Genomic DNA, 288,358 nt, shown 5'->3' with positions numbered 1-288,358 from the left:
CTGACTTCGACTCAGGTCACGATCTCACGGTTTGTGAGTCCACGCCCTGCATCAGGCTCTGTGCTGACAGCTCGGAGCCTGGAGCCTGCTTCAGGTTCTGTGTCTCCCTCTCTTTCTCTCTCTCTCACCAGCTCATATGTGGTCTCTCTCTCAAAAATAAACGCTAAAACGGGGTGCCTGGGTGGCGCAGTCGGTTAAGCGTCCGACTTCAGCCAGGTCACGATCTCGCGGTCCGTGAGTTCGAGCCCCGCGTCAGGCTCTGGGCTGATGGCTCAGAGCCTGGAGCCTGTTTCCGATTCTGTGTCTCCCTCTCTCTCTGCCCCTCCCCCGTTCATGCTCTGTCTCTCTCTGTCCCAAAAATAAATAAACGTTGAAAAAAAAAAATTAAAAAAAAAAATAAACGCTAAAAAAAATTTGAAGAAAAAAAAAAAGAAGTACAGACTGCCCTACCTACTGACTCAGAATTCCGGGGACCACTGTCTAAGAAGTTGCATTTTATGAGGCAGACTATGTGGTTTGCATGTATGAGCACTAACATGTCCTCCCAGAATGTTATACTTCAAAATGTTCACTTTGGTCACAAAGGCATACTCCAAGTAGATCATGAGTGGATTTAACTCCCTCTCAAAAAAGTTTTGCCAAAAAACAGATGTGAACTTGTACACCCAATCCAGAGAAAAGAGAATTTTTAAGTTTATTTATTTACTTTGGGGGTGGGGGTGGGGGGGGGTGGAGAGAATCCCAAGCAGGCTCTGCATTGTCAGCATGGTGCCCAACATGGGGCTCGAACTCACAAACTGTGAGATCATGACCAGAGCCGAAATCAAGAATCAGATGCTTAATTGACTGAGCCACCCAGGCGCCCCTAGAAAAAATGTTTTAAGAATAGCGCTTGTTACATTAAAGCCTCAAAGAATTTTTTTTTTTTTAACGTTTATTTATTTTTGAGACAGAGAGAGACAGAGCATGAATGGGGGAGGGACAGAGAGAGAGGGAGACACAGAATCCGAAGCAGGTTCCAGGCTCTGAGCCATCAGCCCAGAGCCCAACGCGGGGCTCGAACTCACGGACCGCGAGATCGTGAACTGAGCTGAAGTCGGACACTTAACCGACTGAGCCACCCAGGCGCCCCAAAGCCTCAAAGAATTTTGATAATGTATCCAAGAGAACAGAAAAGTTAGTGTCTCTTACATGATACTTAAACCAAAACTTGGACAGGGCCTAACTCTATTACTCATACCAGTTTGAAATGAAATAAAAATGTCCTACAAGCATTTATACAAAACTGACTTTAGTGAACTGTTCTTTTCAATTAAACGAATGCTTCCTTATTAATTATGTTGGATTAAGATATGTTATGTTTCTCTCGAAGACTTTTCAATTAAGCTGGGTTTATTTACACATTTTCTTGAGGACACGAAACCTTTCCACTATTGATATAATCCAATCTTCTGCCGGAATATAGAGGAAAATCCTCTGAATCAGTTCCATGACTTTCTACACTTTTCCACCCCTCAAGCTCTACCCCACGAGAGGCCCTGACCCCTGATGAATATGTAGACACACACAGAGCTCAGAAAACCAGTAACAGATTTTAAAGTCTAGCACACAGGAGTGCAGTTATATTACTGAGCCAGCCCCTAAAACTGGCATCAGCAGCCAACATACCCTTTCTGGTCTCATCAGGTTATTCCTGGTTGAATAATAAGGACCATCAGACAACAAAATTATAGCTGACGTTTGTGTAGCGCTCAACAGTTTGCAAGATATTTTCACAGTAACGATTTTTATGTTTATGAAAGTGTTCTGATTTCGTCCTTATTACTGGACCCTGATGCGACCAGAAGAGAGAGCGCGATTCAGAAGTCAAATGACTTATCTGAGGACGTGGCAAAATGGAGGTACCCTGCTTCAGACTACAGCACACAACCTTCTGTAAGAAAAGTGAATTTCAGGTACTTTTCATTGCTTATGAATTTTCTATCAAACGCCATGATGCTGCTCAGCCAGCTGTAGAATCCTACTTCTTAGAGCGTGTCTGCTTCCCAGGACAAAGCAACTTCTTGAAACAGAAAAGACAGAAGGAGCACAGGTCTTACACAACAGAGAACAAAGAAAAGCTATACATCTACCCTCCCTCACCCTCTCCCTCCAACCCTGCCTGAAAAAGTTCTGCTCATCCTTTAAAAGGTCAGTTTAGGGGCGCCTGGGTGGCTCAGTCCATTAAGCATCCAACTTCGAGCTCAGGTCATGATCTCATGGTTTGTGAGTTCCATCCCCGCGTTGGGCTCTGTGCTGACAGCTCAGAGCCTGGAGCCTGCTTTGGAGTCTATGTCTCCCTCTCTCTCTGCTCCTCCCCCAGTCATGCTCATGATAAATACATCAATCAATCAATCAATCAATAAAAGGTCAGTTTAAACACCACCTCTACCAAGAAGCTTTTCCAAATCCAGTGGCAGAATAATGTCTCCAAATCCAATGCAGAGAATAAATCTCTTCTTCTTTTAATGTGCCTTTCCGCCTTGTGGTAGAGTTAAATTCCTATCTTCTCATCCCTGATTATGATCCTTGTCAACTAAGGTAGCATGTCTATTCATCTTGTGCGTTCTTCAAATGTGCCCTTGAGCTGGCATGGACAGAGCTCCATGGGGCTCATCAATATTTTTTACAGCAATTCATGAAGAAGTGTCAGGAAATCAATTCAATTTCATATACTAACACTTAACAAATGAATTGACTTGTACTCCATGGACGAAAACAGCCCTGCCAGGGAGATGTAAAATATTTTTTGTTTTCAAGGAGAGGAATCTATCTACATAAAAGACATGCATTTTCTTTTTCTGTCTCCTGCTTTTCTTCTCTGTCCTTTGCCAAAACATACAGAATAACCAGCCACTTTTGTTTGGAAAAGTGACCATATTTAGCTAACTCAATCCCTACAGCAAATGTTCTGGAATCTTCTATGCAACTGTCCCAAACCCATCTGTTTGAGTATTTTAGGAGGAGTAACCTCTTGGCCTCAGCTTGGGCATCTCTCAAATATGACTCTTGGCATAGCTTCCCAACATTCCTGTCAAAACTTTTCCCCTATAACTGTATTAAACTGTTAAGCTAGTGAATCATTTTATAGCCATGTCAGTGTCCTAGAGGCTAAATCCCACTGATGGTAAACCAACAGTTATGGGATTTACTGGGCCTGAAGGTGAACCATCTCATTCCAAGTATCAAGATATATAGAAGCTTTGAAATTCTAGGATAAAACCCTGACAAAACCTCAGAAGTTTCTAGAAGCATTACTGCTTATTGCAAGGTACTTCTAGCTTGGCACTCAGCTCTCTATGAAGTACTTTCTACCTTTCTTTCAAATCCTTTCTCCTTTGCTCCTGTTTCTGATCTTTGAACAATCATAAGATCTGACTAAAATGGCCCACATTCCCACATGGCAACAATGATCTTGAAGTAAATTATGGCTGCCTCCTTGAGAAGGAGACCACCCTTCCCAGTTTCCACAGACCTCCTTGGTCATCTCCACAAATTTATATTCACTTTCCATGCTCTCTTGCCTTTGTGTGGACGACTCCTTCCTCATAGAAATAAATATGACTATATTCCAGAGCCAATCTACAGAACTCTTATTGGCTCTTTAGGAATTAGAAACTCTGCCCATTGGTGTACCTGAGTGTCAGACAATGAAGGATATGTGTGAGTCCTATAGATTTTAGAAAGTATTTAAATATAAATTATGGAGAGCCAATGAATGTCTAAGGAGGGCTTGTTGGGGGAAATGGTGGAAAGGTTAAGAATAATAATGCCTTGTTTTCATAACACTTGTGATTTTGTCACAAGCTCCAGGAAGCTACAACTGTACCCCCAAATCCCCACCCCCGTCCTTATTTCTGTAGAATTTATTAACTGGGTCACAGAGAGGTGGTGAATTTGCCAGATTTAAAGATGTCCTGGGAGAAAGCTGAACTTGGATTTTCCATACCAGTTTGGAGCTCTACACTTTTAGAAAACAGACTTTTAACAGAAAAGTCTTTCCACTCATTTATCCATTCATTCATTCAACACATTTTATGGAGCACCTACGGTGTGCCAGGGAAAGTGCCTGCTCTCAGGAAGCACAGATTCTAGTACAGGGAGACTTAAGACACACAATAACATGTGCATAAAAATGTCCAGTAGTGACAGAGGCTAGAAAAAAAAACTCAGGGGTGTGTGTGTGTGTCCGCATGCTTTGGAGCAGAATAGGAGGGGAGTGGGAACTCGAGGAGCTACACTTATTTTATACAGGGTACTTGGGGGAAGGCCTTTCTGAAAGGATGATACCAAGCATAGACATGAAGGAAGCAAGGGGGAGCCATCTTGGGGGGAAATCCTGTCCATTCCCCTACAGTTCATCCCAAATATCACCTCTTCTGTGAAGCCTTTATTGATTAACCCAGTCAGAAATGTTCTATACTGGGGGCGCCTGGGTGGCTCAGTCGATTAAGTGTCTGACTCTTGACTTCTGCTCAGGTCATGATCTCACGGTTTGCGAGTTTATCGACAGTGCGGAGCCTGCTTGGGATTCTCTCTCTCTCCTCTTTCTCTGCCCTTCCCCTGCTCACTTTCTATCTCTCTTTCTCACTCAAAATAAATAAATAAATAAACATTTTTAAAAATTATTAAAAAATGTTCTATGCTGTCTCTAACTCTTAATGCAAACTCTTTCATATCATGTTTATTTGCTTCCATTTTCCCTGAAAGTAAAACCCTTGGGATTATTTATTTCTTCATGTAATAAATAGTCAACTATTCTTTACAATGTATCTGCTGGCTTTAAAAATTCCCAGGCCTTATTGAAGAGGGGTGGTGGGAAAAAAGATACAGGTGGAGTGGGGAAGAAATACTGCTTTTCTGTGAAGACAAGCAAAATATGAGACGATAAATGAATTCAATTACTATTACTTAGGAATCATATCTCAAATACTCTTACTTAAGAACAAGTATTGTGAAGTAAACCCTTGGAAAAAGTTTATTCTAAATGAGTCAGTTTATAACCAAAGATAGGCATCTGAAATAATCATCTTCTGATAATATTTAGAACTTCAAATTACTAAATAACCCACACTCTGCATAGATAGTAAGATAATTCTGTGTTTAGGGTAGAGGTTGCTTTTTAAAATGAAAAAAGGCCTCCTTTTTTTAGAATAAATGTAAAAGAAACTGGAAATTTTGAAAAGCATGAACTCTACTTGTCTTTGGTAGCTTATTAAGAAAGAAAGAGTTGAAAATTAAGTTAGGACCTATTGTAAAGCCTTCAAACTTTCTATTTTACCCTTTGTGAAATCAGCTAATTTAAAATTATATTTAGAATTAAAAATAATAAAGCTGTCCGAAAACCACAGAGACAAAATAGTGATGTCAAGATAATTATAAACCTTTGATGTTGATGACACATACTTGCTATATTAAACTCATTTTTCAGTTAAAGAAAATAACTAAAAAGACCAATACAGTCATTCTTTTGTAAGAACTGAAAAACGTTTCTCTAAATACATGAACTTGCTGTCCTGGAGATGGATTACTTCCCTAATGGCAGATATTTGGGTAAAATAAACTTTGGCAAACAACCTAACTTACCAATTTTACGACTAGTTGCCAACTAGCAACAAAATAAATCACTTCTCTAAAATATTCTGGCAGCCCCCACCTTCCCGAAGCTTTGCCGTTTCATCCCTACAGTTCGGCGCTCCAGAATTAAGGTCGCTGTTTCTCTTCTCACCATGCCTATCACCTGTCCTGTTTCTAGAATTGCAAGAAACCGTGGAGACTACAGGTGGAAACACTGAGGCCTGGAGGTCAAAGGGTTTCAAGGTGATCCCCTTAGCTCCTGGCCACTGGCTCCTCTGTGGAAAGGTGCTTTGTGATTCTGGAATTATCAAATGTAGCAAAGAGTAACTCCTCCCTCCCTCCCTCCCTCCCTCCCTCCCTCCCTCCCTCCCTCCCTCCCTCCCTCCCTCCCTTCCTTCCTTCCTTCCTTCCTTCCTTCCTTCCTTCCTTCCTTCCTTTATCTATTATTTTTGAGAGAGAGAGAGCGTGCACATGAGCGGGGGAGAGGGGCAGAGGCAGAGAGAGAATCTTAAGTAGGCTACCCACCCAATGCGGAGCTCCATGCAGGGCTCGACCCTACAATCCTGGCATCATGACCTGAGTGGAAATCTCGAGTCGGACACTTAACTCATGGAGCCACCCAGGCACCCATGGAGTTAATTCCTTCATTTAAAGAAGAGATTACACACGTCGGGCTGGTAACATGTTTTGGTTGGGTCTCCACAATGCGTCTTTCTTTTTAAAATGGAGATAAAATTCATAACACATATAATTCACCATTGTCACCATTGTAAAACTGTACAGAGTGATTTTCCTTATATTCACAATGTTGTGCAAACCATCACCACTGTCTCCTTCCAGGACATTGTCATCAGCCCCGAAATAGAACCTCATAATGTTTTAATCCTTTTTGCAATTAGTGAACAACATGTAAAAGTTGGGAGCACGGACATAAGAAATTCATGTTTCCAGCTTCTCAAGGAAAATCTGAACTTCCAACAACATTGTGGGGAGGTGGGGGTGCTCAACGTTGGGGGGGAAACGGGCCCTACAGTTCATCACCTGGCCAGGAAATGACCCGAGGCAAATGAGTTAGCCACCCCTGCTTTACATGATCAGGCACTCAAGCCACTCTGAATCACTTTTAGGACAGCCTAGGGTGTGACTCTGGCAGATTCCCAAATGCTCACAGTTCTGTGTTCCCTGAGCTGGCAATCAAGAATAAGCAGGCTTGACTACCTAGTTCTGAAGCTCCAAGGGATCTATGGGCTTCCAGAAACTTCTTTATTCCCCTTTTCCTCAAAACGCCTGTATTTCCACCCCAGATTTTTGCTGAAGTCTCTTTTCACCTGGAAAGCCATCCTACCTTAGTAACATCAAACCCGTGTCCCTCGAGGACCACCATTACAATTTGTTTTTGTTTTCTACTTATTACTGTATTTTATTTCCTTGTGACTACTTAATATATTATTAAAAAGATATTAAAAATTTTTCTTAATGTTTATTTATTTTTAAGAGGAAGAGAGAGAGAGAGACAGAGTGTGAGCAGGGGAGTAGCAGAGAGAGAGGGAGACACAGAATCTGAAGCAGGCTCCAGACTCTGAGCTGTCAGCACAGAGCCCAATGCAAGGCTCAAACTCACAAACCACAAGATCATGACCGAATGCAAGTCTCAAACTCACAAACTGTGAAATCAGGACCTTCCAAAGTCAAAACCAACTGAGCCACCCAGGCGCCCCCCACCGCCCCGCAAAATAATATTTTTAAAAAGGGAATCATATATACTATGTGAATGATGACCGGTACTCCTCCCTTACACATATCATCATGATAAAAATAATTTAAAAATTTTTAATTGTTAAATTAATTATAAAAATTAATTAGATGAGAAAAAAAATACTCTTCATTTCTAACCAGATATCATTGCCTGTGGAAGACCATGAGCCTCATGTCTACCTGCATGATACAAAAGGAGGTGAGTCAGCATGAGTAAGGTGGCAAAAGTCAGAGAGCCTCAAATACAGGCATTCCCTGTGGATGATGCAAAGTATTCGAAGGGAACTGAAATGGACTAATCTTGTAATGTGATTGAAGGTGACTTAACCCTATGCCTGCAGCCTCCCCAAATCAGTCACTGGAGCACCACCAGTGCTTTCCAAAGCATGGAACACGTTTCGTGCTTTGGAAAACAAACCCATGCCTCTCCTTTCCAAAGCCTCCTGCCAACGCGATCCATATCTCAAGAGCTGTGCCCACCCATTCAGCCATAGACAGCCCTTCTTCAACCTCTCTAGTCCGGATGTGCTAGTCCTCCCATATGTACTTCCATATGTGTAGGTCCAACAGCTCCTGGAGACTGAAAACCGCTCAAGAATACAGGATGGATCTTCCACATGGCATGTCCTTCTCTGGTGAAGGCTACCGGCGTTAACTGATTTCTGGTCAGATTCCTGGCGTGTGGCGGTTTTGACTCCCTGGTGGGGAGAGTTTTGAGGTGATTTTAAAAACTGGAAACCAGTTTCCTAAATGAACTGAAATAAGTCCTAGTTCTGTCTTAAATTTGAGGCTATTACAAACACTGAATACAACTACTATGGGGAAGTCATTCTTGGTGTGCTAAAAAGTAAGAGCTATTGTATTTAGGTCAGTTTTTGTTTTAAAGGTTAGGAAGTGTGCCTAGCAGGCTGAGGGTGGGGAGGTAGGTGGTGAGGTTTTGTTTCTGGAGTGGGCAAAGGGGCTGAGCACCTTGTATGATGATGACTCTAGATGTTATGCATGCCTGGGACCAATCAGTTCACACTACCAGGGTTAACTTGGCTAACGGACATAGGACAAAGATCCCCATAAGCAAATAAAAGCAGAGTGAACTAACCAAACCTTTAAAAAAAATATGAAAGACAACTTATGATGGTCAATTTGTACTTCTCTGGTATCTAGAGTGATTTTCTAAAAATTGGAGGCCTTATGAGACCCACTAAAACTCAGTTTATAAAGCCATCACTATAATTTTACTGATTTAACTGATTAGCAAGGCTTATGGTCAGATCTTTGGGAAATATTACTGATCATATCAAGTAGTTATTTTATAGTAAGTTCTTCAGTATGTAACAGAACCTGCAATTAAAATATTGTGTCTAAGGAGAAAGACAACACACTTCGCTGAAATTTTCTTATTCACATAATTTTTAATATTTTCACTGCTGCAAAAGGCAGAAGATATTTTATTTTATTATTATTTTTTAATGTTTATTTTTGAGAGAGAGAGAGAAAGAGAGAGACAGAACACAAGCAGGGGAGGGGCGGAGAGAGAGAGGAAGACACAGAATCTGAAGCAGGCTCTGGGCTGCTGGGTGGGGAGGTAGGCACCCTCCGAGCTGTAGACACAGAGCCAGATGTGGCTCGAACTCATGGACCTTGAGATCATGACCTGAGCCGAAGTCAGACGCTTAACCAACTGAGCCACCCAGGAGCCCCAAGGCAGAAGATATTTTAGAAAAATAATAATGGATTTATCTCCAAGATGGGAGACAATGTATATTGTAAACAGACAATAGATAATGGGAAAAAGATGAATCAAGTCCCAAGTGTATGATTGGTGTAAGTTTCTAAATCTAAAAACTTACCCTAACCAGTTTCCCCCTTGAACTTATCTCCTGTTAATTTTCCATTTATGCCATTAAGTTTACACTCCTGCTTTGAAAAGGTTGGTGAGTAGAGTTAATGGATTTGGCAAAAAAAAAAAAAAAAAAAAAAGAGCTTTCTCTCTTACATTTTCAGAATCTCTCTTTAATGCCATTTGTTGACCTTTGAATGAAGGAAACAGATGCTATTGTTGGACATAAACGTCGTCTCATACAGTATTTTTAAACTATCAGCTGTACAGCTGGTCTTTATATAGGCAGTGAACACGTGTTTCTCTATACCTTTATTCCCTCAACACATATGAATACACAAGTGCCAGAACTCCACCCACATTCCAATGCAGGGCACATTCTACAGCAAATACCCAAAATGAATTCTGCTATATTTTCCCTGCTGATGAATCAAAATAAAAAAATGTTTTTCATTACGTCCTACAGAGTAAAATAAAACTATTTGACATGCTGCCCCCACCAAAATATAGAAACCATGTTTAAATGAATGTGTAGAGATTCTAGCTGACATCGAAAGGAATTTAAATCTTGAATACACGTGTCTAGCATCTATGAGTATTTTTCTTGCATTAAATTGGTATTATCACAAAACAGAGCAATCTTAGATATGGGCAAAAAAAAAAAAAAAAAAAAAAGCTATAGAATTCTTGGATTAAGATTCCAGGTTCCAAATGGAGGCCTTAATAATATCCCAGCTCTCTAAGGTTTTAATGGCATCTAACAAAGCATTGAGGAGTCAGGGTTGGGCCATCTTTTCTTGAGCTGACTTATGGCTCATTGCATTTTGATGGAGGGTAAAGAATCTGAAATATTTTAAGATATTTTTTTAAATCATTAGGGGTACTGAGGAGAGGCCTGGAGGCTGGTGTTGGGTCAGAAGAGGTCTCAGTAACAGCTATTTCTTGGTCTCTGGCCTCATTGTAAAATGGTGGTCAAATCCTAAAAAGACCACTGCTTTGGTCCCTTCTGGTCTTAGAGGCAAGATTTTTTTCAAGCACATTTCAGATCATTTTGAACAGTAGCTTGCCTTTATCACTCATAATTTGATAGAACTTCAGAGCATGTATGTTGATGGTTTAAAAAGGGTTGAGGTCTTTAATCTGCTGTCAAAGCCTGATAAAGCCCATTTCTCATCCCCCAGGTATAAACTAACAAATGAAAGCTGGAGCTTTAATTGTTAAAAGCATTAAATCAGGTTTAAAGGCCTGCTTTACTCAGCCTAAAGAATTTCACATCTGAATTTATCCTCTTTCCCTGTCACCCAACCAAGTACCTATTTTAAAGTACTTATTCCAATAAAGTGATTATTTATGTTAAAGTAGACTTAAGAGTAATATGCTTCTCTGGGCTGATCCATGTCCCAGGCCTGGAACCCAGGAAGAACCCAAGAGGTACACAATTCTGATGAAGTGAAACAAAAAGATGTTTCTGTGGCCAAACAAACAAAAAAAGCAGTGGAAAAAAAAAAAAAAAAAAAAAAAAGGCAGGCATTTCAAACACCCAGGGCTACCCAAACCACTCCTTTTTCCATTGCCCCACAAGATGTGCTGGAAGTGTTTTGATAATAAAGCCCATCTGGCCCCAATCCGAAAGACAACTCTCCAGTTACCATCATTTTTCTTTTTTTTTTTTTTAATTTTTTTTTCAACGTTTATTTATTTTTTTGGGGGACAGAGAGAGACAGAGCATGAACGGGGGAGGGGCAGAGAGAGAGGGAGACACAGAATCGGAAACAGGCTCCAGGCTCTGAGCCATCAGCCCAGAGCCTGACGCGGGGCTCGAACTCACGGACCGCGAGATCGTGACCTGGCTGAAGTCGGACGCTTAACCGACTGCGCCACCCAGGCGCCCCCATCATTTTTCAATAGAGTAAGAAGTTACCCTGTTATGGCCTCCATTAGCCTGAACAGACCTGGTCTGGTTAAAGCTCTCTCGTGGGTCTATGCTGAGCTAAGGCCTGGCCATTGTGGTTCAAAACAGCAGCTAGGAAACTGAACATCACCTATATGGCTTCAAAGGGAACCAGCAAGAAGAAGGTCCTACCAGGACTTCTTAAACGCCCCCCATATTCACAGTTCATTCTGAAAGTCAGTCCATCTTGGTTTTATTTGGCTGCTGGAACCATGCACGGCATAACTACCTATGAAGTACAACACCTCCCCGTACGTAAAAATGAGACAGCAAGCACAAATGATGGATCATCATCAATGTTTGGATGATCCGTAAATCTCACGAGAACAGCAGAGATTTTAATTCTGCAAAATATTCTACCCCCGGACCATATGTCTACTCTCACACTCCATTAGTCATCAAACATTTTCTGTTTGCCTACAACATTCCCATCATCATAAAAACTGGAAGATTCTTTCCACTACAAGAGTCTTGATTACTACAAAGACAGAGGAAATGAACAGTTTCGATTAAGGAAACATTTTATTCAATGAAAATTCAGCTTGTAGAAACACTTCCCTTTTTCTTTTGAAAGCATCCTACTGGAACAGATACAGGGTATTTGAAGCACAAATACAGGAGTCCTGTTCAAAAGACTAGATTTTTTTTATCAAGCTCTAACCCAAATCATAGCAGGGGCTGCTTACTCTGTCTTACATTAGTCATTTTTTATTTATTTATTTATTTATTTATTTATTTATTTATTTATTTAAAGTTTATTTATTTTTGACAGAGACAGAGTGCGAGCATGAGCTGGGGAGATGCAGAGACAGAGAGGGAGACACAGAATCCGAAGTAGGCTCCAGGCTCCAAGCTGTCAGCACAGAGCCTGACGCGGGGCTGGAACTCACGAACTGTGAGATCATGACCTGAGCAAAAGTCGGACGCTCAACCAACTGAGCCACCCAGGTACCCCAGTCATTTTTTTTTTTTTTAAATGTTTACTTATCTTTGAGTGAGAGACAGAGACAGAGACAGAGACAGAGCGCAAGCCGGGGAGGGCAGAGAGAGAGAGGGAGACACAGAATCGGAAGCATACTCCAGGCTCTGAACTGTCAGCACAGAGCCCGACTCAGGGCTCAAACTTGTGAATTGTGAGATCATGACCTGAGCCAAAGTCAGATGCTCAACCGACTAAGCCACCCAGGTTCCCCTGTCCTGCCTTAGTCTTCATAACAGAGCAGGAGACAACAAGGAGGAAGCATGGGAGAATAAGAACTTGAGTCACAGCCACTTTCAACCCAAGAATAGTAACCATAACCTTGTTCTTTATGGATTTATGACTTATTTCTAAACTTGGCAAATGAGGCCTCATTGTCCCAAAGAATCGAAAAGCATTTACATGCATTTTGTATTTTAAATCATCATTCCCTGGCATATGTTCTTATTTGAAAAACAAATTGGAGTCTTCACATTGAAGACTAACCCTTGCTCAAGTTCATGATTCGGAGAGAGAAACACTTTTTGTTGTTGTTGTTAGAGACAGTCTCATCTAATACATGTTGTATCTAATTTAGCATTTCTATGAAATGCTATGGTGTTAAGAATTAAGACCAAAGAAAGATGCTTAGGACAAGAAAGAAAGAAGAGAAACGGTATTTCCATTAAGGGAGGGAAAAATTACATTATTTAAAATCAGATCTGAAGTTATCTGTGAAGTCCTGAAATAAGAGCTGTAGGCGGCAAGACGCTGAAAAGCCTTCTGGTATCTGTCAAAATGGTAGAGTTCTGGGGTGCCTGGGTGGCTCAGTTCATTAAGCGTCTGACTTTGGCTCAGGTTGTGATCTTGCAGTTCGTGGGTTCGAGCCCCAAGTGGGCTCTATGCTGACAACTCAGAGCCTGAAGCCTGCTTGGGATTCTGTGTCTCCCTCACCCCCCTCACCCCCGCTCTCAAAACTAAATAAACATTTAAAAAAATGGTATAATTCTTCCAAAGCAGTTAAGGGGCTTCATGACAAAAGAAATTTAAGAATCACTACATTCACTGGAAGTAACTTTGGGGAAAAAAGGGCTCTTTCCATCGGGCCTTAGATTCAAGAACATAAGAGACATAGTATGTAGAGCTGCCCAGGTGCCAACGACATTTCCCCATTACGTACTTCGGGAGGGTGATGATTTAAAAGAAGCTCAAGATGAAAGAGGCAGCAAGGAGAGAATAAGGACTCTCGCAGATTCTCATGACAACTCAAATACCCTCTTAGTTCATTAAAAATGAATGAACACCATAAAATCGGTTTCAATCTGTATAACAGAAAATGTCAGGTGAAGTGAGAGCACGGAAAAAATGAGAGAGCTAAGTGGCTGGCTTGGAGCTTCATACTTAGCGGGCATGTTGAAATGACTGACAAAGACCTATTCTGTCCAGAAATCCCCCACTTTATTTTTAAGCCTGGAAACTGGTTAGTCATATCTATACAGAACACTTCCTGTCCAGGGGCACGAAGATGGCAACAATCTGCCAAGTTTAGTAGCTGCCTACATTTAGTGAATTGAGTTATTCATGGAATAAAAAACAGCATCGAACATTAGGGAAAAAAAATCTGGCTAACTGAAGCTTTAAAAGATATACAAAGAAAACAGGTTTGACTATTTCACAGAAGAGGGATAGATGGTGCCATGGAGAAAAAAAAATGAAAGAACAACAGACAATATTATTCTAAGAGACTATTTGCTGGTAGTTTCTGGACTATTCTAGCATCCCTACCAAATATAACAGCTCTCTCACTCCCACCCTTTAGATTAATAGTGCAAGTGGGGTGCCTGAGAGGCTCAGTTGGTTAAGTGTCAGACTTCAGCTCATGTCATGATCTCACCGCACTGAGTTCGAGCCCCACGTCGGGCTCTGTGCTGACAGCTCAGAGCCTGGAACCTGCTTCGGATTCTGTGTCTCCCTTTCTCTCTGCCCCTTCCCCAGTCTCTCTCTCTCAAAAGTAAACATTAAAAAAATTAAAAAAAGATTAATAGTGCAAATGGCAGCCCACATCTTCATCTACAAAAGTGTCCAAAGACTGCAGACTATCTCAGGGAACTAAGCAGCAACGAAATCCTCCTTTCTCTTAATATGGTCTAATTCTAGGGTAAAGGAAGGGCCGCCTGAGAATTTTAAAAAAACATGAATGCAGAGGACTAAAATATACAGCAGAAAGGTAAACTTTTATCCACTGGTCTACCACCACCGTGTGACAGAACGCATGTTTGGGAAACAGAGGAAAACAATTAAGGATGGGAAGAAGGACCTTATCCCGGGCCACCCTGAGGGCTGTCAGGCTTCAGCGAGGCTGGCTCTCCCCACGGCAATTATAATTTTACTTGATTAACCCTTACACGTGTCACAACAAGCCAGCCCAAGTGCCACCACAGAGAAACCTGAGGCGCAGCACCCCCTCCCCCCCGCATGCCCGCACCCCAGGCACAGAGGGGGCAACCGCAAAGCATGCTGGGATGGAGGGCCACAGCAGGATCACCAAATACTCCTATGCAGTTGCTCCTGTGCGTCTGGGGTTATCAGTCAGATCATCAAGTCAGCTATGGTCGAGCGAGCCAAATAATTTAAACCAGTTCTACCCATAAAAACCCCTCAGCCTGAAATTCTTCAGTGAGCCTGCTTACCGTCAGACTTGCTAGTTCGTGGACCCCCCAGAAGGGAGGGACAGCTTTACTGGGAGGGGGTGACGGAGCTCTACTCCTCCAACCGCCATTCACCCGAAGGCCTTCCAGAAAAGGGAATGGCACGACCCGGCAGAGGGCTCTGAAACGACTCCCACAGGCTGGCTTTCCTGCTTTTTTCTAACTCATCGTCTGCCATTTGCAAGCTCATTTTTATAACCCAGCATGAGCGTCGCTAGAAATCCAAGCCAAGACAACACAGCCCTGGCTTCTGACTGGCCCCGATTCAGCAGTTGGAAAGGCAGCAGCATTCCTCAGTGTCACGTCCTTGTTTATGGGCCTGGCATTCATCCCACCCACCGGGAAGAGCCACAGAGCTCCTGTGTCCTCCACAGGCCACTGTTCCGCTGCCTCCAAGTGGGCCTCCTACTTGGGAGACCAGCTCACCCTCCGGCCTACTGTTAACTCACACCCCAACAGACCAAACTGTCAAAACGTCTTATCCCATTATCTCAGTTACACCGCTGCTCACCTCTCTCGTTTCGCCCAAGTTTTGTTTTTGTTTTTTTCCCTTCTCGTTCCAGAGTTATTTCCTTACTCCTCCCTTCCTGTCTCTCCACATGCCTACCCCTGCCCTTGGAACCTCCACATCAGGGCTGGATCCCCGCCCCCTCCCTCTCCACAAGGCTCCCACTCACGATTTCTTCCTCATTGTTCCCTTGAAATTTTGAAATCTGTCCAGTGGCCACTCCCTCAAAGCTCCTTGCTATTCTGGTTTTCTAGAAGGGTTCTGTTCCCGCTCAGTACATGTGACTTGCCCCTTAAGGCTAACTCCTTGAAAACTCTCCCAAGAGACCTCTTCTTTGACTATCATCTCCTTTCTCAGGAGGACTGGAGTCAGACATTTAGACTCGGGATCCTGGGGAGGGGTCCATTGCCATGCTAGCTCTTTCGTAACTGACTTCATTTTAATTTTAAACCTCGAAAGGAGAAAACGGTGTTATAAGCACTTTACAATAAAGAGAACAGTCAGTGCAGTAGTATCTCACTTTCATCGAATAACTTCACAGAAGAAAAGAAGTTCCTTGGGACAAGCCCACCCTTCCGTGCTCTCTACAGAACGCGCACTGAGGCCTTCATCAGGTTGAATATCGTAGGCAGGCCTCGGACGCATTCTGTCATTGGGTGTCATTATAAACCTCCTTATTCACCCAGCACCTGCTGAGTGAAGCTGTCTTATCACTGACACACGCATCCCCTCATCGGCTCTCACAAGGGACCAGCATATTCCCACTGCTGTGACCAACAGGAGAAACATAAAATTTCTCAGGATGGCTCAACTACTTAGTGTGGCCCAAATCCTACGTTATACGTATAAGATGAAAGTCTGTCAAATCTAGGGTGTCCCTGGCAGATACATCGGTAGATTTCTAAGACAGGCCCTCAGGAAGAAAAGGCATGGGGTTGGGGGGAGGGGAGAGGATGTGAAGGCGAAAGGGAAGCTAGAAACATTCTCCAATTCTCAGGTTGGCCAAAGCTTCTTCCTGGTGTGAAGAGCTGGATTAAATTTCCTGCCAGGATTCACTTGTCAGCCTCAGGTACCCAGTGCTGACCGTGCCAACGCCACAGAGAGAGACAGGGCTGAGGTGAGCGGGATGCAGATCAAGAAAGGAATCAGGGGGCAACTAAGATTTGAAGGTGTGCACCAACGGAGATGATGGGAGTAGCCCTTCCTCAGGAGACGGGCGCTTGCTCACAGCTGGGACAGTCACCCCACAGCCTGCACACCTTCCCTCATTCCCACGCAGTACTGACTGAATGTTCATGATGTGGTCTAATCCCTTAGCAGATGAGATCTTAGGCTCTCAGCATTTGCTGAGACCCCAAAGAGAAGGCAGCAAAGCCTCTCCTCAGACGTGGCTGACCACTGTCTCATTCTCCTAGCCTCTAAAACCGGCTTCTTGGGGCGCCTGGGTGGCTCAGTCAGTTACGCGTTCGACTCTTGATTTCAGCTCAGGTCATGATCTCACAGTTCGTGAGTTCGAGCCCCGTGTTAGGCTCTATGGAAATCAAGAGTCGGACGCTTAACCGACTGAGCCACGCAGGGACCCCAGGCAATAAGGTCTTAAGGCTTCGGGAGCCTAAAGCTATCGTGGTCACTTAGGGCATTTCACCATTTCCTTGGGAGAAAGTCTGCTCCCAGTTATTTACAAAATTAAATCTTGTCACCACAAACCCGGAGAGCGTATTCCCAAGTACGCGCACAGATGGTACTACACACACAAACGCCAAACCCCCATCTCTCTCATCAGGCTCTGTGCTGACAGCTCAGAGCCTGGAGCCTGCTTCGGATTCTGTGGCTCCCTCTCTCTCTCTCTCTGTTCCTCTTCTGCTCGTTCTCTGTCTCTTAAAAATAAATAAACGTTAAAAAAAAATAAAAAAAATAAACATAAATACCACAAGGTACCACTTAATAGCAACACAGGCTTTGCCCAGGCTTGCAGATCCCCAGAGAAGCACCTCTGAGACATTCAGTGCCCACTCAGCAGTTAGTCACTCAGGACGCACTGCAGCACAACTCTTCTATAAGCTTCTTAAACTCTTAGAACAAGATTGAAGTAATTGTTCTTTCAGGTTCCTTGGTCAGCGGCTGCGGGAGCTGTGGGCTGACTCCCAGAATGCACCAGGCCTGCGGGGCCCTGGGGAAAACGAGACTGTGGGGCGCCCATCTGTTACTGCAGCCGCCCGTCCGGTGTCTGAACGCTTCCCACCCACACAGGTGCACACGTTCTCCCCACAAGAGCGCCCCTGCCCAACCGGCACCCTCAATGGTGAATTTCCCTGAATGATGCTCTTCTCAAAGGAATGAAAACAAATTAGCTCACCGTGTAATCGCCTCTCACTTGGACTCTCCCACTTTCCACACCAGGGAGCGAACAAGACCTATGTGCAGAGCTCAATTTTACTTCACAGTGCCTCTTCATCTTCCTCACTGGTTATCCACTTAGGAGAAGGTGAAATAGGAAATCTTCAGGTGTTCAACCACTCCCTTTAGGTTTTGTAAATTCCCCCCAAAGCTGGTGAACGGCAGCCATACAAACAGATGAGGTCCGTCCTGCCTCAAGGAGAGCTCATGAACAAATGCAGGATGCAAAAAACCTACGTTTGCAAAACTTCTTGTTGGCCAAACAGGCATGAGGGGGAAGGGGGGTGTGGTGCTTGATAGGCCCTGGACGTTACCTCTCTGGGCCTCAGTTCTGCATCTCTAAAATAAGAGGTAAGATAAAAGAACGTGTGCTGTTGCTTTTTAACTCCAAATCGTGGTGATTTTACTTGTGTCTGGAGGAGAATCATTTTAATTACAAAGTCTCCTTACCGCAGATCTTCCTGAAATATTACAGACAGACACAATGAATTGATTTTTTTCAAGTTTATTTATTTTGAGAGAGAGAGTGAGAGTGAGTGGGAAGGGCAGAGAGAGGGAGGGAGAGAGAAAATCCCAAGCAGGCTTCGTGCTGTCAGCCTAGAGCCTGACACAGGGCTCGATCCCACGAAACCTGAGATCATGACCTGAGCCAAAATCAAGAGTCAGACGCTTAAATGAGCCACACAGGTGCCCCAGTGAGTTGATTTTTTTTTAATGCAGCTTACGCTATCATTTTAGGCACAACCCACTAAATGAAGAGAGGTATACGACCAAGCTCAACTCATTCTTTTCCAAGTCGTCAGCATCCTTCTCGTACAGACGGAAATGTTGACAAATAAACGGTTTGTGGCAGATCGAGCGACTCTGCGTTACTCTGAAGTGAAATCACTGGGTCTGGAGATTTCTCTGGCCCTACTGCATGCTCTGGCACTTGCCCACTTTTTGGGCTGTTTGCCGGATTACCCACAGCCAGGAACAGGGAACCTAATCATCTATGTTATCCTGACTGCTCACTGGCGTCATAGTTCAGGGACCAGAAAAGCGTGATACATATTCAGTCTGATGAAAATTTCAGAAGTGAGGAAGAAAAAGGCCCAGACACCCTGAAGCCGGGGGTGTGGAACAATGTCGGGTCATCAGTGATGTCCACCGTACAGAAGATGGTTTGGCAAGGACCTCTAAACCAATGTTCCACTTTTAGTCCCTGTGAGCACTCTGTACTCCAAGGCTAATGACTACATAAAAGGAAACATGATCACATCAAAGTCTGGTATTTTAGACCCTATGCTGGACCTCTTACATTATACATGACATCAAGGTCAGCCGCACCCAGGGCCATGCATTTCTTCAGAGTCTTTCTTTTTCTTTCCATCTGCAGAGAAGGGCCGGCACAGGGAGGGAAGAGGGGAGAAAACCAGTACAGTAATGCTTAGCAAAGAATGCTGTTATAGAAGCTGTCGCATCTCATGAGGTCCCTAGGCAGCGAGGACCCTACCCAATGTGGCTTTCTGGTGACAGAAGAGATGAACAAGTTACCACCATGGAAAAAGTGAGCTGTTCTCTCCTATGATAAATACTCTGCCAGGTGTTGGTCCCGTTCTTTCTAGTGTGAAGTCTCTATGAGGAGTCAGTCCTCAGGCATACCTCTGTCCTGTCATTTGGCTGACTTCAGTCATCCGACTGCCAAGTTGATTGATCACAACAGGCTGCCTGAGGGGCGCCTGGGTAGCTCAGTTGGCTAAGCTCCCGACTCTTCGTTTGGGCTCAGGTCAGGATCTCACAGTTCATGAGATTAAGCCCTGCGTTGGGCTCTGTGCTGACAGCACAGGGCCTGCTTGGGATTCATTCACTCTCTCTCTCTCTCTCTCTCTCTCTCTCTCTGCCACTCCCCTGCTCACACACTCTTTCTCTTTCTCTCTCAAAATATATAAATTTAAAAAAATAATAATAATAAAGGTTTAAAAAACAAAAAAATAGGCTTCATGAAAACCCACCAGGGAAGTGAGGACCCCAGAGAGGGCAGACCATGGTGAGACAGATTCAGCGTAGGTAACCTGAAGTCCTGAGAAACTACCATATGGTCACCAAGGAACAGGTCAGTTACCTGTTAAAATGACATTCCAACCGAGGAGGGCTACCATCAAGAGTGTAAATGTCTGTGCATATTGCCAACAAGTTAACTCATCACCAGGAGACATGACAAGTTAACTGAGTGGATCACAATGGACTTGAGGATCACTCACTGTGTATACCCATCTTGCAGATTTTGAAGAAACTTGAAGCCCAGTGGATACTATAAGGTCACCAAATTGTGATAACCTAATACACACATAACTGAAGCCTATTTCATCTCAGTGACCAGGGGAGTCTACACTCCCTTTTCAAGTTGGCGACTCAAAAAACCTTGTCCCAAAGGTGCTTGGGTCTCCCCCGACCCTCCACTGCAGTGGACTCCAGGTACCCCCTACCAGCCCTGCTGGGCTCCTAGATCCCCTCACCAGGGGAGAAGAATGCACTCAAGACTCCCTACCCGTGTCCCTGAGAGGCAGGAAAGAGCCTGGGTCTTGTCTTCCTTCTCCAACACCTGGCCTCTCCATCCCTTGCTTCCCGAGCCAGGGTGCAAACAAACACAGACCACAGGGAGCATCCCCCTGAATGCCAAGCTTGAGGATGGGGGAGGGTAGCTTTGGGACATTCCCAGGAGTATCAGGTCAGGGTTAAAAGCATGGGTTCTGCGGATAGTCGGCGTCCATTCACACCCTGATTCCACTTTTTCTAGCTTTGTGATGTTAGGCACAGTTTGTAACCTCTCTGGACTTCAGATTGCTTTACTGTTATGCAGAGTCAACACAAGGGATTATTATACAAGTATTAAATGAGGTAATATACATCATCAGTTGCTTGGCACTGTGTCTGGCACACAGAAGAGCTCAGTACATTTTAGTTTCAAAACTGTGTCTTCAGGGGTGCCTGGGTGGCCTGGGTTCCACTCTTGACTTTGGCTCAGGTCTCTCTCTCAAAAAAAAAAAAAAATTTAAATTAAACAGTAAAAAAATTTACTTTTGAGAGAGAGAGACAGAGACAGAGACAGAGCACAAGCAGGGGAGGGACAGATAGAGAGAGCGAGACACAGAATCTCAAGCAGGCTCCGGGCTCTGAGCTGTCAGCACAAGCCCGACGCAGGGCTTGAACCCACAGACTACGAGATCATGACCTGAGCCAAAGTTGGACACCTAACCGACTGAGCCACCCAGGCACCCCCATTAAAAATTTTTTTTCTAATAAAAATTAAAAAGGAGAGGGGCGCCTGGGTGGCTCAGTTGGTTAAGTGTCTGACTTCGGCTCAGGTCATGATCTCATAGTCTGTGATTTCAAGCCCCATGTTGGGCTCTGTGCTGACAGCTCAGAGCCTGGAGCTAGCTTCTGATTCATTCTCTCTCTCTCTCTCTCTCTCTCTCTGCCCCTCCACTGCTCACGCTCTCTCTCAAAAATAAATAAACACTAAAAAAAATTAAAACAAAAATAAAGGAGAGATAAATGCCTAAAATTGGACAAAGTGTTGAGGATACCTTGAAGAATGGAGCTCAGTCACTGACTGTATAAATAGGAAATGATCACCTCATACCACTTACACTGGGGAAGAAAACAGATGTGGTCTTGCCCTCCAGAGCTTGTGATCTGGAGAAGAGATGGTAAACAGTAACGGCAAGGCCAAGAACAAGTGCTCTAAGAGAAGGCAGATCCTAATTCAGGCTGGAGGCTCAGAACAAATCCCTCCAAGGAAGTGAAAAGAACGTCAGGTGGGGAGAAGGATACAGCCGGCAGGAGGCCCAGCAGGTGCAAACACTCTGAATTAGGAAGCTGATGGAAAAGAACCAGGAAAGACATCAGGTGCGGTGAGGAGCCCAAGGTGGAAGGCGTGGCCATCTGCTGTGGGAAGGACACCTACTCCACGGACACCTGAAGGGAGGGAATGGGTGAAGGTGAGTCTGTCACTCTGGGGGCAGGAAGTTGAGGGATGGTCTAATGGCTACTGTTTTCTCTGTGAAATAGCAGGCCTGGTGAGGAGGCAGGAGAGAAATGGGTGAGGGCAGGGTAAAACCTATTAGGGGCCCCAGAGGAGGAGCTGAACTCACTCACAGCTCCAGGGTCACTTTTTCCCAAGTCCCCACATAGCAACCCCTCCTTAACAATGGCTTCCTCACAGGGCACCTGGGTGGCTCAGTCGGTTAAACGTCTGACTCTTGATTTTGACTCCGGGTATTTGATCTCACAGTTCATGGGATCGAGCGCCGTGTTGGGCTCTGTGCTGACAGTGCCGAGCCTGCTTGGGATCCTCTCTCTCCCCCTCTTGCTGCCCCTCTCCCAATCTCTCTCTCTCTCTCAAAATAAATAAACATTAAAAAAAAAAAAACTATAAAAAAATGGCTTTCTTACTTTCTGGTACCAAGGCTACAAGAACCTAGACGAAGGAATTATGCATCCCATGACGTTTAACAGTAGAAAGGTCCTCAGAGATCAGAGCCGCCCTTCATTTTTTCCTATTTCACAATTAAGTAATTTACTCAACAGGATGCCCCTAAACGCAAAAAATGTGGCCGTCAGCCTATCTCCTCAGGAAGCTGCCGTCCACTGGAAAATGTTGGTGTCTTCCTTTCTATGACCTTCCCCTTTTTCGCAAAGTGGGTTTCGTCCTTCATTTCTCTTGCTTTCTTATTCACATCATGCCCGTATATCTTAAATTCATTCAGCTTTTAATAAAGCCAGGCCTGGATTATTTCTTTCTGTTTAATACTCAAGCACAATCACCTATTCATTTGTAAGCAGGCAAAATTCAGTCAATTCTTTAGGAGGTGGCCATAGACTGAGGATGGAATCTCAGCCCTCCTGGCACAGAGTCAAGTGCGTTCTAAGCTATGATGGCTTAACAATATCCCCAGTCATTTGCTTCCACATTCACTCACATACACAAATATGTTGGCCCCTAAGGACTTCTGAATCGACTTGATATTTTTTTCAGATTTAACCCAAAGAAAGTATAAGTCTCTCACTGGAGCTCAGAATAATGACTTACAAGCACCTCCCATGATAGGAAGTCAGGCACCAACTATTGGAAGGCAATGTAGACATTGTGAAGAGCCTGTGGTGATGCCACACTAAATGAGATACTCAACTCTATCAGAAGAAAAAAAAAAAGCTAAGGAGAGGGGAAAGGACTAGTGAGGAGAGAGAAAAAATAATACTTTACACAGGGTAACTCCTTTCAAAGACATCCCGGGGGTGACAGCTAAACAGAGGGTTCTAGATTACAGCTAATACCCAGCCTTGTAAGAAGTGCCCAGGATATGGACACACACTCACACACAAACACACCCTTTATTTCCTGGCAGAAGTGACAATGATTCTGTGAATAAAGTATTCATGCCATCTCCCTGCAGAGTTATTCCATATCTTTCCCTAATCGCCATCAATGTAAACCTGTAGAACCTCATATCATATTTTTTTTAAATTCTGGGCCTTCTGTAAAAAGCAGAGTCCAGACCATTTTGCTGCAGTTCTGCAGAATGGAAATGATGGCAGGTGGAGGTAGTAAGGGGAGGACCTAGTAGGGAGGGGCCATCAAGCACCCTCTTCACCCTCTGTTTAGGCTACTATCCAGAGAGCTGGGCAGGAGAGAACAAGGTGGATGCCGCGAGAGGAATATAGTCTACACTCTGCGATGACGTTTTTTTCCATCTTCCCCTCCTGCTCCTTCTTTCCCAAAAGAAAGGAAAAACACACCTGGGAGAAAATGCCAGTTTAAATATTACTTGTAATCAGTACAAGAGTTCACCAGGCTGGATTCTCTCAGCCTGTTTCCTATCTGCCTTTGACTACCTTTGACTTACTATAAATTGCTGTTATAAAGACAAAAAAAAAAAAAAACAAAAAACCCAGCCATCAGCACATGGCTCCATCAAGACAGAGGCCACAGCCAGGAAACATTAATCCCCCACGCTCCACATCAAGCTCAAACACAATGCTCCTGGCTGTCATTTTTCATTCACAACAGCCTCATACTTCTATTAAACAACCTCTTTTACTGACTTCTTTCCCCACACCACATAATAAGGTAAACACCAGCCCCCAGAGACCACATTATGAAACACAGGGCTTTACTTTGGGAAGGGAATCAGTAAAAAGACAGAAGAGGCCAAGTTTGAAGGGATCTCCCTAAGTCATTCACGTCTACCAAATGGAGAAATGATGGGGTTTCTTTCTGCTCCCCAGGCTCCCAGCGGCTGCTGCGATTAACTTGAAATCTACAGTTTCCCAAGAGGCTGCTCGAAAAGAAAAGGAATTTTCATAATTATGAACAGTCTCCTCTCCTACTACTCTCTAATTTTCCCCCAATTCTCCTCCCTCCCACCCCCACTTACAAGAGGACTTTTGTACACATCGAGTTTCAGGAAACAAAGCATACAAACATTCACACACAAATAAACTCCCAGAACTAACACCAGCGTATAATTGTGTTTTCGTTGGAGCTTTTCCAGCCCTGTCACCCGTTCTCTGTTAGGAGTAAAGGAAACCCTTTGCCTGGGTGAAGTTAGAAACAGACAAACTCCTCAGTTTACAAGCTGCACAAGGCGCCCCTCACATCTCTGGGCTCCCTTAAGCCCCCAACAAAATGAATTCACCACTGAAAAGTCAGTAAAGAAAAAAAAAGAAAAAAACAACAACTAACCTATTCCCTAAATGAAGATCTTTCACTTCTCCCCCTCACTCGGCTTCCCCTTTTAACCGGAAACACACGGAGTTTCCAATTTCTGAAACACTTTTTAAGGGTCCCTCAACTGTTCGGGCTCTTGCAAAGAAGTCCTAATGCAGGCAGGCAAGCGCTTTTCAAAGCACATTTTGCATTCTTGGAGTCAATACTGGGGCCGTTTCCTTTCCAGACAAATCTACAAAGCAGCTTTTAGTGGGCTGCCTGCGCTAGATCGGACTCGTCCTCTCCTTGTCTCGTTGGGGCTGCGGGGTGAGCAGGGTACAGGGCTCTGTATAGTCAGCTCTAGCTGAGCTGCGACAAAGTAGCCACCGCTCGTTGTAAAACTCCCATCTGCTCCCCTACTACGCCTTTCCTCCACATTCCTCCGCGGGACTTGGCCGCTCCCCCCGCCCACCAACCCCCAAGAAATCAAAGCCATACCTTCCTTGGATTCTTCTGCTTCGGAGTGCATGGTGTCAGGGTAACCGGCTGCAGGGGCGATTACCGCTGACATGTACTCAGACGAGCTTCAAGTTTGCTCCGAGGCCAAAACCCCGCTCACGACAGAAAATAAAAGGAAGGGGAGCCACTAAAATCAAAACCTCCCCGGGGCGGAGGGCTGGTTCTGGTGCAGGGATTTTTGCAGGGGGAAACTTCTGCAAGAGTGACGAATCGCGTCTCGGCTGGGCGGCGGGAGTCCGCCCCCGGGGCCGCGCGGACCCGGCCCGTCGCAGGGCGGAGGCGACCTGGCGCGGCTGGCGGGGCCCAGGCGCACGCAGGTGGGGTGGAGGCCAGGACCGCAGCCCGACTCTCGGAACAGGCAGGGCCGAGGGGCGCCGTGGGCAAACGTGACCGAGACTGGCTACGCCTGTGAAATACATGTGCAACTAAAGCAACAAGGCTCATCTCAGCGCGCGCTGCAATTGCACAGAAATAAGAAATGCACTTACGGTCACAGAAATACCCCTGGATCTTTGGGTTACATTTTTCGGCGCCCATTTAACTTTCCTTGTCTTGGGGTTTGACATGCCAAGAAATAAGGATGTTGAAGCTGCTCTGGTTTGTACGTTCCTTTTGCGGGGAAAGTAACGTGGCCCTTGGTCCATGTGGCTGGAAGGACCAGTTTCACCAGGCACAGGCAACCTCACCAGCCCAAGAGCAGGGCCTTTTGAAGAAAGTGGGGTTGGCCTCCACCCCTTACCTTTGCACTGGAAAAGCAGACAAGGCGGCTTACTCAGCATAACCCGGGCGAGCACTCTTACTCAAACCCCAGCTCGGGCGCAGGAGCAGCTCCATTACAAGGTAGCCCTAAGGATGGTCCTCGGAACGGAGAGAGCCCTTCCCTTCCCGCGCTACTGTCGACAAAGCGGGATAAATTCTTTCCAAATGCCAAAGGGGGAGGCCGGTATTCCGGCTTTTGAAATGCTGATAGAATAGAAAGTCTGGCAGAGCATGGGGAGGAGAACTCAGTTCTGCCCCCTGGTCTGGTCCACTGGCTCCTTACAATTGGTTGAGAGGTGGGCGTCTTCACTTGGTGAAACCTTGGTTTTTCCTTCCGAGGGTCGTGGATTAGAGCTGACATGGAGATACCTGTCTTAATGGAGGTATTTTGCAGAGCACTAGTTTTCTCACCAACCTAAGGCAAAAGATGCTCCAATAACATACCGGAAAGATGGTGAACTCTGAGAAAAGTTATATTCTTTTAATAAGTTTCTTCTCCAGCTGCTTTCTTTTTCCTCATTTCCCATTTTTATATGGGCAAAAACACAAGAGTAGGCACTAAGGTAAATTTGGTGAAAAGAATACACAAAAGATCTGGATTTAAAGAGCCTGAATTAAAATTTATCATTTTTTAATGACTTTCAGCAAATTAATCTCTTTGGGCCTCCCTTCCCTCACATGTAAAATGAGGATTACAAATAGTATTTACTTGACATATTTATGTTTGGTATTAAATAAGGTAATAGAAGCGGCACCTGGGTGGCCCAGTTGGTTAGCCGTTGGACTGTCGGCTCAGAACATGATCTCACAGTTTGTGAGTTCAAGCCCTGCGTCGGGGGCTCTGTGCTGACAGCTCAGAGCCTGGAGCCTGCTTCGGATTCTGTGTCTCCCTCTCTCTCTGCCCCTCCCCTGCTCACGCTCTGTCTCTCTCTCAAAAATAAATTAGAAAACATTAAAAAAAATAATAAGTAAGGTAATACAAGCAAAAAGTGATTTGAAAAGCATAAAGTCCTACAGAGATTATTACAAAGTATTGCACCATTAAAAGTAAATTTTTGTAGAAGATGCTCGAACTTTTTATTTCAATATTGGGTTTGAACAGGAAAAAAGCATTTATGCAAGTCACAAGCAGTAAAGGTGATTATAAAGATTAATATAAGGCCCAGATATCCAATCACTTCCTATTGCTGAGTGATTCTAACATAGCTAAGACCCTAAGCAGACTTTTATCTCCATTTCACTGAAAGGGCAGGATGATGACAGAAAGACAGCCAATCCAGAGAAGAGGAGAAACATCTGGATAATATGAGTGCTGTGGAGCCTCTCCTGGAAAGTGATCTCACCACCTGAAGGGTAACAGTCTGCATCCTTCCGAAAGTCACAGTTCACTGCCTGGTCCCCTCTGCCATACATTCTCAGTCAGGAGCTGCGAAGATGTGGACCTTCACTCGGCAACCTCAAACTTAATGGAGGAGACGTGACCATTTTGATCCCAAAGAAATGCTCCCCCCACCAGTAAGAAGTGACCTTTCCTGGCCTGTCCGAGGAATCATTCTGGAAGCCCTTGTTGGCACACACATCATTGGTCCTCCCCCTCCCTCACCACAGCCCTGATGTCTGCAGATGTCCACCAGGGGCCCTACAGGATCTCATCAGGGCTGTGCGCCACACGGATAAGACAGCTCCCATTCATCTATAACTGGACTAAGGTGTGCCACCTTTTTCAAGGTGATGGTTATGCAGACTCAGACAACCCAAATTCCGGGCCCAATCCCCTGCAGGCAGGGCTCATTTTCAGCCTCTTCTTGCAGAAAGTGCCCTCATAAGAATTATTAAATCTCCTTTTGCAAGTCCAGTTACGTACAAACCACATGACGCGTTAAAATACATGCCCTTGATGTTCTGCTTGTTTTTACACCGGCTTCACAAACAGGCCTGCAGCCCTGCTCAGGTTAGCCAAGGAGAAGAAGGGCTGCTGAATGAACAGTCCAAGGGCAGCCACGTCAGCCTCGTAATTCAATTCAGAGTCACTGTAGCAGCTCCATCTTTGAACAGTGGCTCCCCCACCCCCATCCTCAGGAAACCTGGAAAAAAACTTGTTTAGCATTTAAATGCAATCCAGCAGTCACCTTGGGGAAGAACGTCCAGATTTAGCTCAAGAGTAAGGAACATGCAGCATATTTTAAAAGACTGTAGGGGCACCTAGGTGGCTCAGTCGGTTGAGCATCCGGGCTCTTGATCTCAGCTCAGGTCACGATCTCATGGGTTCATGGCTTTGAGCACTTAGTTGGGCTCTGTGCTGACAGCGCAGAGCCTGCTTGGAATTCTCGGTCTCTCTCTGCCCTCCCCTGCTCACTCTCTATCTCTGTCTCAAAATAAATTAAAAAAAAAAAAAAAAAGAAAGAAAGAAACTTGGGGCACCTGAGTGGCTCAGTCGGTTAGGCATCTGACTTCAGCTCAGGTCAGGATCTCGCAGTTTGTGAGTTCGAGCCCTGCATCAACCTCTGTGCTGACAGCTCAGAGCCTGGAGCCTGTTTCAGATTCTGTGTCTCCCTCTCTCTCTGACCCTTCCCTGTTCATGCTCTCGCTCTGTCTCAAAAATAAATAAACGTTAAAAAAATAAAATAAAATAAAATAAAATAAAATAAAATAAAATAAAAAGAAACTTTAAAAGACTGTATGGGGACAAGGACGCCCCTCAGTCGCCAATATAACCTTGGGCAAAGTGCACTGCCCCATCCCCCCATGCCACAAGTGAAGCCAAAGGACAGCAGATTCTCTGGGACTTCCCTGTCACTTCCCATATATGCTCGGTCAGTCGCTTCATCTTGATTTTGCTCTGCTTTTATTCAAAAGGGGATTAGTCCCTGTTCAGCCCCCAGAGAATAATGCTCCAGTACTCATGATGATTTACCTCCTGTGGAATGTGTTCACTCTTGGATGTTTAAGAAATATTCCAACAGGGGCACCTGGGTGGCTCAGTTGCTTGAGTGTCAGATGTGGGCTCAGATCATGATCTCCAGGCCCCTGAGTTGGAGCACCTCGTGGGGCTTGCTGCTGTCAGCACAGAGCCCGCTTAGGATCTTCTGTCCCCTCTCTCTCTGCCCCTCCTCTGCTCATGGTCTCTCTCTCTCTCAAAATAAATAAACATTTAAAAAAATTTAAAAAATAAATATTCCAGGATGCTTTAGTCCTGCAATATGCTTAGAGGTCACACCAACAATCATTATAGACCACCTGATACAAAACAGCAATTAAGTTGGCAACCCTTGTCACTTAAAACCAAGCTGCACTAAAAAAAAAAAAACAAACTGCACTTACACACACGGTGCGGACCTTCTGCTCGTGCCCAGTAGTGGATCTTCCGCCTTCTGTGTCAAGATGGGAGACTTAACATACTGACTAGGATTCTGGGTGTTTTTCTATTCATCCGGGCATTATCAAATACGTATATGTATCACATGTGAACGGACTCTGCCCATGTGGAGCTTACTGGAATAATTTTGGCAATCTTGAACACAGATCTAAACAACTCAGCCTTTCAAGTGACCTTGATTTTAAGGAAGGTTTATTAACACTCTCTTAACTGAATTTTATCACAGAGCAGCAGAAAAATCTTTTTTTTTAAGTTTATTTATTTATTTTTGAGAAAGAGCATGAGCGGGGGAGGGGCAGAGAGAGGGAGTGAGAGAGAGAGAGAGAGAGAGAGAGAGAGAGAGAGAATCCCAAGCAGGCTCCACTTTGTCAACACATAGCTCCACGTGGGGCTCCAACTCACGAACTGTGAGATCATGACCTGGGCCAAAATCAAGAGTTGGACGCTGAACCGACTGAGCCACCCAGACAGCCCGAAAATTCTCCTCTTAAATTATACTTCAACAAAGCTGTTTTACAAAAAAGAAAGAAAGCCTGAGCTTTGGGGCCTTTTGCTTACAGCTGTCCAGATGTATGCTAAGAACAACAAGGTCAGCAAGTTTTCAGACTCACAAAGGACAAGACCAGCAGAATCAAGGAGAGAAGAGAGGCTTACTCAGGAAGTATCTGCTCATAGTCAACAATGCTGTACATTCTCTGCAGTGAAAAATACTAAGCATCTGTATAAATTAGTCATATACCTACACTTTCAGGACGCAAAAACCCCACATCATAAGGACATCTATTGTATTAAATAGGTTTTTTTGTTTTTAATGTGTATTTATTTTTGAGAGAGAAAGAGACAGCACAAGCAGGGGAGGGGCAGAGAGAGAGAGGGAGACACCGATTCTGAAGCAGGCTCCGGGCTCCAAGCTGTCAGCAAAGCTCGAACCCACGGACCTCGAGATCATGACCCGAGCTGAAGTTGGACGCTTCGCCAACTAAGCCACCCAGGCGTCCCTAGTATTTTTTATTTCTAAACTGCTGACAGGAGACTGAACCTGTACACAGGACATTTTAAGGCAGAAAAGAAAAAGTTGTTTACTTAGTATAAAAAGTGGCTTTCTGCTACTTGACTTTGAGGCTTTCCTCAACTCCTGCTGTATGATTGCATCTACACTCTTGAAAGTGTCTGGAAGACTGCCATGCTCTATGCATACAGCTGCCTTTCAGCCTCTCTCCTCACAAGTGTTGAAGATCTGAGTTCTTGGGCTCACCTGGTTGAGGCCACAGGCTTTGCATCCTTCTTATACTTCCCAGACATTTCTGTATTTTACCTTCGAAAAAAGGGCTGAGGTTAAATGGGTCTCTCCCCACAGCCCTCTCCTCCTCCCACCCTGGCCCTGCTCTCTGTGCCTTAAGAAAATATTTATTTAGGAGGCACCTGAGTGGCTCAGTCAGTTGAGTGTCCAACTTTGGCTCAGGTCATGATCTCATGGTTCATAGGTTCAAGCCCCACATCGGGCTCACTGCTTTACCGCGGAGCCCGCTTTGGATCCTCTGTCACCCTCTCTCTCTGCCACTCCCTGCTTATGCTCTCTCTCTCTCAAAAATAAACAAACTTAAAAACACATTTTTTTTTTTTTTTATTTACCAGAAATGGAGAAGGGGGCTCTCCGTTGATAGTGGAGGTCACTTATGTATCTTCTCAGGTGGAGAAAGAGCCTGATGCTTATGCATTGCTGGGTACTGGGATGAGGTTGGGGACTTTGGAGTGGGGCAAAGCACTGCTGTACATCAAGAAAAACTGCTGAGGGGCGCCTGGGTGGCTCAGACAATTAAACATGTGACTCGATAACAGCTCAGGTCATGATCTCACGGTTCATGGGTTCAAGCCCGTGTAGGGCTCTTCACTGACCGCTCAGAGCCTGCTTGACATTCTCTTTCCTTCTGTCCCTCTGCCTCTCCCCCCCTCAAAATAAATAAACTTTATTTAAAAAAAGAAAAGAAAAAAGGAAAACTGCTGGGATTCAGTGTGACCATGGAAGAGGGGGGAAGCTGCCTCCCAGGGCCCTGCCTGGGAGTTTGAAGTGCGCTATGGGTAAACCCTCTCATTCTCCTGCTCTGACACCTTCAGCAAATCCCACATCCTCACTAATGCTCTGAGTGTGAGTGGACAATTCTGAAGGGATGGAAAGAAGTTATGACATCTGAGGTGGACACACTGGGAGACAACAGCACATCTGGGATACACTTGTTACCTCAGCTTTCATTGTCTGTGTTACTTTTCTTCTAAGGAATCTTCCTTCCTTGCTAAAAAAGTGTTTAGCAGATGCCTAAATACACATACACTCAAAATCAGGCCCGAAAATATTATCTGAAGAAGGTATGATGCATGGTCTTTCTTTCATAATACTTAACGATGATGCCTTGCATTTACATAGATTTTATTGCAGGTTTATTCATTCATTTTGAAGGAGAGAGACAGATAGAGAATGAGAATCCCAAGCAGGCTCCAATCCCAAGCTGGCTCTGCCAGCTCAGAGCCTGAGGAGGGGCTTGAACTCACAAACCATGAGATCATGACCTGAGCCAAATCCCAGGGTCAGACATGAAACTGACTGAGCCACCCAGGTGCCCCTATATAGATTTTATTAAAAAAATTAAAAAAAAGATTTTATTCAGACTTCCCAGTTAGCCCCCTTGGGTCATCATATCCATTTTACAGATATGTCATTAAAGAACTCTATGCCTTGCTCAAGATTATACAAAACTAAGTAGTCGTGTTCTTCGGACCTCAGTAAATGCAGTCTACACTCCCTGTGTCCTCTCACTAGACTTTCCCATTCTATGAAACTACACATGTGAAATTCAAATCCTTTATTTTGCAGAATAACTCAAAGGCCGCTCTACTGGGAGACTTCCAGAGTTCAAACTGACCAGGATGCTAGCACAGACTGCTCAAATCACTCCGTCTGAATGCTTAGACCACAGCCTCCCATGAAAGTTACTCCATTCCTGATGGTCAATGCTTTAAATAAGCTATACGTTCAATAGCTTCTATTTATTCAGTTACCTGAAACTACTACAACTAAAAAAATTTTTTTCATGTTTTTATTCATTTTTGAGAGATGGAGAGAGACAGAGTACAGTGGGGGACGGCAGAGAGAGGGAGACACAGAATCCGAAGCAGCCTCCAGGCTCTGAACTGTCAGCACAGAGTCTGATGTGGGGCTTGAACTCACCAAGATGAGATCATGACCTGAGCAGAAGTCAGACGCCTAACCGACTGAGCCACCCAGGCACCCCTTTTTGTTTTTAAATAAAAGTTCACTCAGGACCCTAACTAAACCTGCTGGCATGTGGGGCTGCCGGGAGCAGGGAAAAGAATACCAGACTTGATACAGGAGAATGGCACCTGATGACCTTAAAGCTAGGAAGCACTGCCTCCTGTGCATTAGGATGTTTTTTCTTTTTTCCTCTTCCTTGTCCTCTTACTTTCCTTGGAAGAATGGGCAAGCCATTTAACCTCTCTGAGCCTCTGTTTCCACATCTGTAAAATGGGGTTAATGCCACTTATTTAACAGAGGAGAAACAATAGTGAAATGAGGCAAGAATTGGATGAAGCACTGAAAGTTCTAAAATCCCCCTTCGACCCTTTCCCGAATACTTTCACGAATGAGGCCAGGTTGTTTTAGGTTGCAGAACATGTATTTGGACGTCCTAAGTGCCGGCCCCACAGACATTCCAGACAGATATGGCAACTTGATGTGCATGGTCCAGCGACAGAACGTGGACATAAAAGGACTGGACTTCCTTCCCGTGCGCAGACTAATGGGGTCAACACTGGGATAACATGAGAGGGGTTCCTGAAGGGATGCACCAGGAAGAAGCAAGGCAGGACTGAGACTGAGCCTGGAAGTCACCGTGTCCCATCTGACCCACCAATGCCTGGCTTTCCTCCGGAAAAGCAGCAGGAGAAAAAAGTGATCCACAACCACAGTCCCAGAAACTCCGGTTAGGAGGGAACCTCAGAGCTCACTCCTCTAGTCCTCGACCCGGCTGGTGAAGCAATCTCTTACCCCCATCCCAGGCAGCAAGCATTCAACCAGGCTGTCCTTGCTGACCTCTATTCAGACTCCCTCCTCAAAGAGACAGCCTCCTCTCCTTTCTGACCCCTAGGGGTCTCCTCCTTATCATAAACTGAAATTCCAGAGCAGGGATTGTTACCTGACGGCCTCGCAAAGCGGCAAAGCGCTGACTTTACACCTTCCGGCAAGGATGTAATTTTGTAACGAGATGAACACAGATTTTTTTTAACTCGATTGTCTTTTTTAACAACCCAGGGGAGATCCCCCTCGTACTGGCCAGGGGGCTGCAGTTGAAGGCAAGGTCAGATGGTTACGCAGCTTTCCAGTGCCTGCCACACATCTGTTGCTGGTTATGGTGAAGAATTCAGAAGCAGGAAGCTCTGGAGCACATGGTGGCAGTGACCACGTCTTCTCTCCCCTGTGCGCTCACTCCAAGGCCGTACAAAACGATGCCAAGACAGGTTGGGTCAACAGGCCCTCCTTGCTGGCGCCTGAGCAGTTAAGAAGCTTTATTCCGGTTTCTGAATAAAATGTGAAATCCACACGGAAACGAAAGGAATGCTTCCTATGTGAAATCTGCACCGCAGACCCCTGCCCTGAGATCCATTTGAAAGTTGAATCCTCTCCAAGTTGGCATAATTTAATTTTAAATGGAGTTTCTGACCCGGGTAGAGTGGCTGTTCAATCACTTTTGTGCCCACTGGTCACTATGTTAGAGACAGAAAACCCTGGAAGGCAGAGCTACAGGGCAGGACAGGCTTGCCAGGTGAATGTAGCCAAGGCTGAACCCCAACAGATCAACTCAGCAGGTGGTAAAAATACGAACCGAAGGAGAACTTATCCAAACAGCGTTTCAGTGGGGAAGGGGAGACTGTTACGCAAGTAAGACTGAAAGGATCAGTTTTTCCATTTGAACAGGTCAGGTTACACAACTAAAGCCTTTCAGCTTCTCCTTAAAGAAGAAAGATAGAAACATGTCTAATCATTATGATTCACCAAGTCAGAGACATCACCGAAACAAATGTATTTTCTGAGAAACTGCTAATACGAACAGGGTGCCTGCCTACCGAATAAAAAGTCTTATTAAGCCCATACGTTTCCCAGCAGAAACAGAAGAGAGCTAAAACTTGTAACTTTCTTCATCTGCAATCTACTTCACCGGAATTTTTACCACTGAATTCAGCCAAGTCCCATCATACGCCATTTTACCTTCTCAACTTCAACTACCTACAACCAGCCCAAAACAGAAAGAGAAAAAACATAACAATCCAAATATTGTATCCACTGCCATTCATTTAATGATTTTATGCTGCAGAGCAAGCCTGAGACAGAGCTGGGAATTGGTTGGTCCCCCCTGCCTCTTGTCTCTGTATAGCCTCCCCACACTGTGAGCCTCTCCTGCACGGATGGTGAATGTTGTATTTCGGCTGTGTATTTTTTTCGTATACAAGTGCCTCCAAAGACAAGCCACAATTTCATCTAGTCCCACAGAAACAGCAGCCCACTCCAATGGTAGAGGAAACACTTAGACAGTAAGTCTTACACTTACTGGAAAGTGATCTGCTATTCTCCAATCTGGTAATTTCCTAAGAGGTTTTCAAAAATAATATGACCCCAGACAGTTTTGACTTTACATATGACTCTCCCATATTTAACCAAACTGGCACCTTAGATTCTCATGTGTTACAGTGGTGTGGTCAGAATTGTTGAAACAGACTCACAAATTTTTTTAATGTTTAGTTTTGAGAAAGAGAGAGAGAGACAGAACATGAGCCAGGAAAGAGCAGAGAGAGAGGGAGACACAGAATCCGAGCTGTCAGCATAGAGCCTGACATGGGTCTCAAACTCACGAACCGTGAGATCATGACTTGAGCTAAAGTCGGACGCTTAACTGACTGAGCCACCTAGGTGCCCTGAAACAGACTCATAGCTCTGGCCCTGAGGTCCCCAAATTGTGTGCTATGCTGCTGATGGCACTACAGCAAGCTCATGGGGCTGTTGCAGGATATTTTAAATTTTTGAGGAAAACAAAGCGTCATTCAACATCTCTCAGAAACTGTATGAACTACTTCAGGCAAGTTTGCAGTGTAACATTAGACTGTGCTACATTTCTTTTAATGACATCATTTCTCTGAAAAGCTAGGTTGTTGGCAGTTGCTGTGATAAAAAGCAAGTATTATACGAAAAAGTACATAAGGCAGGAAATTAGGGTAGTGGGATCCAATCTGATTTCAAGATTTGAGAAGCTGTGAGGTGGCCAGGGCTCAGTTTATTGCCTGACAGCCCCAAATTCACCCTTCATCACCTGCTCTGAGAAAATAAAGACAGGACTTTGAACACTTTTTTTTTCTTTTTCTTTTTTTTTTTTTTTTTTTTTACATTTATTTATTTTTGAGAGAGAGAAGCAGACTGCAAGCAGGGGAGGGGCAGGGAGAGAAGGAGACACAGAGTCTGAAGCAGGCTCCAGGCTCTGAGCTGTCAGCACAGAGCCCAATGCGGGGCTCAAACCCACGAACCGCGAGATCATCACCTAGGCTGAAGTCGGACACTTAGCCGAGTCACCCAGGCACCCCATAAACACTTTTTTTCTTTTGCCAGCTAATACAATTCTTAGCTTTCTCGGTGGGGTGCACTGCAGAGAATTTACGGGAAGAAAAACTTTTCCTTCCTGGTTCCAGTGTGCTCTTGTGAAAAGCCTCCCCACATAAACAGATTTCTTTCCTAGTGGGTGGATTTCCAGCAAGTTCTATCAGCACAACACTACAGGGACTTCTCTACCATCCAAGGAGCCATGGCTAGCCAACCTCAAGGTGTGACATAGAAGATGGGGAAGCTCAAGGGTGGTGCTCTATCTTGAACCCATGGTAAGTGGTTGCTCCTTATATTAGCTATTCCTCCATTTTTTACAATTGTCTTTAGTTGGTAGATAGCCTATCTTCATCAAACTTAATATTTCTTATACTGGCTCAGTTGGTTAAGCATCTGAATCTTGGTTTTGGCTCAGGATGTGATCTCATTGTTTCGCTGAGTTCAAGCCCCACATCTGGCTCTGCGTGGGCAGGGTGGAGCCTGCTTGGGATTCTCTGTCTCCCTCTGTCTCTGCTCCTCCTCCACTTGCCCTCTGTCTCTCTCAAAATAAATAAACTTAAAATACATATATTATTTAAGTTGTTTTATTTTTTATTATTGTTTTTAATTGCGGTAAAATACACATCATGTAAAATTTGCCATCTTCCTCATTCTTAAGCGTATAGTTCAATCGTACAAAGTACAGTTACATTGTTGTGCAATCCTTGCCATCATCCATCTACAGAACGCTTCATCTTGCAAAACCCAGTCTGTACCCATTAAACACTGACTTTCCATTCTCCTCCCCCCTCAGGCCCCAGCAACCACCATTCTACTTTCTGTCTCTGATCCCACTACTGTAGATGTTTCATACAAGTGAACTTACAGAGTATTTGTCTTTTTTTGTGATTGGCCTATTTTACTTGACACAATGTCCCAAAGGTGCACCCATGTTATAGCTTGTGTCAGAATATCCTTCCTTTTTTAAGACTGAATGCTATTCCCCTATTACACATAGGAGCTGCCTATGTGTAAGGAGGAGCTGCCTACTATATTGGTAATTTGTATTTATTTATGCTAAGCTTTCCTGTTCAAATCATCAGGTCTCCCAACTGGGTCTTGTCTGAACCATGCAAGGCCCAACAGGTATACACATTCCATTAGTAACTAATGAAGAATGAAAGAAAAACATTATTTTTAAAAAATATTTATTTATTTTCAAAGAGGGAGTGTGTGTGTGGGGGGGGGGGAGGGGCAGATTGAGAGAGAGAGACAGAGAGAATCCCAAGCAGGCTTCAAACTCAGTGTGGAGCCTGATGCAGGGCTCGATCTCATGATCATGAGAGCATGGCCTGAGCCAAAATCAAGAGTTGGATGCTCAATAGACTGAGCCACCCAGGCACCGCCAAAACATTACTTTTTATCTTTCGACTTATACATATTCTATCTTCCACATAGCTACAAAATTATTAGCACAGAAATATGCATTAAGTTATTAGACTTAAGCACTTAAGAAATGAAATGGTTAGGTATTCCTTGTGTCCAAGAAAATGATGTGAAAAAACTAGAGGCACTAAGAGTGAAGCATGTTGGGAAACTTTGCTCCAGCCCACATGTTTGCAGCTGCCATGAGGGCTTGTCTGCTTGGATGGCTCCTTAGGCTCACCCTGTCCAGGAGCATCCGTCCATCTGAAGGCAAAGATAGACCCCACCAACAACCCCCACTGCCATCACACACACACACACACACACACACACACACCATCTTGATCTTCTTCATGATATTAAATTATTTCTCACTTAGGCAATGGTGGCTAGAATCCTATGATGGCCTCTGACTTAGGCTGCTCTGTCTCCCTTTATTTCTAATCTCACTAAGTCCCATCATCAGAACGTTTCCTGGATAGGCCTTTTTTCCCTCCATTCCTACAGTGGTGGGTCCAACTATCATGTCCAGCTGGTATAATCGAACAGATTTCAAGCTGATTTCCCTTAAATGAGACCAGGCATAGAAACTTCAAATGTCCAGAGGTTGGAAATACAACAACCTCTACCTGCCACAAGTACCTGGCCACCTCAGCCCCCCACACCCACATGGAGACACAGAGATAAGCAGGCTGTGGGCGAAGGCACCCGGGATGCCAGCTGAACACCCACCTCTCTCTTCCAAAGCAAGCAAAGGCAGTGAAGTACGGCTGAATGACAGCACCGGGGCCGAACCACGAATGTGCACCCCCCTGCCTCCCCCCAAGCAGATATGAATGACTTGAGAAGGACTCATTCAGAAACTCTGACACTTGTTTTCACTAACTGGAAATTACTGGAAACAACTATTATAGCGAACCATGACACTTTGTGCAACCACAAGCCACCTTGTGGGAGCAGCTGCTCTCTGCTATGTTACATCCCTTTTTTTTTTTTTTAAACCCGTCCCCAAACCCTGCTCTGGTCTCAGTTCCTCCATAAAGCCTACTGAAGTTTACCGTGAACTTATGCTTCCAGAGTGAACTTCTATTATAAAGTGGATAATCTTTTTTTTCAATGTTTGTTTGTTTGTTTGTTTTTGAGGGAGAGAAAGTGCGAGTAAGCAGGGGAAGGGGCAGAGAGAAAGAGAGGGGACAGAAGATTCGAAGCTGGCTCTGCACTGACAGTAGAGAGCCTGACTCAAGGTTTGAACTCATGAACCTCAAGATCATGACTGAGCCGAAACCGGATGCTTAACTGACTGAGCCACCCAGGCGCCCCTAAAGTTGATAATCTTGATGTTAGTTGTCTTCTGAGCCAGATTTGTAAGCTATTTAAAACACAAGATTATACCTCGAGGGTTTTTTTTTTCCCCCTCCTTTCCAGAGAGCAGAACACAGACGCTTGGAAGGCACGATATCACTAATAATCATTTAATCATTTCATAATATTGAATTATGACAACATGTAAGGACAATTTTAATTTCCCCTTGCCTCAGAGGTACATCACGAGGAAATGTGTACATAAATATCTGTTATCTTCAAAGAAAGAAACAAGAAAAGAAAATTTGCATTACATCTGAAGAGCCGGTGCCGGGAATTTGAAACGATCCATAAATCTATCAGGTTTACAAAAAAGGCCATCAGATAAAGAGCCAAGGGGAAAATAACTCTGACAGCTGCAAACCTTCTGTTTTACAACATGCAGAGAATGGACGCACTTCCTTTTAACATCCCCATAAACAGCGTGAGGAGCAGAGGCAAACACCCCCAGTAGAAGCCACTGGAGTTTAGGCTGCAAATAATGGGTCGTGCTGGTCTTCGCAAAGGCAGCCTTCCTTACCAGTCACCTATCAAGCCCAATATGTTTGTCCTAGGAACCATTAATAAGATGGATTGGACACAATTCCATTTCAGTTGGTGGGATTTCCAGGGCCAGAGAGGTACCAGCAGCAGCTGCCCACTTTCAAAGAGAGGCAACCTGGCCAGCCTCAGAATAGGAGTTTTGTTTCCTTTAGGTTAAGAACTAACGGGGCGCCTGGGTGGCGCAGTCGGTTAAGCGTCCGACTTCAGCCAGGTCACGATCTCGCGGTCCGTGAGTTCGAGCCCCACATCAGGCTCTGGGCTGATGGCTCAGAGCCTGGAGCCTGTTTCCGATTCTGTGTCTCCCTCTCTCTCTGCCCCTCCCCCGTTCATGCTCTGTCTCTCTCTGTCCCAAAAATGAATAAACGTTGAAAAAAAAATTTAAAAAAAAAAAAAAAGAACTAACATCCGGCACTGGGCCCCCTGAATGTATATACTAATAAATCCCAGATGGGAATCCCAGGCACCTCTCTACTCAACGCATGAACTTCTCTTGGGCAATAAACGTTCTATTAAGCCGGTCTCTCAGGAACGAAGCGCGCTTTCCCTCAGAGGCTGTTTGCGTTTATAATATGCTGTTCTAAAGCCAGTCTGGGATCCACTGTTGCACAATATGTACTTAATTTTGCCATCTGTTTTCTTAAGGGATGAGAATGACCTGTGAAATGAAAAGACAGAACCTTGGGTGTCCCGAATATCCTGTTATCTGGACCAGAGGAAGGAAACAATATTCCACTTGGCCATCGCCCCAATTCTGAACAAAGCAGCCCAGTTAAGAACCAAATGATATACATGTTTAAATTCTGCTGTCTTAATATTATCGAGTTTGGGGGCACCTGGGTGGCACAGTTGGTTATGCGTCGGGCTCTTGACCTTGGCTCAGGTCATGATCTCACAGTTCGTGAGTTGGAACCCTGCATCAGGCTCTGTGCTGATGGCTTTGAACCTGCTCAGGATTCTGTCTCTCCATTTCTCTCCCCTCTCCTGCTTGTGCTCTCTTTCTCTCTCTCTCAATAAATATATAAACTGGAAAAAAATTTGTGTCTCAGTTACCAAGTATAATTTGTCAGGCACCTGCTACAGGCTAAGTATTATGTACTTAGGCACATTGCAGAACATATCTCAGTCTTACCACACCTCAGCAACATGGTGTTTTCTAGTTCTTGAAATGTTTTTGCATACATGGCCGCTGACCCTCAGAACAATCCTATAAGGAAGGAATCTTGGGTATTACTGGTTCCATCTGCTTCTGACAAGGATACAGATGCTCAGAGAAATGAAGTGGCTGGACCAAGGTCACTTAGCTAGGACTGAGCATGAACTGAGACTAGAATGTGGGTCCTCTGCCCTCATTCTATGCTACTTTTTTCTATGCTATAGTGTCTCTGACTGAGCAGAGCACCCACAATGTTATCTTAACACAAGCATACCATATGCTGCAACAGAAGAGGGGGCCAGAGCAGAAGGAGAGGACAGACGGCAAAGCTGACTAGGAGGCTCTGAGCCCGGCTCACTTGGCGGAAGAGGGAGCCAGACAATAGAAGAGGGGGAGTCCAGAGAGGAAGAGGCGTGGCAAGGGGGAAGGGGAGGAGTTCCATTTCACAACTCTGAACCTGAGGTCTGAGCAGGGCAACCAATGTGGGGATATGCTTGTGTGTTTTCTGTCGAGTCAGTTTCCCACGTGACCAGGGCTCTTCTGGGAAGTGCTTCTGCTTCGAAAAAGCCAGAGATTTTGATGAAGATATTTCTAAAACAGACTGCATAGAATATCTCCTCTGCACTAAAAGGCTATAGAACAGTACTATTATATTATTATTGTGGGTTTTGTTTTTGTTTTTTTTTTTTTTTTACAAAGCAGACTGATCACACAATTCTGTAATAGAGATATGAACCTACTTTTTTGCTCACTAAATCCTGCCTAATAAAGTCCTTTTTCATCGTCCTTCCACCCACAGCAACGGTTCCCATCCAGTTTCAAGGCACACAAGAAGATGCATGTGATCAAGATTTCACATCGTTCCTAAAGGCTCTAGAAAGCCCTTCGCAACATAGACATCTACAGAGCAGACGTAATGCTGTTAACATAGCAGAGTCATGTTTTCAGAGGTAAGAGGAGGGAAGCTGGGTCCTAAAATCAGTAAGGCACAATTGCATAGAGTTAAAATTATCTGGAAAATTCCTTAAATGGTCCTGAAAGTACAGTACTGCCTACTTATCAGTAGTATCATACTTATCAGCTCCCCGAACCATTAGTTTATGTTTCTCTCCGAACAGATATTCAAGATTCCCGCCACCACCCCGCCCCATGGTCATGATAAAATCATCACCGCCCATTTTCCTGGATCTCTAAGCAATGTGTCCTCTTCTGTTAGGGGTCAGAACCCTCAAAACTCATCTGCTCCCTTGGTGTCATCGACAGGTAGCCATCATGTGTTCAATATGAGCAATACAGAGTTACTGCCTGGTCATGAAGCAGCTGCATATAAATGGTCAGGACTTCCTGACACCTGTCTTCTTCCTCAGAGTCAGATGTCACCTTTATGGACAGCCTCTAACAATCCCTTTGCATCTACTACGTGGAGGTCCAAGGGACCAGGAGAGAACCAAAGGTTGATGGAGGAAACCGGGGTTCAGTGCCTGCTTTGGAGGAAGCCACAGATGGCAGTGTTCAGACGCTGTCTTCATTTATACAGTTCTTCCATCTGCAAACATTCACTGAACATTTACAAGGCAAATGGTGTAAATAAAACAACCATGGTGCCTCTCCTCACAGAGCCTACAGTAAGGGGAGGGGGAAGGCACTAATTAAAATATAGTATAAATGCAAAAGCAGGAAAGTATGGGGTGCTACGAAAAGCTCGTAGGACAAGTACATAAATCAGTCCTGGAGGAGGAAGTCAATCAAGGAAGGCTTCCTGAAAGAAGTGATGCCTGAGGTAAAACTTGGGGGTCAAGGAATCAGTCAAGGACTGGAGAAGAAGGTAGAAAGAAGGAAGAATGGTTCCTGGTGATGTAACGTGAGTAGAGACAGAAGCCAAATTGTAAGGGGTTCAGGAATAAATTGCTGTTAAGAAGTAGAGGAAGAATTGGGGACGATTCCTCTATGAAGTCTCACTAAAAGGAGTAAGTTGAGACAGTACTCTGGGGAGAATGCACTATCAAAAGAGCAGTTAAAGAAAATTTTTTTAACGTTTATTCATTTTTGAGAGACAGAAAGAGAGTGCGAGCCGGGCAAGGGGCAGAGAGAGAGGGAGACACAGAATCCGAAGCAGGCTCCAGGCGCTGAGCTGGAACTCATGAACCGCGAGATCATGACCTGAGCCAAAGTCAGACGCTTAACTGACTGAGCCACCCAGGCGCCCCAAAAGAGCACAATTTTAGCACAGTGTTCACTGAGTGGCTTTGCTGAAGGAACATTTAAATCCCTATATCTCTCCCACTGGCCAGACACAGGGAAGCTGGGTACCAGCCATCCCTTACAAAAACACATTTGCAGGAATTTTCACGGCCACTGACAGGAGTTTGAATGATGTAAATAAAGAAGGATAAAGTCGAACACCCACCTCCATGCTCAGTGGCTGGTGCTGGTCCAGCAGATCTTAGCCGAAGCAGGGCTGCAGGAGGTGTTATCTCTGGGGTGCCTGGGAGGCTCCCCAGCCCCAAATTATCCTAGTTAACAACAAACGCTCTCATTAGAGAGAAGCAGACGTTTGGTTAAAATTTGTCCTATTTGCTGTTGTAATGTCAGGTTCTTTGAAAAACACAAGTGTCTCTTAAGGCTGGTGGATGACTCACAACTAAGCCTAAATGAATTCACTGGTTTCTTTGTTCCTTCACGGTGGGGACGGGGAAGCAGTGGGGGGAAGCAGGGAGACAGAAATGAAGAGTGTGGAGAGGCCTGGAAGGGGAGGGAAAGAGTGAACACGAGCTTGTTCCGTTCCAGAAACCACTCTGGTCCCTAAACCCAAGCCAGCTTAACTCAGAGAAAAGGCAAAGAGGAATGAATAAATGGAGCAGACATCTTGCAACGCAAGAGTGTGAGTTTCAAATGCTTGGGGGGCCCTTATTTTTAGTGACGCAAAGCGTTTTAATGATGTAAAATACTCAGAGCTGTTTTGAACGAGTTGCTTCTCTAAGTTGATTCAGTCTCCAAAGGCCCTGCACCAAAGGACTGATATTCATGAGGACGTGATTTCTTTTGAAGTATTTCCAATTTGTGAGTAAAAGTTAGGGTGGCCCACTTATCCCAGTGATAGTCTCATAACTAAGGGAAAGAGCTAAAATCTACTTAACAACCAAATTAAAAAGGGCTGATATCCAGAAAATGTGACCTCTCTGAAGCTGAGCAAACACGTCAATGACAGCTGAAGTTAGCGGATTCATAGCCCAAGAATCACAAACTGGTAGCCTTAGGATTAGATCCAGCCCCACAGGGTTTTCTTGGACCAGATACGGTTCATTTTGCATCTGAACCTCAAGGCCTTGAGACAGGACCCGTTCTCTCCAAGATGGCCCCAGGCCTCATGACTTCCAATTGTTCACAGAAAGCTGTATTTCCACGTTCATATTTCTTACCTGGTTCTTGTAGACAGTTGAGTTTGGGACCACTGGTTCACACAGACTGATATCAAAACTAACCAAACAGCCTCTGTCCTATCAAGGTAGAGCTCCAGACTTCACCATTTCAGGGTAATTGAGCAAAAAGAGCCCTAAAAACCGATAAACCACAACAGTGTGCAATACCACTTGTAATCAGACTCTTAACAAAACAGGAGGCCAAAAACAACGTGGGGCTCACCAGTCCCAAGATAAGCCATGTGACCATGGATCTGAAACCACTTTTTAACAGAAGTATCTGTCAGCAGTAACTGTCTGATATTGCCTTGTCTGATCTGCTCCTACAAAACCCCTGACGTCTAGATGTGACACAACACGAGCCTAGCAGCCAGTATCCAAGGCTGGCTTGGCAAAGGAAACAAGCCATCTATTCAGTGAGCTGTGGCCATGCTATAGTATCTGTGGTATCCAACTACAAACACCAAGTTTGGCTCCAACTACCAACACCCAGTGAATTCATTTAGGCTTAGTTGTGAGTCATCCACCGGCCGTAAGAGACACTTGTGTTTTTCAAAGAACCTGACAGTACAACAGGTTTGCACCCAGCCTTCAGTCAGTCGAGCTTCTTGGTAGCTATTTAAGACATCTGTCACACTTGGGGTGCCTGGGTGGCTCAGTCGGTTAAACATCCAACTCTTAATTTTGGCTCAGGTCATGATCTCATGGTCGTGGGATTGAGCCCTGCATTGGGCTCTGTGCTGAACATGGAACCTGCTTGAGATTCTTGTTCTCCCTCTGCCCCTGACCTGACCTGCTTGTACCATGCTCTCTAATTCTCTCTCTCTCTCAAAAATAAAATAGATAAAATAACCCAATATGGCAGTTAAGCTCCTATCTTTAAAATGTAAAGGTAGTCTTTAAAGGAAAATATGGCCTTATTGCAGTGTTTTAAAAGAAAAATTATACTGGACTTCAATTATTACAGGGACACATAATTACCATAGATTGAAGGCCTGCCTGTAATTAATTTTCTCTAGTTCTTACTCTCAGTGTTCAAGGCTTACCAGACCAGGTCTATGATACCTTAGGGATGCTTTAACGACCTCTGAGAATTTCCCTGTCTGATCTGCAGGGCTGTTGTGCTGCATAGAGAGTATGTCCCAGTTCTCCCTGATAGCACCTATGTCATTGTCATGGGCTCAGGGGGTGCTGATAATCCAATATGCCGGGCTCCATTCACTGTATTATACCATAGCCAGTCACCAAGTAAGAAACAACAGGGAGGAAATAAAACCACACTGAAAGGAAGTCTGTTTAGTAGACACTGTGGCCCACTTGACATCACTTCCATCCCCACAGGCTGCTATCTGAAGGAGAAAATGACCCCAGCCTCACCTCTCATGTTCAGCCCTGACCATTTTAACTCTGCCCCGGTAATCCTATCCCCCTTGCCATAGAGTGACTGGTTTAGGCAACACAAACCTAAGCCACTCAACACCACATTCTACAGCCAATAAACTGGCTTACGATTAGACAAGGACACATGAGAAATTTGCTGGGGGCTTCTGGAGAAGGCCATTTGTTCCACTGTTAGAGCTGCCAAAGCCAATTCTGTCTCTCCTCCTGGATGGTGTGCTGTATGCACAAAGTTAGAATTGCTACAGACATTTAACCATCATGAGAGGAGCTGGCTGAGGATGAAACTCACCACAGAAGGCAAATTGGAAAGAAAATGAGTTCTTGACATCACTGAGCGGCTAAACCAAATCTCGTTCCAGTTATGTAAGCTAATAAAAAATTCTGTTCTGTCTGAGCCAATCTAAGCTGGGGTTTCTCTCTCTTGTACAATAAGAGCCATCACTGATAGAATATTCTGGAAGGTGAATGAGGAGCATGCTTGAGGACTTCTAATCTTGCCTCTGGCTTTAACACATGTCCAGCCCCTAAAGGACAGTGGGTAAAGCAGCCCCAGAATACACAGGTAACCATCACTTCCTCCCCCATTTCCTCAAGTTGGCTGCCTAACAAAGGCCAGGGGACAGCCTGGAACCCTCTCTCTCTGGCAGAGCCAAGTCTCGCCTGTCTGATGGCAGTGGTGGCCAAGCGCAGAGGCCCAAGGTGGGGGATGCTGAGAAACCTCAGTGACATACACAGGGAAGAGGGTCAGAGAGGCAGGACCTGGGTCCTTGAGGTTCCCACCTCCACTCCCAGTATGGCGCTGTCCCACCATCCTTGATGGGGCCTCCTGATGAACCCGATATGGGAACATCCTTGCCACAAGGGATGGCTGCCTTTCTGAAGGGCAAAAAGAGAAAGACTTGCAAGGTAGGAAAAGGTAAAAGCACCCCCAGGAGCACCCACTCTCCTAAAGATCCCAAACCAAAAGACCCCAGGGAACCGTGCTCTCAGGCTCCAGGGAGAAACAAAGAACTTAACTACTGATCCTGATAGTTAGAGGTAGTGGGATTTCAGAGCTCATTTAAAAATAACATAGGCTGGGGTGCCTAGGTGGTTCATTTGGTTGAGCACCCAACTTTGGCTCAGGTCATGATCTCATGGTTCGTGAGTCTGAGCCCCCCGTGGGGGCTCTGTGCTGAGAGCCTGGAGATGGCTTCGGACCTTCTGTCTCCCTCTCTCTTTGCCCCTCCCCCAGAACTTGTGCTCTCTCTCTCTCTCTCTCTCTAAAATAAACATGAAAAAAGAAAAGAAAAAGAAAAAGAACATAGGCAAATGAACATATGAAAGTACCTCTGTTGGCAGAAAGAAACTAAGGAAGGAAGGGAGGAGAGGGAAGGAGGAAATGAGAGGAAGTATTATTCAAAGGGGTGACTGGATGGCTCAGTGGGTTAAGCTTCAGACTCCTGGTTTCAGCTCAGGAATCTTGCAATTGGTGAGTTCAAGCCCCTCATTGGGCTCTGTGCCGACAGCATGGAGCCTGCCTGGGATTCTCTCTCTCTCTCTCTCTCTCTCTCTCTCTCTGCCCTTCCTCCCTCTCAAAATAAATGAATAAACTTAAAAAAAATAAAAGAAAGTATTATACAAATAAATGTACATGCCAAATAAGATGATGTAAACCCCACATCACTTATGCTGAGAGCTTTGTTTTGGAAGAAAGGAAGGAGCAAGCGAGTCGTGGGTGAGTTTTTTTCACACGCTGGGACCGACCTTGTGCCTGTACCTCCTGTTACTCTGTCCGGAGGATCCAGGCTGTGGGAGACGAGAGAGAGGAGACGCTGTGGGGGACAACACGGTCGTTCTCTATACTTAGCACTAGTCTGATGTTCGCCAGAAAGTGAGATTAGAGGATTTGGCCCACATCCAGAGGACAAGGGTCATAAGATCTAAAGGAGCAGGAAGAAGGGATGGGCGGGGAAGGCTTGACCAGGCTCCCAGCAAAGCCAGAGGGCAAAGAATATTGGGCCAAACTGTCCAGGTCCAGCTGCATTTGATGACAACCAGTGGTTACCTCTCCTACCGGCAGATCCTATTTTCAAATTCATTTAAGATAACTTTTACTATTCAATCTTACTAACTCTCATGGCGAGAACTGTGATCCAACACCGTAAGATAGACGTCTTACATTAACTTATATCCAGATAACTGCATAACGAACAAAGGGAGCCTTCCTGAGATTGTAGGTTTCGGGGTTGAACTGCTAGGAAGACCCCAAGGATTTCTCTCCATTATGAAACTGAGGAAGGCATATTTGGTGGAAGGGTCCTCTGAGATAAGAGGTCTGCTCCTTTCTGTGTTTGCCGTGGACGCGCTGAGGGAGGGACCAGGAGGCGCTAACAGAGCTGCCCGGGAAAGCCCACAGCTCCTGGCTTCTTCAGGACCACTGCACTCGGAAGCCTCAGCCTGCGTGTGGTCGCACGTCCCCACAGGGGCAGGCAGGGTGGCAGGAAGAAGGCTGGGTTAAGAGGCACGTTCTCATCCCAGCCCCGTCTGGCTCCATGAGGCTGGATAGCCATGGAACCTGACCTAACTTCTGTGTCCTAAGTTTCATTTGTCAGATGAGAAGATTAGGCTAGATGGAATGGCTTCTCACCTCACGTCTGGGAAAAGTCCAGTGCGTTGTAACTGCCCCCATGGCCTGACTTTATCTGCCCCTCCCCACGTCTCCGGCACATCCGATCAATCCCCTTGCTGTGTTTCAGGAGCACACCAGGACCATTCCCACCTCAGGGCCTTTGTATCTGCTTGCCCCCTGCTTGGAATGCTCTTCCCAGGATAGCCACAGGTCTAGCTTCCTGATACCTTCAGCAGAGACTAATACCACATTCTCGGCGAGGACACACATTTGCAAATCCTCTCTCTACCCCTGCCACCCCACAAAAATGCACAACCATCCTTACCCCCTATTGTAGATTTAAAAAAAATGCTTCCCATCTTAGCACTTAACAGTATCCCACCTACTATACATTTTACTCATTTATTTGTCACCTGTCTTTCCCACCAGAGTGTCAGCATTCCAAGGGAAGGGATTTCTTTATTTCCTTATTTTCTACCTTTCTTTCTTTCTCTTTCTTTCTCTTTCTTTCTTTCTTTCTTTCTTTCTTTCTTTCTTTCTTTCTTTTCTTCCTTTCTTTTTTTAAGAGCAGGGGTTTTCTATCTGCACCCTTCACTGGTGTATTCCCAGTACCTGGAAGAGAGCCTGATACATTACAGAGATTCAGGAAGTTTTGCTGAATGGATGCAGGCACACATGCGTGGAAGGGAGGAGGGGGGTGTATGGCCCTCTACAGTGTCCTCCAGTCCCGAAGTCTGTGGTGCCTCTGGTGAGGGAGCTCTCCTCTGCCACCACTGTACTGGGATGGACTCTATGACCACATGAAATAAGCCAACGCAGGGCCAGATGTGGTATGCTTTCATTGTGCTGTACAACTTCTCACACGCTGCTTCCTGCCAGGTACCCCCTGCACCCTCAGTGACACCAGGACCTCCAGACAGTCTGTAAGAAATTCTTTATATTGGGATTCAGCTCCATTTTCTAGAGTCAAAACTAATATTATGGGGGGGGGGGCGGGTGCTCATGGTTACCCATCTCCTCTCTCTAATTCTTTATGTAAAATTCCTTAGCTTCCCTATTGCTAAGATACCGCAGGATGAATTCAACCTGAAGGTACAAGAGGTGGTGGTGCATTTTCACCGGCTCCACTAGATGGCAACATGGCCAGCCTTGTGCGGGCATCCAAGTGGGAAAACCAGCAACACACACAACTCCAGCTCCCCACAAGCCTCTCCAGTCCTCCTCCACAAGTACCCCTTGCCTTCTCTTCCCTACTAGCCTGGTTATTTTCAACCCGCTCGCATATGGTTCACGCTCACTCACGGAATACATCTGGCTTAATCACTCCAGCGCTAGAAGCTTCACATACGCTTCTTCCTTCTGCCAAAAATGCGTTCCTTACCTCCCTTTGGAATTCCCCGCAAAACTCGCTTTGTCCGCGAAACCTTCCTGGCCGAAACTGGCGCTGATCTCAACTGCATCTACGCCATGAGATACTGTCACAGGCACGTAAACCATTTTTATATATTTGATAGAATGCGCCTGTGCCCATGTGCATATATAGAGAAGGGAGACAGTGAATCACACGCACAGCTCTGGGCATCTGGTAGGCAAATGCACATTTAACATAAATGACGTGCAGGTGACCACTTCCGTAGAAAAGAAGTCCTGTCTCTGAGAAATTGCACCGGCTGCCAAGGTTCCATTAATGGGCCAAGAATCTAGATATACTAATGCCCGCCTACGTCTTCCAATTTCTGATTCCTTCTCTGTATTCAGTGTAAGCTCCAGAAAGCCTTTTGAGCAGAAAAATTTTAGAGAGACTTCATCAAATATCATGCACAGACTTGAACAAATGTGTAAATCTGTATGTAACTTTAAAGGCTATTTAAAATGCTCTATTTCAATGCTCAAAAACTCTTGCAATTTATCTCAAAAATCAACCTCAAAAATCAAATTAAGGCTACGTGTAGCAGCTTTAAATATGGCTGAAAATGAGCCTAAGACATGTTTTAAAAGGCCACGAGCCTATATGTATGCTGGGTAAAATTGTCGATTGGCCGTTAGGGAGAATGGTGACTGCAGAAACAGTCTGACAAACATGTACACAACAGGAGAATAGAAATAAACACCCATGTGTTTGCAGATCACTGGCCAATGCACTGGGAACTAGAGACGTCCTGCAGTTAAGCAGATGGATAAGGCGCAAGGAGAAACTTGAACTGAAAAAGCTAAGCCACCTTCTCAGAGTCCCATTTCTGAAGCATTTCCATCCTTTGTTTACAGACGAAACCATCTACATGCAAACTTCAGATGCCATTTTTTCCACCTACACTATTTCATACCTCCGTCAGCTCAACACCAGGGACCCACACCCAGTTACAGAAAAAAGAAAAGCAGTGATTTGTTCGACACAACCACTTTACAAAGCCGCGACCAAATGTTATTCCCTTGCAGACAGCAACACCACATTACTTAGTCATCTGAACATTCTGCCAAATTCCAACATATTACACCAAGTTAGTCTGAGGGCACTTTTAACTCACCTAGTTTCAGCATTTCCTGCCCCCGTCCTCAGTCAGAAGGACGGCTTCACGGCGTCTTGGTAGTCACAAAGACCAGAGGAACATACACGGCCACTCTGTTGATAGGGATTCTATGGTAACTGTATTGCCTTCAGGAAGAGTCAGCCTTCCCCCGAGAATAATTCCAAAGAATTTATACCATTCTTTAAAAAAAAAAAAAAAAATCCACCATACGTTTACCAAACAAATGCACAGAAGACACTGGTCAACAGCAGTCACTTTAAAAGCTGTCTTGCTTGTTATTCTGGGAGCTGGGTTTCGTCACCTGTAGTGGAATGCATTATGGAGCCTTTAATTGTGAATCCGGAGAGGTCCCCACATCCACAATGGGAAGGGACTGGTTGCTGCCTGCACTGGCTGCCCATAAACTGTGTCTACACAGAAACCCAGGGATTACCTGTGATAGGCGAACAGGAGATAATTTCAAAATCAAGCAGAAACAGGAAGTCTAACGTTTCAACATGCTAGAAAAGAAGAGCCAATACTTAGAAAGAAAAAAAAAAGGCAGCAGTTAGATGCCTGGGGGGGAAAAGAAAAATGACACAAAAGAAGAAAACCAGTTCATTCCTACCTGGCCGGTATAAACATGAATGTCTATTAATAGTAACTGCTGCTTAGACATATTCTTGTTCTGGGTAGAAGTGGAGAACAGAGTTTGGACAATGTTGTGACTTAAAACCATTAGTCTTCTGATTTTGAAAAAATAGAAGGTTTTTATTTTTGTTTAAGATTTTTTTTTTAGTTTATTTATTTATTTTGAGGCAGGGAAGAGGCAGAGACAGAAGGAGGGAATCTCAATCAGGCTCTGCATCGTCTGTGGGGGCTGGACGCAGGGCTCAAGCTCATGGAACCATGAGATCATGACCTGAGCCAAAATCAAGAGTCAGATGCTTAACCGAGTGAGCCACCCAGGTGCCCCCAAAAGAATATAAGGTCATTATAAAGAATGTGTGGGTGACTGTATCCAGGCACACACAAGACACACATGGACATATATAAAGATACATGCATCTATATTATCTAATAGTCTCTTTAGAAGCTTATTGATTTCCCTGTACATTTGATAATCGCTACTACCCACAAATTGTTCCCTTATCTATCCCCACTGAGCAAGATTCTACCAGTCCTGCAAGGCCCAATTCCAAGTGCACTGCCTCAACGAAGACTTTGAGCATCCCAACCAGCATGCGTGATCTCATCCTCTCCCCCCTTTTTTTTTTTAATGCTTATTTATTTTTGAGAGAGAGAGAGAGAGACAGAGTGCGAGCAGGGAAGGGGCAGAGAGAGAGGGAGACACAGAATCCGAAGCGGGATCCAGGCTCTGAGCTGTCAGCACAGAGCCAGAAGTAGGGCTCAAACTCACAAACCGTGAGATCATGACCTGGGCCAAAGTCGGAGGCTTAACTGACTGAGTCACCCAGGAGCCCCTCAGCTTCTCCCTTTAACCCCCATGGCACCTCAGTTCAACTTCCTTGGTAACACATTCCGGGTACCTATCACAGGTTGTCTGTGAATTACCTTTAGGGGCATACCTGTCTTATTCCCAACTACACAGTAGGTTTCTTTCTTTCTTTCTTTCTTTCTTTCTTTCTTTCTTTCTTTCTTCCTCTTGCTTTCTAAGTTAATTTATTTGGAGAGAGAGAGAGGAAAGAGAGAGAGAGAGAGGGTGCACACAAGCACATGCATGATTGTGGGAGGGGCAGAGAGACAGAGAGAATACCAAGCAGGCTCCACACGGTCAGCGTAGACCCCAATGCGGGGCTCCATCTCACAAACCTGTGAGATCGTGACCTGAGCCAAGATCAAGAGTCAGTCACTTAACTAACTGAGTCACCCAGGTGTCCCATACACGGTAGGTTTCTTGATTTTATTTTTATCCTCCATAGCAATAACACTGTCTTGAGCCTACCAGAAACTCAGCAAAAAGGAAGCCAAGTGGAATGCAATGGACAAATATGCTGGAGTCTGCTAGGCCTGGTTCACAGTCCAGCTATGCCACTTCCTGGGTGTTTCTTGTTTTGTTTAATGTTTATTTTTGAGAGAAAGAGCCAGAGTGAGAATGAGAGAGGGGCAGAGAGAGAGGGAGACAGAGAATCCGAAGCAGGCTCCAGGCTCTGAGCTGTCTGCACAGAGCTCAATGAGGGGCTCGAACCCACAAACTGCGAGATCATGACCTGCGCCAAAGTCGGACATTGAACTGACCGAGCCACCCAGATGCCCTGCCACTTCCTGGTTTTATAGTATTGCAAGTTACTTCACCTCTCTGAGCGATTTTATTCTCATTCAAATAAGAATAACATCATCTACCTCACAGAATCCCTATCAGGACGTAAAGAGAACCACGGGATGTACAGTGAGGGATTAAATAGCAACGAGCATTATTGTTGACCTGAATTTTAAACCAAATGCCTACTACTAATTCGGAGAGGAGCCTGAAAGAGATACCAAATCAATGCCAATTTACAAACATATTATCCATTACTTATTTTCTTTATAGCCTACATTATCATGTGACTACCTCATGATGGTTCGAACTTTTACACCTTAGAAACCATCCTTCTTCAATCCTTGTGTTATGTCCCCAAATTCTCACTGGCCCGTTAATGCCATGACAACTTCATCAGAGACTAAGGGTCAGAGAAGATGCCAAGATACTATTCCTCTTGGAAGTCCAAGATTCTAATCACTAGGGGGGCACCCGGTGGCTCGGTTAAGTATCCGACTCTTGGTTTCAGCTCAAGTCATGATCTCATGGTTTAGGAGTTTGAGACCCACGTGAGGCTCTGCGCTGACAGTGCGGAGCCTGCTTGGGATTCTCTGTCTTCCTCCCTCTCTGCCCCTCCCCTGCTCCCACACTCTCTCAAAACAAATAAATAAACATTTTTTAAAAAGATTCTAATCCCTACGACCTTGCAGACACTAACGCATTGGCAATTCCAAGCTACACAGTTTTGTTTTGTTTTTTTTAATTTTTTTTTCAACGTTTATTTATTTTTGGGACAGAGAGAGACAAAGCATGAACAGGGGAGGGGCAGAGAGAGAGGGAGACACAGAATCGGAAACAGGCTCCAGGCTCTGAGCCATCAGCCCAGAGCCTGACGCGGGGCTCAAACTCACGGACCGCGAGATCGTGACCTGGCTGAAGTCGGATGCTTAACCTACTGCGCCACCCAGGCGCCCCTACACAGTTTTTGTAAAGAGCAGAAATACCACGTCTAAACAGAGGAACTGTTCTCTCATGTTTCCTTAAAATACTACCTTGGTGGTAGCTGCATGGCTACGTGGCTGCCAAGAACCACTCTGTCCACTACTGCTGGAGAGGAGAAGCAGCACCGTGAAGGGGAGGGAAGACTGGAGGAAGAGGCGTACAGAATCACAGCGGCCAACATGGCGGCAGGGCCCTGTCGCACATGCTCCAGGCATAGTCAGGGAGGGCCAATTTCTGCTTTTGGAGAAAGCTCTCCAGCAATGGAGAATAAAATCAACACATCGGGATGGGTTACAAACTAGACGGCGGGGCGGGGGGGGGGGGCATATCCTTAAGACATCCCTCCCTCTTCTCTCCCTTGAGACCAGAATGCCTCGATCTTATAGGCTCGGATCCATTCAAAGTTTGCTGCTTCAAGAAGTCCCAGCATCTGTAGTTAAAATATTCAGCTCACTTCCTTCATTTGGGAAGAAAGAGCCACAGAACTAAAGATCAGGAAGATTCATGGAACAAAACAGCTTTATGTAAAACAATATCAAACCTGCTTGGGATTCTCGGTCTCCCTCTCTCTCTGCCCCTCCCCCCCTTGCGCTCTCTTCTCTCTCTCAAAATAAATAAATAAACAAACTTACAGAAAAAAAAAAAAAGCTTTAAGGGACGCCTGTGTGGCTTTGTTGGTTGAGTATGCGACTGTTGGTTTCAGCTCAGGTCGTGATCTCACAGTTCATGGGATCGAGCCCCACATGAACTCTGTGCTGACAGGTGTGGAGACTGGGATTCTCTCTCCCCCTCTCTCTCCAGCCTCCCCCACTTACACTATCTCTCTCTCTCTCTCTCAAAATAAATAAATAAACTTTAAAAAAAAAAAAAAGCTGTAAGGGGTGCCTGTGTGGCTTAGTTGGTTATGCATCCGGCTCTTGGTTGCAGCTCAGGTCATGATCTCAGGGTTTTGTGAGTTTGAGCCCCATGTCAAGCTCTGTGCTGACAGTGCAGAACCTACTTGGGATTCTTTCCTTCTGTCTCTCTCTGTCTTCTCCCACTGGTTCTCTCTCTAAATAAATAAATAAATAAATAAATAAATAAATAAATAAACTTAAAAAAAACAACGTCTAACTCTTTTCAGTTGCCTTTGTAGCTATGAATACAGCTCTTGTATGCTTTCTTAGGACTTGCAAATTAAGCCACTCAAGGTCGATTCAAGGACCAAGAACTGTGGTGGTGTCCCAAAGCTGGAGCATCACTAATTCAGAGAGGAGCCTGAAAGAGATACCAAAAGAGATACCTGCTCTGAGGCAGGGAAGGGAGAGGACACAGCCCTGGAAACTCTGCCTGGGGGCCCAGGGACCGAGGAATCTGTCCAGATCCAGCTTTGCTAGGGAATGCACAGGGACATGTTTTCTGGTGAGCACAGCTCTGCAGCTGAAGCAAACTTCTCAGCACCCCAACGCCTGCAGTCACCCGCTCCTGGCACTGCTGATGACAGAAGCGCTCTGGAGTTTCACCGTGATCCTAAATAAGTCATCGTTAGGCAAGCCTGGGTCCATCTATGAGATCTGCAGCCACATGACAGTGGCAGGTAGAAAACCAGATTCTCTTCTTGGGTATGCATGTGCTCTGTGCTATCTAGGCATCTCAGAGCAAGGCACTATCACTGAAATCATTTCACTGTCCCCACACCCAGGGAAAGTGGGTGGCAATCCCAATTTCCAAAGAGACTGGAAGAGCTAAAGAGGTTAAGCAGCACAGTCAACAGGACGTCGCAAGCCCTGCCCTCCCAGAACAATCTCCGGAGCACACACCATCTCTGGCCTAGTTTCATCGACTGCTCATGACATACCCCCGTGAACAAGATTGCCTGACAGTCACCCACATCCTTATCAGCAGCACATTCATCACCAGAGCATTCGTGAAATTGGTGCCTGCATGAAAAAGATACCTGCATTTGTTTCCTTCATCCGATTTTACAGCCTGAGAGACAGAACTGGAAATGTCTACAAAACACCTTGACCTTCATGCTCTGGCCTTTCCAAGACGCTCCCTAGTCCCTGGGATATGCTACCATGGCTGCCACGAAGAATGATGACCCTGTCCCCGCCTTAGGTCCTCTCCAGACCTCCTCTCCTCTGCCTCCTCCAGCCACCTCAACTCTTTCAGCAGCGTCCCTAAAGCCACGGCCCCAAATAATTTGACTTGCTTCCCTTTGACCCTCGTCTCCTCTGCAAGGAGGAAGCAGTCATGGGCAAAGCAGGGCTGAGCGTGAGTTATTCTAGAAGAGTGAGTGCCCCAGCTTGGGAAGGTACTCCAGAAGCATTGCACAGATGCTGTCGCAGAGACGGCGGGCGGTCGGACTCACCCTCTCTCACCAAAGGAGGTTTGCACCGGCAGAGAAGCCCGTGGTTTGTGCCTAGACAAGGCTGCGAAAATCTCGCCAGTGTCCGGCACCCTCTCGATGCCAGCAAGTGTGTGTGATGTCTTCCCTACGTTCACCCCGTCCTCACCAAAACCTCAGGAGGTGGGCACCCTGTTGTCCAGGTCACAGGTGAGGACAGGGAGTTCCCTAAATGTAACATGCCTGCTCAGGGCAGTGCCAGCCTGTGAACCCAGGTATGTCCTGAGCGAAATCTGTTGGCTTTTTTCTCTTAATATCGTATCATGGAAAGCATAAATAGGTCAGTGTCTAGAAAATAAAAAGAACACCTGCTAACCCACCTTTCAAAGCCAGGAAAGCAGTAAGTGAAACAGGGTGAGTTGGAGCTGTGGTGGGGGAAGGGGCAGCGCTGGCATCAGAACAGGACTGGGAAGGAGATTTCTCAGATCTGTTATGAGGTCTGCTGCCGTTCACAGCCTCCCCCAGAAAAGAGCTGCACAAAAAATAAGTTGCGGGATTGGGGGGGTGGTGCCTGGGTGGCTCAGTCGGTCAAGCATCCGACTTCAACTCAGGTCATGATCTCATGGTTCATGAGTTCAAGCCCTGCATCGGTCTCTGTGCTGATGGCTCGGAGCCTGGAGCCTGCTTCAGATTCTGTGTCGCCCTCTCTCTCCGCCCATTCCCCACTTGCACTCTGTCTCTCTCTGTCTCAAAAATAAACAAACATGTTTTAAAAATTTTTTTTAAAAAGTGTGGGAAGGCAGATCTTTCTATCAGATCGTATGTAGTTTCTATGGTTTAAGTATAAATTTTATAAAATGCTACTCAGAGCCCCCACCCCTGCCAAAAAAACAAAAAGAAAAAAACCACCACTTTTATTTCTTAAAATTCACACAACTTCAGGGATGGCAAGACCTCTGATATCATCTAACCTTTCTTTTTTTTTTTTTTTAATTTTTTTTTTTTCAACCTTTATTTATTTTTGGGACAGAGAGAGACAGAGCATGAACGGGGGAGGGGCAGAGAGAGAGGGAGACACAGAATCGGAAACAGGCTCCAGGCTCTGAGCCATCAGCCCAGAGCCTGACGCAGGGCTCGAACTCACGGACCGCGAGATCGTGACCTGGCTGAAGTCGGACGCTTAACCGACTGCGCCACCCAGGCGCCCCTATCATCTAACCTTTCTTCACAAGCAAAGAAAATGAAGCAGCCTGGTGTACCTGAGTGGCTCAGTCGGTTAAGCATCCAACTTCAGCTCAGGTCATGATCTCAATGTTCGTGTGTTCTAGCCCCATGTAGGGCTCTGTGTTGACAGCTCAGAGCCCGGAGCCTGCTTCAGATTGTGTCTCCCTCTCTCTGTGCCCCTCCCCCGCTCATGCTCTGTCTGTCTCTCTGTGTCTCTCTCTCTCTCAAAAATAAGTAAACATTAAAAAAAAAATGAAGCAGCCTGAGGAAGCTGAAAGCCGTGCCCCAAATCACACCGCTAGGCTGGTTAGCTGTGCAGCTGTGGTGAGAACGGGATCCTAGGACTTCAGAATGAGCATTTATGTCTGTCTTCCTCAGACACAAAGCCCTATTCGCACCGGCACCACCCATGAAAACACTAAGATCAGCATTTACAAGGCAAAACACACTGAGCGTCTGCTGCAGTAAATATGCTGGCACTTGAATGCAGCTTCCTTTCTGTTGAAATGCATATAAACGGAGTCCTGACACTTTATAGCATTCTTCCACTGCAAACCCGCATGTAAAACTGAGCAGGATCCCTAGTGATAAAATACTAAACTAATGAAACTTTCCATTTGCCAAGGAAAAACCCTCCAATTGCCGAGTCAATTTCTCTATAAATTTCTAGTATTTCTAGTTAATAGGCAACATCTGATATTTCCCGAGCTGAATTCCTCAACGTTCCTCCACTGCCAAACCCAATTATTTTCCTCTCTGTTTTAACCTCTCTGGGTTCCAACACTACCATGTTTGTGGTCACTGCTGATTCCGCTCTCAGCTTGATGGTCACTCATTCACCAAGTCCTGCTGCCTTCCCACCATGCTTTGGCTGTTTTCATCTCATTTTCATTGGGATGCTGTTAAACTCCTGCGTTAAAGGGGGCACAAGGCGGTTGGTTGGTTCCTTCCTTCCTTCCTTCCTTCCTTCCTTCCTTCCTTCTAATGTTAATGTATTTATTTTGAAAGAGAGTGAGTAGAAGAGGGGCAGGGAGAGGGAGACCAAGAATCCCAAGCAGGCTCCACGCTGTCAGCACAGAGCCCCATGCGGGACTCGAACTCATGAACCATGAGATCATGATCTGAGCCAAAATCAAGAGTCAGATGCTTAACCGACTGAGCCACCCAGGCGCCCCAAGGTGGTTTCTTGAAAAGACAACTTTCCAGGGGATGCCAGCACGCAGTTCCACTCGCCCTTCTTCCTTCAGAGAGAGAGAGCTGGGTCATTATGTAGTTTTTATCCCTGTGGCTATTTTCAAACCTAAAAGACTGACATTCAAAAACTTTTCAATTTAGAGAATAATCCGAAACTTCAGCCACATATTGAGTAAAATTTCCCAGATATTCCCCTTCAGGAGAAACACACATGGGGTTTGCCCATTTGCAGGGAAAGGGTGCTGTGTCACCCACTTCAGGGTGACATATGTCCCCAGAGTGCCTGTGCACATGCAGCCAACACAGAGCCACCTGTCCTCTGTACCATCTTCCTCAGCCTCACAACTGAACACGTTTACCCAACGGCAAGCTGACACCACTCCTGCCACGTGTGACTGGGAGTGGACACGGTCAGCAAACCACCTCTAATCCCCTGGGGAGAGGCTGGAGCCCCATTTCCCCTTCCCATGGGGCTGTCAGATGAGAAGGGGGCCATGGGAGCCCAAGACCCCTATCCTGTGATATATTTCTGGCCCCCCTGCTCTATGTTCTCATCACCCGAGGTTCTTCAGGGCAAAGGAGGGCACATGAGCGGGTTCAATCTACACTGGTGCTCACTGGTCCAGCAAAGGGGTGGACCCAGACTAGATTCGTATGCTTCCTCGCTCCATAACAGCTTTCTCTTGTGGGGCTCCGTATCTCACCTACCCACTGGTCATTCAGACTCAGGGTCACTGCGGACCCCTCGCTCCCCCTACCCTCCCCCAAATCCTCCTGTTCCGCCCTCCCCAGCTGCCCCTCCGGCCTTCTCTGTCACCCCAGGTGTCATCCTCTGGCCTGCACTCCCCTCTCCTTCCACTTAGTCACCCTCCCAGGATATCTTCCCCAAGTGCAGTTCTGTCACCTTAACACCACCACCTGTGCCAAGAAGTACATTTAAAAGGTGCTTCCACATCGTCACTTACCATGTCGCCCTCTGGGGGGCCACGTGCAGTGCTTCCCTGCTGCTCATGGGTCAGAGTCCACACTGGCATGTCAAGGTTTCAGGTGGCCCCGAATCCTGGCCGCAGAGTATTTCCCATGGTCCTCCCACTGGGCCTCCGCTCACCCCCATGCCCCGGCCCCTTGGGTCCTTTCCACCATCATCAATTACAGAGCCCGAGGCTCAGCTCACGCGGGGCCTGGGTGATGCTCGGAGCCAGTGGTCAGCTCTCACTTCTGTCTCCCTATGCCACTCGGAAGTTTCGTACAGCATTCAGCACATTTTGCTCCAAGGGATAGCCCCTGCTCTGCACATTTCCTTATCCACACTACACTGCACATTCTTGGACGTCAGGGAGACTTCTCCATTCATTCAACAGAATCAACCTGCATTTATCCAGTACCTACTGCATGCGAGGTACGGATTTAGATGCTGGGAACACGGTGGGGAGGAGAATACATGAGGAAGCCTGAGCTACAGAACTGACTTTCACTGGTGGGGGGAAGAAATGGCAGCCAACAAAACACACAAATAATTAAAGGACAAGATGGTGGGGCGTCTGGTGGCTCAGTCGGTTCAGCATACGACTCTAGATTTCTGCTCAGGTCATGATCTCGGGCCTGGTGAACTCTAGCTCCGCATCAGGCTCTGTGCTGATAGCATGGAGCCTCTTTGGGATTCTCTCTCTCTCCCCTCTCTCTCTCTGCCACTACCTTGCTCATGCTTGTTCTCTGTCTCTCAAAATAAATAAGTAAATAAATAAATCTTAAAAAAATAACCATAGTCCATGCCTGGATGGCTGGACAATGGAATTAAAAAAAGAAAAAAGAGGGGCGCCTGGGTGGCTCAGTCGGTTAAGCAGCCGACTTCGGCTCAGGTCATGATCTCGCGGTCCGTGAGTTCGAGCCCCGCGTCGGGCTCTGTGCTGACAGCTCGGAGCCCGGAGCCTGTTTCAGATTCTGTGTTTCCCTCTCTCTGACCCTCCCTGTTCATGCTCTGTCTCTCCCTGTCTCAAAAATAAATAAAACGTTAAAAAAAAAAAATTAAAAAAAAAAAAAAAGAAAAGAAAAAAGAAGCGGGGGGTGGGGTTACATCTGGGTGACTCAGTCGGTTAAGCATCTAACTTCGGCTCAGGTCATGATCTCACAGTTCGTGGATTCGAGCCCCACATCGGGCTTTGTGCTGACAGCTGGGAGTCTGCAACCTGCTTCAGATTCTGTGTCTCCTTCTCCCTCTGCCCTTCCCCCACTCACGCGCTCTCTCTGTCTCAAAAATAAAAACCAAAAAAAAAAAAAAAAAAGGACAGATGGTGAGCAGTGGCAGACTGGAAACAAACAGAGTGTGATGGAGACCACCCTGGCAGAGGTGGCCTCAGAGGACAATGCCAAGAGCCAGAGGAAGAGCAGGCTAGGCAGTGGGAAGAGCAGGTACTCCAGCCAAAACAGGACAATGTCAGCACGCTTCAGGGGGGAAAGGGGCAGAAAGGGGGCCGGTGTGGCCACATGGGGGAAGCATGGGGGAGATGGGCGTGGGGAGCAGATGGGAGTCAAGCATGGGCCAGCACAGACAGTGCCATACAGGACATGGTGAGAAGTTTATATTATACAGTGGGAATATAAAGCAGGTCAAATTGTCTGGAAGGCAAAGTGGCAATAAAGATCAAAACCTGAAAACTCCACACGCCCTTTGAGCCACTTCCAAGAATACCTCCAATGAAACAGGGACAAGTGTGGGCAGCTGTAGTACGAGGGAGTTGTGTGGGGTTCTAATAATGCCAGAGCCTGGAAACAGCCCCGCTGTCCAAACGGAGGATCGGCTGAAGTGAATTATGGCACGTCTGTATAATGGCATGTAATACAGTCTTTCAAAAGGATCGTGTCAAGTAATTAATAAGATGGGAACTCTTCACAAAGGCTACAAAGCAATATATAAAAGAAATTTTATTAAGTACCATATAATTTTTGTAGAGAAAAACTAGAGGCATACAGGAAAAGCCTGGAGTGATATTCACAAACTTTTTTTCTGGGTGGTGAAATTAAGGAGTATCTTTTTTTTCTCCCTTCCCCCTCGCTCCCATTTTTCATTTTTTGAGTCAAATTGTAGTTGATAGATACATGACACAAGCATGTGAAACTTTTGCAATAAAGATTTTAAAAAGTTTTTTGTAGGGGCGCTGGGTGGCTCAATCAGTTAAGTGGCTGACTTCGGCTCAGGTCACGATCTCATGGTTTGTGAGTTCGAGCCCCACGTCAGGCTCTGTGCTGATGGCTCAGAGCCTGGAGCCTGCTTCAGATTCTGTGTCTTCCTCTCTCTCTGCCCCTCCCCTGCTTGTGCTCTGTCTGTCTCTCTCCTCTCAAAAATAGATAAACATTAAAAAACTTAAAAAAAAAAAAAAAAAAGCTTTTTGTTTTTAAAACCTGTGAGTGATAAGAAGGTAGAGCAGGGTGGATATCCTAGGAGATCACAAAAATAAACAGAGGTTGCTGATCCAAAGACGGGTCAGGGCAATCTTCAGTCTTAGGGAATCTTCAAAGCAAAACAGAAAACAAACCAGAAAAACTCCCTAGAACTTAGGGCAGGAAGTGTGTCATTCTCTTCTGGCTTACCCTCTGACTCAGCACTGACGGTTGGTCCCTCCAATCCTCATCCTGAAGAGGTCACAGATAAGAGTTGTTGGTTTTTTTTTTTTTTTTTTTTTAAGTGTATTTGTTTTGAGAGAGAGAAAAACATGTGAGTGGGGGAGGGGCAAAGAGATGGGGAGGAAGAGAGAGAATCCCAATCAGGCTCATACCGTCAGCACAGAGCCCAAAGCCAGGCTAGAACGCACGAACCATGAGATCAAGACCTTAGCCAAAATTGGATGCTTAACCACCTGGGCCATCCAGGTGCCCCCAGGTAGGAGTTTGAAGAGGACGGAGGGGGGAAACCTCACCCAGTAAGTAGCTCCCAGCCCCGCAGGCGAAGTCTGAAATACAGACCAGGGTCTTCTAAGGAAAAAACCCTTCCTCATTCTCCTTTAGATTCTTGACAACAGAGACCGAAAGTCCTATGTATATCACTACAAGTTAAACATGATTAAGTTCTTGTCTATTCCTTTTAAATAAGATCAACTTAAGATAAGACCAGGCACACTGTGTTCTAGCCTCCTTCCCAGACAGGTTTAAAAAATTCAATAAACAGTTCAGACAAGTCACAGCAAGTCGCAGGTATTTGGAGCCTGGCTTACGCACGCTCACGTTGAAAAAGTTCACCACAGAGGCGCAGGCCGTGGCCAGTCTGCCTCCCCGCTTGCCACTAGGTCATGAGGGTGGTTTGCTTTCTCTGCCCTGTTTGGCAGCCTCCTAAGCACAGCACTCAATAGCCATTCAAAGAGCACAGATGATTTGCTAGAAGATGCCCACAAACTTCTCTTAGTTCCATGTTTTTTTGTTTTTTTTTTAAATAACCCCCTGGAAACTACAGAGCTGAGGGGAAACACATACCCAGGACTACTGAACAAAAGAGAAAAAATTTGTTTATGTTTATTTTGAGAGACAGGGCAAGAGAGTGAGCAGGGGAGGGGCAGAGTGAGAGAGAGAGAGAGAGAGAGAGAGAGAACCCCAAGCAAGCTCTGTACTGTCAGCACAGGGTCTGATGCGGGGCTTGAACCCATGAACCATGAGATCATGACCTGAGTTGAAGTTGGATGCTTAACCGATTGAGCCACCCAGGTGCCTCAAAACAGAAATTTTTGACTCTGGAAAACTTTCAGTTTTTAAGGCAAGGCAAATCAGAACTGGGGGACAAGGACAATTACCATCCAGGGCTATCACCTTCCCACATTTACTCAACAAATATCTATTGAGGTCTTACTGTGCCCCATGGTGGCCCTGAGGATTCATGATACACAAGGGGCCAGAGGAGGTTCTGTGTGTGTGCTGGGGTGATGGGATGGGGGTGTGGAAGGAAGGAAGCAGATACTTCCAAGAAATTCCAACAGGTATAGCACCATTGAGAACAGGTTATTAAGGATCCTTCCTATAAGCGCTGTTTAAAAGTTTAGATTCTGTCAAATCCCAATAAGGCATCTTAGTCAGGAGATGACACAATCAGATGGATATTTTATAAAGACCAATGTCAGCTCAGGAGGCCAGACTGCCCTAGGGGTGGGAGGGGGGTGGGGCACACCGTCTGTCCTTGAAGTCATCTAGGTAAGAGGTGATGGTGGTAGCCTAGTCGTGGTTGGTGGCAGGAAACAGTGAGAAGCAGTATACAGATTCTATGGCTATGTGTGTGTGTGTGTGTGTGTGTGTGTGTGTGTGTGTATATTTTTTTTTTTTTTTTTAAGTTAATGAGACAGAGAGTACTGGAGGGACAGAGAGAGAAGGAGAAAGAATCCCTAGCAGGCTCCGCACCATCATCACAGAGCCCAACATGGGGCTCGAACTCACAATCCATGAGATGATGACTTGAGCTGAAATCAAGAATCGGATGCTCAACCAACTGAGCCACCCAGGCATTCCTACAGCTACTTAACATTGGTAATGTTGATCATATTGGCAATGGATAGGACATAGTGGGGAGATAGGGGAAGATTCCTTGCAGGTTTCGGGATAGTCAGCTGGATAATCTACTGGAGGAAACTGGGAGAGAAGGTCAGTTCACCTCATTTCACATCGAAATTGAGTTGTCTATGAGACATTTGTGCTGTGGAGCATTCTGCAGCTGCACATGCAGGTCTAGAACCTAGACAAGAGATTGGGCTTGAAATATAAATTTGGAAGTCACTGCCATTTAGGGGATCTGAAGGCCCAGGAATGGGTAAGATGGCCGAGGAAGACAGTAGAGTCAGAATAGCAGAACAGCCAGACCAAGCCCTAACATATCAATATTTAAGGGACAAAGAAGAGGGAGGGGACTTCAAAGGAGATGAAAGGGAACAGAGAGAAGCTAGAAGATAATCAGGAGAGTAGATCATCAAAGAAAAGTCTGTATGTAGAAAACAGGAGCGGTAGGCACTTGACTGAACAGACGAGAAGAGACAGAAGGGTGTCCATCCACCTATCACTAAAATGCTCTATTTCTTCCCACCCTTCTCTATTTTTGGAGTCCTCTGTGAGCAGACAGGGACCCACACAAGAGGGAGGAAGAGAGTACATTCTGAGATAAACTTAGCAGTGGATTCTGGCTACAGCCAGCATGGTCCTGCTCACAGGTGAGAAAAGGCATCAGGAGCCACAGGAGTGACAAGACACAAGGTTCCGAGACCAGGCCTCAAGGAGTGGCGCTGTTTTTCAGAGTATGTTGGCCATCTATTAGGTACAGGCATGGTTTCTGGTGCTGGGATAGAGCAGTGCAAAAAGTTCCACTGAAAGAGCTAGAAACACAGCATGTCAAACAGAGATAAATGAGAAGAAAGGACAGAGGGAGGGGAAAGGGGAGCATTCTGGATGGGCCTTCTCCTGGGGCAACATCTGAGCAGAAGCCTGAGAGGAGAGTGGGAGACAGCCAAGGAACAAGTGCAGGGGGTAGGGAGCAAGGACCCCCCAGGCAGAGGGAGGGGGGGGGTGCAAAGGCTCTGAGGTAGACACAAGCTTGGAAAGTGTGAGGAACAGCAAGGAGGCAGTGTGGCCTGACAGGACTGAGGGAGGCGGGAGTGTTGAGAGATGAGGTTGGGGAGTTGGGTGGGGCCATGTCAAGGGAGCCTTGTGGCTCATGGTCAGGAGTACAGACTTTTTGACTGTGATGGGAACACATAGGAGGGTGGGAAGCAAGGAAATCACACAGGCTGCTGGGTTTTTTTTTTTTAATGTTTGTTTGTTTGTTTGTTTATTTAGAGGCAGAAAATCTTATTGATTGATTGATTGATTGGCAGAGAATCCTAGGCAGGCTCTGTACTGTCAGCACAGAGCCCCACTCAGGGCTCAAAACCATGACCTGTGAGAGCCTGACCTGAGCCGAAATCCAGAGTCAGACACTTAACCAACCGGGCCACCCAGGCACCCCAACAGTCTGCTGGGTTTTATAAGGTCATTCTGACTACATGGGATGAAGTGGCCAAGGCAGGCAGGCAAAAGCACAAGAGGAGTGATAGTAGCAGAAGAAGTAGGTAGAGGTGGGAGATACATATGTGGAAGGAAAATGGACAGGACTTGCTATTGGATTAGCTGGGTAGCCCCGAGGGAAGGAAGGAACTCAAAAGGTCACCTAGGCTTTTAGCCTGAGCGCTGTGTATCCAATGTGTGGACTGAGCAGGGCAATCAAAGGGGACGAGGTTGGGATGCAAAAGGGGGCCGGTGAAATCAAGGTGCCCATCCCTAGAGGAAGGGCAAAGCAGACAACAGAATAATCGAATAACCTGGCACTTGGGAGAGATGTATTACACATATTAATTTGGGAGTCATTACCTGGATTTGGTATCGATTCCATGGGACCTGATAACATCACCTGGATTCTTAATGCTGGCCACACATTAGTGCAGTCAGGTCACAAAGCATAGAAACAAAACATTTTATCAACTGATGTTCATGGCCCTCCCTGGGGATTCTGAATTAATTTGAGTTCTCAGGGCCCACCCACTCGCACATTTTCAGCAGCCCCAAGCCAGGTTAAGAAACGCTGCCCAGAGAGTGTGGAGAAGAGTCAAGGATGGAGCTGGCCCACCACAGGATGTAGAGAACTTCCAAAGACAGGTTACTGAGGTAGATGGAAAAGTGGAAGGCGAGAAGGCATTTTAAGAAGAGGGAGGGGTGGACGACGCAGAATAGTGCGGAGGCTCAGGAAGTTGAGGATGGAGACGCGGCCACGGGATTGGTTTCCAGAGGAAGTCTCTGGTGACCTTAACAGAAATGATTTTGGAGAGCAAAGGGCTGAGGAGGGGTACCAAGAAGGGCAGACCATAGGCAGAGACAACTCTTTTGGGAGTTCCACCAGAGCGGAGAGCAGAGAAGCTGGGCTGGAGCTGGCAGGCTACTTTGGCTTGAGGAATTTTGTTTCTCATGTGCACCTTAAGGCAGTTGATAAAAAAATGAAGATGCTCCCACATGGAGAAAGAAGCTGATGCTGTAGAAGAGGGGGTATAATTGCAAGAGGATTTCCAGAAGATGGGGGAGAAAAAAACCACTGGGCACCCTGAACTCTTGAATCTGAAATTTTCCTTCAGAGGCTGGTGTCTTCACTGTTTACTTTTCAGGGGATATAATATGTCCTAAAAAATCACAGAGTGGCTGGACTGGAAAGGAACCTAAAGATCATCTGGTCCAATCCTCATTCCCAGGTCCGCTCAAATTCCTATGTTCTGTCCCATTCATGGTCTTTCTGACATCCTCCTTTGGAAGGGAATTCGTACACCTGACCCACTTCATCGTTCCATCCACCCCTAGCATCCACTAAGCCATAGTTCATGAACTCTTTGCACATTCCCTGAAACGAGCCAGAATCTGTTTTCCCATATTCCAATCTATTGGCTCTAGTCATGTGCCTTCCAGTTATGTGTCTTTCAAACTTTCTGAACTATGAACTCTTGCCCCACCCTGTGAATCCCATATTTCCAAACCAGTTATTTTTTGCATGTATGGACAAACAGCTTCCCATTCTAGAAAATATGTAGACAGGGTTTACCAATCCACTTAGTTGGTCTCCATTACGATAAAGGTATAGACAAACATATTGCAATAAAAGTTATACCAATATATATACGAATAACCCGCAACAGCCATGACTGTCCAAGAAACCAAAATTTGTACTTCAAGATTTGGGCTTCATCTACTCAGTCCTTAAGCACTAATTTGATTCTCATCTTAACCACCTGACCCCAATTCCAGAGAACAATACCCCCCCCAACACAGACAAACACACACACACCCCACATATACACACTCACTCAGACCCTGAGGTAGGAAAATATTTGACCAATTATTATTAAGCACACCTGTTATGAAGCAAAAACTTCGTATTGGTTCTCATGACAATTAATTGAACGTTAGGAAAAAAATCTCTACACTGTAAACATGGATTAATTTCCTGAATACTTCATACAACAAAAACTTCAAAGGCAGAGGAAAAACTTGAATGTTTACACATGCAAAGAGAACTGTCTAAAATGCAATTATAAATTAAGTCAAAAGCACAGCTATAAAAGCCAGGCTTGACTTAGGGAATCATCACTAAAACTCAGTGAAGAAACAGGATACATTATTCCAACACTGACGTTTCGAATATTCACGCCAAATATCACATGAACTGTTACTCTTCTAGTCTTAATTTAAAACATTCCAACCAATAGGTGTAAAAGGGACACAGCACACCAAAGTATTGGCTTAGTGCCCCAAGTTACACTAAACTAGGCTAAACAATTTTTATAGTTGTTATAGTAATTAATGCAAAATGCACACAATAGGGCTTGAAATGTTTATTGAATGAATGAATTGATTATATTGAAGTCACAGTTAATGCAATAGGAAAAGAAAAAAAAAACAGGAGAACACTGAAAAATGATTATAGTCATAACCCCAGATTCATACACATGAAATGATTTCTAGAAAAAAAGTTTGATGTAGTTAACATAGAGCATTAAAGGTACCACTTGAAATCTTAAAGGAACAACAACAAAAAACAATCAGCTGTCAACCACTTGCATAATAGGATCAGTGAATTCAGAGCAACTTCAAGAGCTGATAACTATGTACTTTTGTCAGTTTTGGGGAACACAGGTTTGAGTATATTTAATATGTCATATTTATACTCCTTATTAAAATTTGCTGCCTCAACTAAACACTTTAAAACTTCACAAGTGTGTACACACACACACATACACAACATTTTATTTGTGGCAAAGATCCTTAGTGTGTCACACTCAGGAAACCTGGATTTGTCCAGAGTGAGATAGAGTTCATGAGATTAATTATACAATATAATAAATATAGGTTAAAGTTAACCTGCCATGAAAGTATTCCTGAATGTCTCAAAATCAAAGAAAACTGCACTGGGCTCAATTTAAAAATGTTTTTCCTGGGAATGCAAACTGGTGCAGCCATTCTGGAAAACAGTATGGAGGTCCCTCAAAAAATTAAAACTGAAACTATCCTATGACCCAGCAATTGCACTACTAGGTATTTATCCAAGGGATACAGGTATGCTGTTTCAAAGGGGCACATGAACCCCAACGTTTATAGCAGCACTATCGACAATAGCCAAAGTATGGAAAGAGCCCAAATGTCCATCGATGGATGAAGGGGTAAAGAAGATGTGGTATATATATAGAATGGAGTATTACTTGGCAATCAAAAAGAAGGAAATCTTGCCATTTGCAACTACATGGATGGAACTGGAAGGTATTATGCTAAGCAACATAAGTCAGTCAGAGGAAGATAAATATCATATGACTAAGATACAAAACAGATGCACATAAGAGAAGGGAAGCAAAAATAATACAAAAACTGGGAGGGGGACAAACAGAAGAGACTCTTAAATATGGAGAACAAACTGAGGGTTGCTGGAGGGGTAGTGTGAGGGGGGACAGGCTAAATGGGTAAGGGGCGCTAAGGAATCTACTCCTGAAATCATTGTTGCACTATATGCTAACTAACTTGGATGGAAATTTAAAAAATAAATTAAAAAAAAGAGAAATGAAAAAAAAAATGCCTTTCCTAGCCTCTCAGCCAAGTGAAAGGCAAGAAAAACCAAAGAACTCTTACCAGCACATCAGATCAGTTTTTTTTTGTTTTGTTTTGTTTTTTTTCAATGTTTATTTATTTTTGGGACAGAGAGAGACAGAGCATGAACGGGGGAGGGGCAGAGAGAGGGGGAAACACAGAATCGGAAACAGGCTCCAGGCTCCGAGCCATCAGCCCAGAGCCTGACGCGGGGCTCGAACTCACGGACCGCGAGATCGTGACCTGGCTGAAGTCGGACGCTCAACCAACTGCGCCACCCAGGCGCCCCACATCAGATCAGTTTTATAGACCATGTATAACCACTTTCAAATGGTTCACTCCCTCACTTTAGAAAATCGTTATATTATATTAGAAAACAAGCATTTTATAAGCGTATTTTAAAATTGTTTATTTTGGCTAATTTTTATGGGTTTAATTTTCTTAATTTTGGTCTTCTTCCAAGCCATTCAAGTACAACCGATGTAGGCAACCACTGGAAGAGATCCTGCCCCAAAAATCGGAACCAGCAGCTGCACCAGCTACAAGGACAAGCCAGGACCACATCATTGGACCACCATGACAGCAGACACAGGAGACACTCAAGGGGGAGGGGCATTTACTAAGCCAGATTCTTCTCTTCATCTTGCTGGAAGGCCAACAATGTAAACTTCTACATACTATTATTTCCTCACAATGGGCATATACATTGCTCTGGCATGTCCTGTTTTTTTTTATATAAATGTATTCTTTTCTTTTTTTAAAAAAAAAGTTTATTTATTTTGAGAAAGAGAGAGAAAGCGGGGGAGGGGTGGACAGAGAGGGAGACAGACCATCCCACGCAGGCTCTGGTGCGGTCAGTGCAGAGCCCAATGCATGGCTCGAACTCAGGAACCATGAGAGCATGACCTGAGCCAAAATCAAGAGTCAGAGGCTTAACCGACCGGGCCACCGAGGCACCCTGTGGTGTGTCTTATTTTTTAAAGTCTGATTATTCTAGAACATTGTGTCTCAACCTCAGTTCTACTGACATTTTGAGCCAGACAATTATTTGTTACAGTGGAGCCGTCTGTGCCTTGTAGGACGCATCCTGGCTTCTACCCGCTAGATACTAGTAACATACCCCTCCCCTCGTTGTGACGACCAAAAATATCTCCTGATATTGTCAAATGCAGAGGGGGAAGGACACACTGCCCCTGGTCAAGAGAGCCACGGCTCTAAAGTACTGGTTCTTAGTTACACACTAGGAGCAGAAAGGAATCTTCAAAAACAGTGTTGGCGCAACACAAAAATACATTACAGCCCCCCCCAGATTAGAGTAGTCCGTATCTTGGTATCAGGGTCGACCTGATTACAGTACACAGAAAAAAGCAGAGGAAACAGAAAGAGGTTAACTGTAGCTCTGATCTGCAAACTTCGTCTCCCTTTTGATCGGACAGGAACTAGAGCATAAAGATTTATCTGAATCCCCACGCTCCCTCTTCTAACACTCCACGGTTGTGGGGGCCTTAGAAAGCAAGGTCCAGAGATGGACAACACAGAACTATTTCCTCACAGGGTGACCATGCCGGCAGTCCAGGGAGGGCAACTTTGGAACCCTCAGCTCTTGAAGGAGCGTCACTAAACCAGCCTCGGAGAAATGCCGAGTTCATTACAAACAATACACAAACGAACAATCTGTGGGCTGGAGAAGACACCCAGAGGGCTCACATGGGAACTAACTCAAGCCCTTCCTGGGAAGGGTAGTGGGTTCATCCTCACAGCAGATGACATCGCCAGGGACCCACCTGGAGCTGACAGCAACACCTGACTCCTGTACAAAAGCTCCATGGCCACGAACATGGGAATTCTCTCTCCCACCCCGTTAGACCTCAACATCCTCTGCCAGCCTCCTCAGTCTGTTCAGTGACACTGGGCCTGGTTCCAGTGTTTGCAAAGAATGGCATGTCAGTGCCTCTGAGGGTACTTCCCCCCGTGCCAGTCTGGCTATGGCTTCCCCATCAACCATGTGCCAGCCTACTCGTGCTAACAGACTGACTGCTGTTTCTTTCATTAGGGGGGAAAAAAAGTAGACACATACATGCAAACACATATGACAGGGATTCTCTCCCAGTTCAGGAGCGGTAATAATCAGCCAATGTTATTGAGGGGCTGATGATGCACACAGTATTTTGCTAAGAGCCATACGTGTGTTATGTCACGGACCGCTGCTAGCACCATGAAGGAGATTCTATAACTGTCCCCATTTGATAGACAAGGTTACTGAGACATAGGCAGTTTAAGAAATTCACCCAAGGCAAAACCAGGACCCATTCGTTTTCCCACTAGATTGTAAGTTCCCAAAGGCACGGACTACTTGTATGGGCACAGCTATTACTAAATGGTTGCTATCAGACAGACCCTGTCCTATTTGCTCCTATTTTCTCCAAAGAGAATCCAAATCAGTTACTGAACTCCACCAACTGGGAATGTTTCAAGGTCTCATTGATTTGGGTTAGAAATGCTAGGTTAGGAGGGGGGTGCCTGGGTGGCTCAGTTGATTAAGCGTCCGACTTCGACTCAGGTCCTGATCTTGTGGTTTGTGAGTTCCAATCCTGCATGGGGCTCTGTGCTGACAACTCATAGCCTGGAGTCTGCTTCAGATTGTGTGTCTCCCTCTCTCTCTGCCCCTTCCCCACTCACTCTCTGTCTCTCCCTCTCTCTCAAGAATAAATAAACATTAAAAAATTTAAAAAAAGAAATGCTAGGTTAGGAGAAAAGTTCCCAAGCATAGAGAATATGCATGATTATCCAGTGTTTGTCCCAGACTCCATCAACGACACACAGGGCACTGTGTATGTCTCTGTTCTTGCCTTAAGTCGACCCAGAGTTCAGCTTTGTCTCCTCATACTTTACTGATTCGTCTTTCAAGGGTCTCCCAAATGCCCTATTTTCCTTGCCAGGACTCTCATTTCTCACCTTGGGTCAGCAAGTGCCTCTGAGCTGGCTCACATCGCTGCAATCCACCTTGCACCCAGATGTCAAATCTTCTTTCAGTGCCCCTGTCCAAGCTGTCCCTCTTCTGCTCAAAAATCTACAACAGTTCCCTCTTTCTGATGGCCCCAGCTCTTGTGCACAGCACTGAAGGCTGAAAGCTACTCTTGCTCAGATCCTAGAGTAACTAGTCAGTGTTCTCCTTACTAGTTCCCACTATAAAACTGCAAAATTCCAGTCTGACCAATGTCCACTATCTCCCACAAACACCCTCTGCTCACAACAACCTCTGTGACCTGGCTCTGAGGGTCCCATGCTCCACATCTGAATCAAGTACCATTGCCTACACTTTCAATCCTTTATTGTGTTCGTTTATTCATTTAGCTGCACACCTGTGTGTGTATGTATGTATGCACATATATAAATAATATAAATATAAATATAAATATAAATATAAATATAAATATAAATATAAACACATATATATAAGTCTAAGGCAAAACTACCCTACTGAGACACTCTGATCTCTGGATCTGGGGGGGCTCTCCTCCCCATAAAAACTTATAAAGCAGTGCCAAGCATTGCTTTAGGTACCAGAGATAGACCAGTGAGTATAAGGCACAAAGCTCCTTGTATGCATGGAATCTTCCTTCTCCAGATTTCCATAGGGCTTTGTATGGCCAAATCGACCATTCCCAAAGATGCCAGGCCCATTACACGTTAATGGGCAAAGGACTTTAGTAAATGCTACAGGCTATGTCCAGTACCCTTCTCGACGAATCAAAATGATACATCGTGCAGAATAAAAGCACACTTTACTTGACCTAGCATTTGTCAAGTAAACCTCTGCTGTGTTCACACTAGAGAAAGAGACACAGAGAGGAACATCCTATAGAACATATCTGATGCGAAAGCTGGTTTTAACACTAGTTTGTAAGTTCCCAGAGGGCACGAACTACTTCTACAGGCACTAACTCAGTCCACAGCTATTACTGAATAGTTGGTAACAGACAGACCCTGTCCTATTTGCTGGAGATTCATGAGTAAACAAAACAGACACAGGCTCTTCTTACTGACTATGCTATGTTGCCTCTATTCAGCTGGGTGCTAATTGCATTTGAAGAAATTACTCTGTCTACAGGGCGGAACACTAAACTTTGTTCCTTATTTTAATCCCAGATCTAACATATAGATGCGTAGCATACAGTAAGCACTCAAATGTTTCTTCAATAAATGAATCAGTCCATGCCTTACAATTTAGCACTTAGTTGACAAGTTGAGCTGGGTACAGGATCATGATTGATGTGCTTGAGCCTTGTCTCAAGCAGAGGATAAACGTCTTAACCAGTTTGGCTCGTGTGTAACAACTAAAACCACTCCATCTTCTTTTAATTTTTTTAATTTTTTTTTTTTTTTAGTGTTTATTTTTTGAGAGAGAGAGGGAGACAGAGCATGAGCAGGGGAGAGGCAGAGAGAGAGGGAGACACAGAATCCGAAGCAGGCTCCAGGCTCTGACCTGTCAGCACAGACCCCAATGCGGGGCTTGAATCCACGAACCATGAGATCATGACCTGAGCCAAAGTCGGATGCTTCACAGACTGAGTCAGCCACGCGCCCCTAAAACCACTCCATCTTAAGCTGCTTCTTAACATACAATCTCAGAATTTAAGAGAAGCATACACAGGGTTTTTTCCTTCTGTCAGAATTGAATACTATTCTGTCATGTGGAAGTACCACAACTAAGTCAACCTTAGTTAAATTTGGTTTTCTTAAATTTGATTATTATTTAGGCTGTTTCCAATTTTTTCCTATTACATGTATTATTGCAGTGGCTAAGCTCAGAATACATTTGAGCACAACACGTTCCTGCATGCTTCCAGTTATTACCGAAGAATTAATTCTTAGTAGGGGAATTACTGGGTCTTTTGAATTTTGATACTACAGAGGTGCCTGGGTGGCTAAGTCGGTTATGCATCTGACTCTAGAATTCGGCTCATGTCGTGATCTCGTGGTTCTTGAATTTGAGCCCCTGTCAGGCTCCACGCTGGCAGTGTGGAGCCTGCTTGGGATTCTCTCTCTGTCTGGATTCTCTTTCTCTCTCTCTCTCTCTCTCTCTCAAAGTAAATAAGGAAACCTAAAAAAAATTTTGGGGGGGGGGGGCGCCTGGGTGGCTCAGTTTGTTAAGTGTCTGACTTTGGGTCAGGTCATGATCTTGCAACTCATGGGTTCAAACCCCATGTCAGGCTCTGTGCTGACAGCTCAGAGCCTGGAGCCTGCTTCGGGTTCTGTGCCTCCCTCTCTCTCTGCTCTTCCCCTGCTCTCTTTCTCTCTCTCTCTCTCTCACTCAAAAATAAATAAACATTACTAAAAATTTTTTCTGATACTACAGTATGGCCAGACTGCTTCCCGAAGAGTTGCCAACTTACAATCTTCTCAGTAGAGTTTGAGATTGACAACGCCTGTTTGCCACTTTCCCTCCAAGCCTGGGCTTTATCAAAGTCTGCCTATCAGATAAGTAAAAAATGATATCCCAAAGCACACAGACCTAGTACTGCTCTGTAGTTACCTAACATTTTCCTTCTGATAAACGTCATGCCTGGGCTCCCATTGAAAATGTTCTAGATAAGAATTCCATTTAAACTGATCCTGGGTTATAATTACAAGGTTATCAGTGATTTCTATTTTCAATAGCCCGTATCATGTTGCTAAATCTATTTTTCACAACAAAAAGAGCCCAGAAAAATAATGCAAAAGAAAGGATGCAGAAAAAAAAAAAGAATCACAGATGGAAGGAGTGGTTCTTTATGGACAAATGTGGTGGAAACTGGATAAGAATCCCTGTGCCATGAGGAAGCCAGTTCTGTACTTTATAATCATCCTGGAAAAACAACAGAAGTAAAATTCTGTGGGAATGCAAGCTGGTGAAGCCACTCTGGAAAACAGTATGGAGGTTCCTCAAAAAACTAAAAATAGAACTACCCTACGACCCAGCAATTGCACTACTAGGCATTTATCCACGGGATACAGGTGTGCTGTTTTGAAGGACACATGCACCCCAATGTTTAGAGCAGCACTATCAACAAGAGCCAAAAATATGGAAAGAGCCCAAATGTCCATCGATGGATGACTGGATAAAGATGTGGTGACACATCCTTCAAAAAGAAGGAAATCTTGCCATGTGCAACTACGTGGATGGAACCGGAGGGTATGATGCTAAGTGAAATTAGTCAGTCAGAGAAAGACAAAAATCATATTTCACTCAGATGAGGACTTTAAGAGACAAAACAGATGAACATAAGGGAAGGGAAACAAAAATAATATGAAAACAGGGAGGGGGACAAAACAGAAGAGACTCATAAATATGGAGAACAAACTGAGGGTTGCTGGAGGGGTAGTGTGAGGGGGGATGGGCTAAATGGGCAAGGGGCACTAAGGAATCTACTCCTGAAATCATTGTTGCACTATATGCTAACTAATTTGGATGTAAATTTTTAAAAATTAAAAATTAAAAAAAAAAAAGAAGTAACATTATGTCCAGCCTTAGATGGACCACAGGTCCATTATTGCTCTGCTTAATACCTGAACTCCATAAGCCAGAGCTTTGTCCCTCTTTCCTGAGTGAATACGCACAAGGTGCCTTCATGAACACTGCATACTAACTGTACTTCGATTGTGCTAATCATCTTATTTTCCTATCCCATCCAATGGATAGGAAAGGTTTCATTCATTTGGTTCTTAATATTCATTTTAACCTTTCAAAGTTCATGTTGTCATTTCCCCCTTTTGTTCACTTTAAAATGAACACCAAACAAAGCCAGGAATGTTGAAGCTTTTGGAGTACAGTAAAACCTTGGTTTGCGAGTGTAAGTCATTCCGGAAACATGCTTGTAATACAAAGTGCTTGTATATCAAAGCGAACTTCCCCATAAGAAATAATGGAAACTCAAATGATTCATTCCATAACCCCAAAACATTCAGATAAAATGATTACAATACTGGGGCAACTGGATTGCTCAGTTGGTTAAGTGTCTGACTCTTGAGTTCAGCTCAGGTCATGATCTCACAGTCGTGAGACTGAGCCTCACATTGGGCTCTGTGCAAACAGCCGAGAGCCTGCTTGGAATTCTCTCTCTCTCTCTGTCTGTGCCCCTCCCTGCTCCCCAAAATAAATAAACATTAAAAAATGATTATAACACTGTAACATAATACAAAATGAAGAAAATACAAAATATAAAGTAAAATATACAAATGGACCTGCACTTACTTTTGAAAATCTTTGTGGTTGATGTGAGGGAGAGAAGAGAGAGGTGGGTTATTATGCAGGACGACTTTCACTATCACTCACAGAATCACTGCTATCTATTGGCTCAATGGAATCTTTTCTTTTCATGCAACTTTAACAAGGAACCTATCCAATGACACTTGCTTTTGCCTCTTTTGGAGAATTTTGCAGAAATGTGACATTGCATTGATGATCACCCACCATGGAGCAGTGAGAGACAGAGAGAGAAGAACCACTGGTTCAGTTGTGATCATGTGACGTTCAGTGTGATGTACTACTTGTATTGCAAGACATGGCTCGTTTAACAAGTTAAAATTTATTAGAAATGTTTGCTTGTCTTGCGGAACACTCCCAGAATGAGGTACCTGCAATCCAATGTCTTAATGTATAATGTTTTTGTTCAAAAACTCTTAAGCGGATCTTGAAGAATAGAGAAGGAAAAGGAAAAGGTTCAGAGCATTTTCATCAGCCTTAAAGACTGGGCTTTGGCCATGACCAAGTCTGGTTCTCTCTCCTCTCCAAGATTTCTGGGACCTTCCTTTCCTCCACTGTGGACAGGTGCCCTCTAATCCTCCAAATTCAGGCCCTTCCCAGCATCCCCTGCTGGAGTTACTGTCCTGGGGGGGAGGGGTCAACTTCTGAGAGTGAACACAGGGGCCCACCCCCTCCCCCTTGAGCCCTTCCAGGATAACCCGACTCCTTTTCCAGTCTTCCTGCAGTGCCCAAGAGAGACAGTGCCCTCCAGGGACATCCTGGAGGGGGTGTGGCTGTGAAGAGTGACACCTATCTCCACCTAGGCACCTGGGTGACTCAGTCGGTTAAGGGTCCAACTTTGGTTGGTGGGTTTGAGCCCCGCGTCAGGCTCTATGCTGATAGCTCAGATCATGGAGCCTGCTTCGGATTCTGTGTCTCCCTCTCTCTGCCCCTGCCCCACTCACACTCTGTCTCTGTCTCTCTCTCAAAAATAAATAAACATAAAAAAAAAAGAGTGACATCTATTTCCTAATGTCTGCAAAAGCTTCTGAGTCCAGAGAGATACCATCAGCCTCAGTGCAGTTAGTGATTTCTTTGGTTTTGAAAACCATCTCCTTAGAGAAGAAAATCTCTTCCTGCAAAAGTAAAGATGGAAGAAGGGAAAAGAATGGCCAATTGCCAAAATCCCACGATGTGCCAGGTGTTTTATTCAGGTAATCCTACTGAGGCCTCCCAGAATCCTGTGCGGCTTATTTTCTTTCTCTCCACTTTCAGTGGAAAAACAGCGGCTTAAAAGAAGTGAAGCAACTTGACTGGCCAAGGTACTCATGCCTGGGAGATATTACAGCTCAAATTCAGGTAATGGCCAGCCCCAAGCTTCTTGGACCCACAGGTAACTCCCGACAAGCTGGAGAGCAGAACTTTCCAACCAGAAGCCCACAGACCCACAGCAGTCCCTGGGTGGGCTTTGAGGGTGTCTGAATATTCGGAGTCCGGGGTGCTGTGCCTTTTGTGGGAGGGTCACTTAAAATGTTCCCATTTTTTCATTGCCTTTGCTTCTCCTACTGCTGCTTCAGTCACATGTAGAACTACTCACCATGGCGGGGCCTGGGGGGCTCAGTCAGTTAAGCATCCAACTCTTGATTTCAGCTCAGGCCATAATCTTACAGTTTGAGTTTGAACCCTGCATTAGGCTCCGTGCTGGGAGCAGAATCTGCTTGGGATTCTCTCTCTCCCTCTCTCCCTCTGCCCTTCCCCTGGTTCAAGCTTTCTCACTCTCTCAAAATAAATAAATAAACATTAAAAAGAGAGAGAGAGAGAGACAGAGAGAGAGAGAGAGAGACAGAGAGAGGGAAATACCCACCTTGGTCATAACCTACTTCAGAGAAATCTTCCTGTCATCTTTTCATTAGCCTTAAGAGCCATCTTGTTAACAAATTATTTGAACAACTCTTGAAGGGGAATCACTGTGGAGAGAATGTGCCAACAAACCATAGCTGTCCTTGGTTGCCAAGCATCACCCTGCCACCCTCAAGCCTTCTGCAGATTCTCAGAAAGGTCCATAACCAAAAAATAAAAAAATTAGTGAAGAACCCCTCCATTAAGTCTCATTTCCTTTTTTTTTTTAATTTTTTATTTTTTTAGAGAGAGCGAGCGCAAGTAGGGGAGCGTGAGCAGGAGGGGAGAGAGAGAGAGAGGGATAGAGAGAGAGAAAGAGAGAGAGAGAGAGAGAGGGAGGGAGAGAATATCAAGCAGGCTCCTCACAGAGCTTGGAGCTTGATCCTATGACCCTAGGATCCTTGACCTGAGCCGAAATCAAGAGCTGAACACTCAACCAATGAGCCACACAAGCACCCGAAGTCTTATTTCCTTTAAGAGATAAGGTCAACATACGCCTCTACTAGCTCTCTAAGTGTCTTGAAAGACCATCCACTCAGCAGCCACAGATGAAGTGGCCACATTTCACGTTGGCCAAACGAAGATATCACTTGCCACTCAGGGTGAGAAAGTAGAATATGAATGTGTGTCGCAGAGGCTCTAAATAGAGAGGAAGGAAACTGTGGTTTGAGAAGAGGAGGAAAATGCAGAGGTCTTTGATCTTTGTACTTCACAAAAAAGCAGCTGAAAAAGTATATAACTGCCTCCTTCAATACCAGTTGACCGTTAACAACAAGCAGTTCAGCAATTTTATCACACATGTGCACAAATGCTGTTGGTTTTTGACCAGGCATAGGTCCGATAACCAGAAAGAAAACGCGTCAAGTTCTGTGTGGCACAAAGGAGCACACGAGCTCAGATGCCCAGTTGGGGCACTATCAGAACGGTTGGAAGAAAGACCAAAACAGCTGGGAGAGTCAAGAACATCTATTAAGTGCCAACTGTTTAAGGCCAGGACCAAGGCCATCCCTGATGTAATGGGAGCTTTTCGGTGCCAAAGCGCAGGCGGGCACAGCCTGCCTGGTGTATTGCACACCATCTGGGAGATGAAAAAGTAAAGGTGGAGGAAGAGTGGTAGAGAGAAAAATACAGACTTCAAACCTAATTAAACAGCAAGGGAGAAACAGATGTGAGGGGCCGACTTGCCAACACCAAGCCCCTGGCAAATAATAGCGATCGCCCCACGAGAATTCACAGGCACAAGACTGCCAGCAAGTCAGCAGGGTGGGAGGGGAAGCTGTCATCTGCACCAAAGCTCTCATTGTGTGACTCGAGTGTGCCTGTGAGCTCTGCAAGGTCCTACTTAATAGTATTGTTTTTATCCCTGCTCTCAGTTGGGCAAGATGCACAAAATACCACGTGTTGAGCCATAATAAGTTTCCTGCTCCGGGAAAGTCGGTTGAGCGTCCAACACTTGGTATTAGCTCAGGTCATGATCTCTAGGTTCATGGGATTGAGCCCTGCATCACGTTCTGCACTGTCAGTGCGGAGCTTGCTTGGGCTTTTCTCCCTCTCACTCTGCCCCTCCCCTGCTCGGGCTCGCTCTTTCTCCCAAAATAAATAAGCTTAAAACAAAAAAGTTTCCGGCTCTGTAAGTTAGGGGTGGGGACTGGAATCAGCTTCTGAATTCTGTAACTACAAGTGACACGGCATTGCTCTTTGTCAAGGTGCTGTTTATGACTTGATTTTTCCTTGAAATGGGGTGCTTTAGTAAATGCAGTCCTGCTTGCAAATTACATGTATGGATTCTGAAGGAGAGTAGTGGCTGCTGATAAAAACAGGGCATCTGCAAAACTCTGGCTTGTTTCCAAGACTGCTTCAATGGGAAAACAATAAAACTCTATTTTCATCATTAAATCAGAGTGAGAATAACTTCCAAATAAGTCTTGATGGGCATCTCCATACATGTGCATACGTTTACTAAAATACATCGCATTTCATCAGGTCCAAATGCCATTGATTGTAAGATACACAATTTACAAACAGGTGTTTTGGAGGAAGGACTAAAACATTACCTGTATACATCCATTTTACAATGCATCCCCAGTTGAGAACTGCTTTCAAAATGAAAAATGTGCCCCTCAGAATCGAAAGATGGTAGTATGAATGAATAAAAATAGGTGCTAAACTAGATGTATCCGCTCACCTTTGCACAAATTTTCTCTACAAGGGATGCCAGCAGAAGCTATTCATCTGTGTGTTTGGTTTCTTTCCAACACCGAAAACTTAAGAAGCTAGTACAAGAGTCTTATAAAAGGTGCACCAAAACAATGTATTGCGTGCACACCTTTTGACCCAGCAATCTCACTTGGAGAAACTTGCCATAAACAGAATTGCTTGTATATAGTGACACACAAACAAGGATGTTTACTGCAGAGTTATTTGGAATATGAAAACCTGTAAATATTATGAATATTCAACAATAAGAACATTCTTAAACAAATCATGGTACCTTCATGAACTTGGAATACAGAATATGTATTTTGAGGGGCACCTGGGTGGCTCAGTCGGTTAAGCGTCTGACTTTGGCTCAGGTCATGATCTCATCGTTCGTGAGTTCAGGCCCTGCATCAGGCTCTGTGCTGACAGCTCAGAGCCTGGAACCTGCTTTGGATTCTGTGTCTCCCTCTCTGTCTGCCCCACCCTGCTTGTGGTCTGTCTCTCTCTCAAAAATAAATACACATAAAAAAAATTTTTTTTAAAGAATATGTATTTGAATACAGATTTGGAATACTGAATACCATGAAGCAAAAAAAAAAAAGTGAATCTCAGAAGAGTCACTGTCTGTATTTTATCAACTGTAAAATGCACATTTCTTCATATCTCAACATCTGTGAAATTATATAATATAATCAATTATATATTATATACATTATATATATAATTGATTGGAATCAGCTTCTGAATTCTGTATCCTACATTCTGTATCCTGAATTCTGGATCCTTCTGAATCCTACAGTAGTAGGATCCCACATGTACTTACATATATGCATAGGAAATTTCTGGAAAGCTACTCTAACTCTAAAATAAGGGGAGGGAGCAATGTGTTATTTTACTTCACCTTACATTCTTTCTTAAAGTTTGTGATGTTGCATCAAACACATATTAATTCCAAATAAAAATGGAACAAGCCAAGCGTAAGTAGTTTCGGGCTCCTAAAAGGTAGTTGCTTGGACACAGTGACAGGCTATCCTTTTTGGCAAAACCACCCCCATGAAACTTTCTATTTTACAAAAAATGAAAGGCAAGGACCCAAGAAGGGGGACCTTCACTAAGGGATCCTGGGCACCTAGTTGAGTTTTGCTTCCTGTTTCCTGATCATTCAGTAAGTTTTGCCAAAAGCTATAGCCTAGCCTGTGTGCTGTGCGGGGGGGGGGGGGGGGGGGGGGGGGGGGGGGGGAAGGGGTTGGAAATTGAGAGGCTAAGTCCTGTCCTCTGGGAGGATGGCTCAGCAAAGCAGAGCAAGTTTTCTCCTCAGAGGGAGAAAGGGGGAGGTGGGAGCCAGTGTCTGGCAAAGGCCAACCACACCCAGGAGAGGAACCACTTTGTGGTTCTCCGTGCTCAGCATGACCAAGGGAGGGTGGTTAAAATGCAGTATGGAGGTTCCTCAAAAATAAAAAACAGAACTACCCTATGATCCAGTGACTGCACTATGAGATATTTATCCAAAGGATATAAAAATGCTGATTCGAAGGGGCACCTACACCCCAATGTTTATAACAGTGGTATCAAAAATAACCAAATTACGGAAAGAGTCCAAATGTCCATCAACTGATGAATGGATAAAGAAGATGTGGTATATATACGATGGAATATTACTCAGCGATCAAAAAGAATGAAATCTTGCCATTTGCAGTAACATGGAGGGAACTAGAGTGTATTATGCTAAGTGAAATAAGTCAGGCAGAGAAAGAAGATATCATATGATTTCACTTATATGTGGAATTTAAGAAACAAAACAGATGAACATAGGGAAGGAAAAATAAGATAAAAACAGAGAGGGAGGCAAACCAAAAGGGACTCTTAAATACAGAGAACTAAGGGTTGATGGGGGTTGGAGGGTGGGGAAAATGAATGATGGGCATTGAGGAGGACACTTATTGGGATGAGCACTGGTTTGTTATAAGTAAGTGATGAATCACTGTTTTCTACTCATGAAACCAATACTATACTGTATGTTAACTAACTTGAATTTAAATAAATACTTTTTTAAAAAATAAAAAATAAATAAAATGCAGATCCCTATGGCCTACCTACCCAGATCTAAGGCAAAGTAATTCCCACAAACAGCCCAACAATGGTCTGAGCTCTCATTATTTGAGTACTTGTATTTATTACATAAGGTGGGCAACCTTTAGAATTCGTAAGAAGTAGATTTGAGGCAGCCAGGTTCAACAAATTTTGTTCCACGTGACTTTTAAAAGTAGAACTGATACTATCATTCAAATAGGAAGGACCTAGATCTTTTGAGATGAAAATCTGCTGAAACAAACACTTAGAAAGATCACCTCCTTCTTGACAACTAGAAAATACACGCCGTCTCCAACATATTCAAGTAAGAAAAATGGTCTCTTAAAAAAAAGTTCATTTTTTTTATAAATTGTTTTCAAAAATTTTTAACATTTATTTATTTTTGAGAGACAGAGCTCAAGCAGGGGAGGAGGAGAGAGAGAGGGACACAGATTCCAAAGCAGGCTCCAGGCTCTGAGTTGTCAGCACAGAGCCCGCGTGGGGCTTGAACTCGTGAACCACGAGATCATGACCTGAGATGAAATTGGACGCTCAACTGACTGAACCACCCAGGTGCCCCCAAAAGTCAGTTCATTTTTAAGATGAGCAACCTCTAATATGAATATGAAAAAGAGATTTTAAATACCCTACATTTTCAGGGTGCCTGGGTGGCTCAGTTGATTGGGCATCCCACTTCGGCTCAGGTCATGATCTCTCAGTTTGCGAGTTCAAGCTCCGCATCAGGCTCTGCACTGACAGTACAGGGTCTTCAAGATTCTCTCTCCCTACTCTCTCTCTGCCTCTCTCCATTCTGGCATGCTCCTACTCAATCAAAATAAATAAGCATTCCGCTTATAGATTCCGCTCACAGAATGAGCTCAGAATACCAGAACTTATACCTCAAAGGGCTCTTCTGCATTTTAGCTGACGTTTAAAGATTTTAAGTTTACCTCACTCCCTCTACGTCATGTGGTATATTATTCTTCTCCTTATGTCATGATAAAAGGCATATTGCATTGGCTTACTTACAAATGACTTAATTATATGTCATCTTTCCAAGATAATTTTCACCTCATCTTTCGTTCATGACTTTTCTGTTCTGTGGCAATGCAGCTTCAAACACAGGGTTAGAATTTAGGAAAATGAGGGCAACTGGGTGGCTCAGTCAGTTAAGCACCCGACTTTGGCTCAAGTCATGATCTTGTGGTCCATGAGTTCAAGCCCCGCGTCAGGATCTTTCTACAGCTCAGAGCCTGGAGCCTGCTTTGAAATCTGTGTCTCCTTCTCTCTCTCTGCCCCTCTCCTGCTTGCACTGTCTCTTTCAAAAATAAGTAAAAATAAACATTAAAAAATTAAAAAAAAAAGAATTTAGGAAAATGATTCACTTAAATAGAATTGTATTAAACAGAGAGGTATTGATTTGCTCCCTGATGCATCCTAAAAAGAAACTTGTGCTGCCAGATTTATACAGAAGATGACTTAAAGTAGTTTCTAAAGGGATACTCTCAGTTTATTGAAAAGAAATTATTCCCTGAAAAAAACAAACAAACAAACCAGGGACAGTTATGCTACAGTCATCTAATAGAAGTAAGTTCATGTAATCATGGTCCTTAATTTCACAACATTCCCAACAAGTCAGTAATAGTGATATACCTCATGTTTGGTACAGATTCTGAAGGCTTTAAGGACTTTGCCTAGGGTTATACCATGAGTCGCAGCAGGGAAAGGGCTCGGGTCATGGAGGGTTAGAAGTTTCCTGAAGGTCATCACCACCTTCTGCAGCAGTTCACTTTCTAACCCCCTCCCCACAAGTCCTTTTCTCTTGGCAATTCAGTCTGTGTTTAAATAAGAAGACAATAGGGGCACCAAGGTGGCTCAGTCGCTTGAGCGCCCAACTTAGGTTCAGGTCACGATCTCACAGTGGGTTGGAGCCCTGCATCGGGCTCTGTGCTGACAGCTCAGAGCCTGGAGCCTGTGTCTCCCTCTCTCTCTGCCCCTCCCTTACTCATGTTCTGTCTCTTTCTCTCTCTCTCTAAAAAATAAACATTAAAAAAAGAGAAGTCAATAAAATATTTTTCTTACTAATCAAGGTAAGATTAATATAGATCACACCAAACCTGGCAATCAGCTAGGAGGAGGCAAATTAAACAGCATCCTGTGACCCAGCTTCTTCTTCTTCTTTTTTTTTTAAGTTTATTTATTTTGAGAGAAAGAGAAAGAGTGTGAGCAGAGTAGGGGCAGAGGGAGATAGAGAGAAAGACAATCCCAAGCAGGCACAACAACACCAGCATGGAGCCCAACTCAGGGTTCAACCCCACAAACCGTGAGATCACCATGAGATCATGACCTGAGCCAAATGAAGAGTTGGAGGCTCAACCGACAGATCCACTCAGGCACCCTAACCCAGTTAGCTTCTTAAAAAAAATTTTTTTAATGTTTTATTTATTTTTGAGACAGAGAGAAACAGAGCATGAACGGGGGAGGGGCAGAGAGAGACACACAGAATCGGAAGCAGGCTCCAGGCTCTGAGCCATCAGCCCAGAGCCCGACGCGGGGCTCGAGCTCACGGACCGCAAGATCGTGACCTGAGCTGAAGTCGGATGCTTAACCGACTGAGCCACCCAGGCGCCCCCCCCCCTCCCCCCGCGGTTAGCTTCTAATGTAAAGTGTTACTGTGGGGATTAAATGAGTTATTACAAATAAAACCCTTAGACAAGCACCTAGTGTTTAGTAACTGCTCAATAAATGCTAGCTACAGATAGTTCCCGACTTAGGATGGTTCAACTAGACGATTTTTCAACTTTACAATGGTGCTAAAGCAATATGCATTCAGCTAACACTATACTTCAAATTTTGAATTCGGATCTTTTCTTGGGCTAGCATTACATGTATGATATTCTCTCAAGATGTTGGACGGCAGAGGTAGCCTGAACTCAGAGGCAGCTATGGGGTCATCAGGGTAAACAAGTGATACACTTACAACTATTCCATTTTTCACTTTCAGTACAGTAATCAATAATAAATTACATGGGACATTCACCACTTAATGAAAGTCTTTGTGTTAGACGATATTGCCCAGCTGTAGATTAATGTAAGTATAATATTCTGAGCACATTTAAGGTAAGCTAGGCTCAGGTACGATGTTCGGTAGCTTAGGCGTATTGAAGGTATTTCTGACTTAATGATATTTTCAACTTACGATGGGTTTACTGAGCTATAACCCCAAGGTAGGTCAAGAATCGTCTATATTATGATTATTGTTGGTTGGGGAGGCGGCCAAGAGTCTCACAATTACAGCATAGTAGTAAGTGCTGTGATAGAGGCCCTGGGGGAATCCTGAAAAGCAGCATCTAATTTATTTGGGGGCACCAGGGTTTACAGGGAATGGGGGCATACTTGAACACATCTCAAAGTGAAGTCCAGAGGAATCAGCCAAATTGCCTGGAGGTTAGGCAATCCAACCAGAAGGAACAAGAGGTATAACAGTTCAAATTCATTTAACCATAAGAAATAGTTCACAGCGGCTGCAGCACAGAGTGCCTTTGGAAGAGGGGAAGGGCATGAGGCTGGAAAGTTGGACTAGAACCAGATCATCAGACCTTTAATATGTTAGGTGAAGGAGTTTGAACTTGATCCTGAAAACACTTTTGAGATTTTCAAGCTGGAGAATGACAGAATGGGATTTGTCTCTTAGAAAAATCCTCGAGCCCTCAGAAGGAAGGAGTGCAGTCTATTTATATTGGGGAGTGCTGTCTATTTATATTCAGAAGACAGAGAAGAAAAAAGTTGAGAAAATTTCCATTCCAACTGGTTGAAATGTTGACACTTATACCTGGTAAATTTACTTAGGTGAAATATTTCACCCTCTAACGATGGTGGTAAACTATTGCATAAGGTGCCAGAAACTAAAGGTAGCTGTTTTGTATTTACTTCTTGCTATCGGGTTCACTTAAACAACGTGACTGGTGAAACCTTGCAGGAAGGGTGACCATCTCATGAATGCATGCACCACTGTTGGGGAAGCCTCACCCTTTTTCCCCATCAGTTCCTACTGTCACCCATGGTTACTCTTTTTCTTTTTTTTTTTTAATGTTTATTTACTTTTGAGAGAGACAGAGTACGAGTGGGAGAGGGGCAGAGAGAGAGAGATACACAGAATCAGAAGCAGGACCCAGGCTCTGAGCTGTCAGCACAGAGCCCGACGCAGGGCTCAAACCCACAAAACGTGAGATCATGACCTGAGCCGAAGTGGGATGCTTATCCAACTGAGCCACCCACCCGGTTACTCTTTTTCCTTAACACACGTTGTGTGAAACTTCTGTTGAAACTCAACTTGTTTTTCCTTTCTGCTTTATTTGTTTGAAACAAGCATTCGACCCTTCTGATTTTCTGTGCTGTTATGTATTGCTTTGGATTTACTCGACCGACATGCACCCACAAGATGGAGGAAGAGAAAGTATTGTCCAATCTTTGAGGGATCTGGGATTCAACTCAAAATAAACAGCTGCATTTATCCACAAGAGGTGCAGGTACAACTGAGGTACAACAATCAGGTACAACTGAGCCCATTCCAGAGCACACAGGTCACAATGTACCTCTCAGGGACAGCAGAGGCAGAAAGAAGGAGGCAAAGTGTTTTCTGTGTAACATGCCATCAGTAGCAAAACATTAATTGAGACCCAATCCACAGGCTTCTGAACTCTTGAGCATTTTCTGCCAGACAACACACACTTTATTTTTTTTTTTTATTAAATTTTTTTTAACGTTTATTTATTTTTGAGACAGAGAGAGACAGAGCATGAATGGGGGAGGGGCAGAGAGAGAGGGAGACACAGAATCAGACAACACACACTTTAAACAAAACACGACGCTCATTAAAGTGAGCATATTCTTCATGACCTCACTGGCATAGGTAATAGAAAACCAAGAAGTTATCTCTAACTGAATTGGAATGTTTATTCTGGCTACAGAGCTGTTCTCCTAAAGGAATCTGCCAGGAAACCAGCCTCTGGTTCCCCAATTTCCTAGTTTGTGGTTTCTGCTCTGTAGGACTCGAGGGTGCAGGAGGATCCCTTTCCAGAGAAGAGAAGCAGAAGAGACAGGTGGGTCTTTTCAAACAAAGTTCTAAAACATAATAAAGTCAAATGAATGAAGACAGAAATTACAGTTCCTAATGGCTCGAAGCATAACAATTTACAATATCAGATCTCCACCCAGAAGTGAGAAATCCCAATTAGGAGCTATCTCTCTCTCAAAGCGGGTGGAAAATTAGGGCAGGGAGAAAGTCCAGGAATATTTTTACTTTTCTTCATCCCTCCTCAGCATATAGCAGGAGACTTGCTTGGCTTTGCTATTTTGGGTTTTCATTTTTGAAGATGACCCATCTTAGATCATACACTTTTAAGTGTTAATTAAGTATGGGGGGAGGGTGCCTGAGTGGCTCAGTCTTTAAGCATCTGACTTTGGCTCAGGTCATGATCTCACAGTTCGTGAGTTCGAGTCCCACATACGGTGAGCTCAAGCCCCGATTCAGGTGAACATGAGCCCTGGTTTGGGTAAAATCACAAGTTCCGTTTCAGATGAGCCCTGCTTCTTTCTCTTTCTCTCTCTCTCTCTCTCTCAGCCTCTGCCCCTCCTGGGATTCTGTTTCTTTCTGCACCTTGCTCACTTGCACCCTCTTTCTCTCTCTCAAAACAAAAAAAATGGAAATGAATATAGCTGCCTGGGTGGCTCAGTCCGTTAAGTGTCCAACTCTTGATCTCAGTTCAGGTCTTGATCAGAGGGTTGTGAGTTCAAGCCCTGTGCTGGGCTCCCTACATGGGCATCAAACCTACTTTAATTTTTAATTTTTTTAATTTTTTAACATTTTAAATTTATTTTTGAGAGACAGAGACAGAACGCGAGTGGGAGAGGGGCAGAGAGAAAGAGAGACACAGAATCTGAAGTAGACTCCAGGATCTGAGCTGTAAGCAGAGAGCCCAGCACAAAGCTCTAACTCACAAACTGCGAGATCAATGACCTGAGCCGAAGTCGGATGCTTAACCGACTGAGCCATCCAGGCGCAGCAAGCCTACTGTAAAAAGCAAACAACAAAAAACAGAATGGAAGTGAATGCACTGATCCAGCTAATCATGATAAAAAAGTAACAGTCCAATGAGCAACATCCTCCAGGGGGGCTCATAAAAGACTAAGGGAAAAAGTTTCAGAGAGACTGCTGACCGCCAGACGCTGTCCCCCTTGATACAGGTGGATAATGCGACTGTTCTGCAGAACCATTTCTCAAGAGAAACACCAGTCATTTTCAGTCCATCCCTCCTACTGAAAAGTGTATGTTTATTTGTAACTTTCACCCAGTGACTACCAGGAAACATACTACAAGCAGAGGAGAGGAAAAAAAAAAACTAATCAGGGTTCTCTAGAAATTATTTTCTCTAATAAAAGAATGTGGATATTTCTGAATTATCTCTGGAATATAAGCCTTTTTAAAATTGTTTTTCTTTTTCTTTTTAAATGTTTATTTACTTATTTATTTAGAGAGTCAACAGGGGAGCGGCAGAGAGAGAGGGAGACAGAGAATCCCAAGCAGGTTTTGCGCTGCTCAAACTCCCAGACTGTGAGATCACAACCTAAGCCAAAATCAAAAGTCAGATGACCAACTAAGTGAGCCACTCAGGGGCCCCTGGAATATAAGCCTTTTGACATTGTCACCCCTGAAATCATGGGGATCTTTAGTGCACAAGATGCCAGCAAGCAGTTGCAGGAAAGCCACACCTCAGAACCAAATGACCTGGACATACAAGTGGTGTGAAGGTCAAGTTCAATGCACTGGCCAACCTGACCCCAAATAGGTCACCAAATTTGGCCCTCTGATTCAAAATATCTACAGAGAAAATAATCAACCCTTCCTTCCTCTTATTTGCTAAGATGAGGATTAAACAACTAAAAGTATTTCAGAGTTTGATGAGATCTTAGAAATCACTTATTATGTGATTATAGTAATCACATAGATTATGTAATCTAATACATAGATACATAATCACATAGATTATGTAATCTAAGTGTTCTCTTCTTTCCTGAGGACAAACCAGAAAATTCCTAGGAACATCTATCCCTCTCTAGTTCTTGGACTTGCATGTTCTTACACCTCCCCCAACACAAAACAGTTAGATGCAATACTGGACTGGAGAAGCAGCACAGTGGGAAAATCCTTGGAATCTTGGCTGATACTTGGGATATATTTTACTGGAAGAAACAGGACTACACTTCCGGCATGTTACATATATGTGCCTTAATACTTCCAGGTCAGATCCAATCCTTTTCTGTATAAAGACGATTTGTTGAAGATCGTTATAAATCATAGATGAGAGTTCTAGGGAAAAATTTGTCTGCCCACATTCCGAAGGGACTCTTCCATGCCAGATACAGAATTGGGTGACAAGATATAATGATGGTACTCCATACTGTCCAGACTGAAGGAGCTAAGGCACTTAAATAACTGACAAAATCACATATAACTGAGGTGCGTAGAAAGAGTCATGAAAATCCAGAGAAGGAAGCACCTGTGACTGCTGAGGGAGGACCAGAGAAGGCTTCCCAAAGGAAAGGACATTTCACTGGGGCTTGAGGGTTGAATAGGAGCTGGTCCAGTAGAGAAGGGGATCAGGGAATTACAGTCAGTAGGAACCAACCAATCCACAGAGAACTGCGGAGTATTCCAGATGGCATGAGCAGTGGGGACAAGTAGGAGGGAGGATACATGGTGAAGCAAGCCATGAGGAGCTCTGAACACCAAAGTAAAGAGAGTTCAGACTTTAATAGGCAAAGTGGGGGCCACGGATGTCTTTTCCACTTGTAAGAAATACAACACACTTGGGTGGCAAGTCCAAGAATGGACAGGAAGCTGGAAGACTGGTTAGAAGGCTTCTCATAATTCTGCCCTTCGATGAGTATCAGATTTCAGAACTCCACATTCCCAACACCTGTCTCCATCACCTTGGAATCAAAACCTGGAACTCTTGGGTGACGCTTTTAGCATGAGACAGCCCAAGACTCATCTTGGGGACAGTCACTGCCTTCAACTGGCACCAGCAGTTCCTCTTTCCAGAAGAATGCCACCTCCTCTTTCTCGTTTATCTCTTGTGGATTCCATAAGGGGAATAGATCATGTACGTTAGTCCAAATTCTCTGGAAGAAAGACTTTGAGAGTAAACAGGCTCCAGTATGCCCAGGAGAGTAAAACCAGTAAGAGCACAGCCTGCAGAGCCATAGGTAGGCCCAGCATTAACATTCACCAGCTGCCTGATCTCACACAAGTTATTTAGCTGCACTGAGCCTCAACCTTCCTCACTGTAAAATGGGCACCCACCTTCTCCAGAATGTTGATAAGAGATTCAAAAACAGATCCTTGTATAAGGAAACAGTAAGCAAAGAAAATAACTATCAATGTTATACTCACTATTGACGACACATTGCATCTGAAATGGAATGCTGCATCTAAGTTCCAGGTATAAAAAAAAAATCCAGCCATCAGAGCTCCTACAAATGACATGATTTTATTTGTATTTTATTTTATTTTTTTCAACGTTTTATTTCTTTTTGAGAAGGAGAGGGCAAGCAGAGGAGGGACAGCGAGAGAGAAGAACAGAAGAGCTGACACGGGCTCTGCACTGACAGCAGCAAGCCCAATGTGGGACTGGAACTCACAAACTGTGAGATCATGACCTGAGCGAATGTCAAACGCTCAACCAACTGAGCCAGCCAGGTGCCCTGACATGGTCTTAAAAGGTCTACTCCTCAAACCTCGAGAGTTCCCCTGCAAATAATTAAAGCTTATATTAGTTTTATGTTTTCTAAAACGTATTCACGCTTACTTAGAATATGTCAACCACTGGGAATGCAAGCTGGTGCAGCCACTCTGGAAAACAATATGGAGGTTCCTCAAAAAACTAAAAACGGAACTACCCTACGACCCAGCAACTGCACTGCTAGTCATTTATCCAGGGGATACAGGTGTGCTGTTGCGAAGGGACACATGTACCCTCATGTTTATAGCAGCACTATCAACAATAGCCAAAGTATGGAAAGAGCCCAAATGTCCATCGATGGATAAAGAAGATGAGGCATATATACAATGGAGTATTACTCGGCAATCAAAAAGAATGAAATCTGGCCATTTGCAACTACGTGGATGGAACTGGAGGGTATTATGCTAAGTGACATTAGTCAGAGAAAGACAAAAATCATGACTTCAATCATATGAGGACACAAAACAGATGAACACAAGGGAAGGGAAGCAAAAATAATATAAAAACAGGGAGGGGGACAAAGCATAAGAGACTCATAAACATGGAGAACAAACCGAGGGTTACGGGAGGGGTGGTGGGAGGGCGGATGGGCTAAATGGGTAAGGGGCACTAAGGAATGTACTCCTGAAATCATTGTTGCACTCTATGCTAATTTGGATGTAAATTAAAAAAAAAAAAATCTACAACTTTTGTAATAAAGGATGCTAAACAGGGGCGCCTGAGTGGCTCAGTCGGTTAGGCGTCTGACTTCGGCTCGGGTCATGATCTCACCATTTGTGAGTTCGAGCTCAGAGCCTGCAAACCACTTGGGATTCTGTGTCTCTCCCTGTCTGCGCCTCTGCTGCTTGCACTCTATCTCTCGCATTGCCTCAAAAATAAATAAATGTTTTAAAAAAATTTTAAGGATGCTAAACAAAGGAAAAAAAAAAAAGAATATGTTAACCAAAATTTAACCTTCTTCCTAATGATGTGATCACCATGATTTTCTCCAGTGCCTGCTAAGGTTTTGAGGAAAGCTGACACATTCACAGTGACTCACTATTCTGTGCATTTGTTGTCCATGGGGGTTAAATTATATCCCAAGAGCGTCTAGAACATTCCCCACTGTAAAATGTAAAACATACGCTTCAAGAGTTATCTGACCTCCACAAAATAACAGGCTTGTGAGTGCCTTTTTAGCTTTATTCTTATGTTTTCTAAACTTTTGTGTTATGTAAAATTTCAAACAGATGCAAAAGTAGAAAGAAGAATATATCAGGAGACCTCGTTACTCCTTACCTACCTTCAACCATAACCAACATACTGCCAATCTTGTTTCACTTGTACCTCTCCACCCTCTACCCCTTGTTGGTTACCTTTTTGTCTTTACAGCTTCACTGGGATATAATTACAACTGTGCAATAGAAATGCATACAATTGTGATTGTACAATGCCATGATTTTCGGTAAATTTAGAAAGTTGTACAACCATCAGCACGAGCCAATTTTAGAACATTTCATCATCCCCAAAGTGCCTCTTGGCAGTTAATTTCCTTCTCCTCTTGGTTTCAGGCAACCAGTAATCGACTTCTTGTCTTTATACATTTGTCTTTTCTGGACATTGCTTTAATTAAAGGGAAACATACAATACGTGGTCTCGTGTCTGGTTTGTTCCACTTAGCATATTTTTATTATTTTTTTAATTTACTTTTAAATTTACATCCAAGTTAGGTAGCATATAGTGCAATAATGATTTCAGGAGTAGATTCCAGTGATTCATCCCCTGCGTATAACACCCAGTGCTCATCCCAACAAGCATCTTCCTTAATGCCCCTCCCCCATTTAGCCCATTCCCCCCACCCACAACCTGGTTCCCCCTAGTATGTTGTTTTTAAGGTTCATCCACATTGTAGCAGATACAGTTCTTTCTTCTTTTTGATTGCTGAATAGTAGTCCATTGTATAAATAAACAAATAATATTTTGCTATCCATTCCCCAACTGGTGGCTGTTTAGGCTGTTTCCAGTCTGGAGCTTTTACATATAACACTTCTATGAATATTTGCATCGAAGAATTTGTATGGACCTATGTTTTCCTGTCTCTAGGCAGACATGTAAGAGTCGAACTAGGGTTTTTATTGCCTTTTTTACCCGAGAGAATCAGAACGGATCAGAGTTTAGACCTTAAACATTATGTGTTCCAATCTTTTATTTAATAAACTGGGAAACGGAGTCCATCTGATTTGTTAACATTCACAGTTCATGGTGACAGAGACAGGATTCAAACCCAGAACTTCCCATTCTTTCTTTTTTTTCTTCCTTTTGAATCAATTTCATTGTTCAACCCAGAAACATCCCTCCTGCCCTCTTCTTTCTGCTCTGCTCTGGAATGAATGGCTTTTCTCTGTGTTCCAGACCTGCCATTGAGGCATTTCCATCCTTGTTTTGAGACCCCTTCTCACATCTGGAGCCTTACAATGCCTCTCCCGTCCTGGAGCCCTCTGCCTCACCTCCGTGGAACCTGGGAACCCCCATTTCTGAGCCTTCCTGGGATTCTACGAGCACATGGACTGCTTCGGGTCCACTCCACTGACCCTCCCGCAGACATTTGCTTCTTGATCCCTTTCTCGCTGCAAATTCCTTTGCCCCACTTCATCTGCTTTCTCTCCTCAAGTCCTGTGTGGTTTGGAGTTACAGATGTCAGCTAGGTTTCTGACGATAAAGTCCGCATGCCTGCATTTTCACTTTTTTGGTTGTTTGAGGGGGTTTTTCAAGAGAAAAAACTGTCTTTGCTAGCTTGAAACCAGACCTCTCCAACTTTCATGGGACTAGAGTGAAATACTCACTTGCTCAGTGAAAATACACAGACAATGATCATTTCATTCAGACGGAGGGAGGGGGAGGGAGACAAAAAACCCTGTCCCAAATTCTGAACAAGAGCTTTATTCCCTAAATGTCTTAAATGTGCATGAAGGAGGTTGTCCTTCACTATTCAAAGAGACAAGCAACCCTTACTTCACTCTGTGGCTAGTTATTACTCCACTGGCCTAATTTAGGCAAACTAAGAACTCTCTTTGAAGCTGAAAATAAACCATGGGTTTTTAAAAATAAAACGATCATTCTCAGTTTCCTATATTTTGGCAAATGCCAAGTACACAAAATTGGACAGGAACACTTTTTCCGATTCACAGAAATCACATCCACCACAAACTGCTCACTCTTTTGAAAGATGTTTAACTGTCAATTATTTGCCGCAGGCCGGAAACAGTGGCTGTACACACACATAGTAATTGGCTGCTATTATCCAATCAGTTAGCAAATATTTATTGGGTACCCAGTGAGCTAGGCACAGCAGGGGAAACAGAAATGGATAAAGATATGACCCTTATGGCCTTTGTAATCTACTTATGATAAGACAGAAATGCTAAAAGCTGAACAGTACAAGGTAGAACGTGATCAAGGGGCACAGGAAGAGAAGTATTTTTTTTTTATTTAATAAACTTTTTTAATGTTTATTTTTGAGAGAGAGAGAGAGAGAGAGACAGAGAGAGAGTGAGCATGAGCAGGGGAGGGACAGAGAGAGAGGGAGACACAATCTGAACCAGGCTCCAGGCTCTGAGCTGTCAGCACAGAGCTCAACACAGGGCTCAAACTTGTGAAGCACAAGATCATGACCTAAGCCAGATGCTTAACCGACTGAGCCACCCAGGTGCTCCCCCCTCTTTTAATGTTTATTTATTTTGGTTGGGAGGGGCAGAGAGAGAGGGAGAGAGGGAACTCCAAGCAAGCTCTACGCTGTCAGCTCAGAGCCCAACGTGGGGTTCAAACTCATGAACATGAGATCGTCACCTGGGCTGAAATCAAGAGTTGGATGCTTAACTGACTGAGTCACCTGGCACCCCACAGGCAGAGAAGTCTTACAGAATTTTCAAAATTAGAGAGTTGACAACCTGGAGAATACAGAGGGGAAAAAGGAAGTAAGGGCTCTCAAAACCTAAAGCTCACACACAGATTAAAGCTAAAACAGGCCAATAGTTATGTCACTTACCTGCTCAAAAACTTCCCATGACTCATCAGTGATAATTACCGAAAGTCCAAACTCCCTCTGTTGGCCTTCAGGACCTCACAGCCCCAGGCTCCTTTACCTCGCCAGAGTTTGCTCTGGAAGATGTTCTTTGAACACACCGAGACCCATCACTGTCCAACCTTCTCTGCTCCTGATGCTCCATCCTTCTCAACACTTTCCCACAACCTCAGCTACTGAAAATCCACCCTGTTCTACATCCTGCCTCCTTCTGGAGGCACCCCAACACTGTCTTTTCATTACCACACAAGATTTCTGCCTCTTGAGATAGCCAGTCTCCAAGACGGCAGGCAATGTTCCTCACCTCCTGGCTTCCCCTCCCTTGTGTAGCCTCCACCCACAATGGATGGGGAGAGCCGTGTAATGGATGAGATAGTGTAGAGGTCACACTGTGTGACCCCCAAGGCTTGATCGTGAAAGAGGAGACAGGCGACCACTTTGTGCTCTCTTGGATCACTAACTCTAGGGAAAGCCATCTACCATGTTATGAGGACACTCCCGTAAACATATGGAGAGGTCTCCATAGTGAGAAACTGAGGCCTCCCGTTCAGAGCCAGCACTAACCATCTTGGAGTTCATTCCTCAGGAGAAACACACACACACCCACACATGCACACGCATACACACACACGCACATACATACATGCACACACATGAACACACACACACATAGGGAAAAAAACAGGAAAAATCCTCAGATGTCTGCAAACCTGGCCAACTTGCTGACCCTAGCCTCATGAGACAACCCAAATCAGACTCACTCAGCTGAGTGGCTCCCAAATTCCTGACCCACAGAAACCATATGTAATAAGAGATGTTTATTGTTGTTTTTAGCTGCTAAGCTTTGGAGCAATTTGTTAGGCAGCAGCAGATAACTGATGTACCTCTCTGGTGTGGTCTACATTACATTCCAATTCTTTGTATCCGTTGTATTCCAATTATTTATATCCTTACCTTTTAGAACTAGATTAACATTTCCCAGAGGGCATTGACCTTCTTTGTGAATTTTTCATTCTCGGCAAGCTTTACTGAGTCACTCAGTAATCGTTAGTTGATTGACTGATAAAAGAATAAAAAAACTAAACAAAACCTTTGGTGGAAGTTACGCCTTGGGCTGACTTCATATTGCCTTTGGATCATTCTGTAATTTCAATTTTCTTTTTTCTTTTCTTTTTCCTTCTTTCTTTTTTTCTTTTTTTTTTTTTTTTAACTTTAAGGCCTTGGTAGTTGTGGAAGTAGAAACACCTGTAGTCTGGACTCTGCTCCCAGCCTGCCTGGGCTTTTAAGAAACATTGCCAGGAACACAGAGCGACCTCACCTCACCTCTCCCTCTGAAGTTGCCTCCCACCCTGATATCCCTAACTTATCTCAGGGCGAGAGCGGCTTTGCAGGGTCACAGGTGATAAAGAAGCAAGAGTCAGAGAAGGTAATGAGGGGAGGAGACTAGGCAATAATAAACAGCAACCACTTTAAAAGGTTTGCTGTCAGCCGGGACCAAAAGGCCTGAACCTGGCAGAACCCCCATTGTAGGCACCCTGGCCCCAGTCCCAGGAATTGAAGCCATTTCACAGTTTTCTAATTAAGATGATTTCCTCTGAATCCTCCAATATTTTAAAGAGGATTCCAGCTGAGTGCAGGTCCTCTCTTGAATCCCGAACTAGGTTAGGATCCGAGTCCTTCTCATAAGGTCTGTCCTAGTGGGACTGGCTGTAGATGCTCTGGGTGACTAGTAGGACTTAAGGCCTCTCTTTAATCCATAAATAAAAATAGAAAGAAAGAAAACAGTCACAGTCTTGTGGGTCCTTTTATAGACCAAACCATAGAAGTCACACAAATATGCAATCACTCCTTTAGGAAACACACAGAAATCCGATCATCACGTCTGTGCTAAATTATGAGATTGTACCCAGTAAGTATTAAAAAAAAGACAATTATGGGGCGCCTGGGTGGCGCAGTCGGTTAAGCGTCCGACTTCAGCCAGGTCACGATCTCGCGGTCTGTGAGTTCGAGCCCCGCGTCAGGCTCTGGGCTGATGGCTCAGAGCCTGGAGCCTGTTTCCGATTCTGTGTCTCCCTCTCTCTCTGCCCCTCCCCCGTTCATGCTCTGTCTCTCTCTGTCCCAAAAATAAATAAACGTTGAAAAAAAAATTTTTTTTAAAAAGACAATTATAAAATATACTATTCCTAACAGATAAGTGACCAGGATGGTAAATTTACCTTGATAAATTTACCTTGATTGCTATTTGTATTAATGACTATGGCTGATGATAGAAATCGCAAAATAGTTAAGAGCCTCCCTATAGGCAAGCTACAAAATCATTAACATTGTAAAAAGGAGTCAATGTGGCTTTTAAGTCAACAAAGGGAGTACAAATCTAGTCGATTTAGCCTAAAGCCAAAGCAAGATTAGTTCCAACAAGGCATGTATATAGTGCTTGTTAGCATTCTGTGCAGCTAATTTTAAATGCCCCCCCCCCCTCTCTTTGGAGACTATGTGCACAGACCTCAAAGAGATTCTGGTATTTAGTCCTAATGATTTCCTCATGTAGAACACACCTCATTGCCTAAAGGCACCAACCAGATTAGTTTCTTCTGAAAAAGGATGCTAGAGATTGATTCTTCTATGTAAAATTATTCCATCCTATTAGTGCTGGAGCCCTGAAATTCATTAGCAAACAACTTGAGGCTGATAAGGGAAGGCTGTCTTCCAGCTGTTCCCAACACGCCTTTGTAAATATGAAAAGTCATTGCTTGGGAAAAACTCTAATCTCTTAAAGATGTGTATTTACTTAAGAAAACGTTTTAAAGTGGTTCATGATCTTAATCTCATTTACTGTGCTGCAAACTTCAACCAAATCATGTGTTAATATTTTTGCTCCAGTGCTTCTCAGCAATATCGGAATAAGATTACATCTTTTAAAACATATACTATGCAGACATTGCCCCAGGCTACATCTTTGTTTCACAGGGTCCTTCTCTTGCTTGAGAAAGGCAGCGATCAACTCTACTCCAAGAGTCTCACTGAGAACTAAAATCAAATGCCCATCAAAACAGAGGAAACTGTGTAAGACATAATGTTAAGAGAAAAGCAGAATACTATTAACCTATGTATACCCTACGGTCACCGCTCTAAAATGGATTATAATATGGATCCGTATAACCATGGACAGGCATGGAAAGAAACAGGAAAATGAAACATGCCTCTTTCTCCCACACATCTACAACTTTACTAGGTGTTTTCTTTCTAAATTCCCTTTACCTAAGCTGGGAGTTGTCTTAATGGCGGGTGTAGTTTGTTTGCTTTTTAAAATTATCAGGATAAGATCTCACCTCATCAGTGGAGAACCTGGGAGTCAGTTACTCATGTAAAGGGTGGTGACTGCCCGGACCACCCTAGATAAAGGCCTGCCTGTCTCTTCCTTAAACATTCTTCAGGAATAGCAGCTCTACAATTTACAAGCTGAATCCCTACAAAGGGAAAGAAACTCGAGCTCACCTTTCCTTAATGGTGAATTTCAAGGAAATGTCCTCATTTTCAGCTTCAACCTAAAAGAATCCCTTACATGAAAGTAAAATAATATTTAGGCAAATCATCACAATGAAGTCACCCATTCACACCTATTTTCTGAGAATGTGGGACCAAAAATGAGTTCTAGAGATGACGAAGACTTAGTCACTGTGCTCAGGATGGCTATCTAGTAGCTCACAGACAGCTGTAAACTAAGGATGATGTCACAAGTGACATAATCATCATAAAGATAGGGAGATCAGAGTGAGTGACTCTTAAGAGGAAGAGAATACACAAGGCCTTTTTTTCCTGGTAAAGAATTGAACCAGGAAAGGTTCTGAACTGGATCCTGAAGGATAGTCTAATTCTGTCCAGGAAGGAGAAGTGATGGACATTGTAGGAGAGGAAGACACAGCCAGCAAAGACAAAAACAGAGAAGAATGGGGTGTGTTCTAGAACAATGCAGTTTAGGAATGGGAATCCAAGGAAACATGCAGAGGAGAAACGGGGGTCAGACAGGGCCTTGACCATGGAGGGAAGGGCATGTGAGCAAATATTGTCCTTTGGGGCTTGGGTGAGGAGCCTTGCATTTCCTGTTGTATTTACTCCTGACAATGTGCTTTTTACAAGTAGGAAGCTTCTAAGGTGAGGCTCTGAGAAGTCAGATCTGGTCTCCAAACAGCATGTCATGGACCTACATCGCTGAGCAACCACTGCCTGGTTCTCGACAAATACTGCCCAAATGCACTGAAGACAAACCATGAGCCCACAATCTGCCACCCCGCCATATTGCTCTCCTGGACTGGTTTTTGATAGACATAGGGAGCCACTGACAACTCTGCACTAGAGGAATACATGCAATCACTGGGGAGCTGTGTGTTTAGAGCAGTATAATAAAGACTACAGAGGTGGTGTGGGGGGACTTCCCTAACGTTCAGAGCCTAATTTACAGACCACACCTTGCTTTTGCTCAGCATGCTTTGTTTATACAGATTTTTCGAGAGAAGTTTGAGAATGCCTCAAAAACTCACCTGAAATCTAAATTCTCTCCTTTACTACATGTATTTCGACTATGAAATGGATGCACCACAGAATGTATCAAATCAAAAGTTAGACTCCTTCCCCATCTTCCAACACTCGGTTCCAGTATTAGTATATTGTTCATTCTTGTAAAAAAAAAAAAAGTGCTGATGGACTCATAAACATATAATACGTATTTTAAAACATAATGAGATCATTATTTTGCTTTGTAACTTAATCTATCTTGCAGATCTTTTCATATCAGTGCACAGAGACCAGCCTTGTTGGAAAAGCGCATAATGTTTTATCTCAAGGAAGTGCAGTAATACATATTAGCAGCTGATGCATCTTTAAGTTGTCTAGAGATTTTTTTTTCCATTTTTTTAAAATCAACACTGTAATGAACTCTTTTTGTCCCAAAATGAATTCACTCGTGGCTACTTGTATCAGCGTCTTAGATAGATGCAAATGGGCTCTCTTGTGTAAGACATAATTCAGCAAATTTCCTCATATGTTAATATAGTTAACAATCGCTTATCTTGGAAATGAAGGGGAGCATAAAGATAATCTAAAACTAAATTCACTCACAGGAGTATCTCAGGACTTTCTGCAGCCCGGGAGCCTCCTTGGAAAGACTCAGGGCCAGAGTCCTGCCTTCCGAGACCCTGGAACTGAATCCCTCATTCCACACTGGGCAGTACAGCATTATTTCCAGAGAGTCCCACAGCTCTCCCCTCTTGCTCCACCGGTGGCGTCAGCCTCCCTGGTTTACAGGCTTAAAATGCCAACGCACAGCGCAGGTGATAATAATCAGAATCATAGAATTTCAGAGCTGGGAGGGATTCCAGATTAAACAGTCCACACCTTACGTTTCTTAGAAGTGGGGATTCTGACCCACAGGGTTGAATGTCTCGCGAGATCACACAGCCAGTAACTCCACAGCCTCACTCAGGGCTTCTTCCGGTAGACAGTACAGCTGCAGGCTCCTCTTGTTACTTGAAAAAGACCAGAGGGGAGCGCCTGGGCGGCTCAGTCGGTTAACAGTCCGACTTCGGCGCAGGTCACGATCTCACAGTCCGTCAATTCGAGCCGCGCGTCGGGCTGTGTGCCTACAGCTCAGAGCCTGGAGCCTGCTTCAGCTCCTGTTTCTCCCTGTCCCTCTGCCCCTCCCCGGATCACACTCTGTCTCTGTCTCTCTCTCTCTCTCAAAAATAAATAAACATTAAAACAGAAAAAAGGCCATGTGAGCAAAATTTGTCTAGAATATTTCTACCCCTGGGTAGAAACAATGCTTATTGAAAAAAAGGATGGGGGAGTAGGGTTGGGGCAGGCAAAATAGGTGAAGGGGATTAAGAGGTACAAACTTGCAGTTATAAAATAAGTCATGAGGATGAACAGTAAAGCACAGGGAATATAGTCAATAAAATTGTAATGATTTTGTATGGCGACAGATGGTAACTCCACTTATCATGGTGAACATTCTGCAATGTGTATATTTGTCGAATCATTATGTTGTACACCTAACACTAATATAATATGTCAACTATACTTCAATTAAAAATTCAAACCAAGAGGGGCACCTGGGTGGCTCAGTCAGGTGAGCCTCTGACTTCAGCTCAGATCGTGATCTCACAGTGCGTGAGTTCGAGCCCCACATACGGCTTGCCGCTATCAGCTATCCGTGCAGAGCCCGCTTTGGATACTCTGTCCCATTCTCTCTCTCTGCCCCTCTCTGGCTCACGTGCGCGTGTACTCTGTGTCTCTGTGAAACATAAACACACATTTAAAAAAAAGAATTTAAAAATTAAAAAAACAAAGATCTACAAAATAAGGTTTTCCAATTGTGCGCTGCACAGCTTCAGAAGCACCATTTAAATATAATCTTTGTGAACAGTGTCCCCTGCAGTTGTGCAGTGCACAACCTAAGTGGCCATACGCGGTCATCCAGAGGAAATTAAAAAAAGGGCAATCCGAGAGCAATTACAGAGACAGTACAAACAGTAAGAAATTCAGAGTTCTTATTTTTAGGTCATTTTAACTTCCTTTTCCACCAAATTCACTACTAGAATGTCTACCAGATTTCAGAATTTACACATTTGAGTTTCACCTCCTTCTTCTGTCCCCTGTTGAGGTGCTTGTAACACTGCTGACTTATCAACAAGACGGCAGCTCTCACCTGTGCATTTTCAAACTTGGGGCTACCCAAGGTGTTGAGACTCTAGAGACTTATTTGTGTTACTCCCCACTGCCCCTCCCATTGATGCTACCAAGTCTAAATCAGGGATCTTGGGAAGTTCTGAGAAAAGTCTGTTGCAGATCTAAATGTCACAGAGTAGCCAGCTCCACCTTCTAACCCCCAGCCCAGAGCTTTGTCCCTTAAGGCAAGCACCTGCAAGTTGGCTAGGTAAAATCTGTGTTTTTGCAAAAGGAAGTACAGCTGTGTGGTTAAGAACCAATAGATTTAAATATCAGCTTTGCCTTTGACTTGGGTAATGACTTAGACTCTTGTGGTCTCAATTTCCCAGTTTTTAAAAGGTCTGTAATAATAACAGAACCTAGGATTGGGCAACATACATAAAAGCGTAGCATAAGGCCTGGCACACAGTAGGTGCTCAATAAATATGGAGTCTACACCACCATAGCTGGGTTCACCCGTGGGCCAACCAGAGGCAAAAGGCAAAAATACAGGCAGCTAGGGGCAGGAAAAGAAGAAAAAGCCTTCAGCATGGTTTCTGCTGAATTAATAAGAGCAGAAGAGAAAATACGCTTATGTTTTCACACAAATCCATATTAATCTCTGGACATTGCTGGGAGCAAGGAGTCATTCCCAGGATTGTTTTGACTGATACTGGAGAAGTTAGATCTGGGGAAAAACTCACAAGGGTCAGTCAGGCCAGTGAGCTGTCTCCCGTGGACCCAGCCACAGGAGTGGAGAGCCTAAGGGAAGTTCCTCACCTCAGGGCTACTGACCAAGAACAGAACAGTGAGGCAACCAGAGTAACTTCTCATGTCATGGGCAGCTTTTCCCTATCACTGACTTCCTGTTACCAGTGAGATTTCTCTGATGTGTTCCAGGCTATGGGGTTTCGATCTTCTGTATTCCCGAGATCACCTCAATGGTCACATTCACTGGAGATGAGTCACTATTCCATTGCTTCTGGAACCTTCTTATCACTGCTTTTGTAGGGTGAATATTTGTAAAAGCTACATATTACAACTTTTTTTTTCCTGTTCATCACATGACACTAATGGGCTCAAGAGGGAAGGGAAAAAATATTCTGCAAGGCCCACCGGCCAGGGCCTAACAAAAAGAACCAGGGTGAGGATGTTGTGGACTAGTGCAGGCCAGGCATATAAATGGACAGCCCACAGTCATGCCCATATGGCAAATGCTCTGAGAAGCTTTAGATACCAGAGGTCAGAGGGTACAAACTCAACAGTCTTCAGGAGGCAGGCAGATCAATAAATTATGTGACTGACTGATGTTGGGGGGAGGGGCAGGGGGAGATTCAGCAGTGAGCCGTAGAAGCTTTGGCCACTAACTGGCATTTAATTTTTCAAAACTAGGGGCACCTGGGTGTCTCAGTCGGTTAGGTGTCCAACTTGGGCTCAGGACATGAACTCATCGTTCTTGAGTTTGAGCCCAGTGTCAGACTCTGTGCTGACAACTCAGAGCCCAGCCTGCTTCGGATTCTCTCCCTCTCTCTCTCTCTCTCTCAAAAATAAATAAACATTAAAAAAAAAAAAAAAAAACCTGGGGCGCCTGGGTGGCTCAGTCGGCTGAGCGTCCGACTTCGGCTCAGGTCATGATCTCACAGTCCGTGAGTTCGAGCCCCACGTCGGGCTCTGTGCTGACAACTCAGAGCCTGGAGCCTGTTTCAGATTCTGTGTCTCCATCTCTCTCTGAACCTCCCCCGTTCATGCTCTCTCTCTGTCTCAAAAATCAATAAAGGTTAAAAAAAATTAAAAAAAAAAAAAAACCTAAACTAAATACAGTGCCTATGTTGAACAAAAGGCATCTGGCATCTCATGTGGGCCAAGGCATCCATCTTGCTATTCTGCCATGGGTTCTGGCAGCCAAGCCATGAAGAACAAAAAGGTCAGCCAAGAAAGAAACGGGACAGGTGGCAGCTCAGGTACCCTGAGAGGCTGGGGTCTGGGCGCCACATGCTAGGGGCCCGGGCCTTAAAACCCACAGTAAGAGGTCAAGGTATGGTCAACCAGGAGTGCAAGCAGGCATGGGGCCACAGAAGCATTTGGGGTAGGGGGCAGAACCCCTGTTTTGGGGTTCCCAGTGTGCTTATCTTGGAAATGTAATAACCTGACAACACGGCCACACAACCTGACCTCCTGAGCACAGGGACAGCGAGGGCTGATGGGCGCCACAGGTGTGTGGGAAAAGCCGCGCCTGATTGGAGGAAAAGAGCTGAAGAGGCGGGGCAGTTCCTGACAGGCTAAAAAGGAAGGGGGAAAAACCCACATCCTTCCGCATCGTTTATTTCATAAACAAGTATATATTTAGCGCTAACTCTGTACACTTCACAAGGTAGAGCTTAGGTTACAAAGATAAAAAGCTATACTTACACTAAGTGGCTTATTTTCGGTTAAGAGGAGACAGCGATTATTTGGCACCAGGGCAGGCCAAGTTATATACTTGGATTTGGTAACACTGTAACTCACTAATCATTGTATTGGAAGACTATGTAGATAATAGATGGAAGGAAATAGGCACAAAGCTGAGGTTCTCAGCAGTGCTGAAACAACAGGTCATACAGAAGGATAGAAAACTAAATTATCATCATCAGAATTTTGACAACAATACTTGGTCAGAAGAAAATAGAGAAACGTATTTAAGATTCTCAAGTAAAGAAAATGTGGTCCAAGGACATTAATGTAAAGGTCACAAAGTACTATCAAGAAATTAGGGGGTGGAAGGGGCACCTGGGTGGCTCAGTCTGTTAAGCCTTGGATTTTGCTTGGGGTCATATCTCACGGTTGGTGAGTTTGAGCCCCATATCCGGTTCTAGGCTGGTGGTGCAGAGACTGCTTGGGATTCTCTCTCTCTGTCCTTCCCCCTCTTCCTCTCTTTCATTGCCCCTTCCTCACTTGTACTCTCTCCCTCTCTCTAAAAATAAATAAATAAAAACTAAAAAAAAAAAAAAGATTATTAAAAAAGAAATTAGGGGATGGGAAACCTGGCTGGCTCAGTCAGCAGGGCATATGACTCTTGATCTCAAAGTTGTGAGTTTGAGCCCCATGTTTGGTGCAGAGATGACTTAAAGTAAAATCTTTTAGCAAACCATAAGAGACTCTTAAATACAGAGAACAAACTGAAGGCTGATGGGGTTGGGGATGAGGTGGTGGGGAAAAGAGGTGATGGGCATTGAGGAGGGCACTTGTTGGGATGAGCACTGGGTGTTGTATGTAAGTGATGAATCACAGGAATCTACTCCTGAAGCCAAGACTACACTGTATGTTAGCTGACCTGACAATAAAATTAATTAATTAATTAATTAATTAATTAATTAAAAAAACCAAAACCTGATGGGAACGCAAGCTGGTGAAGCCACTCTGGAAAACAGTATGGAGTTTCCTCAAAAAACTAAAAACAGAACTACCCTATGACCTAGCAATTGCACTACTAGGCATTTATCCACGGGATACAGGTGTGCTGTTTCAAAGGGACACATGCACCCCCATATGTATAGCAGCACTATCAACAATAGCCAAAGTACGGAAAGAGCCCAAATGTCCATCGATGGATGAATGGATAAAGAAGATGTGGCATATATATATAATGGAGTATTACTCGGCAATCAAAAAGAATGAAATCTTGTCATTTGCAACTACATGGATGGAACTGGAGGGTATGATGCTAAGTGAAATTAGTCAGAGAAAGACAAAAATCATATGATTTCACTTGTATGAAGACTTTAAGAGACAAAACAGATGAACATAAGGGAAGGGAAACAAAAATAATATAAAAACAGGGAGGGGGACAAAACAGAAGAGACTCATAAATATGGAGAACAAACTGAGGGTTAAGGGAGGGGTTGTGGGAGGGGGGATGGGCTAAATGGGTAAGGGGCACTAAGGAATCTACTCCTGAAATCATTGTTGCACTATATGCTAACTAATTTGGATGTAAATTTAAAAAAATAAAAAATTAAATTAAATTAAAAAAAAAACAACCAAAACCTGAAAGAAAAAAAAAGAGAGAGAGAGAAAGAAATCAGGGGAAAAAAAGAAATTAGGGAAACAAACAAACAAACAAACAAAAATCAGGGAATTACCTAAGGAACTGATCAGAGAAAGGGCTTCAATCAAAATGTCTAAACATACTGATAATAAGCAACATATACAAAGTTACCTGCAGGAATAAAACTAAATGAGTATTAAAAGGGAGATTTCAATATATAATGGCTATAGGATCTGACAATGTAGATATAGTACAACCATGAAAAAACTGGGGAGGAATGACTACAGCATATGCCAAAGAAATGATTTTTACTGTTTTGCTAATCAAACCTGATTATTTGGAGATTGCTTATGTGTAGTACAGGACAATCAAAATAGGTAATTATAAGACATTCTATCTCCCCTGTGACTAAAATACCAGGATTCTAAGCATGGAAGAAAGGAATAACAAATGTAATATAAAAGAGGCTGAACAAAAGCTTACCGTCTTGAACTTGCCTTGGAACTATCAATATGAACTCACAGTGTATTTTATTTTTACATGTGTACATATGCTTCTAGATAGATGTTTATATGTCTATGAATGTATTTTCCCAGCTCTGATTAGTAAAAAGACCTAAAAACAATGACCACTCCAGTGAACGACCATCCCTAGTGTCAGGATTATAGTCCTGAAATATCTCATTAAAAAACAAAACAAAACAGGGATTCCAGACAAAAGGGGAGTCTATCCTTATAAGATGATTCCAACTAGTAAATAAAACCAAAATGGTGGAATTAGAATATACCATTCTGCAACTGCCAATGAACGAATGGAACCAGACACTGAGGACCAACAGTCGCTAAAGGCAAAAAAAGAGTGGAAGAAGCCTTCCATGAAAGAACCCCACAACACTTGTAATCTTGCCAAAGGGATCAAACCTGAGTGTGATCAAGTCTCCGGACCCAGATGCAGGAAATAGTGGGCAAAGGCACAAGCTTCACCTCACCAAGAGTGCACATCTTTCTTGTTATCAACACTGTGAGAAACTCTACAGATCAAACAGCCCAGCTCCTTCAACAATAACAAAAAAAATATATACATTTTTTTTTTTCAAATGGGGGAGGATGTTAAGGGAATCTGTAGATTACAAGAGATTACAAGTTTTTTAAAAAATGAGCAAGACTAAACTCTTGTTGGGTCAGGCTGCTCGCTTGGGCGATAAAACCATGAAGAGATCCAAGGAAGTGATTACAATAAAAGTCAGGATGGCATTTACTTTTGGAGGGACGAAGGAGAACGTGACTGGGGCTGGGTACGCAAAGGCACTTGTGGTGTGGCTGGCCAAATGCTATTTCTTGCCTGGAGTGATGGTTATATGAGCGTTCCTGTTACAGTAAAGTCACTCAAGTGTGTGTTTGTTTTCTGTGGGTTTGGGTATTTATGTTTTATTTTACAATGCAAAGGTTTAAAAAAAAAAGCATTAAAGAAAATCAAGGTGTGTCAGCACAGAAAGAGCCAACTGATGGAAGAGATTCCAAGGTATAGAGGACAAAGGAGCCCTGGAACAAACTGGCTGGGAGCTGGTGTCTTAGGAAGGATTTCTGTTTCAGTGAAACTTTCATGTTTAAAGTAAATGATTGCATCTATAATGGTCTGATTAAAACTTCCCTTATAACATTTCACAAGCAAATAGGGTGCTCCAAAATATGCCGAAGGCAATGTCAATTCAAAATTACCTGGGGGGGGGGGGGTGCGGGGCGGGGAGCTTTGGGTGGCTAAGTCAGTTAAGCATCAGACTCTTGACTTCGGCTCAGGTCATGGTCTCATGGTTCAGGGGTTCGAGCCCCACCTCAGGCTCTGTGCTGTCAGTGCAGAGCCTGCTTGGGATTCTCTCTCCCTGCCCGTCTCCCCACCCCATGCTCTCACTCTCTCAAAATAAATAAATAAACTTTATAAAATGACCTCTTGGCAGCTCTTTCTGCCTAGGGGTCCTGTCGACATGCTTTAATAAAAACACCTTGTTGCAAAGAAAAAAAAAAAAAAAAAACCCTCTTGGATGCCTACTGGAATAGCCAAAAGCTGTTGGATACCGACTGGGTTCTTACAGACGTGAGAGTCACCACTTGACTCAAAGTTGTAACATTCAGCATACATCTTCCAGTTCCCATAATTATTTACACCCCTTATTCTCTCCCTTAGCGCCCCCAGGCAAGCTATTAGCAACAGTAGCTTCAGGCTGCAAATGAACAAAACTTTTCCCCCAAAACTTTAGCAATCCTAAAATCTAACTGAACTGTCACATGCAAGGTGTTGTTAGAGCTTTAGCAACATGAGGTCAGGAAATGAGTGAAGAAATACAGGCTCACGGGGTCTGCGCTGGTTCTGAGCTGTGGGGACGGGACACTGGAGCAGTGACCGTGCTGTGTTGCTGGCATCAGAGCCACCAGAGGGACAAGAAGCATACACAGTCCTACTACGGCCAACCCCTAGCTGCCTAGGTATTCCCCAGGGTGCAGACTCTGCACTGTGACTGTCAAGAAGCTGTCCCAGCTTTTAGGAAATCTGCCTCACGCAACACTCTATAAACCCGAGGGCAGATTTACCAATACTCAGACTGGCACTCTGCTGCACGAGCCAACGACAGAAGATACATTTCTCTGGGTTTATTTACATCGTCTGTCATTTTCCCCATACAAAATAGGACATCCAAGTTAACCTTCTCCACTTGAGAGGTGCAATTCCATGGGTTCTGAAGGTCCACACTCTTACTCTGAAATGTGAATTACATCTGAAATAATCACAGGACTTTTATCCATGAAGGAGACACTGGCTGGCCGGGGAGGTAACAGCCTTTGCGAGTTCCCAGAAAACGAGGGAGTTTGTAGCAGTTTTATGGAGAAGGACTGCCCTGTGGCAGCTCAGAGCACACCTAAGGGAGGCAGTTGAACTTCCGGGGTATGAATCCCAGCTCCACCAGCCATCTGGGGGTTTGCTTAACCTCCCCAAACTCAATTCCTCACCTGTAAATGCGGATTAACACTAATACCATTGTCGGGGCGCCTGGGTGGCTCAGTCAGTTAAGTGTCCGACTTGGGCTCAGGTCATGATCTCAACACTTTGTGAGTTCAAGCCCCGAGTTGGGCTCTGTGCTAACAGCTCAGAGCCTGGAGCCTGCTTCGGATTCAGTGTCTCCCTCTCTCTCTGCCCCTCCCCTACTTGTGCTGTCTCTCTCTCTCACAAAAATAAATAACATCAAACAAAAATTTTAAAAAACAAACACTAATACCATTCTCACAGATCTATTATCAAAATGAAACGAAATAACACGTATGAGGCACTCAGCACAGTGGCTGATCCCATGTAAGTACTCGATAAATGGTCATGATTACTGCTATTGTGGTCATGAGCATTTCCAGGAACACGAAGACCTCTCTATTTGATGGACATCTTCCAGGTTTGGATGTAGGGTGCCATCTCCAAAGTAAGTACGGCTATTTTTATAAACTCATGGCCCTTAGCATTAAAAAGTCACTGCCAGTAGTAATTAAGTATATGTGATTTTCAACACCTCTCACATCTTCTGTTTTTCTCCCAACTACTCATCATGGGTGTTTAGTTTCAATTCCAATAAAACCTGGTTGTATTATTATCAGGAATAGCGATGGCCTTAGTTACACAGCTTCTATAGCGTGGGAACCTGGGGCCTCATCATGTCCTCTCCCTTCTTCCTATGGCCACAGCCAACCTCCCACCGGAGAGTTTTCTCTCAACAACTCCTACTCACTTTCACGGCTTCGTTTGTAGCCATTGACTCAGTTCTGCCCAGTGAGGCTTGAGGAGACTTCAAGAAAGATCTCACCCCCCGGATGTAAAGAGATGGACACTACAGAACAGATTTATCACCACCCTCTCTGTGCCCCGTATCTCTCCTCCACACATACACACACACACACTTCCTGCCTTTGAATGAGGTTGGGGACAGCATGCAATGCCTGTTGCTAAGCATGCCATTTTCTGCCCATGAGGCAGCAACTCTGCATTAGAATAGGTAACATGCTAAGGATGGGAGAGGGAAGGACGAAAAGAACCTGGTTCCTGGTGATTTGAGCCATTGGTTAAACCTCGGATGGGACAAACCCCAGACTGCACTCTGTTTATAAAGTTAATGACTTTACCGCTCAAACCTCTGTTAGTGGGGCATTTTCTTACATGCCACCTAAAGTGTCCTGATTGTTACAGCCTCCAAAAATCAACTGTTGAAGCCCTAACCCCAGTACCTCAAAACAGGACTATATTAGGTGATTTGGATCTTTAAAGACATGATTCAATTAAAATGAGGCCGTCAGGGTAAGCCCTAAGACAATATGACTGGTGTCCTTATAAGAGGGAAATTGGGGGTGCCTGGGTGGCTCAGTTGGTTAAGTGTCCAACTTTGGCTCAGGTCATGATCTTACGGTTTGTGAGTTCGAGCCCCGCATTGGGCTCTGTGCTGACAGCTCAGCACCTGGAGCCTCCTCCAGATTCTGTCTCCCTCTCTCTCTGCCCCTCCTCCTTGTGTTCTCCCTCTTTCTCTCTCTCAAAAATAAATAAATAAACATTTAAGGAGAAAACTGGACACACAGACATTAAAGGCACATGCACAAAAGAAGTTGACAGAATTTGTTGCCAGCAGATCTGAGCAACAAGAAATAATAAAGGAAGTTCTAAAGGCTGGAAGACAAAAAAACACCTGATGGAAATGTGGGTCTACACTAAAGAATGAAGAGCCCCAAATACAGTAAGTAAGTTGATAAACAGAAAAAAAAAAAACACTTTTTTCCTCATGTTTTAATTTTTTCAAAAGGTAATTGTTTAAAGTGAAAAATAATAACCATGATTTCTGGATATGATACATAGTAAACATAAACCCTGACACTATCATATTTGTAATATCCTTTACAAAAGTGGTTGTTCTAGATAGAACTGCTTCCCCAAAAACTCATAGCTTGGAGCCCCAACTCCCAACATAAGGGTATTTGGAGATATGACCTTTAAAGAGATAATTAAAGGGAAATGAGATCACAAGGGTGGGGACCGAATGTAACAGAAATGGCGTCCTTAATAAAAGAGAGAGAAATCAAGGACACAAGCACATGGAAAAAAAGAAAAAAAGGCTGGGTGAGAAAACAAGAGAAAGGTGGCGGCCTGCAAGCCACAGTAAAAGGCCTCAGGAGAAATCAACCTTGAGTTTGGTCTTCGGCCCTCCAGAACTGTGAGAAACACACACCTGCTGTTAAAGCCACTCAGTCTGGTTTTGTTATAGCAGTGCCAGCAAACTGATACAGCGATACAGCATACTATTTATTATCATGAATATACAAACGCCACGGGCAACCATAAAAGGGAACAGAACTGTTGAAGGTAAATTAGGGGTGTGCCTGGAGGGAACCCAGAGTCCACGTGGCTATCGGGAAGACCGGGCTGGTTAATCCGCTGCCCTCGCTCTCGGTCTCTGCAAGCCACCATCCGGCCTCGTCCGTCTACCCCTTTCCCCACATTGCGAGGCTCGAAGGCCCCCTGGCATGCTGCCTAGAGAGGAAGGGCTCAAGCGTGACTCAGATTGGTCCATTTCCATCCTTGTTGGTCTCTGGTCAAACGTCTAAACCTAGAGGGAAAGACAGTGGTTCTACTAAAATTACTAGTATGTATCATCGGTGGCAGACCTTTAATATTCTCCATGGCCCTTATTAGAATGATAAATTGAAAAGTGACCAGAATTCAGAAATAGGGGAGAAAGTCTCAAGTACCAGCCCAACTCAAAATGCAAAAAAGAAAAAGAAATCTAAAAAAGAAGCAGGAGGAGGAAGAGGTAGAGGAGGAAGGGCGGAAGGGGCGGGGGAGCGGAGGAAGAGAAAAAGGAGAAGAGGAGGAAGTTATAGCAAATGGCATCAAAGAGAGAAAACAGCCTGTTCTCCATTTTCCCTTTGCCCACCATTTTTGAAAACAGAGGGCCACTCTGGGAACAGGACCTCATGATAGAGAGGAGGCCTAGGGTAGGCCTAACAGGCCACTTGGGCCTGGAGCTCCTCCCAGCATCTGCCACTCCTGAAAAAAGCACGTCCATCCTACATGAGTGATCAACAAAGCCCCAAGAGATGGCCTCCAGTCTGCCGGCACACTAGCCGATGATGTCAGCATAGCCACTGACTTGATATCTAGAGTTTTAACTAATGAACGCTGAGCACATTCCCTGATGTCTCTGCTTCATGGCTCTCAGTTCCTTTATCTCGTCGTGGGACACCACTATTGGTTTTGGTTGTTATTTTTTGTTTCTGACCTCATCGTTGGGTCAACATTTCTCAACCCGGTGAAGGCCTACTAGAAAAACCACTTTGCTATTTCTCAGGATGGGTACACAGGTGTTCATTTTGTGCGAGTTCATTTTAATCTTCTTTAAACTTTAAAGCCATGCTGTGCTTTCAAGAGATTTGCTCTTTCCACTGCCAAAAGCACCCCTCGCTCCAAAACAAACAAACAAAAAACAACCCTACAGGTATCTGCTGCCTGACTAATCTTTATAGAACAAGACAAAACAACTGGTCTCCCAGGCTAGGGGGTTTGAGATTGTAATGCATCAGTCAAGAAATACAGATTTGGGGTGCCTAGGACTTCGTCCATCTTGGGCTCAGGTCATGATCTTGTGGTTCAAGTTTGAGCCCCACATCAGGCTCTCTGTGGTCAGTGCCTGCTTATGATCCTTTGCCCCCCTCTCTCTCTGCCATTCCTTTGCCCTTGGTATCTCTCTCTCGCTCTCTCAAAAATAAATACTAAAAATCAACAACAACAACAAAGGGGCACTTGGGTAGCGCATTGATTGGACGTCGAAGATCAGCTCAGGTCACGGTCTCGTAGTTCATGGGTTCAAGCCTCATGTCAGGCTCTGGGTTGACAGCTCAGAACCTGGGATCTGCTTTGGATTCTGTGTCTCCCTCTTTCTCTCTCTCTGCCTCTCCCCTGCTGGTGTTCAAAAATAAGTTAAAAATAAACATAAAAAAATACCGATTACCAGGCCCAGCCTTTGTGATCCTATAGTAGGTGGGGCCCAGGAATCTGCACCTTTTGTGTCCAGGGTCCCAGGTGATTTCGACTCGCAGTCAGCTTGGGAGCACACTACAAAAGTTCGTTTCATTTGGTGTATCACCTTTGTGGCTGCACAGATAACCACCATCCCACTTAGGGCACTCAGGGCAGGGACCCCCTGCATCCTCCCTACTGACAGATGGTCTCTTACCCTGGCAAGTGATACCAGCCGTTCTCTGAGGCACTATTGACCATTCCAGGCCAGAAAGGCAAAGGAGCAAAGTGGCTAAGAGGGGAGGTGTAAGCTCATTCACCTGTCCCAGGTACACTCTGTGGGTTCCTGGGGGCCTCTCCCTTCACGGAGGCAAAGGGATTCCTGTCACTAAACCCGACTGCTCTGCCCTAGGGTGGTGACAGTATTTAATCAAACACCAGCCATTTCTCAGAAAACGACCTCATCTCTTTAAAGAGAGGAGCAAGGAAAACAAAGGAATTACTTCCTGATCACTGAGTGGTTGCAACCAAGTGGGACACTTGACTTCTTGAAGGTCTGATTCATCAAACCTGCATTCTGTCGCCAACATTGCTTCTGCAGGTTTTCTCACAAGACTGGCATTTCTGCAGAATTCCTCAGTTGTATCTGCGTGTGTGGATGTGTGTGTGTGTGTGTGTGTGTGTGTGTGTGAGAGAGAGAGAGAGAGAGAGAGAGAGAGAGAGCCTGAACAGTCAGCTCCAGGGCTCGAGATGGGGAAGGACGAAGACAAGTAGGTCTCCAAGAGCACACACCACAACCCCTGCCTCCTTCACTCTGGTGGACAGTCATATTGTAAGAAAACTCCTTTTTTTTTTAAGTTTATTTATTTTGAGAGAGACAGAGACAGCTCGAGTGGGAGGGGGGTAGAGAGAGAGAGAGAGAGAGACAGAAGGGGACAGAGAATCCCAAGCAGGCTCTGCCCTGTCAGCACGGAGCCCGACGTGGGGCTCGATCTCAACAAACCGTGAGATCGGCACCTGAGCCACGGTGAACCGAGCGTCAGATGCTGAACCGACTGAGCTGCACAGGTGCACTTTTTTTTTTTTTAATAATGATCAGGAGAGGAGAAGGTTGGCTCCTTTCAAACACATGTGAGTTTACTGCGTGCCCTGCGAGAGAGACAGAGAGAGAGTGAGAGAGAGAGAGAGAGCAGTGTGCCCAGCAGACCTTGCCCCAGTGGACAGCCCCGAAGATGTATCCCTGCCCTCTGAAAACCTCACAACTTTCCTCGAGGACATGCTAGCAAGAGTCCCTTTGCAACATCAAGGGCCGTTGAGACCTATCTTCCTGTCTGTCTTGGATAATCTGGTTTCATCCGTTACCTCTTTTAAACAAGGACTTCCAGGGGTGAAAGGCCAACCCAAGGCTCACTTCTGAACTGCAACAGGTTTTTAAATTTTCTTTTAATGTTTCTTTATTTTTGAGAGAGAGAACAAGAACGAGCAGGGGAGGGGCAGAGAGAGAGGCAGACACAGAATCCAAAGCAGGCTCCAGGCTCCAAGCTGTCAGCACAGAGCCCGACGTGGGGCTCGAACTCATGACCTGGGCCGAAGCCGGACACTCAACCGACTGAGCCCCCCAGGCACCCCTGCGACATGATTTTTAAAGCTTCCCTCATGCATGGGGAGGCTACCAGGATGTCGTGGCTCTTCTCATGCTCAGACACATAAAACCCAGATGCCCTGCTTTGGCTCCTTTCTCTTTAGCCTGAGTGGGAGCAGCAAGATTTCGCTCTATAATCACATGACCTTGCAGCTGGGAATCATTGAAATAGTGCTATATTCACCCCATTCTCTGGGCTCCTCTGGCATCATTACAGGAAAAAAAAAAAAAAGAAAGAAAGTTCAGGCTAAAAGCACATGTGGTACAAGTTATCACTCTCCCTCTCCACTCTGCTATAACCCAGTACAGACACCATCCTCTTGAAATGAGACCAATTTGGCCAAGCCAGAAAACCCCACTGCTTTCTGGGTGCCTTCTGCACACTGGACAACAGGAGAGGAACACTGTGCTTTTCAATCCACAAAACAAACCTATGATGTAAATACTATCCCCAGTTTTTAGGTGAAGAAACAGGCCCAGAGAGGTTAAGTGGATTGTCCAAAGTCACACAGCCAGTGTGGCTGAGACACGAACAGCTGATTCCCGCAGACTCATGTGAACCAACCACTTCGTGACTAAACTAAAAATCATCCTTTTTCCAATGTTTACGGAAACTACAACAAGTGGAATTTTGGATTTCATTCCATTCTCTGTTATTAAAGAAACAAACCTCAATTTGTTTATAAGTCACCTTGGGGTGCTCGAGCAGAGGCCCATTCCTGTGACCTCTCACCCATTTTTTTATGGTGGGGAAGATGATTGCACCCCTGGCCCCCAGTCACCTTGAGAGAAATACCGTCCTGTCGGTCTAGAATCCCTCTCATTCTACATAAAAAAGCACAACGCTGGGCAAACAAATTTGTCAAGGCCCGTCTAACCCTGCAGATCGTTCTGAACCTCTGCTACCTTGGTTCTGAACCCTAAGTACCTGCTTCTAGAAAAAAAGCAGCCCTCTAAAAAGGATGGGTGGGTATTAAGTGATTAGTGCACAGCCTATGACATTTTAAAACAAGTTTCTCAGGTAACTTCTCTGCCCGACATAAAAGGCTAAGGAAACAAAGTCCTATGGAATCAGGCTTATCACAATTATACTGCTGGTTTTTTGAAAAAGACATCAGAAGGAATGTGCTTATTTCAGTTTCTTTCTTTTTTTTTTTTAATGTTTATTTTGAAAGAGCATGCGCAGGCATGAGTGGGGGAGGGGCAGAAAGAGAAAGGAAGAGAGAATCCCAAGCAGGCTCCAGGCTGTCAGCGCTGAGCCCTCCTCGGGCCTCAAACTCACAAACCATGAGATCACGCCCTGAGCTGAAATCAAGAGTTAGATGCATAACCAACTGAACCACCCAGGCGTCCCTGGGTTTCTTATTACTGTGAAATTAAAACATTTTGAAAATGGTTCTTCTTATCCTAAGGAAGTGCCTGTACTTTGTGAAACAGAAGAATTCTAAACCCACTTTTGCCACTGTCAAGAGACCTGGGGCAGTTGCCTGTTCCTACCAACATCTTCCTAAGTTTCCAACAACCCTAGAACCCTCTGTGTGAACATGAGAGGGTAATGCAGGACTGTGCACACAGTAGGAGCTCAATAAATCCCTGCTGTGTGAAAGAATGATGCTCCCCTCCTTCAAGTTGGCCTGAGGGGATGCACCTCCAGACTTGTACAACAGCAAAAGTTATGGTCGTAGACCCACCGGCCAGGTGGTCTCTAAAGGGCCTGGTGCCTCTCGTTTCTAGAATTATCTACTCTCCACTTGTAGCTCATTTCCTCCTCTTACACCAAACTGTGGGATGCCAACTGATGTCCACTGGATACTACTTGATCTCATTTACATTTTGCAACAAGGTTCACTGAATTTTTTTTTTTTTTTACCCTGAAAAATCATCCATGTTCAGCTGTTGGTAAACACCACTGATGGACAAAAGTCTAGAAACTGCAGTCGGCTCAGATTCCAGGGCCACAGTCATCAAAACCAGGGACAGGAGAGTGGAAAGTAAATTTTTACCCACAGGAAAACATACAGGTTCGGGTGTTCAAAGCTCCTTTCTAGTGTTTGTTGAGTTCTTACTGTGCGCATTTGGTATTAAATGCAGGATGTGGTCAGCGTGAGGAGGGGTGAGGTGATAAAAGTTAATCTACCACCACACCCAGTGCTTCCCTGAACTTCTGTATCAGAGCTCAGGCTCTGAGAATGCCACGTGAGGGGACACTGGCCACTCTTTTATCCAGGTAGGCCCCTGTGCATGGCCCCGTTGCCCAAAGCAGCGTTCCTGGTCCTGGGATGACACTAACGCTCCCTTTCCCCTCCGTGAGAAAACAGGTGGCCCTTACGTGTTATCACTGATCCTCCCCTGCCTTCTGAAGGTGACCCCACGTCCAATCCCTTCAACGTGTGCCAAGATGGAGGGGATGGGGAACAGACAATTCTGTGAGGTACGGAAACAATACTCCGTTCTGACTGAGCACCGATGAAATCTTTGAAATCTTCCGGGAGGAAATGTGTTCGTTCCAAGAGGCTGTCCCAAGCATTAAAGGATTAGGTGGATCAATTAACTTCAAGACCTCTATAGCGCCCAGCCATGTGGCAGTCTCCATTGCAAGGATCAGCTCTGTGAAGCTACCCGGAGCCATAAACCATCTAGAAACTGACTCCTCCCCCGACATGGCATTTCCTAATGAGTACTGTTTGGATGCAATCATTTCTCTCCACACATCCTTTCCTCCAATTTCAACAGAGCAAAGAGTTGCAGAGAACAGACCTCATAAAATAACTCTGTTTCTGGTCCTTGTGGTGTACACGTTCACCCTCGGTTTCCTCCATTCTGTTGGGAACCCACAACGGCCTGTGCTCACAACACATCACTACCAAGATGAAGACTCTATCTGGTAATCTAGTCAGAAACAGAAAATTAAGGGACAACGAAGATGAGATTTTCCAGGTCACACCACCCATTTTCTCATTGAATTTAAACACACTAGACCAAAAGGCACATGAGATTAAAGGCCTCCCTTAAAGAAAAAAAAATTTTAAGGGCCCATTCATGCAGAATCACTATACTTTTCTTCTATTCAGTGATTTATTATCAGATAACCTAGATGAATATAATGGCTAAGGAGGCCTACATCTGTTCATGCAAAACAGTTAATATGAAACATCCAATATCTAAAGCTTTCACATTTTACAGGAGGGTAGGCAGAATTCACTGTCCCAAACAAGTTACTCAAATTACAGGTAAAAACTCAAAAGGTGGGCAAGGGACGGAAGAGGCAATTAATGGGTATGGGGGTGGGGGAAACAGCCGTCCAAAAATCTACAGAAAAGCTAATTGTGTTACCAGCTAGAATATTAGCAATAACTTGCTGACTTAACTCCCCATGACAGATCTAATTAGAAGGTGGCAATAAATGTTTCCAGGTGTTTAATTAAGTGTGATAATTATTTCTTTCCTTTAAGACAGATGGAGTCATATGCTTACATTTCACAGCATAATGTTTCCTTAGTTAAAACGCTGTGGAAACACTTTTGTGTTAACACAGGATTGAAACCAGGATAAAAATATCTGCTGTGATAAGCAGCACTTAAAGTGATTTATCAACTCGTGTATTCATATGCCAAGAGACAATGGCAACTTAAAGGCTGCTCTGTTTCGGTGATTTCCTTTAGCCACCAAGTTTTCTGCCACCCTTACACCTCAATGAAAATTTTCTATTTGATATGTCTTCTCCATATCAGCATGTCTTAAATGAATTCTTATCAAGGAAGTGTGGAAATTTTATGGGGATCTCTACTTTCACGGCAAGAACATAGCAAGAATAAAGCGAGATACAGAATTCAGAGACTTAGAATTGGATGGAACCACAGCAACCAGGGAATCATTTTATGCTTGGATTCAAGTACAGATTAAAATTAAACTTTTAAATTAACTTTTTTTTTTTTAAAGTAGGCTTCATGCCCAGTGAGAAGCCCAACATTAGGCTTGAACACAGGACTGTGAGATCAAGACCTGAGCTGAGATCAAGAGTCGAACACTCAATGGACTGTGCCACCCAGGCGCCCCTAACTTTTTTTAATGCAGAAATGTACCCTACATTGAGGTAGTATTGACCCCACCCCCAATAAAATAATTTACAGAGGCATGGAATTATCAGTCTTAAGTAAATCAAGGATTTTGTTGCAAGAATAGGCTCTCCAATACTGTCCCCTTCCTTCCATGATCCCGCAGGTTACTGCCCTTTTTACCGAGTGCTGTGTTTTGGTTAATTAGCTGGCTTTAGCATTACTGTCTCACTAAATCAATAAACATCCTTCAGAAATGTCAAAGTTTGGTTGGTCAGCCTGGCTTGAACATGCTTATCAGCTTCCCTGGGTCCGAAGGCATTCATCAGATGTTCATCAGGTGCTTTGGGCTCGAGTGTCACACGAGCGGGCACAAGGACGGACGGACACACACACACACACACACACACACACACACACACACACACCTTTCTTCTTCAAAGCAAATCTCCACCAAACGATCTCAAGGCAAAAACTCTAGTCTGCCCGTTTTACAATGCAGGGTAGGATTACAATCTCAGGCCAGCATCTCGGTCTGCAATCTGGGGCATCGTGATAACCCGGGCAGTCCTCTGGACAGGATGAGCTCTTAGCAGGCAGGCATGACAACATAGCGGGGGCCGCGTCTACAGAAGGAAGGAAGGAAGGAATCGCGAGTGGGACTCAGGGCAAGAGGTGGAAGTTAAGGGGTCGGCCCAAGTCGGTAAGGGCTGCTAGCTGGAGGTCTCAGATTAGTCGCTGCGACGGAGAAGCTGGGTAAAACTCCGGGGAGTTTCCGGAGCTGTGGGCGCCTGCACACACACTTACACACACACTCGCTCACATGCACCCACTCACACCCACTCACTCCCGAAAGTCTAGGGGAGCGGAAAGCGCGCCCCCAGGAGCAGCCCGCAGCCCAGAGGCCGGGGGAGCCCCGCGAGGGTGTGGGAGAGACCGGCGCGCCCGGGAGGCACTTACTCGGAAGGGAGGGCGCGGTGGCGCCAGGACACAGAGGCGAACCTGGAAATCTGACGGCGCGGAGTTCCCTAGCGGCTCGAACGCTCGCGGGCTTCCGCGGACCGATCAGCGGAGCGCGGGCCTGAGCCGGCGGGAGAAAAGGAGCCAGGGGCCGGGGGCGGGGCGGACCGGGCCGGGCGCGGGGAGGAGCGGAGCGGCCGGGGCGGGGGGAGAGGAGGGGCCAGGGGCGGGGCTACGGGCTCTAGGAAGTCGGGGCGGGGCCAGGAGGAGGAGCTAGAAGGTCTGGGGCGGGGCCATAAGGAGCTAGGAGTCGGAGGCGGAGCTGAAAGGAGGAGCCAAGGGAGTGAGGGCAGAGCCCGCCGGGGAGGAGAGGCCATGGGCGGGGATGTGGGCGAGGCTAAACGATCGGAACGGAGCTGAGAGGCGGAGCCAGGAGGCTGAGGTCCGAACTCGCAAGGTAGGAGGAGCCGAGACAGGGTGTGGGAGGAGCTATAATGCCGCGGGCGGGGCCAGAAGGAGCTATAAGAGCGGGGGCGGAGGTGGGAGGAGTGGCTCGGAATCCCCGTGCTGAGCCGGCGCGAAGAGGAGAGGAGAGGTGGAGAAGGCGCGGGAGAGGTAGGGCAGCAGGGCTAGGTGAATGATCTAGGAGGCTCTGGGGCTGAGAGGAGGAACCGGGTATTCTGGACGGGGCGAACCCAACCTGACACCCCGGGGGGGGGGGGCGGCAGGTGCTCCCTAGAACGCGGAGGAGGGCCAGGCAACGGCCTGGGAGCTGAATCCGGACTGGAAGGAGAGACCTATACACTGGAGGGGGCAGGTGGCTTGAGGGACACGTTTGGGCCTCTGTTTCTTCAGTTGAAAAATGAGATACCAGCCTCACAGTATGTTGAGACGGTTAGATGTGCTCATGCATGGTTACACCCTGCCTAGATGAAACAGATATGCATGACTGTTGGTGTCAGTTGCCACTAGTATTGATGAGAAATATCCCTATATATAAGCACCTAAATCCCAAATCCCATAATCCCACCTTTTTTTTTTTTTTTTTTTTTTGTCTTTTCAGCCTATACTAGCCTCAAGTCTACCCGGTGATGTCTGACACACTCATTATTCCTGCTTTCCATTCACGGAGGTTACAGTTAAAGGATAATTGGCTCCTAGGGAGTTAGTCTGGTCTCAATCACTTCCACGGACTTCACTAGGACTTCTGCCTTTGGGGCCAACGGCTAGCTCTCCCTCTGGGGATGGGGCAGAATCTGGGCCTTACTTCTGCTGAGGAGCCCTGACCCGGGGTAGCAGTGCATGAAGGTTCTGACCTTAATGGGAGCACGATGAATCCATCCATACCACAAACACCCATTAAACACCTCCTATCAGGTGGCTCTGTGGAGAGGGTTGGGAATATTAATATTAGCAAAACTTAGTATGTGCAGGTCACCGTTCTAATCCTCACAGATCCTATAGCTACCTTCACAAAGAGAAAGAGAAGGCATAGTGAAGTGAAACAGTCTGCCCAACGTTACACATTTAGGAGTGGCACAGTATGGCTGGGAGACACAAACGTAAACACTTTGTAGGTGAACTAGACCAGAAAATCACAACACATTTGTGTTTAATGCCCCAAATAGGAATATGCATAAGGTTCAAGGGTGTTTAGAAAAGTACACTATCCTGTGTTTATAGCTATGGGGAAGGGAGTGTCAGGAAAACCTTCCTGAAGGAGGTGATTGATGTCTGAGCTGGGTTTAGGAGAAGGAATATGAGTCAGGTGCAGAAATGGGCACAGGAAGCATTTTTCAAGTATTAAGAAGGGTTGGGAACAAATGAAGTGTAGATTGGAATGAAAGTAAAATAACAAGAGAGGCAAAATCCAAATGTGTCTTGTTTGGTTGTTTTGTTTTGTTTCCTATGGGAGCTAAAGAGCATTAATTTACCCTGGGTAAAGCATTTAAATCATGGGAGACATGTCATTCGTTGTTCTAGAAAGGTTAATCTGAAAACAGCGTGGAGAATGCCAGAGCCAGGAAACTTGCTTATGAAGTTATTGAAATATGTCAGGTTGGGATCCTGTGGTCGGCAGAATAATGAATCTAGGAAACACGTCCACTCCCTAATCTCTGGAACACTTTGTGGATGTGATTAAATTCAAAGACCACGAGATGGGGAGCTTATCCTGGATTATTTGAGTGGATCTAAAATAATTATGTGAGTTCCATAAAGTGAACTTTGAACAAGATTCAAAGTATGAGAGGAACTGGACCTGGTTTAGGAGCCCAGGAATGGATGGCCTCTAAAGTTGGGATTGGACTTCAGCCGACAAAAAATGTGAACCTCAGTCCTACGACCACAAGGAAGTGAATGCTGTCATTAACCCAACTGAGCAGGGAAAGGGGATCCTCCCTTAGAGCCTACAAAAAGGAACTCAGCTCTTGAGGTGACACTTTAGTTTTATCCTGTTGAGACCAATACTGTATCTATAGTACTGTAAAATAATAAATTTTTGTTGTTTTAAAACCTTATATTGGTGGTAATTTGTTGTGACAGTAGTGGGAAATGAATACAGACACTGAAGGCCTAAAAAAGTGGTTGGAAAGAAGAAGTCCCATGCAGGCCCTGGAAATTGATGAGATATGGGGGTTGAGGGCAGGAGAGTCATCTAGGTTGATTCACAGGGTTTCTGGTTTGGCAAGCTCAGTCTTTGGTGGTGCTGCCTAATAGAGGGAGGGACAAAGGCACTTACTTTCTAAACACTTTTTGAGTCGGCAGTGATGCAACTAAATTAGGATGAAGAATTTGTACACTCCCATCCTTCCCCACCTCCAAATAATTAGAAACGATCCCTGAATACCCATGAGCAGTGATATTCATCACCACCTACCGAGAATTCTAGTAATGTATCTGCCCTGTGTAAACTTGATGACTTAGGACAAAGCACAAAGTGTTTGATGAGGAGGAGACCATCTGCTTGACTGCTGTGAGTCAGCCAGGATGTCATGGTGGCTACAACCTGGACCCCAGTAATTGCTTCACTGTAATCTGCCTTGTTCCCAACTGCACCCTAAAACAGCAATGCCCAGAGCCCTTTCTATATTTACCTATGTAAAGATTCTATCATCTATCTTCAGTATTCTATATTCCAACTATAGTCTCTCAGCCTTGACCTGATTTTTGACTCTTCCTTTAACCTCACATAGACTTGTATTTCTCCCAGTTGGCTTCCTTTCCTACCCGGCCTAACCCCAATAACCAGCACTTGAGTCACTCAGTGCTTGCGCCTCCTTTTCCTGTACCTCAATGCCCTCTCCTTGTACTCAACTGGCAAATCTTTCTAGCTCTCCACATGTTCCATAGGAACTACTCAAGAAGAACCCAAAACGGTAAAACTTGACTTTCTACAGACTCATGGCGTCTAATCTCAGCTAAATCTGCAGGGAGCCTGGATATTCTCCTACATCATGGGTAGAATGAAAAGGGTTCAATCTTTACTCCTTTCCTTGAGACATCTTTCCCACCCCCACCCTTCCTGCTCTTGATATACCATCTTACTACTTCCTATTTCATACAAAATATATAGATCATCAAGAGGGAGTTTTCTCAACTTCCTGCTGGAGCTAGCAACAATACCGTCTGCATCCACTCATTTTGACTTTCTTTCCTCTCACCACCCTGAATCCGAGCAAACCCTCTTAACAGTTCTCTGCTGCCCTCCCCCTGTCCAGCTCTCCCTTTTAGCTGTATGGGCTATATTCAATTAACTATCCCTTCTCTTTTATCCTCAACCTCTCAAGTTCTATACTTCCCTTGCAAAACATAAAAATGCTAAGATTTTTTAAATGATATGAAATTAAAAATTCTCCAAGGACTCTGCCACCTTCCCTCACTGCCACCCACTTCACTAGGGCCATCTAGACCTGACAGGCCACAGGTGCTAGTGGTAGAAACCATGCAGAATGGCCACTGCCTCCGGGCTTACTTTAGGGGGCTGGGGAAGGGGACTCTACCATCTCAGGCGACTTGCATTACTGTCTTCAGAGAACTACCAGTCTTCCCTTTAACTCTGGCAAACACTTAGGACTCCACCTTATTTCACAGTGTAATAATATGTAGAAATTAACAAAGTAATTCACTTTCCTATCTTACTTGAGCAAATAGACACTTGAATCACTTCACTTTCAGACTAGCTCTTGTATATTTCCAATGTGGGATCATAAAAAAAAAAAGTATTACAATCTAGGAATCATCTAATCCCTAGTCCATTATTGAGTGCCTATAGTTTTAAATAATTGCAGCTCCATCTGGATTAATGTATCCTCCCAGACCAAAACTCCAACACCCTATAAATCCTATGGATTAGAGACAGCTAGATAGCTGGAAATACTTCTGTGCATACCTGGTTTTGCTTCTGCCCAGCTGAAGGTAGGAACCAACTTTAGACAAATTTGTAAGTTTTCAAAAATGTTCTGATCCAGTTTCTCCTATACTCTTCTCTTTTGTTGGAAGCCCCAACTCTGCTTACTCATTGCCAGCCTCCTTTTTTCAGTGTAAGAAAATAACTACAAAGAACCATGAAATGTGCAGCAAAAATGTATGCACAGGGGCACCTGGGTGGCTCCGTTGGTTAAGGTCCGACTTCGGCTCAGGTCATGATCTCACGGTTCGTGAGTTTGAGCCCCGAGTCGGGCTCTGGGCTGACAGCTCAGAGCCTGGAACCTGCTTCAGATTCTGTGTCTCCCTCTCTCCCTGCCCCTCCCCCATTCACACTCTGTCACTCTGTCTCAAAAATAAACATTTAAAAAAATTAAAAAATAAAATGTGTGCACAAATACTCAAAGGAGAGCAGAAGTGGTTCACATTCTCAGGATGAATGGAGTTTTCACAAAAGAGCTTCCATCTAAGCAAGTCAAAAAGGATGAATGGAGTTTTCCAGGCAGAGCAAAGAGCACTCCAGGAAGTATGAAGAGGGGAGGAAGATATGGTCTAACATTTTCCAGCAGACCAAAAGCACTGAAGTGAGATGTGCACCTCAGACGCAGCCATGGGAATACCACCTATGTGTCCTTTGTGCTCTAACTATAATTTCATTTAAGTTTGTCACTGAATGTACCTGATACAAAACATGGCTACGACTTCACCATCCCCCAAATCATTATCTGACTACCCACTGCTTCAACTCTTTCCAGTCCTATTTCTCTTTTCAAAGCATTATCTTAACATGTAATCTTGTCCTTAAGGTAACAATATGAGTCAAGAGTATATATGTCTTTCCAAAAAAGAAGTCAAGGAGCAGATTGGGTAGGGTAGGAGAATTGTTCAATATCATGCAGACGAGAAACTCAGGATAGAATAAAAATTTGGGAATCAATGATCTTTCCTATTACTTCCATAGACCACAACCCCCACTCATAGCTAGTACAGATCACTAGTGATTATACCTTCATCACAGAGTATTTTTCACTATTCGGAATTACTTATCTCCTATAACATAGTAACTAAAACACAGATCTTCTGAAGAAAGCTTGCTAGAACTATTGCCTGCATCAAAGGATAGCTTTTAAAAAAAAATTTTTTTTTAATGTTTATTTATTTCTGAGACACAGAGAGACAGAGCATGAGTGGGGGAGGAGCAGAAAGAGGGAGACACAGACTCCGAAGCAGGCTGCAGGCTCTGAGCTGTCAGCACAGAGCCTGACGCGGGGCTCGAACTCACAAACCGTGATCATGACCCGAGCCAAAATCGGTCACTCAACTGACTGAGCCACCCAGGCGCCCCTCAAAGGATGGCTTTATCCACAATCTCGGTCAATTCAATAAACCACCCTCCCCATGAAAACAAGTTCTCTGCCTGTTCCAGGTGTCCAACTTTTCTTTCTTTCTTTTTTTTTTTTAATATTTATTTATTTTTGAGAGACAGAGTGAGACAAAGTGAGACTGGGGAAGGGCAGAGAGAGAGGGAGACACAGGATTGGAAACAGGCTCCAGGCTCTGAGCTGTCAGCACAGAGCCTGACGCGGGGTTCGAACCCACAGACTGTGAGATCATGACCTGAGCCGAAGTCGGACGCTCAACCGACTGAGCCACCCAGGCACCCCCCAGGTGTCCAACTTTTGAGCCATTCTGTACAGAAATAAAACTGCTGCCCCTAGTTAGAACCCATATTTTTCTGTGACTGCACCACTGGACTCCTTGTCTATGTGGGTTCTTCCTCACCTCACCTCAATTATTTTCTTTTTGAACATCTCGAACCTCACTTATGCCTATCCCAAATACTACAAAGGCTTGTTCTGTTTTGTCTTGTCTTTGGCCACACAATTCTACTCTGAAAAGATTCTTTCTACAAATATGGTCTGAAACTCCTGCTCTATTTATGGAGTTCTCTTGTGTACTTACCCATGAAATGTCTAGTCCAAGTTGGCAACCCTGTACTTGATTGTAAACAAGAAAGGATCAGGGTGCCTGGGTGGCTTAGTCCGTTAAGTGCCCGACTTTGGCTAAGGTCCTGATCTGACCTGATCATGGGTTCGAGCCCTGTGCCAGCTCTGTCCTGACAGCTCAGAGCCCGGAGCTTGCTTCGGATTCTGTGTCTCCCTCTCTCCCCTCTCTCTCTGTCCCTTCCTCACTCATGCTCTGTCTCAAAAACAAACAAACAAACAAACAAAAAATCAAAAAGGGTCGCCTGGGTGTCTCAGTCAATTAAGTGTTGGAATTCAGTTCAGGTCATGATCTTGCAGTTTGTGGTTTCGAGCCCCACATTGGGCTTTGTGCTGATAGCTTGGAGCCTCAAGCCTGCTTCAGATTCTGGGTCTCCCTCTCTCTGCCTCTCCCCCGCTTGTGCACAACATTAAGCTTAATGTTTAAGTAAACATTAAAAAAAATTAAAATAAAATAAATCAAAACAATAAACAGGAAGGCTCCTACCTTACTTCTGGAATACGCCCAGCACAGCACCCTCACCTGGTGGGCTATGACTCCCATGCTGTTCTCCTGCAATCACATCCCTTCTTTCCCTCCAATTACCAATCTGCAGAGAAGAGTTGGTGTGCTAGCCCCTTCTATGTGTGAATTATCTGTGTGTGTGTGTGTGCATGCACACATGGGTCTCTCTACCTAACAATGGCTTCATGGTTTTATTTAAAAAAAATTATTCAATATTGTTATGAAATACAAGGGTCTCAAGGTAGAGACATAGCCAAAATTCTGTTTACTAAGTCATTTTGTTGAGATCTCAGAAAGATTTCAGGGTGTGCCATGTAGATCCTTTTTAGGAGATACTGGAATTTCTAAGAATCTTTTCAAAATTTTTTTAATGTTTATTTATTTTTGAGAGAGAGAGAGAGCATGAGCAGGGAAGGGGCAGAGAGAGAGAGAGGGAGACTCAGAATCTGAAGAAGGCTCCAGGTTCTGAGCTGTCAGCACAGAGCCTGACACGGGGCTTGAACTCATCAACTGCGAGATCATGACCTGAGCTCAAGTCAGACGCTCAACCGACTGAGCCACCCAGGCACCCCTGGAGTCTCTAAGAATCTTAATGTGGTATACCACAGCAAATTTGGAGGTAGCTCAAGTAGTTAAGAGGCTGTTTGAGAAAACAGCATGGGTGTGGCTTTCTTCTGAGTGTATTACACACAGTTTTTAAAAGTAAATTTACTAGATTCAACTTAGGGATGGGGATAGCATAAAATGTAAAGATGACTTTGAACCCTCAAACTTCTCACCAAGAAATAGGCTGACGCTCTTTTTCAGTTAAAAACATGGGCCATTTTTAGAAAAAGGCTAACTCAGTGCTTAAGCCACCACCACCACCACCACCACCACCTCAAAAAACAGCTCATGGTGGAGGCAAGAGCAGTGGAGAATTAATCCCAGGCAAGAGGATTACTCAAGGGACTGGTGACTAGTGCCCACTTACACACGAATCCCAATGGACCAGGTACTACTCTGTGAATCCAATTTCCCCTCTTTTAGAATGGGAGATAGCCTTATTATCTGTCTCACAACTGTGTTTGGTGTGTGGAAGGCACAGAAAGTGTCTCATTTGTTGATAGGTCTTTAGGCTGAGAAGTACTCTACACAAAGAACCTCATTCAAGGAGCCAAATGCACACTTGGACCTCACTTTGATAATGGGATCCTGGGGCTCAAGCCTGACCTGGAAGCAATAGGATGAAAATACTGGAGCTTTGGGAAGTATTGTGCACGTGGGAGGAATACAGATTTTAAAATGTATTTAAGGCTCACTCGGGGCTGATATACTGTAGGGCTTAAGTTCTATTACATAGGTCATACCTATACATTGAGTAGACAATTGCATACTAGTAAAGCATCTCTAGTGTGCAAATGGGTTGTCACACCAATTGTTTCTATCACCCATCTGTATTTGCTATAGGAGAACCTAAGAAATTTTCCTTTTTTCCAGGAGCTTTGTGAAACCATGTGATACTCTAACTCTGCATTAGCTCCCTGAATTATCGGCCAAATACACATAAGAGACAATGAAGCAAGGGGTGCCTGGGTGGCGGCGGTTGAGCGTCTGACTTCAGCTCAGGTCATGATCTCGCAGTTTGTGAATTAGAGCCCTGCATCGGGCTCTGTGCTAACAGCTCAGAGCCTGGAAGCTACTTTGGATTCTGTGTCTCCCTCTCTCTCTGCCTCTCCCCCACTCACACTCTTTCCCATTCTTAAAAAATAAACATTAAAGAAAAAAAAAAAAAAAGACAAGCAAGCAGAAAGGGAAAAAAAGTCATGAAAAACTGTTTAGCTTTGTTATTAACTATAGCAAAAGCTATACACATTTCTAAAAGACTGATAGGAACATTTAAATAATGTATGTTCCACTTTTTCTAAGTACTCCAAAGGTTAACATTTTACCCTACTTTAGTAAATCAAGCATCAAAATATCTCAACAACTCAGAGAGTATTCCTGACAAGAACTTCACTAAACAGAGCAGCTCTCAAAGACATTAAATACTATATGGTTTAAAGACTGAGCTTTTCTGTCCGGTGTGAGCACGCACACACACACACACACACACACACACACACACACACCTCTCTCTCTTAGGTAATCTGTTGCTCAGTGGGGTTCAAAGGGTTTTTATTCAAAGGAAAATATTACCTCCTTCTTCCCTTCTCCCATGTTAAACTTTTGTGTATTCTTCCATACATATTTGTCTCTACATACCTATAGGACTAAAAAAACCCTGAAATAATATGGGCTATTATACATTTTACTTAGAAAATTTTCTAACCTCTTTTCAGATCAACAGATACAAATCTGACATGCTTTTAGTGTTAAGAAAATATTGCACTGCAAGGATGTACTAAATTTATCCAACCATCTACCTAATTACCATTTAGATTTCCAGGGTGGGTTTTTTTTCCCTCCAGGTAGTTCACTAAACATCTTTGTACTTACACTTACGTGCAAGGTTGCTTTTATCCTGATAGGATAATTTCTCAAAAGACTGCTTAGTCCAACTATGTGTATTCAATGTTAACACCAATCTAGGTAACGTTTTTGGAACGTACTTCTAGCAGCCGTGTTTCAGTGCACCCGTTTCCTTGCATCTCCACCAACACTGATGTTGCCACTTGACTTTATATGAATCTGATTGATGAAAAGCGGTATCATACTGTTGCTTTTTTTTTTCCCCCCAACATTCCTTTAACCATTACTGAGGATGAACATATTTTATACTTGCTGGCTTTTTCAGTGTCCTGTTCTGTGAGTTGATTTCTCTAATAATTTATCATCTTAAAGGTCTCTTTGCCCTAATTCATTAAAGTTCTCTTTGTATATATGGACATTAATAATTTCCCTATTACTATACAAATATTTCTTTTAGCCTACCTGTAGTCTCCTGTCATGATATTAAATTTTTTGGTTTAGTAAAATATGTCTGTCTGGGTTCCCAGCCCTGTTAAAAAAAAAAAAAAAGTGGTCATCACCACTTTCAGGTCATATTAAGGTATTTCTTAAAGTGGGTATGTTTGTATGTGTTTTCACTGTTGAGACCAGTATGAGAAAATCTTCCAATTTTTTTTAAGTAATTTAAAAAAAAAAAAAAGGAGAAATGAATTTGGGCAAAATAAAGAGCAAGAAAGGAGGAAGGAACTGACCGTCTATAATTCTACAGAAGAAAAATTCTACATTTCAGAAAATGAGACTTGCAATGTTGTGAATTTTTCCATCATTACAAAGCCACATTCTCAGAAAAAACACAATTTAAAAAATGTATTTTGATGTATCCATTCCATTAATGTGAATGAAATTTTACATATATGTGCATCATTTTATATTTAGATATACATTCCAACTTTTTATTCTCCCCATTTTTGAATAACGCTTACCTATTAATTTAAAAAGATTATAAAAAAGGAAGAGCAAGGTATTTAGGAAAATTACTCAATGCTTCCTATATTTTACCAAATATAAATACAGAAATTCTCTATTTTAAAATGTCACATATACTTTAAGTCAACTAAAATTGCATATTACTTAAAACAGTACCATGCTAAAAAAAAAAAGTCACTGCATGATTGTTTATTTAAAATATTATGACTCTGATGTAAATACATATGGGCTTACACATTACTCATATAAACCCTCAAAGAAAATGCTTAATTGTTCATCCACAATGCCTTTTTTTTCTATTAAGCATAATAAATCTTCTATCTCATTGAAAGTGTTTAAAGCCGTTTGAATCTTGATTTGTGAAATTACTGAAAAATAACTTAAGCTTAACTGTATCAAACAACGGCATTGTTTGCAATGCTGTCACAGATTTCTCCATGGCAAAATAGTCACATATTGTTATTGCACAATTATAGATACAGGTTATTATGTGCACATGAACTCTCTACATAATTAATGACAGTGTTTTCACTGCAACTAGCTTAACACATTTAAAATTATGAATACAATTTACAAAATCTTTAACAATATACTTTTAAGATAAAAGTATCCTGAGGATATTACAAAATTCATTTTACCAGCCCTTCATTTCTTCACTTTGACTCTTTAATTTCCCAGATAACAGTTGTCCATATTTTGTTACATAAAAATGTTTTTATAGTTCCTATTAACAAAATATATTTAAGCTAAATAGTATATAATTGTCCCTTAAACACTTAGTCCCATCTGCTTCCAGTCTCCTTGGCTAAAATCAAGTATTTATCAAGTGTTCTATAATTTTTAACCAGAAAAGGTATAGCACAGAACAGACAGAAATAGGTTTAGCACATTTAAGTTAAAAGCATTGTGCATTTTTAATATTTTGGTCATATTTTATAGTAAAATAATATATTTTGGCAAAAAATAATAAAATATAAGGTTTAATTTATTTTCTATTAGTGGTAGATCTGGCAGGTATTTTACATTTGTAAATATTATCTATTTAATTTGACTGTCTTCACATTTGTTTCTAAAAACACTGCTATAAGGTGTTCAGAACTTTGAGACTAAAAGCACCTAAAAAGGAAAAAGAAATGTAAGTAAAATGTTTGGTGCTCAAAAATCCTTTGACAAATTTATAAATTTACTTTTAGGTGTCTCTTGTATACCAACACCGAATCGTTATTGCCTGCTAAGACTTAACTGATTCAAGATAATCTTTAAAATAATAATCTTGGATGTCTTCCTGAAATTATTTGAAAATCAGGATGGGAATTCAAAACTTAAGAACAAAAAAACATGAAAAAAAAAAAAAAACAGTTGCAAAGAAAGTTGCTATTCTAGTGGCAGTAATTGTTATGGCACAAAAACACATGAAAAGACTTGTAGTTTTCTCTGATATATACACAAACTAAGTTCAAGTAAGATGTATAAGATACATATATACACACACACACACTGGGGCTTCAGTAAGGACACTGAGGAGAACTTTATATAATAAGACTGAAGTCCTAATGACAGTTTTTAATGAATATGTTCATTATGTTTTTTATTCTTACCCAATTATCATTTATCATTAATTAATAGAAGAGTTTGAGATGTTTATGTATGAAAAAGGAAGTAACAGTGGTGAGTCAAGTGATGACTGATGTCAACTGCCTTTACATAAAGGGTATTTTTACTGTTAAATAAATTCATACAGAGATTTCTGCAGAAGAGTTTATCAACAATAAGGAAACGAAAGTCCTTTAACACTACGACGTACTCAGCATAACATACTATAAATATGTACTATTACAGTATTACTTATACATTCTACTTTAGGTAATATAGTCTAATTCTGAATGACCTTGTTAGTTTTTAAGGCATCAGTGCATCCAGGGCAAAGCTCCATAAAGTAAGTATGAAACCAAGAAAGCATTAGTTTATCTGTGGCAGAGACAGAGTCATCAGTGGACACTGTATGTGTTGGCCACTTCCAGGGAATAGGTAATCAATTTTAATCCTATTGTCAAACTGTCAGAGCATAAATTTCACATCATTTTTCAACACTTCATTTAGTGGGCTAAACTGATCCGGCAGTATCCTCATCTTCATTGTACCATCGGCTCCACACGAGAACACGTGGTTTGCTGGCCCCGTCTCAATCTGCATCACTCCAGTTCCAATGTTCCGGAAAATGGACTGCCGAGCATGTTCATTGATAAAAGTGTGGAGAAGTGTAAAGGTAGACAGACTCCAAATCTAAAAGATATGAGAAACAAAATTAAAAATTGACGTTGAGGGGCGCCTGGGTGGCGCAGTCGGTTAAGCGTCCGACTTCAGCCAGGTCACGATCTCGCAGTCTGTGAGTTCGAGCCCCGCGTCGGGCTCTGGGCTGATGGCTCAGAGCCTGGAGCCTGTTTCCAATTCTGTGTCTCCCTCTCTCTCTGCCCCTCCCCCGTTCATGCTCTGTCTCTCTCTGTCCCAAAAATAAAAAAAAAACGTTAAAAAAAAAAAAAATTGACGTTGACGATTACATTAAAAATCCAAATGAAAATTTTAAGCCGGTTTTCTTGTGCAAAGAAGGAATTTCTAAAACAAATATGGAAAAAAAAATCTGTGTAGGCCTAAGGTCATAACCTTTGGATACTATGTTGCAATTTCCCAATTCCCTTTGATATTATCACATTCTTCAAAATCTACTCATTAAACAGAAAGGTAATTTAAACCTTGCATTGGAGATGAGAACTTAGGTACTAGGAGGTCAAGTGTACACAGCTAAAGAAACTTGTAATATTGTAGCGACTACAATTAAGACTTCTTATCTCGGGGCACCAGGGTGGCTCAGTCGGTTGGGCGTCCGACTTCAGCTCAGGTCATGATCTCACAGCTCGTGACTTCGAGCCCCGCATCAGGCTCTGTGCCAACAACTCAGAGCCTGGAGCCTGCTTCAGATTCTGTGTCTCCCCCTCTCTCTGCCCCTCCCCTGCTCATGCTCTGTCTCTGTCTCAAAAATAAATAAAAACATCAAAAAAAATTAAAAAAAAAAAAAAAAAAGACTTCTTATCTCTCAGCAAAGCTTGTGCTGTGTAGTTTATAATGGGGTAACCCCTTATAATACCCAGCAAGGGATTAGACCCACTGGAAAGAAGGCCTCAGAAAAGGAAAAACTATGTTCTACCCAAAAGATAAATTATCACAACTTCAGCAAACTTAATTTACTAAGATTTTCTCTTTTTAGCCCCTACCACAGTAAATGCAACTATTCCTAAAGTAAATTACTTACAAAGTAATTTATAAGCATGTTCAAGTATGTGACGGACTTAAATGCTTTTAGGACATCCATTTTAACTTTAGGGAAACCAAAATAGTCCTGATTTTTTGAGATCCCTTTTTTTAGAAAACTTACTTTTTCCTAAGAAATTCATTAGTACCTATTACTCTAGACTTGATTGTTAAGTTGTGATTCCTAAACATGTATTTTTTAAATGTTTATTTGTTTTGAGGGAGAGAGCACACATGTGAGCAGGGAAGGGGCAGAGACAGAGTGGGGGAGAGAGAATCCCAAGCAGGCTCCATGCTCAGTGCAGAGCCTGACTTGGGGCTCGATCTCACAACTGTGAAATCATGACTTGAGCTGAAATCAACAGTGAGACACTTAACTGACTGAGCCACCGAGGCGCCCCAAGTTGTGACTTCTGAATACTATGCAGTAAACTTTCAAATCTGTTTTTACTTGATTAAATAATAAACCTCCGAATCAGAGCACAAACTAATATAAAGAACTAATATAAAACCTAATACAACTTGTTCTAAACTGAAGGCAGTTCAAGTAAGAAACTAGCTTCAAACTGAAGGAAAATAATTATGTATGGAAGTTAGTGTATATATTTGATTTTAGGAAAAGCCTTTTCAGGGCACCTGTATGGTTCAGTCGGTTAAGTGTCCAGCTTCGGCTCAGGTCATGATCGTGTGGTTCTTGACTTTGAGACCCACAATGGGCTCTGTGCTGGTAGCTCGGAGCCTGGAGCCTGCTCTGGATTCTGTGTCTGCCTCTCTCTCTCTCTGCCCCTCCCCGGCTTGCACTCTCTCTCTCAAAGTAAATAAATAAACATTAAAAAAAAAAAGCATTTTTAAAATTCCACAATTCTAGTTAATTTTTTTTCTGGCTGGCAATTATGAAAACAATATGCATGTTGTAAAAAAAGTAGCCCAACTTATTATTTCTTTTCTTTTTTCTTTTCTTTTCTTTTCTTTTCTTTTTTCTTTTCTTTTTCTTTCTTTCTTTCTTTCTTTCTTTCTTTCTTTCTTTCTTTCTTTCTTTCTTTCTTTCTCTTTCTTTCTTTTCTTTTCTTTTTTTTCTTTTTCTCCTTCTTCTTATTTTAATGTTTGTTTAATTTAAGAGAAAGAGAAACAGCATGAGTGCAGGAGGGGCAAACACAGAGGGAGACACAGAACCCAAAGCAGGCTCCTGGCTCTGACCTCTCAGCACAGAGCCTGAAGTGGGGCTCAAACTCACCAAGTGACTGAGATCAAGTTGGTCACTTAGCTGAATGAGCCACCCAGGTACCCCCAAACTTATTCTTACTTAGTAGTCTCACTAGGGGTTAAATTAATGGATTCTAAAAATGTAGACTCCTTCAGTGGGTTGCTGGCCATTACAATAACTTAGGGACTAGTCTAAACTGACTTACCCCTAGAGATTTTTCCAAGTGTGGCCAGAGGACTCTCCAACAAAACTGTTAGGTATGTACTGTAAAAATGCATACAGGTACCTAGCAATAGTACTTCTGGGGTGGGATGCGTTTAAGAAGCTGCTTAACATTTTAAATAACCTGTAAGTTTTAAACATGGTGGAGTGTGAGAAGCACAGGGCTTATCTAGGTACGTCCCTAACTTCTGAATCAGGCACTGAGTGGCTGTATGCTAATACTATATAAATGAAAAAATGGACAGTATTCAGGATAAAGGAAAATATTACTGCATTTCACAGTATCTGAAACTGAATTTGGAAACTCTGAAAATGGGAGTCAAGACTAATTCTAATGTTTGAAATATGTTTTATCTGTGGAAAATCAAGTGCTTTTGCACATATTATAATTAAGCCTATTTGAAAACTGAAAAAGAGACAATTTCAAGTTAAATATTATTTCATTCATTAAAAGATTAAATAGCAACAAACATACTGCCTACAAAGGAGTTAATATTTCTACTATTTAAATAGAATGGTATCATTAATATGAGTAAACACTTAAGGTTTCTGAAGATTTCTCTTCATTTTCTAGACACTGTGGCATTACCATATTTACCTTTATGTTGCCTTCAGCAGATCCTGTAACAAAGTACTCTTCTGTTGGATCAATGGCAATGGCTTTAACAGGAGAATCATGGCTCTGGAAAAGCTGCCTCTGCTGTCGTTGCCGAAGATCAAATGCACATGTAAAGCCTTTTCTGCCACCTGATATTAGTAGCTGGTGTTTTGGAGCATATGCTAAAACAGTAGCTCCACTATCATGGCAAGTAAAAGCTGAAAATTAAAATTGAAGTAAATCATGAAGTAAAACCCATTTAACAGTGTAAGCAAGAGACTTCTGACTTCTGGCCAAGGTAGAATGATAGATCACCAGATTCACCCACCTACCTCAAACCATTTAAAAAATTAAATGATATACAGGAAAAAATGGTTGGAGACAATGGACACCAGGCAAAGAAAAATGATCTCTAAGAGATGGGAAGCAAACTGGGTGAGCCATACGACTGCCCCTGTTATTGCCTATGGAGGGTTTTCTGGCCATGGTGCAAGGGGAACCCGAGCTGGTCTGGGTTCCTGTTTCCACCAGCCATGGTGGAAAACCTCTTAATTCACAAAGGACAAAATCTGTTTTGACCTCAGAAGGGTTTTGCTTCAGAAGCAGGTAAAATTTGTAATGCCTGGCATCTGATAAAAAACCAAGAGGCATACAAAGGAGAAAAATACAACCCATAATGAGAAGAAAATCCATCCAATGAAACTAACTCAAAAATTACACAGGTGATGGAATTAGTAGATAAAGAAATTAACAAGTCATTGAAAAAGAGATACAAATAAAAAAAATCCAGAGATTAAAAACTACAATATTCAAATGAAACATATACTACATGGGGTTAAGAGCAGATTAAACAATGCAAAAACAAAAATGGTGAAACTTGAAGACATACCAGTATGAGAACTAACAAAAATACAATGAGTATTTTTTTCTTAAAAAAGAAGTGGATCTTAACAAATCTTAAAAAAAAAAAAGCCTGTCAATAGCTCAAAGACAATATGGCATAATGATGAAGAGTGAAGATTTGGGAGTTAGACTGTCAAGATTTAAATCTTGGTTTTTGCATGGATTTCAATATATACCTTAGGTAATTTTTTTTTAACCTATGTCTCAGTTTCATCATTTGTAAAAAAAAAAAAAAAAAAAAAAAAAGGGAGAAAACCCAGCCCACCTAATAGGTTTCTGTGAGGATTAAATTAGTTGACATATTTAAAACATGTACAGTTCCTGGCATTTAATACTAAGTAGTCAATAAAATTTAGTTACAGTTACTCTAAGAATCTAAAGAGAAAATTACAGGGAAAGATTCTTTGAATGCGACCAGCACTTAGAGATATAACTTACACAGAATAAAGTGCTGAAATTCTAACTCGTGATGAAGTTTGACTAATGGATACATCTGTGTAACCATCATGCAGGTCAAGACACAGAATGTTTTCATCATCCCAGAAAGTTCCCTCATGCCTTTTTGCAGTCAACCCTCCTCTCCCACAAAGGCAATCACTATTCTAATTAGTTTTACCTCCGTTCTTGAACTTCACATAAATGGAATTTTACAGTACATACTCTTTAGTGACTGGCTTCTTTTCCTTCAACATAATGTTTAAGAGATTAATGAATGTTGTCACATATATCAGCAGATTATGCTTTTTTTTTTTTTTTTATTGGTTAATAGTATTCTATTACATAAATAGACCACTTTCCTATTGGATGTGTTTGTGTTGCTTCTAGTTTGGGGCTGTTATAAATAAAGCTGGTAAGTTTTATTACATTAATATATTAATACAATTGTATATTATTCCTATACAAGTCCTCTTGTGGATATGTGCTTTCATTTCTCTTGGACATATATGTAAAAATACATACTGCTGGATCATGCTAGGTCCATGTTTAACTCTATTAGAAAATGTCAGTTTTCCATAGTAGCTGTATCATTTTAGACTCAGCAAATCATGAGGGCTCCAGGTTCTTTATACTCTCACCAATACTTGGTATCCCAAAATCATTAATTTTGGACATTTTACTATATAGAGTGGTATCTTATGATGATGCTAACCACATTTCATATGCTTACTTGCCATTAATCATTTTAGACTCAGCAAATCATGAGGGTTCCAGGTTCTTTATACTCTCACCAATACTTGGTATTCCAAAATCATTAATTTTGGACATTTTAGTATATAGAGTAGTATCTTATGATCATGTTAACCACCTTTTCATATGCTTACTTGCCATTAATATACTGAGAAGATGGTCATTTTTTAAAGTCTTGAATATATCATTTCTTTCATGGATTATGCTTTAGGTATTGTATCTAAAAACTCAAGACTAAACCCAAGGTCACCTAGATTTTCTTCTCTATTTCCTTCTAGAAATTTTATAGTTTTGAATTTCACATGTAGATAATTCACATTAAATCAATTTTTATGAAAGGGGTGAGGTATGTACCTAGGTTCATTTTCTACATATTGCCATCCAATTGTTATAGTATATTTTGACCACTATGCCTCCAATGAAGTGCCTTTGTACTTTTATTAATGATCAGTCTATTAAATACGTATGGGTTGATAAATGGGCTCTCTATTCTGTTCCATGATCTCTATTCTAAAGCCAATAACATGTGTTTATTACTGTAGTTTTATAGTAAGTCTTGAAATCAGTAATAGTGTGAGTCCTTCAAGTTTGTTTTTCTTCAGGGGCGCCTGGGTGGTTGAGTCAGTTAAGCATCCAGCTTCGGCTCAGGTCATGATCTCACGGTTCGTGGGTTGGAGCCCCACGTCAGGCTCTGTGCTGACAGCTCAGAGCCTGGCGCCTGCTTCAGATTCGGTGTCTCCCTTTCTCTCTGCCCCTCCCCCACTCATGCTGTTTCTCTGTCTCAAAAATGAATAAACAAAAAAAAAATTTTTTAAGTTTGTTTTTCTTCAGTATCCAGTATTTTAGGTCTGTTGCCTCTCTATAGAAATTTTTATTTTTATTATTTTTTTAAATGTTCATTTTGTGTGTGTGAGAAACAGAGAGAAACAGAGAAAGAGAGAGACAGAGAGAGAGACAGACATACACCAAGCGGGAGAGGGGGAGGGACAGAGAGAAAGGGAGACAGAATCCGAAGCAGAGTCCAGGCTCTGAGCTGTCAGCACAGAGCCCAACACGAGGCTTGAAGCCACAAGCCGTGAGATCATAACCTGAGCCAAAGTGAGATGCTTAGCCAACTGAGCCACTGAGGCACCCCCTCTACAGAAATTGTTAGAACCAGTTCGGTGGTATGTACAACATAGTTTCCCGGGATTTCGACTGGGAATGTATTTAATCTATAAAGTTAGGAGGCAGTGGCATCTTAATAACTTTCATTGAGACTTCCAATATGTGCATATGAGGCTATTTCTCCATTTATTTAAATCTTTGACTTATCTTTTTTATAGTTTTCCCCAACAGAAGCTATACATATTTTTTTAGATTTATGCCTCAGTATTTCATGATTTTGGGTGCTGTTATAAATGGTGATTTTTTAAAATTTCAAATGCCAATTGTTCATTGTTGGTATATATGAAAGCAAGTGACTTTCGTATGTTGACCCGGTATCCTGTGACTCTACTACACTTACACTTTAGTTTCAAAAGTTTTTATCTTATTTTTGTTTTGTTTTTTTGTATATAGTCTTCAAGATTTTCTACATAATCAGGGTGCCTGTGTAGTTTAGTTGGTTAAGTGGCTAACTTCAGCTCAGATCATGATCTCACAGTTTGTGAGTTTGAGCCCCATGTTGGGCTCTGGGCTGACAGCTCAGAGCCTAGAGCCTGCTTCAAGGCTCTATTTCCCTCTCTGACCCTCCCCTGCTCACACGCTGTCTCTCTCTCAAAAAAAAACCCAAACATTTAAAAAAATTAAAAAAAAATTTTTTTCTAAACAATCATGTCCTCTGTGAATAAAGGCAGTTTTATTTCTTCTCCTCCTAATGTGCACCTTTTATTTCCTTTTGTCTTATTGCATTAGTTAGGACTCTGAGTACCATTCTGAATAGGAGTGGAGAGAATGGGCATAATACTGTACAATAACTGATGCTCACAAAGATGACCTGTGGCTATCAGATTCAAAGTAAAAACATATGATTTTTATATTATCTATGTTCTACTGTCCTTCATGAAGTACAGTGCAAAGTTAATTATATACGTTGTATTTTTCTGTTTTTAAACTCTACGCCATCATGGGCAAAATAAACCTCACAGGCTAATAAGTTTGTGTCATTAAAGACAAATTCATTAAAAAATTAGTTTATTGATTTTAGTCAAATTCTTGACTTTCAAAATTTGTAAAATGCTTTCAAAACTTACCATGGACTAAACTATTGGCAGGTGCCACAAGAGTATCCCACAAACATATATTTCTGAAAAAAAAAAATTACCTTTGAGTGACACAAAAATTTAACAACAAAATAAAAAGTAAGCTTGTTTCATATAGTTACATAACATTCAAACCTTGCTCTAACAAAAAATTCAAATACAAGTAACCAATATATTTATGTATGATTAATTTTTACACAAAATTTTAAAAACTCCTAACTTACAAAACTGATTAACTCTAGATTGACATGTATTTACAAATAATACTGTATGAAGTCTGAACATGGGAAATACCTTTTGTATCTACTCATTCTGTAACCTAACAGATGGCAAATACCATTAGCAGGATACACTGAATTTCCCCGAGCACAAATAAAACTTATTTCTGCTCTGAATGGGAGCACTTTTACTCCGTTCTATGAGATACAGAAGAGACACAAATATATGTAAGGATTTCTATGGCAGATGGGCTGGAGATTCCATATTCTTACAATCCAATTTCTTGTGCAAAGTGAGGCCTCACAAATAAATAGAATAACTCAGCAACCTCAGTAGACATTTACCTCAGAACTCAGCAGTGTGAGGGAAGTAAAACACAGGGGTGTGGAGATGGAGGCAGGAGGAGACATTTTCTTACCTATTTAAGGTTTTGGGGGAAATGTGGACAGGCTGCCACTTACTATCTATCGTACAACTCAAAGAGGTCTTTGAGTTTCTCGTTATCGTGAAACACTGGTAATATCTATCTAAGAGAGCCACTATGAGGATTAACAGAAGAGCAGGGTCAAGAAATAATGGTTCTTTCCTTTGCCTCAAGCTTTCTTAACACATAAGGAATAATACGGAGAAAAATTAATTTCACTATCAAATCATTTTTCTCTTTAAGTCTTAAAATAAAAAAATCAGAATATTAAAAATACAGAAGGAACGGATGTTGTTTTTAATGCCACCAGAATTTCCTTGGCCTTACAATTAGAACACTAAAAATGCTCTAAGAAGGAAATCTTTATAAAAAAATATTGAAAAGCACAATTCTGAAAACAATCTTGAGGTATAAGAACGTAAAGCAAATAAGAAATAAAGCTGAGCTATAGAGACACACACTTACATTTCAGTTACAATCTCTTACCTATTGTCAGTTGAAAGACCAGCTGTAGCTATCAAAGAGGAGGAACTAACGAAGACAAAATCATTGGCTGTTTTGTTATGACACTGCCAGGTCTGGAATGGTTACGAAGAAACAAATGTTATTGCTGTCAGTAACAATTTTATAACCAAGTGGATGCATTCACCAAAAGGGATCATGTAATGTGTGGCTTACTTAAATCCCCCTTTTTTTTTTTTCACCCTGAACTTGTAGACAAGTTTCAAGACTAAAACAGAGAATTCTCATATACCCTTTACCAAGATTCACCAATTTTTAACATTTTGCCACATTTGTTTTGTCCCTCCTCCTCTCTCTCTCTCTCACATGCACTTTCCCTGGACCATATAAATAAGCTGCATTATAAATTCTTATGAGACCTTTTGCTTTTGTTCATCTAAAAGTTAAAAAGAAAACAAAAGGAGGTTAAACGTTAAATATTTCTTAGAATATTTGTGAAAATTTGTCTCTTAGAAAAAAACCAGAATTTTAGATTATCTGAGAATGAATTATTTTCAGAAATATTTAAGCTTTTAAATAATTTTTCAAATATGTGAATAAAAACATATTAAGAGTCAACACATTCAGAAAATTTACGTTTCTGAATATTCCAGTAACAGTGACTTAATATGAGAGGTTTAGCAAATTATAAAGTCTTCCAAGTTTTATGTGTTCAGATATTTCTCTTCAATAAAAAATGACTTAAGTATGTCAAAATTATCACATCAAATATTTTTCCTTTGAGTCACTTCCCCATTCCATCTGACCATCACTGGAGCTGGATGATCATATGTCCTTAAAACAAACAAAATGTACTTTAACCCCACAAAGCCAATAATGTACATTTTCAATCCAATTTATCTTTTTAGATGTTAAAAAAAAAAAAAAGGCAGCCCCTTAGGGAATGTAAATTTACATATTTAAACCTTATGTTGGTTTTCTTTAAAAAAGAAAAAAATTCTTTTGAAATACCTCAACAGCCCTCTCTGCTTTGCTTGCTTTTACTTAAGATCGGTACTGTATTCCAGAATATAACCTTGAGTGAATTACCAGAACCTTAACCCATTTCTTGATTTTTTAAAATAGGTACTGCTTAGTCCTATAAAGGGCTTCACTAAAGAATATATTAAATACAAACTCAGTGGGTTTTTTTTGCCCCCAAACTCATTGCTCTGTGAAGCTACAGGAGGTTCATGAAGCTTGTGCAGTCCTGAATAGAGATCATCAGTTGTTTCTTTCTTTCTTTTCTTTTTTCCAAAGACACAGACAAGAAAATAATAGTACCAGCTATAACATATCCTTTCTACTTTGTTCATAGGGGACCAACTGCAGAAAAACCACAGACTGATGATCTGATGATCACTCTTTTTAGGTATAATCTTTACTGCAGCTCAGTGAGGCTGGAAAAGGGCTTGAGTAACCCACAGGTCACATGGGTCTCCGGAGGTACCATGTTTGTTCTATACATGTTAATCGTCCAAGGCACTAGAGACCAAGACCTCACAGATTAATTTTCACATAATACAAGGACAGGAGTTTATAGTAAAGTGACTGAATACACAGAACTACATTTTGGCTTTAATATGTATTGCCTCAAACATATATTCTTGTTTTCCTTAAAATAAAAATTGAACAAAGTTTAAAGGTAAGAAAATTTGGCTTACCAGGTATGGCTTAGGCATGCTTCCAGTTACTGGACAACATTTCCAGTTTGTCTGATACAGGCTTAAATATCCATCAGCATCAACTATTCCAAACTTAGAGAAAAAAATTTTTTTAATATTAAGTATATCTACCATACCTTCACTGTGAATCTCCTATTTTGATCTTAAACATTTAATTGATAAATTGACTTTTACTTCACCTATGCATGGATCTAGTCCAGAAAAACATTTAGCTGCTGCTTAAAAAAAAATTCCAGGTGACACAGAAGAAACAAACAGACACATTGTATTATACTAACCAAGAGCATAGTCTATATATTCTCTAAAAGTACTCAAAAAATAGGATACTGGATTTACACATTAAGACATGTGACAACAAACTTTTAGGATATATAAAATAGAAAACTATTCATTTTCAAAAAGACAAAATAAGGACTTCTAGAATATTCAGTAAGGAAAACATGCAAACAACAGCAGAAAGTAAAATGAAACACAGATTTTTACAGTAAATGAATTCCTACTATGGAAACTCAAGGTAATTTCAGAGGGAAAATGTCAAAATTATATAATGGGGAAGTATATGTCACAAATCTAGAAGGGTGAATAAGAGTAAATATTTTTTTCTTTAGATTACAAAAATAATGTTTACTTAACAGTTTATAAAATAAATGTCTATTCTGAACTCCTGCCTTCTCCCATCTCCATATCTGGCAACTATTAACAATCTAAGGTATTCCATTTCAGATTTATTCTCTGATTATTCAAACATGCACACATATAGGGTTTTATAAAAAAAAAATAGTAATAATAAATACACAATTCCACAATTACATTTTTGACTTATTATGGCCATCTTTTCACATCAGTACATTTAATCTTCTTCATTCTTGTGCTGTATTACACTATATAGTTGTATTATAACTTTTGAAAACTTCTCCCTTATAGTTTCTAATTTTCCTGATTACAAAGTGCTGCTTTAAATATTCTGATACATATATCTTTGAGTATTTACGTACAATATGTATCTAGAAATGGGAAAGCTTTATCAAATGACATCATTTAAAATTGGCAGATGAAGGGGCACCTGGGTGGCTCAGTTGGTTAGGCATCCAACTTTGACTCACGTCACGATCTCACAGCTCATGGGTTTGAGCCCCTCATCGGGCTCTGTGCTGACAGCTCGGAGCCTGGAGCCTGCTTTGGATTCTGTGTCTCCCTCTCTCTCTCTGCCCCTCCCCTGCTCATGCTCTGTTTCTCTCACTCTCATAAGTAAATAAACATTAAAAAAAAAAATTTTTTTTTGAATAATAAAAAAGAATGTAGTACCTTCCTGAAAATTGTTTCTCACAGGTCATTTACTCTGCTTAATGCCTATTTTAGGCTCAATGAATTCTGGTAGCCCATTTCTGTTCATAATTGACAAATTGATCAGCATTACTGTCATCTGTTCTATTTACTGTAGTAGCCTTCCCTACTAAGGGAGATAGCATGCTTAGTTGTTATGCTATTTGGCTCCATCATGGCCAAGGTAAATGAATGGTAAGTTGACTGTTAAATATACTCGGGTAGGCAATGGAAAACAGTTTTCTGTGCTTTAAAATAGCGTATGTGGAAGGCTATACTGAGTGTTAAATGGAAGGCTATACTGAGTGTTAAGTCTATAGAATAATTCAGACTGTAGAAGGTACTGAACGGCAAGGTAAAGAATATTGGCTTCAGGGGCGCCTGGGTGGCTCAGTTGGTTAAGCGTCCGACTTCAGCTCAGGTGGTGATCTCACGGTCCGTGAGTTCAAGCCCCGCGTCGGGCTCTGTGCTGACAGCTCAGAACCTGGAGCCTGCTTCTGATTCTGTGTCTCCCTCTCTCTCTGACCCTCCCCCCATTCATGCTCTGTCTCTGTCTCAAAAATAAACAAACGTTAAAAAAAAATTTTTTTAACAGAATATTGGCTTCATATATAATAAGGAGCCTTGAAAGGCTCTTGAACAGTCATGTTCATCTCCCTTATAATGTAGTTATGTAACTATGTTATTTGTTACGGAATAACAAATGATGCCGTGCTGGCATCATGAAGGATGCATTAGAAAGGTAAGGGTTGAGGTACAGGGACTAGTTAAGGAGCAATATAATAGTAACAAAGTAAAAAAGCACGAGCCATACGTTACACAAATGAAATTACAGTAGTACTCTAAAAGCTTCTAGATTAAGTACCCTCAATTTCCCATTAAAGGGTAAAGAACGTTGCTAATTGATATTAAGAATCCACATTCTCTCAAACTTTGTTTCATAGCTACATGAAAAAATTATCATTGACTTTTGTGAAATGGTAAGAGAGCTAAGTGATGAATATGGTAGGCAAAAAGACTGCACCACACCATGATACGAGCAACACACGAGGGGGGTTGAAGGTTTGTAAGTTGAGAGGAAAGGAAAAGCAAGATGGCCCATCTGAGAGGCCCCTGTGTATTTTCCGCGAAGCATGGCTCTGAAGATGAAGAGCAGCCCGACTTCTCCTTTAATTGTTGTTTAAAGGGACAGTGAGATGCAAGGGGAGCAGAGAGGCAGTCAGATGAAAACAGGACTGTGCGAAGTGAAGACAGTAGAAGTTCTATAGCAGGGCTGGCAAACTTTTTCTTAAAGGGGCATATAGTAGGCTTGCTATCTATAAAGTCTTTGCTTTCCTGAACTCCACTGTTGTAGTAGAAAAGTAGTCATGAAAACAAATAATGAGTGAGGTAGCTGTGTTCCAGTAAAATTTTATTTACAAAACATATGGCTAGGTCATAATTTGTTGATGCCCTGTTCTAAAGCAGTCCTCAAAAGTTTAATGTAGGTATAAATCACAAAAGAATCTGATTAAAATGCAGATAGCGATTCAGTAGATCTGCAGTAGAGTAAGTAATCTGTATTTTTAATAAGCCCCCAGATTTTACTCACTACTTCTCCGTACTTTGATTAGGTTCCAGAGGACAAAGAAAGTACAAGTATTTTATAAAAAATGTGTAATATATGGTGGTCCTATAATCATTTCGTCCTTAAGCATCACTTAAGTGAATTTTAATGGATATATATACAGACATACACATACACTCAAACACACACACACACACACACACAATGTTGTTCCAGAAAGAACCAACTGAACAGTAAGTGTTCTTGGGGAAGAATTTTATAAAACAGAATTCATATGGATTAATACTTTATCGTAAGTTCACTAAGCTGTTCTCTTCAGAAACCCAGACTAGTAACATTTATAAACCTCCAACATAATCAAACCATATTCCCATTTACATTTTCATATGCTACCTTGTTTCCTTGATAGTTAAATCTCATTCTTGTAACTCTTGAATTGCCACCAGATCGAAAACAGGTTATTTGTTGAGAATGGCCCCATTCAAACATTCTGACACTTCCATCTTGAGCTCCTGTCAGATCTGCAAAAAGGACAAATATTGTCAATTTATTACAGGAATCTTTGGTAAGTTAATTTGTGAATCCAATGTGCAAACCTTTATTACAGAGACACCTATGAAATAAATCACAGTCAATTGTTATGAAATTTCAATTGAATATTTTGAATCTTAAAAACAGTTTTATGATGACTTTCATTTGACTAAACACTACATGGCAGAAGCAATTAAATCAGACCTCTAAGAATTTTACTCCTTTTGAAATTATCTCAAAGAGGTTTTAATAAATACTTTGTGCAATAACCAGTTAACAAATTCTTGGGTGTACAAATGAGTCATTTCTTATCAGTCATACTATTAATGTTTAAATGTATACATTTTCTGTGGGAAAAAAAAGATTATAGGAAGTCTTGAACGTCATGCATGGTAAAGAAAGATATCACTTCTAATACTTATTCTGATTGACCGGATAGCTCAAATATATGTTGTATGTTTCACTGAGGAATATGAATAAGCTAAATAATTATTAATTCTTTACTTTGCCAATTCCTAATTTGGTGATACTAGGAACCTTATTTAATCTCCCTGAGCCTATTTCATACTGTCCTGTAGAAGGGGAATAATGATATATAAGTTAATGGACAGTTGTTAGAAGGAAATGAGATAAACCATACACATCATTTAGAAATATGCCTAACATGTAGGACTCAATTTATGTTAAGTATAATTATCAGTGGTAAGGTGGTATCCAATGTAGTAAAAACATTGATTAATTTTTAGATTATTTTATACCTTTAGTATAAGTAACAAAAGTTACTCTCTTCATTTTAAATATAAACCCTTGAATCCTTTTGTTAGATACGGTATATAATTTGGAAAACAGGTGCTTGTGGCACTTAGAACAGTGAAGAAGAAAAGGACACTGGTTTTCTCAACTGTATTTTATCAGAGTATCTCTCATAAAAAAAAGTAGTAAAATTTTTTTTATATGTTATTAAATTGAAGGGACATGAATACCTCTTAACATGCACTATGCTTATTACTATAACTGAAATAATTAACTGAAAATAACATATCCTGCCTGAGAGTATAAGAACTTACGACTAACCATTTCCTATGCCTACTATTAATTAGTGTGTCTGATAAAAGGCAAATGGACAAAATATTAATAAAATACAAACTGATTATGATGAGGCAATAAGTGACCACAATATCATTCTAATTTACTTAATAAAATATGGGAGTGATCCTATTAAAATAATAACCAGTAATGTTCAAAAATAAAATGTGCTAACTTAGAAATACGCAGTCAAAATGGTAAAAATTTACTGCATCAAGTTAGCCTTCTCTATTAATTCCAGAAAATTTTTTTCTATTTTTAACTAATTTTGAAATGAAGATTTTATTTACTAGCACACATTCTCTACAAAAAAAGTAAAATACTTGACTATCTTTCAACTGAAACTAAAAGCTTCCTTTAAACTGCTTAGAACACGGGCTAATTATGATCAACTTACAGTACGGAAGAGTTGGATGAGAAGTCATTCTTCTGACATTATTAATGGCTTTCTTAATCATCTGTTAAGAAAGAAAAATTGTTCTTCTATAGTTATGCTAAAAAGTAGTGTTAAAGATACAAATTGTGACAGGAAATTCAAATAACATCTATTTATTTATTTTTATGTGATTCCATAACTACCATTATGGGTGCTAAAAATACCAAGCATGGTTAGCAGAAATTAAACTTAATAGCTCAGCTCTCTTACATTTAAGTATACATACATTTTCTGCATCACTGACAAGGCTCTAAGAACAAATTCACCTTGAGAATTTACTCTTACCTCCTTTCTTGCCAATTCTTTTCTGATCCCATTAAATTTATTGGAATAATCCTGAATAGTATAAGGTTAAAAAGACAGGCAGAAGCATGTGAAAAAAAAAAAAGAGGTAAACAGAAATTGTACAAATTTTTAATTGCTAGTTTGGAATTGTTTAGTTATCCATTTTTAAGTCATGCTTTGAATGATTTAAGTAGCCTGTCAAATAAGAATAAATATGCAAAATTAAAGGGGTAATTTTAATAGAATAATTCCTATTTATATAGCACCATAAGTATAATTATATGCTATCCTAGGTTTGTAGCATCAGTCTTGAGTAGATTTTTTTGTTGTTGTCTTGTGAATTTTAAACTTCCCATTACACTGAAGTTGTGAGTAAAGTGGGGATTTGGTAGGGAGGGAAGAGAGCAGAACAGCACAAATGGTGAAGGACACAAACACTAAAAGGTGTTTATGGTTGTGATTATATTCCCAAAGCACAAGTTGGTCATGACAGCTATTCTTTTTTGTTCGAATTTGTAATTCAATAAATCAGTAAAGAACATATTTTATTAATCCTCCACAAAAAAAGAAAACTTGCTGAATGTTTCTTTTGTTTAGTAAATTTCGTGTTGAAATCTCATGTTCCTTTTAATTAAGAAATGCTTAAATACTCCTGTTCTTTTTCCTTCGACTAAAGTATCCAAGAAAAACCATAAGTAAAAAAAATACATAAACAGAGGTTTAAAAAATCTCTCAGAGCATGTACAGAACATTATAAAGGAAATAAATTGTTACTTATTTTAGAAGATCCATACAAAAAACAACCATTGTATTATACTGGGTCTTTTACTTAATGAAGTGGGGCTCGTTCAGCTCATTATGCTTACAAATCACGATCATCTCCATTAAAAACATGTCCTTGTAAGATGCAGACAGAAAGAAAATTCAGTCCTAACAGGAATGACAAAGGTAAATTTCTGTATTATAATGCTTTGGAGTATAAACAAGTATTTTCTGAGCACTGACTATATGTTAAACACTATTCTGGTTAGATATCATCAGTGTCTAAGGGAGGCATAATGTAATCTCTCAGGGAACTTACACCATTAAAAAAGACAATGAAAGAAAAGGCTGCTGGGGTGACTCAATGGCCTAAACATCTGACTCTTGATCTCGGCTCAGGTCATGATCTCACGGTTCCTTTGTTCGAGCCCCACGTCAGGCTATGCACTGACACAGCGGAACCTGCTTGGGATTCTCTGTCTTCTTCTCCCCCCCCTCTCTCTGCCTCTCCCCTGTTCACATGCTCACTCTCAAACTAAATAAATAAACGTTACCCAAAAAAGACAACTAAATAATAAACAGATAATTTCAAAACTGATAAAGGCCATAAATATGATAAAATGGGATAATATGATACTGAGTGACTACGGGGAGGGGAGAGAGGAGCAGATGCTGTCACTAAGGAAGCAAGGGAAATTTCTGGGAATGTGAGTTGAGATCTGAAAGGTCAAAAAGAAAAAAGAGTATTTGAAGCAGCAAGCATGGCAAAGGCTGTGGACAGGGCAGTGCACTTCATGCTTCCAGAGATGGAGACAAGGCCACTGTAAGCAGAGCAAAGTGAATCAGGTATGGAGTGAACAGAAGACGAGGTTGCAGAAGCTGGCAGGGGTCGAATCACACAGGACCTTAGCGCCATGTTAGGGACTTGTGTTTTTAAAGCTGTACCAGGAAATTTGAAAGTTTTAAACACCGGAGTAAGAGAGCACGTGACTCTTAATCTCCGGGTCGTGAGTTCAAACCCCACAATAGGGATGGAGCCTACTTAAAAATCAATCAAACAAGTAAAATAAACAGTGGAGTGACAACCTAAATGATGCTTAGGAAACACCAACTCTGGCCGCTATATACAGAACAGAGGGAGCAAGTATGGAATCAGAGACCAGCAAGAAATCTGTTACAGGAAAAGCTGTAATACATTGTCTGAAACTGGAGTTGGAAAAATGGTCTTTTATGCCTATATTTTGTATATTCTCTTTAAGTTTCCCTTTAAAAGATGGTAATATCAGTAAGTTTTATAATTAATGTATTTTAATATATCTGTCAGTTGAAAAAAATGAACTATAAATGACCAAGTCATTTGATTTGAATAATTACTATATTGCTTTTCAAATTCTTCAATACTTAAAACACTCCTACCTGAAATCCATGAGCTAAGAGGAACAGAAGACTTTAATATAATAAGCTCTACCACAGATTTGAGATAATGACCTAAGTTAAATCACTAGACCTTCTTGGAACTCAACCTTCATCTAAAAAATGGTAAGCAGGAGTAGTTATAACAGCCATCTCAACAGATACCTCAAAGAATAAAAGGGTTATATGACAAAAAATAAGGTTATATGACTGACAGAACTACATGAATATAAAACACTGTCAGGTATTATTAAAGATGATTAAGCCTTTACTTAAATAATTACCCTTAGTAAAAAAGTTTGGTGGGGGAGGCCAAGGAAAGAATACTGTAGGAATGAGGAAACTGAAAATAACCTCACCCCCAGAGAGCCACTGAAAGAATTACTGGTGCGGGGTTTCTCTGACTCTATGTATCATTAAGTATTAATAAAAGAATCTCATGGAGGTTTACACATGGATCACCTCTTACTCAGGGCTCAAGAAAATCCTCACACAAAATATAAACAAATTACTGTGGCTATGTTCCAATAAAACTTTACTTATAGACAATGAAATCTAATTTCATATCATTTTTATGTGTCACAAAATACCACTCTTCTTTTGATTCTTCCTGTAGCACTGAAAAATGTAAACACTATCCTTAAGCAGGCTGTCTATACAGAAACAGCTGGTAAGCAGGATTTGACCCAGAGGCATCTGGGGGGCTAAGTCGGTTAAGCCATCGACTTTGGCTCAGGTCATGATCTCGCAGTTTGTGACTTCGAGCCCCACATGGGGCTCTGTGCTGACACCTCAGAGCCTAGAGCCTACTTCGGATTCTGTGTCTCCCCCTCTGTGTACCCGTCCCCTGCGTCTCTCTGTCTCTCAATAATAAATAAATGTTTAAAAAAAAGTTTTTAAAAAAGGTTGAAAAAAAAAAAAAAAAAAAAAAGCAGGATTTGACCCTAGATCTTAGCTTGCTGAGGCTGATGTGTACCAATAAGTTCCAAATAATTACATAAAACGCAACTCTCTGTATTTTAAGTTATTTATTTAAAATCATTTTCTTATCTTTTTCAAGAGGAAACATGTTGTTCTTCATAATCAAAATTTATAATTTCCAGCAATTATGACTTACTAAAAAGTTGGGAATTTTTCAAAAATATGTTTAGATCACCTCTACTCTATCAAGCTAGAGGGGAAAAAAGGACATTTATGCACCACATTTTTAACTTGACCTACCACAGAGGCTCCTCTGCCGGTCTGTGTACTTCCAAGCCATGGCATATTGATTGGAGTGCCGGGATTGCTGTGTGTATATGGGGTTGTACCTTGCACAGCTGTTAAATCATCCCGAGCATGTATAACCAAGAAATCTTCTGATCTACAAAAGAATGTCAACCGGAATGAAAGCAATCCCATCAGTTCTTAATTTCTTCTGTTATACATGAAAGCTCTAATATATGATTTTCTATTTCCCTCCAAAATTAATTTTCTTCAGCTCTTTACCCCCAACTCAAAGACAGTAACTTCATATGTGAACAATTTTAGGTCCTCTCACTTTATTCTCTTCCAACTCTCAATTCCTTTCTTTAAAGTTCCTGCCACCCCCTTTGCACTCTTTTGCATATTGGCAACCACTGTATTTACAATCTAGGAATATTCCTCTAAATATCTTTTGAAAGTTACAGTCCTGTGGATATCATCATTTTTAACACAATGTTACTGAATAAAAACAAAGTATAAAAGTACCCTTTGTTTTCCATTTCAGTATCATCATCTACCCAAGTATAGATCTGTGTAGCCAGAATTCCAGAAACATCCAGCTCTTGAACATCATGGCTTGAAGCAATTGCTATGCAGTTTCTATTTGCCTGAAAAACAAATCATATGGTAACTTTTAAATAAAAAAGCATGCATATGAGCTACTTCTGAAAATGGAAACTACAAAATAGCCCCTAGAAATGGTAACTTTAAGATACAGATAGCATTTTCACCGACTCTTTAAAATTAATTCTAATAATTAAATCTTGAGTGTAATAATTTTCAGCTTGATCTTAGAGATATGTTTATGTTCAAAGAATTCAAGAGCATCTAACAGAAAGCCTCCTCTTTATATGTATGGTAAAACATATACTACTTTATTTGTTCTCCCAGCATTGTCTTTCCAGTTTGCTAGTATGGTACAATCTCCCCAAGGTTTTGACACAGTTCAGAAATTTGAAGGAGCTGTTGAAAAAAGACAGAAGCTCTAGAAGGTAGAAAAAGGTGAGGGAAATAAGGAGCATCACACTAAAATAATGGTGCATTATTCAACTAAGGTAGTACCACTTTCACCTAAAGCTTTTCAGTCCTAGACAAGAAAAACACAATTTGAGAAATGGTCACAAAGAAGAGATGCAGGGAGTAGAAAAAGAGTGGGGACGCATGCCAGAATAAATCATAAATTAAATGCTGGTGAGATTAAATGACCTAAAATTTTAACTATCTATGAACTGAAAATATACACCTCTAAAAGAGAAAATGAAAGGATACTGACAGCAAAGAGAAAACAAGGTTAATATTTCCACTATGTAAAATGCTAATACAAACTAAAACAAAAAAAATGAATATCCCAGACATAAATGGATAAGGAATTCTCTACGGGTCCCTCCATTTCTCCATCTTTTCTGAGCGACTTACTGACTGCTATTGTTTCTGGAGGATGTCTACATACCTACAGTGTCTCTCTCCAGATCAAAGGGCAGGTATATGTAATGTTCATTAGAGAGATTTAGGTTTCCTAAATTCAATGTTCCTTTCCTTACCATACAACCCATTCTGTGCAGTTAGCATTTGACCTTCTCCCTGCCACTCTGGTAATTTGAACACAGGGAACCAGAGCATAAATGCTAATATTCCTGGATACTACTTCTGCTATTAGTAATAAACTGTGATGGTCTGTGGTCCAAGAGTCTGTGTCTTCTTACAGCATTCGTTAAACTGAGAAAGCTAACTTGCTAGCTTGAATGCAGGGGAAAATTGTCACAGATAATTCACAACTAAACAAATGGGAAAAAGTTCAATCTCATCAACATTTTAAAATAATGCAATTTAAAGCAAAAGGTATTGTTTCTCAACTACAAATTTAGCAAGATGTAAAACAATAAATCAGGAGAAATAAAAATTAAACAGGTACCCTATTCTTATATAGTGGAACACAGATTTTATATATGTGGATGATTGTTCATTTTTTGTTACTTATATACATCCAAAAAAAAAGAGACTGTAATATATCATATTACATAGATATTAGAACTGAGAACTGCCTAGCTAAGGGGCTGTTTCCAAACTTGCTTGTCTTCAACAGAATCAGTCACTGTTTGGGGGTGTGTAGAAGAGAGAAACGAGACAAAAGACACAGGGAAAGATGAGGGCAGAATGACAAAGGAACTACCTACGAGAAATAGAAAGAAAGACGCAGAATAGGATGATGGAGAAACAACTGGTGAAATGATTAATGAAGGGGTAATGCCATAGAATATTTACCTAAATAATATTTAAAAATTATTTTAAAATTAGGAATACTTAAAAAAGAAGATATACATACTTAAGTATATATATTTGTGTGTGTGTGTGTGCACGTGTGTATAAATAAAATTGTGCAGTAAAGCATTTAGGTAAGAGAAAAGAAGAAAATGATTACAGTAATTTTTGACCTTACATTACTGTATATCTAAGGTTATATCTCTTCTATAAGTAGCTTACAGACACTTCTGAGGAAGATGTTGAGTAGAAAACTAAGGAATGTAAAAGAAACACTAGTTAGGTAGCTACTATGGTTGTAAGTCAAAGAGAGAGAATTTCTGTAAGTCATATAAAAGCTTAAATTTGATCTAATATTAGTAATCACATTCAACATATTCATATAAGGAAAATAAAAAATCTTTTCTTTGGTTTAAATGCTGTAATGTGTTATAAAATTCTCAAGGCTACTGCATATATAAATACTTGATAGTCTCTCTGTGTAGTAATTAAACATTATTTTATCTCCTACATATGCAGTATATAATTATCAAACAATATAATCATTTTATAAAATAAAATAACTTATTCAGATTGCAATTTAGGCAATGGGAAGTAGCTTTCAGACAGAAAAATACTAATACTGAATAAACTGACAAAACGGGACTTTCTTCAACCATGAATACTTAGTCATCAAAGAAAAAAAGTCTATCTACTTACTTTATTAACAGCAAAGGCAGTAATGATATCAGATTCCTTGTGAATAATCCTTGCTTTACCTCCAGGATATCCCAAGTCTGCTTCTATCTAAACAGAAGGAAATAGAACATAAAAATATAGCAATTTTAATCACAGGAAAAATAATATATGCAAATCTGTCATTTAATACTTGTATAAATTAAAGAAACTTTTTAAATATTTCATATCTAAAGGTATTGTTTTACATGCTACTCATCCCTAAAATAAAACTCATGTGAACAGGGAAATTTAAACTTTTTCAAGCTTGCCTTTTCATATATAAAAAGACAGTTGATACAAAATACAACTTCTTAATTGCTCACGTTCCCAATAAGTTAACTGCAATGAATTAACTTTAAAGGATCAAGACATTCTAATCATTAAAACAAGATTTGTTTACCCTATTTCTTAGTATTATAATCTTTTGATAAATATTAGGTCAGAAAGTAAATGTTTTTATATGTTTTGCACGTCATAGAAGATCACTGTTGTATATTTATCTTTTCTTTTTTTTTTTAGAACCTTTTAAAAATATAAGGACCATTCTTAGTTTACTGCCTGTAAAGAACAGGTCAAATATGGCCAGCTTACTGAATCCTGGTCTAAAACGGCTTTTAATTTATAAAAACAAACAAACAAACAAACAACCTGAAACCCTGAAAGGCACAGTAATTTCCCAAGGGTCAGTAAGTCATTTTAGGTCAGTAGTCATTTTTAATAGCTGAATAAACCATAATTCAATGTACTTTAGATGAGGGAAATAATCTGACCTTTAGCTTACCCCAAAGAAGGTACGTACAATGCCTTTGAACTCAGATGAGAATACTGTATAAATCAATATTTACTAAACTAAACAGAGGTAAAAAGAGAAGGCAATTATTAAGAATTAAAAATGTTAATATAGGATAGTGTTTCATCTTATTTTATATCCCTAACCTTCATTCTTTAAGATGAATTAGTATAAAATGTTTCACAACTCATTGAGAAGTGCGGACGTTATTAATCTAAAATAAGAATATAACAAATTTAAGTCCTGCAAAGTTTAGATAAAAACATCACCAATGCCTGTCCAGTGTTTCACCAACAGAACTGAGTAGAATTAGCAGTATTTTTTAAATGGCAAATATAAAAGACTGTTGAATTGCAAAGGTGAGACGCCTAAGATAAAAACTCAAATAATCCTATGCCAACTAAACTCCTAGTCACTAGATGTAATGATGTCAAAGATGTTCGAATCTAAAATACAATCTGATAACAAACCGAAGATATTCAGTGTTTGCCAAACATTTTGGTTGATTTTGGGGTCAACCTCTTTTCTAACAAAAATCTTATCTCAAATTCTGTAATTTTATGACAGAATCCCAACTTAGTGACCTATCTATAATATCTGGTATCTAAAGTATACTGAGTGTCAGGGCGCCTGAATGGCTCAGTCGGTTAAGCGTCTGGCCTCAGCTTGGGGCGTGATCTCACTTCGTGAGTTCGGGCCCCGCGCTGGGCTCTGGGCTGACTGCTCAGAGCCTGGAGCCTGCTTCGGATTCTGTGTCTCCCTCTGTCTGCCCCTCTGCTGCTTGCACTCTGTCTCTTGCATTGTCTCAAAAATAAATAAGCATTTAAAAAAACTAAAAAAATAAAGTATACTAAGTGTCTACTACTAGATTTTGAAGAAATTGGAAAGAGAGACAAATGATGTTTGCAGGAAGTGGAGGAGTATGTTATGTGCTGATAACGGGTGGGTGGGGGGAAACATACTAGTTTTAGCTGCAGAGCTTTTTCCAACTTTACCTGATAGGGAAAAAGGCTCCTGCAAGCATAAACTTAAAAAGCTTCTTCAATGTGAAAATACATGCCTGTCCTCTCAAAATCTTTATTTAATAAAACATTATTTCTTAATATTGTGGTCTCAAGATCACCTGCTTTAAAATCAAGTGGAGGGAGAGGGAAGGAATGGTGTTTAGCATCTCAAAAACTTAGTATTTAATTTAGAAAACAATGACAAGTGGTAGGAGATTGAATACCAGGCAAGATTCAGTTTGCAAAGAGTCTTAAAAGCCACAATGAAGAGTTCAGATTTTATTTTGGAGCTAGGAAGACACTGCAGGGTTTAGACAGTTCTGCAAGTTGTGAGGTAAAGTATAAAGGGTGTGAGAATGGTTGCCAGAAAACAGTCAACAGGCTGTTAATTAGGGTAGTAGCAATGGTGGTAGTGATAGTTGGTTGGAATTAGGGTAAATTTTGCTAATGGAATGAAATTATAGTAAGAGTAAAAAAAAAAGCAAGTATAACTCCTAGTTTTCAGACCTAAAAACTGGGTAAGTGAAGGTACCATTTAATGAGACAAAAGTGAAGGAAAAGTAAGGACTTACGATAAAGATGAGAAGATAGAAAATTCTACTCTTGACATTCACGGTGAGGTAGCTATTAGATTAAGAAGTCAAGTCCAGAGTTCAGGAAATGAATGGGCTAGAGAGATTTAAGAGTTATCGGCCTATGGAGGATATTTAAACCATGAGATAAACCAAAGAGAAAGTAAAAATAGGGAATAGAAAATGTTACAGAACTAAGTCCTGGTGTACCCCATGTTTCAAAAAAGGGGGGAAAAGGTCAATTCGAAATGGAACTAGTTTTAGGAAAGAGGAATACTGACAGAATAAACAGACAGAACAAGAAACATTTTCCAAGTATGAATACTAAATAATCAAATATGATGTTAATAGAAACCAAGTGAAGCAAGAGTTTTAAGAAGGTGGCTGTGGTCAACGGTATCAAAAGATACTGAAACATTGAATTAAAGGAAGACAGAACCAACTACTGAATTTAGCATAGTGGGAGTCAAGGGTGACTTTGACTACTAACATCTCAGTGTAGTGGGCTGGAGATAACACTTAACTAGTTTAAAGAGACACATGGTTAATAGGGAGGTAAATCCATTGGGGAAGATTCACAGAGGCACTCAAATGAATTGATAATATTTTACTTCTTAAACTGGGTGGTTCCTCCAGGGAGTGTCTGCATCATTACTCTTTAAGTCTTCTATAATGACTTTATAGGCAATTCTATAAATGAATTTTCCTAGATAGGGAAATTAAAGCAATGGGATAGTAGACCGATTCAAAGGTAGGTTTTTTGGTTTTTATTTGAAAGAAAGACAATAAAATATATTTGCTTATGTAGAGAATAATCAGAGAGGTAAATATTTATTAATGAAGACGGAGGTGGGGGAGGAGGGATAACTACTGAAGCAAAGTCCTTGGGTAGGTAAGAGCCCATGCGATCAGCGTACAAATGGAAGATCTGGTTTTGGACAAAAGAGTGACAGTCTATCTACTGTTAGAGATGTTAATGAAACATCTGCATATAGAGCAGAAGTAAGATTTGGTGGTGGAAAGATTAGTCTACATTCCCGATGACTGCACTTATTTTGATGACAGAACAAGGTCATCGGTGGCAAACAGTCAAGGAGTACTGGAAGTTTGAGGAAAGAGAGTAAAAGTGGGGAGAATGAAAAACAAAACAAAACAAGTACTACAGAGTAATTTATTTTGATCATTGGGTAATTTGGGAATTGTGGCTATAAATTTTAAGTAAGGCAAACCCCCACTGTTTGTGCTTTTTCTTCATCCACGTTCAGCTCTTGAGGTGAAGATGTCACCAGCTAATCCCCAGGATCTGACCTTTACTATCCACTTGCTTGTATTCACTGACCTTTGTCCTATATTCTTTCTTCCTTAAGCTCTTCCTTCCACCTTATCTCTTAACTCAGGCAAACAGAAGTCAACAGTGCCCCTCTGGCAATAGAAACTGCCCTGACAAGACTGGCAGGCCAGTCTGAACTTAACCCCTGACTCCAGACTACACAGATGGACCATAGAGGGATCTCTAGAATGACCTATCACTACCTTTCCCTCATTATAATACTAAAATATCTGCCCAAGGAGGAGCACAAGCCTTATACAATATACAATGTGTGTATAGGCACGTTTCCTTAAGGCACATGTGTGACCTTATGCCCGCCACTACATAGGATAATAAGGCTTCTCTATCTAAATATTCATCCTAATCCCAAATAAAAGGAACCCATCCACTCTTGTGCCAGGAATCATGGCTTTGGAAGCCATTCCTCACAATCTCCTTATTTGCTGCTAATAAAGTTTTCTTTGTGCAAAAATGCAACCTGATGCAGTTTGTGACTCATCAAGGAGTGAACTCATGTTCTATTACAAAGGCACAGAGTAGACAGAGTTGCATGTAAAGAGGTTTGGGGATTTTCAAGGCAAATACACCATAGAGAGAATGGCACAAAAGGGTTGAGAATTTTGCAGAATGATGAATCATGAAATCTAAGGCGGGAAAGAAAGAAGTGGAAACATGATATGCTCAAAACAGAGAACCTGCATGAGCTATGAACATAATTTAATTTGCTAAAGGCCATACAATATAAAACCAAAGTAAAAAAAAAATCACAATAAATACTATCTTAATGTAAAATTTAATGTATGTTTAATGTAAACCTTAACGAAAGGTTTCAGGCCATGGTTTAAAATCTGATTGGGCTGCAAATGTCCATCGACAAATGAATGGATAAAGAAGATGTGGTATATATACACAATGGAATATTACTCTGTAATAAAAAAGAATGAAATCTTGCCATTTCCAACCACGTGGATGGAACTAGAGGGTACTGTGCTAAGTGAAATTAGTCAGAGAAAGACAAATATCATAGGACTTCACTCACAGGAGGACTTGAACATACAAAACACATGAACATAGGGAAGGGAAGCAAAAATAATATAAAAACAGGGAGGGGGACAAAACATAAGAGACTCATAAATATGGAGAACAAAGAGAGGGTTACTGGACGGGGTGTGGGAGGGGGGATGGGCTAAATCAGTAAGGGACACTAAGGAATCTACTACTGAAATCACTGTTGCACTATACGCTAACTTGGATGTAAATTTAAAAATAAATAAAATAAAATCTGATTGGGCTGGATTTGTGAGGAAAAAAGAATCCAAATATTAGTACCAGAAGAGATTTTAAGAGATTACGCAGATCAAAAAAGAAAGAATTACCACAGATGACAGCAATTCCATTTCTGGGTATGTGTCCAGAAGAACTGAAAGCAGAGACTTAAACATACATATATATATATATATATATATATATATATATATATATATATATATATATATATCAATTTTCACAACAACATTACTCACAGCACCCAAAAGATGAAAACAACCCAAATATCCATTGATAGATGACTGGATAAACAATATATGTGACATGTACACAATGGAATACTATTTAGCCTTAAAACGGGAGGAGATTCTGAGACATACTACAACATGGATGAAGCTTGAAGATATTATGCTAAGTCAAATGAGCCAGTCACAAAACGGCAGATATTATGTTTCCACTTACACAGACACCCAGAGTAGTAAAATTCATAGAGACAGAAAGGAGGACGGGAGTTAGCTGGGGCTAGGCTAAGTGGGATGGAGAAAGTGGAGAGCTACTGCTCTAGTTTGGGAATATGAACAAGTTCTGCAGATGTTTGGTGCTGATGGTCGCAAACAAAGTCAATGTACTTAATGCTACTGAACTATATACTTAAAACAACTAAAATGGTAAATTTTTACATGTATATTTTACCACAATTTGTAAAAAGAGTACATTTTATACAGGTGATGATCTAAAAAATGTTCAGGTTCTGCAGACCTTCCTTTAAGAACTGAAGAGAGGAACATAACAGACTAACTTCAGGACTTCACTACTATTTTAATTAGAGCAGTTAGCATGTTTAAAATTATCAACCCAGTTTGATACATTAGGGTAAATGAGGCTTCAAGGACATAAAGAACCCAAGGTCCCACAACAGAGCTACAGAAAAGCTAAGGTGAGACTCTAGGTCTCATTAGTGATTCTCAGCTACTATCACCTTCTATGATGTAAAGCTGAGTGCTTGCACTTCAGCACTGCTCTAATAATATAATTAAATACAACACAGAGTAAAATGAGATCTAAACAATATCAAAGGCATATTGGAAGGAAATGGGAAGCTGGCAAGTGAATACAAAAGAAGACAAATACTCTAAATATTAGGAAATAAAAATATTCAAGAAGTAATTTTGTTTTCAAAACTAGCAGTGAAATGAGAGGTGACATCACCATAAATTTTCTTGTATATTAAAAGAATAGGGGAATATTATGAATAATTTTATACCAATAAATTTGACACCCCAAATGAAGCATATTTCTTTAAAGACATGGACTACTAAGGCTCATTCAAGAAGAAATAAATAACCCGACTTGCCCTACATGTTAAAGAAATTGAATTTGTAGATAAAAAACTCCAAGCCAAGATGGTTTCTCTGGTGAATTCTACCACTTAAGTAAGAAACAATACTAATTCTACACAATTTTTTTCCCAAAAAATTAAAGAGAGTATTTCCCAACACATTCTATGAGTCCAGCTTTAGTTTAAAACCAAAAAAAGAACCCCAAAACATTATAGGAAAACTTATGTTTGTTAACATAAATGCAAAAATCTTAACAAGAATTTTAACAAATATACCAATATATAAAAAAAAAATAACAAATACAGCACGACCAAATGAAGCTTAGCCAGAGAATGCAAGGTTTGTTTAACATCAAACAAATCCATCAACGTATTTAGTCATATTTACAGACTAAAATAAGAAAAACCATATGAACATCTCAGTGGTAACAACAACAGAAAAGAGAGGTGACAAAATCCAGCAACTATTACGATTAAAAATTTTCAACAAGCTAGGAACAGAAAGAAACCTCCTCAATCTTATAAAGGGTATCTATAATAACCCTATAGAATACAGCATACTTAATGACAAAAGACGCAATGCTTTTCTTCAAGATCGGGAACAAGATAAAAATGTCTGCTTTCACCATTTCTGTTCAACATGGGACTGAAAGTTCTAGCCAGTGCAGTAAGACAGTGGGAGATTAGGATAAAGATAAATAGATCAATAGTCCAAAACAGAGTCCCTAACACACATAGGTCAACTGTTTTGTTTTGTTAATTTTTTTCACCTTTATTTTTGAGAGAGAGAGCCAGAGTGCCAGCAGGGAAGGAAAGAGAGAGAGGGAGACACAGAATTCAAAGCAGGCTCCAGGCTTTCAGTTGTCAGCAAAGAGCAGGAGCTTAACCTAACCGACTGAGCCACCCCACCCAGGGACCATGTCAACTGTTTTTTTTAAAAGGAGGAAAAGGCAATTCAGTGGAGGAAAAGATAACTTTTTCATTAAACAGTGGTGAACAACTGATACACACATGGGAAAAAAAAAAAAGCAACTGCAATCTATACTTTCTACCCATATTAAAAAATTGACTCAAAAAAATTTTTTTGTAGGATTTAAACACTGCCTTCGTGTTATAATTTCTTTGTAGGGCAGAGCTTTAGATTTCTGTTTTTAACTGGAAAGCTGTGGTAATGGAAGTAGTCTTCACTAATTGTAAAACTAACACGAGAGCAGAGGTGGAGAAAATCTTTGTGATTTTTAGGTTAGGCAAAAATTTCTTAGATATGACACCAAAAAGAACATCCACACACAAAACAAATTTTGATGAGGTTCGATGTACCAATTAAAAACTTCTCAGTTTAAAAGAAATTGTAGAGAATCAAAAGACATGTGAGTAGGAGAAAATATCTGCAAATGTGATACACCACTTATTTAAAAAATAAAAAGAACTGTTAAAACTCTGTCAAGAAAACAACCCAATCAAAAAAAAAAAAAAAAAAAAGACATTTGAAAACACACTTCAACCAAAAAATTATACAAATGATATAAAAAAGCACACGGAAGATGGTCAAAGTAAATTAAAACTAGTACACACCTACTAGAATGGCTAAAATAAAAAGGCTGACCATACCACGCCCTGGTGAGGAGGTAAAGCAAGTGAGATACCATGTACTGCTGCTGGGAATATAAAAGGGTACCAGCACCTTGGAAAATACTTGAGTAGTTTCTCAAAAAGTTAACCACACACATACAATAAAATCTGGCCATTCCACTCCTAAGCATTTGCACAAGAGAAATGAAAGCATACGCCCAACCAAAGGGACCTGTATATGACTAATGTGAGCATTCTTATTTGAAACAGTTCTGAAATGGAAAGAGCTCAAGTGGTCATCCACACATAAAAGAATAAACAAATTATGGTACAGCTATACAATGAACACACCTCAGCGATAAAAAAGAATGAATTAATGAAATATCCAACATGGAGGAATATCAAAATAATTATGCTATGGGAAAAAGCATACATTGTATGATTCCATTTACATAAAATTCCAGAAAGTGCAAGCTAATCTATAATATGAAGAAGCAGATTGGTAGCTGCTTGTAGAGGAAGAAGGCACAGATGAAAAAAAGAAAGGAGTAAGAAAGAGATTAAAGTTTTGGGAGTGATGACTATATTCATTTTCTTGGTTGTGGTGATGGCTTTACCAGTGTATACATATTCCAAGATTAATCAAACTATACTTAATAAATATGTGCAGTTATTTTAAGTCAGGTATACACGATAAAGCTATTTAAAACAAAATTATAGCAGATGTTTGGAAAATCTTGGCCAAAAATGGTTGATGTTAACTAAACACACAGAAGGACTACCTTTGAATGTAATGTGATGACTATAGAAATACCACATTCTGATTATATTTATTAAATTTAATATATTTATAAATATTTAATATTTATTAAAATATTTGGATGAGATTTCATGATAATGTACAGACTAGTAATTAATGATAACTTAGGCAAGGAATTATTGTTAACTGATTAAAAGTTTCAACTATATTCTTTCAAAATTGCCAAAGGCCATTAGACATTTCCAAAGTATGGACTAAATATATTTATTTTGCCAAACTTGAGTTATAATATACACTTGACAGCTAATCAGTCTTTTTTATTAATTATACAGAATTATTTTTATTTTAACCAGAAGAATTTCTTTGGAAAAGAATTAGCAGGGGGAATTAGTAACCTTAAAAAATTATCTTCAAGAAAGTTTTCCTCTAAAAATTACTTTGTTGAGATGGTCTTAAAATCAGAGTAAGAAACACATGAGTGAGTTAAATGTCAATTTAATAAAACTCACATTTGAATATATGATCATAGAACATTTGGGAGATATTTCACGATTACACCAATTCCTACCATTCTTGCTCTGTTCTCAAGTATTAGCAGAAATTGCTACATACAAGGCAATGTGCTATGTGCCATTACTACCAGCACAATAAATGCTACATTTAGCATCTGATATATTTTAAGGAACTAACATCACAGAAGACATTGTTAACTTCCAAAATGACACTTGTAAAACAGAACAATACTGCTACAATTCTACAACGGCTATTGTAATACACCTTATTAAGAACTTCAGTAGCATTTACTCAAAAAAATGTGTAGCCAAAACAGGTTACATTCAACTCTCTTTAAAATTGCATTCTCTTATTAACAAAACAGAAACAATTTTTATGACTGCATATTTAAGCTACTGAAATCAAGTAAGAATAATCTGAGGGAACAATAATTTAATTGCACTGGAAACAAAGTCCGGTTCAAAACTCAAATGCAAACAATGTGTTTTTCTTGTGAAAGAATGCAATTTCTCATTTTAGTTGAATGATATTTTGTACCTTATTGATGTTTGGCTCCTCCATCATAGAATTTTTGATGGTTTCACAGTTGTCCTCTAATGACTTCATCAAGAAAGAATAACCACATGACAAAGAGTAAAGACGAGATATAACATGCAAAATACCGGGGATATTTTTATAATATTTTAAACTAAATTTACTAGAAAACAACACTGGACTGAGTTGTTATTTTTCAAGTTCATACATCTTAAAAGAAGCACATGTGGAGGTGCATGGATAAGGCTGGGCAAAACTGAATCCCTCAGAACTCATTAACCACCACCATAAATTTTATTTGCCCTTGCAAGAAATTTTAACTTACTTATTTTGAAATGTTGACATTAAAGCAAAGTTGAGACCCAAGTTCTTAATATTACAAATTTCAGAGCTACTGATCCACAGTACTCTCAGCTGAAAATTAAAGTCAAATTGTTCTCTTTCACATATGCTACTATGCCTTGTCTCCATTATGGTACCTCACTCCTCAGGAAAACCTCCTGATTAGAAACTTTTAATTTCTAGGTTTCTAATTCTCTCCTTCTCTTGATGTAGCCAGAAATAATAAACTGCTTGGAGGCACACATCCTGCTAAAAAGGGGATATTAGAAAAAACTGGTTCAAGACCTCTGGTTCTCAGAAAATGAAAGCAAACAGAAATACAAAGTGAGGACAAAGATGATAGCTGTCAAGTATTTTTTTCTGGCTGGGGAATCATTCAGATATAGTTCATTTGCAGCCATCTGTATTCAATTTCCAAGTATAAAAAGGAAAGATCTTTTATTTTTAAAACGCAGTATAGGAAAAGAAAAGATCTGAGCATACACCAGGATTTAAACATCAGATGGAGAAAATTTCATTTTCACACACATAAGGAATAAAGAAACCATCTCAAAATCCTCCCATCCAAAATACAGAGCCTGTCATGTATCTATTTCCTAACCATATGAAAAGTCACAGGACGTGGACTCAAACTATTTAAATATAATCATCATTTTATAAAAAAAGACATGGAAGATAATTTTGTTAACATCAAGAACAAGCTAATCAACTTGCCAGTAAAGATTAAACAATATACTAACTTTATAGAGTTAATATTCTACTTAATTCCAAATCATCTGTGGTTCACCATACAAAGTTTTCATTTGCATATTCCCTTTATCAAAATGTCACTATTTTTAAAAAGTGAAGAATAAAACATGAAGAATAAAACAATAATGCAGTAGCAATTAATTTCTAATAACTACCATGAATGATGCCAAGTTTTAAGTAAATAAGATCTACCGGTTAAAATATTCCAAATTAATTTTGCAGGAAAAAAAGCCCCTAAGATTCAGAGAAAATATTTAGCTCACTAATTATAAAGCTTTCTCTCAGTCCAACATTCATAAGCATGCATTTAATTACTAACAAAAAAATTAAAATTTTCTTAAGGTATCATCGAACTCTGAAAGAAAACTCAAACAGCAAAGGAATTTAAAAGATGTAGTTGTACTCATTTCCCTGCTGTTCTTCCTCATGTATCTGGCTTAGTCATGCTACTCCCCTCCCTTAGTGGTTCTATTTCCTGATTCAACTAGACAATCTGGTGGTGAACAATTTTTTATTTTGTTTTGAGAATTATTTAATTTCCCAAATACCTATAATTCCAAATTCCCTATATCAGCAGTAGAGAAATATTTTTTATATTTAAACTATATTAATCAAATATGGCCATTTCTTTAAAAAATGATTTTGTACATTTTTTGTACAAAAAATGATTTTGTACATCTATACCTATACAAAGTAGGTCAGAGAAACCCAAGAAATAACAAGCACAGTAAACATACTTTTTCCACAGTAAGCAGGTATAAAGTGTATAAAGAAGGAGGGCTTTATTCACTATTATGGAAATGCTTTAACTTGTAATACATTATTTTAGGCAAAGATATATTTAAAATAAAATCAGAAACATTACCTCACCAATGAACACACCCTAATTAATTAGTCTCTGATCCAGTACATTTTTAATTTTACTTATCCCAAAATTTTCTTGAACTGTTTAATGGTAATTCATATACTAAATATTTAAGATACATCTTATGGAAAGTTAAATAAAACTACTTTTATTTATTCTATTTTATCTATTGTTGGCTTAGATTTCAATGTTATCCTAAGATACATATTTCACAAGTTTTCTAAGTTGCAAAAAATTATGTATTTTGTTTCCTGGCTTGGCTAATTCAAATATATTTACATCACCAGGTGAATGCTAAGTATCAGCACCCGCAGTTGCCTCTTATAAAATAGTGCTTAAACCGAGAGCCCATCAGATCTATGTAATTTTTCTGTTTTTCATTAAGGTTATTATATGCCATCTTGCTTTTTGCTAACTTGTCTAGTAAGAAGCCACTTTAATGTATAAACATGCTGAGTCACTATGGTGTACACCTGAAATTAATGTAACATTGTATGTTGACTACACTCAAGTAAAAATTTTTTTTAAAAAAATCAGGAAAAAAAGCCGTTCTACTTCCTTATTTCTCCAAGTGAAATACCTTCTTTTTTTCCCCCCACTTCAAGAACCATACAAAACTTGCTTTCAGACTAGTTCAGTGCTTCTCAAAATACGATCCACACATCAGCTGAGGGTCTTGAGTCCGTGAGGACATAAGGAATTAGTGTCATCACTAAGTCCACCATTGAGTTTACCGGGTATTTTTTAAATAGCAATACTGTCACAGAAAAGGAAGCAACATGTTAATCTACATTCAGGTGCAAATTCTCCATAGTGTCAAAATGGAACTTTTTAAAGCACTGAACTAAATGTGAAAAATAATCATAATGATAACATCAAAGTATAATTAACCACAGTATATTTATAAACTGCACTTACAAAATTCACTAAGAAGCATAATTGAAAGAATAAAAAGAAAATGTACATATTTGAAATATTCTCAGTATACAAACCTAGTTTCAATAAAACTTCTAAGAAAACTTCTTTTAACGATCACATTCTGAAAATCATGGGAAAATTCGACTTTATTTCCTAAAATGGCAATCATGACAACTCAAAGCACACCAAACAAGATACACAATCTTCACTCAAACAGTACCTTTTTAGGAAAAAAAAGTTCCAAATACATCTGAATTAGTTACTTTAAATTGACTTCAGAAAACAGTGACCCGTTCTCTCTCCTTTTCAATTACTGTATCTATTTATTAACTGCATAATATACGTTTATGGTATAAAAGTGGGTTGTAAAATACAACTTATTCTTTATAGGTACATAAAACAAGACTTCAGTAATAAAAAAAAAAAGGTTTTAACTTATACAGACCTCATTTAGACATCTTTTCTTCGTGAATATATTTCTGATAAAAGTTTCCTGAATTTCTTCCTGCTTCACCAAATACTGCCAAAGTCTCTTCACAGACAGTGCCAGATGGTGTTTGGATCTACAGAGACAGGATATTTAATTATACACTTTGGAGATTTCTGATTAACTTGACCACATTTCCTTGGTGCTGTAAGAATGTTTATAATAATAAATAAACTAGAATCAGATCACATCATCTAGGCAGCAGTCTGCAAACTTTCTCTTAAAGAACCTGATTGTAAAGATTTTAGGCTTTCAGGCTACAAGGTCTTTCAACCACTCAACTCAGCCACTGAAGAAGGAAACCACCCATAGATAATATTAAAATCAAAGGGTGTGGCTGTAATCCAATAAAATTTTGTTTACAGTGCAGGAGGAGGGGTGGATTTGGCTCTAAGCTGCAGTTTCCGACCCCCAGGAACAGAAGATCTACCAAAATAGTTAAACTTCCTGGAAGAGATCTAGAGGCAGAGCTACTCCCAAGTGTCTGAGGACACATATCAGCCCACGAACTGTTACTGATGCTCACTATGGTTAAGAACTTGTGAAATAATGTGTATCAACTGTATAACTAAGCCTGTAAGTACAGTTTAATTCAGTTAACATTTGGTAGCAAGACTTTATTGATGAAACAAGCACTGCATCGATTTACCTTTTGGTGCAAATGCTTCATCTCCCCACGGACAGTAAAACAGTTTGCTAACTAAATATTTTGAAGGGCACTATTCCAGAGTGGGCGGAAGTAAACTATGGCCCACAGGTCAAACTCAGCCTGCCTTTCATTTTCAAAAATAAAATTTATTGGATCACAGCCATGACCATTTGTTTACTTACTGTCTATGGTTGCTTTCACTGTACAATGGCAGTTTAAGAGCTGCAACAAGGATTCTAGGGTCTGCAAAGCTTAAAATATTTACTTTCTAGGCCTTTGCAGGAAATGTTTGCTAACCTCTGGCCTACAATATACATCTAACAAAGACACAGATACGAGTCAAGAACTGCAAATTAGACACAGAAGGCCTTAAGTATTTTTTTTAAATTACTAGTTGATAGCATTCTGATTTAGTAACTCTGACGTAAAAACAGTATCCATAGGGGGCGCCTGGGTGGCTTAGTTTGTTAAGTGTCTGACTCAGCTCACTCAGGTCATGGTCTCGCAGTTGGGGGGTTAAACACCACGTAGGACTCTGAGCTGACAGCTCGGACCCTGGAACCTGCTTTGGATTCTGTGTCTCCCTCTCTCTGCCCATCCCCCCTCCACTTGTGCTGTTCTCGCTCTCTCAAAAAGAAGTAAATAAACATTAAAAAAAAATTCAAAAACAGGATCTATAGGAAAACCTACCTGAAAGGAGTGTTTGTAGGTTCCAGCAAAGCTTTATGGCGGAGAATTGCAGGGCCTGCAGACACACTCTCTTCAGAGGTATGACTTGAGATATAGTTTTGAGGTGGCCCACCATGGATTTCAAGTCGTCGGAGAAGAACTTGTTCCCAACACTGAAGAGTTTTCAGAACTGCATGACAAAGTGGTGAACTAACTGGAAGTTCTAAAAAGAGAAAATAAAAATGACCCACATTTGTCTTCTGCAGTAAAATGTTACATTTAACTGTAGGAATGAGAGAAGACACGTTTTGGCAGAGGAGATGTGGAAGAGAGGTAGGCACAGAAACCCACAGGATTCAAAAAAAAAGATGTAATGAATCTTTATTTCAACATTATTAGGTGGCCCTTAGCAACAGAAAAAAAAAGAGAAATCTAAGTTGAAATTATATCATAGCTTTACAAGTATAACTTAGAATAATATTTATGACTTATGATATAAAGTATTGATTGCTATATCAATTACTGCCTCTGGCTTTAATTTCACAAGAAAAAATATACCTGCATATTATAAAAATATATAGGAGAGGAAAAAATAATAGCTTTTAACATTTAATTTCTTTATGGTATATATTTCTATACAGTGTATGTGTGTGTTGTGTATGTATGTATATATACATACATACACAATACACACAGACACACACACACACACACACATACCCAAATCTATATAGGTATATTTAAAACTTGTTTAGAAAATTAAAATAATACACGAAAGTAAAAAAAAAAAAACAAATAAACCTTAAATAATATTTACCAGTAAATTCAACACTTTCTAGTTCTGTAAACTTTCATTCACATGACTCCTCATTCCACTCTCAATTTTTATTTTATTAAAATTTTTTTAATGTTTATTTATTTTTGAGAGAGAATGAGACAGTGTGAGCGGGGGAGGAGCCAAGAGAGAGGGGGACACAGAATCTGAAGCAGGCTCGAGACTCTGAACTGTCGGAGCCTGATGCGGGGCTTGAACTCACGAACCGTGAGATCATGACCTGAGCCGAAGTCGGATGCTTAACCAACTGAGCCACCTGGGCAGACCTACTTTCAACTTTTAGCTATTCCTATTTACCTCTGAAGATTTAAATAACAGGATAATACTGTGAATTCATGATTTTTCAATGTTAGAAATGACGTACTAATTTATTACTGTGGAACATAAAAATAAACGGTCTCTCCATCACTGCAATATAGTCACATAATAATTTTTGGTTAAATTGATGTTTTCAGGTTTAACTTGTTATATCTATTTATAAATATAGATTATAGCTGAACCACGTGGTATACTATCATGTACCTTTCTGTACAATCTTTTCTTCCCCTGGAGTTAATAATCACTAAGTTTTTGCACGTGCTTAGTTTTCTAAGTGTCTACTGCTATTAAATCCCTCAACACCTGGCTACAGCTATAAATAAAGTCTCAATACAGTCAATCACATCAGGTTCAGATCCCCAGCTTTCTTAGATGATGTCCTCCTAAGGGCACCTATATAAAATATTTATAGATGGTTGGTTTGGTTAAAAGAAACCTATCTTCTACAATAGTAAGTTACTAAAGTTTTTCTCCACTATTTGAAAAAAAATACAAAATAGTAATTCAAAAGCACTGGGAATATTAGTTCATGTTAAGATATTTATTACCTGCAAGATCGTGACCTGCAAAGGGATAGAAAGTCTTCAAATTGTTGAGTACCAACTGCACCATTGCCAAGCGCATCAATGACCAACTAAAAATAAAACAGGAGATGTGTTAAAAACTTACTTAGGGTTTTGGAAGAGTATACCACTCTTTAATCCAACAATTTCACCACCAAGAATCTAGTCTGCAGATATACTTTCCCAAAACCAAAACAATATATGCATGGAGTTACTCATGTCAGCTTTATCTAAAATAGCAAAAGAGCAGAAACAACCAATTATCCACCAAGAAAATACTGGTTCAAACGCTATGGTTTTGAACCACAGAAAAAACAGTTGCCATAAAAAAGGAATGAAGAAGGACCTCAAAGTATTAATATGAAATGAACTCCAGTATGTATTAATAAATAAGCAAATTATAGAACATTATACACAGTATACTTTTCCATGTAAGAAAGCAGGGAAATAAGATTTTACACACACACACACACACACACACACACACACACACAATTATTTTGCAAAAAGGCAGATAAAACAGAAACTAATAAAAATGGGTGTAGAGGAGGAAATGAGTGGAAGACAGAAATGTGACACTTCCGATTTCACATTTTTATATAGTTTTTGCTTTTTTAATTGAAAAAAGAAATATTAGCTTCTCTTAAAGTGAAACACATTTATTTCTTAGAGTACTGGCTTTTTACTACTTTCAATTGTGGTAAAATACACATACCACAGAGTTTACCATCTTAACTATTTTTTAGTTCAGTGGCATTAAGTACATTCATATTTTTGGGCAACCATCACCACCACCTATTTCTATAACTCTTTTCATCTTGCAAAATTAGAACTATCTCTATTAAGCAACAATTCCCCCATTTCCCCCTTCTCCTAGTCCCTGGCCACAACCATTCATAGAGACCTTTTGTCTCTATGAATCTGACTACTCTATGATACTCTACTAAGTATCTCATATGTGGGATTATACAGTATTTGTCTTTCTGTGACTGGTTTGTTTCATTTAGCATGTTGTCCTCAAGGTTTATCCATGTTATAACATGTGTTAGAATTTCCATCCTTTTTTAGGTTGAATAATATTCCACTGTAGGTATATACTATTATTTCTATTTATGCATTCATCTGTCAACAGACCCTTAGTACTTTTACCCCCTGGCTACTATTAATAATGCTGTCATGAACATGTTTGTACAAATACCTATTCAATACCTTATTTATTTTAATTCTTTAGGGTATATATACTTAGAAATGAAATTGCTGAGTCATGTGGTAATTCTGTTTTTAATTTCTGAAGAACTGCCATAATGTTTTCCACAGTGGTGTTACCATTTCACATTTCTACCAATAGGGCACAAAGGGTCCAATTTCTCCACATTCTTGCCAACACTGCTATTTTCTTTTTGAGAGCAGTCATGTTAAGAGGTATGAAGTGAACTCTCACTGTGGCTTCAAATTGCATTTTCCTAATAATCAGTGATAGTGACCATCTTTTCATGTGCTTATTGGCCATTTATATATCTGCTTTGGAAAAACATCTATTCAAGTCATTTGTGCGCTTTTTAAATTGGGTTGTTTTGTTTTTGTTGTTATTAAATTATACAGTTTGACTTGTGAGCCATGTAAATATTTTGTGTATTCAAAAAACAAAATCAGGTCAACAGGAAATCAACAACAGTATACTAGTAAGTAAAAATCTCGTAATTTTTCCTTTCGATAAAGGACTACTTCATTTTCCCTAATATCCTACTTACTGCTTGTGGAAAATTTCTATTTTTCTATCATACCATAACATACAATGTCTTAATAAAATGTATACACCTTTCAGACATATACAACATATCAACAGAGATAAGATAATACACCATTATCCATGCATGTAAGGATAATGCAGCTTCGGAGCCAAGGGTGAACATTTTGAACATTTATGATTTTTATAATATGGGGAAGACATTTTTAAGACAAAAATCACTGACATGTTAGAGCATTAGTATTACACTGAAAAGATATTGTGTTTTCTAGGCTAAAACAGTGGGATTTGTGTATCTCAGGGAGCAAAGGGCAAGGAATAGTCTGATAGCATTTGTGAGGACTGATTCATACATAATAAATAAACTGTGAAATTATTGTTAAAGAAAGGTATCTAACAATTTCATCTAAAGAAATTTGACTTAGGTGTTTTAATTCAATGAGCTATTAACTTTACATGAATTATTTTCAAAAATATTATGTATATAAGCCATGAGAAATTTTTAAAAAGAAACTTAAAATTAAATATTCCATACCTATATGAATTTGAATTAGAATGCTCTTGCAGATGGAAATCAGAAGCTAAAACATCATCATCATCATCATCATCATCACTCTCCAGACTCTCTTCTGAATCATACTCTGCTCTACTTTGGGAAGGAGGGAGAAAAGGCTATAAAAAAAAAAAAAAAAAGTTACGGGATTTATCATTCAACTCCCTGATTTAAAACATTCAATGACAGAGTCTAATATTAACAATTTATCTCATTTTCAGGCACTTCATTGTAAGAAAGTAAAGTAACCAGTATTTGGCTGCTTCTTTTCTGACATTCTATGCCTCTGACTTCTCTTGACAGAATTCTTTATTAATTCAGCCATTAAACAAAAAATTTATCAAGTATCAACACATCAAAAAGTATACTTGCTATAAGAATTTTTGAGACATATACACAGTCACTGAACTCAAAGAGCTTACATTTTAGGGGGAAAAACGGCAAAAAATAGAAAAGGAAGTACAAACTGTATGTAGTTGTGATATATGTATACACACACACACACACACACACACACACACACACACAAAAGGATGGCTGGGATGGAGAAGAGCAACAAGAACAGTGATGAGCTCATCATGAAAGCCCTCTTTGAAAAGTGGCGTGTGAGACTGCAAGGACAAGAAGTAAGCCACAGATCAGGAGGGAAGAAAAGCTCATTTTGAGCAGCGGAAAGAGTAGGTAGAGAGGTTTTCCTACAGGAAAGAGTTTGGTGTGGAAAGAAAGTAGTTTGACTGAAGGCCACTAATGCAGGAGGGTAAGTGTTGCGATGAACACTCAAGACAGTGGTAGGTGACAGGTGGGGCAGGGTGTCTGTAGGTCACAGTCAAGAGGGTAATGGAATGTCATTAGTCAGTTTTAAGGAAAGGACAGGTATTGAGATTTACATTCTAAGACTATTACAATGCCCCTCTCTTATGAGACAAAACTCAAAAGGCAAGAGTAGAAACGGAGACAGTAACTAAGGCAAGAGTTGACAGTCTGGATGAAACCGCTACAGAAACGTAAAGGCAGTTGGGAATTAAGATGGACACACTAGTGCTTCGGCAAGGCTTGCCTTTAAACTGAACGAATTTTTCTCTTCCTCATTCTTGAAGCCTCCCTCTTCCCTTCATGTGTTGTTCTGTAGAATCCTTTGTTCCATGAACTTGGTATCAATGTGGACATCTCCCTGACCTTGGTGCATAGCCAGTAACGAGACTCGGATGGCCGGGCCTGAGGTAGTCAAGAAACATGAACAACCCGCCTGGCATATGTACCAGATTGTTCTCTAAACTGCCCAGATCCTGTATTTTCCTAAAACCACTCTTAACCTTTTATTACAGGTGGATCTGCAGCTTTGAAGGCATTAGCTTGCTTCAGCCTCCTTTGCCTGGCAAAACATTAAAACCAGTGTTCCTCTTTATCCCCAAACTCTGTCTTCACGGTATGTTTCGGCTCTAGAGCACAGAGGTCAGGTTTCGACAACGTGGTAACAGGTGATGAAGATGGAGAGAAATAACATACTGATGGTGTATTTGCGGGAAAGCACTGCCAGATGTGCCAATAAATACGGAGAGCAAGGAACAGAGAGAAAAAAAGACTATTTCTGGGTTTCTGGCTTGAGCAACTATTAGGATGAAGATGCCATCTACTAAATTGAGGGAGCTCTGGTTGTGAGAGGGAAGTGGTGGACAAAGTGAGTATCAAAAACCCAAATCTTGAATAAGATTAAGATTATAGATCAGGTAGAAAAGAAAGGACAAAGAAAGGAGTCCACAAAAGAATAAATAGTAAGGCTAGGGAAAAAAACAGAAGAGATTGGCATTAAGAGAAGAAGACAAAAAAGTGTTTCAAAGGAGGAAATGGTCGTATGTGTTGAATTTTGCTAAGATTTTAAATAGGACAATGATAAAGAAGTTTCAGTTACATGTGACAACAAGGATGCCCCCTGAATCTCAATAACAGCAGCTTCAGAGGGGTAGCTGTGTCAGAAGTCGCACAGTGGGGAACTATGAAAGGGACCTAAGGCAATAGGAAAAAAAATGTGTGTACAGTTTTGAAAAGTTGAATGATAAGAGGAAGCAGAGAAATGGGGTAATAGCTGAGAAAAGTCTGGGGATCAAAGCAGGACTTGGAATGGGAGACCGGAGAGCACATTTCTGTCCCGATGGGAAGCAGCCTGTAGAGACTAGAGAACTGAAAACATAGTGAAGAGTAGACAGGAAAGCACGACGGGGATTCAGAACAGAAATGGAGCCTGTGACAAGAAGGACTCTTCTTCCATAATAACAGAAGGAAGCAATAAGATGTAGTTATAGCTTCATGATAGGACAGTGACAGTTTTGTGCGATTCTACCTTTCTAATGACTTGTAAGATGAGGGCATTAGTTAAGGGTGAGGACGGAGGAGGAGATGTGGGAAGTCTGAAGTTACTTTGGTCTAGGGCAGCCTGGTGAAGAAATAGCATGGACGGCAGAACTTCCGAAAGAGCTGAGTGAGGAGCTTCGTAAGTCCTCTCACCAGAAAGCAACAGGAAAACTGAACAATGTTGTAAAAAGGTCCTTTAAAAGAAACTGGAAATTGATCAATATATACAACACACAGAGAAGCACCTGGCATTTTGGCCAGGGTCTCTGCGACTCCATCCCTGCCACTCTGTGTGACAGGGGTCCACTGGAGCCAGCAGGGCATCCGTGAGGATTGAGAACTCTGCTGCATGGCCAGAAGGGCTGATACTTTAATAAAAATCCCACCCCAATGGCACAGTCAAAAATGACAGAGATCTCATTACCAAATAGCTAGGAAAGGCTAACATCTCAATTAGCCTGAGGCTATGATATAAAGTGGGACAAGGGCAGAGCAGCCAGAAATTTAACAAGGTCCAGGAACACAGAGAGCTAAAGGCCGTGCTGATCAAGAATCCTTTATCAACTCAAACTGTGCTTCAGAAATGAAGATGACATATATATATTCCCATAGCAACAATAAACATTTGCTGAATGAATAAATGAATGACTCTGTAAAATGCAATGAGGAACAAGGAGATACGAATACCTCTCTTTAGCCCACGCATTGTACAATAAACGAAAAATAAAAGCTAACGCTTAACGTGCCTGAGGGACTGGTGTCACCAGAAAATAGTTCAGTGTCAATTAATACAACAAAATATTAAGAACATCTGGAAGTTGAGAAAGTTGAGGATCGGGCTGATCATAGGAAAAGGAGAAGATACATTCAGGCCTTTTCTGCATGTGCATGGTAGCACAGGAATGTGAAAACAACCATGCAAGCTGAAGTCACTGTGAGGCAATCTTTAAATTTTTTTCTTTTTTTTGACGTTTCTTCATTTTTTTTAATGTTTATTTTTGAGAGAGAGAGAGAGAGAGCGAGCACTAGCGGGGGAGGGGCAGAGAGTGAGGGAGACACAAAATCCAAAGCAGACTCCAGGCTCTGAGCTATCAGCACAGAGCCTGATGAGGGGCTCCAACCCACAACATTGAGATCATGACCTGAGCCAAAATCAGATGCCTAACTGACTGAGCCACCCAGGTGCTCCAAGGCGATTTTATTAAACAAAGGAAAAATTACAAATATTCTATGACTATGAAAAATATTTTTCAAAACATTAAGAACACTTATGGTAGGCCATAAATGTATAAGGAAATGAAAAAATAGTAAAAATATTTATTTAGAACACTGTAATTAAAATATTAGAAATATTGAGAATTAAGTGTTTTATGTCTTTATAAAAAATTTATCAAGAGTACTCTGAATAGTCCCTGCATTCTAACTCTGTAATTTAGGATACAAAGCAAACATTTTTTCTAATCATTGGCAAATCGTCACATTTGTTTCCAAGTTTGTATCAGCTTCCAACATTTTCTTCTTCGCACCTTCAACGTTATGAAATATTACCCGGAGTTACTCTAACATGAAGATTGTTTTTTTGTTTGTTTTGTTTTTGCCAATTTCACTATCTCTAGAATATGGTCATCTTTTTGTCACACCTTCCTCATTCGTGTTGACAAGTCAGCCTTCCCTAAGTCTTCTGGTTGCACTAGAGTCTCTCGAATGACAGTAATGTCAGAGATCCCACAATTAGCTATTTTTTCCACAACTTCATTTATATTTGATTTGAATTTCACTTATAGTGCTACCACCTTTCACTGTTGTGTTGCACTTCCATCTTTGTGAGCCAGTTCCCTCTTGTGATTATGCAACTTTAGAAAATGTCACTTGAGTTCATCATGGGAGCCAAGACAGCAACACACTTTTCTGTCTGCATATGAACTAACAGGTACTAATCACCAATAGACTTTGAAAGAACTGTTGTGATTGGTCACTGAACATGAGGTACATCTGTTATTTCCATACTGAACTGTGGACTGAGGAGCCAGCAGGGAGGTTTGTACTTTATGCAGTTATTCACAGTTAATATATTGTGGAAACTTTAGGCCATGTTGTTGAGGGACTCATGTTACTTACTGAAGGACCAAGTAACTATAATGTGTATATGAGAACAGTGCAGGACTGTCTGTAGGACAGAAAAGGAACGACAGCAGGAATGGCCCTGTGGCTTCTAGCAATCTTGATTTCTTAATTACAATCAAGTACATTAGCATTAAGGTGCTGACCAATTTATCTTTCCATTTAGAACTATTTTCTCTAAAATAAAGAAATCATAACTTATCAAAGAACTGCCTTCACTGATTGGAAATGGCCAAATGTTTTTGAGGGTTTTTTTGTTTTTTTTGTGGTTTTTTTTTTGGTTATGCAGCCTGATAAAATGAAAATTTTCTAAATCAGAGTGGGAAAATACTTGGAAGCAGCAGCAATTACAATTATTTTAAACATTTTCATTTCCATTTCACTGCATAAGTATTGTTCTGGGTGGCACTTTTATTACCTTGGCTATGAAATAGTCCCAGATACTGAGCTCCGGCGGGATGAACTTCTCTTTGACTGTCAGTAAGTCCTGGCTGACTGGTGATGAGGAAGAGGTTGGTGGGGCAGATTCTCTGCAAGACATTTTTGATGGCCTAAAACGTTTGTTCTGTTTCTCTCCTTCTTCCACAAGTGAAGAAACTAATAAAAAGAAAAATAAAGTATTATTCAAGTAAGCACTATTTCCAGTGTACTAACTTCATCTATCTTTATATAAGATTTAAGGTTACAAATAAGCACACACACAAAAGTGAATTATTATAATAGTAAGGTAATAAAATAGAAGTGAGACAAAAATCACCATCAACAGCAATCTTTGCTTTTATCTCAACTTATCTCTCATTCTCTGAATGTTAACTTTTCTATTGCATATGTGGGTAATAGGATATAATATCCACTTATAAATGAGTCCACAATGGAGCTAAGATCATGAAAGAAAATTATCTATATCCCTCTACTTTGTGTTTAAGAATACCATGGAAGACCAAGAATATCATGGGATGTCAATGTTAATTGAAAGCACAAATTCACTTAGGAGGTTCTTTAGTAATCCCTTGGCCTTTTATCTCCATACAAAACTATATGTTTTCACTGAAAATATTAAAAAAATTCAAATATGTAAGAACTTAATTAAGTTGACTCAGACTTCTGGAAATGGGTTACATATGGAATTTTCTGGTCAGTGCAATAACAAATACGAGGGAGAAAATGCAATCTTTGTTGTTTTAACTTCTAAACATTTAACAGTATTTTTAGTATTTTGCTTTAGAGTATTAAGGGCCTTAGTAAAGAAAAACAAGTTACACAAATCTTTGACAAATACTAAGTCAGTCACGAGATGCAAATCACCAGTAGAGAACCAAAGATCTCCCAGAGAGAAGCACAGGTCTAATCAACAGGCAAACAACTCCACAATCAGGCACACCCCAATATTCTCCTTCAGTGGTTTCAGTGAGAATTTACTTACTTCCCAAAGGAATGCAAATATTTGTTCTGTAATACAATTTTGTTTTATTGTTGGAAGCTACTCAGCTTGCATAAACAGCATGCTCATGCATCACATCAAGCTACAGCCAAGCTGAGTTTAACAGACTAATTTCATTATTTCAGAAAAAAGGAAACTAAAATGAATAAAATTCCAAAAGATTGCTAAAAAGTGCTATGATTATTACATAACCTTTCAAATGATTTTAAAACGAACCATCAGATTAAAATGTGTCATTTTTTTTGTTTTTATAAGCAATTGATATTCAATGATCATTCTTCTAATATATCTGTTGCATACATTTATATATATTCTAAAGCTTCAACAGTGGTTCTACCAAATTCTGATCAAGTAAAAAATTTAGAATATAAAAGTATTCTTTACCTTCCAAAAAATTAATGCTGTGGTTTAAAATAAATTTATCATTTGACTTTAACATTAGTATTTGGCCTTTAATTTTGTTTTTAGATCAGAAGGCATATAAACATAGAAGCATAAAGGATCTCTAGAAAAATAAAACTTACAAACAATGCTAAATGAACACATTTTTGCCAAGATGGCCACGGGATTAAAAAAATCAGAGTTTTTAAAGCAAAACCTAAGAAGATTTTTAGAAAGAAAAAACTTTGGAAGTACTGCCTGGGGAGCCCAGATACTGACATGAAAATGAGAAAGTCACCACACACTGGGGGTAAATGTTTAAAGTTACAGACTCAATGCCAGAAGTATAAAACTACTTCTTAAAATATTTTTGATGAACAAGGACAGAAAAAAAATGGCAAACAAATTCACAGTACTGAATGTTATGTTATTTCCAATGCTATAAATAAAAAAGGACCTGAGCAGTGCCTCCCAGCAAACAAGAAATAACATGTAGCTGGTTCTTAGTGTAGATGCTCCTTTCTTTCCCTTCAATTACAGCAAGACCTAAGGCAACTTTATGCTTAATCACACAGGGTTAGAGTAGTCGTGAAGTACCAAAAGAGACTACCTATAGTGGCTGAGTGCTCGGCTGCTTGCTTTTGAAAATGCTAATAAATATCAAGGACCTCTGCCACTCCTTGGATAAAAACTGACTCTACTATTCTATTACTGAGAGAGTAAATGGATACTTTACCAGTAACAGAAGAAAAAAACAACAACAAAAAACAGTATTAGAGAGAACTGAAAACGAAGTTGGATGTGGAGTTTATGAATTATAAGAAATACAAAGAGGCTAGAAAGTGGGTAAGGAAAAACTACCATTCATGCACTAACATAAATTTTTAAAATATATTTCTTAGCTGTTTTGGATTCACAGACAGTACGTTTTAAAAGTATAACAATGGTGATTCAAAGGAGCACATGAACCCCAATGTTCAGAACAGCACTATTCACAATAGCCAAAGTATGGAAAGAGCCTAAATGTTCATCAACTGATGAATGGATAACGATAATATGGTGTGTACATGTGTGTGCGCATGCGACACACACACACACACACACACACACACACACACACACACACACCGGAATATTACTCTGCCATCAAAAAGAATGAAATCTTGCTATTTGCAGTATCATGGATGGAGCTAGAGTGTATTATGCTAAGCAAATGTTTAGTTCAGTCAGAAAAAGATAAATACCATATGATTTCATTCATAAGAGGAATTTAGGAAACAAAAAGATGAACATAGAGGAAAGGAAGGAAAAATAATATAAGATAAAAACAGGGAGGCAAACCCTAAGAGCCTAATAACTATAGGGAACAGCTAAGTGTTGCTGGAGGGGAGGTGGGCGGGGGGGATGGGATAAATGGGTGATGGGCAACGAAAAGGGCACTTGTTGTGATGGGTACTGGGTATTATATTCAAGCGATGAATCACTAAATTCCACCCCTGAAGCTAATATTACACTATATGTTAACTAATTTGAATTTAAATAAAATCTTGAAAGAAAAAAATACTTTTAAAGTCAAGATAGCAGACTGAGCATGCAAATATACTTTCCTTCCCTCTTAAGAACCCCTATCCTCAATCCGCAGGGGTTTTCCTGGAATATGGAAATGACTCCCAAAAGAATTCACAACAGAACTGGAGAAATGGCTAAAGAAGTTACAGTTGAAGAATGGACCTAGGAGGTACAGAGAAGTAAGAAAGACAACGTTGCTTTTTTTCACAAATTCTTCTGGACTACTAGATTTGCTACCATGCATGTATATTGCTTTGATTAAAATCAAAACAGAAGGCAGCTAATAAGATTAACTTTTTTTGTTTGTTTATCAGACACAAAATTAGTATTCTAAACCTAGACTTAAATGTTATTTCTTTTAAAACCTGACCTCAAAGTAACCAGCAGGAACGATCTCATTCCTTGCTCCTCAATCTAAGGCAACCTTATCCATGAGACTATTCATGAGTGTGCCAGAGAGTGCAACGAAGCTTCAGGAGGCTTGAAGGTCCTGGACCTTCAAATTTAGCTCCAAAGTTTAAGGGGTGGGAGGATGAAGGTAAGTAACTTAAATAATGATTTAAAACATTTCAGTGGAAAGAAACAAAGATACATAGAAGATAAAAGTCATGTACGTTCAAGATAAAATAGATTTCAAATCTATTTGTTACTTTTGGCAAGATAATTCAGTGGAAGAGATCTCCTAAGAGATATGTATTCACTCTCCTTTAGCATCCACTTTAGGCAAAAAGTTTGAGAAGTACAAACATATGCCAACACAAATCAAATATTCTGAAAATTATATGTAAAACTTGATTTTACAGGTAAACTTCAAAGATTCTTAAAAGAAAAGACCAAAACAGGAGATTAAAAGAGTAGTAAATTTAAGGTACTTCTTAATCCTCAAAGAAAAAAAATTAATGCTAAAAAAATGTCTGACAGGTGGTATTTTCCATATTTTAGAAAGACGGACTCTCAAGGTCTTCCTCAGATCATTACCTTGCATCTGCTTCATAAGCATCTATAAAAAGACAACAATGAATTGGGCACCTGGGTGGCTCAGCTGGTTACACATCTTACTTTGGCTCAGGTCATGATCTCATGGTTCGTGAGTTCGAGCCCTGTGTTGGGGTCTGTGCTGACAGCTCAGAGCCTGGAGCCTGCTTCGGATTCTGTGTCTACCTCTCTTTCTGCCCCTCCCCTGCTCACACTCTGTCTCTGTCTCTCTCTTAAAAATAAATAAACATTGAAAAAAAAAAAAAAAAAGAAACAACTACCTTAGTAGAAAGTAGTGATCTATCTCCAAATCACAGGGCGAGTAGTCGCCAAGGTGGTTGGTGTTCAAAGTGATTCAATGGAATATGGAAATAAAATCTAAGTAAGTAGTAAGTAAATCCACTACTTACATTGAGTTTTTTAAGTGAGTAGAGGTGGGAAAAAAGGAAGAGAAGAGAAACAGGGTAAGAAGAGAAGCAAAAGAAGAAAGGAGTAGAGGGAGAGTGGAGAAGAAGAGTGAGAAGGAGGCTGAGGGAAAGCAGAAGCATTAGGGGAAAGAAAAAAAAGGAGGGGTGAAAAGGGGAGCAGATACGGGAGGTAAGTGGTAAGGGGAAGAAGAAAACAAAATCTGTTTAATATCTGGATCAAAAAGAGTACATGTATTTTATTAAAAAATTTTTTTTTTACATTTATTTTTTTTTGAGAAACAGAGTGAGACAAAGCGTGAATGGGGGAGGGGCAGAGAGAGTAGGAGACACAGAATCTGAAGCAGGCTCCAGGCTCTGAGCAAGCGGTCAGCACACAGCCTGATGTGGGGCTCGAACCCATTAACTGTGAGATCATGACCTGAGCCGAAGTCGGACACTCAACCGACTGAGCCACCCAGGTGCCCCAAGAGAGTACATGTATTTTAAATAAGTAAGTACACACATTGTTGTTAAGCATAACCAAGCAGGACTTAGTTAACCATGTTTTGTCACTAAGGTTATATAATAAAAAATCTAGAGGTAACTGTCCCATGGTACTACTTTTAAACAGTCAAATAAAAGGATTTGGCATAGTCACCTATATTTTAAATAGCTGTTTTCTATTTTAAAATGCTCAAGTCTTACCTTTTCTGGTCAAGAAATGCTGCTATTTTGTATATTTTGCTAAAGGAAGGATAGCAATGACATGTATAATCAATCACTAAATACTGAATACAAAACTTTTATTTTGATACAAGTTGGAGGGGGAAAAAGTAAAACATCTGGATTTTCTGATCTGTATTTAACATAAATAATCAAAAGGCAAAAATACACTTTAAAATGTCTAAAACATCATTAGCAGTTTCATAGTTAAAAAAAAAAAACAGGCTTACAAATAAAATACTCATTTTTTATTTCATGCCTCAATTTGGAGACATAAAAAATCATAACTAAAATTTTATCAAGATAAAAATTCACAGTTCTCACAACTGCAAATATTACTACAAAATACAATAAAAATTCTTCAAATAAAATAGAGTTTTGCTTTATAATATGCAATAAAAAGCAAAAGTATGGATTTCTAACTGTTAGCATAAAAAAATCATTTTTTGAAATTTGCTATTGCTTACCTGATTGTCTACTTTAAAAATTAACCATAACAAAAAAATTCCAAACTCCATGAAAATACATCTACACTAGTTTTAATTACAAAAAAATGAATCTTTAACATATGATGTGGAATTTGCAAAATTAAATTTGATTAAAAAATAAATTACTGATTTATTACATAACATTTTTGTTAAGAATTCTGACCTGCCAAGCTAAACTCTAATAGAAATCATCTACCATGTTCTCACATTACAAAACTTAGTCATAGTTTTAAACTTTGTCGCTAAAAGAATTAGTACATTAAGTATATAAAAGACTTGTACAGAGAAATAGAATTTAGTTCATGACACCATTAGTGCAAAGAAAATTAAAGTTAGAATTTAGACCAGAAGAAGGAAAACAAATGGTGACTTTTAAATACCTCTTCTAGTACTAAGCTACATCAATGATTGGTTTAGAAGAGTTTCTAGGTTCTCAAAGACAGATGAGCATCACATTATCTGGATAAGGCTATATCCAGCCCTACTACTAAGTGAACTACGTATTTTAAGTATTCTGTGCTATTTGGCTACCAAGTCCTAATCCAAGGGATTAAATATACAGATGCAGGTAATTTTTGGTCACCTTACTTACTTACTTCAGTGACTGGTGAAATACAGTTTATGATGGTACCTCTAAGATAATTTAAGTAATGGTATTTGTATACACGAAAAACTAAACCTGGTTAAACAATGAACTTATTAGACTTTGAGTAAGGTTCTTTACACATCTGTGCTCAGAAGAACTGGTCGGAATTGAGACATAGTGACTGGTAAGAATATTTTTAATTTTTTACAGGTATTTGGACATTCCATAGCTAGAATTTATTCCTTTTTAACATTTCACATTAATAAGATCAAAGTTTTAAGTAATTTTCTCTTAGAACACATTAAATTAGTTCTGAATTAGTGAACCATTTTTGCTTAATGCTTATCTCAGTAGAGCTCTATCTTATACCCCCCTCTTAGACTTTGAAGGTTTTTCTTTAACTGAATTCAGATATCTGAAGTATATATATTCCCAGGCAAGTTTCATGAGAAGTTAAGTCTTTTTCTTTTTTTTTGTCCATATAAAAAATCAAGCATGAGAAATTACTCTTTAAAAATTAGAAAACAGGTTATAAAAATTAAAATATTTGTTAAAATTTGAAAACTAAGATTAACACACACAGGCTAATAAATTACAAAAAGAAAACTTAACAGAAAGGTAGAAAGCATTATGAAGATTCTTTTCAGGTCAAGATGCAATATATAGAGTTTTACTATTAGAAAGTTTAGAAATAGGAATACAGTTGTTTAAAATATTTACTTTTCCTGGTATTATGAACACTTAGAAATCCAAATCCCCTAATGGCCAGAATCATAGTATGCAAAACATAAAGCAGCCAATTTGAAATGTTTTCCAGTCATTTCAAGCCATAGTCTGATTTACCATGATTAGCACTGACATTTATTTCTATACATTTAAAATTATGTTAAGAGTGTAAGGAATAGATACCATCAAAACAATTTAAGAGCAGATTGTGGTTTCTAAAAGGCTAATCATTGTTTTAAATCAAAAATATGGCTTGATTAAATAAAGGAAATTTCTTAATTTTCTACTGTTAAGTGCAAAACAAAATAAAATGGGCCCAAGGTACCCCAACCCCTTCAAAAAAACACAAAGCAAGCTGAACTGTAAAAGCCTATTTCTAAAGCTAGTATCTTGCCTGCAAGACTGGGAGGGCTATGAGAACTGATGGCTGAAAGAGCTTTGGTAAAGCCCACACATTCCATGGAGAATACCACTACCTGGTGGGGGCTAGGCATAGCAAAGTGCCTTCCTGCCAAAGAAAGAAGAGAGAATCTGTATTTGGGATAGAACAAAGACCACAGTTACAGTATATTTCAAAACAAATGATAATTTCAATAGTAAAAGATTTAAGAAAATTACATTAGACAGTTCTAATCACTGGTGCATGAGTATCGTAAAGTTTGGAAACTGCACCAGAAACTTCATACTGCGTTTTCACCATAAAACTATTTGTTCATGCTTTAAGAAAATGGTCTGTAATAAGAATTTTGTGTGAATAAGTTAAAACGTCATTACGCTTGACAAAGTTATCATTCAGATGAATAAATAAAGTTCCAGTCTTAAAAATAAATAAATAAATGAAACTGATGAAAAACTAACCAGGTAAAGGTTTTGAGTGTGTCTGTTCTTTGCTGGGAACATGCGCACCTCCACCAAACACAGCAGACCACATTTTTTCATTTAGAGGATGGGCCACAATCCGAAATAGTTCATTACTAGAATGTGTCGCCAGGCCATGGATGAAGAGACTAAGATACACTGCTGTGAGAATCTCACAGAGTAAAACTGTAAGCCCTGACTGGGCTTCCTCGCCAGAAGAATTCAAAAGTCGAATTAGAGAAGTTATGCCTAGGACAAACAACAAACATAGCTACTAATGACAATAAATTAAAAAAAAAAATCAACTATAAAAAACTTTATTACATCAGAATTAAAAGTTTTTCTTCTGTAGATTCACAGACTAGTAGAGGTTATTACAGTTAATGCACAAACACTGAGATATCTGTTCAACTTAGAGAAATGATGAAGATCTATAAATCTGAAAGACAAAATTTAATTGCCATGACAAATGATCTCCTATTATAACAAAAGTATAAAAAGTGGTAACAAAACATTTGAGTTATCTTAGTAAAATGGCTAAGGAAATACCAATGTTAAGTAACTACATAACTTATAACGAATGGGAAATACTCAAGTGGTATCAATTCTAACAATGTTAACTGTTATGTTAACAGTTATTAACATACAGCAAAACTATGCCAAATGTACTTTTTCCTCATGTAATTCAATAAGGCTGAGAAAAAACTCATATATGTATATTTATATATATATTTTATTTACATATAAAAATATATATATACAAATTATTTGTACCTGGCCATTGTGCTGGTGCTGTATTAGGAGTTACTGCTTCGTCTAAGCTTCCTGTTTTCAAAGAATGTCGATGGGGAAGCAATACTGTCTGATACATCATTCCAGTAAACTGATTTGTTTGAAATGAACTACGGGAAGAAAACATTTAAATAAGAATAATTTACAATAACAATATAATAAAACAGTAAACATAACATACAATGATCTAAAATGAATTTCATATGTATTATTTCCATATTTTAGATCTAACTTCTAGGGTATCTTAAATATAAATTCATTAGTTATACCGTTATTACTGATCTAAGTACTGTTATCTATAGTCTAGTGTTATGTTAAAACCAAGTATCCTTTGAGTGTAAACGTGCAAATTTTCTAAATTAAAACACATGTGATGTTTTAAGTATTTAGTGAAAGACACAGAATACATACAAATGAGAAAACTAAATTCCTATTGACCACAAACTACCAACTATTCAATCAAATTTCAAAACAAGATTATCTAGTTGAAAAGAAAGTCAGTGTAGGTTCAGTGTGATATTTAATGGCTAGTCAGCCCTACATCAGGATAGGTTACATCAGGTATATGCACCAGGTACCAGGGATATAATTAAAAATGTGGTTTCTGTCTCCATGAAATTTACAGTCTGGTGGAGGTATCAGACACAAATCATTTTATTATATTGCTTTTAAAGACAAAATCTACGCATACAGGGCTATAAAAGCAAAACAGAGTAACATGGCACACAATTTGGGAAGTCAGGATAAGTTTCTCCAAGTAAATGGCACTTTAAGCTTAAAACTAAGTAAACAGAGGGGCGCCTGGGTGGCTCAGTTGGTTAAGCATCCGACTTTAGCTCAGGTCATAATCTCAAGGTTTTTGAGTTTGAGCCCCACATTGGGCTCTGTGCTGACAGCTCAGAGCCTGGAGCTTGCTTCAGATTCTGTGTCTCCCTCTCTCTCTGCCCCTCCCCCACTCATGCTCTGTCTCTCCCTCTCTCAAAAATCAACATTAAAAAAAAAAATTAAACATATACTGATGAAAATAAAGCCACACTCAATGACAAGAAAATGAACTCTTGGAGGACGAAGGCCAAAGATATCAAGTTGAAGCTATCTTGGGAATACATAAGCAGAGTAGTAAGTTTAGACTCTCATGAGAGAATTCAAGCACATAAAACAATCAAAAATCAACACAAAGGAAGAGTAACATCATGTAAGAAACAACAAACTCTGTGAATGACCTGCACCTAAGGAAGCAGATATACCAGAACATTACAGAATGTGCTTTATACTCAGAGAGGTTAAAACAATTAAGAAATAAAGACTGTAAGTTATAAAAATAAAAGTGGCTATTAAAATCAACAAGGAGATCTTAAAACACAAACTCAGATAGGCTAAATAAAAGGACATTGCTGAAGAATGAGTTAGTGTCTGGAAAACGAAGCTAGGATTTCTCCTGAAATGAAGGAAAAATGAATAAAATGAAAGCTAAAACAAAAATAAAAGAAACCTCTATGTTCCAATACCTGTCTAATAAGGAACAAAGAAAAGACAAAATATTTAAAGAAATGAAACAAAACAAAGGATCATAGGAGAAAAAGAAGATGCAAACCAAGAAACAAACTCATAACCACAGGGAAGGAAGTGATGCTTACTAGAGTGGGGGAGGGGATGGTAATAGGTAATAGGTAATGGGGATTAAGGAGTGCACTTGGCAGGATGAACACCAGATGATGTACAGAAGTGCTGAATCACTATATTGTACACCTGAAACTAATATTACACTGTTTGTTAACTAACTGGAATTTAAATAAAAATAAAAAAAAAAAAAGAGAGAATTTCAAAGCACTAAGGAAAGATACCTAAGTGTCAAACAGTATGTTTTAAAAGTCTAGCTAAATTAGAGTGAAACTTAGGCTATAAAGAGAAAAATCATAAACACCACATTTTTTTTCATTTTATTTTTATTTTTCATTTTTATTTAATTTCTTTTTAAATTTACATCCAAGTTAGTTAGCATATGGTGCAACAATGATTTCAGGAGTAGATTCCTTAATGCCCCTTACCCACTTAGCCCATCCCCCCTTCCACAACCCCTCCAATAACCCTCTGTTTGTTCTCCATATTTAAGCATCTTATGTTTTGTCCCCTCCCTGTTTTTATATTATTTTTGCTTCCTTTCCCTTATGTTCATGTGTTTTGTATCTTAAAGTCCTCATATGAGTGAAGTCTTATTTGTCTTTCTCTAATATCGTTTGACATAATACCCTCTAGTGCCATTCACATAGTTACAAATGGCAAGATTTCATTCTTTTTGATCACTGAGTAATACTCTATTGTATACATATATACCACATCTTCTTTATCCACTCATCCATCGATGGATATGTGGGCTCTTTCCCTACTTTGGCTACTGTGGATAGTGCTGCTATAACCATTGCGGTGCATGTGTCCCTTCGAAACAGCATACCTGTTGCCTTGGATAAATACCTAGTAGTGCAATTGCTGGGTCGTAGGGTAGTTCTAGTTTTAATTTTCTGAGAAACTTCCATACTGTTTTCCAGACTGGCTGCACCAGTTTAAATTCCCACCAGCAGTGCAGAAGAGATTCTCTCTCTTGGCATCCTTTTCAACGTCTGTTGTTGCCTGAGTTGTTAATGTTAGCCATCCTGACAGGTGTCAGGTGGTATCTCATTGTGGTTTTGATCTGTGTTTCCCTGATGATGAGTGATGTGGAGCATTTTTTCATGTGTCAGTTGGCCACCTGGAAGTCTTCTTTGTACAAGTGTCTATTCATGTCTTTTGCCCATTTCTTCACTGGGTTATTTGTTTTTTGGGTTTTGAGTTTGACAAGTTCTTTACAGATTTTGGATACTAACCCTTTATCTGATATGTTGTTTGCAAATATCCTCTCCTATTCCATCATTGCCTTTTAGTTTTTCTGATTGTTGCCTTCACTGTACAGAAGTTTTTTATTTGGATGAGGTCCCAAGAGTTCATGTTTGCTTTTGTTTCCCTTGCCACCGGAGACGTGTTGAGTAAGAAGTTGCTGCGGCCAAGGTCAAAGAAGTTTTTGCCTGCTTTCTCCTCGAGGATTTTGATGGCTTCCTGTCTAACATTTAGGTCTTTCACCCATTTTGAGTTTGTTTTTGTGTATGGTGTAAGAAAGTGGTCCAGGTTCATTCTTCTGCATGTCGTTGTCCAGTTTTCCCAGCACCGCTTGCTAAAGAGACTGTCTTTATTCCATTGGATATTCTTTCCTGCTTTGTCAAAGATTAGTTGGCCATACATTTGTGGGTCCACTTCTGGGTTCTCTATTGTGTTCCATTGATCTGAGTGTCTGTTTTTGTGCCAACATCACTCTTTTTTGAAGTTTATTTGAGAGAGAGTGTGTGAGTGGGGGAGGGGCAGAGAGACAGAGAGAGAGAATCCCAAGCAGGTTCCATGGTGTCAGCACAGAGCCTGACGCAGGGCTCGATCCCATGAATCATGAGACCTGAGCCGAAATCAAGAGTTGGTTGCTTAACCAACTAAGCCACCCAGGTGCTCCAACATCATTCTTCTGTGAAATTTTTCTCAATTCCAAGTCACTTACTCCCTCCTTTGGGCTCCCTGAGCCTTTTACTATCTTACATCATATATAATTGTATGATATCATACATTACACGTAACAGTATGTAGTTATATATAATTGCATATAATGACAATGTAACTATACCATTATACTCATGCCTCAAGTACAATTTCATGCTATATATATATCACTTATCAGCTCACATGTATGTCTTTAACTAGAATGATCTTAAGAAAGGAGACCTTATCTCAGTGCATACCATGACTCCTAAGTTAGTTAAATGAGTTATACTGACAAGGGTCTACTTGGCATTCATTTACCAGAAAGGCATACACCAAAATTTCAAAGCTGGGGAAAAAAGTACTCTTCAGTTCAAATGCTTTCTGTGCTATTTAAAACACTGTCATAAACAGTTTTTCTAAATCTAGAGCATATAAATTCTGAAATGTCATCAGTTACTATAAGCATTCCTCAATTTCACAAAGATATTTACCTGTAGTTATGACTACCACAAAGGCACTGATAAATACAAGCAGAAAGTGAGGCTGCTAAAGTATGCATTACATATACCTGGAAAAAAACCACAAAATTACTTTAAGTATAACTTTTAAAAAATCAAACTTGTTTCAAGACCAACTATAATAAGCATTATAAAAAAGTGGAAAAAACTATTCTGTCCTTATGAACTATTTCCTTTTTTTCCTTAACATTCATTTATACCTATACAGGTCTCACTACAGACAAATTAAAAACACTAAGGCTGTGGGCAGATAACATAAAACACACACAGGCTACCTAATTTCTATTTTAAGAGCAAATGGGAAAAGACATTAGCTATTCAGTAGTGCATCAGCCATGTATTAAAAGAAAACCCTTTGGGGCACCAGGGTGGCTCAGTTGGTTAAGCATCCAACTTTGGCTCAGGTCATGATCTCTCAGTTCAAGAGTTCAAAGCCCCATGTCGTGCTGTGTGCTGGCAGCTCAGAGCCTGGAGCCTGCTTCAGATTCTGTGTCTCCCTCTCTCTGCCCCTCCCCTACTCATGCTCTCTCTCTCTGAAAAATAAACAAACATAAAAAAAAAATAAATAAATAAAAAAAGAAAAAGAAAGCCCTTCAAGACTCAACCTTCTTCAAACAAAATATGTAGAAGCTCAGTCTGGTAAATAACAGTTTACCTATGGATAGGTCACTGAAGAATACACTACCACATATTCTAGCTACTAGAGAAAGCAAGGAACCTAAAGAGAGGGAAATTATTTAGGGAAAGAAGAAGGTATGAAAGACAGCAACTGAAGGGCAAACATTTGTACTGAGGAAGAGAAGGCTCTAAACATGGCATGACAAGCAGTGAAAGAAGTACATCTGACAAGCATAATCCAGGTCAGAAAGCAAACTAGATTAGACTATTAAAAGACTAAGTTCTTCAAATGGAGGGTTGCTGGAATGGAGGAGAGTGGGGATGCACTAGATGCGTGATGGACATTAAGGAGGGCATTTGTGATGAGCAGTGGGTATTGTATGTAAGTGATCAGTCACTAAATTCGACTCATGAAACCATTATTACACTATACATCAACTAACTTGGATTTAAATTTAAAAAAAGAGACCAGGTTCTTGATCTAATTATGAAGTAGGACAGTCTTGGATGCAGATAAAAATGGGAGAGTCACAGATTAAAACCAAAAATCAAGGATATCATCATATTAAAAGAAGACAACAAAACCCACATATGGGAAATTGCAAAAATGATCAAAATATTTTTAAGTTTCTCCAATCAAAAAGTGGAGTCTATTTCTCTACTTACTGAACCTGGGCTGGCCTTGTGACTTGCTTTGACCAAGAAGGCAAAGCATTATATGAGTTCTGAACCTAGTCCTCAAAAGGCCTTGCAAATTCTCCTATTGCTGCTCTTTAAACCCTGCAACCACTATGTAAAATAATCTAGCTGGGATGGTTAATTTTATGCATCAACTTAACTGGACCATGGGGTGCCCAGACATTTGGGGAGACATTCTGGGTTATGTCTGTAAGCGTGATGTGGGGTGAAATTAACACGGGTAGAAGTGGCAGACTCAGTAAAGCAGACTGCCCTCCCTAATGTGGGCGGGACTCACCCAATCAGGTGAAAACCTAAACAGAATAAAGCTGAATATAAGGGAACTTCTGCCTGGCTGTACTGAGCTGGAACACTGGTGTTGTCCTGCCTTTAAACACTTGCTCCTCTTGGGTCTCACGCCTACTGGCTCTAACACTGTACCTTATACTACTACTGGCTTTTCTGGTTGTCAGGTCTCTGGACCCAGACTTGAACTACACAATAGGTCCTGGGTCTCCTCCACCTTGATGACAGCCAATCTTAGGACCTCTCAGCTCCCATAGTTATGTAAGGCAACTGCTCTGTACACATACATACACAAGTCCTATTTGTTCTGTTTTTCTAGAGAACCTAGACCAATACATTAGGCTTGGTTCATAGTGGATGAGACCCATATGATCCAGATTCTCCTGTCATCCCTGGAAATAGTGTGCCAACCACCCAAAATGCAAATAAGGCCATCCTAATCCAGAATCCAGCCAACGTACCAGCTGACGGAAGACAAATGAAAATATCCAGACATCAGTCAGTCCAGCTGGCCCAAATTAGAACTGAGGAGCCAACCCAATGAATCATGAGCAAAATAAATGATGGCCATTTGAAGTTACTAATGTTTCAGGGTGGCTCTTAAGCAGCAAAAGCTAACTGATATACCAAGTGTATGCTCATTATTAAAATTAAGTATGTGATACAGTTTAGCTAAAATGAGCAAAATCTCAACAAAATTAAATTCCTTACTGTATCATATACCATGTGGGCATTTATACTAGAGGAGGGCGGGAAAAGCGGCAAAATTAAATTACAAGGGTTAAGGTTATCAAAGAGGGTAAGGCTGTAGGCAATATTCAGGCAAGCAGAATATTGAACTGGTATGATATCACAGCCTGAGAGGTGGGTGAGAACCAGACGACAGACTATTAAGAGAAAAAGAGAAAAGGAGTCCAAACTTGGTCATACTTTCAAGGATTTCAGTATGCTTGGAGAGTAAAGATGAAACATGGAATGTGATATTAACTGTACATAAAGTACAGTGGTGATGATGAAAAGATGATGTGCTTGACTAGATAACCATGTGTACTGATTCAGTAAGTTTGGAGTCAATTTAAGAATCACATATCCTTAAAATACATAATGTTTTAATATTAATAAAGGAAAACTTTAATTTTATACCGTAATACTTAGTTCCTATTTCTAAAAATCAATCAGCTTCTCCCCTAATTGTAATGCTAAAACAATTACTCATGTATCTGCATACACACCTATTACTCTTATCTTAATAAAGTGGCTAAATAACACTGAATAACTAAATTTAAAATTGAATTTAGTTCAATTTGGGTATGAGAATACAAGTGAGGTCAGCCTGGCCTCACCTTAGAACAACCCTAAGTTCTCTTTGATCAAAAAATATAAACTTAGTAATGTGACAAACCCTATGTATAGTCTGATGTTTAAAATTGCTTCTAGGGGCGCCTGGGTGGCGCAGTCAGTTAAGCGTCCGACTTCAGCCAGGTCACGATCTCGCGGTCCGTGAGTTCGAGCCCCGCATCAGGCTCTGGGCTGATGGCTCAGAGCCTGGAGCCTGTTTCCGATTCTGTGTCTCCCTCTCTCTCTGCCCCTCCCCCGTTCATGCTCTGTCTCTCTCTGCCCCAAAAATAAATAAACGTTGAAAAAAAAAATTTTTTTTAAATTGCTTCTAATAAGTGTTTCTTAACACTTAGCTTTCGGTTTTATCATAATATACAGGTAAGTTAAAAGAATGAACCAAGCATACTTACCTTATTGCTCTGGATGTCGGGATGGGGTGGTGAATCAAAGTTTATTATGGCATGCAGAATATCATGTGTGAGGTTACTAAGGTGCAGTAATGGATTGGCAACTACTGTTTTGGCACTGGCAGTACAAGCAAAGAGGAGGGGTACCGAGGTTTGCTCTGACAGAGGGCTAGGAAATATGGGTTCTGAGGTTTCCTTAAAAACAATGGGAAAAAAAAGGTTAATCAACTATTTAAAGTGGTAATTCACTACTTTACTATTTCAGAAGTCTCTTGGAAAAACTTCAAAATAATTCAAAATTAAAAGCATAACAGATTACAGAATTAGGACCTGAGGAGGTCAACATTCCACCAATTATAGAGGAAAATGAGGGGACAATACCCTTTTATCCTAAGGAGAAGTTCATCACCTCACAAGGCACTCACGTAAGAATGCAGAGTATGAATGCAGCAGATCACAGGGCTTGACGGAGAATGATCCTGAAACCATTATACACACACTACGCTACAAACTCCTAACACAAAACGGTATTCCTTAAAGCAACCATAATGAAGAAAATCAACAACTTTAGTACTTAAAAACCAAAAGAGCAGTATCAAAAACCATTTCTCATGTGTGTACTATTTCAACTGGCCACTGTGTAACTTACATACCTGCTGAGATTCTTGTAAAAGCAAAATCAACTCCATTCTCACAGATGCAAGACCCCCTCCGTGGGAGCCATGAAGTATGCAGTAACTCAGAAACATCCTCAAGAGTGACTGATATTTCAAAAGCCACTGTCTTTTTTCCTGAAAATTTTCTCTCAGTTGTTTCACTTTTGTTTGCTGAAGCAAATCTTCAGAATCTTCATTTAATCCAAATCCATCTCCATTTTCGTCCAGGGCAGACTGTAATTCTTCTCCATCTGAACAATAGTCACAGGTCCTCTGAAGAGCTATTACCTCTCTTTCAAGCCAGTGGTAGAGTTGGTAACGCAATTTTCCACCATCTATTTCATAGCCAGTAGATAAAGTACGAAGTTCTACGGTGAGAATCTTTAAACATGCTCTAAATTTTAACTGAACTGCAATTATGTCTTCTGATGGACTCAAAATATCATTTTCATCTAGTGTGCTGAGAGTGTCTGTATAATTAGAACTTGTTTCATCTACTTTTTTCACCGTTTTTCTCTGTAAAGGTTTCAGTTCTTTCATTGAGATAGGGAGATCGTCATTTTCTTCATCGTTATCACTGTCCCATTTTAATTCTAAAGAGTCATCCTGAAATACAACGCTTGGTTGGCTCCAGTCAAAAGAAAGAGTGGAGTTTGACTGCTTCTCTGAGGAACCCTCTGAAGAAGATCCAAAACCATTCATCACTGACTGTGACCAATCAACAGCAGAAGACTTATCTTCCCTTGCATCCAAGTTCACTGGAGAAGAAGGAGAATAGTCTTTACTAGTATCCAGAAAACTCGATGTTCTACAAAAAGGTTTTGTTTTCTTGATGACTTTTGGCATCTTTGATAATACTTCCAAAGCTAACATAGGACAGCCAGCTTTTAAATGAGCACTGGCAGTAGTAAAAAATAATCTTCTTTCACTTAAATTGATTGTTCCTGCCAGTCCACTTTTTCCCGTTAAACTCATGTGTGTAGACAATACATCAGAAGATCCAAAATGACGTCTCAGCAACAGAGGATGCGTTCTTAGATAATTGTAGAAATTAAAAACTGCAGGATTACAGGCTGACATCATGACTTGATCTGAAAGTAAATTAAGTTTATCAGCTAAGAAAAATTCAAGAGTTGTACTGCAGTCTTTTTCTCTATGGCACCTTTACCCACCTGGTCTTTTGACAGAATTTTACTAAGAGATCACACTCACACATGGCATTGAACAGACAAGAACACGTTTGTCATGAAAGTGTTTTAACATAAAAGGAGTACGGAGGTTATCCTGATTTCCGCCTCTTCAGGTAATAATTTAAGATTATTTGAACATCCACTTACACACCCATAGTTCTTATTCTCCTACCTCCCTCAACATCCCTTCCCAGTCTGCTGTGCTAAATCTTCCTCATCTTCTCTACTTGAGGATGTTAAGAGTATCCTAGAGTTCAGTGCTTGGCTTCTTTTCTGTCTACACTCGCCGAGTGAACTCATACAGTGCCAAGGCTTCAAATACCATCTAGACATTGGTAACTTGCACATCTATTTCAAGCCCAACTTCATCCTGTACATCTAGACTGCTATATCCAAAGGCCTACATTACATTTCCATTTACATGCACATACTCTTTCCTCAAGGTCTCTTTATCTAGTGTGCTCTTAGCCTAAACCACTCTTTTTTTTTTTTTCAACGTTTATTTATTTTTGGGACAGAGAGAGACAGAGCATGAACGGGGGAGGGGCAGAGAGAGAGGGAGACACAGAATCGGAAACAGGCTCCAGGCTCTGAGCCATCAGCCCAGAGCCTGACACGGGGCTCGACCTCACAGACCGCGAGATCGTGACCTGGCTGAAGTCGGACGCTTAACCGACTGCGCCACCAGGCGCCCCAAAACCACTCTTTATCCAGATAGCTACTAGATAACTCACTCAGGTCTCTGTTCAAAGGTCAGCTTATCAGAGAGGGCTTCTCTATCTAAAACAACACTCCCCCAAACCTGCTCCTGGTTTTCCTCATACCATTTACCTCAAGCTAAAAATCCAGGAGTTATCCTTGACTCTTACTCCCTTCACATCCAATCCTACCTAGTTTACCTGAAAATTATATTCCAAATCCCACCATTTTTCTGAGCCTCCGCTCCTATTATTCCAGTCCAAGCCACTCTTACCTTTTAAAATTTTCTTCTAGAATAGAGAATTTGACTCTAAAAGTATGTGATCATGTATTAATCCCAAATCAAAATACACTTTTTTTTTTTTTTAATTTTTTTTTTTTTTCAACGTTTATTTATTTTTGGGACAGAGAGAGACAGAGCATGAACGGGGGAGGGGCAGAGAGAGAGGGAGACACAGAATCGGAAACAGGCTCCAGGCTCTGAGCCATCAGCCCAGAGCCCGACGCGGGGCTCGAACTCACGGACCGCGAGATCGTGACCTGGCTGAAGTCGGACGCTTAACCGACTGCGCCACCCAGGCGCCCCGCAAATCAAAATACACTTTTGACATGAATATGTGTAGGTATAAAAAAGTGACTGGCAAAGGCCTTTTCTTTTCCCCCTTCATTACAGACAAGTCAGTTTGGAAATCTTTAGCTCAGATGGCCAGGACATTTCAACAACTGAACATGGCTTTCTCACAATTCTCTCACAGTAAGACTCGTGATATTCCTCATTAAATGATGCTATGTAAAAACCTATCAACTAAAATCTTTTCCAGTTAGTACTTCAAGTGATATGACTGACACCAAGGATACCAGCTATTACAAATAATTCAATTCTACCTATGGAAAAATATTTGAAAAGCATATCCCATCATTTTTATATGATTTCATACAAAGATTCCATTTTATACTAACCTCTAGAAAAGCTTAAGCAAAAGGGATTTCTAAAAGAAAAGGAGATCTTAAAAAAAGGTAAAATATAAAAAATTCTCTACCTCACTCATCTCATAAAAAACTAATCCTATCACTTGTCAACTTTCTTTAAAGAATGTATTTTTATTATAAAAATTATAAAACTAATTGACAAACACACAAACTTGCACCTGAGAAAAATGGATTTTCTATCACTACTTTCCTCAAAATTTACATTCAAATATTGATAATATTTATGTTGAATACACTGATTTTATAAAATCAGAAAATCCAAAGTTCTTGGTTTTCAAAGGATTTTTCTGAAAAAAGGATTTTCCTAAAAAAAACCCCAAAAAACTGTATATACATAACTCTGTGTCCCCAACTAAATCTTAAAAGTCTTAGACCATGTTTTCAACTTGCTTTGTATTACCCTTAGCACCCAACAGTGTGTTCTGCACCCAGCAAATATTAAAACAACTGTATTATTATCTGTATTATTAACACCTTAGAAATGTAGCTTACCATCATCCTCTCTGACTGGTTGCTTTATTAATGTTTCCAGAGCACCACTATAATCTTCCAAAATCCAATATGCCATACTCCGAAGAAAAGGATCATAATGCATACTTATGTTCAATGAATTGAGTTCACTGACAGGAGAATCAATTCCCAAAACTTTTTTACGTAAAATAGATTTATATGTTGCTGATGTATCAAATTCAGACTCATAGAGTCTTGCTATTACAAGAGCCAACTGAATGTCATTCAGTTTCTCAAGACATACCTTCAAAAAGAGAAATACTGGTTATCAATAAGCAGAAGCATCTTTCATTTTAAGATAAACTCGACTGACTCACTAATAACTAGATGAAAAAAAAGGCACTGTTAGTATCTGAAATTTTTAAAAATATTTATTCTTGAGAGAGAGGGAGACAGAGTGTGAGCAGGGGAGGGGCAAAGAAAGAAGGGAGACACAGAACTGGAAACAGGCTCCAGGCTCTGAGCTGTCAGCACAGAGCCTGACGTGGGGCTTGAATTGTGAGATCGTGACCTGACCGAAGTCAGACACTTAACCAACTGAGCCACCCAGGCACCCCTAGATGATAGGATTTTTAAAAGTCACTATTAAATATTACTATGTATTTATTAGCCTTATGCAATTTCTGCTATTCTTAAATCAAATTAAAAAATAAAAATTTAAGCCTACATAAAAAGCTTAAAAGGCTGACAATGCTTCTTTTCATGTTTATTTACTTTTGGGAGAGAGAGAGAGAGACAGAGCGCAAGCAGGAGAGGGGCAGAGAGGGAGACACAGAATCTGAAGCAGGATCCAGGCTCTGAGCTGTCAGCACAGAGCCCGACGTGCGAAATCACGTCCCAACACACAAACTGCGAAATCATGACCCAAGCCAAAGTCAGACACCCAACCAAATGAGCCATCCAGGCGCCCCAACAATGCTTTTATTAAAAAAGTTTCATCATTACCTCAATTGCATCTCTGAGGCAACCAGCTAAAAGAAAAAATGCTGCAGAATGTTCAAATCTTTGTTTGCCTAACAAAGAAAAGGCATTCTTTAAAGCTGCTTTACGCCATCTCTCATCCTCAAAATTGTGTCCAAAAAACTGTGTCATCTTGGTGTCTTTTTGGGATCTATAAAGAAAAAAAATGTATGAAAATTTTGAAGCACAATGTTTCCACAGTCAGAACCAATTTTATAAAGTCAGCCATTTACAAGTTAAGACTCAAAGGAAACACTTGCCCATGTATGGATTACTATACATCTGCCTGCCCACTGGAGGATTACTGGTGATCAAAACCTAAGGAATTTATTTATCCTGATTCAAAACAATCCTAAAAGATCTAGTCTCTGAGAAAACTGACTGGTGCCCATGATCTTCCCCTCAAAGTTGTATTCATATAGATTCACCTGGAACAGAGTGTGAAATAAATGGTGAACTATTTTTAGTAATCATGTTTATCAAGTCTTGCTGAGAATAAGTAAAAGAGAAAATTCCAAGTGATCCTTGCTCAAGAGTGGGGTCGGGGCCCACAGGAGGAGGGTAGTTTGGAGGGATAGCCTGGTCCATGAATCTGTAATAGGGCAGAGGGTAGATGCCTGTTCCAGATTCCACCAATTCGTCTTCTTCCCCACTACAGAGACAAGTCTTTGGTTTAGTTCTTTGTTCCAAAGAAGTGTCATGAGAAGTTCTTACAATAAATAAGAAAATGGCTTCCTGGACTGATAAACCTAAAACCTAAAGTGATGTCATCAAGATTTTTCTATTCTGGAAAACACTTGGGCTTCTTTCCTATGAATCTCTCCCTAAACACAAAAATAACTAAGAATGTACATGAATCACAATTAACAAGAACAACAAATCTTGACTTTATTTCATACACTTGTTCCTTACGAAAAGTTTTCCATTTTGAAGCAGTTTTCTTACCTACCTATATAAGCCCCAAATCACAGCTTTCTTTCTCATTGCAAGGTAAAAAATGGCAGCATCTAAAGGATCATTCTTTCTATAAAAGGCTGCTTTAGCTACCTATAATTAGAAAATGTTGGTCAAAATTTCACGGAAACAATTTTTAAACAAACAAAATAACTTCTCTCACATACCACACCGACACACATTATTTCAATGACCAATGAATTAAGAAAATATGTGCACGAATGCATGGATGTTTATGTATACATACGCACACATATACACATATTTTACACTTGAACGCGTGCATTTTTTATAATTTCATAAGTAATTCAGGGTGGTGGCCTCCAAAGACACAGAGAGGTGGAACACATGGATGATGCTCTTCAGTACAAGCTCCTCAGTACTATTTTACTTTTCCAAGATGTATACACTTCATTTTGTAAAAATCAGACACATACTAAGTAAATGTATCAACTACAATGGAAGAATTAGAATATAAACATTAAAATCCTGTATTAATGAGGTATTTTGAAATATCATGGCTATTTCAAGGCATTTTACTGATTCACTTAAAAAATAGAAACAAGAAAGGGAGTAAGGAATGTTCTTTAAAGCAACACCTAAAATACATTAATTACTTCATTTTTCTACCACAATAAAATACAACTTACCTTTTCTATGCACTTGCGTAAGGTGCGGGTGTTCCGGACCCACCACCCCACGCCCATGGCTCTCAGTTCCGACCAGGTGGGATCATCTTTCTGCATGGCCGGCAGCATGCTCAGCAGTTCCTCCTCTGCTACCGAGTGAAACGCCCAGGCAAAATGACTAGTAGACAGGCCTGAATAAATGTCAAAAAATAATGTTCATGGGAAATATAAACATGTTTATATAATGATGATCAGAAATGCGTGTGCCATATCTGTCATAAGGAAGTCTCAACTCTTTATGGGACTCACAGAAGCACAATTAAGAGTTTAGGTTTGGGGGAAATAGGTTTTTTCTTTCGTTGTTTCTCCTAACAACTCTATCACTTCACTATTTTTTATAATAAGCACATATTTTCTATGATTAAAACACCTATTTTTAAAGAAAGGTAAGAAAAAATGTTTTATGGAAAATGCTACTTTTCTGATTATTTTTGCTCTCTAGCTATTACCCATGATCTTTCCTTAGAAAATGAGAAACACTTAACGTACTGTTCTATGCTGGAATGACTGTTATTCACAGCTGATTCTCACTTTCCTTTGGTCAATGTTTGTTTTGTGGATTGAATACCATGGAATTAAAACAGCATCAAGTAGATAGGACACCTACCTGAAAAGAACTTAACAGGGTAGACTCTGGAATCAGATGATACAATAAACCCAGATCCATCCCTAACTATGTAACTGTGGACAAATTACTTCAACTCCTGATTGCTCAACTGCCTCATTTATAAAATGTGAGTAATCACAGCACTACCTTATTACGTTGTTGTGAGGATTAAAATACCAGAGTTTAAGCATTTAGAATAGAATCTTAAAGCATTTAAAATATCAGAGTTAAGGCATTTAGAATAATAACTATTATTACCGCTTATCACCACATTAGTCAGACACTTTTTTATGTACACAGTATCATTTACATCAGCAATTCTCTTAACCTACTGGCCCCTACATTTGGGGCTTACTGTTCAGCTTCCATTTGGTCTCTTCACAGAGTTCATTTTCTTTGGTATTTCTGGGTGAAGTACATGCTTAATTATAAGATGTGGCTTTGAACATATATGGACTCAAAATTTTAATCTGATAGCAAATGCCAAGGAATCTGAAATGCCCACTATACTTTCTTTCCTTGGAAAGAAATACAGAAATTAAAAAAAAGAAAAACACCTATGCAGTAAATGGACTGCTATTCTGAACTGTTTTTAGATGTCTATTATCTCTCAACTAAGTTCAATAACATTTCACAAATAATTAAACGATTATACTTAGAATTTTAGTACTTTTCCAAAGCTAAATACAAAATGAAGGGAAGGAGGGAGCAGAAAGACAGAAAGAAAGGAAAAGAGAAAGCAAGAGACAGACAGACATCAATAAGAAGAGGCTAACCTCTGTCCCAATAACACTGTTTAACCCTGTAGCTCCCAATAATGCTGGAACCCAGCTGCACCTCTGAACTTCCAGGGCAGTAAGCCAAGAAATACCCTGTTTTAAGTTACCTTAAACTTAAGTCAAATATTTCTGTTAATTTAAGGCCTAAGGTATATGAAAGTATCTGAAAGGTTAATAAACTAACATCTGAAATACACATTAATATTAACAGTAGTTTTGGGGTGAGTGAATTTTCCCTTTCTATGTTCCATACTCTTTATGTAAGACAATTAAAAACTATTATTTCTGGAACAAAAATGTTACTCAAATTTTGGGTAGAAAACTCAACTTTGATAAATGTTAAATAGAGCCAAGAAAAAAATCTAAACAAGTTGAAGAGAATAAAACAGTATTAATTGGTCTTAAATGTATGACGCATTTGAAAATGTAACACAGATTATCTAACTGCCCGATACCCATTTCTTCATTAAGTCTTTCCATCTACCAAAAAAATTCCAGTATTTTAAGCAAAGAAAATTAAATGGAAATAAATATTTTTACAAGTAAGTTAAGGACACTTAAAATGTGTCAAATTTGTCATTGTCATATCTGGGCAAAACATTCTCAAGCCTCTCTACTTTTACTCTCTTTTCTTTTAGTAGATTACTACCATAATCACCTTGGTGAAGGAGCTGAGCTCGGTAAGCTGGAAGGGAAGTTGTAAGGAACGTATGAAGTCGAACAGCTAAAAGAAATTTTAACCCACATTCATCGAGAGTTTCTCCACCTATGAACAACAAAAACAATAACAAAGTATTTACTTTTTTGTATTTATAAGAAAACCATTTCATGAGCAAACTCCAAGTAAATGTTAATAATTCTGGCATGTGGCATATGTCACAGCACCAAATACAGGAACAAAACATTCTGAAACCAACAAAAGTTACCGGTCTAATTATTATCTAATATTTCCTTTGTCTACACAAACAAACATCACAGACCAAAGTAGTATAGTTAAATATTTTGAAAAATATTAAAGAGAATGAATTGACTCGGGGTTAGCGATATTTTTCATAACTCAACCTCCTCCCATCTGATCTTGTTTAAATTAAAATGTAACTAAATTTTAAAATAGTTTAACCTTCACTCTGCAATTCCATGTTGATTCAAGCCATAGACCCATCCCAATAATCAACTGCTAACACAGGAAAAAATAGTTACATATTTTCCTTTCAAACACAATTCAAGGGGTGCATCCCACTGACCTATGCACAAGGCCAGACTTGTTAATTTCAAATCTTACTGAGATCTGATGTGAATTCTACCTTCCAATTTTTTTTTTTTTTTTTTTTATAACTCAGATTAAGAAGAAAAAAATGCTCTCTGGGTGAGGAAAAGACCTAATTTTATTATACTTATTTTTGTTATGCTAAGCAGGAGTATACATTACTGCTAATTTTAAAGAACCTCAATATTTTTAAAACCCATTAACAGGGGCACCTGGCTGGCTCACTCGGTTAAGTATCCAATTTATGGGTTTCTGCCCAGGTCAGGATCTCAAGGTCTGTGGGATTGAGCCCCGTGTCAGGCTCCACAATGATAGCATGGAGCATGCTTGGGACTCTCTCCCTCTCTCTCTCTCTCTCTCTCTGCCCCTCAACCTCTCTAGATGCATGCAAACTCTCTTTTAAACTTAAAAAAAAAAAAAAATTAACAGTGATTACAACAGGAGAAAAAGCAGAAAGCACCTTTTACTTTCAGGTATTTAAAGTGATTATTTATTTATTTATTTATTTTTGAGACAAAGAGACAGAGCATGAATGGGGGAGGGGCAGAGAGAGAGGGAGACACAGAATCGGAAGCAGGCTCCAGGCTCTGAGCCATCAGCCCAGAGCCCGACGCGGGGCTCGAACTCACGGACCGTGAGATCGTGACCTGAGCTGAAGTCGGCCACTTAACCGACTAAGCCACCCAGGTGCCCCTAAAGTGATTATTTAATAAGAAGGTTAACTTTTGCCAAACTCAAAAGGATTCGATTGGATCTTTAACATTATTAAGTAGACATCAGGTAAAAATGACTGGCATAGTGACTCTCTGCATACTCTCTCAAAGTACTATGATTTACGGAAAAATAGTATCTATTAAAGTTAAAACTATCATGAAGGTATAGTAATAATGATTTTAAAAACCGTCATGGGCATAATTTTTATAAAAATTACTTAAGATTATTTTCTGCATAAGTAAGTAGAATGGTGACCAGCTGTTCTGCCACTCCCATACCTAGTTTAGTTTTACCTTGGCTTCTGTCTCTGCTTTCTCCGATATCAGTGCTGGTAGTTGCGATTGTGTCTGCTAAAGCCATCAAAGACATCTGCTCCATCCGGCTGAGTCCTGGTAAACTAGAATGAAGTAAGTGGCCAGAGAGAACCTGAGCGTGCTCAGGACCAAAGTAAGTTGGACTGTATTGTGAAAGGTCGATAACCCTGGGCTTTGTGTTTTCTTCATCTGTCTCTAACACGTGATTATCAGTCATTAAAGTTGGGATCTGAAAAAGCTCATCATAACTTTCTTTTGACAACTGGTTTGAGTTGTTTAAAGTACTTTGATTACTAGATTTCTCTAAAGACGCATAACAGCTATCGTCATCTGCTGCAAGTAAGGCATATAAAGGAAGCGGAGGGACAGAATCTATTTCTGTATAATCTGTATTTTCACTTTTGTTGAAAGCCTGGGGATCTCTGGTAGTGCTTCCACTAGCACTGATGGTGAGAGATCTAAGGCGGCGCTCGTGGTTGGATTCGGCTTCATTCAGAGCCACAACCTCTCCAGCAATGCACTTGACAAGGTGCGACAAGATGGCCTTTGCTCTCCGAACTTTGCCAAGGTCCATGAGTTCTAAAAGCTGCAAAGGATGGTACTGAGGTAAAGTTGGGGAAAGAACATGAGCTGCTTCAAAAAGACCTGAATCTTCTGTGTCCACAGAAGGATCAAAGGCAGTTCTCTTTCCACAGATTTTCTGTGCAAGGCTGGTCATGGATCGAGTCAGAGTTTTCTTTGGAGGATGTAATCCAGAACTTGATGAGTTACTCTGTTTTATTAAACTTATTATAGATGGAGTGCTCCCATTGTAGGACTCTGTGACAACGGGTTCTTGTTTAGAAGATGGCTGCCACTGGGAATATACATGCATTTCACAGTCCATGCCTACCACCAGGATGCCATCCCGGACCCATGACAAAGAAACAGGAAAAGGTGGAGAGCCTTCTACTGAAGAAACCAAATCCATACTTCTTAATAGCACAAATTTAGAAAGAGGCACAGCTTTAGTGCTTTCCCAGAGAGGAAATGCGAGGCTTTCCTTACCAGCCTGTTCTTGTACCTTGCCAGCCAGGGGTCCATACATAAAAAGTTTTGATCCAATTCCTACAGTGAGGATATGAGAACCATCCTCTCTGGACATCCAATCTAAGTGAACTAAATGCTTTGTGTTGGATGTGATACTCTCTTTACTGGAGAAATACACCTCTTGCTTATTGTAAGCCACTAAGTTGCTATCAATACTAATGCCAGAATCTAACACTGTATTTAATTCGTCTAAATGAATTGTCTGTTCAAGGACCCAACAGGAACCTCCTGTAGACTCACATTCAAAAATGCTTACATGCATCAAAAAGTCCTGAGAAGACCTACTATTAGATGCAGGCTGCTTATAGGCTACTGCTAACCGATTTGTATGTGCACAGCTAACTTCTACAGGCCTACCAGGGACGGTTATACTACTATTGCTATGAAGTCCATCCTCAATAAGTAACGGCCATTCTTCCCAAATGTATACAAGATCCATTTTTCCATTCTTCAATGTGGCAGATTCTCCATCTGTTACTCTGCATCTCCAGAATCTTACTTTCTCATCTGAGCACGAAGTCGCCAATAAATAAGGAGCACTGCACACAGGATATATGGAAGAAGAACTCAGATGTCCTAAAACAAAAATGATCTATTAACAAAATGTCAAATTGGATAAGTATTTCTGTTTTCATGTACTAAAGGTTTTAGTCTTTGTACAAACTCCTGTTAACAACGTGACGGCCTATACTCAGTTTAAGAGTCAACAAGATCAGTAAAATGCTTTTAAAGATGTCAAAAAGGTATACATAAAGGGCAATATTACCAAAACCGAGAACTGGAAGAGAACTCTGAGGTGGTCTGCTTCAATTCCTACATTTAATAGGTAAGGACCTTTGACCAAATATGTGATGTATCTTACACTAAATCAAACACAAGCTAGAATGACGCAGAGTTAGAAAACCTGAATTCTAATGCTGGTTCTCAAGCCAGTAGTCTCTCTGCTCATTTTATATATTAATATGCATCTCATTTTAAAGATACCAATATATTTTTAAAACTGTATCAACATTTCCTGGCTCCTTCTCTTTCATCTTTTTCAATACAATTTTGTAAGCAGCCCATGCTTACTGAAGTACTAGGTGAGCCCTCTGTAACTGATGTCTATGTGACATTACTGATGCTGAGAAGATTCTTAAGTGGGACAAAACATTTGCCATCCTTAATGTAATGACACACTTTTAATTTCCTAAACCACTGGCAAACTTCTTTTTCTTCAAGATGGTAGTGATTATTTTAGGTTCCTAGCCACAGGGTCTCTGATGCATCTATTCCACTCTAGGAGTCTAGAGCAAAAGCAGGTATACACAAAAAGTAGACAAATACGAGTGGCTATGTTCAATCAAACTTATTTACAAAACAGGTAGGTAGCCCATAGTTTGCTAACCCATGAACTAATTACAACATAGAAATGCTATATAGGATATCTATCATATTTTAAAAGCATTTCAACATAATTTTAATAAAGTTTTTTTTAAGTCCTCAAGGAGGATAGCAGTGTTGTGAAAGGACACAATTAGCATTGTCCGTTGGTATCTCTGAGCTGAGTACAGAGTAGCTGACCTTCTTAATAGTCTTGATATTAAAAAAAAAAAAAAATTAAGACTAGGAAAAATGCTTTTTCTCTATGCTATTTTTTGCCAAACAAAATGAATTTCTCCGTTTTCGCTAGAACTCCTACTCTTCTGCCAAACTCAACTTGGGCCAAAGTTAAATAAGAGGGCTGTTTTTAGAAATATTTCTCTTAGATTTCCCATATTATTTTAATTGGAGTTCAGTAGTGAAGATCCAACTATTCTGGGTAAGGGAACAGTTCTTAAAATTGTGTCTATACAAACATCATTCTTTTTCAAACTTTTTCTTTGCATTAATGCTTCTTTCAGTAAAATATATGAAGAAACAAAATTAAAAGTTATTAGAACAATGTTAATACACCAGCTCCTAACTTCACCAATTAGAAAAGTACTTGATAATGACATGGCAAACTGTAAAGCATTCCAAGTCATCAGTTCAAAAAATGACAGAGAAGTAGAAAAGACCAAATGCACACTGTGACTATGAAACTCAAAGAAGTGGGTAATAAAAGGTGATTTTGTCTTGGTTTTCCTGATACCCTAGAATCATGGTTCTTCATCTATTGTATGAATTAGAATCACCTGGGACCCTTGTTGAAACAGCCTGTGAGGTGCACCAGCATTTGTGATTCAGTACACCTGGGAGGGTGTAGACCAAGAATTTTTATTTCTAACAAGTTCCCAGATAATGCTGATGCTGCTGGTCTGGAGATCACATTTTGAGAACCACTGCTCTAGATTAAAGATGATAAATATTACGAGGAACGACCCACTCAAAATCCCTCAGAGCACACAGCTCCAGGCAGCCATGACCAACATTACCAAAGTTGGCAAATACGGCACAAACTTGTTACTATCTCTGCCCTGGAAACGCTCAGTTTTTCTTCATAAAGACGTCATGAAAATTTGTTTTGGAAATCACTACTTAATGCTACAACTCGCTGACAAATGTCAGACATCTGAAAACATAATGAGAACGTAAGTTTTCAGTTTAAGGTAAAGAGAGTGTTTCCATTTCTGCTTCCATGTGCATTTAAGAACAGGTAGCTATGCCTCTTTTTAAATACCTTACTGAATATTCATAGATTCCAAAGTTTGAGTAGTCTCTTTTTACAAACTTTACAAACCTGCTGATGGCTTAACACTTATTATCTCAACTCCTTCTGGCAAATTCAATTCTTGGCTATAAACCATTTCTGAAGACAGAGTTAACTTGCTGGTACTCTGGAGATTTGCTCTGCAAGCCTGATACTTCTGTGAAAAAGGAGACAGGATCTTCTCTGGAGAAGATGAATAATGTTCTTCTGGTTGCCAAACCGCTTCAGTTATTTTTGTATCTACTTTTTCATCTATAAAACATAAGAAAAGAACCAAAAACCAGGGGGAAAGGGGGAATCCCTGTAAGTATTAAAATTACTACATTTTATAATCCAAAAGCCTTATAAAAGATTTTAAAACATACTAATATGATTTTTTACAATAAGAAAATGAGAGAATCAGTTTGCTTTTTAAATTAATTGAATAAACTACAGTTACCTTCACTCAATAAGAATAGCTTTAAAAAATATGCAGTGAACTATCTAACCACATATAATTTGTTAATTTAAGCCTAAAGTTAAAAAAAAATTAAAAAGACTCACCTAATGAGACAGGAATAGACTTTAAATGTAAATTCCACATGTGTAACAATGATTGGTTGTCTTGGGTGCACTCTATTACAATTAGGTAGAATTTCTCAGAAAATCCATTAGGTGAGCTGCCTGTTGGTATTAATAATTTTCACTATTAACATGGATAAATGAGACAACTTATTAAATACACCAAGTTAAAATAAGTGAATTAAAAAAAAATTAAAACCCTTACCTAAAATTCTACGTAGAAAGTAACATTATAGAGTGCAATCAACTTTTTTACCACATGAATTTGTATCAACTTGAAATTTTAACAATTATATGTATGCTAAGCTTAAATTTCATCTTTGAATTGACAGGCTTAAAAAATCACATATCACAGTCATCACTGTCACATCATTCACATAGGTTACACTATAGTAAGGAAATTTCTGAACAGAGACGCTGTGACATATACTTTAAATGAATACATCATGGGGTGCCTGGGTGGCTCAGTCAGTTAAGCATCAGACTTAAATTAAGCTCAAGTCATGATCTCACAGTTCCTAGGTTTCAGACCTGCACCGGGCTCTGTGCTAACAGCTGGGAGCCTGCAGCCTGCTTCAGATTCTGTGTCTCCCTCTCCTCTGCCCCTCCCCTGCTTGTGCTCTGTCTCGCTCTCTCTCTCTCAAAATCAAATAAACATAAAAAAAAATTTTATGTTTACTACCATGATTAAAATTGTGTTGCCAAACACAATTCAAAGTAAATAACTTCCATAATGGAATGATCTATTAATGATGCTTAAGAACCAAACCAAAAAAAAAGTATTTATTTAATTATTCATCATATTATTTAAGAACATTTTTCTTGGTCAAAACTCCATGATTTAAGCAGCGCATAAGCTGCTCAAAATAAACCAAAAAACTGCAACTAAAATATAAAATCAGTGACTCATTATTAACTGAAATAAAATGGACCTGGTTTAAATTTTATCCAAGTCTTCTTGGTTACAAGCTAATCTTATGTACAAAATCATGTAAAGAAAAATTATAGAAACTATATAGACCATACAGCATATAAAAATCAGGAAAAAAACCACACACAAATCATATTGTGTTACAAGACTAAATGAAAAGGTAGCTTTGGTAACGTGCTCCAGGTGAGTTAGGCATTTAAAGCACAAGAATTTAGGGGAGGGAAAGGATAAGGGATAATAACTAAAGACAAAAGATCAGAGATCAATCTATTTCTGATAATTTTACTAACAAGAAAGAATGTTCTATTAATGAAAGTATCTGTGAAATATTTCTTCTCTTTTTAACATTACAGCAAAATAAGGTGAACATTTTGGGTGTTTTCTAGAAAACTACAATAACGAAGATAATAGCTTTTGAGTAAAAGTAGAATTCCCTGAATATTTTAAGAAAAACTAGAAAAAAAGACTTAAAGAGAAAACAAAAGTTAAAAATTAAAGACTCATAGAAAAGAAAATGCTGGAATAGATTAAGATCACAACAAACTCAACCTTAAGCATAAGAGAGTAATTTCTTTTAAAAACCTTAGAGAGATTTGGATCGTTACAATATTAATGTTATTAATATTTTAAGATACGAAAGGAATCAAAAAGAACATTTTGTTGATATAAATAACCCTTTATCTTGTACCTGACATCTTTATTTACCAATTTTAGTATCTTTCTATCCTTATATTCAGAACTTACCAAAGCACTGTGTTGTTGCACAGTTCATGAATTCTCAGAGAAAATGACAGACTAAGTGAAAACAGTGGTAAGAAACTAGATATTCGACATAACAGTGCAAAACTCAAAAGAAAAGGAAAATGGAAAAAGGTAGAATTAAGAAATAATGCACAAGAGGAATAAGACAAATAATCAGGAACAAATATAAAATGAAAATAATATTACTTGAGGCTTAATAATGGACTTTTAAAAGCAACAGGCACAAAAAACCAAAACCAACAAACAAACAAAAAACCCGGAAAACAAAAGCAGCAGGCACAAGCTGTATGTATGGTTCATGTGCAAGGAAAGTCATTTCCGAGTTTGGTTTGGCTCCGTATGTGAAACTGATGACCAAGAGATTTTAGTTTCATTTTGTTCTATTTTCCTTTACACAAAGTAACAGTTAATTCTGAGTGTAGGAGTTTAATATAATTTTTTTAAATGTTTAACTTGAAAGTATTTAAGGCAGTCTTTATAATTTGAAGTTTTAAGCTACTGCTTTAAAATTTTTTGTTTTAATGTTTATTTTTGAGGGAAAGGGGCAGAGAGAGAGGGAGACAGGGAATCCAAAGCAGGCTCTGTGCTTTTTTAATGCAAAGTCCAATGTGGCGCTTGAACTCACCACCAAAGGACCATCAACCAACTGAGCCACCCAGGCGTCCCTACACTACTGCTTTAAACTGTAGGTTTCTAAAAGGTCAGGTGTCCCTATTACCCAAATTGCTGGTGGAGGACCCTGTCCATGCAAAGAGTACTCATACATTTATCATAAAAAACATTTCTATTGTGCTTTTTAAAAAATGTAATTGACAAACCCCTTTAATGTTTTCATGTTTATATCCAGGTTTAAGAATTTAAAAATACTGGTATTTTTTTTTTATTTAAAGAAAAAAAATTTTTAATGTTTATTTATTTTTGAGACAGAGAGAGACAGAGCATGAACAGGGGAGGGGCAGAGAGAGAGGGAGACACAGAATCCGAAACAGGCTCCAGGCTCTGAGCTGTCAGCACAGAGCCCGACGCGGGGCTTGAACTCACGGACCGTGAGATCATGACCTGAGCCGAAGTCAGATGCCCCAAAAATACTGGTATTTATATGCTAAATAATACCAGAAACCTACATAGGAAAATTTTAAGTTCACATAGATGGTATGAAATACTATATCAACTTATCTTCATTAACTGCTTAATATACTCTACATAATATTTCTCACTACATAAAAAAATTATTCTTTACCTGCATCAGACAATATTCTGTCTTTTCCCAGACTTTTCTTCTCGAGGTTATTCAAAATGAAATCTTCTTGAAAAACATGAAGCAGCTGGGTTTTTCTGCCTTGCTGAATGTAAATAAATACCAACATATATAAGTTGACATATGTGTTATTTACCTAATGCTAAGTGGCCAGAAGAATAATACTTACAAGTTTGGTAATGGGATCTAATGCGATAATGCATCCTGGCCTGGCAGTTGACTGCTGACTTACTATGTTAAACACTTCACCAACATATTTCTGTTTAAAAAAAAAAAAAAAAAAATGGATATCTCCTTTATTAAACAATTAAATTAAAAAATAATTAATAATTAACATGAAATTTCAGACATAGAAGAGAAATAAGTTCAAGTGGGGCTAAATAAGTCCCTAAGTTGCTCTCATCATAAACATTCTGGGACTTTACCTTACCTAATTATGTTGGAATGAATAAGAATTATGGCTCAGTTGGTACAGAGAAAAACAAAAGCAGTGTGCGGTGACTGCTAGGGGAAAGAATATTTCACATCTATAAATATGAAGGACTGACTTCAATCTCATGGAAATATTCTAAGAATCAATGCTTTTTGGGCATTAATTAAAAAAAAAATTTTTTTTTTTTTAACGTTTATATATTACTGAGAGACCAAGAGAGACAGAGCCTGAGCATGGGAGGGGCTAAGAGAGACGGAGACACAGAATCCGAAGCAGGCTCCAGGCCATGAGCTGTCAGAACAGAGCCCAACGCGGAGTTTGAACTCACAAACCGCGAGATCATGACCTGAGCTGAAGTCGGACGCTTAACCAACTGAGCCACCCAGGTGTCCTTTCGGGGATTAATTTTGAGGTAAGAAAGATGGAGCTAAAGAAACAAGCTGATATATTATGTCTATATGCCGATTTCTCAAGCTACTTATGTCCTGACTACTCTAGTTAAGGTCACATTGTTAAATTTGATCTTCAACACACTTAATCTATGAGCAGCATTTGATTCTGGTGATCACTCCCTTCTTGAACTGTCTTCACTCGGCTTCCACTATACACCACATTTACCCTACTTTCAACAATGGCATGCTCCAGGGTTCAATCCTATCACTTCTCCTTTTCTTCAGTGATCTCATTCAGCTCCATGCTTTTAAATTTATATTCTGACAACTACTCATTTTATATCTTCAGACTGGGCTTCCCTCTAAACTACAGACTAGCTTACTAGGTCTCCTAGGTGTCAAACAGTCATCTCAACATTAACATGTCCAACACCAGGCTCTCAAAAATCCATGCTCTTCAAAATCTGCTACTTATACATTCTTCTCAACTCAAGGTCATTCTATTCTTCCTTGTGCTCACACACAAATGTGGGGCATCATCCTCTTTTGCTCATACAAGCCCCAATCCAGTTCAATCTTGCCTATTTGATGTTCAAACCACATCCAGATTTGTCCAATTCTTTTTTTTTTTAAATATAATTTCTTGTCAAATTGGTTTCCATACAACACCTAGTACTCATCCCAACAACTGCCCTCTTCCCTGCCTATCACCCACTTTCACCTCCCCTGTACCCCCCAACAACCCTCAGTTTGTTCTCAGAATTTAAGAGTCTCTTACGGTTTGCCTCCCTCCCTCTCTGTAACTTTATTTTTCCCCTTCCCCTCCCCCCTGGTCTTCTGTTGAGTGTCTCGGGATCCACATATGAGTGAAAACATATGGTATCTGTCTTTCTTTGCCTGGCTTATTTCACTTAGCATAATACCCTCCAGTTGTTGCAAATGGCCAGATTTCATTCCTTCTCATTGCCAAGTAGTATTCCTTTGTATACATAAACCACATCTTCTTTATCCATTCGTCAGTTGATGGACATTTAGGCTTTTTCCATGATTTGGTTATTGTTGAAAGTGCTGTTATAAACATTGAGGTACATGTGCCCCTATGCATCAGCACTTTTGTATCTTTGGGTAGATTCCTAGCAGTGCTATTGCTGGGTCATAGGGTAGTTCTACTTTTAATTTTTTGAGGAACCTCCACACTGTTAAGATTTGTCCAAATCTTACCATCTTTATCACTACCACTTGCTACCATTACAAGCCCCTTTGAGACTGTCTCTTGGACTACTATAAAGATTCTTGGATTGGCCTGATTCCACTTCTGCTCCCATGTCTAATGTGTACAACAGCAAGAGAAATCCTTTCAAAACCTAAGTGAGATCATATCAATCTGTCAATGGTTTCCATGTTCTTCAGATTAAAAGCCAAAGTTACCAAAATGGGCCATACAGCCCATTGTATGATCTGGCCAGGCTGATTTTCCAACTTTATCCCTGACTACGTTCCACATCACTTACTCAGCTCCAGTCACAATACCCTCCTTGCTGCTCCTGTACATACCAAACATGCTCTGATCTCGGCATCTTTGCACTAGCTGTTCCTCTTCCTAACATACTCTTTCTCTAAATATTCACATAGCTAGCTCCTTCATCTCCGTCAGATCCTTTCTCAAACGGCACCTTCTCTGTGAGGCTTATCCTGACCAGCCCCTTATTTGGCATTCTCCACTACTTCTGCAACATGGTTTCTCTCCACAGGATTTATGAATATATTTTTACCTTTTTTCCTATAGCCCTTCACTAGAATGTAAGCTCAGATTTTTGTCTGCTCTCTTCACATCTAAATTCCCAGCATTTAAATAATACCTGAAAAATAGAAGGCCCTCAATAAATATGCGTGTTTCTCCTATAACACTCTTGTATGTGTTTTGAAAAACCCTGCATTCTGAAAAACCACACATTAAAAATAACTTAGGAAAAAAACAGGATTGGAGCAGACCAGTGACACTATGCAATTATATAACTAGAACATTAACAAAAACGTTAACTGGTAGCTGAGGAGATGGCTTGAATTCCCTGAACAATAAGCTCAGTGAGGTTGAAGGTTACCTCAGGGTTCATTTAAAAACACCAAAGCCAAGAGTGGAAATGCTGGCTTGCTGGTGGGTTGCTATTAGCTGTGTAGAGGAAGAAGCACCACCTATCATATGACAAAGGCTTTGTGAGGAGTTAAAAGGACAATAACTGAACTGCAACGAAGTTGAGAGCTTTTTTCTTTCGTGGTTTAAGATTAAAATTCTACTGCTGCTACTCCAGCTCCCAGTGTCTTGAAAACACTATGGGTGAATCAACATAACTTCCACATTTATCCTGCCAGTCATCCTCATTCATTTCTGAGCAAAGAAGTATTAGAGAAACACATATTGTAGGAAACCAGACTTTACTTTTGGAATGAATAAAAGAAATGGTTTCTTTTTAAAGAAGCTAAGAATCACTATAATGGTACCTTACAAATGTGAAAAAAATGAAATAACTAGAAAATATACATCTATTTACTACAAATTATATGTCACAATTCTAGAACATGCCCAATAAATATAAATTACTTATCTAAAAACATCATACTATACACTTAATTTTAAAAGCCATTTACTTACAGAAATTTCAGGATTGGAAAGCTCATATAGAAGTTTCTTGGCATCAATAACAGCTTCATATAATCTCAGATACTGCCCATCACTTGCTACAAAGCATGCACTAGGAGAGTTGCAGTATGCACCTAGAAAGTATTTACGGACACTTAAAATTTAACCCTTAAATAATAATGTCAGAAAATCTAAATCTCTTAAATAAGAATTAGAAAGCTCACCTAGACAGTAGCTGGGTATAAGAGTGGGCAGCCACGCCACATTGGAAAATGCAGAAACATGTAGAGAATTAATCCGGGCCAGTTCAGAAACACCTCCAGAAAAAGACAATGGCCCAACGGGATCAACCCTCCAAAGAATAAGCTCACTATAAACTGCATTGGGATCCTGAAATGTCACATCAACGCTGCTTTTATTCTGTTGTGCCAAAGAACATTCTTCAATATTTACGGGATCATGAGGTTGCTTTTGGTTATCGACATCCGGTGTCCTTAGTGCATTATGGTGTGAGGTCGTCAGCAGTAATGGTAATACTGAATGGCAAGCTAAATCGTTAAGATGAAACCGATGACCACAATATCTGGATTTATGAGAAATACTGAGAACTGTAGAAAAAGCAGATTCTTCAGCAAAACTGACCAGCCACTGATTCAGAGAGCCATCAGCATGCTTTGAAATCATCATAACATTAGGGGTAAAAATACTTAATTTTAAACTATTAGTTGATTTACTGTGACCAGAGGAGATTAGCATTGATGTGGACCGCGTGAGACTAGAAGGTTTTTGTTTTCCTTGCTGAATAGCCAAGTCAACATTCTTGGTGCAGGCATACATCACTATGCTTTTACAGAGAGAGTTTGCATCACCTGTGGGGAAAGCTACAGGAATTCTGGAAACAAAGGACACCTAGAATTAAGAAAGCAAGCATTAGAACGTATGAAATAATAAAAAGAGGTATTACAAAACAGTACCCACATTTAACAAGAAGTAGCTCTCCAGAGATCGTAATAATAGTACCTGTACTTGACGAAACATACCAGGCTGGTATTCGTCCAGCCAATCCACATGCCAAACCAGCAAAGAACCATCCATGGGATGAATACTGAATAGCATGTCTGCATTTTTACTCCATTCAGACAGAAGTACTTCAATCTGATGATCAATGGCAGCGGAGGGTAATGGTACAAAACTTGAATTTGGTGCCATTTTATCACTGCCCAATTCCTTTTTTTCATGATTTGCTTTCAGATCATCAACACCATCATCCATTTCTATGAGCAAAAGAATTCATGACCCAGTAAGTACAATTAAGCTATTACTATAAATTAAGAAACACCCTTGTAAATACATTCAAGATTAAAAACATAAAGGCTTTCCTATAAGCAAGAAAGTGGCTCCTTTTTAAAAATAACTTTGCTCCAGGAATATAAGACCATTAGAGTTAATTCTAGAGGGCCTATAGGACTGACTCAGTGGATTAATGGTAGAGTACTAATACTGGACTAGAAAATAGCGAAACTGGTTGTACCACAATTTACTCAGAAGTAAAACATACTACTTGTCTGGACCTTAGTTTTTCTCACAGTAAAATCACGGAGTTAGAACTGGGGACATAATTCTGGGCTGAAATATATTATTGGAATGCAATTTGTATTTTCTTCATAATATTAGATTTTTAAAAACGAGTCCACTGTACTAGTGATGCTCTAGGTGTATACACTCATAACTGATAGGACACCTTAAAGAAACTATTTTAAAGGAATACACTTAAAGTGCAATTTCCAGATCTCCTTCAATAACACAGGTAACTAAAACTGCTATACTGAACTATTAAAACAGGTACATATGCATATTGTGACCTCTATTTCAAAAATCCTGGCCTCTACTCTTGGTTAGGAAAATAGAGCCGTTCTTAAGAGAGACTCAAAAAATGGTAAGACTGTTTATCAGATTTAAAAAATTTGTTAAGACATACAAATTATTAAGAAAAATAATTTAACAGAAAAATAAGCAAAGAGCAGGAAGAGGCATACCACAGAAGAGCTAAAATAATTCTATTCAATTTGCCTCAAGAAAATGACATGTAAAACAAGATGCCATTTTCCCCATATCAAGTGGCAAAAATATTATGAAATATAATGAAAAGCTCCAGTGTTGGCAAGGATGTGAAAAAAGGTTATGTGGATCCATTAGAAAAGGGTATTATAAACACTTCTGGAGGGTAATTTGGCAAAAGTTATTGAAGTCTAAAATGTCCACACTCTCTGGCAATTCTGTATCTGGAAATCCTCTTATGTAAAAATTCACAGGAAGATTAAAAGATGTGTCATTGTACCATGATCAGTATAGTGAAAAATAATTTAAATCAATTTAAATGTCAATCAAAGAGAAAATACTCAAATTTTCTCTTGATATGGAATAATCAAGAGCTGGTAAAAATCATGAGATGGAAAAGGGCTCATCAGTGAATTTAAAAAGCAAGCTGCAGGCAGATCAGTGTTTTTGTTTAAAAAATGAATACCTACAGCACAACTGAAAAAAACAACCATATGTATGTTTGTATGAGCACAGAAAAGAATAGATCTTGGAAGTACACTCATCACTCATACAATATCCAATTATTTTCCTAACTGTACTGTTTGATTTCTTTTTTTTAATGAGCCCATACAACCTTATAATCAAAACAAACCTTTTTAAAAACAGAAATATTTATGAACTACAAACTGTAGCAGAGATGGCTAGCTACCCACCACAAACTCATGCTTCCTAGTCCTCAGTATAGAATGACCACCCAGTCAGGGACTGCATGGGCCTTATGACTAGTCTTTGCCAGTTAAATTAGAATATAAATGGTTTGTGATATGTGCCAATTCTGAGTTAAAGATGTTGAGAAACAGCTAAACCTTGTCCCCCTCCGAAGACTCTTCCAGCTCCCAACCTACCTGAGGCTGAATGCAGACTTTAAGGCCCTAGTACAATCACCTGAGGATTTCATTAAATTGCAGATTCTTAAAGATGGTGCATTTCTAACAAGCCTCAGGTAATGTCAATGCTACCAGGCCACAGGTAGTCCTTTAAGTAACAAGGTCCTAGGGGCTGACAAGAGCATAAGTATGGAGAATCCTGAGCCTCTATCATCCCATAAAAGAAAGCCACTTGCAACAGGAATGTAAATGAGCTGGATTATTAAATGAGCTACTCCAAATCTGTATTACACCACTGAAATTCTGAGTTTCTGACAGGAGCTAGTTTTAGCCAAATATAGACAACTTAGCTATTCTCAACAAAACTTGACATTTTTTTTTTTATCCTTGTTAAAGCTTTACCTTCATCAGATTTTACATCTGCCTGATTAGAGTCTTCTACACTGGGCTCAGAAGATGGCTGTTCAAAACTTTTTCTAAGTTGCTGTAAAAATACTTCCATGGACAAAGTAAAATGCAACTCTTTGTTGTTCAGCCAGTGTACCACAAAAGGCCCACTCTTCTCATTATTGTCACTTAGACTTAGAGATGTGATAGAAGGAAGAAGTGGAATGTCTATAAAGAACAAAACACATCTATCATTCACAATATTCAGGTCTCATATTTTTACTATTAACTATTACATTTATCTTTACACTTTTGTAACACATTTTAAATAAGATTCCCAATATAATGTTTGCCATGATTATTAGTAACAACAGCTTTAAATGATAAATTTAACATGCCTATTATAAAGGAAAACAATTATGTATTCTAGGTCCTATAGCATAATTTATATACACATACAGATATTTTCTTTATTATCTTTTTTAATATGAAATTTATTGTCAAATTGGTTTCCATACAACACCCAGTGCTCATCCCAACAGGTGCCCTCCTCAGTGCCCATCACCCACTTTCCCCTCCCTCCCACCCCCCATCAACCCTCAGTTTATTCTCAGTTTTTAAGAGTCTCCTATGCTTTGGCTCCCTCCGTCTCTAACTTTTTTTTTTCCTTCCCCTCCTCCATGGTCTTCTGTTAAGTTTCTCAGGATCCACATTAAGAGCGAAAACACATGGTATCTGTCTTTCTCTGTATGACTTATTTTACTTAGCATAACACTCTCCAGTTCCATCCACGTTGCTACAAAAGGCCATATTTCATTCTTTCTCATTGCCACATAGTATTCCATTGTGTACATAAACCACAATTTCTTTATCTATTCATCAGTTGATGGACATTTAGGCTCTTTCCATAATTTGGCTATTGTTGAAAGTGCTGCTATAAACATTGGGGTACAAGTGCCCCTATGCATCAGCACTCCAGTATCCCTTGGGTAAATTCCTAGCAGTGCTATTGCTGGGTTGTAGGGTAGCTTTATTTTTAATTTTTTGAGGGACCTCCACATCGTTTTCCAGAGCGGCTGCACCAGTTTACATTCCCACCAACAATGTAAGAGGGTTCCCGTTTCTCCACATCCTCTCCAGCATCTATAGTCTCCTGATTTGTTCATTTGAGCCACTCTGACTGGCATGAGGTGATATCTCAGTGTGGTTTTGATTTGTATTTCCCTAACAAGGAGCGACGTTGAGCATCTTTTCATGTGCCTGCTGGCCATCTGAATGTCTTCTTTAGAGAAGTGTCTATTCATGTTTTCTGCCCATTTCTTCACTGGATTATTTATTTTTCAGATATTTTAATTCAAAAAATATTTTCATTAAGAAATAAATCTGTGATTTGTGGATAGTTAATAGGAAAGTGTCCTTAATTTACATACAAACTGGTAAGAAATCTCTTTTAACCTAATCTACCAAAAAAAATTCCATCAATATGATGTCAGAGGAACAAGTGATATATTTATCTTGATTTTAACCACTTTTTAATTTAGAGACTGACAGTAACTTTTTAAATGATGTATCTAACTCTAAGTGAGATAATTCTGATTTATTAGCATCAAGATTCAAGTTGTAAAGGAGAAACTGAGATCCCTATCTTGTACTCAAGGAAGGCATTTAAGACAAACGAACTCAGCTAAAAAAAAATTCTTTCTTGGTAGTACTTTTCATCTAATTGCTAAATTAAGTATACTGACGTACAAATTCAGAGTAGAATGTGACAAATGATAGTCCCTAATTAACATAAAGGTGAAGAAAAATTTGCCTATCATATTAAATCAAACCTAAATCTAGATCATGCAGATATCTGCTAAACAGTAAAGGCTACACTGGATTCACAAAAGGTTAACAATTTTCCACAGAACAAATTTATTGATTTTTTTAAGGGAGAGATAAATAATTTGAATTAATGACCTGTGTCAGACACCAATGAAAACAGTATTACAGAGGATGAATAATAAAATAAAGAATAAAAAAAACCTTTCTCCTATGCCTTCTGCTGGAGGCAAATTCTATGAGTTGACAGATATATCCAATCCAAGAACTGTGTTTATAACTGTACATTCATTACTGTAATTATCTGATTAGCATCTATCTCTTCTCTCCTGATTATATGCTTCATGAAAGCAAGGATCACATCTGTTTCTATTACCACTGTACCTCCAGCTCCTACCATATCTCTGGTTGCTATAATGGCACAGACCAAACACTCAATAAAAGTCTTGAGGTACTATATTGCCAGTCCTACTAGCCCTAGGTGCATATATATTAGTGTCAGGGAATGCGAGAATGCCCTAAGAATCCTAATGAGTATGATTGTCTGATTTTCAAGCAACAATCAACACAAGAGAGATCAGCAATGCCTCTAGGAGATCACAGACCTAGCTGTTAAACACACAAGAAGGAAAGGCTAATGGAGGCTTTTAACAGAAGCATTCTGGGTTAAGACAAAACTTACATTTCTTCTGTCTCCTGACCTCAAAGAATTTCATTAAAGCCATTTTTTTTATGAGAGATCTTCAGGGAATGGGTATTAAGAGAACATTCTCTACATTCTCTTCCTTTATCTATGGATGGGCAAATAAGGGAAGCTCTAAGAGTTTGGCCTTGAATAACAAACACAACATTCAGAAAGGTCATTCCAAAAGGTCTGATGTGGGAAAAGAAGATCTCCATGGTGTCTAATCTAGCTGCTAATAATATTATTTTGCTTTGATTTGTTATATACATATGGCTTTTCATTAAGGACCTACACTCTAAAAGAAAGGTTTTAGAGTTTTTCTTATTGGAAGGTCATCAAGGAGATGCTACATTGAAACTTAGTGTTTATTTTTCTGTAACAACTCAGACTTTTCCATTAAAGCAAGAATCCAAGCTTTCTTTATTCTCAACATGTTGTCCTTCATTCAGAAGAGACTTTCAAAACTATTCCAGTGATCTCAGAGTTGCCTGTGGGTATTACAAGCACTGTCAGTATACGTTTTTTGATAAAGGTAATCGTATTTTCCAAGCCTAGGTAATGTTTTCATAAAACTAGTTCAGTTTCAGGGCCCCTGGGTGACTCGGTCGGTTAAACATCTGACTCTTGATTTTACCTCAGGTCATGATCTCATGGTTTATGAGACTGAACCCCACGTGGGGCTCTGGGTTGGGAGCTCAGAACCTGCTTGGGATTTTCTCCCTCTCTCTCTACTGCTCCTGGGCTTGCACGTTCTCTCTCTCAAAATGAATCAACATTTAAAAAAAAATAGTTCAATATTGTCCCCTTTCATTTTCTTGGCTCATGAATTATTTTAGAGCTGGGACTGTTGTTAACCAAATTTGTCAGCAAATACTCTTTACTCCTTCTGTAAATATCCCTATATTTAACTTACCAGAGCACTTCTCACTTTGATTCAGGTAACTAATGAACCATATTTATTGCTATTTTTCCTTGAAGAATGCAATAGTACAGCAACAACCCAGTAAACTATATGAAAATAGGTTTACTTTATGCATAAGGGTATCTGCAAATATACAAAAACTCAATAGGGTTTATCTATGGCGGAGAAGGACTAAGGTACAGCACAGGTGAAAGGAGGCTTTCACTTTTCACTTTCTGTACGGATGGTATTTACCATGCACAAATACTGTTTTTAATCTTTTTCTCAGTAATATTCTAGTTCTGCTTTAAATGTCCCAACTGTGACTACTTGTTTTTTAAACTCACAGAAAATATTTACTGAAATGATGAGCACTTTAATTTTAAAATTCAAAGATCCAGATATCGTAGATCTTTTAATCTAACAGTGCATTATCTCACTAGTAAGATAAGTTTAATTCCCATTTACAACTTCTATATACTTATGCCCTATTTCTGGAATGTCTCCTAAAATCAAGCATTAGACACAAGGGTTTTATTTTAACAACCATACAATAGTTACAAAATACTACTTTGTGGTGTTAACCTGTTAAGTTTTAGCTCAAATCTCAACTTTTTTTTTAAGCTTTATTTATTTTTGAGAGAGAGAGAGAGACAGAGTGTGAGCGGGGGAGGGGCAGAGAGGGAGACACAGAATCTCAAGCAGGCTCCAGGCTTTGAACTGTCAGCACACAGCCTGATGCAGGGCTCGAACGCACGAACCATGAGATCATGACCTGAGCCAAAGCTGGACGCTTAACCGACTGAGCCACCCAGGCGCCCTGAACATCTCAACTTTTGAATGAACTAAATAAGAATCTCAATGACTACCAAAAAAATTTTTTTTTTCAGAGAGAGGGAAGGGACGCAAGTGAGCGAGGGGCAGAGAGAGAAAGAGAGAGTGAGAGAGAGAATTCCAGGAGGGTCAGAGACAGAGAGAGAGAGAAAGAGATGTGGGCCTCGTGCTAACCCAATGAGGGACATGAATTCATGAAATGCGAGCTCATGACCTGAGCCAAAGTCAGATGCTTAACAACTGAGTCACCCAGGTGCCCTATGACTTCTTAAGATTTTAAATCACAAACCAAGTCATAGCCTTAAAAAGCAAACAAGTAAACAAAAACCTATCCTATGTCATTACTGAGCTGGCTATAACAAAGTTAGGTGAACAAGTCACCTCCAATTTTTTACTTATTCAAAACTAGAAGTATAACTTATTTGTTACCAAATCAACTTACTCAATTTCCAGGAACATTTTTGGAACAGTGTTCTCTTACCTGTGGCTGGGTTGATGCTGGCTGCAATATGAAAGTGGCAAAGTGCATTGGCGTGCAGTGGAGCATTCCTGTGGACACGATGAGGGTCCTGCTGGTGTGGCAGGTATCCAGTATGTGCTACAAGGGCAAGTGATCTCCTCCGACCTCTGCGAAAATGTCTCAGGTTGACCTGTGTGAATAAAAACAAAGTAAAACCATCATTAAAAGTAAAACAATCGTTACATAATGATTGCTTGACATTACATATACTCTGTTTCATTTTTTAATTCTAATTAACTTTCAAGTACAGTATAATTACAGCTATATTAGCTTCAGGTGTACAATATAATGATTCAATGATTCTATTGGTTACTGAGTGCTCCTCATGATTAAGTGTACTTTTAATCCCCTTCAACTAATTCACTCACCCCTCAACCAACTATCCTCTGGTAACAATCCATTTTTTTTTTGTCTTTTTTTCTTTGTTCATTTCTTGTTTCTTAAATTCACATGAGTGAAATCATATGGTATCTGCCCTTCTCCGACTTATTTCATAACACCCTATTTCAGATGAGTTTGAATGTACAAATATTTTTCAGTACTTCTGTGCAGCAAATTTGAACTTGAAGAATAAGCTTAGAACTGCCTAATTTCTTTTAACCAACAAACAATACTTTGCGATTTTTATTTGGTTTATTTTCTGATAATTAATTAATTTTATAAAACAGAACTTTAACAATGTGTCTGTGGATAATGATTCTATGTGTACTGTTCCCTTTGCATCCACAGTTTATACCCTATGACCACAAAGCACTGAATAGTATTACCATCATACATTAGGATGTTATTCCATAACTTGCAAAGCTTTTTCAGATATCACTTCATGTGACCCACAAGGCAGACAGTGCTGATTTTGTTATTCACATCTTTCATATGATATAATAGTTTCTACAGAACCCAAAGTCACCTAAACATAGAACAAGAGTCTTCAGATTCCTAGTCAAGAACTTCTTTCAGCTATTATACATAACCATTCTATTACTTGTTTAGTCTCCCAGAAATATATATTTAATTATATTCTGAGCCCTGAGAATACTCTCCAAGTTTGAAAAATAGTTGTTCCATAATCATACAAAGCATTCAAAGATAAATCACTTCAGAACACTTTGTTTTCAATACCAAGAAAATGGGAAACCGTATTATTAGTCTATGTTCAATTAGCCTACACATTAAAAATTTACTTTTACTTTTCACACTACTTAGTAAAATAGAATCTGACAAACTATTCTTTTTTTTAATGTTTATTTATTTTTGAAGGAAGAGAGACAGAGCATGAGTGGGGGAGGGGTGGAGGGAGGGAGGGAGGGAGTGGAGAGAGAGTGAGAGAGAGAGAGAGAGAGAGAGAGAGAGAAAGAGAGACACACACAGAATCCCAAGGAGGGTATGGGCTCTGAGCTTATCAGCACAGAGCCTGACATGGGACTCAAACTCACAAAACTGAGATCATGACCTGAGCTGAAGCTGGATGCTTAACTGACTCAGCCACCCACATGCCCCTCTGATAAACTATTCTAATCATTCCTATAATTATGACAAAACACCCCAACCTGTGAACAGCAAATATATATATATATGCATATATATATATATAAATTATTTTTACAGTCAAATCTTTGCATTCTCAGATTTTCATTTACTTTGTTATTTTAGCTAAGTCAACTGTAATCTTTTTGTTATCATTAGGTAACTTAAGATTAACTTCATAATTGTAAGTACTTTTATGCTCTAGGCAAATCCTTAAAAATACTTTTTAATATTTATTTTGAGAGAGAAAGAGCATGAGCAGGGGAGGGACAGAGAGAGAGAGAGAGAGAGAAAGAGGGAGGGAGGGAGAGAATCTCAAGCAGGCTCCCCACTGTCAGTGCAGAGCCCAATGTAGGGTTTGATCCCACACACCGCAACAAGCTCAGGACCTGAGCAGAAATCAAGAGTCAGATGCTTAACTGACTGAGCCATTTAGGCACCCCCTTAAGAATATTTTTTGAATGAAACAAATTATAAAGTTTTCTGAGAATCATTTTCCTAATATACATATATGTCTTCATACCTAACCATATGACTTTGAATATTAACTAGGATGAATGTTACAAAAAAGGCAATGTACAAGGGGTTTTAAAACTTGTAGGAAATAACATCTAATAAAAACACTTACATCTGAAGCATTTTGAATTCGTTCTTTACTAGAAGAATTTCTTTTGAAGTTATTTGTTAAATTAATTGGTTCGGTCCAATGGCTGCAGTCACCTCCATAGAGCAAACAATCATTTGGTAAAAAGGTCTCTACCCAAAGACGACATACATTATCTTTGCAGCAAGTCAACAACACATTACATACAGAAGCCCTGAGGAATAAAAAGATTTTAGAGGCAAACATATAAATTTCGTACAGTGTAATATTCTACAGTGTTTCTGTAATTATTTAAATGCACACAACTGGAGTACCAATGAAGAAATGTCAATATACATTTATGCAATATATTTAGTCAAAACCATTAAAACTGAGTGGGTATTTGATCTCATCACAGCAAATGCCTGCTAACCTATTTCTTTTCTGCTTAGAATGTGGTACTTCTTGTTTTAAGAATCTAAAATTCACTTACATCCAAAGAACAAAGACTGAGATAATGCCATAATCCCTCAGTCAATAAGCAAGGAAAAACACATTTTCTTTAAAAATTTTCTGATTTATCCATTGAATGGTTACCATTTGAATTCTTTCATAATGCTTTATTTTTGCTTTCTGTGAAGACTCATTCACACTGGTCACTAACAAGCTACACTATTTAGTATACTTATTTTTCTCCATGCTTAACATATTCCAAAAGCAGTGAAGCACAAGAGAAGAAAAACCATGATAAAATAATTAGTAGCCACCTCCTTCCTTATTCTTGACTGTCAGTGAATTTACTATCTTTCCACTCACAAAAGCAAAATCAATTACATATATATTAATAAACCCCATAAGCATGAGGAGTTCAAAGGCTGAACTCATATCAACAAAGACTACATTCTATTGAGGAACTCCTGCAAAAAAAAAGAAAAAAGGAAAGTAAGAAAGAAAAAGTCACAATATCTTGTTTGTAGTAGACACATACTCAAACATATCAGAATTAAAAAGAACAATCAGTACAAGGCTTCTATCAAATAACTCAGCAAGTTAAAGAAAAATAAAAAGGAAATCAAAATTTTGTGTAGTAGTCACTTAAACGTTATCTGCTTGATTAAAAAAAAGAACAACTATAAAGGGGAAGAAAAAGGAAAACTGTGTATTGTCTGGGTTGCTCTCCCCTTCAGCTTCCCTCACCTCTCCCTTCCCCACCTGCTTCTCTGTCTACTCCTCTGCCTTTCTCCCCTTTCCATCCACTCTCGGGCCTCCCTCCCTGTGCCTTCTACCACAATTCTCTGCTTCTCAGCCTTGCTAGGCCATTCTCTCTTTCCACCTGCCCCCACTTGCTAGGGCACCTCCTTCTTTCCTTTCTGAATTCTGTTTTCCTACTCCTTTCTCCTTCCTCATGCTTCTCCTTCCTTTTCCATTTTTTCTCCATCCTCCTCTGATCTATCCTCTTTCCTTGTCAGCATTTCTCTCTTGTTCATTCGCATCCACAAAGGTGGTGACAATGAGATTAAAAGGAGGCAATCAGAACAGAAGAAAATACACCAAAGGCAATAGGAAAAGTTAAAGGTTCACAGAGCCCATCTGTAACCGGCAGAATGCACAGGCTTATAAAGGAAGAGGAGAAAGTAGTAGGCTGAAGGGCTGAATAGAGAACAATCAGAAGAGGCATTAAGAACTTAGGCAAAAGCAACAAAACAAACAAGATACACAACTCAGAAGCATAGAGAGGCCTTTGACCTAGGAGTGTGGTGGCCCCAGGTGACTCTCCTCAAGATACTAGACCTTACAGACAATCAGTATAAAGAGGTGCCAGGTAATCTAAGAGAATGGAAGAAATTCCCTGCTCTGTGTGAGGCATTTCGCTAGCAGTATGTCCTTTCCTCACTTTGTATCAGGGTAGCTCATTTGCTCATATTCAGGTATAACCACCACCCCTCAGTAAAAGGTATAACCACATGGAAGGCAAGCATGTGATAGGTAAGTGTCTATGACACCTGTGACAGCTACAACAAGACAGTGTGTCCCATCTTCATGTAACAACAGGCCAATTGTTGTTTTTGCAACTAGTTATCTAGGGAAGGGTATACAACAAACCTTCCACTTATCCTACATTCATCGGTGTTTAGTGAAGAAGTATATGCTCATTACAAACACTTTCCCGTTCTTTTCTCTCAAGCCAGCAGTACCCTTGCACAAAGTATTACCATTTGGCTGAGTATCTGAATTTTACGTGAAAAACAAAGCACCTGTATAGCCCAGTGAAGATGCCGTAACAGAAAGAGCAATGGTTTAGTTGATAATGGGATCTCTGTCATTCTCAGAAGGGGTCAGCCTTCCTACCACATACCTGCAGGCAGCTGGTAAAACAAAAATGAAACCTAAAAGAGCTCAGGGAGATTAGCTGGTTCGTAAATGACATGGACCAAAAGAAAAATTCTTGAGACGTCTAGAAGATACTGTAACAAACAGAAATTCTAGTCCTATGCCACAGTTCCTGCACAATGTAGTTGCTAAGAGATAAAACGAACACAAGCAGAAGGAGAAATTGCTATGCCTCACTGGCGTTACTAGGCATTCGTGACAGCCCAGTGCAAGGCACCTGCCTCTGCCTCCACCACGATCCCTTTTACCAACACCGAGTGAATTAGGTCAGGTACAGATGTGACTGTCCTCTCTCAAAAGATAAATACTTCATAAGCCTCTTTTTCAGTATTCTGGTGGTCTCACCATGTGCAAATGAAAACACTTGGATGTATCAGAAGAAATCAGCCTCCAACATGACGTAATCTTTATGGTTTGCAATGACAGCTATTTTTATTGTGGCCATTTGCAAATTTTATTTTTTTTTAATTTTTTTTTTTTTTAACATTTATTTATTTTTGAGACAGAGAGAGACAGAGCATGAACGGGGGAGGGTCAGAGAGAGGGAGACACAGAATCTGAAACAGGCTCCAGGCTCTGAGCTGTCAGCACAGAGCCCGACGCGGGGCTTGAACTCACGGACCGCGAGATCATGACCTGAGCCGAAGTCGGCCGCTTAGCCGACTGAGCCACCCAGGAGCCCCCATTTGCAAATTTTAAAAGGAGAATTAACACATATCACAGCTCATTACATTCTGAACACATTTTTGTATATGTGGGCAATGGTCTCAGAGGTACTGTAGAGCAACAGTTCACCAAGTGAAGCTGGAGTGAGCTCTTTTGCCAACAGTACAGACTGTCCACACCACTCTCTCCCTTAGCACACTCTGCCACATCCTCCTGACACTACTGGTCCTACAGTGTCCTACTCCTATGCTTGGTTAGCCTGGATGGCTGGGGTAGGAATAATGGTAACTACTGTACTAGAAAAGAGCTCAAAAGATCAGGTATAACAATGATGGAAACACGTCATCATACATTTGTCCAAATCCATACAGTGCACAACACCGGAACTGAAACATATTCTCAACGATGGACTTTAAGGAACAATGTGTTGAGGTAGGTTCATCAGTTATAATAAAAATACACTCTGGTCGGGGAGGCTGATAATAGGGGAGGCTATGCATGTGTGGGTGCAAGGGATAGATGGGACATTTGTTTACCTGCCACTCAATTTTGCTATGAATCTTAAACTACTCTTTAAAAATGTCTTAATATACATTTTTGGGAAAAAAAAATCTGGATATACTCTGCTGGCTCAAAAGAGCAAAACTAAAGTCAACAAATGATCCAGGAACCCTCCCACAGATCAGTGACAAAAGGTTAAGGGAAAAACTGTATTGTTCCATGGTGTAACCAAATTGAAAATGGCCATCAAACAAAAAGGGATTTCTACTTATACTTAAGTAATAGGTCTCTGTACCTTACTAAGTACAGGCAAAAGCTCAATGGGTTATCCAGTCTTGCAAGAATAAAGAAAAGAAAAGAAGTTATTAACAGGTGTACTTGTGCATGATTGCATAGATTAAACTAATACCTAATTCAGAGAATACTAAATCTTTTAACTCACTCTCTTTTCCATAAAGATGTTAGATACCGTTAAAGAAATGTTTGAGGCCTTGTGTTATATCCTCTCAATAAAGCAGCTTAAAAAAAAAAAAGGGAAACCAGAGGAGATACACAGAGAAGGAACAAGATTAGGGACTGAAACATGGAAAGGTCCATGTAAATGGCAATATAGAGAAGGACTAAGAGACAAAAGAACTGGATACTTAAAGAGAAGAAAAGACGTACAATTCTGTCACTTATAGACATGTGAGATGGAGATAAATTATCCTTTCCCATGGCTCTCCTGTGATGTGTCAGTCATAGCTGACCCATGGCCAGACATCTGCAGGCCAAGGATTATCTGATATTACTAAAATCTTCATAGGCCAAAGTCCTATAGCTGTGGATTCTTAAAGCGAGAAGAGCACTCAATGTCACAAAGATGATGTTCTCTTAATACATAGATAAAATGACTAAATCGCTGACCTAGGCATATATTTGCTTGTTTTACGCCAGGAAAATCCATTTACAGCTCGAGGATGGGCCAGATATATAAAGGAAAAGTCCATTTCTCCTTGGGATTGTTTTTCTGAACTTTTATCCGGAGAGGTAACAGCTGTCCGCCAGTTTTCTACATTATACCATACCTTTAAAAGACAGTCATCCTAATGAAAAAAAACAAAAATAGAAAAACATTCACATCAGAATTAATTTAAAGGTTAAGTCAAACAGCAAAATTAAGAACCTTCTCCCCACTTACAGGAATTTAGGGGTGTGAGGTGTAGTTGGCACAGAGGAACTGAGAAGAAAACCTCTGATTGAAACTTTTCTATTAGCGAATCGTGCTCTGAGAATTAAGGTATGAATGTGTATATTTTGCAAGGAATGGATCAAGGAAAATGCTAGTTACCATACAGGAATCACTGAGAAAAGATTCACGGATAAAGGGTTTATTTTCCCACTTAGACAAATATCAAATAAGAAAGCATTACCACTAGCAGGCTTACGAGGACTGCCAATTTTTTTAAACAAAAGTTTTCATGAAGTATCATGTGAACGTTCAAAGAAAACGTTGAAGATAGTAATGATGAGTTAACAGCTACTACTATATAAGATGTTCCAAGTTTATTTATTTTGAGAGACAGCCAGAGAGCTAGAATGTAACCAGAGGAGGGTCTGAGAGGGAAGGAGATAGAGAATTCCCAGCAGGCTCCACAACGTCAGTGAAGACACAGCGCTCCATCTCACAAACTGAACTGTGAAATCACGACCTGAGCCAAAATCAATAGTTGGTCACTTAACTGACTGAGCCACCCAGGCGCCCCAAAATATTCTAAGTACAATTAAAATCGCATCTGCTAATTTGGGAAGCATAGATAAAACAAGGGGCACTACAATGTACCAGGTTCTGCTTTTAAACTATAATTGCACTTCCACTGGTAAAGTCCATCAGAACAAACTCCATTTCTCTCCTAATAAAACCTCACTGAAGATTTTGGGTAGCTCACATCTTGGGTCTACAGAAAGGTTTGAACCATGAGAACAATTAATTTCAGACAACTATGTGTATATGAACTGTTTGGAGATCCAATGATTACAAATAAAATAATTCCAAGGAAAAATATACTGCTGGGACATCAGCACAGCAAAATATGAAAATGGTTACAAATGTCCTCTTAGAAAGTTGGTATATCCTTATATTTGCCCAAAAAAATTAATTACTTGCCCCAAATCAAAAAGTTGGTAAATGGCAGATTTACATTCAGATCTATCTTTAAGTCTATGTTTCAATTATACCATACTATCTTTTAGAACAATAATAGCCCGTTTTCACTATATTTTAAATGTTTTTATTAGAATTTTTTTTAACGTTTATTTATTTTTGAGACAGAGAGAGACAGAGCATGAATGGGGGAGGGGCAGAGAGAGAGGGAGACACAGAATCGGAAGCAGGCTCCAGGCTCCGAGCCATCAGCCCAGAGCCTGACGCGGGGCTCGAACTCACGGACCGCGAGATCGTGACCTGAGTCGAAGTTGGAGGCTTAACCGACTGAGCCACCCAGGCGCCCCTAGAATATATTTTTAATAGAACATATTTTCAACTTAAATAAAAGAATAAAGCCAGTTAAGGTTTTTGAAGTTTCAAAATAAACCAACAGCAATAGCAATTTCACAAGATTACCTTCCCAGCAGTGGCAAAAAATTCTCCATCTGGTGAAAATTTCATTAAATGAATTTGGGAAGCAGTTCTGTAAATTAAAGAGAAGAAATAATTTTTAAGGAAAATTAGAATTCTGTATTACTTCTCTAAACAATATTCAGGAAGTTGCTTTAAATAATGGAAAATTTTCTGATAACACAAGTTTTACACTCAATTTTAAGTACATCTCATAAATATAAAATGAATACAAAATATAAATTTTTAAATTAAGTATAAAAATTATTTTTACGTGAAAATATCTATGTGTACGAATCATTAAAGGAAAGACTTCTCAGTCTTTAAAGCTTAAGACAAAACAATCATAGCTCTCATTGTCTTGGAATATAGATACCTAATGGCCCCGGAAATTAGATTTCCAAACTGAAAAATTTCAATTTCTCTTTTTCATATTCTATCATATATTTTAATGGACAATAAATTAGTATTTTGAAATGAAATCTCCCTTAAGGTGGCATTTACCTCATTGAAGATTACGTGTGGGTTACTGGGGGACTTGCACGCATGAGGGAAGCCTGCCAGCTTTGCCTATGCACTTGGTGCACACTTGCCTTTTCTTCTCTGATGAACTTTGGCTCATTTCACGTCATTGCCTTCCCTTCTGGCTACGCACTTATGCTGATCTCAAGACAACCCTCACTGTCATTGCCTTCCTTTTCTTTACCCAATTTTGTGCTTAGATTCACCTCAAATTTATTTGTAAAGCAGGCCAAAGAGGAATTCTGTCACACTTCCTTCCAAATTAAAGTAACTTTTTTCTTAATCTTAAATGTAATAGCTACGTAACAGAAAGTATTGCTACATATATATGAAAAGAAGAAAATGAAATCATCTACAGTTTCACCACGACACCCATTCCCAGGCAAAACCACTGCTAACATTCTAATGCACAGACTTCTAGACCCATCTCTCCACCCTCCTCCTCTGTCTACTTTCTTTGGGAGGATATAGGGGAGGAGAGGATGGAGAGTGAGGTCATATTACATTACAGTTTGCTTTGTAACATTTATCTATTTTAAAGTATGTAAAGAACACGTTTGCATAATAATGTGTAGAGATCTGCATTATTTTACTGGCTATGTTATTCTATTACGCATATATGCACTGCCTTAAAATAATTTTTCACCACCGTTTTCTCATTTCTGCTGCTACAAAGTAAGTGGTGCAATGAACATCCTTGTATACACATTTCTATGGATCTGGCTAATTCTAAAGATATTCTTAAAACAAATCATTAAAAGTGCCTGATCTCCATTGCAATCATCTCCAGGAGTGTGACCTCTGTCCAGGTCTTCTCAAAAAAGCTAAGGCAGTCCCTTTTAAAAAGGAATCAGTTCTCAATGCTCCCTCTGCTCAAAATTCTCAAGAGCTTCCCAACTCAGCACAAAAGGCAAACCCTCACAATAACCTCTAAGCAAACTCCCTGACCTTGTTCACTTTATTCCAGCCACAAGCTAAGCACACTTCTACCAAAGTCTGCAGTGAATGTTCACTCTGCCTCCAAGATTCTTCTCCCAGAGATATCCCCACACACCTTGCTCCCTCATTTCCTTCAGGTCTACACTCAAAAGTCACCTCTACTCTTCTTCCTTTTACCTTAGTTTTCTCTATCATACTACTGATCTTCATCTAACGTGTTTAACGGGTTTTAAACACATCACAAAAGGAATGTGATCAAGCTCAATGTTTAAATGTGTTCCAGTCAGTGTAATCATCAGCTGCTCCTAAATTGAAACCTGAGTCCCATGGCTTTTCTGCTTAATTAAATAACCATCCCAAATACATAGTATGTCTAGTCCAAGTTATCACCGTAGACTCTAATCTTGAATTAACTTAAGATTCTTCCCCTCTACCAAAAGCACAAAACACATTTCAAATTCTCAGTTCAACCCATGGAAGCCCTGAAAAGGCAATATAACACTTTGCTGCTCCCCTCTCCCCCACTTTACATGGAAGACTCCAGAGCAAAGACAACTGTCTCTAAAGAATTTTCTTTGCAAAGTCCTACTCCCTCTCCATGTTAAGACTTTTTAAAACTCACAATCTAGCCGAAGGGTACAAAATATATGGAACCAACTCTCCTGAAATCTTTCTAAACTCTATATACCAGGTCTGCCTTACTCTCTATTTGGTATCTCATATAGTTCTCTTCCTGTTTCATATAAAACGGACTCAGGAAGAATGCCACTTAACATTGTGTCATACTGGTTTACTGGTTGGTAGTCTCGGTCCCTACCTGGTCACTGCTATCTATATTCCAAGCACTTCTACCACTGCCTCAAACATGATAAACACTCAGCAAATAATTGCTGCATGAATGAATGTAATGTGGAGTTACTATCTCAGGGTATAAAAATTAAGCCTGTTGATTCATACTTCCAAATTGCTCTTTAGAAAAATACCAATGCACTCCCTTAAAGAGGATTTAAGAGTACCTGTTTTCCAAACACTCACTAATAGTAGGTATTATTCATCCTCTTCTTTCTGGATATTTCTCATTTTTAGATTTTGAAGTCCATCAACTCTTACTTAATTTGCTTATTATTCATATGTACTACCATTTAAAATTTTTCACTTGTCTATTTTTGTTTACTACAGAGATATTAATTTTTAAGACCTCTTTTTTAAAAAAGCATTAACTCCAAATTGCAAATACTTTCCTCAACTTTTTATATTCCGTGTGGTCTGTTTGCTTTATAGAATTTTGTTATTGATATGGTCAACAAATATTGATGTTTTCCTTTCCTTTCCTTTCAGTTTCTAGTTCTGGTATTATACCTAGAAGGTCTTTCCCTCATCTAAAGCAGCATTTATCCTGAAACAGTGACAGAACATAAACATCAAATGTTAAATTTCCTAGTAGCCACATTTTAAAAAGTAGTAAGAAACAGGTGAAATTATTTTATTTAAGTTAATATATTAAAACTACTATCATTTCAACATGTAATCAATAAAAAAAAATTAACTGGATATTTTACATTTTTTTCCTTTGTGCTAAGTTCTTGAAATCCAGCGTGTATTTTATACTTACAGCACAGTCAATTCAGACTAGCCACATTTCGAGTGCTCAAAAGTGGTATATCGCTAGCTGCTACCATAATGGACACTGTAATTCTAAAATAAAAAAATTCTCCTGTATTTTCTTCTAGTATTTGGTTCATTGTGTAGAAATTCAAGGTTTCCCTCTTTTGACACTTATTGTGGTGTGAGGCATGAAACGTACTCTAATTTCATTTTCTTCTCCACAGAGTTACCAAGTTTACCCACTGATATAAAATGACACCTAATATACTGAATCTCCATGTGTAATTGGGCCTAATTCTGGACCCTAATCTGTTCCTACATCAACAACAAACTGCTAGACCAGCTCTAGCTTTAGAATTCATTTTTCTATGCTATCTTCACTATTTTACTTCTTACAGAATTTTCCTGATTTTCCCATATTTAACCTGTTAAAACAAGTTTAGAACTATGCTCAAAAGTAGAAATTCCAATGGGATTTTGACAAGGATTATATTCAATACATAAAGTAACTTAGGAAAAATATACTTCTTCACGACAGGAAAACTTCTAGTCAAAAGCATGGAAAGTGTCTCTGTCTCCTTTGGTAGAATTTAGCAAGTTTCTATTTAATGATCATCCTACAGGTTTAACACATTTTCTATGTTTCTCCATAGGTGTTTTATTCAATAATTAAAAAAAAAACTGGATCTATAGATTCACTATGGGAAATAGTGAATCCTCTGTATTTATGAAAAGACCTGTTGCAGAATAAAAAATCAATACTTTTAATGTTGTGTAGTTTCACAGAAACTAAAATGCATTTATAACAAAACCCACATGAACAGTTTTATCACTTTAATCCCCTAATTAATTGCTTACTTGCAATGCCAAATGCATCTCCAGTCCCCCAAATTAAGATCTGTTTTATCTGGATTTTCATCTTCAGTTGGCTTCTCCAAGTTAGCATTGGACCACAGTTGCAAACAGCTAGAACCAGTTAAAAGACGATTGCCTAAAAATATATATACATTATTCACCATTTATTATTTAGGTATTTAATTAATGAGTTAAGTTACATGGTTAAGAGTCTCATATAATACTATAAAAACAACTCAACTTCTAAAAAAGTTAAATAACCAAAACATTTGCGGGGAGAGGGAGTGAGGGTGTATTTTAATTCTGTTGAAGCAGTTTGGGGAAAATAGGGAAGAGATCATGTAATCTTTCATTTAAAAAACATTTAATGAGCATCTTCTTTGTACCAGGCACTGTGCTAGCCACTGACGGGGAACACAATGACAAATGAAAACTGTCCTTTTTCAAGACGATTTCACATTCTGGTAGAGACATTCTGTGAAGAGAGGCATGAATTCATGCAAGTTCAAATATATTCCCAAGAATGATTTATAATCTGGTTTATGGTTAAAGAATAAGGTGCACAGAAGACTTGGAAAAAATTCTGGTCAGAGACCAAAGCATTTTTGAAGTTTATAAGGCATCTGGTTATAATTAGTTACAATTAGTTGGGAGTGTTAAGTGTGGAGAGGTTACATAAGTGGATCTGTATTTTAGAAGAAGGAGTCTAAGTAGGATGGGCAGATATCAACAGATGGACTTGAAGAGGCCTCGTAAACCTTGTAAACCTCCCTGCACTGAGACAATATGCAAAAGTTATATGTAAAGTATGTACATTTTTCTAGAAAGATAATCCTTAATTTTCACCATGCTTTCAAAGGCTCCAGTACACAAAGGTAAAGATTCTTTAAAAAAAAGGCTAGAGATGGATGAGATTAGAGAAAACACACAGGGAAACCTGGTTAATTGACTATAATAATACACAAAGGAAATCATGAGGATCTGAATCAAATACTAAACTAAGAAGCAAGGATTTGAAAGCCATTTCAAAAGCAGAATTTTCAAGGCTTGACATCAACTAAAAAACAGAAGATACAAAAGGTTTCAAGGAAAAATCCCAACTTGGGAAGTTGAGCAGAAGACTGTGTTGTCATCCAAACAAAGAACACACAGGAAGAGACACAACTGTGATCAAAAAGTTGAAAAAAAATAAGGAATTCACTTTAGCAAATAAGGACTATGGATTTGTGTCTCCCCATAAAGATCACTCTATTTCAAGGAAAGTGGGTTTGTGACAAAACAGACTGTTGACCAGAAATCCCTGTGTCTACATCCTAAGTAAGTCACTTAATTAGTTATGTGAATTTAATCTTGGGCAAACTCTGAGCCTCAATTTTCTTCTCATCTATAAAATCAGAAGTGTGTACAGATCAGCTATAATGGTATCGTATGTATAACCGTGAGGCACAGGCTAGTATCGTACATATAACCGTGATGCACAGGCTAGTGGGCTTAGCAGAAGCTCAATAAATAGCAGCAACAGGGTGGAAGGTCTCACAAACAGCTTAGAAAGCACCAATGAGGAATTTCATTTAAATTTAGTTATTATTAGCACTGCTAGGAATTTACCCAAGGGATACAGGAGTACTGATGCATAGGGGCACTTGTACCCCAATGTTTATAGCAGCACTCTCAACAATAGCCAAATTATGGAAAGAGCCTAAATGTCCATCAACTGATGAATGGATAAAGAAATTGTGGTTTATATACACAATGGAGTACCACAGGGCAATGAGAAAGAACAAAATATGGCCCTTTGTAGCAACGTGGATGGAACTGGAGAGTGTGATGCTAAGTGAAATAAGCCATACAGAGAAAGGCAGATACCATACGTTTTCACTCTTATGTGGATCCTGAGAAACTTAACAGAAACCCATGGGGGAGGGGAAGAAAAAAAAAAAAAAAAAAAGAGGTTAGAGTGGGAGAGAGCCAAAGCATAAGAGACTCTTAAAAACTGAGAACCGGGGCGCCTGGGTGGCGCAGTCGGTTAAGCGTCCGACTTCAGCCAGGTCACGATCTCGCGGTCCGTGAGTTCGAGTCCCGCGTCGGGCTCTGGGCTGATGGCTCAGAGCCTGGAGCCTGTTTCCGATTCTGTGTCTCCCTCTCTCTCTGCCCCTCCCCCGTTCATGCTCTGTCTCTCTCTGTCCCAAAAATAAATAAACGTTGAAAAAAAAAAAAAATTAAAAAAAAAAACAAAAAAAAAAAACTGAGAACAAACTGAGGGTTGATGGGGGGTGGTGGGGTGGGTGATGGGTATTGAGGAGGGCACCTTTTGGGATGAGCACTGGGTGTTGTATGGAAACCAATTTGACAATAAATTTCATATATTGAAAAAAAAAGAAAAAAAATTTAGTTATTATTCAACTGCTTAGTTCACCAATGGACACCAGTTTTTTTTTTTTTTAATTTATAACTGAAAAATAACACTGTATTAATTTCAGGTGTACAATATAATGAATGACCTGATATTTGCATATACTGCAAAATGGTCACCACAGTAAATCGAGCCTACATCCATCACCATACATTGGTTACAATTTCTTTCTTGTGATGCAAGAACTTTTAAAATCTACTCTTAGCAACTTTCAAATATACAATATGGTATTGTTAACTAAGGTCACCATGCTGTACATTACATCCCCAGGACTTATTTATTTTATAACTCCAAGCTTGCACCTTGTGACCACCTTCACATATTGTAACCACCCCTCAACTCCAGCCTCTGGCAACCGCCAATCCCCTTATTTATGTATGAGTTTGGTTTTTACAAGTTTTCTTAAACATAAACTGAAGTTGAAATTAAGGTAGTATAAGAGACTCTTAAAAACTGAGAACAAACTGAGGGATGATGGGGGGTGGGAGGTAGGGGAGGGTAGGTGATGGATATTGAAGAGGGCATCTTTTGGGATGAGCACTGGGTGTTGTATGGAAACCAATTTGACAATAAATTCCATATATTAAAAAAAAAAAGAAATTAAGGTATCCCATGAAGGATTAAGAAATTAATATAAAATACAAAATAATTAATCCCAGTTATGGAATGATACAAAGATAGCTAATGTATAATACAGTATATTGCTTTGAACACAAAGGGTGGAGGTATGAATATTAAAGTAGGAAAAAAGGCAAAAAAAAATCTTAAAGAGAAAACCTCATGATTTAAGCTGGATGCAATAGTGGATCTGGAGAAAACACAAAAGCACTATAGTCAGTTTAGTAATGGCATCTGGAAAAATTTCTTTATATCCGAATACCTAGCAAATAGTAAGTAAATACTGGTCAGAACAAAAATGCTAATATTTCACTTAAAATATTTACAATCTGTTTATAAAGTTCACTTGCAAAAATAAACTAATTGTTCCCAATTATTTATTACAATAACCCGTTTCTCAACCAAACCATTAAATTTTAAACTTTTCAATTGTAAAAAGAAAAATAATTCGATCACAATTAAAGAGATAATGGTCATGAGCTGTTGTCAAGTCACTACTAGGTATGCTAGGAAAATAAGTAACTGTCTTTTATTTTCCTTTATTTTTTAGAGAGACAGAGAGAGAGCAGGAGAGAGGGTCAGGAAGAGAGAGAAAGAGAGAGAGAGAGAGAGAGAGAGAGAGAGAGAGAGAGAGGATCTTAAGCAGGCTCCACACTCAACATGGAGCCCCATCTCATGACTGCCCAGCCCCCATCATGACCTGAGCCAAAATCAAGAGTTGAACCGACTGAGCCACCCAGGTGCCAAGTAATTATCTTTTAATACTACTCTCTAATGCTGATTTTAGAGCAATTTAATATTAATACTATCCTCTGAAGCATTAGTATTGATAAACCAATGGTACAGAATATCCAAGCAACTATTATGTTATTACTAAAGACGTATCACTCAAGGGGCGCCTGGGTGGCTCAGTTGGTTAAGTGACCAACTTTGGCTCACGTCATGATCTCACAGTTGGTGAGTTCAAGCCTTGCATTGAGCTCTGTGCTGACAGCTCAAAGCCTGGAGCCTACCTCAGATTCTGTGTCTCCCCTCTCTCTACCCCTCCCCTGCTCATGCTCTTTATCTGTCAATAATAAATAAAAATGTTAAAAAAAATTTAAAAAAAAATCACTCAATTGTTAAATGTTTTTATTGAAGTTAGTAGTCTGACACCTCAAGTAGCTAGTTTACCTGCTAACAATATTTTTAGAGGGCTCTTATATACCAAGTACTTTCAGATACACTGCTATACCTTATCATTAAAAAACTACCTTGTGAAATAGGTTATTACCTTAATTTCTAAGTGAGTTAACCATTCTTCATCTGTTAAGTACTTTTTTTTCATGATAACAAAACTTACAGTCAAATATGTGAACATTTATTGAAAACCTAATATATGATGGGCCCCTAAAGATAAAAACATACTAAATAAAATAGTCTCAGCTCTATCTAACCAAAAATTTAAACCATGTAAACTAATAATTATAATAGACTGTAGGGCTATAAGAGAGTAACCATATAGTGTATCATTCAAATAGGAACTTTTGTTAGAGTAGAAGGTGACACTATTATCATATGAGAACAACAGGCATTAACTGGGACATAAGTCTCACTATAGTAACAATTGAGTTATACACCAAGTGCTGTACTAAATGAAATGTCAAATGTGAACCCAGGTCTGATCTCTCTCCACTGTATGTATAATATATACACATAGATTACCAGCTAGTAAGCATCAATCCTCTAACCTTATAAGAAAAAACATTTTAAAACAATGATTTTAAAAAAGTATCTCAGGGGCGCCTGGGTGGCGTAGTCGGTTAAGCGTCCGACTTCAGCCAGGTCACGATCTCGCGGTCCGTGAGTTCGAGCCCCGCGTCAGGCTCTGGGCTGACGGCTCGGAGCCTGGAGCCTGTTTCCGATTCTGTGTCTCCCTCTCTCTGCCCCTCCCCCGTTCATGCTCTGTCTCTCTCTGTCCCAAAAATAAATAAACGTTGAAAAAAAAAAAAAATTTTTTTTTTTAAAAATTAAAAAAAAAAAAAAGTATCTCAAAGATAATCTCTTTTATCTCCTAAAGTAATTTCCAAAGTTTTCTAATAAACATTTTTTCTCAGCCATTTCAACTACTGTATTAAAATGTAAACTATCTTATCTCTAAACTGATGATTTTTTAGTTCTGTTTCAAAAAGAACTTCTTTCTTATATTCTAGAAACGTCTATCTTTTGGATATCGCTACATGACACGATAAGCATGTCAAATTCCCCATGTCCAAACAAAACGTATGTTCCACTATCTGTAACTCCTACGTATCACTGTTCTTCTGGGCAGATATTCTCAAAAGAATCTAAAATCCAACTGCCAAGTAATATCAATTCTACCGCCCGTGCATTTCAGATCTATGTATTCCTTGCATTAGTCATTCAACATTAATTAAGCACCAATTACATTAAAGACAGTGAAATAAATTCTTATTTCTCATTCAGACTACTGTGAATCCATACTTTGCAAAGGTAACTATAAATATATTTATCCCCCTCTTCCTCCAGACTCTGACCCTTCTAACTTACTGCTACCAGATAAACCTGGAAAACCATAAATCTTAGCTTGTCTTGAGGCACTTCAAAAACCTGTAACAGTTTTTTGGACAGTCAAAAAGAATTAAATTCAGATACCTTCACATGACTTTAAAGACCTTCCACAATATGTTGCAATCTCATCTCCTTATCACCAGACTCACTCCAGCTTCAAAGTCCTATTAACAGAATGTATCTAATGCTTTCTTTTTCTGGGCCTTTGCCCACGGCAATGGACTGATAAAAACTGCTTTGGGATTTTTTTTTTTTTTTTTTTTTTTTTTTAAATGCAGAGGTAGGTAAGTGATACATACATACATGACCTCTTCTTAGAATTCCCTTCTTTTTGTCTCTTCTCATCTATCCCCGCTCTCAATGCTAAAAATCTACCTCCTGACCGGTCAAAAAGCTCCTCTTCAATCAAACTTTGATTCTCCAGACAGAATTAATGTCTCCTTCCCAAATCAACAGGTATTCCTACCATAGGTAGACACTATTACAGTATTTGTGTTTATTTCAGTATAAGCTCTAAAAGAACATAATGTTTTACTTACTTTTTACTCCACACAATCTCACACAGAGCAGAACTGAAATACATGAAAGTAATAAAGGAAACAGCCCAAACAAGTGGTACTGTTATTTCATTTCAGTTAATCCTGCTTGTGTTCTTACCTGCAGGATCCCAAGTTATGTTGTGCGCTATTGATTCCAGAAAAAATTGGCCACTTTTCTGCCATTGACTATATAATTCCTAAAATTAAAAAAGAAGTCATTTAGCCAACTATTATGGGCAGTGTTTTTCTGTCAAATATATACATTCATTTATTATTATCACTTATTATTCATAGTAACACATCAAGTCATTTTCTTTGAGGTACAATCGACCATGCAGTCATTTTGAAGGAGAAGAAAATGTTCAATTCAGTCAAGAATAAGAAATATGCAATGGAAGAGCGAGAGAATGAATACTCATTCATGGAGGTCCAAAAAAGTTTGTCTTCAGCATAAACAACCAGTAACTATATGCCACGTTGGAGAACATTCTCTTTAACCTCAGACTTTTAAAATTACAATGTTTATCATATTATTATAATAGTTACAAAGGTTTAACTTTAAATTTGTCTGTGTCTGTGCTATCTGAGGCTTCCTTCTCTTTTAATGTTTCACCCTCACCTGAGATCATAAGGTATGTGTGAAAATTCAGAGTAAGAAATGAAACACTTCCATTATATTACATAATTTATGACATTATCATTTCTGAAAGCAATACTTTTCAAACTTTTTTACCTGTAGGCCATTAAGAAATGTATGTTGCAATAGGGCCCAAAACACAAACAGACATAAATGCAATCTAAGTTTACCCCCTTACTACATGTGATGCACGGTAACATCTTCTATTTTACCTCATTTTCTTTTAAATTCAGGCTATGGCCTACTAAGTTGATTTCACTAACCTCAAAAAGATTGAGACCCATAAATGATCTTTTAATGTAGTGGTTTTCATACTTTAGTACAATAACCTGAGATGTTTACTTAAAATTCAGATTTCTGAGGGGCACCTGGGTGGCGCAGTCGGTTAAGCGTCCGACTTCAGCCAGGTCACGATCTCACGGTCCGTGAGTTCGAGCCCCGCGTCGGGCTCTGGGCTGATGGCTCAGAGCCTGGAGCCTGTTTCCGATTCTGTGTCTCCCTCTCTCTCTGCCCCTCCCCTGTTCATGCTCTGTCTCTCTCTGTCCCAAAAATAAATAAACGTTGAAAAAAAAAATTTTTTTTAAATAAAAATAAAAAAAAATTCAGATTTCTGAGATGCACATCCAAAGGTTTGGGCTCAAAAAATCCAAAATGAGGAATCTGTACTTTAAATCAATGCCCCAGGTGATTCTGATACAGGTGGCCTGCAGAATATGCTTTTATGAAACACTGCCTTGCAGGAATGGCTTTTGATCATAGTGCACGTCAGAACCCTCTCTAGAACCAGACACAGAAGTGCCCAGGCACAACCCCACACCTACAGATTTAGAAATCCCGAGGGCAGAATGGATACATGGACCAGCTAGTGATTCTGAAGTTGTCTTCCCATGAAGAAACACCACCTTAAAAGAATATTCCAGAATGCACAAAGAAAAGGAAATAGTGTCTTTTTTATGAGGATCTACAGATTCTCTTACACTATACCCAGGAATTACAGATTCTATGTACCTTCCAAAGTCCATTTTTCTATTTGATCCAGTTTTTCCCTTACACATCAAGGTTTTTTGTTTGTTTGTTTTTGTTGTTGTTGTTTTTTACCCTTTCTGCAGTCAGGGTTGCCTACCAATAAACCAACTTCTTCTTACTGACTTTTTAACAATATATTAAACAATTATAACCAGTACATGAGAAAATGGGCAAAAACTAAAATTCCTGATTCTACCCTTACTGATAAAGGTATTTTAACATAACTGATTTTTTTAAAGTCAGTTATCTCATTCAATAAATATTTATGGAATATTACTTGAAATATATCATCCCGAGCAGAGCAATCCCTTTTATTTTTACTACTTTCAATTACTAATTCACAGGTTATTAGGGCTTCTAATATTGGATTCATTTGGTAACACAACACAAATATAAATCAGGGGAGAACTGTGGATTCTCCTTCCGGGAAGTTTTTTTTTTTTTTTTTTTTAATCTTTAACGTTTATTTATTTTTGAGATAGAGAGAGACAGAGCATGAACAGGGGAGGGGCAGAGAGAGAGGGAGACACAGAATCTGAAACAGCCTCCAGGCTCCGAACCATGAGCACAGAGCCCGACGCGGGGCTCGAACTCACGGACCGTGAGATCATGACCTGAGCCGAAGTCGGATGCTTAACCCACCAAGCCACCCAGGCGCCCCCCGGGAAGTTTTAAAGTGAGTATCAGTTAACCTAAAGAAAATATTTTTCATTAACACAAGGTAGGGAAAAGAAAGTCCACACGTAGGAATCAATACAGCTAGTTTTACTTAGTTCTGTGGCTCAGCAGCTGTTTCACTGGTTAACTAACTTATTTTCTTTGGGCCTCTGTTGTCTTAACTTATAAAAAAGAAATAACAGCTGTCATACTAAGTCAGAGGGAATTTGTAAGATACTAAGGAGCTAAGTGAAAATGAAATGAAAAATACTCAAAGGTATGTCTATTATTAAAACACCTCAATTCTTTACATTTAACATACTTCTGCACAGTTTCTGACATCATGTCATCATTACAATATTCCCACAAAGAATGAATCGCTATTAGCCAATTTCAGAATTGATCAAAGAGCCTCGTAAGAATGACTTGCTTAGGATCAAATGGCTAGAAAGCAGCAGAGAAAGCAAGCAAGCAGTGCTCTTAAGACCATACTTTGGTGATCCTCTTTCATAGGACTTAAATCACGAGTTTAATCTTCAGTGGAAATGGGTAAAATAAGCTGGTCTATTGTTTCTAGGGCATTCAAGCACCCAAGAAATTTACTACATAACCTTTGTACTTATGAAATATTGTTTTAACCAGCTTTCAGAACTATTTCTGAATACAGTTTCTCTATAAAGAAAAACATTTACTGACCTGTTAACAGTTATATTACACAAACATAGTAAGTGCAAAAAAATAAGCCCTGGAGATATGTTAAGACTCTGCAATTAAAACATGTAACTTTAAGAACAAAATACACAAGAAACAGCAGAGAAACTACATAAAAGTAGATAATAAAAACCAAAAACAAAACAGTCACCCCATCTACATAATGGTGTTTGCCACTAGCAATAAATGAAGTGCCAAACTTAAAGCTGTTGACTCTTGAAATATTTATTATAAAAGAAAAACATCAGAAGAAAAAAAGTATTTTCAGGCAATTCATCAACACAATTTAGTTTAATTCTACTTCAACCCAAGATTTAAAACATATTTTAAATATGGAAGTGGCATTTAACATGTATCTACAATTATGGTATAATTTATACTGATTTATTTGATGATCACTCTGATTCTACACCCTTAAAAAACACTGTCTTTGAATACTCAAGACATTTCAATTCCTAAAAGAAAAATGATAAATTACTGACCAAATTTTTCTTTTGCTTCGGTAGGTTAACTGGTTCAAACACAGAGATAACATTTCCATAGGATGCTGCAATCTTTTAAAAAGAAAAATAAAGAAAACTTATGGATATGTTAACTTACTTATGAATCAAAAGAGCAAAACAAATTAATAATATAACTTAAAATAAGCCCCCCACCAACACAATTTCATTCATCAATACTTGAAATGTCAGTTTTAAGAGACCACCATACACAAATCAGAATTCTAGTACTGTCACTTACCAACTAGGTAACTAGCAAGTTAATCTCTTTGCATCTTAGTATCTCTATCTATTTATCTTTATGTATAATATGCATAATACTATCTTCCTAATGGAATTAGTTGGAGGATTAAAACAACGGCTATAAAATATCTAGCATATAATTATAAGATGCATGGTAAATATTAATTCCCTTCCTCATAGAAAAAAAAATGTACTTATGTATTCCTTGTCAAGTGGAAATCAGACTTAAAACTCAATTTCTAGGTTATCTCTTTAAAGTTCAAAATTCTGTCACTGTATGTGTATGTAGCCTTTTAAAAATAAAACTTAGATCTATTCCTTTGTGAACTCTCCAAGAAATGCATTTTTTCAATACTCTATTTTATTTGGTATCTTTATAATTTACTCTTTTAGTCAATGGCTCTATTTTATAAGGTGGCTACTGTTAATAGCTTGAGTGAGCCACAAATGAAGAACAGTGAAGTATCAGAAATGAGATTGATAGATACAAAGAATGAATGAGGGACAAAAATAAGAACATATAATCAATCTAGAGAAGAGGGGAGTAAGTAATGAGGATGTAATATCCAATGGAAAAAGACTTTCAATGGCTCTTTTTAAGTGTTCTGCAAGGTTCATAGGATACAGAAATCATCTGCAATCAGTCGGTCTGCAAGGAAGTATTTAGTTTGAGCTTTTAAGTATGGGTAGGGTTTCAAAGAGAAAGGAATATTCAGTGTAGAAGCAGGGTATAACACAAGTATGAACACAAGTATAAACACTAGAAGAGACAATGTATGCTTGAAGATATCTACTAGCCCAGATGGAACAGAGTGTCCCTTATAACAGAATAAAGGACACACATCCAAAAAGGTACATCCAATCCAGGTTGTACAGGGCCTCAGGCCAAGGTGAACGATTTGAACTTTCCCAAGGTACTGGGAAGCTAAGAATGTTCTAAGCAAATGAGTCAGATAAATGCAGATGAATATTCTCATGAAAATTAATCTGCTAGTACTACAGAGGAAAACAAAACAGTAATGCTAAAATACTAGATGTCTACAGTATTAAGCAGCATTTCCTTCTTAAAGGCAAACAGAAATCTCCAAGTTTCATAACCTACACATTTTCTTCCTGATATCATAAGGAGTCATTTAATTGTACTAAGATCTGTGACACAAAGGAAATTTGCCCTTTATGAAAATGACTATAAAACCAAATAACCAGTTTAACCTGGACTGTCATGTAATATAGGATCTCATGAAAATATAAATCATATGTGAAGTTATTAAAATGAGATTTCCAACATTAACTAGGTCTGTTTGAGTCCAGATGGTTTAATCAAGTTTTTACACAATAATGAAGATTATAGAACTACAAAGCTGGAGATCAAACAAACATGAAGGGGGGGGGGAAGTCTCAAGGATTTTCAACATTCCATAATAAAGATCATTTTCGTAATGTAGTAAGAATGAAAGTTGTGAACAAAAGAAAGATAGGTGAGAAACACTTGTAACTACAAAGGTAAGGGACCTAGGAATAACAAAGAAGACCAGTCAAAGAAACAGGTAAAGATTTCAAGAGTCAAAACTTATTCTACCATAAGTATCTCTAAACTATGTCCTAAGAAGTAACTTTTCAGACAGGCAGGTTCATCAGAAATGCTTAGATTAAAAAACAAAAAAAAAGATTGGGTCCATTTGATTCCTCACGCAAAATGTTCTGGTGGAATCATATAGGCAAATAACATTTTAAATATCTAGCAAAAAAATTAAATAAATTTGCACAGTTTAGCCCAGTCTAGTTACAAGTATACCTAGGCCTGGCCACCTATGCCTACATGGTGCTATATTAAGCTATACACTACTGCCTACTAGCTAGGACTCTACCAATTCTGCTACTATGTAGAACCATATTTCACCTGATACAGAATCATAACCTGTTTCTTTTGTTGTTGTTCTTCTTCTTGTTTCAAGGTCACTTTTTACTTTTCACATGCAAATAGAAGTCCAAACAAAATTTTTCATTTTTCTTACAGACTTGGAATAAATTGATGAAAAACTACGGACTTTAGAAGAGTTGATCTCCATTTTAGTATAAAGTTTATCCAGAAGTTACAAGGAGATACCTGCACAATGAAGAATGACTCTAACATATGATTTCTCCTCAGTAGTTTATGTGTAAACAGACTGAAGGTTTATTGTCATTCCTTTACCTTAATCTAATCAATTTTTAAATAAGTAACCTTTAGAACTGTTCTATGGGTAATGTTCACAGAAAAGATTATGCTATAACTTGAAATTATGTAAGAACAGAATTCTTGACAATCTCCAAGACACATCAGAGAGAAACAAGAATTTTGTTCTCTACTATGCATCTTAGAGAGTCAAAGAAAATTGTAGCTACACTGTCCCTGAAACAAAGCAAGCTTCACATTCAATAGGAAATACATACTTTGGAGATTATCTTGACAAAAACCATATTCAACACAAATCTCACATTGTAAGATTACAAACCTTGCCTTGTTGCATTGAGCAGTCTACACATCCTACTTGAATATTTCCATGTTTAGCTCCTGGGATTATTTGTAACCTTTCAAAATCACTTCCCAGTATAACAATGTCACATCCAGATGCATAAGCCTAAAAAAAAAAAAAAGAAAAAAAGAAAGAAAGAGAGAAAGAAAGAAAGAAAATGAAAAGAATAAACTTGTGAAGAAAGTATATATCACGTACAATACTGGCATTAATATTATGTTTTAACAGAGTGATTTTAAACATCCTGTTTTGTTTTGTTTTTTAATCTGTATAATTCAAGAATATTTCCTTTACCTCTGATATTCAGTCCCATCAGCAAATTCAGTCAGTCCTGTTCGCAAAATGTTCACTTCCTTCATCACTAATGAATGGTACTGCTCTGGTCTAAACTATCATCATCTACCTCTTGCACTACTATTTTTTTTTAAGTTTATTTAATTTGAGAGTGGGCACACTCATGCATGAGTGAGAGAGGGAGACAGAGAATCTCTCATGAGACAGAGAAGGAGACAGAGAATCTCAAATAGGATCTGTGCTGTCAGCGCAGAACCCCACCCAGGGTTCGAACCCATGAACCGTGAGATCATGACCTGAGCAGAAAATCAAGAGTCAGATGCTCAAATGATTGAGCCACTCAGGAACCTCCCCCCATACTACTATTAATAGTCAGACTGTTTCCATTCTTGCTTCCCTCTAATTCCTTTCCACACCCAGTCATCTCTTTTTTTTTTTTAAGTAGGCTCTAGACCCAACGTGGGGCTCAAACTCATGACTCCAAGATCAACAGTTGCATGTTCTATCAAGTGAGTGAGCTGAGCTCCCCTAAGAGTCATCTCTTAAAAATGTTTATTAAAGAAAGTAATTTGCCCTGCTTAAAAACCCCTTCAATAGTTTATCCACTGGACATGGAATAAATCAACTCCTTACCATGGTTCAATGCCCTAAATTATTATCCTAACTCTCCAAACCCATCTCAAGCTACTGTTTCCTTCCCTCTTTTGGCTCCCGTCCCTACATTGCCCTTCCTTCTGTTCCAGGGGCATACCAATCTTTTTCCACCTCAGTGTGTTTTATCCACCTCTCTCCTGCCTGATCTTTGTCTAGCTAGCTTTTTTTCAATATTCGGGTCTCAGTTCCCTCTGTCTCTGATTACTTTGCATCCCACCACTATTTATTCTTCTTCATAGCACCTATCATAATTTTTAAGTATCTTGCTTATTATCCACTTCAATTGCTGCAAGTTAAGTTTCAAGACAAAAATAGAGCATACAGCATATCTTATTCTCTGCTCTATCCTCCAATTCTAACAGGATTTCTTTATAAACACCTATGGAATAAATGAAGTATCTTACGTCAAAAAACAGCCACCACAGCCAAACAAATAAAAAGGTATCATTCAAGGCTTGCTGGCAAGCATTTTATACCTCTTTTCAGTTTTTACAATTAGCACAACTCTTCCAACCAGAACTAATTTTGCATCCTTTCTTTAACTTCTTAAATCACGGGAGTTTCTCCTGTTACAAACTATGTGGCTGTCTTCCTAGAATTTACCTACATAAGCCAGCATGAAGTATAACACTAACAATAAAACATTTATCACAAACTGTTTCCCATCCAAAAATAAGTTCACAGTATTAGCAATTATTTACTTTCTCATCACTTTTGCACCTGCACATTTACCTTACTTAATGTAAAAAATATTATACTTAATATATACTTCATGACCTTAATTCCTATCAAAGCCACAATGTTTCTGTACCTGCCAGCAAAAAGTATTTGAAAAGAAATTTGAGAGAACATACAAATAAATATGCTCACATTACAGATAAGAAAATGAGGCCTTAATAGGCTGACATAACTTCTAAGTGGCAGAATGGGCTTCAGAATCCTGATCGCTTTTGATTCTTGACCTAGCGCTATTTCCCTGGCACCATTAGGACTTCCCTAGTTACTGTGCTTGCCCGAATTTTCCTAGAAGAAATTAGTGACAATCAAGTATGGTTCCACTAGTGTCACACAGGGGAAAATCTTGGCTCAGTGAACAAACAAAAAAATCTCATGATGGTCTGTAAAACGATATAAACATCCACTATCGGAACACAAGACTTGTCACAAGACTATTAGCAAGAATAATTTCCAAAAACTAATTTAAGAAAAATTTTCATTTGTAACACACTAAATATCTTAATATTTTAGAAACTGATTTTCCCCTCATTATTAAATTTTGATAAAGTACTGATTGTCACTGTATCCCAAAACATTGTGTCAAATTCTGAATGTTTACAATTTAGATTTCCCTACTTGTTAACAAAATTTTTTTAGTTTCCATTAACTGGAATGAACATGTATGTTTTCTTTTTCTTTCTTTCTTTCTTTCTTTCTTTCTTTCTTTCTTTCTTTCTTTCTTTCTTTCTTTCTTTCTTCAATATATGAAGTTTATTGTCAAATTGGTTTCCATACAACACCCAGTGCTCATCCCAACAGGTGCCCTCCTCAATGCCCATCACCCACTTTCCCCTCCCACCCACCCCCCATCAACCCTCAGTTTATTCTCAGTTTTTAAGAGTCTCCTATGCTTTGGCTCCCTCCCTTTATTTTTTTCCCCTTCCCTTCCCCCATGGTCTTCTGTTAAGTTTCTCAGGATCCACATTAAGAGTGAAAATATATGGTATCTGTCTTTCTCTGTATGACTTATTTCACTTAGCATAACACTCTCCAGTTCCATCCATGTTGCTACAAAGGGCCATATTTCACTCTTTCTCATTGCCATGTAGTACTCCATTGTATATATAAACCACAATTTCTGTAACCATTCATCAGTTGACGAACATTTTTTTGTAATTTTTTTTTTTAATGTTTATTTATTTTTGATGGAGAGAGAGACAGAGTGTGAGTGGGTAGCGGCAGAGAGAGACACACACAGAATCCGAAGCAGGATCCAGGCTCTGAGCTGTCAGCACAGAGCCCGATGTGGGGCTCAAACTCACAAACCGCGAGATTATGACCTGAGTCGAAGTCGGATGCTCAACCGACTAAGCCACCCAGGCGCCCCCATCAGTTGATGGACATTTATGCTCTTTCCATAATTTGGCTATTGTTGAAAGTGCTGCTGTCAACATTGGGGTACAAGTGCCCCTATGCATCAGCACTCCTGTATCCCTTGGGTAAATCCCTAGCAGTGCTATTGCTGGGTCATAGGGAAGATCTATTTTTAATTTTTTGAGGAACCTCCACACTGTTTTCCAGAGGGGCTGCACCAGTCTGCATTCCCACCAACAGTGCAAGAGGGTTCCCATTTCTCCACATGCTCGCCAGCATCTATATAGTCTCCTGATTTGTTCATTTTAGCCGCTCTGACTGGCGTGGGGTGATGTCTGTGTGGTTTTGATTTGTATTTCCCTGATGAGGAGTGACATGGAGCATGTTTTCATGTGCCTGTTGGCCATCTGGATGTCTTCTTTAGAGAAATGTCTATTCATGTCTTCTGTTCATTTCTTCACTGGATTATTTGTTTTTCGGGTGTGGAGTTTGGTAAGTTCTTTATAGATTTTGGATACTAACCCTTTGTCCAATATATCATTTGCAAATATTTTTTCCCATTCCGTTGGTTGCCTTTTAGTTTTTTTGATTGTTTCCTTTGCAGTGCAGAAGCTTTTTATCTTCACGAGGTCCCAATAGTTCATTCATTTTTGCTTTTAATTCCCTTGCCTTTGGAGATGTGTCAAGTAAGAAATTGCTGCAGCTGAGGTCAGAGGTTTTTTTCCTGCTTTCTCCTCTAGGGTTTTGATGGTTTCCTGTCTCACATTCAGATCCTTTATCCATTTTGAGTTGGTTACAAAATTACTGTTTAATGTAAGTATTAAACATCTGCAGAGTTGAGAAACGCATAGTTATCCCAGAAATAAACACTTAGAACTCTAGATAGGAAAATGCCAATTTTTAATACAATTAACCCTTGATCATTCAAAGATTAACCCAGTTCTGAATTACCCTTGTCCTTTTGCTGCTCCTGTATTACACTATTATTGCCTGTCATTTGACTTTCCTTTAGTGACAGTAGAACATACAAAAGCTTTCTCTCTCTAGTTTTGGTAAACTTCAAATCAATTGAAAATGACTGATCTTATCTGGAATATCTCTCTTTCAGTCCCCACTTTCTTCTCTTAGAGTTATAACTAATGCATGGCAATAAACTACTATATGAGAAAAAAAAGATTATAATCATCTGCAGTCTTCACTAGTCGACTACTATGCTTGGTGCTTATAATTAAGATTTTCTGGTATTCTTGACTACAGAACTTATTTTTCAGTTTATCTGCATAACTAAATATAGAATGCATTAAAGACTCAAATCTTATTTGCATTATGTTCTGTTTCTCAATCATTTTCAAGAATCTGTAAATGTCTCTCCTTAAAAAGTCTGCTGTGCATAGGAGACTAGTTAAATAAATATTGCACATACCCACAATGGAGTATAATACAGCTGTAAAAATAATAAGGAAGCTATCTATGAACTGAAATGCAGTGATTTCTTGGGGACATTTTTAAGTGAGAAAAGCAAAGTACTAAAGGATGTGTTATTCGGACAAGGAACAAGGAAAATAAGAAAACACACATGGATCTGCTTATTACAGTAAGAAACACAGGATGGATAAAACTAGACAGTAATAAAGCTGATTACCAACAAAGGTGGGGAGGATGAAGTGGAAGAGATACAGGAAAAAATGCCTTTTGAAAACATGTTAACATAATACATACTCAAAACTTAAATCAATCAGAGTAGGGGACAGGTAGTGAAACAAAGGAATTTAACTGCATTTCAAATAAAGAAGGCACAAAGGACCTAAGTAACTTATGAACACAGAGTATGATTGTGTATTATCAGTCTTGGACAGTGAAAAGGAAAACACTAGACCACCTCCTGTGTTTCTCCTTTACTCACACACAACTACCACATTCTCAACACTTTTGACAACAGATGTGGGGTCTTTTAACCATAAGAAATAATTCTGTGACACAAACTGGGTCTCGGACAATTTAACTCAATTCTGACACTACGTACCTGGGGATAGTGTCTGATCCCATAGGTTAAGGGCTCAGTCTTAACTGAGACTGTCCCATACTTCACAAGCTAATCTCAAGTGGTGGGTCCCCAGGTTACCCATAACTTCTGTCCAATTTGGTTACATATCAGAAGTTCCCATGACCTCCTTCCCCTTGGATTTGATATGTGCTAAAACAAAACTTAGGGAAATACTTACTTACATTTACCAATTTATTAAAAGATATTATAAGGGATACAGAAGAACAACTTAGATAAAGAAATGTACAGAGCAGGATCTGGGAGGAGGTTCCAAGTACAGGAGCTTCTGTCCCCATGGAGCTAGGGGAGCATCACCCTCCTGGTATATGGATATGTTCACCAACCTGGAAGCTCCCCGAGTGCCATACTGTTGGGATTTCACAGAAGCTTCCTTGCACAGGCATGTCAATTATTAACTCCCTTTCTAATCCCTCTCTAGTCTCTGGAGAATGGAAGGTGGGGCTGAAAATTACAAGCTTCTAAATCTGGCTTAATCTTTCTGCTGACCATCCCAGAAGCCATCCAGGACCCTACCTAGAGTTGCCTCATTACAACAAAAGATGCTCCTGGTTCCCTTATAACTTAGGAATTTATAAGGGTTTCAGGAGCTGTGGTAGGTCCCAGGGTAAAGAACCAAGTAAGTATTAGGGGGCGCCTGCCTGGCTCAGTCAATAGAGCATGTGACTCTTGATCTCGGAATTGTAAGTTTGAACCCCATATTGGGTAAAGAGACTACTTAAAAAAAAACTGGGCATGTTGGGTGGCTCAGTTTCTGAAGCATCCAACTCTTGATTTCAGCTCAGATCATGATCTTACGGTTCATGAGATCAAGCCCTGTGTCAGGCTCTGTGCTGACATGGAGGAGCCTGCTTGGGATTCTCTCTCTCCCCTCCCCCTCACTCCCCAACCCCATGCAGCACGCAGCACCTGGACACACAATCTCTCTCAAAATTAAATAAACATTAAAAAAAATATTAAAAAACTGTTAAATTAAAAAAAAAACAAATATTAGAACAAGTGATGCTCATAATGTTTTTATCACTTAGGAATTTAGAAGAGTTTCAGGAGCTCTGTGCCAGAAACAAGGGAGACAGACCAATATATATGTTATCTTCTATTATCTCACAGGCAGGGTGGGGAGAAGTATGAACAAATCTTGAATGCTTTTTGTAGGTTGTTTTGTAACTGCAGTGGTATGGAAAATGCAATTCTGAAACTATTTTAAATGTATTACAGAAATGAGCAAATTAGCCGAGGATCTCATGATATAAGGAAGAACAAAGATATAAAATAAGGAAAGATGCAAGAGAGTCAAGTAAGGTTGTACCGGAATTGGAAATATTGGTATAAAAATTATGCTTTCCAAAATATACATATTTGCCTGCACATATGTAAATATATTTGTACATGTGTATGTATGTGCATGCCATATGCATATACATGTGTATCATGTGCTGGTACTGTCCACTGAAAAGGACAAGAAGCATAAACATCCCAGTAGCAATGAGATCACCTAGCACCTTGATCTTGGTCTCTAATAGCACTCTCTACTAAAAGAAACCAGGGCTCCTTGAAGAAATAGCTAATTACATCACTGGGGCAGGGTAGCTACAATGAGGGCAAAGAATACGCTCTTACACCAGAAAGAAGGTGCTTTAAAAAAAAAAAAAAAAAAAAAAAAAAAGGACCAGGCAAGAATCATCATCAGCGGATATTCAACCTAGGAGAAAACAGGGACTCAACCTAGGATATTTGCATGGTCTTAAAACTCTCTTACACATTGCTTATTAGGTGCAAGAGGAAGGAAAAAAAAAAAAAAAAAAAGAAAGAAATTTGTTGTATGGGGGAGAAACTGGGCAACACCTTCAAGAGTCATCAAAATTAACATCACTAATGATAGATATCACGTACACCTAGAGAAGAACACAACATCATCTATGCAGAATTTTGGCCAAGAATGCATAACCTCACTATAATCAAGAAGAAACATCAGAAAATGCAAAATGAGTAAAGGTTTGTTTTTTAAAAGTGGGAAGAACGTACTCTCCTCTTCAAATGTCAATGTCAAAATGAATTTAAAAAAAAAAGAAATGATGCTAAAGAGACATGGTAATTAAATGTAATCCCATGGTCCGAATCTTGTACTAGAAAGGATAAATGCTGTATAGAACGCTGTCATATCAACTAACAGAACTGGAATACAGCTAATACATTAGCTAAAAGTTTATCAATATACATTTATGAAATAGATTATTATATAACAGAATACTCGTCTTACCATGAAATCAAACTAAAGTATTTGATTGTAAAAAATTATGACATATGTAACTTACTTCAAAGGGTTCAGGACAAAAAATTATGTAGGCATACACATATCCAAGGAGCACAAATGATAAAGAAAATGGGAATCAAATACTACCAATAGTCAAATCTAAGTAAAGAGAGTATGGGTGTTCCTTGTATTATTTTTATTTCATTACTTTTTCTAGGTATGAAGTTATTTCTAAATAGTTACTTTCCATGTAGTGATGAAAACATCTAAAACTTAATTATTTTCAAAAATTTAAAACAAAAAATGCTGTGACTTTTTTGTGCTTTCTTTTATTTTTCACTTTCTATAGTGTTTTGGGCCTATTTTTTTCTCTTTGGCACTATACTGCAAGGCCAATTCAAGTGGTTTTCACTGTCAACAGATTTAATCCCTACAACAAATACTGTGAAGTACTCACTATAATCACCCCATTTTACTCATAAGCAAATTCAAGATTAGACAGACTGAGTAATTGCCTTGAGTGTTAGAGCCAGTAGGAGGCACAACTGAGACTGAAACCAAGTTACAACTACTGGGAAAGGACATGCTCTTACCTGCTGTGTTAGGCTGCCACACGATGTCTTATAAACAAACAATGGCAATGAATTTAATAATTTTTCTCTAATTTCTTCCCATAATTAAAAACGTCTTATTTGGATTGTGAAGCAACCAGCACTCCCATAACTGTTGATAGGAATATAAATTAAAATGGTACAACTCAAGATGCTTTCATGACTCAGTCAGTGGGTCGAGAGTCCAATTCTTGATTTCGGCTAAGGTCATGATCTCACGGGTCGAGAATGACCTCCTGTGCTATCAGTGCAGACCCTGCTTGGGATTTTCTCTCTCCCTCTCTCTTGCCCTTCCCTGGTGCTCAAAATAAATAAATAAACATTTTTAAAAAATAAAAAAAAATGGTACAACTACTTTGGAAAACTAAACACATGCCTAATCAATAATCCAGCAATTCTACTCCTAAGTTTATACGCAATAGAAAGTGTCCATATTACACTAAAATACATGAATAAGAACATTCAAAGCCATTCATAAACACTCTGAGGGTAGAACCAACTCAAGCATCCATCAACAACAGAACATATAAATAAACTGTAGTATAATCATATAATGGAATACTAGAAAGCCATTGTTCTCAAACTCCCTGGTCTCAGGAATTCTTTGACCTCTTAAGAAAATACTGAGGGGCACCTGGGTGGCTCAGCTGGTTAAGCGTCCAACTTCGGCTCAGGTCATGGTGTCATCGTTCATGAGTTCAAGCCCCGTGTCCAGCTCTGTGCTGACAGCTCAGAGCCTGGAGCCTGCTTCAGTTTCTGTGTCTCCCTCTCTCTCTGCCCCTCCCCACTCAAGCTCTGTCTCTCTCAAAAATAAACATTAAAAAAAAAAAAAAAGAAAATATTGACGTTAACCATCCTCCCTTTTCTCTCCTCAAGGGCTTTAGTTTGTACATTATCACTATCAATACTTTCTCTTTTAGAAATTAAAACTGAGAAAACATTATACACCAATTGAATCAGTTATGAAAACCTTCCAACAACTAAAAGCCCAGGATCAGATGGCTTCGCTAGTGAATTCTACCAAACACTTGACAAACAATTAATGCCAATCCTTCTCAAGCTCTTCCAAAAAACTAAACATTTACAAACTCATTGTGTAGGGCCAGCATTCTGCCGTTAGAACTCTAGACAAGGTGGGGAGCCTGGGTGGCTCAGTCAGTTAAGCATCTCTCTCTTGGTTTGGGATCAGGTGATGATCTCATGGTTTGTGATATCAAGCCCCACAATGGGCTTTGCACTGACAGCATAACGCCTGCTTGGGATTCTATGTCTCCCTCTCTCACTGTTCCTCCCCAGCTCAAAGGCACACACTCACTCTGTCTCAAAATAAACAAACATTAAGGGTGGAAAAAAAGTCTAGACAAGGGCACTACAGGAAAATTACACACCAATATGCTTGATTAACACAAATGTAAAAATCCTAAACAAAATACTTGCAGACCAATTTTAACAGCACATTAAAAAGATTATATACCATAATCAAGTGGGATTCAAGGACAGTTCAATAAAGGCCATACATGACAAGCCTACAATACAAACACCACATTCAATGGTGACAAGCTGAGGCAAGCTTTTTTATAATTCTCTAAGATTAGGAAAAAGACAAGGATGCCTACTCTCACCACTCACATTAAAAACAGTACTAAAAGTCCTTGCCAGAGCAATTAGGTGTGAAAAAAACAATAAAAAGCATCCAAATCAGGAAGAAACACATCAAAATGACTCTGTTTACACTTAACAAGATATCATATATTGAAATCTCTAAAGGCACTACCAAAAGAAAAAAACAACAACATTAGAAGTAGTAAATGAATTCAGCAAAGCTGTAGGATACAAAATCAATACACAAAAAAATCAGTTGTGTTTCTATATATTAACAATGACCTATTTAAAAAGGAAATTAAGAAAACTGACAATAGCATCAAAAAGAGTAAAATACTTAACAATAAATTTTAAAAAGGTGAAAGATACACTGAAAACTGTAAAACACTGATTAAAGAAACTGAAGATGACACACACAAAAAAGGAAAAATATTTTGTGTGCTTAGAATGGAAGACTATTGTTAAAATGTCCATAGTACTCAAAGCAATCTACAGATTCAGCGCAATCCCTATCAAAATACCAACGGCATTGTTCACAGGAAAAAACAAAATCCCAAAATTCATATGAAGCCACAAAATACCCCAAATAGCCAAAGCAATCTTGAGCAAGAACTAAGCCCGAGCCATCACACTTCCTGATTTCAGACTATATTACAAAGCTATAGTAATCAAAACAGTATGATGCTGGCATAAAGACAGGCACATAGACAAAAGGCCAACTAATTAGCCAACTAATCTTCAACAAAGGCACCAAGAACGCATAATGGAGATAGTCTTTTCAAAAAATGGTAATGAGAAACTGCACATGCACATGCAAAAGAATAAAACTGGACCCTTAGACACAAAAATCAACTCAAAATGGATCACAGACTTGAATGTAAGACCTGAAACCATAAAATTCCTAAAGGAAAACATAGAGGAAAAACTCCTTGACATTGGTCTTAGTGATGACTTTTTTGATATGACACCAACAGCACAAGCAGCAAAAGAAATAATAAATGGGGGGGGACTACATCAAACTAAAAAGCTTCTGCACAGCAAAAGAAACCGTTCACAAAATGAAAAAGCAACCTACAGAATGGGAGAAAATTTTGCAAACCATCTCTGATAAGGAGTTAATATCCAAAACATATAAAGAACTCATATAAATCAGTAAGAAAACAGTCTGATTAAAAACTGGGTAGAAAACTTGAATAGACATTTTTCAAAAAAAGACATTGAAATGGCTAATAGGTACATGAAAAAAAGTTTTTCATCACTAATCATGAGGGAAATATACAGCAAAACCACAATGAGATAGTGCTTCACACCTATTAGAATGGCTATCATCAAAAAGACAAGAGGCACCAAGTGTTGGTGAAGATGCAGACCAAAGAAAATTCTTGTGCACTCTTGTTCGGAATGTAAACTAATATAGATACTATGGAAAACAGTATGAAGTTCCCTAAAAAAGTTAAAAATAGAAGTACCATGTGACTTAGCAAAGTAACTTCTGGGTATATATCCAAAGATGATGAAATGACTATCTCAATGAAATACCTACACTCCCATATTTACTGCAGCATTATTCACAATAGCCAAGATATGGCAACAACCTAAGTGTCCAACATGGATGAATGGTTAAAGAAAATGTGTATATGATATATATACACAATGGAATAGTGTTCAGCCATTAAAATAAAAGAAAATCCTGACATTTGTGACAACCTTGACAGCATAAAATTAAGTGAAATAAATCAAACAGAGAAAGACAAATGTGATATACATGTATTCCATACACGGAATCTAAAAACATTATACTAATGAAAACAGAGACGAGAAAGGTGGTTGCCAGGGTCTGAGGGCTGAGGGAGATGGGAGATGCTGGTCAAAGGGTACCAACTTCCAACTGTTAGATAAATAAGTTCCAGGGATCTAATGTACAGCATGGTGACTAGAGTTAACAATATAGTATTATGTCCTTGAAAGTTGCTGTGAGAATAAAGCTTTAATGTTCTCACTGTAACAACAACAAAATGGTCATTATGTAAGGGACATATTAACTAGCCTTACTGTGATAAACATTTCACGATATATACTTGTATCAAATCATCACACTGTATACCTTAAACTTACATGATGATGTATGTCAATTATATCTCAATAAAGCTGGGGGAAAAAAGAGATGAATATGTACAGGTAACCCAAACAAGGTATCATCCAAAAATCACTTAGAATAGACATATCTTCTTATGGATAGTTCTAAAAGACTATTCAAATGAATTTAAATAAAAATTTAAAAAATAAAATTAATTAGGGGCGCCTGGGTGGCGCAGTCGGTTAAGCGTCCGACTTCAGCCAGGTCACGATCTCGCGGTCCAGGAGTTCGAGCCCCGCGTCAGGCTCTGGGCTGATGGCTCACAGCCTGGAGCCTGTTTCCGATTCTGTGTCTCCCTCTCTCTCTGCCCCTCCCCCGTTCATGCTCTGTCTCTCTCTGTCCCAAAAATAAATAAACGTTGAAGAAAAAAAAAATTAATTCAATCTCTAGAGTATATACAACATGGTGAGGTAATAAGCATGGAATTACACCAGGCTCCCTCCCCCACCAAAATCAGGGAAAGCAGGTTTAAAGTGGGCTAAGTACGTACCACTAAATTCTTAAAATAATCAATCAACCTGGTTTAAATAAAAACCAAAGGAGTAATATAATACACAGTATTCCTAAACAAAAATTTAGAAGTAGTTTGAAAGATCTGGCTAAAATAAATTATTCTCAAAACCCATTTGAAGGTGCCCTGACTATATTGTGTAAGGTTATCAAAACAATCAGAACAGCACTGATTTATCAACTAAACTGTAATACAATTTGGTCTTCAAAATTAATATGCATATATTACAACTGATACATGAGCTGCTTCTATCAAGAGATCTGTAATCAGAAAAATCTATTACTATCCAATGATAATTAAATTAACAAATGAAAATTCTTTTCGATAATACGTAAATAATAGGTTTACTAACTTTGAGACTAAGCAAGATGCACAGGAAGAACTGAGTTCATATATGTGCCATCAAGCATAGAATCATCATTTTTAACTTTAAATTTTGGCAGAGAACCTTCTCAAATATTCTAAATTCGAAAATTATCCAAGACTGTAACAGCCAGTATCTGAATTTGGAAAACAATTTGATTTTTTGTTTTCACTGATTCATTTTAACCAACCATACCAGGTATATATTCCAAGGAATTTCTTTCTGGTATATTTCCTGGTTAAATGACTTGAGTTTGGTATGTTGTAACTAACAATTTCCTCATTTTTAACCGTATGTTAAAAATTAGTACTGCTTCAATATCTTAACGGCATTAATACTATTTAAAATATAATATTTAAAGAGGGCCAGTTTTTAAAAAGAAGTCCAATTTAGTTCCACATGATGGCATATGAGAACCACAAAAATCTTTTTCCAGATATGAATAGTATCAAATTTTCCTCTCTTGTATTCTCTCCACTTACAAAGACCCACAAGCCCCTTCCAAAAACAAACAAAAAACCCCTTTCTATCCTCCCACCTATAAAGATTTCCCTAGAAGAACAAAACAAAAAGCTAAAGGATGCTTACTATGACAGAAAGTGTTGGCAGGAGAATGCTAATTCAGCCTCCATTTCTCTACCAACACCCAGAGAGCTGCAGTCAGTCTTTTGACTTCTAATCTGGGTCCCCTTAGCTGTGAACACTGAGTTGTCTAACACAAAAGAGAGCCTGGAGCTCTAACATGTTTGCTTTCTCTTCTAAAGCAAAGATGTTTAAATTTCAAACTAGAGACAGGAAGTCCTAAATATTAACACAATCTGTCCCTTATAAATTACCTCCCTTTCCATTTCACTTGAAACACAGTTTCAACACTAACTATATATAAGCTATGAAAAGAAAAAAACAATCTATTGTATATTAAAGCATATATGTCATCAGTATTCACAGAAATACTAGAAAATCTAGATTCCAATTAACTGTGACTCTTTTTAACTTATCATTTGTCCTTTATAAACAAAATAGTTTTTATTCTAAACACAAAAGTTTTCAACTGATCAGGACAAGGTTGCTCACATATTTTCACTCTAAAAGCAGTAGGAAATTAACAAGGAAAAAAAGAGTAAGGGAAGAATTCAGTTAAATAAAGAAAAAATAAAGAATTTTTGCTTAGTGTACAGGAAATTTTTCCTCGTTGTTCACCTGATATTGAGGGTAAAACACGTAACAAATAACTGAGAAAAATTTCAAGAAACTTTTTTAAGTTTATTCATTTATTTTGAGAGAGAAAGCCTGTGCACAAGTCAGGGAGGGGCATTAAGAGAGGGAGGATCCCAAGCAGGCTAAGCACGGTCAGCACAGAGCCCAAAGTAAACCTCACCACAGTGAGATCATGACCTGAGCCCAAATCAAGAGTTGAACCCTTAACGACTGAGCCACCAAAATGTCCCTAAAGGAACTTTAATAGAAATATTTTATTTGAACTCAAATATAAATTATTAAAGCTATTTTAAAATACAGCAAATTTTAATTATATCCCAATGTCTTCTGTATGTCTTATTCGTCAATTCAACCAGTATTTATGTGCCAAGCATTAGAATAAGCATGACTTGAATTTTATAATAACTGTCATTTTTGAGGGTTTTACATAAACACCGAACATAGTACACTATGAATAGGTAACACTTTAGCTCTATTTTACAGATGAGAAAAAAAGGAATTTAGAGAGTATAAAAGAACTTGCTCATGGATATACAAAGAGCTGTAAGGAACTAGGCTGGAAATCAAATCCAAGTAATGACTCTACTAATAGGAGTCACCACTACTTTAATCACTGTTCTAGATGGCCATAAGGAAACCATGGGAGACACACACAAAGCAATACTGGTTAATGATATAATGAAAGTACAAATAAAGTGCTTTGACAGCAAGACAGACGTGGTCACTGCCTTCTAGAAGTTCTCATACTAAGAGGGAAGTCAAAATATTAGATGCCAGTTTAAGTAGTAAAAGTGTATCTAATACTTAGACAAATTGTATCACTAAGGGCATATTTTAAAATCTAGAATTCATGAGAGCAGGCATTCAATTTCATCTCAATTTGAAACCTGTCAGACTTGATTTGGAAAACAGGATTTCATTTCTTGTAATCTTTCAAAACAAGAACAGTTAGTTATCTGCAAACATGCAAAGGGAGGAATTACAAACACAGGATGTCTTCACAAAAGGCATAAAGTACCAGGAGGAATAAAACCATTCTTCAAGGGGGGCTGCAACAGGAAGATCTCATGTCCCTCCCTCTAGCAATACTGAAATTTAGAGATTTTTTTAGTCTATATATACCATCTACCATTAAGGTCTGTTACCTTCCTATCAAGTACAAATCGGAAAATGTTAAAAACAGAATTCAAGGAGTAAACAATAAATAGATTTTGCTTTTTAACGTAAAAAACAACTTGAAGAGGGGCGCCTGGGTGGCTCAGTCGGTTGAGCGTCCGCCTTCAGCTCAGGTCATGATCTCACAGTCTGTGAGTTTGAGCCCCGCATCGGGCTCTGTGCTGATGGCTCGGAGCCTGGAGCCTGCTTCCGATTCTGTGTTTCCCTCTCTCTCTGCCCCTTCCCTGCTCATGCCCTGTCTCTCTCTGTCTCAAAAGTAAATAAAAACATTAAGAAAAAAATTAAAAAAAAAAAACAACTTGAAGAGACATAAATTTAAGATGTATAGGGTGTCAAGGAAACTGAAGGCGCGAAACTTGGTTTATAACACAACTACCAACTTAATGTTGAAGAGTCAGGGATGGATTGGGTACAAAGGAAGATGACTGTTAATCCTTAAACTACCATCCAAATTACAGAGAATCGGGATCTCTTTATACTAAACAGACAAAAATTTATTTTTATCGAATTCACTAGAATCCTTCCTTAGATCTGGGAGAAAGCAGCAGTATGCTTGGTAGGAGATGATTAAAGTCTAGTTTATGGAAATAGATTTTAAAGATTTTTAATTTTTTTTAATTAAAAAAAAATTTAAGTTTACTTATTTATTTTGAGAGGGAGAGAGAGAGTGCGTGCACAAGCAAGCATGAGTAGGGTAGAGACAGAGAGGGGAAAGAGAATTCCAAACAGGCTGCATGCTAACAGCATAGAGCCTGATGCAGGGTTCGAACTCACAAATGTGAGATCATGACCTGGGCTGAGATCAAGAGTTGGATGCTTAACCAACTGAGCCACCCAGGTGCCCCCAACTTTTTAATGTTTATTTATTTTTGAGAGATCATATGAGCATGAACAGGGGAGACGCAGAGAGAGAGAGAGGGAGACAGAATCTGAAGCAGGCTCCTTGCTGTCAGGGCAGACCCCCACTTGTGGCTCAAATCCTGGAACACTGACATCATGACTTGAGCTGAACTCAGACACCCAACCAACTGAGCCACCCAGGCACCCCGGAAATAGATATTAAAATAAGGTCGCAGAACTGAGCAACAAGCTACATGATGGTATAGAATAACCATATATAGTCTCTGGCACATTACCTCACCTCTTCTTTAAAATAACATGGAGGTGGGGTGCCTGGGTGGCTCAGTCGGTTAAGCGTCCGACTTCGGCTCCGTTCCTGATCTCACGGCTGGTGGGTTTGAGCCCCAAGTCGGGCTCTGTGCTGACAGCTCAGAGTCTGGAGCCTGCTTCAGATTCTGTGTCTCCCTCTCTCTCTCTCTGCCCCTTCCCCACTCAGACTCTGTCTCTCCATCTCTTAAAAATAAACATTAGAAAATAGTAATAATAAAAATAAAATAACATGGAGGCATCCACCAAGGTTTTATATACACTTAAAAGGATATTCTAGGTGTATAATAGGTCAGTCTATTGCATGTGCTTTGAAGTTCACACTATGGCTTACAGATTCTGAAAGCCTTCTTAGAGAAAGTTGCTAGAATTTACATTGGATAAAGCACTCATGTAACTTTAGGAGATGTTACCATCCTGTAATCTTCCACTAGGAAAACCTCCTTAGGGGACTGTTTATTTCCTCCATCTAAATAGCAAGAGCAGAGAGCAGTGTCCAGCTACAGAAAGTCTACAACTTTCAGTTCAGTGAGACCCTCAGAATTCAATCTCCTCCTAAATATTCAGGCTAGATTACCATTTAGAATTAGAATCTCCAAAAGCTGCTACTGTCAAATGCAAGCTAAGGTGTGTACTAGTATCTCCAGAGTGGAGGTACAAACTGTCCAAGAGCAAAATACTTAGTTGCCGCAGATCTAAAAGCACAATTTAGGGATGGAACACCTGTACCATGTCAAATCATGACTATTATTTAATCTAATATTTATTCTGACTGACAAAGACCACAAAACAATTCATAGGAGAAGAAAATCTGGGGGATCTGCGAAGCTTTTTTTTACTTTGTGTCACTGTTAATATAAAAATAAGTTTTACTTTTCATCACAACTAAGAGAGAGCAACACAAGTTGTAGCAAATATCCTCAGCATTATAAATAAGTTTATATATCCAATCCTGACTTACAGTTTGAAATTATTATAAAAACTATAGTTAAAGCAGAAAATGCCACTATACTGCTAAGTAGCCTGAAGTTTGGGGCCCTCTTCCTTCCAACATCTGAGGAAGACAAATGAAAAAGGAGTCACTTTCAGGTACAGAAGAGTTTTATTGAAAAACTGTAACGTAACTTTAAGTAATTGATGTGAGCAATCTAAAATAAATAACACTTTCCCAGGATTTCTAAACTGCTACACAAGGAATTCAAAGGATGGCAGGAGCGAATTGTTTACAAAAAATATTTTTTTCTTTCCAAAGTTATTTATGGGTGAATTTGAAGAGAAGTAAATGAAAACACCGCTTTCACTGTATTACTCAGCGCTAGATGTTGATAGCAAACAATCAGTAATTGTTTTAAGACACCCACTTAAAAAAGAAAAAAAAAACACACACAACAACTACAAAGATACTTGACCTTAACTAAGAAATAAAACCAATCCCAACTATTTCTAAATTTGACAATTTAAGCCGATAGAGCAGGGTAACGAAAAGCCTTCATACACATCACAACAACGATTTCTGGATAAACGACTGTGGGAAACCATCCCAGTCTTAAGGACGTCAGCCTAGAAACTTTAAAAATCCTACAAAACATTCTAACTTCCGAGCCAGTACCTAGATGACCGACATGTTTCTACCTCCTTCGCTCTCAAAAGCCAGGTCCGCCCGGTCCCAGGGGCGCGGACCCGGGGACCCCAGTGCGGAGGGGACCAGGCGTTCTTGGCCTCGGCCCCGCGATTCTGGGCCGCTCCCGGCTGACTCAGGGGCGCGGACCGGGCACGGGCGACGCGGGAGCCTCCCTCACTCACCGTGAAGCGCTGGTCGCCGACGCTGCCCACGGAGAAGCAGTGGTCGCCAGGGTTCACAGCCCCGGTCAGCACCTGGTGCAGGTTCATGTCTGCGTCTTATTCCAGCAACGGACGCCGCGTCCGGCTCATGCCCAGGGTCGGCGGCCGCTTCCCTCCCTCCTTCCCTTAGGGGCGGCGGCCGCTCTTGGGCGGCGACGGAGGCAGCGACAGGCGCCAGGAGCCGGAGCCGCTCAGCCGGGGCCCGCAGTTCATCCCGAGCCCTGGCGGGCAAGGCCCGGAGGGGGCGGGCCGCCGAGAGGGCGCAGCGCCGCGCTCGTCCGCGCACCTGTCACAGCCAGCGGGAGGCCCAGGTGAAGCTGGGGTCGACTCAAGGGCCGAAATCCCGGGCCGACTCACAGGCCAGCAGGGCCGCGGCGTCCACACACTTCCTCTGGGCTCGGGGTGGCTGGCCCTGACGGACCCCAGTGGCGCAGGCAGCACGCGCTCGCCTTCACCGCCTGACCTGTCCCTTCCCGGCTCCGGTGCCCGTCACCCCCACTGGCCTTTGCCGCTCACTACGCGTCGCTAAGTCCCTTCAGCCGAAATATCGCGAGGCTTCCCGCGATGAAGAGGGATACTGCGGTAAAGGACGCACTTTTTTCACCAGTTTACAGATCAGCAAGTGGCTACGAAAACGCCTCGTCTAGTCAGATGCTGGCCAATCCCGAGCTCCAGTCTACGTAGGGCCCCGCCCACCACTGAGGACAGGCCAATCTCGTTGAGTCTGGTAAGTGAGTCTGTCTGTCTGAGCTGATCCAAAGTAAGGAGCCTAGCAGAAACCCAGTGAGCCCAGAATGAGGTGAGAGTTGTCAAAAAATGCTTTGGGTTACGGCTTAATCTGTCGGGCCAGAAAGCTTGAAAGGGAGAAGTGCATTATAAGTGGAGCTGCAGTGTCCTCTGTCCTGGTAGAAACTACAAGTCCCAACAGGCACTGCTCCGCTAAGGCGGCGCTTGTCGACTTCCAAGTAAATGTGACCCGTTCAGCATCTGTTATCCCGGCGTGTGGTTTCTCCTGCTTTACGCGCGTTTCCAGCGCACCAAACGGGGTTAATTTGAAAGACTTAAATACTCGACAAATGTTCAAATGGAGTGTTTTCAGCTAAGTTTTCCTTAACCTACGTTTTGAACTGGTGCTGATAATAATATTGCAGCAGCCCTGCGTTGAGCGTTTGTTTGGGAAAAACCCAAGGATTCCAAAATGATTAGTGTCACAGTTACAACCGCTAGATATTCTCAGTGTATTTTGACACAAGTTTTGTGTTATTATCGATAACGGTCTGTTTAAATGTCTCCTTCCGTATATTTAAGCCTCTTGAGTACAGACTGTGTGGTTCGCCTCTGTATTCCGAGTGTGGGGCTCAGGGCCAGCTCCACTGTAGGTGTTGAGTAAATGTTAAACGAGTGAATGTAGATAGGAACTCTCCACCTAAAAGGAGTACTTTCTTAAAAACTGCTAAACTGATTTTTATATCCTTTTGCTGGGGTGAAAAAAAAAAAAAACACTTTCACACCAATACTTGGACGGGAGGAGTATTAATTTTATTTATGCTTTGCCAAAATGTTTTGTAATGTGTACATTTAATTTTGCAATAAAAAGTTACTTAAAAACCAAATTTAAGAGCCATCTCCCATTTTCAATTTGACAGATGTAGGTGAATTCCATTATTTATCCCAGTTTCTTTATCAAAAGAAGGGACTTAAAACTTAATTTGTTTTAAAAAACTATTTTATTGATGTCTGACATACTTACAACTTAATCTGTATTTTAATTATTAATTTAAAATATTATTCAGGGTGGCTTTAACTTAATTTTATATTTAGACTCTAAATAACGTTTTCTCTGTGTTCCACATAAATTGTATCTGGCCCAGCATGTTTTACTCATTCTGTCCTGCCCAGTTTTTACTTTTCAAGGGCATGCAGTATAGCAGAATAAAAGAAATTCAGTGGCCTAGTAGTTAGGAAATCTGAGATCTAGTGTTAATCTCACGTTGGCTGTGTGACCTTGGAAAGGTTTTTGTTAACTTTCAGACTCGTTTTCCTCATCTGTAAAATCAGCAAGTTTAATTTACCAATAACATTTTCATTCCTGCAACTCAGTACATCTGTTAGTTTTAATTAAATTCCTTCAGCCTTCAGTTAGACTACCTGAGTCTGAATCCTGGCCTTACTGCTCACTTAGGTTATTTAATCTCTCTGTGCTTTACTTTCCTTATCTATGAACGGGAGATGGTAGTAGACTTTCTTCTTTTAATTATCACGAGGATTAAGTGAGAACAGTATTTGGTCCATAGAATTCAATAGATGTTAGCCATTATTACTATTATTACTATTATTAAATGAACCTAACCTTTTGACATACACTTACTCTTTCTAAGGTTTTCCAAATAGTGTCAAACCCTACCACAAATCAGACTTTCTAGGGAAGCTTAAGACTACCACAAAAGTTCTGAGGACATTATAGTCTATCTAAAACTATGGCACTACAATATCTGATGAAAAGCAAGGGTATTCTTTTGCTTCTTATTCATCAGAAATACTTCTACTACTTTATTAAATTGCCTGTTAAGCAACCTGTCTTTGATATAAAGCAGATGAACTGTTTCAGTGACACAACTAAATGCTTGTAATGTATCTTTTTTCTTCTACTGCAATTCTGGCCTACTGTCTGGTTTTATACAGCCCAGAATTGAGAATGCTGTTTACATTTTTAAATATAAAAAAATATATATGAATAGAAGAAGAATATTTAATGACACATGAAAATACATGAAATTCATATGTCCTTAAATAAAATTTTATTGGGATACAGCCATGCATAGTCATTTAGGTGTTACCTATGGCTGCTTTCACACTACAAAGGCAGAGTTAACTACACCTGACCTTGGAGCAATGCGGAGAAGTTCTAGTCTTAAAGGGGAAGGAGGAATTTCTTTATACTCAGTGGGTGGTGACAGTGTAAAGAACAACAAACAGGCTAACCTCTGAGATCTTGGAGGCAAAAAAGGAATATGTATGAAGCCAATTCAGATTGGGAAGCAGTCATGCCTGTTCTTCACTCTCTGATTTCCTGAAATCCTTCTCATTACCCTTAATGTAAATTTCCTACCTTCCCAGTGCATGTGCCAAGGGAGCCACCAGTTGGGGCGTCCGGCCCCATTGCCAACACTCACTTGATGAAGGAGTTTGGAAGTAAACAGAGTCCCTCATCCTATATCTAAGGCTGAATTAGGGGGACTGTGTTGCTGGCATTTCATACAAGCATTATGAACTTACTATTTCATCAAAATAATATGAGGGTTTCTGGTGCATCTAAGACACTGACTGCCCCAGGAACCCGCCTGAACTTTTAACAACAAGCTTGCTATTGCAAAATCTATCAGGGATATTACAGGTTACATAGATATTTGAGCAATGAAATAGGACCCTAATCATCATTTATAACATTGTTAACATAGAAAAATTAATTCTGATACCTCTTAAAATTTGGAGATTGTCATTAAATACTCTTGGCTCATACTCACTTGCTCAGTTGAGGAATTTTCCACCCATAAGCATTTAAAGGGCAGTTATTTATAAAAAGCTACTATTTTATTAAACACCCACTCTACACTGTCATATGTGTTTTATTTATTTCATTTAAATCTCAACAAACTCTTGAGGCACCTGGATGGCTCAATTAGTTAAGCATCTGACTCTTGATCTCAGCTCAGGTCTTAATCTCAGGGTCATGAGTTCAAGCTGTACATTGGGCTCCATGCTGGGTATGAAAGCCTACTTTAAAGATAAAAATTTAAAAATCTCAACAAATCTATAAAGGTAATATCTCTTTATTATAAATGAAGAAACCTAAACTTAAAAAGACTACATATTGACCAAGATCATATTAGATTTGGATCATATCACCACCCAAAGATTTGAACTCAGATTTCTTGGGCTGCAAAGACCCTCTAAGTGTTTTCCAAAGACCCCTGAATCCCAAAGTGAATACAGTCAGAGTCTATCACTTCCCTCCTTGCTAACAAGGTAAGAAGAGATAGGGAGGTGAGATGACTTCTTTAAGTAAGTCACTTCAGTGATTTTTCTAGTAGGAAGAACCATCTTCCCCAAACACTTTTCTCTTCCCCCTCCTAATGATGGAAGAAAAGCTGATCTCCTTACCTTGACCCACTCCCAAACTATAAAGACCATGCTTTGTTGAAAGTTAAAATCAACATTTCCAACCAAAATACTCCTGATACTTAGCCAATTAGGTAGATACTCACTTGGTTAAAGGCAAATATTTCTAGGAAAGTCTTGGAATTACCAGTAAGTCACACACATCAGTTGCAGCTTTAATCAGACTGTGACTGTCCTCATGCCTATTGGGACTTTTCTTCAGTGGGAAGGAGAAGTTGAGAGACGGGATTTTGCTCTCTCTCCCTTTCTCTTCCATTGTGGTGTGTGCCCTTGGCTGTTCTTTGCTGTGTCTTCTCACAAGACTTTGAAGATCAAACAATTCCTGGCCAAGAAACAAAAGTGGGATTTTCCCATTTCCCAGTGGATTTGGATGAAAACTGGTAGTAGAGTCAGGTATAACTCAAAGAGGAGACATTGGAGAAGAGTAATTTGGGTCTCTAAGGAGTCACATGAGATGACGACGCTCATTTATGCTGTTTCAAGATCACTTAACATCTTACTATCACTGAAAAAATCACTACCATCTTTACAGCTAGACATGTTTTATTGGGGGAATGCTTCTTTATTTTTTTATACTTCTGCACTAACAGGTTGGTTTCGTAAAAAATATGTGTGAGCTTTTGTTTGGAAAAAAAGGGGAGCATACAGAAAGGAGAGGGCATATGGGAGACAGCAGCAGGGGGTTTTGTTTAACCAGGAGCAACTTGAGGGCTATGGAGTCTGGAAAAGTGATGAAGAAAAGGGACTGTCCCGATGAAAATCCCAGCAAGTTATTTTGTGGATACTGACAAATTGATTCTAAAGTTTTATAGGGAGGAAAAAGACCCACAACCAGTGAACACAGTATTGAAGGAGAAGAACAAAGTTGGAGGACTGACGTTAACCAATTTTTTTTTTTTTAATTTTTTTTTTGACGTTTATTTATTTTTGGGACAGAGAGAGACAGAACATGAACGGGGGAGGGGCAGAGAGAGAGGGAGACACAGAATTGGAAACAGGCTCCAGGCTCTGAGCCATCAGCCCAGAGCCTGACGCGGGGCTCGAACTCACGGACCGCGAGATCGTGACCTGGCTGAAGTCGGACGCTTAACCGACTGCGCCACCCAGGCGCCCCTGACATTAACCAATTTTAAGGCTTACTATAAAGATACAGCAATCAAGACAATGTGGTATTGGCAAAAGAATAGACAAACAAATCAGAGACAGAATAAAGAGCCCAGAAATAGACCCACATAAATATAGTCAACTGCTCTTTGACAAAGGAGTAAAGGCAATACAATGGGGCAAAGATAGTGTTTGCAACAAATGCAAAAAAAATCGACAACGGTGTGCAAAAAATTAATCTAGACACACCTTAAACCCTTCACAAATACTAACTCGAAAATGGATCACAGACCGTGGCGCCTGGGTGACTCATTGGGTTAAGCCTCTGACTTCAGCTCTGGTCATTACCATGGTTTGTGGGTCTGAGCCCCGCATTGGACTCTGTGCTGACAGCTCGGAGCCTGGAGCCTGCTTGGATTCTGTGTCTCCCTCTCTCTTTGCCCATCCCCTGCTCATGCTGTGTCTGTCTCTCTCAATAAACAAACAAACAAAGAAACATTGAAAAAAATGGATCACAGACCTAAGTGTGAAATGCAAAACTATAAAATTCCTAGATAACATTGGTGAAACCTAGATGCCCTTGGGTTTGATGTTGATTTCTTAAATTTAACACCAAGGGGACGATCCCTGAAAGAGACAATGGATAAGGTGGACTTCATTAAAATAAAAACTTTTGCTCTGTGAAAAACATGTCAAAAGAATGAGAAAATGAACCATAGAGTGGGGGAAAATATGTGCAAAAACCATATCTGATAAAAGACTGTTATCCAAAATACACAAAGAACTATTAAAACTCAACAATAAGAAAACAAACAACTTGAGATATTATTATACATCTATTAGAATGACTAAAATCTCAAACACTGACAACAGCAAATGCTGGTGAGGATATGGAGCAACAGGAACTCTCATTCATTGCTAGTGGGACTGCAAATTGGTCCCACATTGGAAAATAGTTTGGTGCTTTCTTACAAACTAAATAAACTCTTACCATTTGATCCAGCAGTCGGGCTCCTTGGTATTTACCCAAAGGAGTTGAACATGCATGTCCACACAAAATCCTGCACACAGATGTTTATAATAACCTTATTTATAATTGCCCAACGTGGAAGCAACCAAGATGTGCTTCAAGAGATAAACAGGTAAATAAATTATGGCACATTCAGACAATGGAACATTAGCCAGTGCTAAAAAGAAATGAATTATTAAGCCATAATAAGTCATGGAGGCATGTTAAATGTATATTACTAAGTGAGAGAAGCCAGTCTGAAAGGCTACACATTGTATCATTCCAGCTAAATGACATTCTGAAAAGAACAGAACTATGAAGACAACGAAAAGATCAGTGATTGCCTGGGATCGAGGGTGGGAGATGAATTGGTGGAGCACAGAGGCTTTTCCAAAGGGCGTTGAAAATACTCTGGATGATACTACGAAGATGGATACGTGTCCAAACCTACAGAATGTACACCATCAAGAATGAACTCTAAGACTTTAAGGTACAAAACAGATAGATGAACATAAGGGAAAGGAAGCAAAAATAATATAAAAACAGGGAGGGGAACAAAACATAAGAGACTCTTAAATATGGAGAACAAACAGAGGGTTACTGGACAGGTTATGGGAGGGAGGTATGGGCTAAATGGGTAAGGGGCACTAAGGAATCTATTCCTGAAATCATTGTTGCACTATATGCCAGCTTGGATGTAAATAAATAATAAATTAATTTACAAATTGGGGCGCCTGGGTGGCGCAGTCGGTTAAGCGTCCGACTTCAGCCAGGTCACGATCTCGCGGTCCGTGAGTTCGAGCCCCGCGTCGGGCTCTGGGCTGATGGCTCAGAGCCTGGAGCCTGTTTCCGATTCTGTGTCTCCCTCTCTCTCTGCCCCTCCCCCGTTCATGCTCTGTCTCTCTCTGTCCCAAAAATAAATAAACGTTGAAAAAAAAAAATTAAAAAAAAAAAAAAATTAATTTACAAATATACCAAAAAAAAAAAAAAAAATGTGAGGCTTACCTAAGGTAAGCTATGAACTTTGGATGATTATTATGTGTCAGTGTAGGTTCATCAACTATAAAAAATTTATCACTCTGGGGGCACCTGGGTGGCTCAGTCGGTTAAGCATTCAACTGTGGCTCCAGTTATGATCGCACAATTCATGAATTCAAGCCCCACATCCCTGCTATCATCACAGAACCTGCTTCAGATCCTCTGTCTCTCTCTCCCTCTCTCTCTGCCCCTCCCCTGCTTGCTCTATCTGTTTCAAAATTAAACAGACATTAAAAAACATGTATCACTCTGGTGGAGGATGTTTATAATGGAGAAGCTATGCATGTGACAGCAGGGTTATTTGGAACACCTCTGTTCCTTCCTCTTAATTTTGCTATGAAACTAAAACTTCTCTAAAAAATAGCCTTAAAAAAACCCAACATAACTCTCTCTTCCCCTCCCTCTCCCTGCACACACTCACTCTCTCTCTCAAAATAAATAAACTTAGAAACAAATAGCCTTAAAAAAAAAGAAGAAAGAATGGGGAGTAAGGTTTGGAAATCTTCAGAGCATACCACTTCCCCCTAGCTAGAAAGGTGAGAAGAGGTAAGGGAGGTAAATTAATGAACAAAAATGTTGGGAATGTTTCTCAAGCGTGGCAAGGAATAATTACAAAATACTGAAATATTCTGAGAGCAAAGAAAACTGAAGTTGCGTGCAGAGGTGAAATTTTTTTTCCCCTCCGGTTAGAGTATAAACAAACTTATCAGGAACTATGCTTGCACTCAATCATGTATGTGTTATGGAATAACTGATGAGGTAGAACATGAAATTTTCCAACAAAAGAAACTACCAGCCTCTTTTCTGCCTCAGACAACATAGCAAAGTGCCCTTGAAGCAATCTGTGTCTAGGTAAGAACCACTTAAGTGGCCCGTTTAATTATGCCATATAAGTGAGGCTATTTCTATGTAAAGGTAAGTGTAGCTGAGTCACACACGATCCACCAATATCTAACTAATATATGCATATTTTTTTGGTAATTGATTTATTTATCTTGAGAGAGAGAAAGTGTGCACGCTTGCACACATGAGCACAAGTGAGGGAGGAGCAGAAAGAGAGGGAGAGGAAATCCCAAGCAGGCTCTGCACTGTCAGCACAAAGCCCAACTCTGGGCTCAAACGCACAAACCATGAGGTCATGACCCTAGCTGAAATGAGAGTCGGATGCTCAACCATCTGAGCCATCCAAACACCTGCCCCCCCCCAAAAAAAAAGTATTTTTAAAAACAGCACAATTTTGTCAGTAACAACTACATTAGGAAAGCAAAACAACCTCACAAGATAACTAGAAAAAGTGATGGCCAACTGCACAAGTCCAAGTTTCTGCTGATGGTTAGCATGGTTCTCCGAGAAGCAGTCCTTGAAAGTTACAAACGCGTCATAAGAACTCTCACACATAATCTCAAATTTAGAAAAAGGGGACTAAGTGTATCCTTATTTTTACCACCACCCCCCCTCCTCCTTCTGCCTAGGGAAGTAAAAACAGATGCTAGAGAGAGATGGATGAAAGGAATACAACCTAAACTGCCTCTCTCTGGTCAATGCTTAGGCTCTAGGGCCCTACCCTGTAGTGGAGATTAGCAGTGGTAGCTCTCAGGAGAACAGGATTATGAGCCTGGCAAGTGTCTGAGAGTACAATGGAAGTAGATTACAGAAATCTACAAAGTCCTACCAGACTATGTGTCCTTAATTGCTGGGCAGTACTGCTCACCTTGGGTTCCCTGGCCACTATAATTGATTCAGGAACGGACCCCGGCTGCATGGGTCAGGATCCTTCTCTGGGATTTTTCTGCAGCTGGTAGCAGGGAACTCTTGCATTGTTTAAAGAAAGAACCAGGATCCCTGAGCTTAGATGATGACTGAGTGTTTTAGGGAAGAACAAAGAGAGAACAGTAGAGCTAAGTTCTATTTTTTTATTAAAAATTTTTTTAATTTATGTTTATTTATTTTTGAGAGAGAGAGTGCATGTGAGGGAGGGGCGGAGAGAGAGACACAGAATCCAAAGCAGGCTCCAGGCTCCGAGCTGTCAGCACAGAGCCTGACATGGGGCTTGAACCCATGAACTGTGAGATCATGACCTGAGCTGAAGTTGAATGCTTAACAGACTGAGCCACCCAGGCTCCCCAGCTAAGTTCCATTTTTATAGGAACTATGAGGACATCATGACAACCTCACTTGAACTCTTGGTCCAGTCCAGTGTCGTGCCTTTCCTGCCCAATTACATGATTCCCAAATCTTCCCCACCTGCTTTTTTTTTTTCTTAAGTGGGTTTGAGTTTTAATTCTGTTTCTGTCACTTTGAGTCCCAAGGTTAATACAGAATAACTTACACTCCAACCACACAAGAGTGCCAACTCTCCTGAATCTTTGGAAAATATTAGCACGTGAATTAGCAGAGAGAACGTCAGATAGGAAAAAAGGCAAGAATACCATTCCTGAAAAGTGCTCTCTATATAACTCTATATAACTTAGCATGGTTGCTGCCACTAGGATTAAAAAAATAATAATAATAAAACTATAGACACCAGGTAGAAAATTAATTCCACAGAAAACCATCTGGCAGAGCTCTGAACAAATAGAAGAAAGCAGAGATGAGGAATGTATTTCACCCGCTGATTTTTCCTTTTCTTTGTAGTAGAGGAAAGAAACAGAAAATGTTTTTAGGAAGGAAATTCAGTAAACAGCTTCCTACAAACCCTTATTTCTGTACCTGAAATTGCTAGAGATTCAAATGGCCATAGTACTTTTCTTTCCCTGTGTTCTAGAAGAATACTGCCCTATTCTCAGTGCAAAAGATTTTGGTTATAGTTCTTGGATCAAAAGCATCCATAGAGTGAAGGTAAGCTCCAGGTTGTAAATAGTGCTTTAATTAATGCACATGTGTCTGAATCAATAATGGATTTTCAATAAATAGGGTCTTTGGCTTTCTGAATGTTAAAAACTCAAGGTAGATAAAAGAAATGCCTTTTTGCTATATATGAAAAAGACACTTATGCTGTATATATTTCTGAAAAAAAATCTCATCAAGTTTGTGTATGAAAAAATGAAATTTAAAAAGTATATAGGATGGTATTTTTACACGTTTCTAACTTTCTACTGTAGATGTTGAACTTTGGTGTCTAAAATGGTACATTTGGGGGCGCCTGGGTGGCGCAGTCGGTTAAGCGTCCGACTTCAGCCAGGTCACGATCTCGCGGTCCGTGATTTCGAGCCCCGCGTCGGGCTCTGGGCTGATGGCTCAGAGCCTGGAGCCTGTTTCCGATTCTGTGTCTCCCTCTCTCTCTGCCCCTCCCCCGTTCATGTCTCTCTCTGTCCCAAAAATGAATAAACATTGAAAAAAAAAATTAAAAAAAATAAAAAAATTAAAAAAATAAAATGGTACATTTGTTTTTTCAGTCTTCTTCCTCGGAAATTTTCATCCTGCAGAAGAAGGGCTAGGAGATTTTGAAATTTTCTCATAGAAGAATAGGAATGGAGAGAGGCTGCTGATTAACAGAGTTGGGTGACTAAGGAACTGGCATTTTACTAATGTAGTAAAACAATGCGGAGAAAATAGCAGGACAAGCCTTTTTGAGTGGGTAAGGCCAAGGCTGATTTTCATGTTTGAATTTGAAGTAATTAGGTGCACTGGGTGGCTTAGTTGGTTAAGCGACCAACTCTTGATTTCAGCTCAGGTCATGATCTTGCAGTTTGTGAGTTCTAGCCCCATGTTGGGCTCTGTGCTGACAGCATGGAGCCTGATTGGAATCCTCTCTCTCTTTCTGTCCCTCCTCCCTCTCTCTCTCTCTCTCAGAATAAATACAGAAAGTTAAAAAGTGTATTTGAAGTAATCATAGGACATCCAGGGTAACAGAGAGATTGGGTTGTAACTCAGGAATGATTACACAGCTGGTAATATGAAACCAAGAGGTATTCAGTAATTGTCAAGAGCTGACCCTCAGGAAATAAGGTGGTTTCCAGGGGAGAGGGGAGGAAGACAGCAAGCAGTGGAAAACCAAGAACTAAAGCTTAGTGACTATCGAGTAGTGGTCAGGGGTCAACTGCTGTAATACAGTCAGGTAGTAGGAAGGTCATATAGGAACCATAGGAGGAGCTTTTAGAAGTATGTTGCTTGGGGGAAAAAAAAAGTTTGCTGCTCAGAGCATAAAAGAATTTAAGTCCAAGAAGAGAGCGTTGGATTTAGGATTTAGGTCATAGGTGACCTGCAGGAGCTCGCGAGAAGGATGTACGGATTCACTGGCTGGCAGCCATATCCGTAAATTGTCTTTGCCTTTGTATCTATTTGCTGTCCTTTTCTTAAGCTGAGTCCTGAAAGAGGAAAACAATGAAGAAAATTACAAGGCTCTGAAGAATTAGCCCACCATGAGAGAGAGTTCTCCAGCCAAGCCTTGAACCTGAACTGGCCACTGAGAGCTCTTGAATACATGAAGACGGACTATCTTTCTTTTTCTTTCCTTATTTCCTTTTCTTTTTTCTTTCCTTCCTTCCATACTTCTTTTAAAAACTTTTTGTTTGTTTGTTAAAGATTATGAAGTACTTAAATTTCCTTGGTATCTCAAAGGTTCTGACAAGGAGAGGTGCTGACTAGAGGATACCTGAGCTAAAGTAGATAAGAGGGCAGTAGTTTCCAAGGCTTCACTCAGGGAACAAGTCCTTTCTAGCTCTCGCTCTGGACCACCGTCCTAAAGAGTCTAATTAGTTTGCTTCTTTGACCTTGATTGCTACCTTGGGAAGAGGCTTTAAAGCCTGTTCAGTTTCCCAAACTTACCAAGCCCTGCAGTCTCCAAGTAGTCAGCAATCGTGCCCTGCCCAGACCTCTTGCTGTCTGACCACACTGCTTAGCTGACCTCATTTCTGTCACACCCTCTGTTGATGCTTCCTTTGGAAAGGCCCGTCTAAGAGGTAGCTCGGCACACAAATAGAAAGGCTTAAAAGATTCTTAACAGAGCAAAAACCAATGAGATAAGGAATCAAGGGTGGAGGGATTGGACTTGGGAATGGTAAGTGTAGAAATAGAGATCAGTAGCTTTCTAGGATGGGTGGAGGTGAAGTAAGAAAGGTTCAACTTGATAGTCATCAAGTCTTTCTACAAAGTAAGACACAAATTTTTTTTTTTATGTTTATTTTTGAGAGAGAAAGAGAGTGCAAGTTGGGGAGGGGAAGCGGGGGGTACAGGGGATCTGAAGCAGACTCTGCACTGACAGCAGTGAGCCCCATGTGGGGCTCAAACTCACAAACCGTGACATCATGATCTGAACCAAAGCCAGACATTCAACTCACTGAGCCATCCAGGTACTGGATGCAAATCCTTTTTGAAGAGAGAGTGTGAATTATATAGCATGTGAATTATGTCTCATTAAAGCTATTTTGAAAAGGAATGAATGTACACAAAGAAATGGAAAGACATTCCATACTTACGGGTTGGAAGAACAGATATTTTTAAAATGTCCATACTACCCAAATCAATCTACGCATTCAATGCCATCCATATCAAAATAACAACAGCATTTTTCATAGAACTAGAATAATCCTAAACAAACAAATAAAAGGAGTGAATGTAAGAAATGGGATAAGATCAACAAAATATTGAGTTTAATACTATTAACATGGCAGTTTCTTTTGTTTGAGAGAGAGACGGAGTGTAATTTAGGAGGAGGGGCAGAGGGAGAGGGAAAGAGAGAATCTCAAGCAGACTCCACACAGGCCTCAATCTCAAGATCCTAAGATCATGACCTGAGCTGAAATCAAGAGTCATATACTTAGGCCACCTGAGTGCCTGAGTCAGTGGAGTGTCTGACTTCAGCTCAGGTTATCATCTCCCAGTTTGTGAGTTTGAGCCCCACATCTGGCTCACTGCTGTAAGCCTGTTAGCACAGAGCCCTCTTCAGATCTTCTGTTCCCCACTCTCTACCCCTTCCCCATTGGCACTCTCCCCAAAATAAATAAATTAAGAAAAAAAAAAAAAAAGATATGCTTAACTGACTGAGCCACCCAGGTGCCCCTGCATGGCAGTTTCGAGTTACAGGTCCCTTTATATGGAGTCATTGCAGTTGTCTATGTGTTCTTCTTTTCATTCTCATTGAAATATTAGGTTGCTCCAAAGGTTTGCACAAAACCTATTCAACTGTATCATAGTCATTCTAGGAAGGAACAAATAGACCATAACCATACATTTCCTAATCAATAAATGCAAACATGATGGTTATACTAAATATTCCAAACATAAATAGTATTTAGTAGGATGTTTTAGGTTGTATATAACAGACTATGCAACGATCAGTGCCTTAAATAATAAAGACATGTATTTGTGTCATAGGACAAAGATAGTTCCAAGATGGAACAGTAACATAACGTGGGCTTTCTCCTGATGGACACATGCTGGTTTTAGCAGCTCCAATTTTTTCCTCATCAGAAAACATAACAGGAGTGCAGGAAGGATGGGGAAAGAAAAAAAGGTATTTTCCTCACTTTGTTTACTTTTTCCAGTGAAGAAAATCTTTCTAGGAAGCTACCAAGCAAACTTCCTTTAAATCTTAATATAAAAATGGGTCACAATACAAATCCCTGGATTTAAGGGAGGCTGGGAAGTGAATAACTGATTTTTTTAGCTTTAAAGATAGAAGTGCAAGAAAGGAGGGGGCTGGAAATGGCTTTGGGGTACGTAACCAAACTGTCTGCTGCATTACGCACTGGGAAAAAGAATGACAAACCCAAAAAAATATTTGCTTGAGGAAATTTCAAGATGAGCAGATTTCATTTAAAATTAAGTGTCCCTGGCTTTGCCGGTAGTACTTACAGAACCCAAAAGCCTGCATCTCACAATATGTCAACCACAAATACCCTACACATATTGAAAGTAGGGTTGTCAAATAAAATAAATAAAGCCCAGTTAAATCTGTGTTTCAGATTATTTTTGTTGTATATGTATGTTCTAAATATTACATGGGACACACTTACACTAAAAAATAATTTGTTATTTGTCTGAAATTAAAATTCAACACGGCTTCCTGTATTTTTTTTTAAATGACTATTGTTTTAGAACAATTTTATGTACATAGCAAAATTTAGAGAAGGATACAGAGTTTTTCCGTATACCCACTTCCCCTATAGGGACGAGGGGAGGCCATCCCCAGATGTGCCACTTTGGCATATTGATTATTTTGAATTACAAGTTATATAACAAACAGCCAGTGCAAGAAGAACACTCTGACCCCTCTTTGTCTCAGTAAAGTAGGAAATAAATCTCCCACGTAAACATATCCTCCCTGTACCAGGAAGTAAAGAGATATCCTTAGTACCAGAGATAGGGAATTTAGTGCCAAGAAGGCTGTATAATAAATAAACCTTGTTACTTTTTACTATTTACTACCCCAGCCCGAGCTGTTTAGAATTCATTAATAATTTTAGCTCCCAAACATCATTTTTCTTTGTCTTGTCAGTTTTTCACTGATTATTTGTCTCTTTGTCTAAAAACTGCCTGCCTTAGTCATTTCTCTAGGTCTTAATTTCATGATTAGGCCTCTGTGTGCACATAACTAAACTGTTTCTTTCTCTTGTTAATCTGTCTCATGTCAATTTAGACAGCTTTTCTAGAAAATCTAGAACTTTAAACAGCAGAGAAATTTTTTTTCCCCAATACCCCACACATACATGTCTTCCCACATCATCAATATCTTCTACTAGAAAGGAGTATTTCCTACAATTGACGTACCTACATTGACACATAATCACATTATCATAGACAACTATCAAGATCATAGTTTACATTAAGTTTTACTCTTGGTGTTTTATATTTTATGGATTTTGACAAATGTGTAATGACATTTATCAATGATTATCTTACAGAGCAGTTCATATATATGTGTGTGTGTGTGTACATATATGTATATATGTGTATATATATATATATTTTTTTTTTGAGACAGAGCAGGGAAATGGGGCAGGAGAGAGAGAGAGAATGAGAGAGAGAATCTTAAGCAGACTCCCCACTCAGTGCAGAGCCCAACACAACGCTCAACCCCACAGCCCTGGCATCATAACCTGAGGCAAAATCAAGAGTAGGACTATCAGCTGACTGAGGCACTTAGGCACCATAGCTTCCTATATTTTTATATGCTAAATCTGGCATCCCTGACCCGAAGGCTTCCACTCATCATGGGAAGTGCCTCCTCTCTCTCAGAAAGAGCCTTGCCGATTTGGTGAACAGTCTAGACGTCAAAATATTGTGATCAGTCTCAGAGAAGGAAGGGCAAAGTTGGGATATTTATTGGGACTTTGAAGTTTGATTTAAAGCAGTTCTTTTAATTCCAATCCAGCAGGACGGGGCATGTTGATTAGTAATGGGTATGGATCATTGTGTAGTTTACATGTATGTTATAGTTTACAAGTAGTGAACACAAAAGATGAGGATTTTCTGGCGAGTCTTGGAATATGAACTGTTTTCTGATACCTTCTATTGATGAGTTTATGGTTCTCCCAGGAAATTCCACTATTTGATATTTCCCTTTTATCCAAATGGTGTTTGTTTGCCTTTTCTTGGGAAAATCAACAATTATCTTGGACAATTATGCCTGGAATGTGACTCAGTCATACTTCTACTTTGCATAATTCTACAACCAAGGCCTCAAAGACAGTAAATTTCTCTGTATTCTATCTATCAGTCCTAAGACTGATTCCAAACCTCTATTTACTGTTTTACCAGAAAGGTCATAATTTTCCCAATGAGAATATACAGTTTTATCAGTCAGGTTCTTTAGTTAGGATATGATTTATATTGAAGAGATAAATCCTTTACTTCTGACAGATTATAGCTTGTTCAAAAGTTCATCAGGCCAGGAACTAAGACACAATTAAGAAGATTCTTGAGTGGCACTATGTTTTTCAGACAGTGGGTTCCTGATTCTTCTGAAATAACAGTATCTTTAAACAGTGTCGGGGGATGCCTAGGTGGCTCAGTCGGTTAAGCTTCTGACTTTGGCTCAGGTCATGATCTCACAGTTCCTGAGTTCGAGCCCCACATCGGGCTCTGTGCTGATGGCTCAGAGCCTGGAGCCTGCTTCAGATTCTATGTCTCCCTCTCTCTCTGCCCCTCTGCCACTTGCACACTGACTCTCAAAAATAAATAAACAAAAATTAAACAGTGTCTGTTAAAAGCAGATGTATGACTTAACTAAGTCCTTGGGAAATGAAACTTCTGCTTTGGGAACCCAAATATGCACTGAACTTTTGCAAGTTAAAATGAGCCCTGCAACAGCCTCTCATTGTGGTTTGTGTAATAACAATGACCACAGAGGCTAAACTGTTAGACAGAGGCAGCCTGTTTTGGGGCCTCCTTTAAATCTGGTGTTCCTCCCTGCTGTACCATCTTTGATTTTCTCTGAAAACATACCACATTCCTTTTTTTTTTTTTTTTTTTTTTTTTTTTATTTATTTTTGAGACAGAGACAGAGCATGAGCAGGGGAGGGGCAGAGAGAGGGGGAAACACAGAATCCAAAGCAGGCTCCAGGCTCTGAGCTGTCAGCACAGAGCCCGATGTGGGGCTTGAACCCACGGACTGTGAGATCATGACCTGACCTGAGGTCAGACACTTAACTGACTGAGCCACCCAGGTGCCCTGAAAACATACCACATTTCTTAGCAAAGAAGCTTGCCTCCTATGAAATCCTATTACCTTCTCTGTTACATATTTCTGATCATTGTTATAGTACTTTAAGTCCTGCTACTTTCCTTCCATTACCTAAAAAAGAGGAAACTCATGACTCTCTGACCTCTGTTTGTAAAATCTATGTCCTAAATACATTTATTAGAAATCCTTTTAGAAAATGCAGACTTCACCTTGCTTTTCTGATGGGTCATACTGTAAAACTAAAACAGAAAAATGTTAAGTAAAATACACGGCAAAAAACAAAGTCATTTTGGTCCTAGAATATAGCCCTTTACCAGAAGGAAAAATTTGCTCAGATGGCAGAACTCACTGTGCTCACTAGAGGTTTTTGGCTAGATAAGAGCCTTAACATTTACAAGGATAATAGATATACTTTTTGGGTAGTCCTTGAAGTGCTCTGGAGACAAAGAGAGATCTTCACCTCAGGAGGGGCCCATTTAAGAATGGTCAGCAAATTGGGGGTGCCTGGGTGGCTCTGTCGGTTAAGTGTCAGTCTTTTGATTTCAGCTCAGGTCATAATCTCACGGGTTCCTGAGATCGAGCCCCAAGTTGGGATCTGTGCTGACAATGCAGAGCCTGCTTTGGATTCTCTCTCCCTCTCTCTGCCCTTCCCTGTTCACATGCTGTTTCTCTCAAAATTAAATAACTTTAAAAAATTAAATAAAAATTAATTTAAAAATTAAAAAAATTAATTAAAAATTAAAATTAAATTAAAAAATTAAATAAACTTTAAAAAATGAAGCATAGAGGGGCCCTTGAGTAGCTTAGTCAGTTAAGCGTCCGACTCTTGATTTCCACTCAGGTCATGATCTCCTGGTTTGTGGGTTCAAGCCCCCCATCTGACTGTCTTCTGACAGTACAGAAACTGCTTGGGATTCTCTGTCTCCTTCTCTCTCTCTACCCCTCCCCCGCTCATGCTTGCTCTCTCTCTCTCAACAATAAATTAATTAATTAAAAAGAAAAGAATGGTCAGCAAATTAAAGAATTTTGAATGTTCTCTTTCCTAAGAAGGTAGCTCTTATGAAAGTAGGAGCTTATACAAAACGTGAAAGGAAATGCTCTGGCACTCAACTAAGATTCTAGCCTCATGACACCTCAAACAATTCAATCTTTGGAGATGTTCAAAAAATCTGGTATAGAAAGCCAGCATTCAGGATGCCTGGGTGGTTCAGTCAGTTAAGTGTCCAACTTCAGATAAGTGTCCAACTTTGAACTCAGTTCTTGCTGAGTTCTAGCCCTGTTGTTGGGCTCTGTGCTAACCACAGCTCAGAGCCTGGAGCCTGCTTCAGATTGTGTCTCTCTCTCTGCCCCTTCTCTGCTTGCACTCAGTCTCTCTCTCTCTCTCTCAAATAAATACACATTAAAAAATAAAGAAAGCAAGCAAGTAAGCCAGTGTTCAACAGAGCTTACAGTCTAGCCAGGTGAGAACATTTAACTTAGTAAACATTTAACTTAGTAAATATAGTAAGGGATATTATGCATTAGTAAACATTTAACTTAGTAAATACAGTAAGGGATATTATGCATTATGAAAAGTAACACATAGGCAAATTTTCAGGGAAATGGACTTTGGAGGAAATGGTCAGTTCTTAAACAAGGAAGGAGAGTACTAATGGATCTGGAACTAATGGATCAAAGCAAGATACCCTTGAGTTAAGTCTTTGGAAGATGGAAACATGGAGTGTTTTCTAGACAAAGTAAGAAGCTCAAGCAAAAGTTGTGAAGTGGCTTGGGCAGTCCAGGGACTTGGAACCACCTTGCATGGCTAGGATATTTGAGTGACAAATAAGAGATGACACATCTATTGTGGACGATGTATGTATCTTAATCCCTTGATCCCTCGAATAAAGCAATTTAGTATATGTGCTGCTGAAGCGAGCACTTGAATAAAGCAATTTAGAGGAAAGAAGTGATTTGGTAAAAGCATAATTCTTTATTAAAAAATAAAGTGTTTTTTTAATCTTAAAAGCTTCTGTTTTCATAATTATATCTTGATCTTGATACTTACTCATTTTTCAACTGCCCTAAGTCAGCTTTAAAAATTATGTCACATGTTCAATTCTGATACCTTTTCTCTCCATAATCTAGTCCCTGCGAATATTTGAAACTTCATTCTGGATAAGTATAAATTGATGTAAATGGATCTACTTTTCACTGGGTGCTCTTCACTTGGAAAAGTAGTCATGTTCTGATATTCAGGTGCACAAAGTAATTTACACGCATGGTCAATGAATATTCTATTTGTATATGTATCTGTGTACGTGCATGTAACTGTTGATGTGTACCCACAGTATCATTTCTATTTATGTAGTATCCTTTATAACATAAGCCTAAAACCAACATTCCAGACTATCAACTAATGGCTTCCTATTTATATTATTAAGTAGCATTGTTGTTAGTAAACACTGTACATGGAGAGAGCTATTACGGTAAACCAGCTAAACCACAGTTCAATGTCCTTACTCAGTGGGGTTTTATTTAGAACATAAGCAATGTCTTAGATAACCTAATGATAGACACAGGAGTGTGTCTTATCCTTGCATTCTTTTCCTTTCTTTGGAGTTCAGGTTTATAAGTTTAAGCTAATAATCGTACTTTCTTGCCATCAAGCATTGCCATCATTGCCTTCCTCCATCCCCTCATTTTTTAACATTTTAGGTAAGAGGGGTGTTTTTACATGTGTACTTCCATTTTCCAGGAAATGGAAGTCCTATGAGTCAGATCAGGATTTCGATCCTGATTCTTTGCCACTAATAAGCATGCAATTTTGGGTAAATGATTTAGCCTCTCTGAGACTCCATTTTCTCATGTATAAAATGGGAATAGGGGTGCCTGGGTGGCTCAGTCAGTTCAGCATCTGACTGCAACTCAGGTCTTGATCTCGCTGTTCATGAGTTCAAGCCCCATGTTGGGCTCTGTGTTGACAGTTCGGAGCCTGGATCCTGCTTCAGATTCTGTGTCTTCCTCTCTCTCTGCCCCTCCCCTGCTCACACTCTGTCTCTTTCAAAAATAAGTAAACATTAAAAAAAATAATTATAATGGGAATCATAACAGCTACCTCATCATGGAGTTACTATGAGAATGGATTATGCACCTAGAGTACTTAGTAGAGTGTCTAGTATGTGGTAAGTGCTCAGTACAATCTTGCTACTGTTTAATAACTGTCACTGGCATTAGAACTTTGAATTTGGACAAATTGCAAGCCAAGATAGTAGTATCTACTACCAATATGCTATGTAACTTTAAGTAAGTCACTTTGCCAAACTGTCACTTCCATTTCTGCACTTAGGGAATAGAAGTGGCATTGCAACTGTTTGTAAATAAGACTGTGAAAATTTAAAGCACTAAGTAAATATTAATCATTTATATCACCTCATAAAAATCTGTAGTTATGTCTATAATCCTGAAGATAAGTATAATTGATATTTTGTATGAATAGTACACTTTCCACTTGTTCAGACATTTCAAAGATGAACGAAAGAGCATTGAACCTACCCAAGGTTATAGACTCAGTAAGACGGGAGGAACAGATATTCTGTTAACTGATGGGCAATGACAGAAGAAATTTATCTTCTTTGAAGAATTTCATGTTTCTTCCTATCCAGCAAAGAGTGAATCCTAGCAGTTCCATCAAGAAGTAGATGGTGCTAATGGCAAGGTCTTCAGTGGGAGCTGATTCTGTGGGTTTTTAGACCACCTGAGTAACCTTGGCTGTTCCTCTCCCTTTCAATGCCTAATTCTGAACTTAAAATTGAGCTTCCCCAGTGGGTTAGCAACAAAGGAGGAAATGTTATGCTGTAAAAGTAATGGAAGTCCTGGGTCCTCTAAGTCTCTCTTCTTTGACGGTACTTCTCAAGGCGCAAGATTTGTCACAGTATAGGCTTATTAAGCTCTTTAGTGGGAGGGCTGTATAGAGCAATGACTTAGATCCTTAGAGCCAGACTGCCTGGGTTTGAATCCTGGCTCAGGTTCTCATGAGCAACGTACACTTAACTGTCAGGGCTTAAAATAGCACCTGCTTCATGAATTAGACCAGCCCCTGGACCATGCTAGAGGCTCAGTTAATATTACCTATTAGTTTTGCAAGTAAAAGTGTATGCCTAACTAGAATGTGGTTTACCTGAAAGGTAAAATTGGAGGACAAAGTTGGTTTAACTGGAAATAATTTATATGAGCAGACACGACCAAGATGGGTTCACCAAAGTGAATCACTACATAGTCACATAAATAACACAGCTTTATTTCTTTATTACTAGAATTACAAGTTAGTATAGCACAGACGATAGTGCATGGGCTTTTAAGTCAGTTATGACACTGTGTCCTTGCTTCAGTTTCTCCACTTGTAAAATGGTTAAAAGTAGTACCTCCTCCGTGGAGTTGGTGTGAGGTTTAGATGAGATAATGCCAGTAAAGTGATTAGCAGTTTCTGACAAACAGTAAACACTTAATATTCTGTTATCAATAATAAATGTTAGTGGTTATTGTCATTTGAAGTAAAATAGCAAGGCATATAAGCCCCATTCAGATAGACCCAGTTGTAACTAATTTAAATGTTCGTCACATACATTGTCACAAATTTAAATGTGGTCAAAACTGGGGCTTCTCGTTGTAGATTTAGACATATGGAAAAAGTTCTAGAACAATTCTATGCCTGGGCCATAGTAGGCACTTATATAAATACTGATACATGAGTGCCTCTGTGAATACACTGATTGTTTTCCTCTGTGAACCTCACATCTCAGTGTCTTAAGATTCTTTGTTTTGCCTTACTATTTCAGGTCAGTTTAGCTGTGGGAGGTTGTTTATGCCATCACTAGGGCTTGCTGTATCTAATCTGGTCTTGATCTGAATCTGTTCAAAGCAGCTAAAAGAAGCCATAGCTAGTTGGCATTCACTGAAAAAAACATGAAGTCTTTGGGGAAAGTTTTTAAGAGTAACAGGAAAAGAACAGGATGTTATTAGATTGGATTTAAATGCCTGGCATGTATATTGGAGTTTGGATTACCTTCTCTATGGGCTAACTCCTGCAAAATTTTAGTTAGCATTTTCCCTCCTACAATTTATTCTTAAAGCTCATTATCTTCTTAATAGATTAAAATTAATTTTAGTTTTAGCCCATGTAAAATTTAATAAGGACAGTAAATCTTTAGCTCCAGTTTTCTCAAATGCTTTACAAAGCAAAATGGTAGTTTTACATTATTATTTGCTCTCAAATATTCAAAGCTTCACTATCCATCATATAAACTGATAAATCCTTAAATTGTAATAACAAATTAACAAGTGATGTTAGCAGAAAACATTGGCCACTAATTCCCAAAGGGAAGCAGAGTTGTGTTTACCCATTCATATACTTAAAATATGTCATTTATTAAATCCCCTTTCCCTTACCACAACCCTTGATCCAAACTGAATGTTCATTTGCGGTAGGTCTAGGGTGTTGCTGTGGCAACACTGGAACTCAAGGCACCAGAATGTGGCCAGGTCAGAATACACCAGAATCTGTACCTCCATGTCCATAGCTCTTTGTTTATGGCATTTATCATTGATTTGCTCTATGTGATTTGTTTGGTTATTTGTGTATCTATCTAGGAGATAGGTCTGAGAAATACCACTGCCTGGAGTCACATCTTCTTGGAAGAAAGAAAGGAAGGAAAGAAGAGAGAAAGGAAGGAAGGAGGATAGGAAGGGAAGAGAAGAGGAAGAGAGGGAGGAGAGGAGGAAGGAAAAGAGGAAGGGAGGATAGCATTTGTATGGAGCCAGAGTCAGAGATGTGAGTCTAGGAAAACATTATTATCTCTCCCACCTTCTATATACCATCCCAGTGATTGCTTTTTTATGTCTCTATCCAATTTCTTGATAAACCTAGACTTAAAAAGAAGTAATCCCAAGATGTTTTCTTAGTTGTCATGAATGAATTCAGTAATTTTTCTTTTTTTAAGTTTAGTTATTCTGAGAGACAGAGAGACAGACAGACAGAGAAAGAAAGAGAAAGCAGCATGAGCAGGGGAAGGGCAGAGAGAGGGAGGGAGAGAGAGAATCCCAAACGGGCTCAGCCCTGTTAGTGCGGAGCCCAACAGGGGGTGGGGTTTGAACTCATAAACCATGAGATCATGACTTGAGCCAAAATCAAGAGTTGGTGGCTTAACCGACTGAGCCGTTCAGCCTCCCCTGGATTCAGTAACTTTGACTCTCATTAGCAGTAGTTCAGTCAACTGGAAAATTTTTTTTTTTTACTTTAGAGGACATACATGTGTGAGTGGGGAAGAGGGGCAGAGGGAGGGAGGAAGAAAGAGAGAGAGAGAGAGAGAGCAGCATGAGCAGGGGAAGGGCAGAGACAGGTAGGGAGAGAGAGAGAGAGAGAGAGAGAGAGAGAGAGAGAGAGAGAATGAATCTTAAGCAGGCTCCAAGCTCAGTGCAGAGTCTGAGTCGGGGCTCAATCCTATGACCTTGGGATCATGACCTGAGCTGAAATCAAGAGTCAGACAATCAACTGACTGAGCCACCCAGGCA

At 40.0% G+C, this 288,358-nt stretch overlaps 2 protein-coding genes across 14 annotated transcripts in view; both read right to left on the bottom strand.

Moving 5' to 3' along the window:
- The window catches only part of TNFAIP8 (TNF alpha induced protein 8), a 132,999-nt gene extending 13,416 nt beyond the window's left edge, over positions 1-119,583 (bottom strand). Inside the window, exon 1 of one of the 6 annotated variants that reach the window (XM_045486657.1) lies at positions 119,435-119,583. In XM_045486657.1, the coding sequence (XP_045342613.1) occupies position 119,435 (1 nt within the window). In that variant the 5' untranslated portion in view covers positions 119,436-119,583. Of the gene's footprint in view, positions 1-14,669; positions 15,219-24,919; positions 25,383-25,428; positions 25,641-25,679; positions 25,809-50,151; positions 50,489-119,434 lie in introns of those variants that run through there. The other 5 variants (XM_045486646.1, XM_045486635.1, XM_045486626.1 and 2 more) reach the window with 5 other exon arrangements.
- A 10,375-nt stretch (positions 119,584-129,958) lies between these two features.
- On the bottom strand, positions 129,959-265,469 carry DMXL1 (Dmx like 1). Of its 8 annotated transcripts, XM_045486552.1 has the most exons (46): positions 264,816-265,423; positions 246,851-246,976; positions 244,095-244,166; positions 240,700-240,778; positions 234,444-234,576; positions 230,526-230,592; positions 228,830-229,008; positions 224,411-224,600; positions 222,220-222,388; positions 217,510-217,722; positions 215,201-215,454; positions 214,405-215,089; positions 214,193-214,314; positions 210,887-210,976; positions 210,700-210,802; positions 207,749-207,868; positions 207,236-207,457; positions 203,425-205,110; positions 201,809-201,916; positions 199,726-199,895; positions 199,071-199,168; positions 198,107-198,272; positions 197,144-197,405; positions 193,770-194,863; positions 193,120-193,311; positions 189,743-189,819; positions 185,676-185,803; positions 184,902-185,150; positions 184,438-184,551; positions 177,166-177,344; positions 172,260-172,396; positions 169,963-170,048; positions 168,283-168,484; positions 166,902-167,019; positions 163,585-163,647; positions 153,884-153,970; positions 151,412-151,533; positions 150,902-151,043; positions 147,506-147,556; positions 147,182-147,242; positions 145,561-145,688; positions 142,257-142,349; positions 140,578-140,669; positions 139,440-139,492; positions 135,115-135,332; positions 129,959-132,067 (listed from the first exon to the last, which is right to left on the bottom strand). In XM_045486552.1, the coding sequence occupies exons 1-46, from the start codon at positions 264,900-264,902 to the stop codon at positions 131,843-131,845; spliced, it is 9,312 nt and encodes a 3,103-aa protein (XP_045342508.1). In that variant the 5' UTR covers positions 264,903-265,423; the 3' UTR covers positions 129,959-131,842. The 8 variants fall into 8 exon arrangements, with proteins under 8 accessions (XP_045342508.1, XP_045342522.1, XP_045342514.1 ...); XM_045486566.1 differs by lacking the exon at positions 163,585-163,647; XM_045486558.1 differs by lacking the exon at positions 147,506-147,556 and having other exon boundaries at positions 264,816-265,421.
- Positions 265,470-288,358: the final 22,889 nt, after the last annotated feature.

Source organism: Leopardus geoffroyi, chromosome A1 (assembly GCF_018350155.1).
Source record: "Leopardus geoffroyi isolate Oge1 chromosome A1, O.geoffroyi_Oge1_pat1.0, whole genome shotgun sequence".
NCBI classification, from domain to species: domain Eukaryota; kingdom Metazoa; phylum Chordata; class Mammalia; order Carnivora; family Felidae; genus Leopardus; species Leopardus geoffroyi.
The sequence above is the reverse complement of the archived record's forward strand: the minus strand, read 5'-3'. Positions and strand labels throughout refer to the sequence as shown.

Bases quoted from the DNA above. Each gene is read 5' to 3' on its own strand.
- DMXL1 (XM_045486552.1), bottom strand. From the start codon at position 264,902: ATGAACCTGCACCAGGTGCTGACCGGGGCTGTGAACCCTGGCGACCAC. The intron at 199,896-201,808 runs GTGATTATGGTA...ACATTTATTCAG, and splicing joins AGCTCAGCTCCTTCACCAAG to GCCTGTCTACTAGTCATTTT. The intron at 197,406-198,106 runs GTAATGATGAAA...CTCTTTTTGAAG, and splicing joins GCCTCAGAGATGCAATTGAG to GTATGTCTTGAGAAACTGAA.